We start from the raw sequence: 288,358 nt of genomic DNA on the forward strand, positions 1-288,358 counted from the left end.
TCTCCCTTCCTGCAGTACCTAGAATGGTCCCAAGTGAAATGAGTTGGGGCAATTTATGCCCCTCGTGAGCAGGAGTGGACAACACAAAGGGCTAATAATCTATATGCTCAGAAATGCATACAGAGGGCCAATGTGGGAAATAGATGCCAGACTGGTGCAAAATGGTGGATTGGAGAGAAGGCATGATACCTAATCTATGCTCTACTTGACATGGGGTGAAAAGGTGAAAAAATGTTCTGTTCTCTACCAACAACATTCCTTGCATTGAATGTAAACAGATGAAGTATCTGTTTGAAACACTTATACAACATGCAGAAAGGTTTCCTTCAGACATATGGGAATTTCCCATTATAAGATGTTAATGAAAGCCATTGGTACTCAGTTAGATTCCTGATACAATATTGGTCAGTTAAATCACTTTCTACAGCATTACTGTAATCCCACCGTAAGCAACAGAAAAGACTTAAGGTAAATGTATGTGGTGAATCTTTGACAAGGTCTACTACTGTTACTGGATTTACGGAGGAAGTGTCAATGTTCCCCTTTGATTATTTTCTGTTTTAGGTGCAAAACTGCTCATTTTCAAGCATGTCCTGATAATAAATCAGTGTCCATTTAAATATGAATCATTTCTTTATTAAAGTTATTCACTTTTGAAGTATAAAATGAAAAGTTCCATTAACCAACTCCAGGCCACAAGTTAGTCTTTTAAAATTTCCATAATTAGCCACATTAATGATTTTACCAGTTTATAACTGCTTAAAGGAAACAAAGATAGGAAAGAGTGAAGAGGCACTCAATACCAAGAATATAACCGAAATTCATACCAAATTGAGAAATAATACAATGGAAAAAAATTGGAATGAAATGCTATTTAGAATAAAACCATTTTAACCAAAATGGAATGATAGAAGAACAAAACACTCAATTAAATCACAAAATATACAAATAAATCATATACAAAATAAATAGAAGAGTCTGTAAATCTACAAAGTCTTTACCATTGTTAATTATAAATGTCATTTAACTGACAATCTTATGAAACTTACACTTCATCCATAGATTTTTTGTGCTTAATATATACAGTTATGAATACTGTAGTCAGAATACTTCACCTCAGAGTCAGTTTTGTACAATATAATACAAACTGCAATTTACTTGCAAAGTTGTTTGATTAAACAATATGTAGTGATAGTCAGTTCTGCCATAAGAACACTTTTACAATTATAGCTGTGTTTCTCAATTGTGAAAAACCCTTTTTTACATTCTTCCATTTGTGAATTTGGCATATTTAACTGTTATGTAAGTGTAACTATTTCTTCCAAAGGAGTTCTGCAGTCCCTATATATAGGAGTGTTATTCACAGTTTGCATACAAGTGTTGAAATCAATTACGTCAATGATGTTTTGTGCAAATGTTGAATTGAGTTTCCATATTCAAGTTACTATTTAAATGCCCAGCAACCCCAACTCTTTTGGGATAAAATATGCAATTATATCCCATTTAATGCAATGGGAGTTTAAAATGTCAAACACCTACTAAATTAAGCTGGAGAAATGGACGCACTTTCAAAATTTAGAAAATTCACCTTCAATGACCATCTTAAATCACATACCATAATTTAAAAAAAGTTTTACAGTCTCAGTTAATCTCAATAGGTCTTCATTAAAAAAATACACATTTCTCTTCTCAGCCATAATGTAGCTTTATACTTTTTTCCAACATTTTACCATTCTCCTTTTGTGCAAGGAAAACAAGAACACCCACAAAAATAAAGGATAACAAGCCACCAGTGTACAGAGGATCTGTCTGAATCTTGGCAGTTGTTTAGTGTTCAAGTCACCCACCTCTGTCATTCTTCCTTCACCTTCTTGTGCCGAGGCACATCACTTTGGTCTCATGACAGTGGACATGTGCTTGCATGTATGCATGCGTACAGAATACAGGAGCAGTTCTCTGAAAAATGAGCGAGGGAGTAGTCCTGCAGGTATTCTATATTGTGCTTTTATTGTGCATGCTATGATTCGACTTATGAGTCACACAGTTCTGTTCATTTAGGAGGTTGGCGGTTTCATCAGGTAAGTGATCGTGCAGTTCATTTAAAGTCAATTCAATCTTAGTGTTTTCACTGTCTGATGATTGTGGTGTTTTATCCATTATGGATGCCATCAGGGCATTCTGATAATGCTGTCTTGTAATCTACGAAGTGAAAAAATGCCAATTAAATCTGAATATATTTCTAAATACATACAATCCATTTAGATTTTAAAGACAACTTTCCTTCACTTAAAATGATATCAAATTCTTGCTATTGAGGATATTTCACCAGTTACCAGAGAAAATTATTATTCCTGTCCGTCAGGACTCGGATCCAAAACAAAATGTCCAAGAGGTGAAAAGATAAATGTTCATCGCTGCATTAACTTTTCTTTCATTTAAAATAAAAAATATTTTGCACCTTTATTTACGTTACTTTTATAAAAATCCAACAAACTTCAACATTTCTTAAGTTATCAAGTGAATCCTTTAAGAAAGTTGCACATGTGTAAACAGAGAGTAACAATTTCATTTATAAACAGAGTGAATTTGGGGGGGGGGGGGGGGGGGGAATTAAATGCACATTTAAACATCACAGTGGACCAATATACTGCAGCTGAAGAGTTGGGGTTGAGGCACTTATTATTTGCATAGGGATATTAAATTTTTTCTTTCAAACACACAGGAATATTAAAAAAGTGATAGCAGGCTACATTCTGGTTAGTTACAAGCGGAGATAAAAGCATTGATTTTTAAAAACACATTTTGGCTTTGACCAAAATGACAGCAGTCCAAGTAGCATCACTTCATAAATCTATCTTGGCAACTAAAAGTTTAACCATAAAACTGTGATAATTTAGTTGCAACCTTCTTGATTTTGATTTAAAAGTTGCTTAAGCGATAATTTAGAAAAAAGTACTAATGGGCATTGAGAAAAGATATTCATCAAACCAGCCTTAGTCATCAAAATGTCTGAAAAGCATTTTTTTTAAAACATTTGCCATAGTTCTTTATTTTCTGAGAAACCAAATCCCCCATAACTGCTTTATCCTGCTTCGAGATCACAGACTAAATCTAAAATGTGTAAGCTGTAATTCATTAAAAATAAATTACACACATATATGCTGTAAAGGCACGAACATCGACAATGTGACACTGCTGAGAAAGTGTATTTTTGACTGAATAGGTTAGGTTAGCAATGAAGGTGAAGAGTTCCAGGATTATGCCTCCAAGGTATCAATTTCTTCCCTTGCCTTTTCTGTTCTTTGTACTTCCCTCTCAAAGCCTGGTGCTCTTTATGATTTTCCTTATTCTGAATTTTTAAAAAAAGGATGGAACAGGGGCATGGTCCAGTTCTTTAAAATGAATGAATAATGTGAAGATAAACCAGTTATTTAATCTGAATTCCGATCATAGGACTAGAGGACATGAACAAAAAAATTAATAAACCTCAAAGTAGACTAAGGAAACATAAATCTCATGAATAGCAAGTTTGTGCGAGACTTCAGATTCAGTGGCATGTCAATTAATTCCAGTTAAAGATGCTGTACAAATATCTAATTATGCAAGGATTTGAATGGTACAATAAAAATAATCAAATATTCTTGTTCTGATCATAAGATTATCATCTGTGGAATGCAACAGACCAAGTTGAATATATTCATGTTCTGATTTTTGTTTTCTTGATGGACTGTACCATCAGTTGGGCATCAGTTTAAAAAAAATATAAACTTGCAAGTGTTACCTCCCTGAGGAGATTAAAATAAATGAAAGATCACTGCAATACAAACTATACATGGTCCAGCAGGAAGCAATGGTTTGACTAGCCAAATGATGGCTTCTCAATCATGTGTGTGTTGTCTTGGACTCGTTCTTCTATAACTGGTAATTAATTACCTAACCACAACAGGCACGGAGACAAGATGCAACACCATAGACACGAAAGTCCATCTAATTTAGATTAAGACCATAACCAGTAGGGATCAGGCAGTGACTCCTCTTCCAAATTTTTCAGAAAGTTCTGCAAACTATGCCAATCAAAGGAACTCAATTGACAGGCTTGTCTCTTTAACCCTTTCATGAACTGGCTCAAAGCTGCTGTGTTATTTGGACTAGCTTCAACAACTCTGTTACTATTCTGTAAATCATTATCTGTGGAAAAAAATCTGTAGTTTAGCTTGCGTCTGGTGTGACTACTATCAATCTTCCTCTGAAGAGATGTGGGTGAATAATCCAAATATACAAATATAATCAATGGGTCTGATTTCTAATCATATTTAATGGAAATGTAGATTTGACAATGGGAGCTACTTTGTGTTGGGCATAAAAGCAATTAGCTGGGAAAGCTCGAAATGTAACAAATGGTACAAATTAGCACCCATTTTTAAGCTTGCCACAAGAGCTTTTCAACGTTCTATTCAAACTGCATCATTAAAGCTAGGGCAAGACATACCAATATTCAGACTCAGTTACATTCTTCCAAATATAATTGATTCCAATTAAATTCATTTGTTTACAAGTTTCCAAAATTGCATTTTCATTGGCGTCTGGGCTATTTCTTCGGCACACTCTAATTAAATAAGCCAGTAGGACATTTAAGACTGCAACAAAGATACGGCTTCATGGTCCAATAACAGCTTTTGCTATCTAAAAATAAATGTTGGTTCTGATTAACTAAAGAAACATCAAGCTTAACAGGTTGGAATGTGATACAGAAATAAATTTTTTGTATCGGTCTTTACGGTAGAGGACACTAACAATATTCTGACAGTGGATAGTCTAGAGGCTATGGGACAAGGGGGGGGGGGGTGAGGAACTTAACACAATCACAAAGGAGGTGGTACTCAGTAAGATAATGGGACTAAAGGCCCTATAGACCAGACATCTGTGGTTGGGAAAATGTTGGAGTCCATTATTAAAGAAGCAGTAGCAGGATATTTAGTAAAGCAAAATTCGATCAGGCAGAGTCAGCATGGATTTATGAAGGGGAAGTCATGTTTGACAAATTTGCTGGAGTTCTTTGAGGATGTAAAAATAAGGTGGATAAAGCAAAACCAGTGGATGTGGTGTATTTGGACTTGCAGAAGGCATTTGACAAGTTGCTACATAAAAGGTTACTGCACAAGATAAACGTTCACGGGGCTGGGGGTAATATATTAGCATGGATAGAGGATTGGCTAACTATCCTTTTGTGTTTCATGCACAAATACCCTCAGGTCCCGCTGTACTGCGGCACTTTGCAATCTATCTCCATTTAAATAATGACTTGCTCTTTGCTTTTTTTCTGCCAAAGTGCATGACCTCACACTTTTCAACATTATACTACATCTCCAAATTTTTGCCCAGTCATTTAGCCTGTCTGTCCTTTTGCAGATTTTTTGTGTCCTCCTCACTCATTGCTTTTCCTCCCATCTTTGTATCGTCAGCAAACTTGGCTACGTTACACTCAGTCCCTTCTTCCAAGTCGTTAATATAGATTGTAAATAGTTGGGGTCCCGGCACTGATGGGGGAGACTCGAACTAGAGGGTACAATCTTAGAATAAGGGCCCACCCATTTAAAACAGAGGCGACGAGAAATTTCTTCTCTGAGGGTTGTGAATCTGTGGAATTTGCTGCTTCGGAGAGCTGTGGAAGCTGGGACATTGAATAAATTTGACAGAAATAAACGGTTTCTTAATTGATAAGGGGATACATAAGAACATAAGAATTAGGAACCGGAGTAGGCCATCTAGCCCCTCGAGCCTGCTCCGCCACTCAACAAGATCATGACTGATCTGGCCGTGGACTCAGCTCCACTTACCCGCCCGCTCCCCGTAACTCTTAATTCCCTTATTGGTTAAAAATCTATCTATCTGTGATTTGAATACATTCAATGAGCTAGCCTCAACTGCTTGCCTGGGCAGAGAATTCCACAGATTCACAACCCTCTGGGAGAAGAAATTCCTTCTCAACTCAGTTTTAAATTGGCTCCCCCGTATTTTGAGGCTGTGCCCCCTAGTTCTAGTCTCCCCGAGCAGTGGAAACAACCTCTCTGCCTCTATCTTGTCTATCCCTTTCATTATTTTAAATGTTTCTATAAGATCACCCCTCATCCTTCTGAACTCCTACGAGTAAAGACCCAGTCTACTCAATCTATCATCATAAGGTAACCCCCTCATATCCGGAATCAGCCTAGTGAATAGTCTCTGTACCCCCTCCAAAGCTAGTATATCCTTCCTTAATTAAGGTGACCAAAACTGCATGCAGTACTCCAGGGTGCGGCCTCACCAATACCCTGTACAGTTGCAGCAGGACCTCCCTGCTTTTGTACTCCATCCCTCTCGCAATGAAGGCCAACATTCCATTCGCCTTCCTGATTACCTGCTGCACCTGCAAACTAACTTTTTGGGATTCATGCACAAGGACCCCCAGGTCCTTCTACACCGCAGCATGACATTACAAAAGGGAACAGTAATATTCCCTTTTACTGTTCCCCCCCCCCCCCCCCCAAGGTGGATGACCTCACATTTTCCGACATTGTATTCCATCTGCCAAACCTTAGCCCATTCGCTTAACCTATCTAAATCTCTTTGCAGCCTCTGTGTCCTCTACACAACCCGCTTTCCCACTAATCTTTGTGTCATGTGCAAATTTTGTTACATTACACTCTGTCCCCTCTTCCAGGTCATCTATGTATATTGTAAACAGTTGTGGTCCCAGCACCGATCCCTGTGGCATACCACTAACCACCGATTTCCAACCCGAAAAGGACCCATTTATCCCGACTCTCTGCTTTCTGTTCGCCAGCCAATTCTCTATCCATGCTAATACATTTCCTCTGACTCCGCATACCTTTATCTTCTGCAGTAACCTTTTGTGTGGCACCTTATCGAATGCCTTTTGGAAATCTAAATACACCACATCCATCGGTACACCTCTATCCACCATGCTCGTTATATCCTCAAAGAATTCCAGTAAATTAGTTAAACATGATTTCCCCTTCATGAATCCATGTTGCGTCTGGAGTTATGGGGAGCAGGCCGGGAAGTGGAGCTGAGTCCATGATCAGATCAGCCATGATCGTATTAAATGGCAGCGCAGGCTTGAGGGGTCGTACGGCCTACTCCTGTTCCTATTTCTTATGTTCTTAAACCAGGAAAAGCTCCAAACTCAAATTAGTAAGCTCCCATTTTATTATCTGAACTAGACCAAAGTTATGATTTTAACTGAAGCTACTTATTTGGAGAAAGTACCCTGTACCACATATTTCAGCAAAAACAGCACTAGAACTGTGGGATCATTTACATTTAGATTACTGTGCATCTTCCAGAAGATAAAACAGGTTTTTAAAAGGCAAAATCACACGTAACCTTACCTTTACAAACTGTAAGTCAGTCAGAGCACGCACTGAATAGTCTGGAACATACACCTGAAGCAAAGAATTTAGCTGACTGTTGTTGCTCCCCATCTGCGATGCTATTGAATCAATCCGATCACCCCGATTCAAAGAATCTGAATGATTTAAGCCACACGTTCGAGGTGGAGATCGATTATCTGAGCAAAGAGAAAAAAATGCTGAAAAGTTGAAACAGGCTAGCATTTTTGATATGCACAATTATTCATGCATTCGGAACAACTATTCCAGGATTAGGATACGATTTCAAATCCAATCTTTAAATAGGCTTGCAGGAGAATATGAAGACATTTCCCTATATTTATAGGTTCTATCTTGGCAGACTGATTGTGCAAATGCACAAACTACAGTTGGGTTTAGAAACGTTGCTGTATCAAAAGAAGGTGGCTACATCAAAGCACATTGATGGCTGCATGGACCAAGACTTTCAGACATTGCTCATTTTGAGTGCGCACAGATGTTTTACCAGTTATCATTTTGGGCCATTCGGTCTTTATGGAGAATTAAGATGTCACTCTTGTCTGTAATATCACCCCTGTCTCAGCCCATCTGCTGTTGAAACTTTCATCCATATTATTGTTGGCTCCAGACACGACTATTCCAATGCTCTCCTGGCTGGCCTCCCATCTTCCATAAACTTGAGCTCATCCAAAACTTGGCTACCCGCATCCTAACTTGCACCAAGTCCCATTCACCCATCACCCCCTGTGCTCACTGACCTATATTGGCTCCCGGTCCAAATCCCTCCATGGCCTCGCCCGTCCCCATTTCTGTAACCTCCTCCAGCCCTACAACCCGCCGAGATCTCTGCATTCCTCCAACTTTGGCCTTTTGTGCATCGCCGATTTCCATCACCCCCAAAATAGCGGCTGTGCCTTCAGCGGTCTAGGCCTTACGCTCCGTAATTCCCTACCTATACCTCCCCGCCTTTCCTATAAGATGCTCCTTAAAACCTAACTCTTTGACCAAGTTTTTAGTCACCTGTCCTAGCATCTCCCCTTTGGCTCACTGTCAATTTTTGTCCGATTACACTCCTGTGAAGTGGCTTGGGATGTTTTACTACTTTAAAGGCGCTGTATAAATGCAAGTTGCTGTTTTCAAGTAGAAAATCTTACTGAATCAGAGTCGTGATCGGCCGATTTGAGCAGGCTTTATTTTCTGCAAATTGTACATTTGTAGATAACACAATTGTTGTATGGGTCACTGGAGAGGATCAGCACATCTTAAAACCAGGTCAAAGCCTAATTTACCAAAGATCACCCTTGGGCTGGATCTCAGTCACCGGTAGTGAAAACCTTTGACAGCATTTAAGAATTAATCACTGGTCTACAGGGCAGTAGTGATAGCTGCCTTCCTATATGGCTCAGAGACATGGACTATATACAGCAGACACCTCAAAACGCTGGAGTACCACCAGCGCTGCCTCGGCAAGATCCTGCAAATCCATTGGCAGGATAGACGCACCAACATTAGTGTTCTCGCTCAGGCCAACATCCCCAGCATCGAAGCATTGGCCATGCTCGATCAGCTCTTGTTGGGTGGGCTACATCGTCCGCATGCCTGACACGAGACTCCCAAAGCAAGCGCTCTACACGGCAAGCGAGCCCCAGATGGGCAGAGGAATCGCTTCAAGGACACCCTCAAAGCCTCCTTGATAAAGTACAACATCCCCACTGACACCTAGGAATCCCTGGCCCACGACCGCCCAAAGTGGAGGAAGAGCATCTGGGAGGGCACTGAACACCTAGAGTCCCATCGCCGAGAGCAAGAAGAAACCAAACATAGACAGCGGAAGAAGCATGCATTAACCCAGGCTCTCCACCCACCCCTTCCTTCAACCACTGTCTGCCCCACCTGTGACAGAGACTGTAGGTCTTGCATTGGACTGTACAGCCACCTGAGAATTCACTTTTAGAATGGAAGCAAGTTATCCTCGACTCCGAGGGACTGCCTATGATGATGGATGATGATTAATCACCGAGCAAGATCGGAACCCCCGCTTTAAAAAGGCAGATTACAGAACTTGCCAAAACTTATATAACGTCTGCAAAATGAAAACAGTAAATATACAGTATTTTGTAGAAATATAATTATGCAGACAAAACCAATCACAATTGCTGTTTATGGCATGAGGAAAATTGAGAAAGAGCTCAAAATTAGGTCTTGTACAAAGATGCAGTAGGACCATCTGGCTAATTCAGCTGCACATGGTTTGAAGCTCCCAAAGACAGTGCTCACTTATGCTTCCCCCATAATGGAGGATCGTGTATTCATTTGTAAGTGCAGTTTGAAAGAAATGAGAAAGAGTGCTGAATCAACTATTGCCTGCTGAAGAAAGCACTTTAAAGTGTTTTAAATGGTTAGGCTTTGAGAAATATCTATCCGCACAACAAGTGCCTCTATTATGCCATTACATTAAAAAATCCTGTTTGCAGAACATTATTTTATGGAAGAACTGATTTATATCCATCTCCGTTTCTGCTTTCTTCCCACTACATGGGATGGATTTTCATGTTTTAACGATTTCGCCCATTTCCACGCGATAATCACAAAGATAATTTTTTTTAACCGCTGGGTTACCGTTACTGCCAGAGCGTGCAACTTTCGGCAAACTTTGAAGATCGTTAGTGTTATGTCTTCAAATAAAGCAATGTGACTGAGTACTGTAGACTTAAGTGTGACCTTAGTCTCTTTATTCTGACTCCAGAGTGCCAGCACAGCATGGGAGGCCTGCTTATATGCAGTGCTCCCAAGGGATGCTGGGATCCCTTGGGACTCCAACAGATGCACCCTTTGGTGGCGGTAGAATGCCGGTTACAAGGTGTTGCATACATAACATCACTCCCCCCGCAAAGTCAATAGTACACTTATTTACAGGGTGAGACGATCTGGGGCTTTCCGCTCCCTAGTCGATCGTCTCGGTACAAACACAGCTGCAGGTGAGTTGGTTGGGCCTTCGCTGGGCTGCTGTGCAGCTGGCCTTGCTGAGGATGATGAGTTCAGCTTCGTGGTTAACCGTTATGTCGGTTGCCACTTGTATGTGTGTGTATCGGAGGGTCGAAGTTGGAGGTGTCCTCTTCAGGTTGCTCGTGGCTGTCTGTGAATCGGTTTGGTTGGTCCAAATGCTTTCTGCAAGTTAGTCCATTTGCAAGTTTGACCTCAAACACCCTTCTCCCTTCTTTGGCTACGACAGTGCCGGGAAGCCATTTGGGACCATGTCCATAATTGAGTACAAATACAGGGTCATTGACTTCAATATCACGTGACAAATTTGCACGATCATAGTACATGCTTTGTTGATGCCGCCTGCCCTCAACATGATCATGGAGATCAGGGTGGACTAGAGAGCGCCTTGTTATAAGTGCCCTTTTCATGTGCAGTTCGGCAGGGGGAACCCCGGGTGAGCGAGTGGGGTCTGGTGCGGTAGCTGAGTAGGACTCGCGACAGGCGGGTCTGCAGGGAGCCTTCCGACACGCGTTTCAAGCTTTGCTTGATGGTTTGGACTGCCCGTTCTGCCTGGCCATTAGATGCGGGCTTGAACGGGACAGATGTGACATGCTTGGTCCCATTGCGGGTCATGAATTGCTTGAATTCAGCACTGGTGAAGCATGGCCCATTGTCACTGACAAGGACATCAGGCAGGCCGTACGTGGCAAACATGGCTCGTAGGCTTTCGATGGTGACAGTGGACGTGCTTATTACACTCAATACATTTTGAATAAGCAGCCACAACAACCAAAAATATTTTGCCTAGAAACGGGCCCGCAAAGTCAACATGGATCCTAGATCACGGTTTGGAGGGCCATGACCACAAACTTAGCGGTGCCTCTCTGGGTGCATTGCTCAGTTGAGAGCAAGTGTTGCATTGGCGCACGCAAGACTCCAAATCTCAGTCGATGCCAGGCCACTACACATGGGATCTGGCTATAGCTTTCATCATTACTATGCCTGAGTGGGTACTGTGTAGGTCGTGTATGAAAGTTTCCCTGCCTTTCTTAGGCAAAACCATGTGATTACCCCACAAAAGACAGTCCGCTTGTATGGACATTTCGTCTTTGCGCCGCTGGAATGGCTTGATCTCTTCATGCACCTCCGCTGGGACGCTGGACCAGCTCCCATGGAGGGCAGTTTTTTTTTATACACGGGACAGTAAAGGATCCTGGCTGGTCCAGGTCCTGATCTGGCGGGCCGTAACGGGCGACTTTTTGTTTTCAAATGCATCCATCACCAAGAGCAAGTCTGCAGGCTGTGGTGGTGGGCAATGGTAGCCGATTGAGAGCATCAGCGCAGTTCTCTGTGCCTGGTCTGTGGCGAATTACATAGTTATATGCAGATATCTTTGGATGCAAGCAGAGGCATTGGTATTAATACCTTTGCTCTCTGAGAATAACGATATGAGCGGCTTATGGTCAGTTTCTAACTCGAACTTAAGCCCAAACAGATACTGGTGCATTTTTTTCACCCCGTAAACGCATGCCAGAGCTTCTTTTTCAATCATGCTGTATGCCCTTTCGGACTTGGACAAACTCCTGGACGCATAAGTGACCGGTTGGAATGTTGCCGATTCGTTTGCTTGTTGTAACACACACCCGACCCCATACAAAGACACATCACAAGCTAGCACTGTTTCCATGGGTCATACAGAACAAGCAGTTTGTTGGACCATAACAGATTTCTGGCTTTCTCAAAAGCAGTCTCTTGTGATTTCCCCCATACCCAGTCATCTCCCTTGCGTAGTAACACATGTAGAGGTTCTAGCAAGGTGCTTAACCCGGATAGGAAATTACCAAAATAATTGAGGAATCCCAGGAACGACCGCAGCTCCATCACGGCGCGTTCAATCCGGCTTGGCGTTGGTGGGTCTGATGCCATCTGCCGCGATTCTTCTCCCTAAGAACTTGACCTCTGGTGCCAGGAAATAACACATCAAGCATTTCAACCTGAGCCCCACACGATCTAGCCAACTTAGAACCTCTTCCAGGTTCTGCAAATGTTCGATGGTGTCCCGACCTGTGATCAATATGTCGTCCTGGAAAACCACGGTGCACGGAACCGACTTTAGCAGACTCTCCATGTTCATTTGAAAAATAGCCGCGGCCGATCGAATCCCAAACGGCATCTATTGTAGATGAACAGACCTTTGTGCGTGTTGATGCAGGTGAGGCCTTTCGAAGATTCTGCCAGCTCCTGCGTCATGTAGGCCGAGGTCAGGTCGAACTTGGTGAACGTCTTCCCTCCTGCCAGCGTCGCAAATAGGTCGTCTGCCTTGGGTAGCGGGTACTGGTCCTGCAGCAAAAAACGGTTAATCGTTACTTTATAGTTGCCACAAATTCTGACAGTGCCATCGTCCTTGAGAACCGGAACAATTGGACTGGCCCACTCATTGAACTCAACGGCGCGATGATGCCCTCTTGTTGCAGCCTGTCCAGCTCGATCTCCACTTTCTCTCGCATCATTTATGGCACGCACGTGCCTTGTGGTGGATGGGTCGTGTACCGGGAACCAAGTGGATCTGCATCTTCGCCCCAGAGAAATTTCCGATGCCTGGCTCAAACGACGACAAAAACTTGCTCAAAAGCTGGGCACAAGGCGTCGTTGACTGACGAAAGCGCTCGGATGTCGTCCCAGTTCCAGTGGATTTTTCCCAGCCAGCTTCTGCCGAACAGTGTGGGGCCTTTTCCTGGTACAATCCATAGTGGTAGTTCATGCACCGCTCCATCATAGGAGACTTTTACTGCTGCACTGCCAATTACAGGGATTGGCTATTTAGTGTAAGTTCTCAGCTTGGTATGAATAGGGCTCAGCTTGGGCCTTTGTACCTTGTTGCACCACAGCCTCTCGAAGGCCTTTTTGTTCATGATAGACTGACTCGCACCCGTGTCCAATTCCATGGATACTGGAATTTCGTTCAGATCAACTTTTAAGATGATCAGTGGACATTTTGTGGTGAAGGTGTGTACCCCGTACACTTCTGCCTCCTCGGTTCGAGTCTCTAGTTCAGTTTAATCCACCATGAATTGGTCTTCCTCTTCAACGTGGTGGTTTGCAGGGTGTTTCGCTGGAGGTGTCCCATTGTTCCACAGCCTTTGCACGCAGTGTTTGAAGTGGCATTGATGGGCTCGATGATCACCTCTGCAGCGCCAACAATGTGTTAATTGCTTTGCATTCACACTTCATGGAGGACTCCAAGTCATCGGAGGTCGTGCAGCTGTAGGCGTGTATGTTCTGTCATATGCATTCCTGCCTGAAAATGACATTACTTTGTGCACAGTACTTGCCGATACATCTTTATGTTGCGAAATTTGTTTGGTGTTATCGCTGGTGGACATAAATGCCTGGGCTATCGTTATGGCTTTACTCAGGTTTGGTGTTTCAACAGTCAATAGTTTGCGAAGGATATCCTCATGGCCAATGCCAAGCACAAAAAAAGTATCTTAACATTTGCTCCAGGAATCCAACGAATTCGCAATGTCCTGCAAGGCGCCTTAGTTCGGCGACGTAGCTCGCCACTTCCTGGCCTTCAGACCGTTGACATGTATAAAATCGATACCTTGCCATTAGAATGTTCTCCTTCGAATTTAGGTGCTCCCGGACCAGCGTACACAGTTATTCATACGATTTGGTTGTTGGTTTCATCGGAGCAAGAAGATTCTTCACGAGACCACAGGTTGTTGCCTCGCAGATGGTGAGGAGGATCGCCCTTCGTTTGGCAGCGTTCTCATTCCCTTCCAGTTCATTGACTATGAAGTATTGGTCAAGTCGCTCCACGAAGGTTTCCCAATCGTCTCCTTCTGAGAATTTCTCCAGGATACCAACAGTTCTCTGCATTTTCACATGATGGTTCGTTATTACTCGTCGCCAGTTGTTATGTCTCAAATAAAGCAATGTGACTGAGTACTGTAGACTTGAGTAAGTGTGACCTTAGTCTCTTTATTCTGACTTGAGTGCTGGCACAGCATGGGAGGCCTGCTTATATGTGGTGCTCCCAAGGGATGCTGGGATTCCTTGGGACTCCAACAGATGCGCCTCTGGTGGCGGTAGAAGGCTGGTTACAAGGTGTTGCATACATAACAGTTAACGTTAGCACTAACTCCAGCGTTGCACAACAGAGGCCCTGGTTACTGTAATTGAGGCCAGATGGCATGAGCTGGACACCAGAGGTCAAATAAAAGTTTCACCAAAAGAAAAGAAGAAACGCTGGAACCAACTTTTACTGTGCAATGGTGACCACCCCGAGGTCCAGAGGCCAGTGCAAAAAGTGTCAGGTACTTGGTCAAGCAGTTAGTGTAAGTAATATTTTCATTTATTCACTGGAATTGCAATTGCAAATGTGACCATCTGTATGTCGCACCCAGCAGAAAGACAACCTCTCGAAAAAGTTGTACTTTCATCTTTGCAGAGGAAGGTGGACCACAACAAAAGAGAGAAACTCCAACAGGAGGAAATCTGGCAAATCTGCACCCACTGACACCCGTGGAAGAGGGGGGTCGCTGCTTTGATGGGTCCTGCCTATTCCTAACCACCACTGCACAAGCTGGGCCCACATTCGAGGGAGAGGGCAAGTCCTGCAAATTCCACAGTCTGGCTTTGCTAAATGTTAAGGACTGCACGGGCTAGCCATGCTTCGGTTCATGGGGATGTCTAAGTCAGCTACGCTTCGGTTGATGCAATGAGCTATCATTCATCGTGGTCCTTCAAATGAGACTGCTGCCTGCGCTGCCACCCTGCCCCTCCTCTGCTGCTAACCATTTGTCTCCAATCCCCAGACCAGCCTCTGAAGAGGCCCAAGCCGAGCCTTCCACATTACTGCCTGCCCACGCCCCCCAACAAATGCGCATTACCGGAGATGCTCGAAAGAATAAGCTTGGTACCAACCAGAGAAATGCTGCGCCACCGCCTGTGGGCAGGGATGAAGTCACTAAGACCAAGCGCAGCGGATGGTCTTAGAATAAGGTGGAGGAGAGATGGTGCAGCCTTTCTTTGCTGCTGCTGCTGTTGTGTTATTTTTATTGTTACTGTTGTAGCTGTTCTCAAATTAAAAGTTTTTTGTAAGTGATGTAAATTTACAAATTTTAAAGTTTGTAAGTGATCTTAACTGAATAGTTTAAAGTTTGATACAATAATTTTTTTTTAAAGTTAAGTACAAACAACTTAAAATTTTGGATAAAAAATATTTTAAATTATAACAATCATTTACATTATTTGTTTCATTAACAACTTTTTGAACTAAAGAATAATTTACATTATTTGTCCCATTAGTAACAACATTACGGAACAGGTCTAAACAGTAAACATGGTCCCATTTGGAATAGTTGCTGCTGAGCCTTCAGGCAGTAAAGCATTCACGGATGAGCTGCTGACGCAAGGCTCGAGCAATCGATAAAGCTGGAGTAGAACTTATCTGTAGCTTCCAGTGTTGGGGCGTATCCGCTGAAGACTGTAGCGCTCTGGTTCCGGGCAAGGGTGAGCCAAATAGTCATGAGACATTAGTTTATCCTGCAGGGTCCTCTACCAACCTGCCCCCGCCACACAGCACTGCCCCCCAGTTGTCAAAATCTACAACGAGGCCTTGGACAACGTGGACCATTTTCCATACCTCGGGAGACTACTGTCAACAAGGGCAGGCATCAACGACGAGGTCAAACACTGCCTTCAGTTTGCCAGTGCAACCTTCAGTCACCTGAGGAAGTGTGTGTTTGTAGACCAGGACCTCAAATCCAGCTCCAAGCTCATGGTCTACAGAGCAGTGGTGATACCTGCCCTCCTATATGCTTCAGAGACATGGAACTGTGCACAGCAGGCACCTCAAAACACTGGAGAAGTACCACAAACGCTGCTTCAGCAAGATTCTGCAAATCCATTGGCAGGATAGGCGCACCAACGTCAGTGTCCTCGCTCAGGTCAACAGCCCCAGCAGCGAAGCACTAACCACGCTCGATCAGCTCCACTGGATGAGCCGCATTGTCCGCATGCCTGACATGCGACTCCCAAAACAAGCGCTCTACTCGGAGCTCCAACACAGCAAGCGAGCCCCAGATGGACAGAGGAAACACTTCAAGGACACCCTCAAAGCCTCCTTGAAAAAATGTAGCATCCCCATCGACACCTGGGAATCCCTGGACCAAGACCACCCAAAGTAGAGGAAAAGTATCCGGGAAGGCGCTGAACACCTCGAGTCTCTTTGCCGAGAGCAAGCTGAAGACAAGCATCGACAACGGAAAGAGCGCACGGCAACCCAGGCATCCCACCTACCAGTTCCTTCAACCACGATTCGCTCCACTTATGAGACTGTAGGTTCCGCAATGGATTCTTCAGTCACCGCAGAACTATTTTCTAGTGTGGAAGCAAGTCATCCTAGACTCCGAGGGACTGCCTATGCCTGCCTTATTGCTGCTCCATAATTTGTCCTCCCCAAAACGACCTGCATTATAAACGAAAAGCACTTCTTCTAGGTGCGTTAGTGCCACTGAAACTCACCAACCTGGCCAATACAGACTAAACATCATCGTATTCAAAGCTAGGCCCCTCAATATGGATGCAGTGGTCTACTACATTATCTAATGGGCTGCTTTTGTTCACTGAACTTCAAAGACTCATCACCAGCAGCACAGTGGGGAATTTTTAGGTAGGGTAAGTTCCTGAAGCATGCTCCCAAAATTTCAGCAAAAGTTTTGATCTGCATCTTCCTGAATTTCTTTAAATACCAGAACAAAAATTTCGAGAGGCAGTTGCATGTCACCAAGTCATCGAGTATTCCTGATGCAAGCCTAACAATTTCACAACAACACGATCAGTGATTATGTTTCATTTTCTGTTCCAAAATAGAAGTACTAAGAACAGTTGTGTAATCTGGATGCAAGTGGGAAAAGAGGAAGAGCCCAATAGCACAATGAATTGAGTATGAGACAGACGATACGGCTGACAGTCATTCACACTTGATTACCGTGGCAAGATAGCTTTTTAAATAAAACAGAACCCAGCTGCATTAGAGGACAAAGCACTACTGTGCAAAATTGGGGGAAATTATACTGTTGCTAACTTTCTGTCATAGGCTTAGACTAAAGGAAGAATTTATACCTCAATAGCAGTTTATTCCTGACACTCAGAGGCGCTGTGTACAAACTACATCATCATTCTGTAGAATATTTTTACCCAATGAATTTGAAAGGGACAAAGGAGCAAAGGAAAATAAAAACTTCATAAAGAACTAAAAGGTAATAAAATAAAGGAGAAACAAGAGATGGGATGGAGAATAAAAGTTTTAAAACTTATAATTAAACCATAGACTAAGACCGAATGTTGGTTACTCAGCCTCGATTCCTCACATTACCTTTTCAATCTTAAAACACATGATTGTGTGGAGGAAGAAAATGGAGGTGCTTAGTTATCCCAGGTAGTTGCTACACATTCTAAGAAACCAGGTCACAGGAAAACTGGCTGATGCACGAGTTCCACTCCCTCGCTCCTCCTTTAAAATCCCCATTCTCTTCCATCCTCCCAAGACTGACCCCAAGCTTCCTACCGATATCCTCCCTCCTTTCCACCTTCAGTGATTTGAAACTCCATCTCAACTCACCTTGCCATCACACCTCTTATCTCACTGCCCTCTTGTCCTCCCCTCAACCTTTCCCTCCATAATAACTCCTCCATATATTCACAGCCACCCCCTCAACCTCGCCAGCTCACGTGGCCTCTCTACTCCCATCATCTGTCACAGGCAAAGCTATCTCCAGTCACTTCCTTGTATCCCTCACCACCTACATCCCCTTACCCCCTTCCAATTTCACCTGCATCGGCCCACTCCCTTAACTCCACCATTGATGCCCTTATTCCCACATTAAAACCATTACTCTCTTCAAATCTAATTGTTCCCCCTCAATCCCAATGGGGCACAGATTTTAGCGTATCTGGTGCACAACTGCTTTGCCATTCATCGGCAGATTAGGTTCGATCACATGAACCACGTGGTCGAGCATTTCGCTGCCAAAACCGCTCACTGCTCCAGAATCTTCCTAGAGATGAAAGATAACCCCTGGCTTTTAGGCTTCACTATCAATCGTCTCTTCAGACTACTCTCTGCTGCCCCCTCCACCAATAACAAGTGCGAGAAGCTCAAGGTCTTTATTTAACTGTTTCTGCCACATATCCGCTCCCCACCCCCCCGCACTCCTATGCCCACCAAGCCAAATCTCTTCCAAGCTTGAGCCCTCAACCCACATCAATTGGTTTCCCTCTGGTTTCTCACCTTTTGGAGTTCATAAGACCACCTGCTCCCTTCCCTTGACCCCATTCCCACTAAAATGCTGACTGAACTTTTTTTTCTTGGCTCCCACGCTGTGATATTGTAAATGGCTTCTCTCCTCAGGTACTGTCCACCTCTCTTTCAAAAACCGTCATTGCCCCTCCTCAAAAAACACACTTTTTCCACCCCCCACTCTTGCAAACTACTGCCCCGTCTCCAACCTCCCTTTCTTCACCAAATTCTTTGAACATGTTAAATGATGGGGTTGGGTAGAACCAGGGGACATCCATTCAAATTCAGAATACAGTGAGTGAAGTTGGACTTTCAAAGATTTTATTTTTCTCAGAGGGTGATTGATCTATAGAACAGCATTCTGGTGGTAGTAGTTAAAAATGACTCCCAAGAAGCATTACATACATTTTTAGAAACCCAAGAGATCATGGCAGAAGGTAAGATTTTGGCTAATAACCAACAGGTTAGGACCTCATGGGACTTCCTTGATTGTTGTTGAGGGTTGGAGAAAAAAAATACTTTATGCAGAGGTTTCCTGAAGAGGCTAGGGGGTCTCTGTCTTTTGGTTTTATCAGATTGGGGGTTTGGAGGAAGGGTGGAGTTACGGAGATGAATCCAGTAAGAAGTAGGGTGAATGCATATGAGCCCGATTACCTTTTCTATTCCTGGATACATTACATTACTATTTAAAAGCATGGATCTCTCCCAGTCTCTGGTCAACATTCATTCATCAACCAACACCTCAAAAAAAAAGTTAATCTGTTTTTAAGAACTTAATTGACATTTATGGAAATAGCAGCTGGGAAAAACCAGCTACACGACAATAGTGACTACATTTCAAAAGTGAATTATTTGCTGCAAAGTGCTTTGACGCACCCACATGCACACTCCAGCAAATGATCAGGAACTTTTATTTTCTCCCCTCCATTATTTCGTAATTCCGTGGTCATCTGTGGCATAACACAGATCAGCCAATCGCACAAAACAAAGATTGAAGCTGGTATCTTCTATGCTTTATATTACAGGTGGAGCGTCCAAAATCTGGAGCTCCGAAATTCGGAATGTTCCGGAATCCGGACCGATCCGTGGCAGTGTCGTCCAGAATCCGGAAAGTGTTCCGGATTCCGGACAAAAAACAGAATTAACCATTGAAAATGAATTAACAAAAAAAAACAACGCATCTTTTTTGCAGATCTTTAATGCAGGTTTTTCCCAGCTGCTGGCCCCTGATCCGGAACCGTTGACCGATCCCCAGCTCTGCTGCCATCTCTCCCCCTCCGATGCCAACCTCCCCCCTGCTCGACAGTGCCCCCCCCCGGGCCCACCCTACCTACCTCGGCGCCTGCTCTGCTGCTCCTCCGCCCCTCACTTCGGTGCCTGCTCTGCCGCCCCCTCCACCTCCCCCCCCCACTTCGCCACCTACTTACCTCAGCCTGGGCATTTCCAGATTCGGGATGTTGGAAAGACATTCTGAAATCTTTGAAGGTACGAGGCGTGAGTTAGCTAGGATTGATTGGTGAATGATACTGAAGGGGTTGACTGTGGATGGGCAATGGCAGACATTTAGAGACCGCGTGGATGAACTACAACAATTGTACATTCCTGTCCGTCGTAAAAATAAAAAAGGGAAAAAGGGAAGGTGGCTCAACCGTGGCTATCAAGGGAAATCAGGGATAGTATTAAAGCCAAGGAAGTGGCATACAAATTGGCCAGAAATAGCAGCGAACCCAGAGACTGGGAGAAATTTAGAACTCAGCAGAGGAGGACAAAGGGTTTGATTAGGGCAGGGAAAATGGAGTACGAGAAGAAGCTTGCAGAGAACATTAAGACGGACTGCAAAAGTTTCTATAGATATGTAAAGAGAAAAAGGTTAGTAAAGACAAACGTAGTCAGAATCAGGGGAAGTCATAACGGGGAACAAAGAAATGGCGGACCAATTGAACAAGTACTTTGGTTCGGTATTCACTAAGGAGGACACTAACAACCTTCCGGATATAAGAGGGGTCAGAGGGTCTAGTAAGGAGGAGGAACTGAGGGAAATCCTTATTAGTCGGGAAATTGTGTTGGGGAAATTAATGGGATTGAAGACCGATAAATCCCCAGGACCTGATGGACTGTATCCCAGAGTACTTAAGGAGGTGGCCTTGGAAATAGCGGATGCATTGACAGTCATTTTCCAACATTCCATAGACTCTGGATCAGTTCCTATGGAGTGGAGGGTAGCCAATGTAACACCACTTTTTAATAAAGGAGGGAGAGAGAAAACAGGGAATTATAGACCGGTCAGCCTGACATCGGTAGTGGGTAAGATGATGGAATCAATTATTAAGGATGTCATAGCAGCACATTTGGAAAGAGGTGACATGATAGGTCCAAGTCAGCATGGATTTGTGAAAGGGAAATCATGCTTGACAAATCTTCTAGAATTTTTTGAGGATGTTTCCAGTAGAGTGGACAAGGGAGAACCAATTGATGTGGTATATTTGGACTTTCAGAAGGCTTTCGACAAGGTCCCACACAAGAGATTAATGTGCAAAGTTAAAACACATGGGATTGGGGGTAGTGTGCTGACATGGATTGAGAACTGGTTGTCAGACAGGAAACAAAGAGTAGGGCCCCAAGTTTCCACATGATTTGCTCCTGATTTTTAGGAGCAACTGCTGGAGAACGGAGTATCTTAGAAATCGCAATTCTCAACATTTAAGTTTTCTGCAGTTCTAGTCAGTTAGAACAGTTTCACTTTTGAACAGAATTTTTTTTTCTAAAGGGGGCATGTCCAGCCACTGACGCCTGATTTGAAAGTTTCCACAGTGAAAACGTACTCCAACTCCAACTTAGAATGGAGCAAGTGAAGATTTTTGTAGGCCTGAAAAAACCTTGTCTACATATTAAAAAATCAGGCGCAGGTTACAAATTAGGCGTCCGGAACGAGGTGGGGGGGAAGGGAAGTCATTACATTCTACAATAAATCCTTAGTTATACTTATACAAATAATTCCAACCTGAATAAAAATTTATAAGCAAAGAAAAGATTAAATAAACCATATTCCTACCTGTGTGAAAGTGCTACAGGCAGGGAGAAGGCTGCAGGAAGCCTCACAAGTTGAGGCAGCCGTTCCCGATGGCAGGGGAGGGAAGGCAGTAAGGGCCCGACCGACGGCAGCAGCCATTCCCGACGGCGGCGGGGGAGGGGGGAGGCAGTAAGGGCCTGACCGACGGCAGCGGGGGGGGGGAGGCAGCCGTTCCCGACGGCAGGGGGGTGGGGGGAGGCAGCGGGGGGGGAGGCAGTGAGAAGGCTGCAGGAAGCCTCAGAAGTTGAGGCAGCCATTCCCGACGGCGGGGGGAGGCCCCCCCCTGCCGTCGGTCGGGCCCGTCGGGAAACGGCTGCCTCAACTTCTGAGGCTTCCTGCAGCCTTCTCACTGCTGCAAGAAGCCTCAGTGCTGATCATGGAAGGGTAATGTGGTTTTATTAAAAAATGTAAAAAATTGAACAGCTACAAAGAACTACAAAAATGGCCGAGTGCCAATGTTTCCTTCACACTGCGCGTGCGCGAACGCTCCAACGCGCACGCGCAGGGTTGCCAGCACGAAAAAAACTCATTTAAATGGTACCCGCCCCCTCCTACTTACAAAATCGGCGCGAGTGGAAGGCTCCGCCCCCTGGGCGCCGCGTCAAGCTGACATCAAGCTGCAAAGCGCTCGAGAATAGCGCGTTTTCTTTCAGCCGCCGTTTTCGGAGCGGAAAATGGGCGCCCAGCTCGGAGGGGCGCCTGTTTTGCCGCGTGTGGAAACTTGGGGCCTAGGAGTTAATGGGTACTTTTCAGAATGGCAGGCGGTGACTAGTGGGGTACCGCAAGGTTCTGTGCTGGGGCCCCAGCTGTTTACACTGTACATTAATGATTTAGACAAGGGGATTAAATGTAGTATCTCCAAATTTGCGGATGGCACTAAGTTAGGTGGCAGTGTGAGCTGCGAGGAGGATGCTATGAGGCTGCAGAGCGACTTGGATAGGTTAGGTGAGTGGGCAAATGCATGGCAGATGAAGTATAATGTGGATAAATGTGAGATTATCCACTTTGGTGGTAAAAACAGAGAGACAGACTATTATCTGAATGGTGACAGATTAGGAAAAGGGGAGGTGCAACGAGACCTGGGTGTCATGGTACATCAGTCATTGAAGGTTGGCATGCAGGTACAGCAGGCGGTTAAGAAAGCAAATGGCATGTTGGCCTTCATAGCGAGGGGATTTGAGTACAGGGGTTAGGAGGTGTTGCTACAGTTGAACAAGGCATTGGTGAGGCCACACCTGGAGTATTGTGTACAGTTTTGGTCTCCTAACTTGAGGAAGGACGTTCTTGCTATTGAGGGAGTGCAGTGAAGGTTCACCAGACTGATTCCCGGGATGGCGGGACTGACCTATCAAGAAAGACTGGATCAACTGGAGTTCAGAAGAATGAGAGGGGACCTCATAGAAACGTTTAAAATTCTGATGGGTTTAGACAGGTTAGATGCAGGAAGAATGTTCCCAATGTTGGGGAAGTCCAGAACCAGGGGTCACAGTCTAAGGATAAGGGGTAAGCCATTTAGGACCGAGATGAGGAGGAACTTCTTCACCTAGAGAGTGGTGAATCTGTGGAATTCTCTACCACAGAAAGTTGTTGAGGCCAATTCACTAAATATATTCAAAAAAGAGTTAGATGTAGTCCTTACTACTAAGGGGATCAAGGGGTATGGTGAGAAAGCAGGAATGGGGTACTGAAGTTGCATGTTCAGCCATGAACTCATTGAATGGCGGTGCAGGCTAGAAGGGCTCCTGCACCTATTTTCTATGTTTCTATGTTTCTCAATCTGGAAATACCCGAAACAGCCTCGGTCTTGAGGTTTCCGGATGCTCCCCCAATACATAGAACTACATAGAATATACAGCAGAGAAACAGGCCATTCTGCCCAACCAGTCCATGTCAGCGTTTATGCTCATCTTGAGCCTCCTCCCATCCTTTCTCATCTAACTATCAGCAGAACCCTCTAATTCCTTCTCCCCCATATGTTTATCTAGCCTTGCTTTAAATGCATCTATACTATTCACCTCAACTACTCCTTGTGATAGCGAGTTCCACATTCTCACCACTCTCTGGGTAAATACATTTCTTCTGAATTCCCCATTTGATTTCTTGATGATTTTATATTAATCGCCTCTAGTTATGCGTTTCCCCACAAGTGGAAACATTCTCTATCAAAACCTTTCATAATTTTAAAGACCTCTATTCGGTCAGCCCTCAGCCTTCTCTTAAATGCATCTATACTATCCATCTCAGCTACTCCTTGTGGTAGAGAGTTCCACATTCTCACCATACTCTGGCTAAAGAGGTTTTGTATGGGTTAGTGCATTCACCACTGAGCCATCAGAGAAGCCCATTCACAATATTCATAACAATTCTGGAATAGAATTGATTTCATTTGCCACACCAGTTTAAAGATGTCCTTTCTTCCAAAGTTCCTAAATACCTACAAGCAGTTTCTGGAATTTGACTTTTGTTTTTAAATAAAAGAGAAATCTCTTCTGGAGATGTTTTGAGCCAGTTGTATTAGCCACCGCGAATGGCCTATTTCTATGCTGTAAACTTCTATTTTAGGATTTTAAATTGGGATGACATAGTGACAATTAAACATAAATAAGGTTTCCAAATCTGTTGTAAACAAAGGAAAAGCTGTTTTGTTTCTGAATTTGTAGAATGGTTAAGTCGCAACAATTTGCACAACTGGATCACACTGACAACAGGAAAAGGTTTTTTATGCTTTAGGTGCTGTATTTCAGCTCTGAATTCTTGCAGGATGAAGTGCTTGCTGATGCTGCATGAGATTTTGTTGAGTGTCACGTGACATTTTTCACATGACATTATATGACCTCACACACAAATGACTATAGAATCTTCATTCTTTATACATTCATCAAGCCCTAGTTTATCATGATTACACTCACTCCGTTTTTAAGATGCCTAAATTACTGGGGGAAGCGGGGTGACCTTCAACCCATTACATTGTTTCCTAATGGACAAACAATCAGTAATGATTTTCAAACTGTTTTCAATCCTTATATGGGCCATAGTGAAATATGTTCAATGTTTAAACCACAACAGTTATTTCCTCTTTATTGTTTGCTATCTGATCAATTAAAATGGTCCCTATAGTCAAATCCACAACAAGGATTGATCCAATGATTTAACTTATTGATTTGGTAATATAATAGGAGCTGTGGAGGAGCAAATAGATTTAGATGTCAGACCCCATCTGGAGTACGGAGTTCAGTTTTGGTCACCAAATCTCAGGAAAGATATATAGGCCTACGAAGGGGTTTAGCACAGATTCAGCAGAATTATACCAGGCCTTAAAGGGTGAAATTATGAGGACAGCTTGCATAAACTTGTTTTGTATTCCTTTAGATGGTTAACGGATGATCAAATCTAAGTCTTTAAAATAATAAAGGGATCGATAGGGTCGATACAAAAAGAAACTATTTCTTCTGGTGGGAGAATGAAGTACAAGGAAAAGACTTGAATTTATGTAGCACATTTCACAATTCGGTATGACCCAAAGCACTTTACAGCTGATGAAGCTTTCGAAGTGTAATTACTGTTGTAATGTAGGGAAACACAGCAGCCAACTTGCAAACATCACCCATAAACAGCAGAGAGATACTTGACCAGATAATCTGTTTTTCTAGCAATGCTGGTTGAAAGATGAAAGATGAATATTGGCCAGGTGACCAATTAAAAATTCAGTTAGGAATGCAGTAATAATTAGGATTAGGAGACTCGACAGTTAAACGAGTGGATATTATCTTTTGCAATTCAGACCAAGAGCCCTGAATGTTAGATACTTACCAGGGGCAAGGTAAAGGACATTTCAGAAACATGGAAGAGGTTATGGAAGAGGAAGGACAGTAGGAAATCATTGTGGTCCAAGTAGAAGCCAAGTGTAGGAAAGCAAAAGGAGTTTAGGAAGCAGGAGTTCAAGGGTGGTATTCTCCAGATTACTCCCCAAGTCACATACCAGAAGGAGAGAAATTAGGGAGCTCAATACATGGCTAAAGGGTAACAATAAGAGGGGTTTTGTTTCATGGAGTAATGGCACAAATTCTGGGGACGGTGGGAGCTATTCCACTAGGAAGGGATGAGAGAACACAAATGAGTGCATGTGCAAGGAAGAAAAGGGAAGAGCTATTAGTTGTGGTAATAAATCAACCCAGTGCAACCAGAGTTACTATTAGAAAGTTTTTTTGTGTTCCTTGATTGATAAGGTGTCTGGGAAAAATAGCGACAGGTTTTATTCACACAACTTTGTTCTATCCAGGAGAAGAAACGAGAACAAAGGGAAGAGTCAGGAGAGAGAAAAATAGGAGTGTGAGGGAGAGAGAATGAGCAAGAGAAATCGAGTGAGAGGGAAAGTGAGAGAGAGAGAAATAGATAGAGAGCATGCATGAGTGAGCAACACACAAATACATAGAAAGAGACGAGGTAAAAGGCAGGGGTGAGAGGAAGAGCAAATGGGCACCAATACAAGGCAGAGACAATGGAGGAAACGTTTTTCTTTCCATTTTTGAAGTGTATATTTTATTAATATTTTCTCAGCATTATTAGTTTTTTTTTTAATCTGTAAAAGGTATTAGTTGAAATCTTAGTGGCCAACTGCATGTACACAGAATTTTTTGAAGCTGCTAGCACAGAGAGTTAACACAATGAAAAATGTGAATCTTGTGATGTGAGCATAAAATTATTACAGGATTGGAAAGCAAATAGTCTTTCCATTCCATATATGGTGTAACCTCTCCACATGTCACCCTATGTCAAATTCCAGTCAGTCATCTGAAATACTCTCAAAATGCACAACTTAATTTTCCATGAATAAAATTAGCATGTATACATTATGTTAAAATTCTCAGAGACAGAGGACTTAATAATTTCAGGCATTCCCATTATTTTCAATAGAAAGAGACTGATTGGTTTTATCCTATTTGACAACTGTAGGAGGGAAGAGATAGCAATGTTTTGCCATAATTCCAGTAAAGATAACTGAGATTAGTTATCTATAAAGTTGATGACGCAAGGCAGTTCCTTAGCACTCTGTATAATTGTGGAAAAGATTACCATCTTTGGAATTTTTCCTTTTCAAAGTACATTGATCAAGGTTTAAGAGGTAAAGACCTCCTTCATTTGGATAGAACAAAGTTGTGTGAATAAAACCTGCCGCTATTTTTCCAAGACACCTAATCAATCAAGGAACACAAGGAAACTTTCCAATAGTGACACTGGTTGCACTGGGTTGATTAGTAACACAACCAATAACAATATTCTTTGGAAATTCAGGCCAAATGCTTTGAAGCAAAAAGTAGATTCCATTGGTATGCTCCATGATCAAGGCATTATTTTGTGACATCCTGATACAAGAAAATCTGGTGAGCTAGCCCTCAGCAAAACAGACTGGTCTGGAGAAATAAATATGGCAGTCTTACATTCATTGTGCAACTGGGGCAATGGAACTGCTCAGTTCTTTCTTATGAAGTCATGACGAGCAGCAGGATAATCAAAACCTAAAGGCAAACCAGAAGTAGTTCTCTTCTGAATGATGCCCTTCTTCAGAAATCCTTACTGATTTTGACACCTGGATGAATCTAGAGATTGTGCCCCGCTGGTTTACCTTGACCTCTGTGAAGGTCCCTTAACCCGAGTCTCCAAAAAAATGGCAGCCATTGTATGTCCTAAGAAATACAGTCATTTCAACTCTGCTGAACTCACCAGATTGTACATACTCTAAATGGGAAGATTTGCCAATTCAAACATTTGAACCTCAATGGTCAAATGAAAATGTTGCAATTTCTTGCACTACTGCATTGTTTTTTGAAAAACTTACTGCAAAGTGAAATCAAAGTTGATGGGAAAGCACAGAGGACAAGTAAAGCCAGCAGCCATAGAGAAGAGAATATACTTCAGCATATTCCAGATTTCAAATTCTATACTGAATGCAGAAAACTAATCACCGGAAAAAATATTGCATTAAGCTGTGTGATAGTGATTTGAGAAATTAATTTTACAGGAGAGAGCAGATATGGATGCACAAGGTAGAAACTCGAGAGAGAGAGAGAGAGAGAGAGAGAGATGATTTCCGGTTGTAGGTCAGGGTATCAGCCACACAGCTGCAGTCTTTACAGCAGTCTAGCCCATGAGAAAGTTGTGCACATACCGGGATAGAATTATGGCCGAACAACTAAAATTATAGAGGGGGAAATCCCCACGCTCTCAACATTTCCATTGTTAGATTGGATTACAAAGTGCCTGGGGATCCCAAAAATCATCCGAGCATTTTGTAAACTAGGTTTCACATTGCACTGGATTTAGATTCCATGTGGTGTCAAATGGAAACGGAGAGAGACTACCCTCTCCAGGAAGTCACACTCCACTTTGCCCTGGAGTCAGGTCAGGCCTCAACTCCACATTTACACTGCCAGTTAAATGCTTTTCATCAATGTTAAATTGTCAGTGTAAATAGATCTGTAGATTAGGAGATGGAAAAATTGTGGTTTTAATGCAAAGGTATCTAAACAGTTGGACAAGGGATCCTCCCTGTTGTATTGGTTAACTTATACTGGGTGAAAATACAACAAAATAGTTACCGTTTATCAACACATCTAATCTGTAAAGTGTAACAAAACCAACAACTTGCATTTATATAGCGTCTTCAAAAGGAGTAAAACATCCCAAGGCACTTCACAAGAGCGTTAACAAAATTTGACACCGAGCCATATCAGGACTGGAGTCCAAAAGCTTGGTCAAAGAAGTAGATTTTAAGGAGCAGCTTAAAGGAGGAGAGGACTAGTCGGGGATGGAGTGGAGAGAAAGAGGTTTAGAGGGGGAATTCCAGAGCTTAGGGCCTAGGCAGCTGAAGGCACAGTCACCAATGGTAGAACGATGAAAATTGGGGATGCGCAAGAGGCCAGAATTGGAGGAGCGCAGACATCTCGGTGGATTGTAGAAACTTCTATTATAACTATATCATGGTTTGGTATATAAAAACAGTAACTTACGGAACAAATATGCCCAACATAATCTTACTCTAACTCATGATACTGCTGTGTTGACATCACAATCATGTACTATAAGTCATATTCTGTCCAACTGTTATTACTGTTATCACATTAGTAGTGCAGCCACAACTGTGTATCTGATTTTAAAATAATACTTTGATTTACATATGCTGTGATTCAAATCACTAGGTTCTGCTGATTTTCCTTACTCCCGAGCTACATCCACAAACACGGTTTAGCATGTCATTAGTTATCCCTCAGTTTCATTGCAGCTATTCCTCTCCACGGTACCCATTATTCTAGATGTATAGTACATGTTTTGATCAGAGAAAAACATGGACAAATCGTGTACTGTTATAATTGTAAAAGGTGAAGGATTGAACCATGTCTGATAACTCCATACATGATTTAACTGCAGGTTTAGGTTTCTTTATACCACGTGTGCTCCAACGGGACCCTTGCAATAAGTTGCATTTTGCACATATTGAAAAGATTTCAATTTGGTATTGGAATGAATTCTGCTGCCCTTCATTTGTGTGCAAATTGCAGCTTTAACAAGCAGAGTAAGAACATATTTGTGCAAATTTACCTGGTGAACCAGCCAGTGATTCAGTTCTGCTGACAGCAAAAGTACGAGAGAGAGACAAAGGAACTATAGGGGAAGTGAAGAATAAAAACAAAAATAGGAAAGTAAAAATTAAGTGGAAAAATATTCGACACAGCACACATTCTATGCATATTAATTAAGACAAGAGAACTCCAATAAACATAACTGTGACTTTGTACATAAAGTTAGCATCAATAAATCAGATTAAAATAAATATAATACAATATATATTGCCTTATAAAACTTCATCTTAAACCCAGGTAATATTACCTTCTGTCTTTTCTGGAAAGTTTTAGGGCAACTATTAAATTACCCATTTAAATCTTGTCCAATTCAAAAAAAGTAATTTCTTAAAAAAATATAATTTTTCTAATTTTCTTCACTTCTGTCCTGAAAAAGTGATCTCTTTGGTCAGGTACTGTTTCACAGGCATGCTCCAGTACTTCAGCCAACTTGCATGCTTCATGTATGAGGCCAGGCTGTGAACGTCAACAGGCTACTCCACCATGAACAGCATTACAACCAAGCCCATCAGATGACCATACTTGCATATTTCTGCACCACAATTACTGCCCATCTGAGTTCAGCTAGTTGAGCACAGGCTAGGAATTAACCCTAGCATCTTTCTGTTCTATATAGCTCAATACTACCCGAGTGGTGCCTCAGGTTGATTCTGCACCTTCAACTTCATCAAGTTTTGGCCTTTATGAAGTTAATTTTTGTCTTTTAATATCCTTCAGAGATTGAGATAGTTTGCAATAGTTTCAAAATTGGATCACAGATGTTAAGTTTTTTTTTCTTATTGAGAAGTCTAGATAAAGGCCCATGTCCATAGTGCAGAACATCAAGATTTAAAGAGGAAAGAACTCTAAGTAAATCAAGAATATTGAAATAAGAAAATCATAAGCTATTATAACATAGAATTTTATAAGTTTGTAATTGTATTGTTGACTTTCTATAAAACACAACATATAATGAAGTGGAACGAATGCATGCTCTGTCCCCTGACATTACAGCACAGACAGGTACTATTATTTAATCAGATCAGTGTCCCCTTTAATTTCACTGATGGCTGTTAGCATTCGTGCGAGCTCAATCAGTAGAATTGAAGGTGACAATTAAGTAATTACATGAGCTGCACTGAGTATTGATTTGACAACTGTATGTGCGGTGTTGTAGTTCAATGTAGAGCAAGTCCCAGCCACGGTGTCGCAAGTACAGTTGTCAAGTATCCCGAGTAAATTCCACTGGGAAGATCCCCATCCAAGCTCAACGTGTTTTCTGGTTCAGAACTTGCTAAAGCTGGTCAAGAAAGTATCAAAACTTGAAGCAAAAATGTTTCATTGATGTACCAGGCAGTATAGAAAAGTCAGCCAGTTTAACTGAAGCACTAGGCTCCATGGTCTCATTTGTATCGACTTAGTACATTTTCCAGGGATAAATTGAATCAGATTTCAGATGAGATTAAGGAAAAGATTTGGGAAACATTTGGCAAGCCTTGCATTCAGTTAACAACAGTCAACAACAGGTGTCAGCCTTGGCTCAGTTAGTAGCACTCTCTCAGAAGGCTATGGGTTTAAGACCCGCTCAAGAGACTTGAGCAAAAAAACCTAGGCTGACACTCCAGTGCCAGTACTGAAATTGTGCTACACTGTTGGAGGTGCCGTTTTTCAGATACGACATTAAACCGAGGCCCCGTCTGCTCTCCCAGGTGGACGTAAAAGATTCCATGGTACTACAATGAAGAAAAGCAGGGTAGTTCCAACCGGTGTCCTGAGCAATATTTATCGCTTAATCAGCATCACAAACAGATGCTCGGTCATTATCAATTGGCTACCGCATTTCCTACATTACAACTCTTCAAAAGTACGTCATTGGCTGTAAAACTCTGTGGGACATTGTGAAATGCGCTATATAAATGCAAGTCTCTCTTTCCTTAATAAAGTCTGGAGTGAAGTCCACTGTTGTGATCACACTCTTGGTGCACTTTAAGTACTGCACTTAACCAAAGTAGGTAAGTTATTATAGCAATTCAGTTAAACATAAGCTATTGACATCGCCCAACATGTTTATTGTGAGACTGGCAGTTGTGGGCTTTTAATATAAAACCCTTCGAAGAACTCAGCTGTTCAAATTTTCTGTGGTTTTCAAACAAATTATACAGGACTTGCAGAACATTTCAATTCCATAAACTTACTCTATTATTATAGCCAATAGAATTCAAAGGAAGAATTAAAAAATCTCAAATACAATTTTTGGCTAGTGAAAACCCAATATTGTCAGCAGGCATTTTTTTTTCTCGACAGTGCTTCATTTTTTTCCTGGTTATTTTCTTTGTCCTTAGCCACAAGATATGGTAAATAACAAGGCCACAATAAGGTCTACCATTTTTCCAAGCCTACTGCCATTATTAAATATACAGGTGCTCCTTTGTTAAATACAGGTTACAATTCATTAGCTGCAAATTAGGTTGTGAAAGGTGCAATTAAAATTCAAGTTATTTCATATATATGTATAACATATATATTATATAGCATAGGAATATTACACTGAAACTGAATAGAATATTGAGACACCTTAAATACCTGTTAACATGACGCGACTTCATCATTTATATCTGCCAATCCTTGGAGTAACAGTGAAGTGCAAAAATATTCTATCTTTTGCAATCATTGCTTAAATTTGAATATAACTGAAAACTATCAAATTTCAAAAGGAATCTGAGGCAGAGTTTTATTTTAAATAATTGCACTCTACAGGCTTTTGAAATTCTCGACTTCTAAAAATGACCAGATTTGTAATCACTAATAAATATTGCCCGAGTATAGGTCAGCAGTTTTAAAATGCTCTAATTTGCACTTAATCGTTTCCTTAGCATTGTCCACATGATTTAAAAAAATAGGATTGAGCATGAAGCCTTTAAAGTTTCATTGGCACTTTAACATGCCTTTTAGTCAATTGCCTTTAATCAAAACCAGCACAGTATAGTAGAGCTATGAATTCACACTAAAAAGAGGCCATCTTTCACTTTAGCGAAGTCAATTAAAAAGGGATAATAGGGGCAAAATTCAATTTCGCCATGGGCACAAAACAGGCAACATCAGAGTCCTGACCAAGTATAGAAGGAAAATTACAAAACCACATGCACCAAAGTAGGAGAAAAAGTATAAACCTGGGATAAAACAATCCAATAAACTCAACCCAACTTAAGAGCAGTCCTAAACAAGCTAAAACAAATAATCCCCAGAGTTAGGTGGTATTTAGCCTAAATTGTTGAGACCAGTGAAGAGATTTGTGAGGCACTGACAATCATTACAAGGGAGTCAATGGCCACTGGGGAGGTACCAGTAGACAGTGGAAACAGGTTAATTCGAAAACGATGACAGAACAGACACAGCTAACTATAGACCCTTCAATTCCATGTAAAATAATAAAACTGATCAGGAGTAAATTTTAAAATTATCTGTAAAAACCTAGTAAAGTATGGTCAATAAGATTTGAGATATGGAAGATCCTGCCTGGCCAACAGTCATCTGGGTAAAGCTTATGATTCCATGTCCTTAGACTTGAAGACATTTGATAAAGTTCCACACAAAAGATTAATTAAGACCAAAGCTGTGGGGATTAAGAGCAAAACTTGAGTTTGGATAAGAAATTGGTTTAAGGGTAGAAAACAATGGTCACTGATTAAAGGGGCAATGTCAGGTTGGGGAGGGGAAAGTACTGAATGGCATTCCTCAGGGTTCAGTATTCAGACCATTGATTCAAATTTACAATGACTTGGACTCTGAAATGCAATGCAAATGTGCCAAATTTGCAGATGATACCAAATTAGGAGGGGCAGTGGAATCGAAACAGGCAGCTCGGAAATGACAATGAGCTAAACAAAATATTTGAGTGGGTCAAACAATAGCAGAAGGAATGTATTACATGCACGTATAAGGAATTGCACATACAAAAGAAAAAGTGTAGGATTGTTCTGCATGGATGAATTAGGATGAGCCAAATTACTTTCCTTATCCGAAAGATCTTGTGGTTTTATTACTGAAGACTCAAAGGGAGAAAAAAGGCCACTGCCTTTCTATCCTCAAAATATCCACTAGAGGGCTGTCAAATTCAATGCTCAAAGAGCCATAAACTCCCAATTCATGTATCTTAAAAGCTGAAACAGAAAAAAAATTACAAATCTCCAATTACATCTAAATTTCACATTTTAGATATTAAAACAGGGTTGGATTATCTCAGCAGTGCAAATAGTATCAGCATCAATATAGTGCCGTCTTTTAGAGTCCAATTTGCTTTTATATCAGATTTTACTTTCAGTCCTATCTTGTGTCAGCTGTAAACTTGAACTCTTCCTGTGCCATTAGTCAGATCCCCCAAATGAAGAGAAATTTGATGAGTCAAGACTGGTTTAAGTCAAGTAATACTTAAACAGGGAAAGAATAGTTAAGAATATCACTGAAAAGGTGTGGATTCTTCATTTCCTAAAGCAAATCTTTTATACCAGAAGAGAGGATTGGGAGGAAAATAAATCAGATAAGTGTTTAAAAAAAAAATTGAAGTCCTTTGCACCAAATGGGAAATCTAACCACAATTTATCACTGCAATATTAAATATAGACTCAAATCAACACAGTACTGTAAAACTAAATACATGCTGGTAGAGCACTAGCTTACCTTCAACCTGAAAAAACATTTTTTGCAACTTATCAAGTCACTTTAAAAAAAAAATTCCAGTGTTAGTTCCTAATCTGATTTTTTTTTCCATTTATCAATTTTTGTTTAATTTCAAGTAATTTTCTACTTTTAACGATGAGCTTACAAGCAAGCAGGGGTAGTTAGTGTGTTTTTTTTCATGAAGATATTGAGGCAATCGGACGAGAGTTGTGTTACATCCACATAACCTTAAACTGCAGCTTTGGTAGGAGTTTATCCTGATGGCCTTTGGTCAGGCAGTATTTAAGCAGAGCTCTCACTCGGATTAAATGGGTGAAGTTGAATCCATGATACGATAGATTGCACATGGTCTGCAGGTTAGATGGGCCAATATTTTAAGCCATTCCATGCTTTATTTGATCCATTTATTATACCTCAATGTTTTCCCTTTTAACGTGACCCTCTTTCAGCCCTTCACCTGATCAATTTCCGTTCCCATTTCTACCCGAATCACCATACTTGACCCTTCAATCTACACATTTCTCAACAGCGAACTCCCGAGCAAGCTGCAAATGAACTTCGTGCTTTTATACTTGAAATTACTGTTGAAGTAAAATTACAATTTTCAACAGGTTTATTTTGAAAAGCATTTAAAAAAAAACACAAGTAAAAGTGTTTCAATATAGGCTGCTCAGATTCTGAACATTGAGGTTTAATTATTTTAATTAAGGTATATATCTTTTGAAATGCAAACCTGGCTTTCACTATCATAGAAATTATATCTATGCGCATCACACACACACAAGTAGATTTCCTACAGAAATTCAGAATAAGCAAAATTCTGAAAGTGCATTCGTGATGCTGTGTTTATAAGATGGGGATCTGCAGCTTCGCGAGCTTAAGGAGCTCCATCTGGTGGCAGAAGGATGTATCTGCAGGGGGGGGGGTTGCCCAACTCAGGAATGCACAACATACATATTAAATTTACTATCTTAAAGATGAGCAGATCTCCTTTGGTTTAATTCAGTAAGTTGGAGAATATGCAGTTTTAAAACACTAGGGGTGCTCTCAACAAATGAGGCAATGTTACAGGAACTAATTGCCGCACAGATATATATATGCACATATACTCAGAATGAAAGTATGTCTAGTAGCCAAGTTTAGTAGTCGAATCAATCATTTGGTACCCATTAGAGCTATGGGTTATAAGAGGATTAACTTACAGCATTAAAATCTAAGTCTCAGAGCACTGACTAAATAATAATTTGGCTTCAAAAACTTTACCAATTATTTTACTTTCACAGAATACATTGATCGCTACAACTGTTCCAGCTCTTTAACTAATTACGATTAATACCTGGAGAAGATGTGAGGGCCATCATGCCATAATAAGAGAAAGCACCCGCTTCAAACTTCATTACTTCTTTTCCAGCTTCCACCTCCACTTTCCCCTAGTTACACAAAGCAATTGCCATCATTAAACCATCATTCAATAAACACATGGGTTTATTTCTTCACAGTACGAATATTCATTAAAGTAAACTAAAACATGCTATCTGACTAAAATTCAACTAATCTAAGAAGCACTTCACCTCAAACTTTAGAATTCTGAAACAATGTAAAGGCATTTCTATGAAACATTTTTCCTATGAATTAAAAAGCTTTACTGGTGATTTATATAGAAGGAAACTTAGTAAACATACACAGGCTGTTACAAAGTAATAGAAAAAAGTCCTTCAAATTATGAAAAATTGGCTCCAATCCCTAGACATAAGCTTATTATTTTCTGAGTTTGAAGAACTGAGGAAGTCAACAGGTCTAGCCCTGTTCCCTTTCAAAACTATAATGCTGATTCCATTAAAATGCAAAAACTACTGCATTACTTTACACACCAATACAGATCAGTATCTCTGGAAATGTGAAGGCATGCAAACAGAATGCAGCATTGAGACAAATATGCACCATCATGTTTGTTCCTCGTCATTGAAGGTAATAAATAAAATTGTCATTTATTGGAGAAGGAAGACAATGAAGGGCAAGAATGGCAAACAACGTCGAGTGAGCCAAAAGTTAGGAAATTAATAGCCACAGATCTTGGCCATAAACAAGTGCTTCTGGAAGAGGAAAGAAAATAATTTGGTGGGAGTCTCAACATACGCCACCCCTGGAGGCCAGGGTAATTTTCCCAGGGCCATGGGAGCAGTTCATCCCCTTGGCTCATCATCTACACTTGTTACCAAAAGAGGGGGAAAAAAACCCAAGGAGAATCTTGCGCTCATATGAAAAAAAACTCCCCAGGATGGAGTAATATCTGAAATGAGTGTACGCGAAGCAGAGTTTCTCTGGTGTGTGTAAAAAAAATTACAATGCGAATGTTAACTATCCAAGTTTGTATTTTCAATTGGCTGAATGGCAACCTTAAAAGCCAAAAGGGATAGTGCGTGCCAAGAGGCAAGTAGAAAACGGGCAACAGATTTTAACCATTAATTATTTGGGTCAAAAAAGTTTTTATAAAGACGAGCATAGCTCCTGTGGTGTTGGTCATGGGTAGTCGGGGATCTGGGACAAAGTTTTAATGTTTAACTGATAACCCGGCCTGTCCTTTCAATTGCTCTCTGGAGAAGTGTCCAAGCAAACAGCTGCTTGTAAACTCATGAAGCCAATCGGAGGGCAATAGTAACCAGGTTTCATAACCTAACTTTTATATAGAAAATACAAGATAAAAATAGACCTAAACTACTCTATGCCGATGTTTATCTTCCGCACAAACCAATCCTAATTCCATGTGTCCGCCCTGTTCACATATCCGTTTATCCCCCTTTCCTTCAATCATCTATTTTAAAATGTTTTCATGATCTCTGCTTCAAACACTAATTCTGGTAGTGAGGTGAATTTTTAAAATGCAAAAATGCTATTCCTGCATCAATTTAAAATAATTTATCATCAAGATTAGCTCCTCATTCAGTAAAAGGATTACTTCAACTAAACATAAAATGGTACATTAGAGGGATTTTAAAATTAATTATACCCATGTACAATGCAATGTCCCACTTTAAATTAAATACACTATTGGCCATTACGTCCATATACGTCCTTACTATACAGTATAAATGCACACGAGGCCCATGCTTGAGAGGTCAGTCGGTGACCTGTCCTTTATTCCTTAGCACTCAAGTGATGAAGGTGGGTGGAGCTTCCCCTTTTATACCTGAAGGTCCAGGTTAGGAGTGTCTCCCACCTAGTGATCATTGTTCTCACAGTGTACAACTTAGGTCAGATTATACATGGGTTACAATGCTGGTTGAATACAAGACATCTAGCGCTCTAGTTTTTTTTGTTAAGTCTCTGTATTACCTACAGTAAACCAAGTTTCTAATGACCTTCCCTTTGGTCTTTCCTCCCCTCCCACTTTCCCAGTCTCTGCACTTGCTTAAAGCCTGTTGCACCTCTAACTTTTTCTAGTTCTGATGAAAGGTCATCAACCTGAAATGTTAACTCTTGTTTCTCTCTCCACAGATATTCATTGGTGTATATGGGCAGTATTCTTGACAACAGTACTGCAAGCTTTAGAGAATATAAATTCAGGCATCTGCAAAGCCAAATATGGAATCTGGTTAGCATCCTACTCTGTCAGGGAATGCAGCAAATAATAGGGAAACTGACACATACGTTCATTACTGAGAGGACACTGAAATCTTCATACTAAAGGCAATTATTGCACCTTTTACTGTTGCTTTACAGAAGAATAAGCTCCAGTTGACTACAAAAATATTTTGTGTTAAATATTACATAAGAGGAAATAGCGCATTAGTGAATTAGAAGCTGGTTATTCAAAATAGGAATCCAGATGTACTCAGAAGCCTTGAGCAAATTATGTTCAACATCTAGACTTGTTAGCAAAATTGAAGCCCATGTGATTAAAGAGCCAGTGGCAGTGTGGATAGGTAATTGGCCAAGTTCTTATCTAATCGTAGCCAGAAAATCTCCTGCAATGGCTTCTCTTCCCATTCCTGCATCGTTACCTCTGGTGTCCCCCAAGGATCTGTCTTTGGCCCCCTCTTATTTCTCATCCATATGCTGCCCCTTGGCGATATCATCTGAAAACACGGAATCAGTTTCCACATGACGACACTCAGCTCTACCTCTCCACAACTTCTCTCGACCCCTGCTTGGTATCTAAATTGTCAGATTGCTTGTCCAACATTCAGTTCTGGATGAGCAGAAATTTTCTCCAATTAAATATTGGGAAGACAGAAGTCATTATCTTTGGTCCCCGCCAGAAACTGCGTTCCCTAACCACTGACTTTATCCCTCTCCCTAGCATCAATCAAGGGTGAACAAGGCTGTTCGCAACCTAGATGTCATATTTGACCCGGATATGAGTTTCCAGCCACATATCTGCGGCATAACTAAAACCGCTTTTTTCCACCTCCGTAACATTGCCCGCCTCTGCCCCTGCCTCAGCTCTCTGCTGCTGAAACCCTCATTCATGCCTTTGTTACCTCTTGAACACTTGACTATTCCAACTCACTCCTGGCTGGCCTCCCACATTCTACACTACGTAAACGTGAGGTCATCCAAAACTCAGCAGCCCGTGTCCTAACTTGCACCATGCCACGATCACCCATCACCCCTGTGCTTTCTGACCCACATTGGCTCCCGGTTAAACAACGCCTCGATTTCAAAATTCTCATCCTTGTTTATAAATCACTCCATGGCCTTGCCCCTCCCTATCTCTAATCTTTTTCAGCCTCAACCTCACAAGATGTCCGCGCTCCTCAAATTCTAGCCTCTTGAACATCCCTCATTATAACTGCTCAACCATCGGTGGCCATGGCTTCAGCTGCCTGGGCCCAAGCTCTGGAACTCCTTCCCTAAACTTCTCCGCCTCTCTATCCGCCTTTAAGACGCTCCTTAAAACCTATCTCTTTAAACAAGCTTTTGGTCATCTGTCTAAATTTCTTCTTTTGTGGCTTGGAGTCAAAATTTATCTGTTTTGTCTTGTAACACTGTTGTGAAATGCCTTGGGATGTTTTACTACATTAAAGGCGCTATAAAAATAAAAAAGTTATTAGTATTAAGTGACAGGAAGCAGAGCGTTACGGTGAATGGTTGTTTTCCAGACTGGAGGGATGTACAGTGGTGTCATGGGGTTGGGGGTGATATATTAGCATGGATAGAGGATTGGCTAATGAACAGAAAACAGAGAGTAGGGTTAAATGGTTCATTCTCGGGTTGGCAATCAGTAATCAGTGGGGTGCCGCAGGGATCAGTGCTGGGGCCCCAACTATTTCCAATGTATAACGATTGGAGTGTAACGTAGCCAAGTTTGCTGATGATACAAAGATGGGAGGAAAAGCAATGAGTGAGGAGGACACAGAAAATCTGCAAAAGGACAAAGACAGGCTAAGTGAGTGGGCAACAATTTGGCAGATGGAGTACAATGTTGGAAAGTGCGAGGTCATGCACTTTGGTAGAAAAAAATCAAAGAGCAAGTTATTATTTAAATGGAGAAAGATTGCAAAGTGCTGCAGTACAGCGGGACCTGGGGGTACTTGTGCATGAAACACAAAAGGTTAGTATGCAGGTACAGCAAGTGATCAGGAAGGCCAATGGTATCTTGGCCTTTATTGCAAAGGAGATGGAGTATAAAAGCAGGTAAGTCTTGCTACAGTTGTACAGGATATTGGTGAGGTCACACCTGGAATACTGCGTGCGGTTTTGTTTTCCATATTTACGAAAGGATATACTTGCTTTGGAGGCAGTTCAGAGAAGGTTCACTAGGTTGATTCCGGGGATGAGGGGGTTGACTTATGAGGAAAGGTTGAGGAGGTCAGGCCTCTACTCATTGGAATTCAGAAGAATGAGAGGTGATCTTATCGAAACGTATAAGATTATGAGGGGGCTTGACAAGGTGGATACAAAGAGGATGTTTACACTGATAGGGGAGACTAGAACTAGAAGGCATAATCTTAGAATCAGGGGCCGCCCTTTTAAAACTGTGATGAGGAGAAATTTCTTCTGAGGGTTGTGGATCTGTGGAATTCGCTGCCTCAGAGAGCTGTGGAAGCTGGGACATTATTTCTGTCTTAGATTTATTCAGACAGTTTCTTAAACAATAAGGGAATAAGGGGTTATGGAGAGCGGGCAGGGAAGTGGACCCGAGTCCATGATCGGATCAGCCATGATCGTATTAAATGGCAGAGCAGGCTCGAGGAGCCGTATGGCCTACTCCTGCTCCTATTTCTTATGTTCTTATGCTCTCCAGAGGTCGATATTAGGACCACTGCTCTTTTTGATATACAGGTTCGACCTCCAAAATCCGGAATCCAGAATGTTGCGGAATCTGGACACCGGCCAATCTGTGGCGGGGTCGTCCAGAAACCGGAAAATGTTCCGATATCCGGACTCCCCCTGCCTCGGCGAACCGACTCCGCCCTGGCCTGACTTCACCCCGGCCCCTCTCCCTCCCCTTTACCCTCAAGCTGCACGACCCCACTTACCTCGGGCCAGACAAGGAACTCCTCCACTGGAGCCCCACTCAAACATTTCCTCAGCGGCGGGGCCCTGCCTGATCAGGTCCTCGGCAGTGGGGACCCGCCCGATCAGGTCCTCGGTGGTGGGGCCCCGCCCGACGACCTCATCGACGGGGCTGGCGTCCCGAACAGCTCCTCGGCGAGCATCGCCCCCTCCCCGCCCTTTTGACATTCTGAAATCCGGAAATACCCGAACCTGGGCTCGGGTGTTTCAGGATTCGTGACATCAGAAAGACTTTCCGAAGTCCGGAAAAACACAAAACCCGGCTTGGCCTCGGTCCCGAGGTTGGCGGATTTGGGAGGTCAAACCTGTATATTAATGATCTGGACATACAGGGCATAATTTCAAAGTTTGCAGATGATATGAAACTCAGGAATTTAATAAACAAGGAGGGGGATAGTAACAGACTTCAGGAGGACAGAGACAGACTGATGAAATGAGAAGACACATGGCAGATGAAATTTAATGCAGAGAAGTGTGAAATGATGCATTTTGGTAGCAAGAATGAAGAAAGGCAATATAAACGAAATGATACAATTTTAAAGAGGGTGCAGGAACCTAGGGGTGTATGTACACTAATCTAAAGGTGGCAGGACAGGTTGAGAAGACAGTTCAAAACGCATATGGGATTCTTGGCTTTATTAATAGAGGAAGAGTGTACAAAAACAAGGAAGTTATGCTAAACCTTTATAAGACATTGGTTAGGCTTCGCTGGAGCCTTATGTTCCATTCTGGGCACCAAACTGTAGGAAGATATTAAGGGTTAAGAGATGGTGCAGAAGAGATTCATGAGAAAGGTACCAAGAATGCGGGATTTCAGTTATGTGGTGAGCCTTGAGAGGATGAGGTTGTTTTCCTTGGAGCAGAGAAGTCTAAGAGATGTGATAGAGGTGTTCAAAACCATGAATGGTTTAGATAGAGTAAATAAGGAGAATCGGTTTCCAGTGGCAGAAGGGTCGGCAACTGTGGGAGCACAGTCCCCCATTTCTGAACTTTTTGCTTCAGCACACGTCTGAAGTTTGGATTAAGAAAACAGGAAGATTGGAAGTTTGGATCGAAAAGAGACTGCTAGACAATGTGGTGCCTTCCAGCCATTAAAATGAGTAACTGGTCATTGTCTGGATGTTAAATATTTGTGTACCTTGGAACTAAACGATGTTAAGAATAATGGAAATTCATGACTAAACGATTTGATGATGTCTGTATGTTAAGTATTTGAGTGTAACTTTGTTACTATGCGAGGAAACAATTCTGTATGTTAAATATTTGATTGTACCTTTGTTTCTATTGAATGACATCTGTAGGTTAAATCAGCAATTCCAAGTATTTGAGTACCTTGTTACGGTGGGAATAATAGTCTGTATGTTAAACGATTCAGAAAGCAGTTAGTCATGATTATCTAAATGCAAAGAATAAAAGTTCAAAGGCTTTTTAGATATAAAAAATGGAACTGGCTTTTGTCACACAGACTCTTATGGACTGTAGAGACACTGGACGTTCAAACAGCCACGGAAATCGAAGCAAGCTGCCTTTGTGAAGTGTTCACAGTAACTTTCATACTTGGTTTGTTTAGTATGAATGTTTAAATAAAAGACCCAATCCTGCCTTTACTACAATCGAGTGTGTATGGGTAATTCGACATTAAAAGCAACGAAGTGAAAAGAGCAAGACAGCCGTTTACAACAGCAACCAGTGGACACAGATTTAAGGTGATTGGCAAAAGAACCAGATGAGACAAGGGGGAACATTTTTTTCACACGCGAGTTGTTGTGAAGCTCCTTGGGATGTTTTACTACAGTAAAGGTGCTATATAAATACAAGTTGTTGTTGTTGTGATCTGGAATGCACTGCCTGAAAGGGTTGTGGAAGCTGATTCAATAGTTACATTCAAAAAGAAATTGGATAAATACTTGGGAGAAAAAAAAAAGTCAGGGCTATGGGGAAAGAGCTGGGGGAGGGGGGAGTGGGACTCATTGGATTGCTTTACCGAAGAGCTGGCACTGACACGATGGGCCGAATAGCCTCCTTCTGTGCTGTATGATTCTATGATCTAAACCCCAATAACTCAGGCCGCGATTTCCCCAACCTCAGCGGGTCCATGGCAGGCAAAGTCGATGGCGGGTCCCGACCCCACTGCTGTCTCCAGCCAGTTGTCCAAAATGATTTTATCCCGATTGGGCTTGTTGAGCCCGTCCCAACATGTTTGCCGGCCAATTAAAAGGAGGCGGGTCTGATTATGTCATTTGATGACACGTCATCAGCCGGTTTCCTTAAAGGGACCATGTCCAAATTTTGTTTGACAGTTGTGCTGTCAGTGTTCTACAGCACTGAAGTGGTATAAACACTAACAAGCACTGCACAGAGGTGCATGGCTGCATCCAGGCTCTCCCATGATGGCGACACAGTACACAGGGAGGTTCTCTTCCCTTGCCTTCCAATGGGTGGAAGAGAGTTCCCCAGGAGACCAACGCAGTCTGGTTGCACAATGTACAGGAAGACTCAAGCAGGAATGTCGTCAGGACCAGGCTGTAGTGGTGCAAACCTTTCAATGATCTCAGTAGATCACAAAACGTTACTTCAAAGCCACACTCAACCTCATCCTGCTGTGCCACTCATCAAATCCCCATCACTCTGCCTTCCCTACCCTACTCTTGCACATCCTTAACTCTAACAAACTTACCATGCACCTCCTCCCATTCCCCTCTAACTACATTAGCACTTCCCCATCTCACTAGCCACCACTCACACTCATCCTTGTCCAATCATATCAACTAACAACACACAAGGGTAGGCACTTGGGCATTTTAGCCAATGTTCATGTAGAGTTAATGTGGTGTCAAACATTTAAACCTTTATTTGAACACTTTGCGTTCTTGGACAGATCTGTGTGCACCTTTGGAAGTGGCTTAGTGAGTTGCAGTGAATGGTGAGACATAATGGTGCCCCCCCGCAATGGCAATGAATGTTAAAAGGAAATTACTTGGGCATTATAGGGCTGAATTATGGTATTGGTGTAGGGTGGTGCCAAACTGGCACATTACATGGCAGCCAGGGTGTACTGCATCAAGTGAAGTAAATCTGGCCATGATGAGGCCATCCCTGGCAGCAATGTGGTCGGGTGCTGATGCCCTCTGTCCTGTGCAGCATCAGTTGATTGCGGAGAAGGTTGGTGTTGGTGCTGCTTGTGTGCATGGTGCTGCTGGTGTTGGGACTGATCATGGTAAGATTCTGAGGACCAAGGTGAGATAGTTTCAAGGGCACCAATGTAATAGATGGCAGGTGAACTTGAGATGACAGAAGCTATCTTTCAATTAGAGAAGTTGTTCCAATGAGTTAACAGCGGATAGAGTGTTTACGCCAAACACTTGCAACCTGCATAAAGCTCAATCTGTCTGCCAAATGCAGTAAGCAACAGCTTCTGAGCCTGGAAGTGAACAGCTGTGAGATGGGAGCTTTTATAGCACATTTGCAGCTGTCAAGTAATGAGATGATTCCATTGGCACACATCTCCCGACCTGCTTACTCGACGTGATCCCCGGCCTCGTAAAATGTAACGGCGAGCTCAAAATACTTCTTAATGGGCTGTTAATAAGGTCATAATGACCTGAATTACCTTCCCCATTGTTGTGCGTCAGGTCTGTTCAGTGCTGACAGACCTGAAATCTGGGAAAGGCGCATGGCGACAGGCTGACAGCAGGGTCTCAACCCACTGTCAAAAAGAACATTTTCCCACCCGACCCGCCACCGAACACGCCCGCTGACCCCCCGAAAAATTCTCCCCTCAAAGTGATGTCCATTTATGCTAATATATAAATTTGTGAATTCTCTTCTTAAACAATTCGTAACAATAGAGTCTCTTGTTCCCATTAATATGAAAATAGTGCATTGACTTGGGTCAGAAGGCATTATTGATTTTATGACTTTGACCCCAAGGCAGACCAAAATTCTAAGCTGCTATATTGTAATTCCGTACATCTCAATGTAACAAAGTGCTACACAATGTTACCCACCAAAACAATGAAAATGTGTATTTTAAGAAAATGCGGTCCTCCAGCAATACATACTTTACAAATAAATACAGCCACATTTAACGCATCATCTGCAAACTGTACAAATAGATGTCTTGGAACCAGATGGTCCTACAGTATTATTAGGGCTAAACACACCAACCTGTAAAACTAGGATAAAATAGTCTACAGGTTTGTTCCGATGGAAGAGGTAATGTTCTGGAACTTTTTTATTTCTCTCATCAAACTTCATTTCCTGAATAACATTAGGATGTTTGAGTAGCCTCAGTAAGATCTTCTCTGACATCTGTGTTGGGCTGAATGGCTCCACCTCTGAAATCATTAACACAAATATCAATATATTACAATTGTAATGTCAAGCAACCCAAGCCTTCTATTACAATCAACAATGAGTGTTACACAAGTTAGAGGTGGGACAAAAATAGCGCCTTCAAACTGATCTGTTGGGAAAAAATTAAGTTCCGGTACCTTAAATTTAAGAACCTGCTACACAAATACTACTTTTTGAGAACTCTAATTCTCATGGGGGTAGAGAATCAGGCAACCCAATCAATAAACGTTTGCTCTCAAAATATTATCTTATTTCCTGCTGGGGAAAGTTTGATGGCAGTTTGAAGGTCATTGCTTTTATTCAAATTAAAAATGATTCTGCTGCTGTAGCCAATAGGAGACGTGATGACATCTAACACAATGACCAACGCCTTTTCCTGTAAACCCCAATAAATAGAATGTTTATTCCACTCAATTAAGAGTTGCCACAAAAGTGAGGAAGATAGTAATAGTCTTCAAAAAGACAGACAGGCCGGTGGATTGGGTGGACTCATGGCAGATGAAACTCAATGCAGGGAAGTGTAAGGTGATAGATTTGGCAGGAAGAATGAGAGACAATACATGATAAATTTTAAAAGGAGTGCAAGAACAGAGAGACCTGAGGTTTCTTGTGCACAAATCTTTGAAGGTGGCAGGACAGGTTAACAAAGCAGTTAAAATAAAGCATATGGGACATTGGGCTTTATAAATAGTGACATAGAGTACAGAAGCCAGGAAGTTATGCTAAACCTATATAAAACACTAGTTCAGCCCCAGCTGGAGTGTTGTGTCCAATTCTAGGCACCACACTTTAGAAAGGAAGTGAAGGCTTTGGAGAGGATACAAAGAGATTTACTACAATGGTTCCAGGATGAGGGATTACAGTTACAAGGATAGACTGGAGAAGCTGCGGTTGTTCTCCTTGGAGCAGCGAAGGCTAAGAGGAGATTTTATAAAGGTATTTAACATCATGAAGGGTTTAGATAGAGTAAATAAAGAGAAACTGTTTCCAATAGCTGAAGGGATAATAACGAGAGGGGACAAAAGAACCAGAGGCGACATGAGGAAAAATCTTTTTACGCAATGAGTGGTTATGATTTGCAATGCGGTGCCCGATAGGGTGATGGATACAGATTCAATAGTAGCCTTCGAAAGGGAATTGGATAAATACTTGAACATAAGAAATAGGAGCAGGAGTCGGCCATTTGGCCCCTCGAGCTTGCTCCGCCATTCAATAAGATCATGGCTGATCTGATCCTGGCCTCAACACCACTTCCCTGCCTGCTCCCCATAACCCTCGACTCCCTTATCATTCAAAGATCTGTCTAACTCCACCTTAAATATATTCAAAGACACAGCGTCCACAGCTCTCTGGGGTAGAGAATTCCAAAGGTTCCCGACCCTTAGAGAAGAAATTCTGTTTTAAATGAGCGACACCTTATTCTGAAACTATGCCCCCAGTTCTAGATTCCCCCATGAGGAAATAAAGCATAACCCATAGATCCTCTCTGCATCTATCCTTCTACATTTCAATAAGATTCTTCTAAACTCCAATGAGTATAGGCCCAACCTTTCTTCATAGGGCAACCCTTCATCTCAGGAATCAACCTCATGAACCTTCTCTGAACTGCCTCCAATGCAAGTATATCCTTCCTTAAATAAGGAGACCAAAACTGTACACAATATTCCAGGTATAGTCTTACAAATACCCTGTACAGTGGAGCAGGACTTCCCTACTTTTATACTCCATCCCCCTGGCATTAAAGGCCAACATTCCATTTGCCTTCCTAATTACTTGTTGTACCTGCATGCTAACTTTTTGCATTCCATGTACTAGAACCCCCAGATCCCTCTGTACTACAGCATTTTGTAATCGCTCCCCATTTAAATAAAATTTGTTTTTTTATATTTCCTACCAAAGTGAATAACCTCACATTTTAGTCCATCTGCCAAATGTTTGCTCACTGAGCTTATCTATATCTATAGGTTATTTGTGTCCTCCTCACAATTTGCTTTCCTACCTATCTTTGTATCAGCAAATTTGGCTACATTACACTCGGTCCCTTCATTCAGGTCATAAATATAAATTGTAAATAGTTCAGGTCCCATCACTGATTCCTGCGGCTCACTAGTTACAGTTTGCCAACCTGAAAATTACCCATTTATCCCGACTTTCTGTTTTCTGTTAGTTAGCCAATCCTCTATCCACACTAATATATTACCCCAAACCCCGTGAGCTCTTATCTTGTGCATCTTATCGAATGCTTTATGGAAATCCAAATACACAACATCTACTGGTTCCCCTTTATCCACCCTGCTCATTACATCCTCAAAGAACTCCAGCAAATTTGTCAAACATGATTTCCCTTTCATAAAACAATGCTGACTCTACTTGATTGCACTATGGTTTTCTAAATGTCCTGCTACTACTTCCTTAATGATGGACTCCAGCATTTTCTCAATGACAAGGAACAAAAAATGTTGGGTTATGAGGAAAAAGTGGGGAAGTGGGTAAATTGAATTGCTCCAAAAGTCGGCACAGACTTGAAGGGCTAAATCCCTCCTTTTGAGCTGTACTATTCTACGATTCTGTTCCTTACTTTTTTTTGTCAATGTTCTCTTCTTGTGAACATTTCAAATTCCTTGCAGCATATAGAAACATAGAAAATAGGTGCAGGAGTAGGCCATTCGGCCCTTCAAACCTGCACCACCATTCAATATGATCATGGCTGATCATGCAACTTCAGTACCCCATTCCTGCTTTCATTCCATACCTCTTGATCCCTTTAGCCGCAAGGGCCACATCTAACTCCCTTTTGAATATATCTAACAAACTGGCCTCAACAACTTTGTGGTAGAGAATTCCACAGGCTCACAATTCTGAGTGAAGAAGTTTCTCTTCATCTCGGTCCGAAATACCTTACCCCTTATCCTTAGACTGTGACCCCTGGTTTTGGACTTCCTCAACATCGGGAACATTCTTCCTGCATCTAACCTCCCCAATCCTGTCCAGAATTTTATATGTTTCTATGAGATCCCCTCTCACTGACTATAAGCCTAGTCGATCCAGTCTTTCTTCATATGTCAGTCCTGCCATCCTGGGAATCAGTCTGGTGAACCTTCGCTGCACTCCCTCAACAGCAAGAAAGACCTTCCTCAGAGTAGGAGACCAAAACTGTACACAATATTCAATGTGTAGCCTCACCAAGGCCCTGTACAACTGCAGTAAGACCTCCCTGCTCCTATACTCAAATCCTCTCGCTATGAAGGCCAACATGCCATTTACCTTCTTCACCACCTGCCTGTACCTGCATGCCAACTTTGATGACTGATGTACCATGACACCCAGGTCTCGTTGCACGTCCCCTTTTCCTAATCTGTCACCATTCAGATAATATTCTCCCTTCTTATTTTTGCCACCAAAGTGGATAACCTCACATTTATCTACATTATACTGCATCTGCCATGCATTTGCCCACTCACCTAACCTGTCCCAAGTCACCCTGCAACCTCTTAGCATCCTCCTCACAGCTCACACTGCCACCCAGCTTAGTGTCATCTGCAAACTTGGAGATATTACATTCAATTCCTTCGTCTAAATCATTAATGTATATTGTAAATAGCTGGGGTCCCAGCACTGAACCTTCTCGCTAGACCCTTGGGGTCCCCTAATATTTCTGGAAGGTTATTGATGTTTTCCTTAGTGAAGACAGAACCAAAGTATTTGTTCAATTGGTCTGCCATTTCTTTGTTCCCCATTATAAATTCATTTGATTGTGACTGCAAAGGACCTACATTTGTCTTCACTAATCTTTTTCTCTTCGCATATCTATAGAAGCTTTTGCAGTCAGTTTTTATGTTCCCTACAAGCTTACTCTCATACTCTATTTTCGCCCTCCTAATTAATCCTTTTGCCCTCCTCTGCTGAATTCTAAATATGGAGCCACAGAGGTCAATTATCCTCCAGTACCTACCCCAAATGCCCATGCTTTTCTATAAAGAGACAAGGTGTGTTGGTAGATTATTCGACTGCGACGGTGTCACAGCAAAGTCAGTCGCTGTCCCCACTTGACGTCCACATGTGTGGAGACACAGACACACACGCAGCAGTTGTTGCTGCTGGATAATGATTTCTGTGGGAACCCAAGCCAATGTTTCTTTCCTTAGCCCAGGGCAAGGAGGTCATTTATGGCATGTATATCATCACTAACTGCAATTAGCTTAATCAGAACAGGCCAGTGATCAAACCTGGAACTTTCTTGGTTTGCTTAACTCAACTACTCTTGTCTTAAGTTAGCTGAACAGTCATGCAAAAGGTAAGTTTTAAAGAAATGTGAAAATTAAACACGTCAAAGAACCATTTAAATAGTCCAGATAAAGGAAAGGGTGCGAGATTTTGTATAAAAATAGCTCCTATTATAAAAATGATTACACTGTCCTACAGGTTTAAACAACACGAAACCGTTATTTGAAAAAAGTCAAACTATATTGTTTAAACACAATTTCATTTTAGGTGGGAGCAGTGTGCATTACCAGACCTAGTCACACAATTGAAACTGTATGTCAAACATCAGTACAGTAAAACTTACAATAAATGCATTTATACAGCACCTTATGTTGAACTATGTCAAAACGATTCAAACAATGAATTACTCTCAAGTACAGTGACTGTTATGCAAGTTACTTGTCACAAAAATGCTGTGAAAATGTTTTTCCAGACTTTTATTATAGATGTAGCCACTACTGAAGTACACGTGTCAAGTACTACCAAGAGTACTTATTGTTGATCCAACAGAATTCTTGTTCATATCAATGAATATCTGAATACAAGTTAGATAGCGGAATGGGATATATCACTGTCCTTTCATCTGTGGGACCTGGGCTTAATTATCCTAGCAGTCTAGGATGGGAAGTTTCCTCTTGATGCTTATAAAGGTAGTAACACGAAATAAGTTTGGGTAGTCTCAATCCAGTCAATTAAACTACCCATAAGTTGGCACCTCACTTAGGCCAAAGTTAAGGTCAGTGTCATACTGCTGCTGTGTGGGAATACACTGCAGCAGTATAGTTTTAAACCACATTGTTGGGGCAGAGTGCAGAGAGTTTTATTCTGCATCTAGTGCTCTTGTTGCATTCCATGTATAGTGTTGCTCTGATTTCCTATAAAGCAAAGTACCTGCATACATAAACTTTATTTTGCGTTTTGCGTCATGCTGTATTATATGTGCCGGTGCAGTGGCGTTCGTTTCAAAAGAGAGCACGTTATACTTTAAATTCATTTACTGGGGAGACTCAAGGGTGGGGTTGGGGGGGTGGTTAGAACTCAGCGCAGAAAATAGCTCGTTTTTCAAAATAATTATCGGGGTGAGGGCATTGCTGGCAAGGCTGCCATTTATTGCCCTAGTTGCCTAGAAATGGTGGGCTTTCGTATTGAATCACTGCAGTCTGTATGGTGAATGTGTTCCCACAACGCTGTCAGGTAGGGAATTCAATAGTTTGGCAGAGGGCAGTCAAGAGTCAACTTTGATGTGGGACTGGAGTCACATGTAGGCCAGGCCAGGTAAAGATAGCTAATTTCCTTCCTTAAAGCAACAGTAGTGAACCAGTTGGGATTTTATGACAATTAGACTGGTTCATGGTCAGCTTTACTGATGCCAGCTTTTTATTTCCAGATTTTAAAAAAACTTGAATTCAGATTCTCAAACTGCCACAGTAGTATTTTTGAACTCAAGGTCTCTGGATTATTATGCATTTGTATTTGCTTCTTGCACAGATCAGTTCCAAATGCTTCCCTAGAACTGACTGATATTTCTTTTTGGATGGTTGTCAGAAATAGTGCAAACAGTGCAACTTGGCTGCTCTATAGAACAGCGTTTAGTCAGTTTTAGCGCACTACAGGAATAGCTTGTGCTATATCTTGGGTGGGAGTGTTTGCAATGATAAATAGAGTATAAATCTATAGATTTATACAGAGTGTAAATATAATCTATTTTCCCAAAGATAATCCTCACCTTGATGAGGTACAAAAATTCACGCCCCAAACTGTGCATTTTAAATGGCAGCTGTCATGTACATTACAAGTCAGGGGAAAAGAACAATCCCAACTCCTAGGAACCAAGAACAAAGTCAGTTTTCAAATTAATCCTTAATATCCTAGGTGCAGCATTTAATGGACAATCAAAATTCATGAAAAAATGGCATCAAGCCTTGTTGTAACTATTATTTACAAGTTCTATTATGTTGTCACTTTTGGATTACAATAACAACTTGCATTTGCAAAGTGCCTTTAACGTAAAGAATGTCCCAAGGTTCGTCACAAACAGTTGTAAGGAACTTAACTCTGAGCCAGGAAGGTTAGGAGGGACAGGTTGAAGAGATGGGTTTTAATAGGTTGTTACAAGAATAGGGAGAGGAAGAAATTGCAAAGCGTATGCTGCAGGCAGCCAATGTTAAGAATGGAGGGGGAATGCACAAAAGCCCAGAGTTGGATGCTGAGGCCAGTTAAAGTCAGGGAAAATAATTTAATGTGTTGCAGGGGGGCAGGGAGCCAATGCAGATCCACAAGGACAAGGCCATTGCGTGAGCAGGATTTAATGCAGAACAGGAGAAGCATGGAAGAACTCTGCACAAGCTGGAGTTGATGGAGAGTGTAAGAAGGAATGCAAGATTATTCAAGGTCAAAACAATTGTAATTGGAGCAGGAGAGAGAAAAGAATTTATGATTAAAATGAATACCAGAATTACCAGTGTTCATTCCAATATTATTTTGTATTTGATGACATAAACTTGCCTGTTGCTAGGAAACGATGTGTTGCTAATAGTAGCTGCGGCGAAATCTTCACCTTCATCTCATTATCTGTTGGTTTGAAGGCTGAAAAATCCTGCTTTCTTTCACGGTGCGTAATTTTCTTTTTGGTTCGGTTATCAGCTGTAGATGTAGAAACCATTTTGAAGAGGGGAAATGGATGGAAATGAAAAACACATTGGATGATCAACAAATAAAACAGGTTCTAAAAACACTCAGTTTAAAAAAAACATTATCAGAAGAGGAGAACTTTCTCTTAAATTAACCGACTGGGCATTGTAGCGATGAAAGCTTTCAGTAATTATTACCCAACCTACATAAACTCTTTATGGCCCACTAACTATCTGATCTCAAATTGGATTGGAGCAAAAGTATTATATTGCAACTTGAAGAATGAAGCTGCAAAGATGGAGGTGAGGGAGGATCAAATGGTCAGAGTTTTCCCATTTTATACCATCTGTCCAGGAATACAGTACCCTTTTATATACTAGATTATCTACAGGATAATGTGAATATAAACACACTAGTAAAGTCCAATAACAAAACATCAATAATTTAAATGAAAATTAAAAAAGCACATCGATGCATTTGTAAAATCTGAAACTCTCATCCCAAATTCCTCATAACAAATCAACATTCACTTTTATTTGCCTCTTAACCTACCAACAATGTTGTATTGCATTCCCCACATAATTTGCGTTAAAAAAAGTAAACTGGAGGAGTAAGAGATTACGTGCCTTGTAGGGTCTGTTTCAAATAGTATGAATCCTCCACACACCACCATATTCCAGATTTTTTTCCTCTAATTGGCCTGGGTTTTTAAAATCTGTTTTTTTCACCTCTCCCAGAGTACATGGCTTTTGGGTGGGGAGTGTATCTACATTGCAGTTGGCACAATTTTCTACTGTAAGATCAGTATGGAAAACAGAGGCGCAAAATCAAATTATATTCCACAGTGTTATTGATCCATCACTCAGAAAACTATTGCCATAAAATTTTGTGACTATTCTGGGAATGTTTCATCTGCCTCAAGTCATGAAGGAACCATGGCAGTTTATACTCATTCGTTGATTTAGTCATTTATTTAGCCAAGTCAATTATTTTTCTTAATCTTTCTGTCATGAGAAGTCTGTTCAATACAAAGCTTGATTATGGATTATTTTACTTTAGAAGTTTATTTAAAATGTTGCACTTCCATTTACTTAAACCCTCCCATGGCTCTTTATGGTGACATCACTTCAGCTCTTAGATCGGCTCAGAGTGCCTGGTTTGCTGCTATGCTCAATGCAGCAAATGCTTATGGTGTTCAATGCCAATCTTGCTGCTTACAGGAAAATCTGGGCCAGTATGTCATGACATTGTAGCGAGGTAGCACCACATTAAGGTCTCCTACTCTAGTATCCCACAAAATCAGAACCTGTACAATTACACTTGATAATTTTGACTTGAAGCCAAACTGAAACTAATTAATAGCTCCAGAACCAAAAAAACCTAGGTCCTTGTACAGACTGAGGGGATAATTGGGTGAGCTGGTCAAGTGTGCCGAATTCAGATCACCTGAAGAATGAAGATCCTATAAGGTGAGCAATCTATCTTTTCTTCTTTGAATCACAAGCATACACCATTGAAGTATATAAAGTAATGCAATTCAGATGGGTGGATACTCCTGCAAAGCAACTATAACTCTAAATGCCAGGATAGATTATCATGTACTCTGGTCAAATCTATACAGTAACTCTCAGTATACATAAAGATTACGGTGCGACAGCAGTGCACATATCATCTATCAGAACTTGATTAAGAGATGTCCTAAAATCCTTGAAATGGATGGGATAGGAACAGGAGTAGGCCATTTAGCCCTTCAAGTCGGTTCTGCCATTCAATGAGATCACAGCTGATCTGCGACCTAACTCCATATACCCGCCTTTGCCCCTTAATAACTTTGGCTAACAATCCATCAATCTCAGATTTAAAATTAATTGATCCAGCATCAACAGCTGTTTGCGGAAGAGAGTTCCAAACTTCTACCGCCCTTTATGTGTAGAAGTGTTTCCTATTGGTGGTGGTATTTTGTCCCTTGGGCTTCTTTCCTGCAAGATGTTAGCTGTGCAGTTAAGCTCATAATAAAGTAATGCAACTGAGTACTGTAGACAATGAGTAAGTGTGACCTTAGTTCCTTTATTCAAACTCGAGTGCTGGTACAGCCTGCTTATATACAGTGCTCCCAAGGGATGCTGGGATCCCTTGGGAGTCCAACAGGTGAGCCCTCTGGTGGCGGCAAGATACAGGTTGCCTAGGGTTGCATACATAACATCACTCCCTCCCAAAGTCAAAAGTACTTATTTACAGGGTGAGACCTGGGGCTTTTCGCTCCCTTGTCGATCGTCTCAGTACAAATGCAGGTGTGGGTGAGTTGGTTGGTTCTTTGCTGGGCTGCTGGGCAGCTGGTCTTGCCGGGCTGCTGGGGATGGAGAGTTCAACTTCGTGGTCAACCGTGATGTCGGTTGCCACTTGTGTGTGTTGGAGGGTCGAAGTTGATGGTGTACTCTTCGGGTTGCTCGTGGCTGTTTGTGAATCACAGGTTTGGTCCAAATGCTTTCTTCAAGTAAGTCCATTGGCAAGTTTGACCTGCAACACCCTACTCCCTTCTTTGGCTATGAAGGTGCCAACAAGCTATTTGGGACCATGTCCATAATTGAGTACAAATACAGGGTCATCGACTTCAATATCGCGTGACAAATTTGCGCGATCATGGTACATGCTTTGTTGATGCCGCCTGCCCTCATGGAGATCAGGTTGTACAAGAGAGAGTCTTGTTTTGAGCGCCCTTTTCATGAGCATCTCAGCTAGGGGAACCCCGGTGAGCGAGTGGGGTCTGGTGCGGTAGCTGAGCAGGACTCGGGACAGGCGGGTCTGCAGGGAGCCTTCCGACACATGTTTCAAGCTTTGCTTGATGGTTTGGACTGCCTGTTCTGCCTGGCCGTTGGATGCGAGCTTGAACGGGGCAGATGTGACGTGTCATGAATTCCTTGAATTAAGCACTGGTGAAGCACGGCCCATTGTCGCTGACAAGGACATCAGGCAGGCCGTGCATGGCTCGTAGGCTTTCGATGGTGGCAGTGGACGTGCTTACAGACCTTATTACACATTCAATTCATTTTGAATAAGCATCCACAACAACCAAAAACATTTTGCCTAGAAACGGGCCTGCAAAGTCAACGTGGATCCTAGACCACGGTTTGGAGGGCCATGACCACAAACTTAGCGGTGCCTCTGTGAGTGTATTGCTCAGTTGAGAGCAAGTGTTGCATTGGCCAACGCATGACTCCAAATCTGAGTCGATGCCGGGCCACCACACATGGGATCTGGCTATAGCCTTCATCATTACTATGCCTGGATGGGTACTGTGTAGGTCGCGTATGAACGTTTCCCTGCCTTTCTTAGGCAAAACCACACGATTACCCCACAAGACAGTCCGCCTGTATGGACATTTCGTCTTTGCGCCGCTGGAACGGCTTGATCTCTTCAAGCATCTCCGCTGGGACGCTGGACCAGCTCCCATGGAGGACACAGTTTTTTTTTTAAACAAGGGACAGTAAAGGATCTTGGCTGGTCCAGGTCCTGATCTGCCGGACCGTGACGGGTGACTTTTCGTTTTCAAATGCATCCATCACCAAGAACAAGTCTGCAGGTTGTGCCATTTCCACCCTGGTGGTGGGCAATGGTAGCCGACTGAGAGCATCAGTGCAGTTCTCTGTGCCTGGTCTGTGGCGGATTACATAGTTGTATGCAGACAGCGTGAGCATCCATCTTTGGATACGGGCAGAGGCATTGGTAGTAATCCCTTTGCTCTCTGAGAATAGCGATATGAGCGGCTTATGGTCAGTTTCTAACTCAAACTTGAGACCAAACAGATACTGGTGCATTTTTTTTCACCCCGTAAACGCATGCCAGAGCTTCCTTTTCAATCACGCTGTAGGCCCTTTCAGCCTTGGACAAATCCCTGGACGCATAGGCGACCGGTTGCAATGTTCCCGATTCGTTAGCTTGTTGTAACACACACCCGACCCCGTATGAAGACGCATCGCAAGTTAGCACTAAACGTTTACATGGGTTATACAGAACAAGCAGTTTGTTGGAACGTAACATATTTCTGGCTTTCTCAAAAGCAGCCTCTTGAGTTTCCCCCATACCCAGTCATCTCCCTTGCGCAGAAGAACATGTAGGGGCTCTAGCAAGGTGCTTAACCCGGGTAGGAAATTACCGAAGTAGTTGAGGAGTCCCAGGAACGACTGCAGCTCCGTCACGTTCTGTGGTCTCGGCATGTTCTTGATGGCCTCCGTCTTGGCATTGGTGGGTCTGATGCCGTCTGCCGCGATTCTTCTCCCTAAGAACTCGAACTCTGGCGCCAGGAAAACACACTTCGAGCGTTTCAACCCGAGTCCCACGCGATCTAGCCGACTTAGAACCTCTTCCAGGTTCTTCCAAGTGTTCGATGGCATCCCGACCCGTGACCAGTATGTCGTCCTGGAAAGCACGGTGTGCAAAACCGACTTTAGCAGGCTCTCCATGTTCCTTTGAAAAACTGCCGCGGCCGATCAAATCCCAAATGGGCATCTATTGTAGATGAACAGACCTTTGTGCGTGTTGCTGCAGGTGAGGCCTTTTGGAGATTCCACCAGCTCCTGCGTCATGTAGGCCGCTGTCAGGTCCAACTTGGTGAACATCTTTCCTCCAGCCAGGGTCGCAAATAGGTCGTCTGCCTTGGGTAGCGGGTATTGGTCCTGTAGCGAAAAACAATTAATCGTTACTTTATAGTCCCCACAAATTCTGACCGTGCTGTTGCCTGAGAACCGGAACAATCGGACTGGCCCACTCATTGAACTCCACCGGCGCAATGATGCCTTCTTGCGGCAGCCTGTCCAACTCAATTTCCACTTTCTCGCGCATCATGTATGGCACCGCCCGTTTCTTGCGGTGGATGGGTCGTGTACTGGGAACCAAGTGGATCTGCATCTTCGCCGCCGAGAAACTTCCGATGCCTGGCTCAAACAACGACGGGAACTTGCTCAGAACCTGGGCACATGATGCGTCGTCGACGGATGAGAGCGCTCGGATGTCGTCCCAGTTCCAGCTGATTTTTCCCAGCCAGCTTCTGCCGAAAAGTGTGGGGCCATCTCCTGGTACAATCCATAGTGGGAGTTCGTGCACTGCTCCATCATGGGAGACTTTTACTGCTGCGCTGCCAATAACAGGGATCAGCTCTTTAGTGTAAGTTCTCAGCTTGGTATGAATGGGGCTAAGCTTGGGTCTGTGTGCCTTGTTGCACCACAGCCTGTCGAAGGCCTTTTTGCTCATGATATAGACTGACTCGCACCTGTGTCCAGTTCCATGGATACTGGAATTCCGTCCAGTTCGACTTTTAGCATGATCGATGGACATTTCGTAGTGAAGGTGTGTACCCCGTACACTTCTGCCTCCTCGGTTCGAGTCTCTAGTTCAGCCTGATCCGCCATGGAACGATCCTCCTCTGCAATGTTGTGGTTTGCAGCTCGTCTGCATGTTCGCTGGAGGTGTCCCATTGTTCCACAGCCTTTGCATGCAGTGTTTGAAGCGGCATTGATGGGCTCGATGATCGCCTCCGCAGCGCCAACAAGGTGTTAACTGCCTCGTATTAACGACTGATAGCGGTCTCTGGGTCATCTGATGTGTACGTTCTGCCATATGCATTCCTGCCTGAAAACTACGTTACTTTGTGCACAGTATTTGCTGAAACCTCTATGCTGCGAAATTTGTTTGGTGTTATCGCTGGTGGACATAAATGCCTGGGCTATCGTTATGGCTTTGCTTAGATTCGGTGTTTCAACAGTCAATAGTTTGCGAAGGATAACCTCATGGCCAATGCCAAACACGTAAAAGTCTCTTAGCATTTGCTCAAGGAATCCATCGAATTCGCAATGTCCTGCAAGGCGCCTTAGTTCGGCGATGTAGCTCGCCACCTCCTGGCCCTCAGACCGTTGACACGTGTAGAATCGATACCTTGCCATAAGAACGCTTTCCTTCGGATTTAGTTGCTGCCGGACCAGTTCTTCAAACGATTTGGTTGTTGGTTTCACAGGAGCTAGAAGGTTCTTCATGAGGCCATAGGTTGTTACCCCACAGACGGTAAGGAGGAGCGGCCTTTGTTTGGCAGCGTTCTCATCCCCTTCCAGCTCATTGGCCAGTATTGGTCGAGTCGCTCCACGAAGGCCTCTCAATCGTCCCCTTCTGAGAATTTCTCCAGGATACCAACAGTTCTCTGCATTTTCGTGTGGTTGTTTGTTATCTCGTCGCCAGTTGTTAAGTTCATAATAAAGTAATGCAACTGAGTACTGTAGGTAATGTGATCTTAGCTCCTTTATTCAAACTCCGGAGTGCTGGTACAGCATGGGAGGCCTGCTTATATACAGTGCTCTCAAGGGATGCTGGAATCTCTTGGGACTCCAACAGATGAGCCCTCTGGTGGCGGTAAGATACAGGTTGCCTCGGGTTGCATACGTAACATGCACAATGTGCTCAACCAACCGCTTAGCTATCTGCTGCTTGGTCACCAATTGGCCTTGGGTCTTTGAGCTACATGGTGCAAAGGATCCTCCACTCCTGGCTGCCGTGGCAGCAAGTAAAATGATGCGACAACAATTTCTTAGCCCAAATGAAACTGGGAAGCAAATATTGGTATGGAATTTGGGGAAGGGAGTCTTAAGGACCACCCAGTCAGAATGTCAAAGTGAATAAGTACATGCAGTTCACCAAGTCAGTCTGGCTCATTTAGCTGAAACTGTGGCTCTTTCAGAAGGTCATGGGTTCAAGCTCCATAAATTAAGCTAACACCAGTCAGCTCAATACTGTAGTGCTGCAATGGCTGTCCTTTTTAGGGAGATATTAAACTGAGGTATCATCAACCAGTTTCTGTGATTATTGTGATATTCGGTGGATATGAAAATATCCTGTAGCAAGAGTACTCCCAGTGCCCTGATGAAAGCTCCTCCTCATCAGCACCAAAAATCAGATTACTGGACCATTTTTATCTCATTGCCTTTTATGGAATCTTGTGTGCAAAATGGTTGCCACATATACCTACATAACAAGTTATTGCAAACCAGTCCAAAGACAGAAAGACTTTGTATTGCCTTAAGACAAATCAATATAGCTACCTCAAAAGTTTTTAAAATAATTTCCCAAAAACATACATTTATTTTATTAGCATTGGGATAGTCTAGTACACAGATCTTCTGTATCCCGTTATGGTTAAAATGTGTATATACTTTCAATGAGTCCTTTGGGTTTAAATCTTTGGTCTTGAGGAGATCTATATTATTTTAGAATTTCAGTATTTCTCAGCTAATGGTGTCCCAGTTTCTTCAATAGCTTTGGTAGTGCCCCAAATGTTTTGTTAGTTATAGCCTTGTCTATCAAGTTAGGAGAGATGTTGCTCAGAAACAAGTTAGGCTTTCTTGATGATTCCTGCTTTGATCAATGCGTCTTCTCCAAATTAAGTCACAGTTCTTTAAAATGATCACTTCAGTTGCCCAACATCTCAACTATTCCTGTAATCACGAGCCAAAATTGAATCCCCAATTTTCAGAGAATGTGTTCTTTTGGCTGCTGTTGTAGTTTGTCTGCCTTTGAATATCACCAAAGATGCCTGCTGTATACCCAATAATTCAGGAATGTGCATTTAAGCAGTGCTATACAGCGTAGTTCAATTTGATTAATAGAAAAAAGTGGATTTCTTCTGGGTCACTGTACCTTAATCTGATTTCATTGACTTCATTACCTTTTTGAAAGCTTTAACAAAATGTTCCACTTCTCTATTTGAACTGAGTTGATAAAGGCAAGATATGTCGTATTCCACTATATCTTATATATCCTACCTATTCTTGGAATGCAAAACTGGACAAATAGTCCAAGCTCAATTTTCAGGTAAACTGCATGAACACCACAACACCACAATTGTAGCACTGGTGGTTATGGACAAAGAATGACAACAGTTCACTTAGACCTAGCATCCCTCATAAAAAGAACATTTGAAACTGATCAGCCGAATCAATATTGAGCTGATGCCCAGGTTTTGAGGGCTAAATACAGTGATTAGTGGGACTTGTAAGTAGCCAGATTGATTGCTTTGACAAGATGGATAATCTTATACTGTCTGGTCAACATCAGAATTCAAACTTGGCTTCCAAACACATGGGGGATTGGCAGGGTAGATGCTGAGAGGATGTTTCCCCTTGTGGGGGAAATCTAGAACTAGGGAGCATAGTTTCAGAAAAAAGGGTTGCCCATTTAAGACGGGGATGAGGAGGAATTCTTCTCTCGCCGTGAATCTTTGGAATTCTCTGCCCCAGAAAGCTATGCAGGCTGAGTCAGTGAATATATTCAAGGCTGAGATAGACATATTATTGAACTATAGGGGAGTCAAGGGTTATGGGGAACAGGCAGGAAAGTGGAGTTGAGGCTAAGATCAGATCCATCCTGGTCTTATTGAATGGCAGAGCAGGCTCAAGGGGCTGTATGGCCTACTCCTGCTTCTATTTCTTATGTTCTTATATTATGGACAGGTTTCATGCACACATCATGAAAACATGTCAATAATGGGACCTGTTACTGAACTGAAATGATAATTCAAATACTTCAAAGCAGAAGACGTTTTCTACAGTTAATTCATCATCTGGCCAATCTTGTAGTGGAAAATTTAAAATTTGTATCCAAAATTTGTCTGAATGTAGCCTGAAGAATTTTACTTAATGACATTGGAAACTGTTGTAACCTAATGGTGTTCACAATAGTAATTTTACTTGTGAAAAAAGCAGCAAATTCCAGGACAGAATTATTAATTCTGAGATTTTATACCCTATCATCATAGGCAGTCCCTCGATATCAAGAAAGACTTGCTTCCACTCTAAAATTGAGTGCTCAGGTGACTGTACAGTCCAATACGGGAATTACAGTCTCTGTCACAGGTGGGGCAGACAGTGGTTGAAGGAAAGGGTGGGTGGGGTGCCTGGTTTGCCGCACGCTCCTTCCGCTGTCTGCGCTTGATTTCCGCATGCTTTACTGGTAGCCAAGACAATCCATCAGGTCTATCACCTTCAGCAACAACAGATCCCAGATAATGAAAAGAAGTTTGCATGAAGGAAGACTTTGGTTTCAAGTTTTATGCCATAAGCTTCTAAAAAAAAAACTGGATAACAGTTTCCAAGTTCTGCAGATCTGTCTGAATCATGTATTCCTGCCACAAATCAAATTATTCAGTTAACCATTCAATTATGCAGTTATCCTCAAGAATTTTTATCCACAGCCTCTTGGAATGTAACAAGGCAGTGATACCAGAAGGTGGATGAATATACAAGTATAAAGCTTTGAATATTGATGATGTACTGATCCAAAGTTTGTGCAATACTTGCTGAAAAACTCAGACAAGATCTTAAACACATTTTTGTCCTTCAATTAACTGAGCAAATAGTTCTTCAGGCTTTGGCAGAGATACTGGGGAGGGAGGGAGGGAGGGAGGGAGGGGGATTTCTAAACCTGGTCACCATAAATGTCAATACTTCTATTAGTTTCATTACTGTAGCTATTTGTATGCTCCACTCTGAGTACTCTACCTTTTCAATTACCCCAAACTCTTCTAGTCTTTTCAGTTCATCAGAATTGTAGACCTTTGTTTAAAGAATTTTAGCATTGCATTTTTAAGAAGATATTCAATTTCATCCAACTAAATTACATAGAATATACCTCAAAGAAACAGGCCATTCGGCCCAACTAGTCGATGCTGGTGTTTATACGCCACACAAGTCTCATCCCATTCCATCTGCCTCATCTCAGCCTTTCAGCTTATCTTTCTATCCTCTTTTCTGTACTAGCCTAGTTTCTTTTTGAAAATATTTAAGCTATTTTCTATATGGTGAGAAATGCTGTGCACAAATGAGCTGACAAAGTTTGCCTACATAACAGTGACCACAATCCAAAATGGAATCTATAAGTGATAAAGTACTTTAGGATGATGGGATAAGGTGCTAAAAAAAATGCACGTTTCTTCAGTTTTAGTTTTTCAAATTTACAGTAAAAAAAAATTGCTTTGCCTGTAAAAAAAAAACTATTGAATATTTAGGATAAGTTCAATGCAACCCAATTCTAATATGCTACTAAATATTAGTTTGTATTAACCTTTCTTGCATTATGTTGCTCCTGGACATGCCAGCTTGGTGGATCTCTGGCAAGAGCAAAAACTAACATGGGCAGACCTCCAGTCCATATAAATTCCTGAGATGTTAAATCTGGTTTTACTTCCTGCTCACGCCATCTCACTCACTCCCAAAATGAAGCATCAACCAGACTTTGACTGGCCAGATCCGTCTCTACCGCTGGACGTTGTGCCAGGCCTCACACAAGCCAGAATCTGATCTTCACATCAGATACATGTCATTTTTCAACAAAAGGCACCAGCTATCTTAAACAGTACTTGAAATTAATTATATTCTACTGTTTTGGAGCTGGGGCCAGATGCACATGTCAAGGCCACCCATCCTCGCTCCCTCTAACCCTCCTTCCTTCTCCCCAAAGCCTTGTTTTATATCTCCCGACCAGTGTTTTCTGCTCTATCCCCACCAACCATCTCCTTCAGGGAATGTGTGCGCGTCTCTCTCTCTCTCTCCCCTCCCCCTTTTTAGGTCACAATAAATCTTTAGGAGAAATTGATCTTCAAGATTATAATCCCCACTTCAAGAGACATTTATATCTGAACATGTTTCATGTTTACATTTAAACTGAACACATTCTATGCCCAATCACATTACACAGATGGCATCCATCATTATTCATTTTCCCACTTATTGGGCCCAAGTTTCGGGCCGCGCCACCCGTTTTTCGCGCCACAAAGTGCGCCTAAAAAAAAAAACTTAGATTCTCTGGCTCCCTGCTGGCCCTCTGGAGTTGGGCGCGGCGCAGCATGAGCTGTAGGGGGCGGAGCTAGGTCCCTGTGCTGAAAACAGTGCCGGGACCTTTGCACATGCGCGCTACAGTGGCTCCAGGCGCCCAAAACTGAGAGGGGCCCGAAGCACGCAGTCCCTAGCCCTGGTCGAATGGCCTCACTGGGGTTGCCTCCCACGCCCAGCTCCTGCTTCCTCCTGACTTGACACGGCTCCCCGCCAACCACCTCCCGGACCGGACTCGACCCCGACCCGACTCCTGCTTCCCCCCTGCCCTGGACTGGACCCGACTCCCGCTTCCCCCCCCCCCCCGCCCCGGACTGGACCCGACCGGCGCTCCCCGCCCCCCGCCCCCCCCACCTGACCTCCCTCTCCCTCCCTCCCGACCCGAACCGACCTCCCTCCCACCCCCCCCCCCCCCACCCGGACCCGACCCAACCTGACCTCCCTCCTTCCCCCCCCCAAGCCGACCCGTGCTCCCGACCGCCGCCCCCCCCCACCCAACCGGACCCAACCCGACCTCCCTCCGCCCCCCGACCCGACCCGCGCTCCCGACCCGACCCAACGCAACGCCACCTACCTGCAAATCTGGTGCTGGGGATGGGCCCTGCCCGAAATCTTGGGCCTGGCCCGTTCAGCTTCCCTCCCCCTTCTCCTTCCCCTTCCCCCACCCTTCTCCTTCCCCCCCTTCTCTTTCCCCTTCTCCTCCCACCCCCCCTTCTCCCTTCTCCTCCACCCCCCTTCTCTTTCCCCTTCTCCCTTCTCCTCCACCCCCCTTCTCTTTCCCCTTTTCCTCCACCCCCCTTCTCTTTCCCCTTCTCCTCCACCCCCCTTCTCCCCCCCCTCTTTTTCCCCTTCTCCCCCCCCCCCTTCTCTCCTCCCCCCCTTCTCTTTCCCTTTCTCTCCTCCCCCCCTTCTCCCTTCTTCTCCCCCCCCCCCTTCTCCCTCCCACACCTTCTCTTTTCCCTTCTCCTCCTCCCCGCCCCCCTTCTCCCTTCCCCTCCCTCTCCTGCTCCTCCTCCTCCTCCTCCTCCATCCCTTCCCCTCCTCCTTCTCCCCCCTTCCCTTCCTCTTTTCCCCCCTTCCCTTCCTCTTTCCTCTTCCTCTCCTCCCCCTTCCTCTTCCTCTCCTCCCCCCCCCTTCCTCTCCTCCCCCCCCTTCCTCTCCTCCCCCCCTTCCTCCTTCCTCTCCCCCCCTCCCCCTCCCTTCCTCTTCCCCCCTCCCCCTCCCTTCCTCTTCCCCCCTCCCCCTCCCTTCCTCTTCCCCCCTCCCGGCCCGTTCAGCCTCCCTCCCCCTTCCCCCTTCCCCTTCCCTTCTCCTCCCCCCCTTCTCTTTCCCCTTCTTCCACCCCCTTCTCTTCTCTTTCCCCTTCTCCCCCCCTTCCCCTCCTCCCCTTCTCTTTCTCCCTCCCCCCCTCTCCCTTCCCCCCTCCTCCTTCTCCCCCCTCCCCTCCCCTCCTCTTTCTCCACCCCTCTCCTTTCCCCCTTCTCTCCCCCTCCTTCTCTCCCCCTTTCCCCTCGCTGTCAGAAACACAGACACGGACAGAGTGAGAGACACAGATAGAGACACTGACAGAGACACACTGGGGGGGGGGGGGGGGGGGGGCATCCCAGCACGCTGTTGGAGGGCTCCCGGTGCTGCAGTTGGTAAGTAGAAAATGTTTTATTTATTGATTTAAAAAATATATATTTCTTATTAATTTTTTTTGATTGATTTATTGGTTGATTTATTGATGTTTTTATCATTTATTATTGATGATGGCTCTTTATTTGTAAAACTGAAGTGTTTAATGTTTGTAAACTTCCCTTTAAACCCCCCGCCCCCCCATGCCTGATTTGTAACCTACGCCTGATTTTCTAAAGTGTAGACAAGGTTTTTTCGAGCGTACAAAAATCTTCACTTACTCCATTTCAAGTTAGTTTGGAGTAAGTTTTCACTGCCGAAACTTTGACAACAGGCGTAAGTGGCCGGACACGCCCCCTTTTGAAAAAAAAATTCTGTTCCAAAGTGAAACTGTTCTAACTGACTAGAACTGGAGCAAACTAAATGCCGAGAATTTGAATTTCTAAGATACTCCGTTCTACACCAGTTGCTCCAAGAAATCAGGAGCAACTGAGGCCGAAACTTGGGCCCTATGTTTCTGCTCATTTTATTTGCGGTAGTTTGCTGTTGAGACACATTCACTCATCTATATACAGTCTCCATTTTCAAGGCAATGTCAAATTCTTTTTGATTCAATGTTTAATCAGCTTCTACCGCAGGTTTATTCCCAAATGCATTTGAAGAGCCCAATACAAATTTGTCTTCTAAACAATGTACCAAATCGTTTTTGAACAATGTCTTGAATTTATCCAAAAAACGATTAAAAGACTCATCCTCTTCCCATTTCCTCTGGTGGAATTTGAAACATTCAGCGCTAGAGTTTTTGGACCAAGATGCTTCCTCATCAAATTTCCCACTTGAAGTACTTTTTCCACTTGGTTTAATCTGCATGACTAAGTTTCTCATTAAATTATAAATTAAACTTTCACAATTTCTAGACTTCCCAATTGGTTGACTCACATCAACAATACTAAAGATATAAAACCTGCTTCCATGGGAGACCAAATACAAAGCTTTAATAGCTCCCCAGTGAAATCAGGCTCTAATTAAAGCAAATTTTAATCCATTATTACACAGATCAGTGCCAGCGGACTTGCAAACAGCTACACAGTTGAGTGTTAAAGTTCCAAACATTATGCCTCAGTTTTCTTGATGGCTCTTTGTGATTTCCTCTGGTTTTAGGACTGTCTTTTATGTGGCTGCTTGGCAATCATGTGCTGGTCTAAAGCAGCACAGTTTACAGAATATGAGAATAGGAGACAACTTGTGGCACAAACTATTACATAAGAGTTTTATGTACATGTTAATCACACATTTTCCCCAAACCAACCAAGCTAGGCTTTCTTCCTATCACATGCAGAGGATGTTTAAATGAAGAATGAACTCTTCTATTCTCCTGTGCAGAGCTATTATTTTCCATGAAGTACAAGAGCAGAAATGTGCAGCATGTACAGTGGTTTTACGACAACATTTCAAAATATTTGTGGCAATGGAACTAGTTGTACACTGTTTATTTCATTTACCCTCAAGTCCTTCTCCTTAAAAAGAAACATGGAAGTAGACCTAATTATTATTCAACACAAATGTCTAAGATCCAAATAGCACAAGTATCACACTGTGAACACTCACTATATAAATCTGTTTCATCCAAGATTTCTGATTTGATAATTTCTTCAATTACATCTTCTAGTGTGACGATACCTAGCACCTCGTAAAATGGATCCCCCTCTCCTTCATTGTTCACTCTCTGTACTATTGCCAGATGGGATTTTCCTACAAAGGGTGGAGGGAAGAAAAAAAGATTAAGGTAAACCATGGTGACTTTACAGGCATGATAAAATGTGAAGCATATGCATATCTGAAGGACTATGTTTACTCAGATAGAAACATGTTCTTGTACAAATTTACAAACCTGCAGCCTAATTCATTAATAGCATTCATCTGTAAAAATTATCTGACTATGAACAATCAGGGCATCAGCCATGGAGAAATAAAGATCTAGATTAGATTAAAATATGGTATTATTATATAAAAATGTGATTAAGCAACAGAAGTTAAATGCAAACCATTTTCTATGTATACCTACTGTATTCCTGAAGGCATGATAAAAAGTGAAGCATAGCATATGCATACCTGCAGGACTAAACATATACACACACACACACACACACACACAAATATATATATATATAATATAAACATGCTCTTGTATAAATTCACCAAACTGCAGCCCAATTAATTGACAGGATATTCAGGAGGAGGTAAATCCAGAATTGGCTAAAAGCAAGATGAAAGATTATGATAAATAAAAGGAAAATATTTAAGTTCCTTTAATTTAACTAACTTTTAAGTGCCAGGATACATCCAATGATCCCGAGGGAAATGGGGGAATAAATAACGGAGGCCCTTTAAATTATAAGCATGGATGTGTGCTGGAGGACTGGCAAGTGGCCAATGTCAGACCCATTTTCAAAAACAGGTAACTTGAATAATTACTTGAATAGTTTAACATGTGCTAGGGAAAATTTTAGAATATTTAATTAAAGATGAAATTACTAAATATTTAGATGGAGAAAATAATTAGAAGCAGCCAATACAGAATCAGAAAGGAATATTATGCTTGATAAACCTGAGAGTTCTTTTAGGAGTTGACAGATATGGTGGAAGAGAGAAATGCAATGAATGTGTTATATATGGACTTTGAGAAAACCTTTGACAAGGTACCATACAGGAGACAATTGGAGAACTATAGGGGAGTCAAGGGTTATGGGGAACAGGCAGGAAAGTGGAGTTGAGGCCAAGATCAGATCAGCCATGACCTTATTGAATGGCGGAGCAGGCTCAAGGGGCTGAATGCCCTACTCCTGCTCCTAATTCCAAGAAGAACAAGTGATGCAGAATTAGGGAAGGGGTAGCAAATTGGATTAAAACTGATTTGAAGGGAGGAAACAGTAGAATTTAAGGGCAGTTTTTCAGAAGCAGTGTCCCACAGGGCTCTGTCCAGGGACCACTTCTGTTCACTGTGCAGAACAACGATTTAGATTCAAGGCCAAAAGAAGTTGTATCCCAATTTGAAGAGGATACTAAAACATACAAAATATGTACATAGAAAATAGGTGCAAGAGTAGGCCATTCGGCCCTTCGAGTCTGCACCACCATTCAATATCATAGAAACATAGAAAATAGGTGTAGGAGTAGGCCATTCGGCCCTTCGAGCCTGCACCACCATTCAATAGGTGGCTGATCATTCACCTCAGTACCCCTTTCCTGCTTTTTCGCCATACAATTCTCTAAGTGAAGAGGTTTCTCCTCATCTCGGTCCTAAACGGCTTAGCCCTTATCCTTAGACTGTGACCCCTGGTTCTGGACTTCCCTAACATCAGGAATATTCTTCCTGCATCTAATCTGTGCAATCCAGTCAGAATTTTATATGTTTCTATGAGATTCCCTCTCATTCTTCTAATTTCCAGTGAATATAAGCCTAGTCGATCCAGTCTTTCTTCATATGTCAGTCCTGCCATCCCAGGAATCAGTCTGGTGAACCTTCACTGCACTCCTTCAATGGCAAGAATGTCCTTCCTCAGATTAGGAGATAAAAACTGAATACAATATTCAAGGTGTGGCCTCACCAAGGCCCTGTACAACTGCAGTAAGACCTCCCTGCTGCTATACTCAAATCCTCTCGCTATGAAGGCCAACATGCCATTTGTCTTCTTCACCACCTGCTGTACCTGCATACCAATTTTAAATGACTGATGTACCATGACACCCAGGTCTCGTTGCACCTCCCCTTTTCCTAATCTGTCACCATGCAGATAATATTCTGCCTCCCTGTTTTTGCCCCCAAAGTGGATAACCTCACATTTATCTACATTATACTGCGTCTGCCATGCATTTGCCTACTCACCTAACCTGTCCAAGTCACCCTGCAACCTCTTAGCATCCTCCTCACAGCTCACACTGCCACCCAGCTTAGTGTCATCTGCAAACTTGGAGATTATTACATTCAATTCCTTCCTCTAAATCATTAATGTATATTGTAAATAGCTGGGGTCCCAGCACTGAACCTTGGCAGTACCCCACTAGTCACTGCCTGCCATTCTGAAAAAGGACCCATTTATTCCTACTCTTTGCTGCCTGTCTGCCAACCAGTTCTCTATCCACGTCAATACATTACCCCCAATACCATGTGTTTTAATTTTGCACACCAATCTCTTGTGTGGGACCTTGTCAAAAACCTTGTGAAAGTCCAAATACACCACATCCATTGGTTCTCCCTTGTCCACTCTACTAGTTACATCCTCAAAAAATTCTAGAAGATTTGTCAAGCATGATTTCCCTTTCATAAATCCATGCCGACTTAGACCGATCTGGTCACTGCTTTCCAAATGCGCTATTACATCTTTAATAATTGATTCCAACACTTTCCCCACTACCGATGTCAAGCTAACTGGTCTATAATTCCATTTTTTCTCTCTCCCTCCTTTTCTAAAAAGTGGGGTTACATTAGCTACCCTTCAATCCATAGGAACTGATCCAAAGTGTATAGAATGTTGGAAAATGAACACCAATGCATCCACTATTTCTAGGGCCACTTCCTTAAGTACTCTGGGATGCAGACTATCAGGCCCTGGGAATTTATCAGCCTTCAATCCCATCAATTTTCCTAACACAATTTCCTGACCAATAAGGATTTTCTTCAGTTCCTCCTTCTCGCTAGGCCCTCGGTCCCCTAGTATTTCCAGAAGGTTATTTGTGTCTTCCTTAGTGAAAAGAGAACCAAAGTATTTGTTCAATTGGTCTGCCATTTCTAAGAACATAATTCTGAGAACCGAAGGAGCTGCAAGGCAACATTGATAAGCTGGTGGAATGGACTAAAAAGTGGCAAGTGGAATTCAATGTCATTAAATGTAAGGTGGTGCATTTTTGGGGGAAAAAAATTAATTGAATGGGGATAGGTTGTGTGACGTGGAGGAACAGAGGGATTTGGGAATTCGGGTTTACAAGGCATTAAGAGTATAAAACGAATTGGAATACTAGGTTTTATGGCAAAAGCTATAGAATATAAAAGTTAAGATGTAATTGTGATTGTATATGTAACATTAAGTCCGCAGTTGTAGAGCTTTGCATGCGGTGTTGGCCTCTACAATGTAGGAATGACATTAAGGCAATAAATAGAGAGGATACTGAGCAGTTTCAATGGGATGCTTCCAGACATGAAGAAACATAAATACGAAGACAGACTTGAAAAATTGGGTTGCTTTCGGAAGAGAGGAGATTACAGGAAATTTTTTTTTTTTTTTAAAAAGAGGTGCTTAAATTTATGAAGGGATAGGACAGAGTAGATAGATACAGATGATTTCAAGCAATTGTCTCTAAAACGAGAGGGCATAAATATACGATTAAATGTGAAGAGATGTAGGACAGAGTGCAGGAGATTTTTTTTGTTTTTAAACAGAAAGGGTTGTGAGGTTGTGGAACACAATTAGTGATTGAAACAGAGACCATGTCAACTTTTAAGAATGGTTTAAGTTAGGTGATTGAAGGAAAGGAGAGCAAAAGGATATGGGAACAGGAGGATAAACACCAACAGACTGTTTGGGCCAAACAGCCGGTTTCCATATTGTACTTCTAAAATGGAATTTGATGTAATAATCATTTTGTTTAAGTGAACTGAAACCATTTTCTCCCCATTAGTGGAATAAGTTACCAGGATTAAACATCTCTGCTTATAATATTAACTTTTATTTATATTGCGCCTTCAACGTAGTAAAATGTTAAATTTATAGGTCAATTCAGACTGCTAACAATTCATGCACATTTGGTGTTCTGTTAATGGGTTTCATACCTTTTTATTTCAACAATCTAACAATTTACAAGTCAGTGTGAATTGCTACATTACAGCAAATGCTTTATTTCAAGTTGGTTAGAAAAATTGTGCAATTAGAAAAAAAAATTCCACTAAATTTCACTCAAAGGATCAGGTACAATATTTCATAATTCTGGTTTCCATCAATGGCGCTAATTTTATAACCTATATGGACGACATTTTGAGATGTACATTGCTTGATAAAATTAAAATTTTTTAATCCACAGCCAAAAGAACACAATGTTCAAATGGCCCAATATCTTGACTATTTTCAAAGAGGAAAAATCACATGTTTTTACGGCTTTTTACCGCTAATGGTCATGCTGGAACACAGTACCACCACCTCCCATTGCTCTGCTACAAAGTAGGGTCAATTGCAAATGCTGCAACAAGTGATGAAGGCATGCTAAGCTCACCACAACTTATTCGAGGGCAACATCTGAACAGAAATAAAAGTTCGAAAGAAAATACAGCAAAATTGCAATTGATCCAGTACCCACAGCCTTTTGGGGAAGCAAGTTCCAGACTTTCACTACTCTGTGATAAGACTTGAATACATAATCTAGGCTGGCACTTCAGTGCAGTGCTGATGGAATGTTGCAATGTGGGAAGTGCCGTCTTTCAGAGGCAATGTCAAACCAAGGCTTCATCTGCTGATGCTGGCTGTATCCAGGCCATTACATAATAAGAACATAAGAATTAGGAACAGGAGTAGGCCATCTAGCCCCTCGAGCCTGCTCCGCCATTCAACAAGATCATGGCTGATCTGGCCGTGGACTCAGCTCCATTTACCCGCCCGCTCCCCATAACCCTTAATTCCCTTATTGGTTAAAAATCTATCTATCTGTGATTTGAATACATTCAATGAGCTAGCCTCAACTGCTTCCTTGGACAGAGAATTCCACAGATTCACAACCCCGTGGAAGAAGAAATTCCTTCTCAACTCTGTTTTAAATTGGCTCCTCCGTATTTTGAGGCTGTGCCCCCTAGTTCTAGTCTCCTCGACCAGTGGAAACAACCTCTCTGCCTCTATCTTGTCTATCCCTTTCATTATTTTAAATGTTTCTATAAGATCACCCCTCATCCTTCTGAACTCCAACGAGTAAAGACCCAGTCTACTCAATCTATCATCATAAGGTAACCCCCTCATCTCCGGAATCAGCCTAGTGAATCATCTCTGTACCCTCTCCAAAGCTAGTATATCCTTCCTTAAGTAAGATGACCAAAACTGCATGCAGTACTCCAGGTGAGGCCTCACCAATACCCTGTACAGTTGCAGCAGGACCTCCCTGCTTTTGTACTCCATCCCTATCGCAATGAAGGCCAACATTCCATTCGCCTTCCTGATTACCTGCTGCACCTGCAAACCAACTTTTTGGGATTCATGCACAAGGACCCCCAGGTCCCTCTGCACCGCAGCATGTTGTAATTTCTTCCCATTCAAATAATATTCCCTTTTACTGTTTTTTTTTCCCCAATGTGGATGATCTCACATTTTCCAACATTGTATTCCATCTGCCAAACCTTAGCCCATTTGCTTAACCTATCTAAATCTCTTTGCAGCCTCTCTGTGTCCTCTACACAACCTGCTTTCCCACTAATCTTTGTGTCATGTGCAAATTTTGTTACACTGCACTCTGTCCCCTCTTCCAGGTCATCTATGTATATTGTAAACAGTTGTGGTCCCAGCACCGATCCCTGTGGCACACCACTAACCACAGATTTCCAACCCGAAAACGACCCATTTATCCCGACTCTCTTTCTGTTCGCCAGCCAATTCTCGATCCATGCGAGTACATTTCCTCTGACTCTGCGTACCTTTATCTTCTGCAGTAACCTTTTGTGTGGCAATTTATCGAATGCCTTTTGGAAATCTAAATACACCACATTCATCGGTACACCTCTATCCACCATGTTCGTTATATCCTCAAAGAATTCCAGTAAAAACAGATTATCTTGTCATTAATTTATTTGATGTTAATGGGACCTTATTGTGCATAAATTGAGTGATGTTTACCTACATAACAGTGCAAATTTAAAATCATAGAATGAATTCCTCAAATAAATATTTAGATGATTTCAAAAGATCCAATGCGTATGAATAATGTACATTATTTTGAGTGCAGCTTAACTGGTTTCATATAACAGTTAACAGAAAAATATTTGCATCTGCACAGAATCAAACTCCCTCGGCAATTGCCCATAAATCAATTATTGAAACAAATCACTTAAGCTTAGCCTCAAATATTACCATCTATCCCTTTTATTACTACCAATGAAAATGATGTGTCTACGACTGCTCCCAGATCCCTTTACATATCTCTGTGCTAATTCAATTTCATTCACTCTAAGCAATCTCCAGATATTTGTTTTTATATCAGCACCAAGGACATATTCCCCATAATTCCAATGAACCGAACTTGGTCCCAGACATGAAGCAATTTGGAAGGTAGCAAGCCCCAGACGAATAGTCCTTTTTTACCATTCTATACAGACTATGAACAGTTATTTCAGAATTCTCCGATGGACAGAAAATAAACTCTCAGATTATATACCCCGGGTTACAACTATTAATCATTTATTAAGAAATTAAGTTAGCAAAAGCAAAAATAAAAAAGTAGCAGCAGACAGATAAATCATGTTTTGTCACTTAGCTTGCAAAATGTGTTATTCTGTTGGGCCTCAGCTATCTACAATCTATCTCAATGACTTAGATGAGGGGAGCGAGTGTAATGTATCTAAGTTTACTGACAATACAAAGTTGAATGGGAAAATAAGCTGTGAAGAGGGCGCAAAGAGGCGGAAAAGGGATATCGAGGTGAGCAAGAACATGTGGAGGAATGTGAAATTATCTACCAGTAGGAAAGCAGAATATTTGTTTTAAATGGAGAGAGACTGGGAAATATTGGTATTTAGAGGGACCTTGGTGTCCTTGTACACGAATTAGTGTTAACATGCAGATACAACATGCAATTAGGAATGAAAATGGCATGTTATACTCAAATCCCTTTGTAATAAAGGCTAAGAGTAAAGAAGTCTTACTACAATTATATAGGGCCTTCGAGAGACCACACGTGGAGTACTGTGTACAGTTTTGGTCTCCTTACCTAAGGAAGGATATACTTTCCTTAGAGGGAGTGTAATGAAGTTTACTAGACTGATTCCTGAGATGAAGAGATTGTCCTTTGAGGAATGAGTAGACTAGGCCTATATTCCATTGAAACAGGTAAAATTCTGTGATTGACATGGTAGATGCTAGGAGGATGTTTCCTCTGGCTGAGAGTCTAGAACTAGGGGTCTCAGAATAATAGGTCGGCTATTTAGGGCTGAGATGAGAAATTTCTTCACTCAGGCGGTTTGTGAATCTTTGGAATTCTCTACCAAGAGAGCTGTGGATGCTCAATCGTTGAGTATATTCAAGATATAGATCGATGTATTTTTGGACACTAAGAGTATCAAGGGATAGGGGAATAAGGTGGGAATGTGGAGATCGTGTGGGAAAGTGAAGTTGAGGTAGATCAGTTATGATCTTATTGAATGGCGGAGCGGACTCAATGGGCCCAGTGGCCTACTCCTGCTCCTATTACTTATGGTCTAATGTTCTCTGTATTGCTACTTTTACTTTGGACCAATATCTATGATGCAGTGTATACATAAAATTAGATATTCACAGATAATTGCACTAGCCCCAGAAAGAACTTGCAGAAATTCAATTAAGAATCCTCAATATAAGGCAACAGTAATATCCCTTCTTTGCTTTGAAGATCAGAATGGTATCTTGCAATTAAATAAAGCTGTCAAGCACATTAAGGTTTCAAAGACACTCAGAAACGACCTTAGGTTTTCTTAACATAATGCACCTCTCAGAGAAAGTGACAGGCTTTCTTCTGTGCCAAGGCCAAGGACCCCCAATGGGAAAAATGCAAAGGCCAAGAACAAACTGGTCCTTTGATGAATATTAACTGTTTCTAATGCTTTGACAAATCTTACATCAAACACTCAGAATGCAGTACACCCATAAGGCAACACATCTGCCTTTCAAGTGTCATTTTTGGCTCCCCCAATGGCTCAAGCTGACTAAGGGAGCAGGTAGTCAAGCCATGAAAGTCACAGGTTTGATTTTGATCTGTGTCAAATTGACTGATCTCAATTGAGATGGAAGTAGGGCGTCCACAATTAACTTCAGCACTCCAAGAGTAGGGGGTCAATAAAACAAATATGAATCCTGTCTCCGGTTGTTTTCCAGCTACCCCTTCTGTGTGTGCATATGTGGATGTCATGTAATGTCAACATCAGGCTCAGCTATGATCACCACTCACCCACAACAGCAGCTTAGTCAACGGAGCCATTGCAGGAGTGTAAAATAAGCCATTTTATTTAAATATGCTGCATCTGGTAGGTTTTATTTTTTAGTTGTCTGGCCTCACACAAGAAGAATGGCAATTTATGCAAAATACTAAAGGGTGCCACCCACTTATAGAACAAAACCCAGGAAGAGGATGATACCTGTAGAGGAGAGATAAAATTGGCAGAAGGGGGAACAAAATGGCATGTGTGACTGAGAGTATACTTCAGAACTTAAACACCTCATTTGCGACTTCAGTAAATGGTTAGATAATCAGTCACGCATGTAATACCTATTGTATGTCTGAATGAGAATCAGACTACATAAACTTGTAATTTACATTCCAGGGGCAAGCAAAGAGTAAAGCTTGTAATTTTTTTTATCTCCATCCATCATTTATCCATTATTTTTAATTCCAAGCACCATCACAGTCTGCATATTATAATAATCCATTCATGTACTAACTTTCAGTGGCAACTTCTTTCTCCATTGCATTTGTTAAGTAACGCACTGAAGATCGGTTTAGTGGTGAAGTCCCTTTGTTTTCCATCTACCCAGAGGACGCAGTGACACAGCAATATGTCTGGAACATCTTCCAGGAATGCAGGTATGGGAAAAGACTATTCAAGCTTATCTTTTGCAGGACCTGGTTGATTTTAAGTCATTTTCCTAACCTAAATATCCATCTATTCCTCGTTAAGGAACTGATCCAATATTTGAATGGTTCAATGGATTCAGTATATACTGCAATAGCTGCCAGTTGATATCAAATTGATTAATTAACTTTGAGGTTATTCTTGGCACTAAAACTAAAGGCTATGACCTTTGCCTGAAAGCGGTTGGATTACAAAGGAGAGGAAGTCTGGAGTACTGCATTCAGTTGTGGGCACTGCACCTCAGGAAGGATATATTGGCCTTGGAGGGAGTGTAGCACAGATTTACCAGAATGATACCGGGGCCTAGAGGGTTAAATTATAAGGATAGGTTCCAGAAGCTTGGTTTGAATTCCCTTGAATATAGAAGATTGAGGTGTAAAAATGCTTAAAATGTTAAAAGGATTCGATAGGGGAGAGAGAGAGAGAGAAACAATTTCCTCTGCTGGGGGAATAAAGAATGAGGGGACATAATCTTAAAATTAGAACCAGGCCATGTTAAAAGGACATCAGGAAGCACTATTTCTTCACAAAGGGTAGTAGAAATCTGGAATTCTCTCCCCATAGAAGACTGTCGATCCTGGGATTGAGATTGACAGGTAAAGGTATTAAGGAGTAAATGATCTCTGAGTGGCGGAGCAGGTTTGAAAGGTATAATCCTGTTCTTTTGTAAGTTTAACTCATGGCTCTGTCAGTTTCTAATATTGTCCTATTGTTCTTCCATTTTGGTATTAGTCAAAACATCTCTCTACCTACATATCAATTAGCCATAATTTTGAAACATGAGTGATACCCATGCCACACTGCCAGAATTTTTATTTTGTACATGGATACACTGCGTAGTACATTCACATCTATTAGTATTCGGACAGCTTAAGAAATGACGAGGCATGGAAGGTGGAACATAATATGATTCACTGTAGCTGACCAAAGACAAGACAGAGACTACTATATAGATTGAATTAGATGACTGAATTCCTAATTGATAGTTCAAATTTTAAAAAAATTAAGAACTTTTATTTATATATTGATTTCACCTCTTTAGGACATCCCAAATTGTTCCATGGCCAATAAATTACTTTTGAAGTGCAAACATTGCAGTCAACTTGCACATAAGATCCCGATGGGATAAATGGCCTGTTGATCTGCTGTGGTGAAGGATGAATGTCAGCCAAGAAGAATTCTTTGCTCTTCCCTGAATAGTGCCATTGGATCTTTTACACCTACTGGAGCAGGCAGACAGGATTTTGGTTAACATCTCATCTAAAAGACGATGTCTTCCAACAATGTGGCATTCCCTCAGTACACCAATGAACATAAGAATATAAGAAATAGCAGCAGGAGTAGGCCATTTGGCCCCACGAGCCTGCTCCGTCATTCAATATCATGGCTGATCGTCAACCTCAAGTTCACTTTCCTGCACTATCCCCATATCCCTTAATATCCAAAAATCTGTCTATCTGTGTCTTGAATATATTCAATGACTGAGCATCCACAGCTTTCTGGGGTAGACAATTCCAAAGATTCACCTCAGTGAAGAAATTTCTCCTCATCTCAGTCCTAAATGGCTGAAGTGTCTGCCTTGATTATGTATTCAAGTTCTGGAGTGACATTACCACTGAGCCACCATAGGCAGTCCCTCGAAATCGAGGAAGACTTGCTTCCACTCTAAAAGTGAGTTCTCAGGTGACTGAATAGTCCATTATGGGAATTACAATCTCTGTCACAGGTGGGACAGACAGTCGAAGGAAAGGGTAGATGGGACTGGTTTGCCGCATGCTCCTTGCGCTTGGTTTCTGCATGTTCTCGGCAACGAGACTCGAGGTGCTCAGCGCCCTCCTGGATGCTCCCTCCCCACCAGGGTGGTCTTTGGCCAGGGACTCCCAGGCGTCAGTAGGGATGTTGCACTTTATCAAGGAGGCTTGAGGGTATCCTTGAAATGTTTCTTCGGCCCACCTGGGGCTGGCTTGCCGTGTAGGAGTTCCAAGTAGAGCGCTTGCTTTGGGAGTCTTGTGTCAGGCATATGAACAATGTGGCCCTCCTAATGGAGCTGGTCGAATGTGGTCAGTACTTCGATGCTGGGAATGTTGGCCTGATCGAGGACGCTAACGTTGCCAAGCTGACACTAAAACATATTAAACTTACATTTAAAACTTGTAACAGTCCTTTCAAGGTCATTCAATAGAAGTATACAAGTAGTGTAAATGCATATGATCACACTGAGACTTATCTGGTGCTGTGTTTATATAACAAAACATTTAAGTGTATATTTTTTCCTGAAACAAGTAGCTAAACACAAATGAAATGCAGGCTTTAACCTTATGCACATAAGTCTCAAGACAGGGATATGCAGTTTCAAATGGTGATTTGGTTGCTATGCTGGCATTTAGGTACAACTGATGCTGTGAAGACATTGGACAGGTTATGGAAGACCAGGGCCCCTATTTTCGCCACGAGTGTGAGCCGCTTTTTGGCATTCAAACGTTTGTTGGTGTGAAATACTCACTTTCCAACTTTCGCCAACGTTTGGACGCCAGTGTCGACCATGTGTGCTAGTTTAAAAATTTGAAGTTCGGGAGCGGGAGGGCCCGGGATTGCAGCGGGTCCAGCCGGTGGGGAGCAGTCCTTTCAGCCTGGGATTGCAGCAGATCCAGCCCGGGGGGAGGGAGGGGGAGGGGGGGGGGGAGGGGAGAAAGAGGTCCTTTGTGGACCTTTCAGTAGCAGTGGGGGGTAGCAGTCCTTGCAGGTGAATGGGCTTCAGCGTCTCAGGTTGCCCTGGCAATTTCAGCTTTTTGCACATGCCCAGAGAGTTTTTAGCGCAGACTTGAAGCTCCGCCCCCCCAGACTAACTTCAGAGAGCGCTGCGCCAAATTCAAATATTTCTTTGGTGAAAGTCCCGATTTTTTTTCCTGGCGCAAACGTACACAAAAAAAATTGTACGTTAACATGTTTGGGCGCCAAAAATCCAGCAAGTGGAAAATATGGGCCAAGATGTCCAAAATCAAAAGGCTGGAAGCTACTCATTTTCACATTTAACTGGCATTATAGTGGTTGGTCATTTGTTTTTTTTTAAAAAGACTACTTTTGTTCTGCTACTTTTATTCAGGATATTTGGGAAAAAAGCATGAGTGTTATCACTTGTTACAGGGTACACCTGGTCACAATCAAAAATAGCCTTGAAATGAGGCATCACACTGCTCTTGAAGCCACACGCCAAGTATTGCAAACATCAGAGCTTAGTTTTCATAATATGCAGTCAAACTGAATACACATCAACAAATTAATCAATCATACATGCCAGTTAAAAGTTATTACCACTCTGCAACCATGACATAGCATCTCTTCTCAAAATAATGCAAATCACATTAGGTTTCATTTGGGCAGTCCAAATCTGCACAATACCATAAAATCGATGAGGAGACTACAGCTCACATTCCAGTCTCAACAGACATTTACATTCGGGATCTCCACTGGAATTGTTAGGAGTAACTCACACTGCAAGTCCAGGTATGTCCAAGGGCTGAACCACTATGCTCTCACCAAGAAGAAAGATTACAAAAAGCTATTTTTATGCTCCAGGAATAAAATAGTATTAAGTATTAACATGGGAGTAGAAATGTCTTTTTAAGATCATATATTCCTTTTTATTATTCAGAATCCCTACAATTAAATATTGCAACGTTAGGCTGTCCCACAAATAACCACTTTCCATTACCATCTATAACCAAGAGCAGGTCATGGATTTGAAACCAGTAACCATGCAAAGCAAAAGGTTGCTTTGATACATTTATTGGCATCACAACAAATGCTAATAAATACCTGTTTTTGATTATGTGATTGTTAAACAATACTGTGCCTCTTAATTTCAGAAAGTCAGTCAATAACTATATCAAATAATATTAGTTCTGCCAAAGTCTTCAATGTCAGCATGAGAGATTTGTAGTAGAAGGAACACTAGATGGCTTATACAGCACTTAAACTACTATATCCATGCACATTTTAAGCATTAACACAGTAGTTGCAGAAATAAATTAACAGGACAAAAGATATTTATTTTTAATCTATTCTCGAACAAAATTTAAAAGGGAAGCGCATTATTTTGAAGTGCCCTAAATGTTACCAAAAAGGTAGGTGTACACTTACACAGCGCCTTCATTATGGAGTTTTATGCTTTAAAAGTTCTGTTGGAAGCCAACACTCGCCTTATTTGCCATCATATAGTTCCACTCCAAGGGCATCATGAATAGGAAGAGTGGATTTGTGCAATACTGTGCTGTTACATCAATGGACTGAAACTTCACAATTTCATATCTGGGAACTTTTACACATGTTGCAATTATCAGCCATCCTCTATTCAGCAGGATAATACATGGCACAGGTCTCAACTATCTTACAGCTATTTCTATTATTTAGGATTGTAGCAAATTAACATAACACGATGCCTTTGCCAGTCATATTGTACCGTTTTATCATGTAGTGTATCACAAATTAATGCATAACGCACAAAAATCTACCCCTTACTTTTTTGTAAAATAGTTATATTTGTTTATTTTCTAAATTTTGCTTTTTATCCCAACGCCTTCAGAATCCAACAGGATCTGACAGAGAAGGACAGCAAAATCAAATATTAATTACATAACTAAATTCTCACAATGACGGGGTTAATGAAAAAATTGCCCGCTTTTAATTACACGCCTGGTCACCTTTATGTCACACCAAACATTTGTATTGGTTTAATTTGCACAGAGTGGTGATGCACAACCTGCATCAATAAAGACATGAACATTTTGTGATTTGCAATATGAAGACTTTGAAGCCAGTATTAGGAAAACAGTAACAATGAATATAATTTCACCATACTTTAATTCTTGTGTAACTGCACTTAATGGTAGTAGGTATCTCTGCACAATGGTGCTCCTACATACATGATGAAAGTGGTGCTTTCACCTGAGATTTCCTTATTTGTGAGCAGTAACATTAGTGGAGATGTTGAGCATGGCCACGCAATTACCCGCGGGAAGAATGAAGGAAAAGGGGCAGATAGGCAAAAGCATCGAGACATGTTTTGGGGGAAATCAGTCCAATATTTCATAGATGGTAAAAAAAAACTTAAATGCAGGTATTTTGATACATTTCTGTATAGGAAATCCTAAATGTCTTAAATGATGGAGAAAACCCTCGCTGAAAATGTGTAATCTTGTGCGCTTCCTTAAACCTTGCAAGGGAAGACTATTGACAGAAACTTGGGAGCAGTTTCCCACAAACCTCTCTCAATCAAGGTACAGTGAGAAAAGATTTCCTGTATGCAGTGGGCAACAAAATCATTAATTCTTTATAATTAAACAATTTTGTTACACACATCACACAGAAAATTTCCCCCACAGCTGGTGGCATGGCATTGGAGGACACTGGGAAGTATAATTTTTTAATTTTTAAAAAAATTACAGAAGATGTGCTCAAAGAAAAATAAAGCTGAAGATAGCATGTCTAATGATGTTCCACTTTTGCAATGCACTGTGCTGCCTGCCCTCTGTGGTTTCCCACGAACACAAGTCAAGATTCTAATGTCAGATGCCAAACATATTAAATTAGCTCAGCAAGTCCGAATTTGTGACCGAAACCTATTCAATACGCACACAATAATTAAGTTATCAAGAAAAGTTTAACATCTGGTTTCCCAGGAACACGATTGGCATTTAAAAACTCCTGCAGATACTGTACAGCTGAAGTTAAATAAATCTTTCCTATTCACAGCTTGTGATCATTTAGAAGGAATTTTCCAAAGCAACTTTAAAACCACAGTGGCTAATATTAGAGTTCAAATGAAATTTCCATTCCAGTGATATTCTCACCAAAGTAGCTGCTGCTTAATCTGATTTGCTGCAAGTCATCTAAATGCAGATGGGCATAGTTTAAATACCAGCCAGTCTGCACTGATGGATCGATCTAAAGCAGACGAGTTAGACCGACACCAAATTTAGTTATCTATATAAGCAAAGTGCTAGACTTTGCTTTTTAAAAGTTATTTTCCCATAATTTAAATCAGAGGGTATTCAACATACATTTCTCGATGTTTAAGGAATGTATAATAAAAACAGGAGACAAACTATAAATACAGCCTTAAGTTTCCATTCTTGTCTAAAAAAAACCCTTCCACATCCCCCTCCCAAACTGTAGTCTTCTGGAGAAGTAGTTTTAGTGTTTTTAGATATCTGCCAATATTCCCACAGACACCATCGCGCATCCTTTCCTGGTTTCTATATAAAGTCCTCTGGCGTCTGTTAGCAGCTAACAACAAACTTAGTGACCTGCCATGCACTAGAGGGAAAACTGTATGCACTGGTAAATAGCGCTTTGGCCTTCAATCCACAGTCTTAATTCCACTCTACATTAAGAAAATTTCAAGTTAATCAGTCGCGTCTCTAAAAGGATAATCACAATTCCAACATATTTTAAAAATTTTATACTCACTCAATACTCCCTCAAGTGAATTTTCATACCAGAAATAACTCTGGATTTTTTTTTGGGGGGGGGGGGGGTGCAGGTGGTGGAGGAAGTTGGAGAAGGTAGAACCCTCAACATAAACCAACGAGGACAACTATTTTTTTTATAACGTCACAAAATGCAATTGGTGCCAGATGAGAGTGTAAATCCCAAGGTACTCTGACAATTTGTTTTCAATGTTGCTTCTAGCACTAGTGAGAGAGCATTACAGCAACATTTGGAGCAGATCTCTGCATAAAGTACCAAAGAACATAAAACTAATTTGCTCTCATCGTACCAATAAAGGACAAAGGACATGGACTTTTGAAAAAGATTGATCAGGGAGTGAGATGGTCCATGTACTTGACACTTGATTTCTGATCAAGAATATAGTAGTTTCAACAGCATTCAGTTGCACAAATTGCATTATTATTTGTGGAGCTTCTGCAACAATTTATATCACTAAAATGTGCTCACATAAGAAATAGGAGCAGGAATAGGCCATTCGATCCCTCAAGTCTGCTCCGCTATTCAATAAAATCATGGCTGATCTGATCTTGGCCTCAACTCTACTTTCTGCATTATCCCCATATTCGTGTGGCTATTATGGTTCTGTGGGGAAGAACACACACACACCTGGACATAGTCAGAATCTCCACAATGCCAGTGTAAAGCAGTGAGTGGGGAATGCAAGCAGGAAACGCAAGAGAATATAAATTGGGGATCAAAAGACTTTGTATTATTGACACTGGAGATGTTCAGGACACCCGATAATATCTAATTACAAATAGAATCAAAATAGACTATGTGGGATGGGGGAATATTAACCCCCCATTAATCTCTCTGTACTCTCCCTTGTCTTGCTCTATTCTGCTGTCTATGTACTTAGTCCCTTTCCTTACCCTTAATTATTCCCTCGTGTCTTTATTCATCCATAGTGTTTCATTAGTGTTTAGTCTGGTCTTGTTTTTAGTGGAATATATTTTTCTTGAGTTCTGTTGAATACCGTTCTGTTCTACATTGTTGTCTATTTTATTTTCCCAAGTTCTATTCTAAGCGCCTCAAAAATCAGCTTTTCTCCAATTCATTATCCTATTTTGTTCTCATTCTTAGGTCTTTCTCAATTATATCCGAAACTATATTATATTATGGTCACTATTGCCTAAATGTTCCTCTACTTGTACTTCTCTTATCTGCTCTGGTTCATTCCCGATTACCAGATCCTGTAGCGAATCCTCCCTTGTTGGGCTTCTTACATACTCGCTTAGAAAGGAGTCCTGTACACATTGTAGAAACTCCATTCCCTTTACCCATCTCTTCTGGTCAATTAATTTCAGGGTAGTTGAAATAATTATTATTCTGTTTGTTACTCATTTCCATAATTTTTTTGCATATTTCTTTCTCCACCTCCCTTCCACTGTTAGGTGGTCTGTAGACTACCTCGATTAGTGTGATTAATACTTTTAAAAAATCTCTCATCTCTATCCACGTGGATTCTATTTCTGTCTTACTGATGGCTGTGTTACCTTTTTCTACTATTATTGTTATCTCTGAGGAGGAACTGGAGACTATATGAAATTGAAGGACATGGTCACCCCACAACAATTTTGTTTGATGTTCCTTGATAATTTAATTTCATAGTTCCTCTTTGTTTTCCCAATTGTTTTTTTGACTTCTCTCCTAGTCTCGTCACCTCACAGCGAGAAAGGAAAAGTGAGGCAAGAAGGGCAGTGGGTGATCATCTGCTGGCAGGAAAGGAAGACGCGAGCAGAGGTAATGGAGGATACCATTGGTGAACTGTAGCTATCCAATAGGCTTACGGTGCTGGATAACTATAACACAGATGAGGAGATCAACATAGAGGAGGGGACTCAAGTACATGATTATTCAGATAAGGGAAGGAGGGAGAAGATGCATTAACTGCAAGAGCACAGTGATAGGAGAATCAGAAGTGGGAGTAGCTAGTCACTTCTGCAACTATACGGCGCATTGCCTCCCAGATGCCTCATAAGCTCATGATTCATGTTGACATAGTGGAGAATAAGACTCTGATCTTCCAGAAGTTCAGCAGAACCGAAAAAGGTAACAATCTCAGGATTACGACCAGTGCCATGTACTAGCCAGTACAGGAGCAGCCAAATTAGGAGAGAGGTATGGTGTAGGAGGGAAGGATTTAGATTCATGTGGTACTGGGAAGGAGTGAACTGTTCTGATGCAATACCATACACCTAAATAGAGATGGGTCTAACATCCTCAGGGGTGGAGGGTAGCTAGAGCTGTGGGAAATGATTTTAACCAACATACCAGAATAGGAGAAAACCAAGAGAGTAAGAGAACATAAGCTTTAGATGTAGTGGTAATGGAAGGTAATGGTTGAAACACATCCTGCCTCTTTTCTCCATCTCTTCCCCTGGGGTGCTCTGATCGGGGCCCAGGAGAGGCGTGATTTCAGGGCCAGGGGCCCAGGGGCCAGCCCCCACTGCGATATGTGTGCACACTAGGTCTGTGCAGCGCAGCAGGTCTCCAGTCGTCTTGGATAACCCATGCCACTGGACCAAGGCCTAGCTCGGTCAAGCCTGTGTGGTGGCTGGGGTGCAACGCCCACCACACGTTTAAAAAAAAAAAACCCACGCAAAAGCATCTTCCACCCTTCAAGATGTAGTTCAGGATCTGAAATATTAGGTCCTTCATTGAAACACCTGTGAACTCATCCATCTTTTGTGTGGAAGCAAGTCATCCTCGTTTCAAGGGGCTGCCTATGATGATGATGATGGTTGAAAGAAAGGTAAAAAGGACAAAAATCTATTTATACAGCACCTTACACATGCATAAGATGTACCAAAGCATTTTACAGTCAATGAATTACTTTTGAAATGTAGTCACTATTTAGTAAGCAAATGCAGCAGTTAATTTGCAGACACCGAAGTCCTACAAACAACAATGATATAATTGACCAGATAATTGGTTTTGCTGCTGTTGGTTGAAGGGCAAATGTTGGTCTGAAAATCAGGAGAATCCCACTGCTCTTCTTTGAGCATGGGATTTTTTACATCCATCTGAGTAGGCAGACAGACATGGTTTAACATCTCATCTGAAAGATGGTATCTCCGACAGTGCACTATACCCTCTGTACTGCACTAAAAAGTCAGCGTCGATCTGGTGCACAAGTCCGACAATGGGGCAATAACTGAATCATGGCTCTAGTTAGATCAGAACTGGCAATAATTGGGTATAAAAGTTCAAGGCTGATTGGGAACAAAAAGAGGGGGGGGGGGGGGGGGGAGGGGAAAGAGAGAGGTATTAATTAGACACAATATCATTGCAGCGGAGCAGGAAAATTTAATTAGTGGCCAAAAAGAATCCCTTTAGATTGAGCCAAGGAATACTAGGGTGAAAAAGGAAGCAGATGTAATTGATCATTGAATCTCCTAATACAGCACGAGGCCATTCAGCCCAACATGTCTGTGTCGACTCTTTGAAAGTGCTTTCCAATTAACCCCACGCCCCTGCCCTTTCTCCGTAACTCTGGAAATTTTTCATTTTCAAGTATATATCCAATTCCCTTTTGAAAGTTACTACAGAATCGGCATCCACCGTAACCTTTCAGGCAGCGCATTCCAGATCACAATAGCTTAAGTAAAAAAATATTTCCTCATGTCGTCTCTGGTTCTTTCGCCAATTGTCTTAAATCTGTCCCCTCTGGTTACCGACCCTGCAGTCACTGGAAACCGTTTCTCCTTATTTACTCTATCAAAACCTTTCATGATTTCGAACACCTATCAAATCTCCTCTTAATCTTCTCTGCTCTAAGGAGAACAACCCCAGCTTCTTCACATAACTGAAATCCCGCATCTCTGGTACCATTCTGGTAAACCTCTTCTGCATCCTCTCCAAGGCCTTGACATCCTACCTAAAGTGCGGTGCCCAGAATTGAACACAATACTCCAGCTGAAGCCTAACCAGTCTTTTATAAAAGTTAAACATAATTTCCTTGCTTGTGTACTCTAACGCTCTATTAATACAGCCAAGAATCCCATATGCTTTTTGAACATCCTTCACAACTTGTCCTGCCACATTTAGATTAGTGTACATGCACCCTCGGGTCTCTCTGTTTCTGCACCCCCTTTAAAATTGTACCATTTAGTTCATATTGCCTCTACTCATTCTTCCTACCAAAATGCATCATTTCACCTTTCTCTGCATTAAATTTCATCTGCCATGTGTCTTCCCATTTCACCAGTCAGTCTCTGTCCTCCTGAAGTCTGTTACTATCCTCATTGTTCACTACATTCCTGAGTTTTGGATCATCTGCAAACTTTGAAATTATGCCCTGTTTTCCAAAGTCCAGGTCACATATCAAAAAGAGCAGTGGTCCTAATACCAATCCCTGGGGAACACTGCTATATAAGTTCTCTGCAGTCTGAAAAACAACCGTTCACCACCACTCTCTGCTTTCTGTCCCTTAGCCAATTTTGTATCTATGTTGCCACTGTCCCTTTAATCCCATGGACTTTAAATTTGCTAACAAGTCTTATCAAAATCCTTCATAATTATTTAACTTTCTTTCAGAAAATAATATTTTGGGATACAGTACATGAGTAAATTGAGACTTGGCATATGGTAAATGTAGCAGGCTTGGGAGGAACGTGGGACTTTTGACCTATGGTTCCCAAAGCTTTTCTCGCCTCATGTCTGGGTCTGTTGTAGACTAATTGATGGAGATTGATTGCTATGTTTAGTCAACAACTCTATCATCATTACATCATGCAACACCAGGGTGGCAGAAGATGAACTAAATGGACCGTGGTCTTTTCTCATCTAGCAATTTCTATCTTCCTGTTTTGAGTATATTATAACCTGCTGCACAGTGGAAGGGAAATGGAGGATAAAATTTGCAAACAAATTAGTGAATTATATAATAAGTAGAATTATAATTGCAAGAGATTTTAATTAACCAAAAATAGACTGGGATATGAAGAATGTTTACATTGAAATAAGAGGATTCTTTTTGAAGAATATTTTTGATTGTTTTCTCAGTCAGTATGTTGCTACTTCAACAAACACTACATGACCTGCTTCTAAGTAATGAAGCAAAGTAAGAGACTACAGTATAATTAGGTTCAGTGCAAGAATAGAAAAGGAAAAGGAAAAACAAAAAGTCAAGGGCAAGTATACTTGAAGAAATAAATTATAGCAAGATAAAAAAAATAGAAACCTTGTCCACATTAAATGGGAGAAAAAGTTGGCAAACAAAACTGTAAATCAGCAATGGGAAATATTTAAACCGGAAATGGAAACCATGTTTATTCAAGTAAAAAAAAGGGAGTGTATCAAAGTCCCATGGATGACTAGAGAAATTAGATAAAATTTGAAACTTAAAAAAAAGCATTTCTACTTGCGGGAAAGATAATAAAAATGAAAATCACGATAAATAAAATATATAGGAAAGTTACAAAAACAGAGATTAGAAAAGCTAAATTAGATAAAAATTCAACATAAAACAATATATTAGCAGCAAACTAAGGGTAGAGCTACTAGAAATGAAAGAGGAGAGTGCAGAGTGAGGGAATGACAAAAGTACCAAAGTAGTACTTTGCCTCAATTTTCAGAGGTTGAAGGAGAAGAAATTAGTAGTAGTTATTATTTACGAACATACGTTATACAAGCAATGAACAGGTAAAGGCCCTCTGGCCATTCCAGCCTGTCCCACACAATTGGGATACCCTGTGTATTACAATATATACATTCTCCACCCCACCCAGAACCATGTGATGGGAGAGGCAAAAAAAGGATAAAAACCCATGCCAATTTGGGAAGAAAAAAATCTGGGAAATTCCTTTCCGACCAATCTAGGCAATCGGAATTAGTTAAGAGATCACTCTGGCTCCAAATTTCCTCAAATACCTACCTTTTGTAAGAGGTGATCTCTGCCCCAAGCAGAAACAGGTCCCATTCTCGCTTGAAGGAATTCAGCGAATCGGCATCCACCGCATGAGACGGCAGCCTCTTCCATAGATCCACTATTCCTTGGTAAAAGAACCACCTCTTGACATCTAACCTAGATCTGGCATTACACAACTTAAAATTGTGACCCTGGTCCTCCCTAATCTATTTAATTGGAACAAACTGCCCACTGGAACACAATCTATTCCCTTCATTATCTTATAAACCTCAATCAGATCACCCCTAAGTCTACACTTCTCTAAAGTGTAGAGTCCTAACTCTTTTAGCCTATCCTGATAACCAAGATGCTTTACACTGGGAATTAGTCTAGTGGCCCTCCTCTGCACCCTTTCCAAAGCCTCAATATCACCCACCATGTGAGGAGACCAAAACTGGACACAGTATTCCAAGTGAGGCCTGACAAGATCTTGTACAAGGACAAAATAGTATGCCTCAGCTTATCAATTGTCCTATGAATGCACCCTAACACTATTTGCTCTAGCTATTGCTTCATGGCATTGCTCATGTACCTTTAGAGACTTATGCACTAGAACACCCAGATCCCTTTCTATCACCACCTTCTTTAATGCTTTTCCCCCTGAGGGTGCATGAACGTTGAGCATTCACCCTGCCCACATGCATAACACTGCTCTTATCCAAATGAATCATTTACTAGTCATAAGCCCAGTCTCCCAACACATTAAGATCCACCTGAAGCAGCCGACCGTCGTCGACAATCCTAACACTCGCAAAAATCTTTGTAGCGTCTGTAAATTTGCAGATTGTGCCAACACTTACATCCAGACTGTTATAGATTTAAAGAGAAAGGGTACTAAATAAATTATTCAAACTTGAGGAAGACAAATCATGGGGACCTGATTGTTTACATCTGAAGATCCTGGAGGAAGCTAAGGAAAAAGTAAAAACTACAACAATAATGTTTCAACGTTGTGAAAAGGGGAAAAAAAAAAAAGAGGACAGGAGGTTGGTAAATGTGACATGCCACTTCAAAAAAGGGCAAGTCAGGAAATTGTAGGGCAGTTAGTTTTACTTCAGTTGTTGGTAAACTACTAGAATCTATAATATAGAATGAAATTACTAAGCACTTAAAGAAACAGGAGTTAATCAGGGTCTGGATTTCTTAAAGACAGACCATGCTTGGCTTATCTTAGAGAATTCTTAGAAATGTCAATCATAGGCAGTCCCTCGAAACGAGGATGACTTGCTTCCACAACGAAAACGGATGAGTTCACAGGTGTTTCAATGACATTCCTGATCCCAAACTCCATCCTGAAAGATGGAAGATGCGCGTGGATTTTTTTTTTTTAAATGTGTGGTAGCTTTTGCATCCCAGCCACCACACGGGCTTGACAGAGCTAGGTCTTGGTCCAGTGGCAAGGATTAACCAAGACAACTGGAGACCAGCTCTGCTGCATGGACTTAGTGCGCACACATATCGCAGTGCGGGTTGGCCAGTGCTGCCCCTGGGCCCGCGTCTCTTCTGGGCCCTGAACTTTCGCCTCTCCTGGGCCTCGATCTCAGAAATAACAGAAGATGGATAACGAAAATGTACTGGATGCACTTTCTATGGATTTTCAAAAAACATTGGATAAGAAACCACATATGGCACTTATGGTAAAGATAATGGCATATGGAATTAAGAGTGTGGCCACCTCAAGATTGTTGGAGAGACAAAAACAAAACAAAGAATAGAGCTAAAAGGAAGTTTCATAGACTGGAAAGATGTGCCAAGTCTTCCACAGGGGTCTGTAGCCAGACACTCTTATTTACTATATAGATAAATGATTCAATCTTAGGAACTCAAAAAACAATATCAATTATTTGCTGATAACACCAAATTAGAGGTTAGAGGTTAAATTGTGAGGATGATAGTTAAAGACTATAAAGATGAGCAATGCAGTTTAATGTAAAAAAAAATTAAGTAATGCATCTTGGAAGTAAGAATAGGGAAACAGAATACACCCTAAATGGCAAGAATTTAGGGAAGGGAAATGCACCTTAAGTAGATTAGGTGAACAGATACAGAGATCATAAAGGATGGTAGCACAAGTAAATGAGGCTAAGAAAAAAACCAAAATAGAATTTGTTTCTTGTATAATATAGAATTAGTGGCATAGAATATAAAACCAAGGAGATAATATTGAACATGTACAAGACAGACCTTAGTTATCCAGCAGTTGAGCTATTGTGTACAATTATGGGCATCCATTAGAGGAAGGGCGTAGAAGCAATGGAAAAGGTGCAGGCAAGCTCACTCGGATACTACCAGAGATGAAGAATGACTTGAGACCTTAGGGCTTTTTCCAACAGACCTGATGGAAGTCTTCAAAATTACTGAGGGTTACAGTAGGTAAATAGTGATAGACTGTTTTCACTAGTTTGCAAGGCAGTAGTGAGAGGGCACAAATTTAAGCTTATCACAAAAAATTGAATGCTAGGTTAGAAAAAATATTCTTTATACAAAGGGTGGTTAAAATGTGAAACTCTCTGCTGCAAACCACTGTTAACACAGAGTCAATGAATGCTTTTAAAAAGGGAATTTAGATAATTTCTCAAACAAGAGGAACATAGAGTATGCAAGCACGGAAGAGCATGAGGCTATGTGGTAGATGTGAAGAAACTGCTGCACAGACGTGATGGCAGTAACATTCTACGATTCCATCACCTTAAAAGTCATTCATTTTTGTTTAAGTGCAATAAATACATAGGATCCATCACTAGATCACACATGCAGTTTTTGTTGTTTCATTTCTCAGGTTCTTTGCGGGGAGGGGGGGTGGAGGAGGAGAAGAGTGGTGTTTTTTTTTAAGTCTTTCATTGAATTCAGTAAAGCTTAGGCACTAGCTCTGATAACGGTATTTTTTTACGGGTTACATTATGCACTTGCAATTGCATACAATGAGTGCTAAAAAGCTCAGTACATTTCACTTGCACCTAGTATTGATAGCCTGCAGAAAGTGGGCCCACATCTCGAAGTGCAGCTTGTTCAGATGGCAAATGTCCCTCAGTTACTTTGTTCACGTTTATTGTGGCAAGTGTCCTTTCACCACATCTGCATCTTCTCAACACTTGAAACAAGTACCATATGACGTTACGGGCTGCACGGCACCTTTTTACTGTTGATTAAGTACACGTATACCTGTAGAAAGGTCTAGTGGATACTAATGCTCGTCATAGTCTTGGTAGCCTTTCAGATGACCATCCTAAGGGCTGGAGAAAGAACCATGACCAGAATGTGAGTAGTGGAGTGCCTTTGCGGCTGCAGGTCCACAGCACTCATCTATCAAGACCAGATAGAACTCGTTGAAGTGTAATTGTCCAAAGTACATTTGGTGCCCTAGCCCTGTCTGATTATGTTGCAGGTAGAATCTTCAGCAATTATCCTTCTTGCCTTCCATTAGTTCGTTCTTGTTTGTGGAAGGCCAGGTATTGCTCTCAAAAGATGTGTTAACATCCCCCATGACAGCAGATAATATAAAATAGGAGATGTGTGCATGGGGAAACTGAAATGTAGACACTAACTTTAATGGGTTCTGATTAAAACAACAATTTGCATTTATATAGTGCCTTTAACATAGCAAAATGACTTATCAATTAGTCTACAACAAACCCAGAAGTGACACGAGATGAACCACCCCAGTGCAGAGAGCTTTAAGAACCATAGGTCCAAAGTCACCTGCCTCATCTCCACCAAAACCCCTCCCAATTACTCACTCATTCACTGTATCCCAAAATGTTATTTTCTGAAAGAAATCCATCTAATTTGCATTTTAATGAATCAATACTAACTGCTTCCATCACCTCCCTAGGGAGCCTAGTCCATAGATTGACCACTCACTCATAGGAACAGGAGTAGGCCAGTCAGTCCCTCGAGCCTGTTCTGCTGTGTTTTTGGGGGGGGGGGGGGGTGCTGGAGTTGGAGCTGGTTTTGGAAGTAGTGAAAGTGCGCCTGTTGTGTAAGCTGGATCTGTTGAACATATCAGCATGTTGGGCCAAATGGCCTGTTTGGATGCTGTAAATTCTATGTATTGTAATTCTATATAACAACTTGCTAGATAAACATGGTCAATGCAGACTGCCACTTGCAGAAGTGCCCCTGAGAGAAAGCTACTGTATCATCAGAGGAAGAGGCCCACAGGATGTGAGGCATTTTTGGTACACTAATCTTTCTTCCAGGCTATCAGGTACAGTGAAATATTAGGTCCATGTGCCATCTTATTGTACAAAACAGTAAAGTAGTCTTGAAATGCTAGAAGTTGAAGGAGCACATGCACAGTGACAAACATGTACACAACTTGCACGCCAATCTTGGTGTCAGTAAGTGACAACATATCATGCAGCTCAGGGTTTTACAACGACCCGAGGTGTTTTAACCTTGGAAGCTGCAGGTGTGGCAAGGCTTTAAGTTGTACTTTACATCCTGAAGATGTGTCCTACTGAGGTATGCATATGCATTAGATACAATAAAATAGCTGCAAGTTTGTGTGAGGGCCCAAGAGCAAGCAATAAATATGGAACAGGCAATATTTTGTGCCATGCAATTTTGGGCCATCTACCCGATACATGGTACTGTCGGGTAGTCTTACCTTTGCCATATTTCTTTAAGTGTGCCATCTTCTTGCGCATCTGTTCCCATGTTTTGCAGACAGTGTATGCAGCGTTGAGCCTGGTCACCAGCTGCTGCCAAAAATGGTACACCACTATCCTCTGGGGAGGTTGCCCTGAAGTGTCAAAAAGGGGAACCATATCACACATCCATTTTGCCAGCATCAAACAGTGGGTTTGGGTGTTGTATCACTCCGTTATTTGCCCACAGAATCTGTTTTGTGCCATCATACTGGCATTTCCTTGCACGTAACTTTTGATTGGCATCTCTCTTCTCTCGCTCCTCCCCCCTACAACACTGGTAAATATTTAAAATTTATTCTGAAACCATGTAAAGCCTGAAATAATATTTGTCCCCATATGTAATATCACACCTTCAAGTGCATACATCTCTTTAAATCTAACTTGCTGGCCAGACTTTTCACATTGCCCTTTAAGCCTGGCTCCCTACACAAGGCCAAAGTTGGCCAGACAGTTATGAATAAAGAGTCAATTGAGTTGACTACAGCAAATTGTAGCAGTCAGCTTACTGTTCTACTGGCCAACTTTGTGCCAGTAGCTAGCCAGAAAAGCCTAACCTTAACCCAGAGAGGAAAAAACAGTCCTATAGACTATTCTTTTATAAAGATTTATAATCTTCCGCATACAGCAGTGGCAATGCTGAGGCAAGACACTTTTCTGCAACATTATAGATTTTAAATGCATCTTTTTGTACATAAAATTTAAATAAATTACATGTTCAAGCGAGACGACATTCACCAGTTGCTGCCCAGATTCAAAAGAATATAGGTCCACAAAACTACATTTATCCACTGCTTCATATAAAAATATTGTCACAACAAAATGTGGACTGAACTTTGCAAAGACTTGACAATTACCCATAATAAAACCTACACTGTTGTTGTCAATGGTCATCAATTCACCCAATTAAACTCCAAACTATTTCTACTGGTGTATCACCAGCTTTACCAATTGAAAATATTCACATTTCAAATCTTGTTTTGAAAATGCTGAAAGAGCTGAATACTCACTTAGACAGCAAAAACCCTGCTCAAGTTACAATTTTGCCCCATTATGACTATGTGGTATATGGCAATACCAGGACTGCACATGTATAGCTGCTTTAAACTCATATTCGTTACTTTACCATTCTAAGTACTGATTATAGGGGGTGATCGTATAGGTCAGCAATGTGAAGACTGCATTGCTGGCACATACAGATGTCTGAGCCCCTATTCACCTTGGGCACCACTGGCACTTCACATATAAAAAAAATATTTCACAAGGTGGTGCCCTCTGGTACTGGAGACATGTACATCACCTTATTTTCACTACAGCAATATCTCCAAATACAACATTGCAAAAGAATATAATTTTAAATGCTGTTTAATCAAACTTTCTTCAAGTCACATGTAACCTACTTCATTAGCAAATGTGTTTGAGGAAATAAAAATTACTGAAATGATGTGAGCCAGAGCAATTTTTCATAGCAGGTCAAGTTAGACCCCCATGAAATGTCATTAGAAGATTGAGCAATTAGAAATCACTGTGGAAGTACCTTCCAACTCATTCATCTCTAAGTCATGGCAGCATTAATGAACAATTTTAGATCACCTAGCAAGAGAGGAAACCCAGTCCACTGGTTAAAATTGGGCACTATATCCAGAGAGTATTTTCCAGCACTTCATCTGTTTTCCAGTCATGTAAATTTTATTTTGACAATTATGAAATTATGGCCTGGAGATGGAAATAACCAATGGTAAAGTCCGTTCAGCCATTTAATGTAGCATTATGCAAATTTAGTCACTGCTATTTGCTTCGCTCCCCATTGCACGTACACTTCAATGGTATTGCTCAGAGAGGAAAGTCGTTACACTCCACTGACTGTTCAGCACTTGCCCACCATTTGCTATGGGAAGAAAAGCAACTGGTATTTAATTCAAAAATTCTCAGGTTCCAGATTTAACAGTATTTTACTAAATACATAGCCCACTTGGACAGGATACATCCACTAATTGTGTTTTAATTGTTGGCCACATATTACACAACTTTTGGAACCCTAGGCACAAGAAAAATGGTTTGTCTCCTTGACTTCTCCAGCCATTGCTCCTTTATAGGAACATAGCCTATTCTACCATTCAATGTATCTTGTATTCAATCTGTATCTTAACTCCATCTACCCTTAATACCCTTGCCAGAGAAAACTCCATCAATCTCAGTTTTGAAATTTTCAATTGACCCCCCCCCCCCCCCCACCCGGCTCAACAGCTTTCTGGGGAGAGTTCTAGATTTCCACTACCTTTTGCATGAAGGCACGGCTAACTTACTGACTGAAATACAAGTCATTCGGCACCAGAAATGAATGACTGATTAGCTTTTACTTGCTGTGTACAAAACTCAATGGATTTATATAGCATGACAAAAATGTAAATGTCAGCTTGGCTCGGTTGGTAGCAAGGTTCTGGGTTAATGCCCCATTTCTGGGCTGGAGCATATAACTTAAATTGACACTCAAATGAAGTACTGATTGAGTACCACAGCCTGGTGCGGGTGGACATCGATCCCATGGCATTGTGCCGAGATCTGATAAGGCACTATATAATTGCAAGTCTTTTTTTATAGTCATTAAAAATTTCAAAAGAACCCATCAAGGACCTTAAAAATGGATTTTATTACCCCTCCCCGATATACCCTTATCCATTACAGCCGTCTTATCGTAAATTACAGGAATTATTTTTAACGTCTGCTTCTATGGAGTAGAATTGTGTGTTGACTGTATTTGTCACCTCATGAGAGTTCACTCAGGTAGTGGCAGCTTAGAATAAAAACAGAAAATGCTGGAAATCTCAGGTAGTCAGGCAGCCTGGTTCTGTAGTTCTCAAATAGTTCAGTTTCAAACCAGGTGATCATAAATCCTAGCATTCTGATGAAGGATCATCGACCTGAAACATCAACATTGCTTCTCTCTCCACAGATGCTGCCTGACCTGTTCAGTATTTCCAGCATTTTCTGTTATTATGTCAGATTTCCAGCATCTGCAGTATTTTACTTTTGTATAAATTCTAGCGCCACCTGCTACTCAATGAATCCAAACACAACTTCAAATTTTGTTTTTGTTTTGTAGTATGCATTCAACATCTAAGTAAAAACAGCCGAACATAAAACATGGTAAATAATAGTTTCATTTTAAAATGGGTTACAAAAAGACTTTAAAATCTGAAATAAATTTTCCTAATCTATGCAGGACATCTGTAGAGAAGAGAAAGTATTTTATGAATAGTTGCCCCCATCCGACCTCCTTCTAAACAAAACAAATCTTCAAGTAGCCAATGACAACCACAAGCCAAGGACAAGCTCAGAAATAAAATGCACACAACACAAGAAATACAAATGGATCAGTTAGTTTAAGGAACCACCCATTATAAAAGGAAATTAGGACACAAGGAGAACAAATACTCAGCTATGACCATTACAGATCGCAGTTTTCTGGAGCCTATGAAAGCAAGACAGAGAACAAGCTCGAGTTAGCAAGGATGAAGATAAACCAGAATTAAAGCCTACAATGGACTTCGCTGGTTTACTCAAAAAGTTGGTTTGAGCACACTAAGCACTCCCCAACCCCACCCAAAAACACACATGTTGAAAGTAATGGCCCGGAATTTGCTGTACTAAACGTCGAGGTTGTCAGTGCTCGCCATTATCGGCTGGGTAAAACTGATAGCAACTTCTGGCGTCTGCATATGCCGAGTTAAACTCAGAAATCCGGAAGTTGCTGTCAGTGACACCTTGCTCCTCCATAGGCTGCACTATTGCTATCTGCACCGCTGGAATCTGCACCAAAATCAATGTCACGGGGTAAACATAGGCTAATTACCCACTATAAATCACATGAAAGACCGATGATAAACTTGCTTGTTCAATCAGGAGTAACTGAGTTTATAATGGCATAGTCGATCATAATTATTGCTGAACAACCTCTCTGGCCCTGAAAAAATTAATTTTATAAGTGTGGAATCTCATTCACTTAAGAAAATTAACGTTGCAGATTTTTTTACAAAATAATTTGAAAAATGTATATGTAGTTTGTATGTTTTCTTTTATTTCTTTCACTTAATCCCATGTATATGTCCCAATCTTTATTTTTCTTCCTTCATCATATTTATAATTCCTGTTTTTTTTTTTAACTTCCTGCTTTGCTGTGAGGATTCTTCAATCTGATTGATTGGACAGCTTCCCTGTTGATTTCCCCACTGACAGACGCCAGATCCCCTGTAGAGGGCGCCGAATTCAAACAGACGGTGGTAAACTGGAAATCTACGATGGCAAGCATGTGGGCAGCTGTAAGCGAAGAAAACAGCGTAAGCCGTTACTTCGCCACTCACAGCAAAATCCGGGCCAATATTTTTTTTGCAGGAGAATTACTATTCAGTTACATCTCCTAAGCAATAATTTTACGAACCAACGAACCAATACAAATAGCATTATAAAAATAAAATCAAGTCTAGATGTTCAGGTTTTTCAATTCGTCAACGTGTGGTACAAGACTGTTGAAACTCTCCCTAAAATGGATACTGACAGAGTTTCAATTATTGGCCAAGGAAGCCGCACTGTTCTAATACCTGTGGGTTTTCCCTGGCTAAGCCTGCATTTTTCCATGATGAAGATTTTCCACATTCAAAAAGAATCAACACATGCATTAAGTCTCAAACATGTGTTTTCACATTTTTCTAGATTTTTTTTTAAGATTAAGATTCCAAAAATATCCCCCTCCCATTGCTACACTGTCTCTGACGGCAAAGAGCTATGAAGAATAACCAGAATGATCCCATCCCTACCCCAGTTTTTCCGTTCCTCATGTGGGAACACTATCCACAAATGTGCAACTTATAGTGTACAACACTTGCATGAAAGCCATTATTAAAAGGTGCTTTCCCTCAAACAAATGGTAGGAGGTAGACAATACATACCATAATAATAGTCGCTGCATACATGCACTAATGCTTTGCTCATTAGATGTTACTTTTAAGGCTAGGGAGCCCCTTCTCAGTTTCACCTTAACCACTTTTTTCATATTGTTAAAAAAAAGCCACATATATAATTCATGAGTGGTGTAAAAGTTGTTTCTAACCAGATATTTTCACATCAGGGCATGGCTATGCCATTTATCAGGAGTAGGGACTCAACTGGAGTTAATCACTATGTAAAATACAGCCTGTAAATCAAGTCTTGTGCAATTTACTGCATAAAATCCTATTCGAACCTTTGCATCAAATACTACAGAAAAGAGGCAAAGAGGCAGCTTGGATAGAGGGACTCCTGAAGGATAGAAATTAGCTAGGAATAAATAGATGGCTCTCTGGCAAGATGCAATGAGATGTAACTATTAGCATTGTAAGTGATCGATGTTAGGACCTCTCTTGTTCTCCATATATATGCAATAATTTGAACATGTGCATGGTGAAATTATCATAAAAATCTGACTATGGGGCATAGCAAATTGAGATGAACGAGATATTTCATGACACAGACAGATTAGGGAATCAAGCAGATATGTGGCCAATGCAATTCACAAGATAATTACAGATTATGCCATTCAGCCCATCTTAATTCATCCATCCAGAAAGATTCAAAAGTCCCTCCATTGTAGCATCCAATTGTATCTTAAATTATTCCAGGGTTTCTGCCTCCACTACTCTATCTGGAAGTCTACTCCACACATTGATCACTCTGTGAAGAATTTCTTGGTATCAATCCTTAAATTATCTTTTACTAGTTTGAACAAATGCTTATCTGCTTATCCAATATCCGCAATTTAAAGTAACACACCAGATTAATCTTTCCTATACCCTAAACAATCTTAGATGCCTTCCTTCTTGCCAGAAAAGACAAAGTTTCTCCAGTTTTTCCTCATAACCCAATCCCTATTTAAAAAAGGAGACAGACAAAAAGCAGGAAACTTAGCCTAACATCTGTAATTGGGAAAATGTTGGAGTCCATTATTAAAGAAGCAGTAGCAGGACATTTGGAAAAGCATAATTCGGTCAGGCAGTCAACATGGATTTATGAAGGGGAAGTCATGTTTGACAAATTTGCTGGAGTTCTTTGGTCGGAGTCAGAGTTCTGTAATGAACAGGGTGGTTAAAGGGGAACCACTGGATGTGATATATTTGGACTTCCAAAAGACATTTGACAAGGTGCCACATAAAAGGTTACTGCACAAGATAAAGGTTCACAGAGTTGGGGGTAATATATATTAGCATGGATAGAGGATTGGCTAACTAACAGAAAACAGAGAGTCGGGATAAATGTTTCATTCTGTGGTTGGCAATCAGTAGCTAGTGCGGGACCCCAACTATTTACAATCTATATTAACGACTTGGAAGAAGGGACAGAGTGTAACGTAGCCAAGTTTGCTGACGATACAAAGATAGAAGAAAAAGCAACGTGTGAGGAGGACACAAAAAAATCTGCAAAAGGACATAGACAAGCTACGTGAGTGGAAAAAAATTTGGCAGATGGAGTATAATGTTGGAAAGTGTGAGGTCATGCACTTTGGCAAGAAAAATCAAAGAGCAAGTTATTATTTAAATGGAGAAAGATTGCAAAGTGCTGCAGTACAGCGGGACCTGGGAGTACTTGTGCATGAAACACAAAAGGTTAGTATGCAGGTACAGCAAGTGATCAGGAATCTTGGCCTTTATTGCAAAGGGGATGAGAGTATAAAAGCAGGGAAGGGGAGGCAGTTCAGAGAAGGTTCACTAGGTTGATTCCAGAGATGTGAGGGTTGACTTATGAGGAAAGGTTGAGTAGGTCGGGCGTCTACTTATTGGAATTCAGAAGATCTTATCGAAAGGTATAAGATTATGAGGAGGCTTGACAAGGTGGATGCAGAGAGGATGTTTCCACTGATAGGGGAGACTAGAACTAGAGGGCATAATCTTAGAATAAGGGGTCGCCCATTTAAAACTGAGATGAGGAGAAATTTATTCTCTGAGCGTTGTAAATCTGTGGAAGTCGCTGCCTCAGAGAGCTGTGAAAGCTGGGACATTGAATAAATTTAAGACAGAAATAGACAGTTTCTTAAACGATAAGGGAATAAGGGGTTTTGGGGAGCGGGCAGGGAAGTGGACCCGAGTCCATGATCGGATCATTTATGATGTTCTTATCCCTTACTCTAAGAATCAGCTACATAGTACTTCAACATAGATCAATGTGAAGTTGTACACTTTGAGAAAAAGAACAGAGAATGAAGATATACCCTGAATGGTAAAATTCTCAATGAAGTGAAGGGACAGAGAGATTGAGGGATGCAGATATGCAGATCTTCATACAGTATTAAAAGTGGAAAAACACTGTTAAAGGACTAATGAAATTCTGAATTTTATCTATAGAAGCAGTGAATATAAAAGCAAGGAGGTGATGGTGAATCTGTAGCAGCTACTGATTAAGCTACAGCTGGAGTACTATGTGCAATGCTGACAGAGCATTACAGAAAGGATTTTGAAGTCTTGGGAAAGGTACAATGTTAATCCAGCACAAATATCAGATTTGAAATAGTTATGATGAAAGACTTGAAAGAGTACACAGGAGCACAAGAAGTTAGGGCAGGATATAATAGAAGTGTTCAACAATTAAAGGTTTTGACAGGATAAAGCAAGATTATTTCTTCTGATGCATGAATCAGCATCAAGGAAGAATAAATTTTGGAAGTATAAGAGTAATATAGACCACTATTTAATGCAAAGAATTAATAGAATACGGAATGAATTACCACAAATGGTTAAAAAAAAAAGCAAATACAATATTTGATTTGAACATTTAATCCCTGCAACAACTCGCTGAAATTACAAGCTGATAGCTCTATTGGTTTCATGTCCAGGGCACCTTCTCGTACTTTTCGGTCCAGACTGGTAGGAAATGCCAATCTACGATCCGTCAGCTCAATGGAAAGTGTGTGCAAAGCACTGCTCTGTTCCAATACCCAAATTCTACAAAAGACTGAAAATGATTAAATTTCATCAGTAGCAGAAATAGAGTATGTCAACAGTAGAGTGGAGGGCTCCATCCGAAAACCAAAATGCTTTAAGAGTGTCAGGCCAAGGGTGAACATACCACAAATTGTAACTACTGTACCTTTATGATGTATGGATGCTCTTGGTAAAATTAAGTATAATAAATAGACTGGTCACAAATCAACTCCAGACAGATTAATATATAATGCTGGTTAATTACATCAAGTTCACAAGACAAGGCATTTTCAGTTAGTAAACTAGGGTTTTTCTTTCACCACCAAATCGAATTAACTTATCTCAGTTGACCACAGACTCTGTTCAAGATTTTAAAATAAAGTTCAATAAGGAGGTTAATATAAAAAAAATCAAATGTACTCAACTATCCCTTTCCATTTCCCCCTGCTGGCCCCAAAATCAATTTTTGTGTATTTTGTAGCATCTTGAAGAGTGATTATTTTCCTTGCCTGCTTTTTCTATTCTACAACACCCATGCTAAGTTGGCCATTCAAGTTCGAAACGGAGATAAATTGGCACCTCCTCAACTGTGATCGGAAACACATGGAAAATTGCAAGTGCAGACTTTATAGACATCATGAGGTTGCTTATAAAGAAAGTTTTTTTTAAATTCTATCAATTATTTTAATGAAGCAGATGGTAATAGAAATAAGACTTCCCTATACATCACCAAAAGTGACTGCAATATGAAACGTACATCTTCAGCTGCTTACAAGCTCCAATAGGAAGGCAGCATAATGAAATGGCAGTCGTTTGTTTTTAAAAAAATAGATTGGATGGATCCAGTTTATGGCCTGAACTCAGCTGGTGATAAATAAGGTTATCTCTAGTCTCCACTCGTGAGTATTTATCGTCTAGTTTTAGTTCTCCTTTAAAGATAAAATATTGATGAGGAAAGAAAAAAAAGGTGCAGGCGCAGCACAAAATCAACAAATACAATTTCCATCTCAGATGAAAAAAGTTAGTCTGGCTAGATGACAGGAGTGGTAAAGATCTACACAGGCAATGAGCAAGAGCAAAGGTGCTCCCTTTCCAAAATTAAAAAATAAGTAACATTTAGGTTTTCTAATTTTCCCATTGCTTGATGTTTTGTATTTTTATTTCCAGGACAGAATTTGTGTGTGTTTAATTTTGTCATTCACACATATGCAGAAGAAACAACTCTCAGTATTATGGGTGTTTTTTAAAAAAAATGTCACTCAGATCCACAAATGTAGGACGCATCGCACGAATAGCGCAGGCTAAGGGCCCATGTTTATTTGGAAAGCAAGCAGTTGCTAATTCTGGACTCGCATCTACTAACCAGTGAACCTAGCAGGAAAAAACTTGTGGTTTTCCAGCAAGAACAACAAACTCAGTGACAATTCCTTCCACAATCCAATAGCCCACTGATACTTGCCATCTAGGCTGGCATGAAAAGATGCATGACATTAGAGAAGGGTACTGGAGGGTGGCTGGTTGGCATGGAACTGTAGCCCTGTATATTTGGACTTTCAAAAAGCTTTTGACAAGGTGCCTCACAATAGGTGACTACATCAGATAAGAGTCCAATGGGATTGGAGGGCAGATCATGCGTTGGATAGGTAATTGGCTGCGTTCTCGTAGACAGTTCATTCATAGTAGCAGCTCTGCGTGGAGACAGCTTACAAGTTTGGACCTGCAGGGATCAGTGAAAGGGCCATTACTCTTCATGATTTATATCAATCATCTGGTTGAAGCTGTTGGGGGTATTGTTCACAAGTTCGATCTCCTTTTACTTATATCTTTCATAAATTTGAAAGACGATATTCCAAATGAAGTATAATTGCAGTAATCCTTCTTCGTTTTTATATTCCATACGACTTGTAATGAAACTCTGCGTCCTATTTGCCACAGCTTCATACAGCTGAGAGCTTGCTTTTTGAAGACTAATGTACCCGAACCTTTAAATCCCCCTAGTGGTTATCCATTTAGACTGTACAGTATTTCCATCTGGCATTCTTATATCAAAGTGTGAGGTAGTACACCCTGGATGCATTAATCTACATCTGCCATCGTTAGATCCACTTGCATAACATGATATTTTTTCAATTTTCTGCTCTGTTTACAATTTACCACAATTCGTAACTTAGTATCATATAAATACTTGGAATTACTTCCTTCTCGTCCCAACTCCAACTCTCTGCCTCCTGTGAATTAACTTTAATGGCTTAGGTGCTGGACCGCTAAATTACCCAAACTGCCATTATTACATCAAGTGTAAAACCTCTCACTTGGTTACATTAAATTACATCTGCCAATTATTCCTACCCAGGCCACGAGGTTGTTTCCACTTTGCGGACCTCACTTTCAATCCTTAAATCTCTTGACAGAACCTTATCAAACATCTTCTGAAAAACAATATATAAATGGCATCCACTGATGTTTCTCTATCCACCATCAAAAGCACGATTAGGTTAAATTAGACACAACTTGTCATTCGATAGCCATGCAGATTCCTCAAAACTTATACTTTTCCAAGTGTTTACTTAACTCTAGCTCATTATTGCGGATAGTGTTTTTATTTATTATTGCTGAAACTCACTTGGTTTGTTCCTTCCTTAATTTTGAATAATAGTGCAATCCTCCAGTGATCAGTGAGATATATAAAATATTCCCACCAGTGTTTTGCATCCTTTCCAATTCCTTTGGTGATTCCACCTGCCAATTCATCTCATTCAGAGCTCAGGTTGCCAACTCTAGTTGGACATATTCCAGGAGGATTCACCATATGACCTCCCACCTCAACCGCCCCATTCCCAACATTGCTTGTCCAACACATCCGCCCTCACTAGGCACCGCCTTCCCACACCAATTGGAAAGCAAACCGTTTTCATTATCTGATTGACGGTCAAGATTAATCAAACAGCCTTCCCCGCCCCCCAACTTCAATGTTTGTAATAACTATGAAAATGGAAAAAAACCACATTTTTAATGCCCCAATGATTTTTCTCCCGGGTTGCTTTCAGCAGTGTCCTGAAGATTAATCTTTGATTCCTGAAGACTCCAGGACAATCGGAAATCTGATTCAGAACCCTCCATCTACCACTGTATCCTTTTCAATAGTGCAAATCCTCCTTTCCTATTTTCTCTCTTCTTTCTAAAAAGAAGTTGATATCATGGTATATATTACTCCTAAACTTGTCCAGTTGTAGTCTGGTCTTTTTAACTACTCACACATTATACATAGTTGAATTGGTCCTTCTCGTTCTTCGTTTGTTGGAATACTCCCAGCATTGATATGACATCTTAATAGGTTGATGTTTTCTCCCTTAGTTCTTCCACCTTATGGTGCCCTTGCCTGATAATTCACTGCCTTGCTTAACCGGTTATTCTCCCTGCCTTCACAACCCCAACTTTCTCACTCATGTTTATTTTACAATCTTGATTCTCACGTCTCCTCGCCTACTAGTTTAGATCCCTCCCCACCTCCATGCACTATTTACCCTAGACGTGGAAAATCCAAGGTATTTGGGCTCCAAGTTGCATGGAGATGCATGAAAACATAGATTTGTATTCATTGGAGAAAAGACTGAAATAGGAAGATTCAGATCTTTGGTGTCAATCTGTAAGCAGGCTATTTGGCTTTGACCACGAGCAAAAAGCTAGGACAGAGATTTAAAATTAATCGAAGTAAGGCTAGAATTTAGAATTTCCCCCCTCCAAAGTAGATGTGTGAAAAGTGCTTCCAGCAAAAACAACTGATGCTAAAGAATGAATAACCAAACATCTGTCTGTAAACAGGAATGGAGGCTATGAGGATGAATATAGCCAGAGGTGATGAAATACTCCACAGGTCTTGTTCCTGTGGTGCTGAGGTCATGGGGAGGTATTGCTGCTGAAAGGGAGAAATCCAAGGCTGAAATTTAAGATGTGGGATGGATGAATGTTCTGAAGTTTTGCTTGATTACTTTTGGAAATCTGGCAGTATATATGCAGAATTTACCCTCATGAGATTATTTAAGTGAGGCAGAATACAGAGTATATATAGAATAAAATAATTAACGAAAAGTACAGTGCTTCATGAGAATCAATGAATGAAACAAGGCTTGATATACAACCTATTCTTTGTGTTCTGCCTCTCGAGAGTAAATTCTGCATAAATACTGCCCGATTCCCAAAAGTATAATTTTCAGCATAAACAGATGTGGCCACTAACACCCAACCCCAGAAACAAGGACGCAAACTCCACCAAAACCTCTAACCATTTAGTCATTTACAAGATAAATAAATATTAAAAATGGTCTCTCTAGTTTTTATTAGCTGAATCAAATTATAGTTGACAATCACAAAATTCATTTTGACCATTTAAGATGTTGGTGGTGACACACAGCGCAACGTGATTTCTGCCAATTTTTGCTCAGATTTGTTGTTCAATTTGGTCTTCGTGAAAGAGTAAGACACAAGCCCCATAAACTGAAGTTTTATGGCCCATACAGCGTAACCTGTGCTATTACCATTTATCACAACATTGATCCTTCTAGAGAATACCATGAATAGTTGGTGAAACGGTGTACTATATCCACACAGTGTAACAGATTAAAAAATGCATTACATCAAAATCAAATGCCACTTTACCAGAAACTTTGCAACTTACATCAAAACCTGCTACTACTTAAACTCAAACATCATGCCACTGAGTGACTGCTACAGTGGGAGATTGAATGCAAATTAATCTAATATTAACAGATATGGAATAAATCTAGAGTGATCCAAGTTGACCTATATTCCAAGAAATCATGCCAAATGAAAAATGTTGGTGTTAATCTTGAACAACTGGCTTGGTTGTTTCTAATAATGAAAGCAGCTTTTAGCTGCCAAAGGGATTTTAACTATCTAACTGCTTTGAAGCTAATCTCAGTTCCCAGAACTGCAGTTGAATATGATCAACCATGTATACACTACAGCTGACTTAAACACAAGGTTAAATAAAATTAAAATTGTAAATGCTCAACTTATTTCCATTGTTTCATTACTTGATCTTTACCTAGGCATGTACAAAAATCCACAGAAAACTGACCAATTCATCAAGCACCAAAGAATCTCAGACCAGGACAAAGTTGTGGAAAATCAGCTAGTCTCTTTTGAACTGTCTTGTACAATAGCTTCAATTTCAGCTCTCAGCCATATCAAATGACTTTGAATATCTGTGTACCGTCAAAAACGTAATCCTATCTAAAAGTAGGCAGAAAGTTTGAGATTGTCAAGGGTTATAGGGAGCGGGCAGGGAAGTGGAGTTGAGGCCAAGATCGGATCAACCATGATCTTATTGAATGGCCTACTCATCCTATTTCTTATGTTATGTTCTTATGTTCTATTTTGACAAATATTGTGCATCATAAATGATTACTCATCAGAGTTCATTTAAACTTAAAAATAATCATTTTGCAACATGAATAGCTCATTGCTTCAGAGGTGGAGTGTAACGGCCACAGATTGGGGATCAATCTGGATCAGCAGGGCATTTGGTACACACAAGATTTCTATAGGATCACAGTTCAGGCAATTTGTAGCAGATTCTCTGCTCCCCACATGTTTACTTGGGAATGGAGGATAACTCAGCATCACAGGCGGTCCCCCGAACGAGGATGACTTGCTTCCACGAGTTCACAGATGTTTCAATGAAGGACCCAATGTTCCAGTCCTGAACTCCAGTTAAAAGGGCGGAAGATGCCTGCACGTGGATTTTTTTTTAGTGTGTGGTGACCGTTGCACATCAGCCACCCCACAGGCTTGACAGAGCTAGGCCTTTATGCAGTGGCAAGGATTAACCAGGATGACTGGAGACCTGTTTTGCTGCACGGACCTAGTGCGCACACATATCGCTGCGTGGGCTGGCCCGTGCTGCCCCTGGGCCCTCGGCTCTTCTGGGCCCCGTACCCTCATTTGCCTTACCTCCGCCACAATCTCTCGCCGCACCTCCGCCAAACACTCGCCACACCTCAGCTCCAAACGTTCGCTAAACCTCTGCCATGATCACCCGCCAAATCTCAGCCACGATCTTCCTGCTCCTCTGCTTTACCAGGGCACCGCCAATGTTTCTGCCCACGCTCCAAACAGCGGCCTGGGTCCTGATGGCATCACCCAGTCGTCCACCTCGAGGCCGTCGCATACCTGGACCAGCTCGCGCTAGAAGTTCTAGTGGCATGCGGCTCCAGCTCTTTATAGCCCCAACCCGCGGAGGTGTTCTCACGCAGGTCGGGATGGCCCACGATTAGGTGTAATCCATCAGGTGCTAAGTGAGTGCTCTGCAGAAATCTTCAAATGAGTCACATAATAAAAGCCTAAATGCCAGCCATGGGCTCAGTGGCAGCACTCTTGCCTACGTCACTCCAGAGACTTGAGCATATAATCTAGGACGGCACTTCAGTGCAGTACTGTGGGAGCGCTTTGGTGTTAACGGTTACATGACAATCGAATGAGACGTTAAGCCGAGGCCCCATCTGACCCCCCCCCCCCCAGATGGATGCAAAGGATTCCATGGCACTACCTCGAAGAGAAGCTGGAGATCTCCCAGTGCCCCGGTGAACATTTATCACTTAACCAACATCACTGAAACAGTATCTGGTCATTATCTCATCGCGGCCTGTGGGAGCCTGCTGTACACAAATTGGCTGCAGTGTCTCCCTGTACCACAAGTGTCGCTACACTTCAAAAGGACTTTGAAGGCCTTCAAAAGGCTATGAACCGGATTGAGGGTGCTTGAGGTTGTGAAAGGCGCTACATAAATGCAAGTTCTTGTTTTCTACTAAAAAGAAACAGCACTCTTTGCTGATATCAAACAAATTGTTGAAATTATGGAGTAAAATTACAAAACTGAATCCTATTGTTAATATTTTCATTTAAATTTTACAATGAGAAACGATATGAGAAACGATATACTACTCCTTTAACTTTCCATCATAGGACAACAACAAATATATAAATACGTTGACAGATTAAACTGGAAAAATAGCAAGGACAGAATTAGAAAGTATTTCTAGTAATCTGTCTAAACTGGAAATTGCAACGCATATTTTTAAGTCAGATGCAACTGCAATCATTAAGTATTTGCAAAATAGAATTGAAAACCAGTGAATTTTTCACTCTGTTTTAAGTAGTTTCAAATTTAAGTGAGAAAGGAAACGCTCTCCTTTGATTAGCCAAGATACAATTTCATGATGTAAAAATGAAAACTTGTATTTTTGTTTCAAAAGCAGCAGGCATAAATAAAACCACAATAGGCCAGAATTCCAAATCTGCAGTTCTGCATAGTGCATTTTAAGTTAATCTCATCGCTTCACTTAAACTTGTAGTTCAGCTTGCATTCAAGTCATAATTACAGCGAGAAAACTTAACGTTGGTGCATCTGTCCTCCCAATGGATTTGCAGGATCTTGCGGAGGCAGCGCTGGTGGTATTTCTCCAGCGCTTTGAGATGTCTGCTGTATATAGTCTACGACTCTCAGCCATATAGAAGGACGGGTATCACTACTGCCCTATAGACTATAAGCTTGGTGCCAGATTTGAGGTCCTGGTCTTCAAACACTCTTTTCTTCAGGCGACCGAAGGCTGCACTGGAGGCGGTGTTGGACCTCGTCATCGATGTCTGCCCTTGCTGACAGTAGGCTCCCGAGGTATGGAAAATGGTCCACGTTGTCCAAAGCCTTGCCGTAGACTTTGATGGGGGGGGCAGGGAGGTGGGGGCAGTGCTGTGTGGTGGGATCAGGTTGGTGGATGACCTTTGTCTTATGGATGTTTAGTGTAAGGCCTATGCTTTCATACGCCTTGGTGAAGGTTTTGACAATGGCTTGGAGTTCGGCCTCAGAGTGTGCGCAAACGCAATGACAGAGGATGGGACGACCTTGGATCTAGCCTGGAGGTGGCGAAGGTTGAACAGATTCCCAATAATTCTATAGTTTAATTCCACTCCAGCAGGGAGCTTGCTGAGGTTGAGATGGAGCACTCCAGCAAGGAAGATCGAGAAGAGCGTTGGTGCGATGACGCAGCCTTGCTTGACCCCGGTTCGGACGTGGATTGGGTCTGTGGTGGATCCGTTGCAGCAAGAGTTTGTGCTCCACTTCCTCTCGGGGGTGGAAGCCCAATTTAACTCATAGGGCCGGACTTCTGCACCTGGCGCAGGAACTCCCGCCTCGCGGCTGTTAGGGCCCCCAACCGGGGCGATGTGCAATTTCGCCCCGGTGGTTTCTGAATTACTAGTCCAGTGACAGCAGTCTTCTTTACAGCTACTGTGTAAAGCGGCCATAAAAGGAACAGCGAGCTGCGGCCCGAAAGCAGCGCGGCGGCCCCGACTCGTGAGAGAACACCAGCGGCAGGTTGGGTCCATAAAAGGAGCGGTGAGTGACGGCCTGGGAGCATAGCGTGAGCCAGTCCGGGAGGGCGACTGGATAGGATGTCATCATAATCTAGGTCGCTGATTGGAGCACGGGCAGGTAAAGCAGGAGCAGCGAGGTTGGGGGGCAGGAGAGGCGAGAGCCCTGGGGCAGCACGGGCCAGCCCACACTACGATGTGTGTGCGCACTGGGTACGTGCAGCAGAGCTGGTCTCCAGTCATCTTGGTTAATCCTTGCCACTGGACCAAGACCTAGCTCTGTCAAGCCAGTGGTGGAGGCTGGTGTGCAATGGCCACCACATGTAAAAAATCCATGCACTGGCATCTTCCACCCTTCAACATGTAGTTCGGGACCTGGAATATCAGATCCCTAATTGAACCACCAGTGAACTCATCCCTTTTTGGTGTGTGTGTGTGGAAACAAGTCATTCTTGATACGAGGAACCGCCTAAGAAGAAGAACATCAGATCTCTTGATATTTCATAACGAACATGAGAACATGAGGGGGGGCAAGGAAACTATTTCTGTAGTTATAACAGATAGATATGCAAATAACTTAAAGTAGTGACGCAGGTTAGTTACTAAGGCCATTAAAAAAGCAAACAACCCAATGGAATTGAAATATATGCAGAGAAGCTTTGTTAAACTTGGTCAGACCACACTTGGAGGACTGTGAACAGTTCAGATCCCATATTATAAAATTATACCCATCAGAAAACACTGAGGGGTGTGCGTGCGTGTAGAGGGGGCAACTTGCTAGGATGGGGGGAAAACTTTATTCAATAAGAAAATCCAAACAATTCAATTTGTCCAGTGTAAAACCATGCCTTCAAATTTAATATGGAATGACATTTCCTTGGCAGTAAATTGTATTCCAATTAGTTTATACTTTATAGCCACACATACTATATAATCCTCCACTATAACAGCCCAGCTTTAATGAAACTTCATCACTGTGGATTTAACCAGGGTAAGCTGGAGGGCCTGTTCTTGTTTCTACTTTTCACAGGTTTCACCAGCTTCTTAAGTATAATGGTGGGCATTTGAAATTCTTATATTATGTCTAATTAAACTGTGAAAAGTACTCAGCAGTTCAATTATAGATATTATTCTTCCAAACTTGGTGCATGTCTGGTTAATATCCTGGGTTAGGTTGAAGTAATGGGGATTACAATCTGGCAGTGGTAGTGGAGGAACAATTTGATAAATTAGAAGTACGAAGAAGTGTATGGCATAATTGTTTTCCCCCCTCTCACTTCTTGGTACCAATACACGAAATGAAATTTTTAGCAACATTGATTTATGGCATATTAAATTAAATCTTGCTTTAAAACACTGTCATTTATGACAGAGCATCAGCCTTTAAGCGGGTCACCGGTAACATGTGCAGTGCAACAACATCCCATGATAGAAACACAGAAAATAGGTGCAGGAGTAGGCCATTCGGCCCTTCGAGCCTGCACCGCCATTCAATGAGTTCATGGCTGAACATACAACTTCAGTACTCATTTCCTGCTTTCTCGCCATACCCCTTGATCCTCCTAGTAGTAAGGACTACATCTAACTCCTTTTTGAATATATTTAGTGAATTGGCCTCAACAACTTTCTGTGGTAGAGAATTCCACAGGTTCACCACTCTCGGTGAAGAAGTTTCTCGTCATCTCGGTCCTAAATGGTTTACCCCTTATCCTTAGACTGTGACCCCTGGTTCTGGACTTCCCCAACATTAAAAAGAACATAAGAACGTAAGAATTAGGAACAGGAGTAAGCCACCCAGCCCCTCGAGCCTGCTCCACCACTCAACAAGACTATGGCTGATCTGGCCGTGGACTCAGCTCCACTTACCCGCCCGCTCCCCATAACCCTTAATTTCCTTATTGGTTAAAAATCTATCTATCTGTGATTTGAATATATTCAATGAGCTAGCCTCAACTGCTTCCTTGGGCAGAGAATTCCACAAATTCACAACCCTCTGGGAGAAGAAATTCCTTCTCAACTCGGTTTTAAATTGGCTCCCCCGTATTTTGAGGCTGTGCCCCCTAGTTCTAGTCTCCCCGACCAGTGGAAACAACCTCTCTGCCTCTATCCTGTCTATCCCCTTCATTATTTTAAATGTTTCTATAAGATCACCCCTCATCCTTCTGAACTCCAACGAGCAAAGACCCAGTCTACTCAATCTATCATCATAAGGTAACCCCCTCATCTCCGGAATCAGCCTAGTGAATCGTCTCTGTACCCACTCCAAAGCTAGTATATCCTTCCTTAAGTAAGATGACCAAAACTGCCCGCAGTACTCCAGGTGCGGCCTCACCAATACCCTGTACAGTTGCAGCAGGACCTCCCTGCTTTTGTATTCCATCCCTCTCGCAATGAAGGCCAATTCCTGATTACCTGCTGCACCTGCAAATTAACTTTTTGGGATTCATGCACAAGGACCCCCAGGTCCCTCTGCACCGCAGCATGTTGTAATTTCTCCCCATTCAAATAATATTCCCTTTTACTGTTTTTTTCCCCCCAAGGTGGATGACCTCACATTTTCCAACATTGTATTCCATCTGCCAAACCTTAGCCCATTCGCTTAACCTATCTAAATCTCTTTGCAGCCTCTGTGTCCTCTACACAACCCGCTTTCCCACTAATCTTTGTGTCATCTGAAAATTTTGTTACACTACACTCTGTCCCCTCTTCCAGGTCATGTGTGTATATTGTAAACAGTTGTGGTCCCAGCACTGATTCCTGTGGCACACCACTAACCACCGATTTCCAACCCGAAAAGGACCCATTTATCCCGACTCTCTGCTTTCTGTTAGCCAGCCAATTCTCGATCCACGTTAATATATTTCCTCTGACTCCGCGTACCTTTATCTTCTGTGGTAACCTTTTGTGTGGCACCTTATCGAATGCCTTTTGGAAATCTAAATACACCACATCCATCGGTACACCTCTATCCACCATGCTCGTTATATCCTCAAAGAATTCCAGTAAATTAGTTACACATGATTTCCCCTTCATGAATCCATGATTGCACTATTCCTATCTAGATGTCCCGCTATTTCTTCCTTAATGATAGCTTCAAGCATTTTCCCCACTACAGATGTTAAACTAACAGGCCTATAGTTACCTGCTTTTTGTCTGCCCCTTTTTTTTTTTAAACAGAGGCATTACATTAGCTGCTTTCCAATCCGATGGCACCTCCCCAGAGTCCAGAGAATTTTGGTAGATTATAACGAATGCATCTGCTATAACTTCCGCCATCGCTTTTAATACCCTGGGATGCATTTCATCAGGACCGGGGACTTGACGACCTTGAGTCCCATTAGCCTGTCCAGCACTACCCCCGCTAGTGATAGTGATTGTCTCAAGGTCCTCCCTTCCCACATTCCTGTGACCAGCAATTTTTGGCATGGTTTTTGTGTCTTCCACTGTGAAGACCAAAGCAAAATAATTGTTTAAGGTCTCAGCCATTTCCACATTTCCCATTAATAAATCCCCTTTCTCATCTTCTAAGGGACCAGCATTTACTTTAGACACTCTTTTCCGTTTTATATATCAGTAAAAGCTTTTACTATCTGTTTTTATGTTTTGCGCAAGTTTACATTCGTAATCTATCTTCCCCTTCTTTATTGCTTTTTCATTCTTTGCTGTCGTTTAAAATTTTCCCAATCTTCTAGTTTCCCACTAACCTTGGCCACCTTATACGCATTGGCTTTTAATTTGATACTCTCCTTTATTTCCTTGGTTATCCACAGCTGGTTATCCCTTCTCTTACCGCCCTTCTTTTTCACTGGAATATATTTTTGTTGAGCACTATGAAAGAGCTCTTGATATACAGTATATAAAATGTAATCCAATGTCGAGACTTTTCAAAGCTAATTTGGTTTGAGGAAAGATGAGGTGCAATAGTTGCAAGAACATGCAGTTTATACTGTACTTGGGGAAACTAACAACAGCCAAAAAGCCTTATCTGCAGACTGGCAGTATTTCATTGGACACAATTTCCTTGCACAATATAGGCATTGCATTAAAAAACAGGTAAAGTCATAGGCTGATCTTAGAAATGAATGGGCTGATCCATGTGAAACTCAAAATACTACTAGATCGCAATAAATAAACTTTATATGGAACAATGAATATAGTAACAAGAAAATGACCAACACAGATCACAAGTGCATGTCATTACAGGAAAATAATGTGTGGCCTTGTAGTTAAGTGGAACTATAAACTGAGTGCCATGAAAAAAAATAATTTAACATACAGTATATACCATCAGAAATTCTGAAGCTCTATCGCCGGAGTAATTTGTCCATCTTACCATTAAACAATTACTAAAGCAAAAAAAAGTGTTTTATATTTGAAAAGCTGCTCTCAGAAAAGTGTGTGCCATAAATAACCAAGAGAGATCAAAACTTAAACCACTTCACTAATGCTAAAATGAATTTGGTTTCAATTTAAAAAAATTAGGCCTATCTACTCTTAGGAAGAACTTTAATTGGAATGAGGGTGGTTTGGGGGGGGGGGGGGGGGGGGAGTGGAATGTGTGGACAGCTGGGACAGGGGAAAGGAAAGCCCCACAACCCAGAAACTACTGTGAAAACATACTAGTTTTCCAATGTACGAGATCATTCAAAAGCATATACATTTAGGCATAAAGTAGCACCAATTATACTCTACTGCAAGGATGCCCAAACTGCAGCCCACAGATATCCCTTGGAAAAAGTCAATGGAGGTGTATTTACTTGCTGGCTTGTTTTTCCTGCATTTTGTGACCCTGAAGGTTGGGACAGAGTTTTTGTTAGATTTGCTGCAGCATTGGTGGATATATCCTAAATCAGAAGACAGAGATCCAATAGTATCAGTAACTCAAGATATGCAAATTAATTGAAAAATGGTATGGTCCCCAAAGCTCCATGTAGCCACAAGGACAAAAGAGCTTGGACATCTCTGATGTACTATGTCTAAAACATCAAAACTTTCTATTTAAGTCTCCACATTTGAACAAGAGTGTTGCCTGTGTAAAAGCAACATATACAGAGAATTACATATGAAAAATGAAAACAGGCTTGAGCATTTTAAATTACAAGAGTACTTTTACAACTAGAACTATTATTGCCCATTTCTGTGTTTCAGTACTTAAAACTATGAGAGCACTTGAAATTTTTTTTTAATAAATCGAACCAGATTACACAACTCTGCAGACAAGGCAGATTTAGTGTTCCTGTGCATGAGGAGAGAAGTGCACAACAAGCACAGGGGTTTTCCACTAGATATAGCTGCACAATTTCACTGCACTGTTGCATGTGCCAAAGTACAGAGGATCACTGATGACTGCAACTGCCCAACCTAAACTCCACCTTGAGAGTCAGTAAGTAACTGACTTTCTGGCTTCAATGTTCTAATCTGTTAAACCTATGGAAGACTGACAAGGCTTCCAACAAGACACAGTGTCATGACTGTCTTGCTGAGGTATGGCTATACACGAGATGCAATGACTGAGCTGTATGGATGAGCAGTAATTGCTGAGTATGTTGGTAAGCAACACTTTGCGGTGTGGTATCTCGAACCATCTGCTATTAGTTAGTCTTGACTTGCCACATTCTTTAAAGTGCATCATCTTCTCCAGAATCTGTTCCTATTGAGCTTGGCCGCTACTGCCTGCGAAGTATGGTGTACTGCCGTCCTGGACTTCTAAATACGGCACCCATCTTATGCAACAGGATGTTCGTTTTGCTGGCCATCAAACAGGGGGTCAAGAAAGCACTGCTATGCCACTTGAACAATCATTACAGCTGAAAAAATTGAAAACCTAGGCATGTGGCAATTTTGGAGAAGGAAGAAATATACACTGTAGACTGATGTACACAAATAGAGGTTCAGATAGAGTTGATATAGTTAGAGATCAAAGATAAAAACAGGATTGTTACATTAGTGGGGTTGTACTACATAGCCCCTAATTGAGGGAGGAAACAGAAGAGGAAAATCTGTCGACAAATCATGGAGATCAGTAGGAATAACAAAATGATTGTTCTAGATTTTAATTAGCTACTCACTGAGAAAGGGAGGGATTGAACAGAGACCAGGGAATAGAGTTCCTAATATATGCGCAAAATGCTCGCATTCCTATAGGGGAAAGATGTTACTGGATCTAGTTATGAGTAGCGGTAGTAGTACCGCCTTCAAAATATACCGCAAGATCTGGTTTTCTAGATCTAGAACTTGCGATCGGTCATCTGCACCACCTTGGAAATCACAACTGCTGGTGCAGATTTATCTATTACCAGTCTAAATGAGGATTGAATAGTATTGTTTTAATCCTGAAAATTAACATTGAATATATGGCTAGGAGTCTCTTTCTGAAGTTCAACATTACTTGTAGGAGATATAAAACATCGTTAAATCATTAGAGTCTCAAAACAGGAAGTTGTATACATAGGGACCAATAAATTGAGAGTTTGGATGAAACAAATAAAACAAATGCTGATATATGAAATAAGTCCAAGTATCAGTTTAATTTAAAAACATTTATAAGTTTTTAAAAATGTAATTTCAATGGAAGAGACTGAAAGAGTAGTCTGTGGGCGTGGCTTAATTGTGACAGCTTTTGCAGGCGTGTCTTCCCTTACACATAGGCTGTACTCTGTGCTCCTGGCCTTCAGCCCTGCAGAGTTCTGCATAGGAAGTCTCCATTCTGGGCCTTGCTCAAGTACGTATTCTTTTCGTAGATCGGCGGTGTACTCCAGAGCTGCGCTGCCGACTGCCATTTTTGGCCCATTATCTACCACAAGCCTCAACCACATTCCTGGGGATTCTCTTGTTAATCCGTCCGATGTTACCCATCCTTCTGTCTTACCTCCACACTGGCACGACCTTGTAACTCAAAGCCCTTCACTCCTTCTCACTTCAGCACACCAGTCATTTGTCGATAGTTAGGGTTTTATAAGAATCAATGACTATGTTCCACTGCTACAAGTGAATCTTCAGTGTGTCCTTGCAATGCCTTTATTGTCCACCCTGCTTTCTTCTACCATCCACCAATTCTCCATCAAGTACCTACTTCGGCAATATTATGTCACCCATCCTAACAACATGTCCAGCCCAACAAAGGCAAGTATACAACAACTTCCATTTATATAGTGGCTTTAACAAGCCACTTCAGAGGTGCATACTCAGACGAATGTTGACAGTGAGCTAAAGGACAAGATATTAGAATGGGTGGGTGACCAAAAGCTTGGTTAAAGAGGGTCTTAAAAGAGATGGGGTGGAAAAGCAGAGGTTTAGGGAGGGAATTTCAGAGCTTAGGCCTTATATGGCTAAAGACACAGCCATCAATGGTGGGGCTAAGACAGTGGGAGAGGAGTCCAGAGTTGAGAAACAAAGCATTCTTGAAGGGCTGCAGGAAATTAGAGAGAGAGAGAGGTGTGTAGCCATAGAGGGATTAGAAATCAAGAATTAAGGCATTGGTGGACCAGGAGTCAAGGAAGGTCAGAGCACAGGGTGATGGGCGAGCAGGACTTGGTGTGGATTAGAATTTGGGCAGCAAAGATTTGGAAGAGCTCAAATCTATGGAGTCTGGACAATGGGATGCCAGCCAGGGGCATGTAGGTGAGGAATAGCACGGGACCAATCCTTTGGGGGGGGGGGGGGGGGGGGGGGGGAAAGAGGACGATTCCTGATTTAATGATGCAGGGACAGGAAGAGAAGCGATTGCAGGCAATTCTCTGGCTACGACTGGATGGGCAAGAGTGGAACCCGACAAGGGCAGTCCCACTCAGCTGGACAATAGAGAGGCATCGGAGGGATAGTGCACCACGGTCACAGTCACAAAGGATTTCATCAGTTACATTAGGGCCATTTCAGTATTATGGCTGGTGCAAAAACCTAACTGGAGAATAAAACATGGATTTGGAAGGGGGATAAGAGTGCCAAAGGATACAAGGAAGTGATCAGAGATGGCCTTGTCTGTGATTGAGACAATGGCCATTGAGGCCACCCGAGAGGACATGTTCGAGGAGGTAGGAATGAGTATGGGTAGGAGAGGTTATATGGAGGGAGAGGTTAAGGGAGGACCGTTAACTCTGAAGAGAGCAAGGTGACTGGAGATAAGGTTGAAATCACCAAGAAGTCACTTGGTGCAGAGGCTAAGGGAGGAAAGGAGTAATCATATCTTGGTGAGAAAGTTAGAGTCGGTCTTGAATGAACAGTAGTAAATGAGGATTTTAAAAAGGAGGCAAGACGGGTGGAACAAGGTAAGGTGCTCAAAGGAGAAGGTGCCAGAGAAGGGGGACAGACCAAGGTAAGATTGGGATGTTAAAGTACAAAAGTTCTTGTATAACTTGTTTGGAGACCTTAGCTGATGCTAAGATCGATCAAACAGTTTCCCAATTGTATGGATTTGTATCTTAACTCCTACCTGATGATCTATAGTTGCATCAGCTAGCATAACTGCATAAAAGATCACGAATAGAGCACATCTTTATTTCACATCATTTGAAACAGAAAACAATTTGTACAGAAAACCATCCATATACACTCTACCATGCATCCCATCATGGAGCTGTTCAGAACCAATAAGAAGTTCTGCAGACAACCAAATTTCCTCATAAGATAATGTCGAAAACTTAGGTCAAGTCAATAAATGTTATATATAGGTCTGGATTTTGCTCCCTGCACTTCTGAATTTGGCTAGTAGCGAAGATGATCCCCGCAATCCATCGGCTAGCCTTGAAGCCGCACTGAGGTTCTGGAAACATCGTATCCACCATTTTCAGGAGCAGGCAATCAAGAATTCCAATCAGAATCTTGCCAGCTATAGAAAGAAGTGAGATGCACCAACAGTTAGCACAATCAGATTTATCTCCTTTATTCTTGTATATCTTAAATGATGGTTGCATCTTTTGGGTCCTTTGAGCGCTTCACCTCTTGCTGGACGGAGCACCGCCTAATCCGATCCATCATCGACATCAACATAGCCCCAAAGTGGAGGGGACAGCAGAAGCAGTGCCGCAAAAAAGTCAATGCCGGAGCACTTAAGGACCCAGCTAAGAGAGCCCTATACAGCCAGCGCCTCACAGCTAACCTGGCGTGCCTTGACAACCGAGATGCAGAATGTCCACAGCGCTTGGTCTGCCCTCCAGGCCTCCATAACCAGTGCCTGTGAAGAGACACTCAGTTACTCAACCAGGAAATACCAGGACTGGTTTGATGAGAATGATCAGGAGATCCAAGAGCTAATAGATCGCAAGCGCAGGGCATTTCTGAGCCTTAAACAACAACCCAATGCGGGAGTACCAAAGCAGCATTACAGACAGCTCAAGGCTGAGGTCCAACAAAAAACCCGGGACCTAAAGAGGTGGTGGATGGAGAAAGCACAGGAGATACAGCAGCTGGCCGACAACCATGATGTGCGAGGATTCTTCATCGCAGTCAAGGCCACCTACGGGCCAACACCCAAGGCCCCACCCCACTGCTGACCAAGAACGGGGAAACACTTATCAAGGACGCCGAGGCAGTCAGGGCCCGCTGGAAGGAGCACTTCGAAGATCTCCTCAATCGAGACTCTGCCTTTGACTCGAGTGTTCTCGACTCCATCCCGCAGCATGCTACCCGCTACCACCTCAGTGAGACCCCAACACTGCACAAGGTAGAAAAAGTCATAAGACAGCTTAAAAACAACAAGGCTACGGGTGCAGACAGAATCCCTGCTGAGGCATTGAAGTATAGCAGAGAGGCACTGCTGGCGCAAATACACAACCTCATCTCTCTTATCTGGAGGGAAATGAGCATGCCGGTGGATCTGAGAAATGCAGTAATCGTGACCATCTTTAAAAAAAGGGGGGACAAGTCTGACTGCGGCAATTACAGAGGAATCTCCCTATTAGCCACTGGGAAAGTCGTCGCTAGAGTCCTCCTCAACCGTCTTCTTCCCGTGGCCGAGGAGCTCCTCCTCAAGTCTCAGTGCGGATTTCATCCCCTACGGGGCACAACGGACATGATTTTTGTAGCGTGACAGCTACAGGAAAAATGCAGTGACATGGTCTTCTTCAACCTTAGAAAGGCCTTTGACACAGTCAACAGCAAGGGTCTATGGAGCATCCTCCTCCGTTTCAGATGCCCCCAAAAGTTCGTCACCATCCTCCGCCTGCTCCACGACGACATGCAGGCCGTGATCCTTACCAACGGATCCATCACAGACCCAATCCATGTCCGGACCAGGGTCAAACAGGGCTGCGTCATCGCCCCAACCCTTTTCTCAATCTTTCTCGCCGCCATGTTCCACCTCAGTCAACAAGCTCCCCGCTGGAGTGGAATTAAACTACAGAACCAGTGGGAACCTGTTTAACCTCCGCCGTCTCCAGACCAGATCCAAGACCACCCCAACCTCTGTCGTCGAGATACAGTACATGGACGACGCCTGCGTCTGTGCATGTACAGAGGCTGCACTCCAGGACATAGTCGACGTATTTACTGAGGCATACGAAAGCATGGGCCTTACGCTAAACATCTGTAAGACAAAAAGTCCTCCACCAGCCTGTCCTCACTGCACAGCACTGCCCCCCAATCATAAAGATCCACAGTGCGGCCCTGGACACTGGACCACTTCCCATATCTCGGGAGCCTCCTGTCAACAAGAGCAGGCATCAACGACAAGATCCAACATCACCTCCAGTGCACCAGTGCAGCCTTCGGCCGCCTGATGAAAAGAGTGTTTCAAGACCAGGCCCTCCAAACTGCCACCAAGCTCATGGTCTACAGGGCTGTAGTAATACCTGCCCTCCTGTATGGCTCAGAGACATGGACCATGTACAGTAGACACCTCAAGTTGCTGGAGATATATCACCAACGATGTCTCCGCAAGATCCTACAAATCCCCTGGGAGGACAGGTGCACCAATATCAGCGTCCTCATTCAGGCCAACATCCCCAGCATTGAAGCACTGACCACACTTGATCAGCTCCGCTGGGCAGGCCACATAGTCCGCACACCAGACACAAGACTCCTAAAGCAAGTGCTCTACTTGGAGTTCCCTCACAACAAACGAGCCAAAGGTGGGCAGCGGAAAGGACACCCTCAAAGCCTCCCTGATAAAGTGCGACATCCTCACCAACACCTGGGAATTCCTGGCCCAAGACCGCCCTAAGTGGAGGAAGTGCATCCGAGAGGACGCTGAGCACAGAGTCTCAATGCCGAGAGCATGCATAAATCAAGCGCAGACAGTGGAAAGAGCATGCGGCAAACCAGTCCCACCCACCCCTTCCCTCAATGACCATCTATCCCACCTGTGAGAGTCTGTGGCTCTTGTATTGGACTGTTCAGCCACCAAAGAGCTCACATCAGGAGTGGAAGCCAGTCTTCCTTGATTCCGAGGGACTGCCAATGACGACATCTAATCTTGTAAATCTTTCCAACAATGTCATCAGACCCTGCTGCCTTGCCACTCTTGATGGATCTTGTAGCAGCCACCATATCCCCAACGGTCCATAGAGCATCCAAGGTATCAACATTAATCTTTTGCGAAATGCAGTATAATGTTTCCTCAGCAATAGATGATTCAGTGTTGGGCAACTCCACAATTATTTTACCCATTACTGGTGCATTACCTACCAATCCATTATGTACTCCATCTCTGCTCTTTACTGCATCATCACATTGTGATATGGACCACAGACAGCCTTCAATTTTGCATGGAACTGTCTAGTGATACCTCTTGGCATAATACTACATCTCCACTGCCTTAGCTACCCATCAACAATATTGCATTTAGCATTTTGACCGGTACGTCTTGGGAAAGGGCAAAGCAGCCTTCTTGGTCATTGACCCAGGGTCAGCAAGTAGATTTTGATTACACTCCTCTTCCTATTAAGCAGAAGTGTAATGGATTATTTGTTCTCACTAAACCAATCTTAGTTCCTTCGCGATATGAATCCATTAGTTTGTTCGGATTCCTGATATATCACATTCCAGAGAACCATCCATTTCATTTTGAGTCAGTGTCATCTGGAGACGTATTAGAATTCAAAAGAGCTTCCACGATCTTCTCAGTTCTGCTCAAACATCATCGTCCTTCACTCAATTTCCTTCGCAGCTTTGCCACTACCATGCAGCATCTTAAATAATGAAATAGATCAGGCAGATTAGGTATATGTGCGTGAGCACCTCGGGGAGTAGTCACCATAATATGGTAAGATTTATGGTCCAAATACAAAAGGGAAAGAACTTTGTACAAAAATAGGGTAGGTTTTAAAAAGATTAGGAGCGAGATAATTTGAGGTGAGGCAAAAACAGAATTGGCACCCAGGATTGTTGAGCAACAACAGAATATTTTTTTTTTAAAACATAGCAAAAGTGTAGAATTAAAAAAGGAGACCACTTCAAGTTTGAGGATATTTTGAATAAACTGAGGTTAGAAACAAATACAAGTAGGAGGTTTATCAGCCCAATGGGTATGCATAAAATATTATAAAAATGAGAGAATGAGAAAATAAAGAAATAGGCTAACCGAGAGATAAGGAAAGGAGGAAGCATGACACGAGAACCTCAAAGAATTAACATCAATGTATTCTACAAGTATATCAGTAAAAAGAGAATTGTTAAATGTGAGGTGGGACACTAAACGGTAATTTCTGGGTGTCCACCATGGCTTAGTGATAACACCAACACTCAAGTCACAACGTCTGCGCTCCTCTAATTCTGCCCTCTTCAGCATCCCCAATTATAAATCGCTCAACTATTGATGGCTGTGCCTTCTGTTGCTTAGACCCCAAGCTTTGAAACTCCCTGCCTAAACCTCTCCACTTCTCTTTCCTCCTTCAAGACGTTCCTTAAAACATACCTCTTTGATCAAGCTTTTGGTCCGCTGCGCTAATTTCTACTTATGCGGTTCGGTGTCAAAGTTTTTATCTCATAATACGTTAAAGGCACTATATGAATACAAGTTGTTATCTTTTGTTCAAGCCCCACTCCAGGACTTGAGCACATTTCGATTGACACTGAGGGAGTGCTGGACTGTCAGAGGTGCTGTCGTTCAGATGAGACATTAAACTGATGTCCTGTCTGCAAAAATCCCTTGGCACTATTATTCGAAGAGCAGCAGAGAAATTCCCCCGGTGCCCTGGATAACATTTTTCCCTCAACGAAAACCACTAAAACCTTTTACTTTGTGATTTATCTTATTGCTGTTTGAGAGATCGTGCTGTGCTCAAATTGTCTGCTGTAATTTTCTACATTACAATAGTGACTACTGTTGACTGTGAAGTGCTTTTGGACACCGAGGTTGTGAAAGGCACTATATAAATGCAAGTTTTTTCTTTCTTTCATTTTATTTAACATGTACTTCATCACAGTGTTTATAAAAAAAAGAGAAGGATATTGTGGCGGAGGTAAATCTTGAATTATTTAAAAGCAATACAAGATAAAAAGAAAAGTATTTTAGAAGTTAGCCAAGCCAAAAAAAGGACAAAATGCCAGAATCGGACAGGATACATTCACTGATCCACTAAGCGCAGATTTATTAGGATACAGTCCAATATGCAGAAATAGAAATACGAATAAAGACTTGAAAATTGGGGCTACATTTGTTAAAACAGAGGAAATTATGGGGTGAATTGTTGGAAGTGTTTAAAATTATGAAGGAATGATATAGAATAGATAAATAGACTGCTTGCAGTGATTGAGAAGTCACAAACGAGAGGACATAGCTACCAAATTAAATGTAAAAGATTTAGGCCAGAGGAGAAACTTTTATATTTTCATATTGTGAGGCTGTGGAATATACGACTGGAGTTAGTGATTGGAGCAAAGGCAACTTTTAAGAATCGGTTAGATAGGCATTGAATGGAAAGGGGGACTTTGCTTAGCTGACTCTGAATTATCAGACTACACTCTTATAGGAATCGCCATGCAAGTACCTGCTAATATAGTTCCTCTAAAACTATTGGCTGTCTTGCCGTGCCTGATTATGACATTCTTTTTATCCAGTTTTGATTTTTACAGCCATCCGTGTACACATGGTTCATTTATGAACTTACAAATCTCATCTACAGCCAATTTGTTAAAGCAAGAATTCTTCAGGAATTAACATAATAATGTGTCTCTGGAGGTTTCAATCTGCTCCAGTCTCTCCTAATACTGGGACTAATAACAACGTATCTGCTCATGTCAAGTTTGTCCATAGGTGATGAAAAATTGAATCTCGTATGTGAGCAAAACCTATGGGCTGGATTTTCGGCTCATTTGCATCTTGGTCAGCGCCCCGGTGGGGCGATAAATGCTGTTTTTGGGCGTTATGCTGGGCATTCAGGATTTAGCGCCCAGCCGGAAGATTCGGCTACTGGTTTGCAGCGGTGCAAAAACTTCCCGCCCTGCCCTCCGTTGTTAATGTGATGATGATGATGTCAATCGTCGTGCAATGCTGCACTAGTGCCCCGGATGAAACTTTTGGCCTTAACGCCTCATTTAATGCCCACCCCAAGTAACGCCTGAAAAAAACAAGGCGATCCCAGGGTGCGGTATTGGCACCATTTTTAAATGGAGGGATGAGGATCCTACATCACAGGTCATATTGACTACAACAGTTGTGCACATAATGCAGCAAGAAGCTCCCACTTGCAAACTTCATTTTATCTGCCATTATAGTGCCCTTACAACTTTAGAGAGAAAAGTTAATGGGGGCATTACTATTTCACCAGTGTATCATGCTCCATGCTATTGCCAGGCGGTGTCAAGCTAGAGGAAGGGCTCTTGGCCATGTTGGCCCGCGGATGAGGAGAGGCCGAAGACGTCCGGGGAGGAGGACGTCACAGGCACCAACGCTCAGACCTCCAGCTTTCCGAGGAACAATGTGCAAGAAGGCTGTGCTTCTGAAAGGAAGCGCTGACAGAGAAATGCCATTTCCTACAGGTAGACTAATGCCTGCACCGCTCTGGAGGCAGCCTTCAATACTCCCCTCAACAGGTATCCGAATTCATTGTGGTGTGCTGGATGTTGCACAACTTGGCCATCATGAGGGACCAGGCATTGCCGATGAGAATGCATGCCCACCTCAGGAGGAGGAAGATGATGATGATGTTGGAATATTCACAACACACCAATGGCAAATGACGAGTCATAAATTTTACTGCAACAAAGTCACAAAAACTCCCCCCACAAAAATAAAACCATACAATATAGAACGTTATGTTGCAGGTCAGTAAATAATAAAAAAAAACTTCTTTACCGCCGCAATTTTCGGCTCGGGCGCACAAAGTCCGTTGTGTAACACCTAACTTAACGCCAACACTCCTGCAACTTACATTTTTGCCGAAACTTGCAGTCGAAGGCGCAAACTATTTTCAGGCGCCAACTTTAATGCCCCGCTGCGATTAACTCCCTAAATTCCAAAAAGCCCAAAATCCAGCCACTATTTCAGAAAGCAATTTATTCTTATGCCCTCGTGAAAGTATCAATGACTTATGATCAGTCTCAGCATGGGAACATTTTCAAATAAGGTACTGTTGAAATGCCTCACACTCCCCAATAATAGAAAGAGCTTCTTTCTCAATTTATATTCATCATTGCTGATCCATCAAATGTTTAGATTTTTCTTAGCTGTGAACAACATTGACCTAACTGGTTTAACATTCTCAGCAAGTGATAATCTCACTCATGTTTATGGTGAGCAGCATCTTGAAGATAGCCTGGGACTTATCACGGCCTACTTCAACTCTTACAGAATCTATTACATGTCCCAGAAATGTGATTCTGTCCTTTGAGAACTTATGCTAAAACATCATCCAAATATCATGCTATCCTTTTTCCTTCCAGAAACAACCACACACACACCTGGAAATATTATGGGGTTGAAAACATAAATGGAAGTCAACTCATGCTATCCTTTTTCCTTCCAGAAACAACCACACACACACCTGGAAATATTATGGGGTTGAAAACATAAATGGAAGTCAACTCATGCTATCCTTTTTCCTTCCAAAAACAACCACACACACACCTGGAAATATTATGGAGTTGAAAACATAAATGGAAGTCAACTAAAATGGAAATGTCCAAAGCACATGGAAGATCGTAAGTGGAGCAGGTTCTTTTGACACGGATATGCCAGATTCCTGAAACTAATTTTGAAAAAAATAAATCGCCTTTGCGAGCAGATTGGGCACTCATTTGCTCTGAAGTTCATAAAAAAAATGGGCACTTCCCATTTGGTTTTGGGACAGTTATTCCCACGCATCAGTCTGTGGGTTCCTCCATCTTGAATATTATACAAAATATTCAGCCACAACATTTATTAGATAACACTAACCTACATTTTATAGAAAAGAAAGGCTCTGAAATGATAGCTAGAAAACCTAGCTGTGAAACTGTACTGCAACTGAACTGATCAGCCCAGGATGGGGATGTGTGTCAGTTATGAAAGAATAGTGTACACCTATGATTTTCCCCATTGATGACCATCTACTGCAACTGTATATAGAGGATAACTAATGAGAAATAGCAAGTTGCAAACAAATCAAATATATGCTTTTTTTATGGCCTCTGTCGCAACTTTTAGCGATTTGTACTCAGAGATCCCTTTGTTCCTCTACCCTACCTATACTCACGCCCTCCAAGTAATAAATGACCTTCCTACCAAAATGTAATGCCTCACATTTATCTGTGTTGAACTTCATTTGCCAATTATATGCCCATTCTTCAAGTTTATTAATGTCCTCCTGTAATTTATTGCAGTCCTCCTCAGTATTGACTATTGCCCCCAATTTAATGTCATCCGCAAATTTAGAAATTGTGCTTTTGATTCCAAAGTCTAAATCGTTAATATAAATTATGAACAACAGTGGTCCCAGCACTGATCCTTGTGGAACACTACCCCACCTTCTGCCACTGTGAATAGCTACCTTTTACCCCAACTCTCTGCTTTCTGTCTTGAAACCAGCTAGCTATCCATTCTGCTACTTGTCCCCTGAAACCACACATACACTCTTTTTAAATTCTTTAATTCAATTTATATTAATCAGTATATATTAGCATCTTTCATATAGATTCAATCCAAATCATTTAGACCTGCAATCACCTAAACTGGTTATTTAAGAGTCATCCTCGACTCCAAGGGACTGCCTAAGAACATAAGAAATAGGAACAGGAGTAGGTCATACAGTCCCTCAAGCCTGCTCCACCATTCAATAAGATCATGGACTCAGCTCCACTTCTCCGCCCGCTCCCCATAACCCCTTATCGTTTAAGAAACTGTCTATTTCTGTCTTAAATTTATTCAATGTCCCAGCTTCCACAGCTCTTTGAGGCAACGAACTCCACAGATTTACAATCCTCAGAGAAGAAATTTCTCCTCATCGCTGTTTTAAATGGGCGGCCCCTTATTCTAAGATCATGCTCTCTAGTTCTAGTCTCCCCCTCTCTGCATCCACCTGGTCAAGCCCCCTCAATCTTATACATTTCAATAAGATCACCTTTCATTCTTCTGAATTTCAATGAGTAGAGGCCCAACCTACTCAATCTTTCCTCATAAGTCAACCCCCTCATCCCCAGAATCAACCTAGTGAACCTTTTCTGAACTGCCTCCAAAGCAAGTATATCCTTTCGTAAATATGGAAACCAAAACTGCACACAGTATTCCAGGTGTGGCCTCACCAAGAAGATTATTTAAGAGCCAAGTCTATGAGAACAGTGATCAGCCTAGTTTATTCTCTTTTGAAAGAGTAGTCACACACCTTATGGAATACTGAAATAAAAACAGAAAATGCTGGCAACACTCAGCAGGTCAGGCAGCATCTGTGGAGAGAGAAAAACAGAGTTAACGTTTCAGGTCTATGACCTTTCATCACGGAATACTGTATTGACTCACATATAGGTGATAGTTTATTAAAAAAACCTTTTCAGTTTGTGTGTGTGAGTTTAAACAAGTTTTTTTTCCACTGAGGGGGGTATCAAGTTTGCAGCTATATACAGATCAATACAGTAAATGTTATATATATATGTAAGTTGGAGCTGCTTTTGTAATATTTTTAATGCAATATCTACATTCCACTTGCTAAGTATTCATAACCGACAGTCAGCGTAAACCAACCATGTAAATATTTAACACCAAGTTCCTCAAATGTCTAGACCAGCATATATTTCAGTCACACTGACAGTTATTGGCTAGGTGCCAGGAAAGGTAGGAACCTGAAAATTTGATTTTATTTGCCACATTTTGCTGTATTTAGCATGTTCATACTTGAAATGAAAATTGTCAAGCAACTGATTTTTGGAGGGGGACGTAGGGGGAGGGAGAAAATGCATTTTAGGCGCACTTATTGTTTTAGGTTTAGATTCAAAATAACATTATATTCTGTAAGCTATCCAACAACTTGCATTTAATAAGTGATACTTTATAAGGAGATGGGTGAGGGGGGGGGGAACAAAAAATTAAGAAACTAACCCCATTTGTAAAGATAGGCCGCTCAGTTAGAACAGTATTAGACAGTGAAGTTGTATACCATTTGCAAAAGCTTGAGAGGAACTGGTCTATTTTAAGCAGGCCAATGATAGTTGGTGGAATTCAATCCCACAAGGGATAATCAACAAATGCCATGACCGATTTTTTTTGGAGGGGGAGGGAGGGAGTGGGAGCATTTTATCCAAACTAACATGGCCAACAAAAAGCAACAGTTATGACAGATGCAATTAGATAACATTCATCATGCAGAGCCCAATTGTGACAGCACATGTCTGATGAGCCAGCAGTCCAAGATCAATGTAGCATTTAAGATTAGGCATTTGAAATAAGCCAGGCGAGGAGGAAAAAAGCTGGTTAGTCCTAAGCAGGTTTTCTTGCTGATACAGGCTATCTGTAGAATATCTACTGAGGAGGTATCAATCTGTGTGCCCCCTTATTGTAACATTTCTCTAAGAACTGCCGCAATGCATCAGTTGGTAAAGGATGTCTGTAATTGAACCACACAGACCGGGGAGGACCTGGGTTCAAATGCCAAGTCAATTGATTTTAACCAGGATGACAGTACAGTACAAGTGTCATCCCTCGATTAAAGAAGAGGGAAAAAAATTAGCTGGTGACTATCTAGTGATCCACTGCTGGAAAGTGCACATGTGGACCAATGTTCTCTTTAATTCTTTCTCTGGAGGGGGGGGGGTGGGGGGGGGTGGCAGAGAGCGGGTGCGGTCCCTTGAACGGGCTGCGTAGCCCATTCTAAATTTTGCGCATAGGTGAATAAAAATAATGGGATTTTCAACATGTAAAACAGTAACGTTGCCATCTGTTCTATTCCAATTCTTTACTTTTCCACCATAGAAATTGTTTGTAAGAATAATTTGTCCTGTGAATTGAAGTGCATTCATATCAGTTTCTGTTCATAAGTTTTGGCACTGGAATAATGCAATTTATAGATGTGCTTTTGTGATTTTGTTTAGTAAATTAGGACTGAAAATATTTGTGGCAAATGTTTCAACAAATTTTCTACACTCTTCAGAGGCTCCTGCACATGCCCATCATTATTTTTTCATTTATATTCATATTTTCTACAATTTAGTATCTTGCGATTCCCCAATTTGTAGATGAAGCTACTCGATAATCCATGCCTGAAACTGCCGGGTGTCTCCTCTGTGCCCTCCCAAACATGATACAAATATTTCCTCTTATGCAAGTTAGACATTTTTCCCCACTTATCTTCTGCGACTTATTTTTCTTTCTTTAATTCCCATTGAGAAAAAAAAAGTTTTTTTAAGTGACATTTCACAATCGAATACTTCAAAGTTTATTTTTTCTTAGATTGCGTCAGATTAATATATTCTGTCTTTCATTCTTAATTACAATATAAGGCACAGTAGCTGTCTAAAGGTTTAAGATCCATTTCAAGCTACCTGAATTCTGTTTTAGCCAATAGAAACTAGAAATAGTACAGGATTAAATTACCATTGTATGCAGAGTTCTTAACACTTTAATCAACCACAAGGTATTCCTGCTCATCATGTTTAGTCATGTAATCTATCCATCAGCAGTAAAATCTAGGTAATTCATTTTTAGAAGAATTTTAAAAGATGTATATATCTATGAAGCGTCCTCTCCACACACTGCTTGAGTTGGGTCAAGCTACACACCATTCTAAGGAAAGTATTGGGTAATGCCTACAGTTACATTTTTGTTATCAAGCAGCACCAGGCTACTCCTGTGCCATGATGTTGCACCACAATAGCAGTCTGATATGATCATGGAAATGTAGCCAGAGGAATGGGTGAAATAACCCTTTACTAGGCCACTAATGAGAGTTGGAAGCAATGGAGAATAAGCTCCATTATTCATTTTACAATCTTTTGCTTGGGAACTGATTTCCCGAGTCCAAGATCCATACGAGACAAGAGATCTGTACATTCTGTGTAAAAGACCAGAGCTCTATTAGCAGAACCACAACTGCCTGACCTAGATGAAAAGAAACCTGCTTATGTCAGATGTACAGAGTGCCAAATTGACATCCAATGTATGGATCCCACTAACCCAACAAGCTGAATGCATCAGATGTGTTGTCTTCCATGATAGAAGCTAAGAGATTCAAAATGCGGGCACATTAAAGTAAAATCTAAAGTTTTTCAAGATGACACATTGTTATTTTGGAGCAGATTGAGGTTCCAATTTAGACCAACTTTCAAGTGGCCTTTGTAAACAGATGCGCTAAGGAAGCTCCAAAATGTACAATAAAAATCTAGCAAAAATATACAAAGTGACTATCTGTACTGTGCTTTTTCTGTCGAGTCCCCACCCGAACTGGAAGTGTGCCCCCGAACCGGAATGTCTAATCACGTCTGCTGCAGGCAGGCAGAGAGGCAGGAAGAGAGGGAGCCTGTTTGGGGAGGGGGGGCGGCAGTAGGAAAAGAGAGGGCCTGTTTGGGGGGGGGGGTGGTTGGGGGTGGGAGAAAGAGAACCTAGTTAGGGTGGGGTGGGGGAGAGAGAGAGAGAGAATCAGGGAAGAAAAATCACATTCTTCCAACCCACTTTACAGCCACAACAGACATCATTGGAGTGGATGAAATTCAGAAGTCATAACACTTGACACTTCATACCCAATAACAATCCGCACACAATGCCCCATCTATGTCAGGGGGGTAAGGTCATGCACTTGCGCTTGGGTAAGGGATTTAGGCTGGGGGAGAGATGGACTCGCACTGGGGTGAGGGACTTCAGCTGGAGGAAGCAGCACTTGCACCGGAGGTGGAGGTGGGGGTGGGGGGACAAGGGACTTTGGCTGGGGGGAGGGACACACTTGCGCTGGGGTAAGCTTAGGCTGGGGGAGGGATGCACGGACTCTGGTTCGGCTGGTACTTGGTGGCTTCTGGGGAGATCTACCCTCTGTGGTTTCTGGAAGTTAAAGTGGATCGCGTTACAATTTGTGAAGTCAGCGAGAACTTGGGCTGGGCAGTTCCAGTTACACATTCCATAGAAACTTCAGGGTGGGGCTTATCCTCCAAAAGGAACCAACCAGAGACAAGGGGCGACTATTTTTACAGTACAAATAAACATGTCCAAAAATATAACAAAATTGCACAACATGGTAATAATTTGAACAGAAGAACAAACTCCTCAACTATTAGCTTATCATGAACCACAGAAAAATGTGTGATTTGGGGCAAATAGGACTGCTGTTCTGGCCCTGGCTTTCATAGGGCATGGGAGCAGAGTTGTGCCTCATGGACTAGCACTGACCACTCACTCAACTGTATAGGTCAACATTAAAACATCACTAAGGGGTGGCAGTCACCATGTAACAAAAATCTCACTATGAATTACCCACCACTTTCCTCAGAATGGTATGTAGCTTGACCCAACTCGATCGAGCAGTGTGTGGAGAGGATGCTTCATAGATATATAAAATCTTTAAAAATTCTTCTGAAAATGAATTACCTAGATTTTACTACTGCTGTATAGATTTCCCAGAATAGTACCTGGCATTGCCCATCTCCAAAAGACTGGAAACTGCTAAATGAATAAGAACAAACAATCTCACTCACGGTATAATCACAACATAAACAGGTCATACTCGGAGTGGAAACCATTTTTGTGTCTAACCACATATCATGTGCACCACCACAGGAAAGCTAAGTCAGAGAATGTGGCCACTCTTTCACCTGTCTCGGATGCCTTTGTTTTACTGATTCTCTCGGTCTCTCCTCTTTCTTTTCAGTCTCCCTTCTCTCAACTGTTTTACTATTTCTTTTCTTTCATTTCAGGATGCAGGGTGTTGGAATGGAGGTTGTAAGGAAGCGCTAATTTTCCCCCCACTTCCTCACTCCTATCATGTCTCCAACCCCTTTGCCTTGCCAATACCCATTCCACTTATTACCCCCTCATTCCCTCTACCAAATTCCCTTTTAAGCTCTATATTCAACCCCTATATCATCCCTTCTCCCTAGCTCCTCTGTCACTCCTCACCCCGAATCCTCAATCCACTCTCTCGCCTTCACCTCCACCCCTGTAGCACAGGCAGAGCAGTTTAGGGAGGGAATTCCAGAGCTTAGGGCCGAGACAGCTGCTAATGGTGGGACGAAGGAAATCGGAGAAGCACAAGAGGTCAGAATTGAAGAAACACAGAAGAACTGTCCCTACTCCCATGTCAGTATGGTTGATATCAAGGAGTTAAAACAAAGTATAGTTCTAAGTATGTGCCAAAATAGAAGCTATATCTCTTCAGAATGAAATGTTCCCTTCCAAGAATGGGACGAAATGTTGTTCATCCTAACAAAATGTTAGGCCAAGAGAGTGGAAGAGTGATTCCAAATGCTAGTAGAAACAAGTTTCTGCACATGAATGAGCCATCTCCTAAAACTAGGACCCAACAGTGTAGCCTAGGAATGTCCAAGCTTTATCTTCATGGGCCACATAAGTGCACGCCATATAGTCTCAGGGCCACAAATAACATTTAAATCAATGTTCCCATTAATTTACATATCCCGCAAGATTATCTGGTCATTATCTCAATGCTGTTTGTGGGTGTGCACAAATTGGCTGATTCCCTATAATGCAACAATGACTACACTACAGAGGTCATTAATTGGCTGTGAAGTACTTTGGGATATCCTGAGGACGTGAAAGGTGCTGTATAAATACAAATTCTTTCTGTCTTTGGGAATAGAAATTCTGCAAGACAACCAATCTTCCAGATGGAGACTACAGGATGTTATACCAGTATCAATTCCTACCAAAAACCTTCAAAAAAAATTTAATTAAGGGCATTTTGAATTTTTGAATGCTTGAAAAAAAAAACCAAAATGACAGAATGTTCCTTACTATAATGAACTGGCATGGGCACATAAACAGACCAAATACCTCCAAAATGAACCACAGATAAAAGATTTTCTTTATCAAAAGATCAAAGCATCAAAGAATTTGTACTATGCCCCATTGTACAAAGCATTAATATATCCAACACCACAAACACCACAGATTCTTGGGCCCCGATTTTAACTCGACGTTGATTCCCCGCTCAGGCCGGAGTAAAAATGACAGTCGGTTCTCAATGATGTCATCGGGCCGCAACATGCAGAAAGTAAAGAAGGACTCTGTTGGCTCCGGGCACGTGTCATTGCAGCCTGCTCAAGAGAGCAGGTTAAAATTGCCGCCTGCTCAAGGCAGCAGGTAAAATTTGCAAATGTTGCATTCATGGCAGCTTTCAGACAGGTAAGAGTGATTTTAACTACCCACCTGCCAGGTTTCAGCTGAGCGAGTAAGGAAGCTTCCCTTTCGCAAGATATTTATTTATAGACTGAATATCGCCTTTCCATGTTTTTGTCAGTACATCAAAATGTATACTCCATCTATAATTGCTTTCTCAATAATCAGCAAATCTATCAATCCGGTCAAGCTTCCTTTATAGCAGCAGTTGAAATTATACAAGTGGCCATATTGAATGCAAGGATATACACCTGCCAGTTTGTTTACAAGTGAAAGTAAAAAGCCAGTTTTCTGTTAAAATGAGGGCAGATTCTGACAGATAAAATTACTACATGAGCAATACTGTCTATCTTGCAGTAGTAACTCATAACATCTTAAATCAAAATAGTTTCCAAATAGATTTCTTTCTCGCACCAAAAATACTGAATAGTACTTTAAATTGGCAGTTAGATTTAACTGGTCATTGATCATGGACTACAAGTTAAACATTTCACTCAGACTTTCTGAATTGCATCAGTTCCTTCACCAATTTGTTCTTGCTATGCTATTTTTCCAACTGTAAGAAAAACCTTCGAAATAATTCCAGACAGTTGCAGATAAGAGCACAGCTTGATTTTAACAGCTTTAAAATGTATTAATTTGACTACGTACATGGAAGGGAACATTAAAAGCAACTGAAGGTTTTAGGTAGATTCCTCTTTTAGCAATTCCATAAATCTCGGCCCATCGTGCTCCCGCCGGCCAATCAAGACCTATCCAGCCTAATGCCACTTTCCAGCTCTTGGTCCATAGCCCTGTATGGTACGGCACTTTAAGTATACATCCAAGCGTTTTTTTTTATAAATGTGGTGCGATTTTCTGCCTTTAACCACCCTTTCAGGCAGTGAGTTCCAGACCCCAACCACCCTCTAGGTAAAGAAATTTCCCCTCATATCTCCTATACCTATCCCCAATTACTTTAAATCTATGCCCCCTGGTTGTTGACCCCTTTGCCCAGGGAAACCGCTCTATCCAGGCCCCTCATAATTTTATACACCTCAATCAGGTCTCCCCTCAGCCTCCTCTGTCCGTAAGAAAACAGACCCAGCATCTCCAATCTTTCCTCAAAGCCAAAATTTTCCAGTCCAGGCAACATTCTTGTAAATCTCGTCTGCACTCTTTCCAGTGCAATCTCATCTTTCCTATAATGTGGTGACCAGAACTGCACAGTACTCCAGCTGTGGCCTAACCAGTGTTTTATACAGTTCAAGCATAACGTCCTTGTGCTTGTATTCCATGCCTCGACTAATAATGGCAAGTATTCCATATGCCTTCTTAACCACCTTATCTACCTGGCCTGCTACCTTCAGGAATCTGTGGACCTGCACTCCAAGGTCCCTTTTTTCCTCTACACTTTTCAGTGTCGTACCATTTAATGTGTATTCCCTTGCCTTGCCTCCCCATAATGTGGTCCAACAGATGTTATCTGGCTCTTTCACGTTTCAAAATTGAAACATTCACAACAAAACTGGAGACATTGCTGTTACCTAATTACATTACCCCATAACACAGAATTGCACTACTGTAACTAACCCATCAAGTTTCAGATATATGAATTTCATTATTTCCACACTGCTGAAAGATTTGTGATGGACAACCTGTTCACCAAAGCAAAAATGAGCAAAATGTAAAACTTGTAATTTGGCAGTTAGCAATACACAAGCAGTTTTCCCCCCTGCAATCATGGTTAATTATTAGCACTAAGTATATAAATGAACAACAGATATCCGATAAATAGCTGACAGCTGTAAACTAATAAGATCAGAGGCTTAAAATCCAATCAAGCTTATGGGTATCTTCAGAGCACAGAGTTTACAATCTTCTAGAATGTTGGCTCAAATGGAAGATTATCATTTGCAATTCAAGCCAGGCCTAGAAGTAGGTTAGGAAGGGCCAGGGGTCACTCTTACAAGTTATGTAAGGACAGAATAGGTTAGATGTTGGGAGGTTCTTCTTTTCCGAGAGAATAGTGGACCCATTGAACAGTTTGACAGCTCGTGCGGTGAATGCTGATTTGCTGAATTCCTTCAAGCGAGAACAGGACCTGTTTCTGGCAGAGGCAGAGATTACCTCTTGCAAGAGGTAGGTAGCTTGTAAAAAAAATTGCATATCCATGACTGGGAGAGTAAATTACCTTTCAAACTCTATAATTATTCCTCTACCTGCTCTCTTGAGCTCTCTCACTTTCTCCTCTGAAGTGGCAAAATCAGTCATGCATTTAATCTCTTACTGTTCCCATTACACTGAAACATGCAGACACAGCTAATGTAAAAGGTTGGTTTGTCAATTGCTGCACTAGTAATACTCATCCTTTCCCCATAACCAGTGATAATATTTGCTTCCTTGTCCAAAGTTAATGCATCAAGGTCAATATCTGAATACAATTTGAGCAGCAGAATTGTTAAACAAACATTGTTAAACATGGAAAACCTGTCAGCAAATGCAGTAAAACACCCCTTTTGAGTTTGGAAATGTTAAGCTGCCCAATAGCATAACATGTCAAGAGGTCTCAAGAGTGCAGGTACCTGCACATTTGTAAGTCTTTTTTTAATAAAATAAGTGAGTCCCCAAGGACTTGCATTTCATATAATCTGTAAATGTAATGTTTATATCCAGGATGAAGAAAGGCAATATCAGGTCCATACATGCACACCCCATTCTACTTTAATACCTTTGCACCAACCACCCATGCCCCTCATTTCTATGAGGAAGCAAACGACAGACCTGTAATCAATTCAAGAGTTATCTTCCTCTCTGACCCCCACATACCTTAGGAAGTACCCGATCCATTCATGAATTGCCAACATTTGTAGGTAGGGGTACATGTGTTTAAACCAATAAGAACTGCAGTACTGCAAAAATGCTGCATTGTCAGAGGTGCGATCTACTAGAGAGGGTAAATCAAAGTCCTGCCCTGCTTGATTATATGGCACTTTTGAAGAAAAGCAGGGAATTTTTCCGGTATTACTTCAACATCACTGTTTCCTCAACCAACAGCACCAAAAAGCAAATCAACTAGTCATTCATCTCATTTGCTGTTGGTGGGATCATGCTTGCATAAATCTGACACTCACATTTTCCTACAAAACAACATTTCCATTTCAAAAGTAGTTCAATGGAGCACACGATTAGACACTATATAAAAATGCTAATTATTTTTTCCTCCAAGCAACCATAAACCAAATACATATATTACAAGATACAAGTATTGGAACCCAATTTTTTAAAAAGGCAATTTGTATAAATTTGGGAAGACCATTATTATATATTTAAAGTTTTATTCAAAATCCAATTGCAGATTGTTTTTAAGAAACTAAAATATGGATTTTGCATACAGGGATTAATATTCTGAAAACAGTATTTGCACACATCACAATATAAATTCTTCCAATTTTTTGCTAGTAAAATATATTTATATATTTTCAGTAAATAAAGAAATATAGCCCATATGAACATGTATTATTATTTGCTGATTGCCCACCTACCATTTTTTGGACTGGAATAGTTCCAGTATGTTGTCCCTTCTGCTCCCCAACATCATCATAAACTTAAGTCAATCCAGAAACACGGAGATAAGAGTTTGGCCTTTAGACAGTTGGGGGTCGATTTCAGTCTCCCTCGGAAAACCGGCATTAGGTGGGCGGAGTGAGAGCAGCGGCTGTCTGGAGAAGTCTGCAGAGGCACCGTCCCAATTTCTGGGTCACTCCTAGTTTGTGTAGAGCCATGCTGCCACCACAAAACATGCTCCGCGCAGGGAGCTCACCAATTAGCTGGCAAAAAAAATCAGACACTGCTGCAGATTCACAAGGGTCTGTACTACTTTTTGTGGCCAAAGCAGAAAAGCAACACTATGGAGCTGCTCGAAGATGTCTGGAGGCAAGAGGAATTCCAGCAGAACCCTATGTTCTCAGATCATGGAGATACTGGTGGATCAAGCTCAAAACAGAAAAAAGGCCCTCTTCCCTCAGATGGTCAACAAGTGCCAAGGCAAATAGGTGAATGAATATAGTGAGAGGTGGCAGAACACGTGAATGTGATCAACATAAGATATGGCTGCAGTGCAGAAAGAAATATAATGATGTCACCAGGAGTTCCAAGATTCCCCCCTCTCATCTCTCATTTTCTGAACAGCCTTGCAGGATCCTACCTTTGCTTCAGCCCCATCATGCCCTTCCCCATTTGCCATGGCTGACTACCAGCCAGTAGCAAAGTCTTCAATACAACTCCTTTCCGCATCATCATCATCTGCATGCACTCACACCTGCAAACGCTGCTAGTGCCATTACAACTACTTCTCCCTTTTGGCCACACTGGTTTCTTCTTCCTGTCATCATGCTGGCTCATATATGGCAACGGTTGAAAGTCCTTGCCCAGGCCACATTAATGCACTTCCATTCTTTTCGTAAATTAAGTTGACATACAACAGGAGGGAAACAACCAGGGTATGAGGATGTCCTGACACACTGCAAATACTCACCCATGGAAGAGACCACCACTGATGTCACAGTAAGATGCAAAGCAATCAGGATCAGTGATGGCAACACTGGAGGATTGGCACAGCATGGTTTGTTGGCATCTTCCCTTTCCACTTAACTCTTTCAGTCACACACTTACAGATCTCCTGAACAAACTGAACATTCTGAAATGGGAGGGAGAACAGCCAGTTGTCGTGGTGCACATTGGTACCAACGACATAGGTAAAAAAAGGGATGAGGTCCTACGAAAAGAATTTAAGGAGCTAGGAGCTAAATTAAAAAGTAGGACCTCAAAAGTAGTAATCTTGGGATTGCTACCAGTGCCACGTGCTAGTCAGAGTAGGAATCGCAGGATAGCGCAGATGAATACGTGGCTTGAGCAGTGGTGCAGCAGGGAGGGATTCAAATTCCTGGGGCATTGGAACCGGTTCTGGGGGAGGTGGGACCAGTACAAACCGGACGGTCTGCACCTGGGCAGGACCGGAACCAATGTCCTAGGGGGAGTGTTTGCTAGTGCTGTTGGGGAGGAGTTAAACTAATATGGCAGGGGGATGGGAACCTATGCAGGGAGACAGAGGGAGACAAAAAGGAGGCAAAAGCAAAAGACAGAAAGGAGATGAAGAAAAGTGGAGGGCAGAGAAACCCAAGGCAAAGAACAAAAAGGGCCACTGTACAGCAAAATTCTAAAAGGACAAAGGATGTTAAAAAAACAAGCCTGAAGGCTTTGTGTCTTAATGCAAGGAGTATCCGCAATAAGGTGGATGAATTAACTGTGCAAATAGATGTTAACAAATATGATGTGATTGGGATTATGGAGACGTGGCTCCAGGATGATCAGGGCTGGGAACGCAACATCCAGGGGTATTCAACATTCAGGAAGGATAGAATAAAAGGAAAAGGAGGTGGGGTAGCATTGCTGGTTAAAGAGGAGATTAATGCAATAGTTAGGAAAGACATTAGCTTGGATGATGTGGAATCTATATGGGTAGAGCTGCAGAACACTAAAGGGCAAAAAACTTTAGTGGGAGTTGTGTACAGACCTCCAAACAGTAGTAGTGATGTTGGGGAGGGCATCAAACAGGAAATTAGGAGTGCATGCAATAAAGGTGCAGCAGTTATAATGGGTGACTTTAATATGCACATAGATTGGGCTAGCCAAACTGGAAGCAATACAGTGGAGAAGGATTTCCTGGAGTGCATAAGGGATGGTTTTCTAGACCAATATGTCGAGGAACCAACTAGGGGGGAAGGCCATCTTAGACTGGGTGTTGTGTAATGAGAGAGGATTAATTAGCAATCTCATTGTGCGAGGCCCCTTGGGGAAGAGTGACCATAATATGGTGGAATTCTGCATTAGGATGGAGAATGAAACAGTTAATTCAGAGACCATGGTCCAGAACTTAAAGAAGGGTAACTTTGAAGGTATGAGGCGTGAATTGGCTAAGATAGATTGGCGAATGATACTTAAGGGGTTGACTGTGGATGGGCAATGGCAGACATTTAGAGACCGCATGGATGAATTACAACAAGTGTACATTCCTCTCTGGCGTAAAAATAAAAAAGGGAAGGTGGCTCAACCGTGGTTATCTAGGGAAATCAGGGATAGTATTAAAGCCAAGGAAGTGGCATACAAATTGGCCAGAAATAGCAGCGAACCTGGGGACTGGGAGAAATTTAGAACTCAGCAGAGGAGGACAAAGGGTTTGATTAGGGCAGGGAAAATGGAGTACGAGAAGAAGCTTGCAGGGAACATTAAGGCGGATTGCAAAAGTTTCTATAGGTATGTAAAGAGAAAAAGGTTAGTAAAGACAAACGTAGGTCCCCTGCAGTCAGAATCAGGGGAAGTCATAATGGGGAACAAAGAAATGGCAGATCAATTGAACAAGTACTTTGGTTCAGTATTCACTAAGGAGGACACAAACGACCTTCCGGATATAAAAGGGGTCAGAGGGTCTAGTAAGGAGGAGGAACTGAGGGAAATCTTTATTAGTCGGGAAATTGTGTTGGGGAAATTGATGGGATTGAAGGCCGATAAATCCCCAGGGCCTGATGGACTGCATCCCAGAGTACTTAAGGAGGTGGCCTTGGAAATAGCGGATGCATTGACAGTCATTTTCCAACATTCCATTGACTCTGGATCAGTTCCTATCGAGTGGAGGGTAGCCAATGTAACCCCACTTTTTAAAAAAAAGGAGGGAGAGAAAGCAGGGAATTATAGACCGGTCAGCCTGACCTCAGTAGTGGGTAAAATGATGGAATCAATTATTAAGGATGTCATAGCAGCGCATTTGGAAAATGGTGACATGATAGGTCCAAGTCAGCATGGATTTGTGAAAGGGAAATCATGCTTGACAAATCTTCTGGAATTTTTTGAGGATGTTTCCAGTAAAGTGGACAAAGGAGAACCAGTTGATGTGGTATATTTGGACTTTCAGAAGGCTTTCGACAAGGTCCCACACAGGAGATTAATGTGCAAAGTTAGAGCACATGGGATTGGGGGTAGTGTGCTGACGTGGATTGAGAACTGGTTGGCAGACAGGAAGCAGAGAGTAGGAGTAAATGGGTACTTTTCAGAATGGCAGGCAGTGACTAGTGGGGTACCGCAGGGTTCTGTGCTGGGGCCCCAGCTGTTTACATAGTACATTAATGATTTAGACGAGGGGATTAAATGTAGTATCTCATAATTTGCGGATGACACTAAGTTGGGTGGTGGTGTGAGCTGCGAGGAGGATGCTATGAGGTTGCAGAGTGACTTGGATAGGTTAGGTGAGTGGGCAAATGCGTGGCAGATGAAGTATAATGTGAATAAATGTGAGGTTATCCACTTTGGTGGTAAAAACAGAGAGACAGACTATTATCTGAATGGTGACAGATTAGGAAAAGGGGAGGTGCAACGAGACCTGGGTGTCATGGTACATCAGTCACTGAAGGTTGGCATGCAGGTACAGCAGGCGGTTAAGAAAGCAAATGGCATGTTGGCCTTCATAGCGAGGGGATTTGAGTACAGGGGCAGGGAGGTGTTGCTACAGTTGTACAGGGCCTTGGTGAGGCCACACCTGGAGTATTGTGTACAGTTTTGGTCTCCTAACTTGAGGAAGGACATTCTTGCTATTGAGGGAGTGCAGCGAAGATTCACCAGACTGATTCCCGGGATGGTGGGACTGACCCATCAAGAAAGACTGGATCAACTGGGCTTGTATTCACTGGAGTTCAGAAGAGTGAGAGGGGACCTCATAGAAACGTTTAAAATTCTGACGGGTTTGGACAGGTTGGATGCAGGAAGAATGTTCCCAATGTTGGGGAAGTCCAGAACCAGGGGTCACAGTCTAAGGATAAGGGGTAAGCCATTTAGGACCAAGATGAGGAGAAACTTCTTCACCCAGAGAGTGGTGAACCTGTGGAATTCTCTACCACAGAAAGTAGTTGAGGCCAATTCACTAAATATATTCAAAAGGGAGTTAGATGAAGTCCTTACTACTCGGGGGATCAAGGGGTATGGCGAGAAAGCAGGAAGGGGGTACTGAAGTTTCATGTTCAGCCATGAACTCATTGAATGGCGGTGCAGGCTAGAAGGGCTGAATGGCCTGCTCCTGCACCTATTTTCTATGTTTCTATGCACTGCACTGGTACTGATCTGCTAGTGCTTGTCCAACCACATCCTAACCTTTGCCCCACTCCACTTTTTCTTTAGGTCAGTAGATTCGATCACTAGTGCCAGGCAGACTGATGCTAAAAATACTCATGGCACCCTGCCAAGCACAAGCACAGAAGTCAGCATCCCATTTGACGTACAGAGTTAGAGGGGACTGCACTGGGAGATTCATCAAGCACAAGTGAGCAACAGCAGCTGGAGATGTCAAAGAATGCCAGAGGACCAGTTCGTATCCTGGATCTGTGAACAGATCAGAGATGCAGATTTTCAAAGGCACAGTTTTTAAAAAGAATGATGATTTCTGTGCACTGGACTGCCTGTCAGTAATGTAAATCGGATGTTGTGATCTATTAAAGGTTAGTATTAAGCCAAAACAGTGAGGTAATCCTGCCATTTTATAAATCATTGGTGCAATCACCCTCAGGTCGTCCTGGTGGGGGATGCAGGTGTAAAGAGTTTGGACGTTCAGTGAAAAGGAGATGGGTGGGACCAGGAAACTGAAAAGTGGCGTTGGGTGTCGGAAGAGTCGCGGATGTAGGTGGGAAGAGACTGCATCCTACATCAACGACTCCTCAGACACCCTCGGCCACTTTAATAGTTTCCAGATTCCTGGCCCCAACCGTCTCCTTTTCACAATAGGCATCCAAATCCTCTACACCTCCATCCCCTAAAGGACGGCCTGAGAGCACTCCGCTTCTTCCTTGAACAGAGGTCCAACTAGTCCCCATATACCACCACCTGGCTGACTTTGTTCTCACGTTGAACAACTTCTCCTTTGACTCCACTCACTTCCTCCAAATTAAAAGGTGTTGCTATGGGAATCTGCATGGGTCCTAGCTATGCCTGCCTTTTCATGGGACATGCGGAACATTCTTTGTTCCAGTCCTACTCAAGTCCCCTCGCTGACCTCTTTTTCCGGTACATCGATGACTGCAGTAGGTGCCGTTTCCTGCCCTCGTCCCGAACTAGAAAATTTAATTCACTTTGCTTCCAAATTCCACCCTTCCTTCACCTTCACATGGTCCATCTCTGACCCTTCCTCGACTTCTCGGTCTCCATTTCTAGGGATAGGTTATTGACAAACAAACATTCACTATAAGCCCAGAGTCTCAAGGCAACCTGGATAACACTTCCTCCCACCAGCCTCCTGTAAGAATCAATTCCATTCTGTTTCTCCATCACATCTGTTCCGACGATGCCACCTTCCATACTAGTGCTTCTGATACGTCTCCCTTTTTCATCAACCGAGGATTCCCCTCTACTGTGGTTGACATGGCCCTCGAACCTGCCCATTCCATTTCCCGCACTTCTGCTCTCATCCTTTCCCCTGCCTTCCAGAACTACAATAGAGTTCCCCTTGTCATCACCTTTCACCCCACCAGCCTCCACATTCAACGGATCATCCTCTGACATTGGAGCAGGCTCGAGGGTCCAAATGGCCTACTCCTGCTCCTAATTCTTATGTGGTATGTTCCTCTCTTTCCTTGCCCCTGCACTTGCTTAAAATCGGTTGCATCTCTAATTTTTTCCAGTTCTGACGAAAGATTATTGATCTGAAACATTAACTCTGTTTCTCTCTCCACAGATGCTGCCTGACCTGCTGAGTATTTCCAGCATTTTCATTTAATATGTGTGTGTGCTGTCAGGCGAAAACAGGATTGGGCTCAGCACCGCAGCCCAATCCTTTTCCCCATCCTGAATAACCTACCCATAGTCACTTCCACATGAATAATATCCAGCGCTCAACTGCTGCCCCAGGAACCCAACAAGAAGCCAATGCCTTGAGCAGGGGAGGGGAAGGGAAGGGAAGTAATTAGTAGAGAAACTAGTGTGCAAAATACAAAAGAGATGTTGGCAACAGAATTACAATATTGCAATTTTGGTGCTTGTAAGAATTATTCTATGGTTCTAAGAATTTCTACATTATAAAAATCATGATGAAAGGTACAGAAAAGTCATCTAAAATTGAATCACAACATATTATGCTAAAAAATACATGAGAACAGTGAGAATACTCAATGCTTTTTATATCATTTGCAACAGAACAAAAAAGCTTGATCTAATGCTAATAATCTGGCATGGGCAAAACAACTGAAGCTCTTTCAAATATAAACAGTTTTGTTTCAAGACAACTCTGCTATAATTTGTTAATTGCATTCGGTTTCTCATCTATATTGTTGCTCGCAAAAGTTTGATTCTACAAGCATTTGATATAGCAAAGCAATCGGCACAGTTTATTGTACTATAAATGCTGGTTTCAACTAGATTAGAACGCAAGCTGACCAACGCTCCCAATGTCACGTGTACACTACCCAAGAGGGGCATGCTTCACCTCACCAAAGCATTGTAATTCAACAAAAGGGGCCCAAGTTTCAAATCCCCGGTAGAACGGCGCACCTCGGAGAGGCCCGCCTAATTTCTAGAACTGAAAAAGCGCCAAATACTTACCTCGCGATTCTCCAATATTTGTAGGCCCGTTTGCAGCTCAGCGCGGCACAGCACGAGCTGCTGGGGGCGGAGCTACAGCCCTGCGCCAAAGAGTGCCGGCAGCTGCATCAGTGCTCACTGGAGGCTGCGTGCGTGCGCAGTAGCTCTTAGCCCTCCCAGCGCGTCCTGTCTCCAGGCCGAGGGGACGTTGCCCCTATCCTGGGCCGAGTGGCCTGCCTGTCCTTACCTCGTCGGGGGGCGGGCCCCGCCTGACCAGCTCTTCAGCAGGATGATGGAGGGCTCCCGGTACTGCAGTAGGTGAGTAGAAACTTTTAATTTTTTATTTATTGATTGATTTTTTATTATTTTTATTTTTAATGGTTTAATTTTTTTTGATGTATTGGTTGATTTATTGATTATTTATTATTGATGATGGCACTTTATTGGTAAAAGTGAAGTGTTTAATGCTTTGTAAAATCCCCTAACTTCCCTTCCCGCCCCCCCACGCAATCTCTCGCTACCCGCGCCTAATTTATAGGGCCCAAGTTTCGGGCCGCGCCTAAAACGCGCAGCCCGGACCTGGACGCCCGTTTTTCACGCCTAAAAAAAAACGTATCTATTCTCCAGCTCCCTGCAGGCCCTCTGGAGCTGGGCGCGGCGCAGCGCAGCACGAGCTGTAGGGGGCGGAGCCAGGTCCCTGCGCTGAAAACAGTGCCGGGTCCTCTGCACATGCGCGCTACAGTGGGTGCGCATGTGCAGTAGCTCCAGGCGCCCAAAACTGTGGAAGGGGCCCGAAGCACGGAGCTCCTAGCCCTGGCTGAATGGCCTCACTGGGGCTGCGTGGATAAGGCTCCTCCCACCCGACCGGAGCCCCGCTCTCTTCTCCCCCCCCCCCCACCCCCTCCAGACCTCCGCAACTCGACCTCTGCTCCCCCCCATCCCTCCCTCCTCCTCCTCCTCCTCCTCCCACCCCACTTCTCCCCCTGTCAGAAACACAGACACTGACAGAGAGAGAGAGACACACACAGACAGAGAGATAGAGACACTGACAGCGACACTCTTGGGGGGGGGGGCGTCCCAGCACGCTGTTGGAGGACTCCCGGTGCTGCAGTCGGTAAGTAGCAAATGTTTTATTTATTGATTTTTAAATTTTTATTATTTTTTCTTAATTTTTTTTGATTGATTTATTGGTTGATTTATTTGATGTATTTATCATTTATTATTGATGATGGCTCTTTATTTGTAAAACTGAAGTGTTTAATGTTTGTAAACTTCCCTTTAAACCCCCCCCCCACCCCATTCCCTACGCCTAATTTGTAACCTACGCCTGATTTTCTAAAGTGTAGACAAGGTTTTTTCGAACGTACAAAAATATTCACTTATTCCACACTAAGTTAGTTTGGAGTAAGTTTTCACTGCCTAAACTTAGAAAACAGGCGTAAGTGGCCGGACACGCCCCCTTTTGAAAAAAAAATTCTGTTCCAAAGTGAAACTGTTCTAACTGACTAGAACTAGAGCAAACTAAATGCCGAGAATTCAAATTTCTAAGATACTCCATTCTAAACCAGTTGCTTCAAAAAAAAAAACAGGAGCAACTCAGGCCGAAACTTGGCCCCATAAAGTGTCGGTAAGGTTTTTCTAAGCGTACAAAAATCGACACTTACTCTGTTCTACATTAGTTTGGAGTAAGTTTTTGCTGCTTAAACTTGCAAAACAGGCGTAAGTGGCTGGTAACGCCCCCTTTTGGAAAAAAAACTATTAAAATGAAACTATTCTAACTAACTAGAACTGGAGCAAACTAAATGCCAAGAATTGCGATTTCTAAAGTGCTCCATACTAAACTAGTTGCTCAAAAAAAATAGGAGCAACTCGAGCCGAAACTTGAGCCCAAGGTATGGCGTACACCCAAAATCCATCAGTTCAGACACTGCTCAGCAGGCAAATACAGCACTACATGCCACCAGAGCGACTGCCTGAATCACCCAGTGTCATCAACAAGCCACTTTGTAAGGATTACTTCCTATCACACTATACTTTGCACAGTGTATATTAGGAATGTAATGGAAGACAGTTTTATTACAATTGTTCCACCGTGAACCAAAGTACAAGAAAGACAGTCCAAGCTTCACTTTAATCAAATTAAGTGTTCACAATTTATATCAACAATTTAGACTTTGGAATCCAAAACACAATTTCTAAATTTGCGGCTGGGGATAGTCAATACTGAGGAGGACTGCAACAAATTTACAAGAGGACATTAATAAACTGGGATTGTAATTGGCAAAAGTTCAACACAGATAAATGTGAGGTATTACATTTTAGTAGGAAGAATAGGGAGGTCACATAATACTGGGAGGGTGCGAGTCAAGGTAGGGTAGAAGAACAAAGGGATCTCGGAGTACAAATACACAAATCGCTAAAAGTTGCGACACAGGTTAACAAGGCTATAAAAAACCAAATCAAGCACCAGGGTTTATTTCTAGAGGTATAGAATTGAAAAGTAGGGAGATTTTGCTAAACTCAAGCCTTGGTTAAGACCACACTTGGGGAGTACTGTGTACAGTTCTGGTCGCCATATTATAAAAAGGAAATAGAGGCACTGGAGAGGGCGGAGAGAAGATTTACAAGGATGATACCAGAAATGCAAGGGTATGCATATCAGGAAAGGATGAACAGGCTGGTGAGAATGTGGAAAGCGCTACCATAGGGAGTGGTTGAAGTAAATAGTATAGATGCATTTAAGGGGAGGCTAGACAAGCATATGAGGGAGAAGGGAAAAGGAAGACAGACCTGCATTTATAGAACACCTTTTACAACCACCGGACATCTCAAAGCACTTTGCAGCCAATGAAGTACTTTTGAAGTGTAGTCACTGTTGTAATGTGAGAAATGCGGCAGCCAACTTGCACTCAGCAAGCTCCCACAAACAGCAATGTGATAATGACCAGATAATCTGTTTTTGTTATGTTGATTAAGGGATAAATATTGGCCCCAGGGCACCAGAACTAACTCCCCAGCTCTTCTTCGAAATAGTGCCATGGGATCCTTTACGTCCACCCGAGAGGTTTAACATCTCATCCGAAAGACGGCACCTCACAGTGTAGCGCTCCTTCAGCACTACACTGTCAGCCTAGATTTATGTGCTCAAGTCCCTGGAGACGGACTTGAACTCTCAACCTTCTGACTCGGGGAGAGTGTGCTACCCACTGAGCCACAGCTGACAATAGAGGGTTATGCTGATAAAGTTAGATGAGGAAAGGCAGGAGGTGGCTCGAATGGAACATAAACGCCAGCATGGATTGGTTGGGCCAAATGGTCTGTTTCTGTGTCGTATATCCTATGTAATTTCAATCGCATGAACATGGATAAGAATTGCTTTGCTGGAGTCTTGACTTTAACAGTTCGCACAATAATGTACAAAAGTTCTCTTTTGGGGGAATGGATAGAGCATAGGAAGAGAAAGGAGAAAAACAAAAAATTCACAGTAAATTCAAAGAAATCAACATTTCTAACTGCTCTTTCATAAATATTAGTGACTTTTTATAGTCAAGGTAAAGGAAGTTAAGTACCTGTACTAGTGAATGGAATGCCATCCAGGTTTATTGAATCACATAGGCTGTATTTTACAGAAAGTTCACCTTAAGGCAAATGTCACAAAATATTATATTGCAGACCACATAATGATGTAATGACACTGGTCATTCAAAAATAATTTATGTATTTATAAATATTTTAAAATGCAAGTATATAAACTCAAAATTCTAACTTCCTACCAAATCTTGCACAAACAGTTGACAATAAAATAATCTGTTACACGCCAACACTTGGGATTGCCGAATTATGCAATTTTTCATTTCTGACAGTTCACTTGAAGTAGCTAGTGATTGTACATTCTCACTAAGCTCTCCCCAGTAAATTTGGATATGCGGGGGAAGAGAACGGAAAAAATGATTTCTTATTGTGCAAACATTATTTCCAACAATCAAGGAATAATGAAGATTTCAAGAGGTTAAAAAAAAATTTTTTTAAATCGCCCATTCTGCACATGCCCAACATTCGAAGCTCTTTAAAAGTTAAATTCCATCTGCCTGTGCACAGCTCTGGGTAATGAATGCAGCTCAGTTCACTCAGACTATTTTTTCTATGAAGTGCTATAAAAATCAAATATTTGCACTTGTTAAAGTGTTCTAAAGGCAAGAGTTTATACACCGCTGTAGTTTGTAACCAAAATGACACCCATTAAATAGGGTTATGGCTTAAGGTGGTTTAAGAAGTTGGAGCAGCAAAGTATGAAACCATCGAGCAGTACATGTTTGAACAATCTCGGTGAATGCAGTCACACTGCTGCGGAGAGGCAAGAGGAGGCACTCAGAACACCTGAGCTCGGCGCTCGGCTCCCACCTCCCCCCTGGTCTCGGTGCACAGGCACTCAGGTAAGTGTCGGTGCACCGGAAAGCAGGATCTGCTTTCATATCAAGACTGCCCCAAGGAAATACCAATACAGGCACTGCAGCTTGTACAAGGTATTCAATCCCCTTAAACAATGATTTTTCAAAACCACGAGTTTTTTCAGTACATTTCTACAGAAGCTCTGTTTCCCAAGATGGCGCCGTTAGCGTCGATTTCGATGGGACTCGACCAGGTAAGCCAAGCTTTTTCAAATCTGTATTTAGCACTGTCTTCAAAAATGTCGTTATTGGTGAAACCCTCAAAAACGGCATCACAAAAACGATTCTCAAAAAATAAAATTGACTTTTTTTTTTAAATAAAAAGGACGGCGTTACACCATGGTGAAACTAGCAAAATGGCCCTAAATTTATTTAGCTCAAAAAAACCCTTTAGCTCCAAAAAATGGAACTAAATCAATCATCACGGTGGCAAATTTCTAGCCCAAGGACACAAAAGGTAACTCCGTCCTGATACCCAAATGTCATATATTTCAAATAATTAACCACAATTCTCCACCCAAATGCTCCTGCCCATTACTGCTATAATTCTCCTCAAAAACCTTGAACCTCTGTGCAGGGGCCAGCTGAAGGAACAAACCGAAAGAAAAAAAATACAGCATGTATGAACAGAATATTAAATTCTCCTATCTTACTTTTACAAATTTCTCCTGCCAGTCCTCATGAAGACGACAAAGTAAGTGAGAGAAGAAGATAGGATAGCAAAAATAATCAGGACAGTTGCGTCCATTTTTTCTGAAATAGCCCTTAATATAAAGCGTTCACAAGCCAGCAGGGACACAATGTTAAGACTCATGTAATTTCAGGTGTGCATCTGCTCATGCTTGTCTATGTACAATTAATAATTATCAAATAATGAGGAATGAAGTTTCAGATGACTGTTCATTGGCTGCACTTTTACCATTTCGCCCAACGCAAAAAGCAAGTGGGTCCAAACTGTATTAATGCGTGTAGAAAATATTTACTTTGCGCAGATTTCAATTATTTATTCAGCAATACTGTACTACATTTTCAAAGAAACTAATTAAAAAATCTATCCATCAATTCACTGTACATGAAATGACCAACAAGCACATCAAGATTCTGCAATTAGAACTAGAATCATGACACAATGATATCCAAGTGACAGGCTGACACAACCATCATTAAATTATAAAAACCAAATTTCCACAATCGTGCTTAGTAGAGTAAAAGTAATCAACATGAACACTAATTTCCTTCAAAATCCTAAATGTAGATTTTTTTAAATTAAAAAGACTAACTTCAATTTTAATTCAGGCTGCGGCAATTTAAAAATTGGGCATGTTTGGGGGGGGGGGGGGGGGGGGAGGGGAGATGAGAGAAGCATGGGGAAATCCATGAAGATAAACTTATCTAATACTTCCAACTACCATATATTCCTCACTTTACAGTCAGATTGTCAAGGAAACTAATCATCAACTTTACACAGCACAAACTTTCCAGTGTTAAAAATAACAGAACTTTAATAAAGTAATTTCTTGAAAACACAAAGGCCTGAAAGTAATCAACATGAACACTAATTTCCTTCAAAATCCTAAATGTAGATTTTTTTAAATTAAAAAGACTAACTTCAATTTTAATTCAGGCTGCGGCAATTTAAAAATTGGGCATGTTTGGGGGGGGGGGGGGGGGGGGGAGGGGAGATGAGAGAAGCATGGGGAAATCCATGAAGATAAACTTATCTAATACTTCCAACTACCATATATTCCTCACTTTACAGTCAGATTGTCAAGGAAACTAATCATCAACTTTACACAGCACAAACTTTCCAGTGTTAAAAATAACAGAACTTTAATAAAGTACTGGAAAACACAAACACATGGGCACAACACAGAAGTTGCACCCAATATTGCGCGCAACTCGTTTAGCCATTATTCATGCGCATCAGACACAGCATTAAGGAACCTGCAACTGAGGTAGCTTTAAATTTTTAATGTGACATATACTTTGCCATAAAAATGCATTAAAAGAAACAGATTTTACAGAACAGGCCTCAGTAAAGGATATTTTTTTAAAAAAACACAAAGATTTGCAATTGAAGACCAGAGAAATGACTGGTGTAGCAGGAAACAGATAACCAGGATGCAATGTTGACATTCCCTTCCCCCCCCCCCCCCCCCCCCACCCCAAACATGCCTAATTGGAGGATACTTACATATGAATCGGGGGCGCGGCCAGTTTTGTGAGCGGAGATTCGTCAGATGGACGGACGTAAAAGATCGAGAAGACTTGGGTATGCCCAAAATCCTTTAGCTTTAAAGCACGCAATTATATGTGTATCTGGGTGCAAATGTGGAGGAAACTCCAGGCCAGGATGTCAGAACATTCCTAACTTGCTTGAAATTCCACATGATTCAAAACAGGATACCATGGCCCAGCCTACCTAGTGCAATATTTGAAATCTTGATCTAACCCAACTGCAGGTATCTATTGTATATTACTTCCAGCTTTTCTCTAAATTCAATTGAAACTTGAATTGATTTTGAACTGAAATATTAGCATCTTTCAAACCTGTGCTAATTTCTGCAACTAGGTAACTGGTATGACTGGGTAGATTTTGCAAGTTTCATGACAAATTAAAAATACAATCTTGCTGTTGCAGTTCTTGTTCTGATAGCACACTGCATCAACTTGAGCAAAACACATCTTTGAGCTTCAAGTGCTTAATGCAAGAGGCATCGATTGGTGCAAAAAAGGAAAATTCAGATCAAACAGCTTTTAGTTTTGAATCCAAGCGAACTGATCATAATATCAAAACTTTGTCCCAACTTCATTACTGTTACTCCATACCTACAAATTTCCTTGTAATCATTTCTTGCTTTTAACAAAGTTCACTTTTGTCTCAATTTCCTCTAGTTTTAGTATCAAATTCATTTGAAGTTTCATTTCCTGTGCGAGCAAGCCAAAAAGCACATAATCTGTATTTGATGAAATTTCTATTCACTTAACACAAATATTACTTAAATGGAATTGACTAGTTCCAATAGTCTATAATTTAATTGACAGCAGACTGTGTAACGTGTATTTCTACACCGTGAACAAGGACAACAAACAAAATAATCTAAGCAGATAGGGGCCCAAAGAGTGGGGTCAGACGTATTCTCAATATTGAGAGTTATCACTAACTCTTACCCAGTTCACCAGTATTGCATGTTACCTTCTGCCAAGTGCACCAATAATAAAAACAAAATTAGCTGTTTGAAACATGAAGGCATTAGGCAACTCGCCAAGGCTTAACACCACCTCCCACACCCGCGACCTCTACCACCTAGAAGGACAAGGGCAGCAGGCGTATGGGAACACCATCACCTGCAAGCTCCCCTCCAAGTCCCAAAATATATCGCCGTTCCTTCATCGTTGCTGGGCCGTGTCAAAATCCTAGATCTCTCTCCCAAACGGAACTGTAGGAGCACCTTCACTTCACGGACTGCAACAATTCAAGAAGTCAGCTCACCACCACCTTCTCAAGGGCAATTAGGGATGGGCAATAAATGCTGGTCTTGCCAGCAACACCCACATCCCATCCATGAATGTATAAAAAATATCGGGAAACATACTGTATTAGCAGTTTCCATTTTCAACACGATTAGAATTTTAGTTGGCAAGTCTGAAATAAAGGACAGCATACCAAAGTCCCAAATTTGGTATTCTGCCCAGAAATTTGGTATTCTTGCCAAACAATAAAGAGTTGAACAAAATCTACAAATTAGCTGTTAAAACAAAGATTAAGAGATTTTTTTTGCCTATTGAACACTGAAGCAAAGCCAACTGCAGGCAAATGGTAATATATGACACGTATGTTTCAGTGCAATTAGCAGCAATGTTATGGTGAGAGATAAAGCGTGATCTAATAATTACACTGGATTAGCATCTTGCAGCAGCACAACTTAGAGGGGAACATTGCTCAAGGTGCAGTCTGACTAGAGCACTGGACAGTTTAAAGCAACATTGTCTGACTTGTATGCCACTGTTTTGCCCATCTTTGTTAATTGCTACTCAGGAATGACTGGACACAATGGGCAAGATTTTGCACGTGTTCTAATTTGGAAGCCTTTACATATCATACATGCAGAGATCTCACTTCCACAGTGGTTTCAGCATCCAGTATTACTGCACATCCTTTACACCCATCACTAACAAAATGGTACAAATAATGGCCCCAAGTTTCGGCTCGTGCCGAAAACAATGCACCTCCGAGCTGGACGCCTGTTCTTCGCGCCTAAAAGTGCGCTAGAAAAAACCTTCGATATTCTCCGGCTCCTAGGAGCTCTATCTCAGCTTGGCGTGGCACGCTCTTCACAGCGGGGGGCGGAGCCAAACACTTGCGCCGATTCTGTAAGTAGTGGGGGGCAGGTCCAATTTAAATGAGCCAACATGGTGCCGGCAACCCTGCGCGTGCGCGTTGGAGCGTGCGCGCAGTGTCAAACAAACATTGGCACTCGGCCATTTTTAAAAGAACTCTGCTGCCGTCGAGCCACTGACGCCGCCCCTTAAGCGTGGCCAAATGGCCTCAACCCTCTTGAAAAGCTGCGTGCGTCCGGTGTTGATCCTTCGGCTGCCGGCCAGCCACTAAGAGAATGAAGGCCTGCCTGCAGCACAGCAGCTCAGCTCGAAGGCTGCTTGCTGCCGCTGTTGGGGCTGCCGTCGAGACACTGACACCACACCCCTGCCTGTCTCCAACATGAAAGGCCTGCCTGAAGCACTTTCACACAGGTAGGAACATGGTTTATTTAATCTTTTCTTTGCTTATAAATTTTTATTCAGGTTGGATTTATTTGTATAATATTTGTATAAATATAACTAAGGATTGATTATAGAATTTAATGACTTCCCTTCCCCCCACCTAATTTGTAACCTACGCCTGATTTTCTAAAGTGTAGACAAGATTTTTTCGAGCGTACAAAAATCTTCACTTACTTCATTCTAAGTTAGTTTGGAGTAAGTTTTCACTGCCGAAACTTTGAAAACAGGCGCAAGTGGCCGGACACGCCCCCTTTTGAAAAAAAAATTCTGTTACAAAAGTGAAACTGTTCTAACTGACTAGAACTGGAGCAAACTAAATGCCGAGAATTTGAATTTCTAAGATACTCCGTTCTACACCAGTTGCTCCAAAAAATCAGGAGCAACTGAGGCCGAAACTTGGGCCCAATATAGCACCATCAATACAATAGATTCAGTACTGGAATTTCAACTATGCTATTGAGAAGAGAAATTATTGTTTGTTTTAGCAAATTCAGGAAGAATAGGGTTAAACTACACAAATCATTTGGTGTGCTACTGGCATTGAAGTACAGCGATTACCATTATAACCTAGTAACCTGTAAACACACAATATTGAGTTGTTGACCTCAGACTTTCCATTACTGATCCCACTCCAACGGATTTTAATCTGCCTAGCTCCGCAGTATGCACGTCTACTTATGCCTAACAATTTTCTTCACATTACACAAAATCTTACATTAATTCAGAATGATAAACCTGAATTAATTTTAAAACTTTTAAAAAATAGTTTCTAGTCAGTATCCTCAATGCGTTTATAATTTGCAAGGACAGAAAGTAAATATTATAAGATAGAACAACTGTAGGACAAGGAGACAGAAGTAGAAACTGTAAGGCAACTAAAAGGCAAGTTCAGGGTTGATGTCAGGAAATACTTAATGAAAAATACTTGGAATGGGCTTCCAAGTAGGATAGTGAAACTCAAGTCACTAGAGGCAGTTAAATGAATTATGTGGTTAGGTGGGGGTGGGGGAGAAGGGAGAGGAGAAATATAGGTTTCTACGGAAGGATGCACTAAATGCCCTCTCTCACCTGCACTTAATGTGTTTTGAAAGTACGGCATCAAAAATGATCCTTGTATTAAGCAAATATTTTCCCACATTCTACAAGTGCAATAGTATAACCGATCTAGCTATATATTGGATACCTCAATAGCTTATTAATAAATGGATCGCGACACTGCCTGCAATATAGTATTTTTTTTTTTAATTATGAACATACCCACAAATCTGGTGGGCTATTTAAATAATTAAATTACAATTAAGCCTTTTTAAAACTGTGATTATTCATTTTCAGTACCATAGCTCAAATTAGATCTTCAAATAAAATCTTTAAATTAAGCTGAAATACCATTCAGTAAGATTGTAATCAAACAAATATGTTGAATAGAACTGCTCTATGCCACATCAAAATCTTGTTTTCAGGAATTGTATGATATTTTGATACAACACGAACTTTAAAATAGCTTGATGTAAAACTACCACACTACAAAATCATTTCTACGTATTACTGTGTTACCAGTAACAGACCTTTTAGAATTTTAAAATTCTAAAACTCAAATAAAATTGAAAGTATGTTGGCTACTCTATACTCAAAAAGGATTGTGCCACTGCAGTTATTGCAATATGTAGTTAAATCCTATATCTGCATCTAAATGTTGCAAAAACTTCATTGCTTACCCCTTTTCAGTATTAAAAGAGACAAGAAATAACCTTTTAGTAACATTTAGATGCCGATATAGAATTTTCAAATGTAGAACGCCAGAGTTTTAGAAGAGGGCCACAAAAGTAGTCAAAAATGTATAAAAGCATTTTTTATATATTACAGGACCATATTTTATGATTAGGGCAAGGTTCAGATGATTTACTTGCATAACATGTCGAGGAGTGATTATAAGATGGTAATGTAATTGAGGGATTCAGGCGACTCTTAGAAAATAATGAATTTCTATAGATAGCAATATGTATGCATGTGCAAAAAGGTCACCACAGGATTCCAGTGGCCACTGTGTTTTAACTCCAGCAACTTTTTGAAGTGCCTGTGTACATGAAAATTCATCTTCAAACCATACAAATGCTTTAAAAATACAACAGTTTTATCAAAATAAAAAGTCGTATAGTTTTGTTCATTTTTTTAAAAAAAGAACATGGTCTTGCTTCTCGTCACTAAGAGAGAGAGTTTGGTCTGCACTTCAGTCAGATTCACAGGTTGATAGTATTATAGGGTACCAGTAATTTGGTCCATTCAACAGCAAACACACCTCTTATGGTACCCCATGTGCAACTGCACAGAATACCTGTAATTTCACTTCTCCTCCAATGTGTGAGGAACTCTGTAACCAAAGAAATGCGATTTTGGTAAAAAGAGAAAACAACCTAGGGATATTATACAAGTGATGCAAACTCCATTCAAAGCATTGTAAAAGCCAAACAGCTGATCTTTCTAGCAGACAAGGAGAAAGAGGGATTGCCTAATTTGCATGGTGTACTTCAAGTAGAGAACATCCTCCACGTACTAGGAATAAATTTAAATCACTAAAAGGGAAAAATCACAAGCCCCCTAAGAGCCGGTCAACAAATCAGCCATGATCTTATTAAATGTCAGAGCAGGCTCAAGGGGCTAAATGGCCTACTCCTGCTCCTATTTCTTAAAACATTTGCCTTTTTATATAAAACAACCACCAGCATGGACACAGTGGGCTGAATGGCCTCCTTATGTATCGTAATTTTTCTATGATTCAATAAACTTGTATTTATATAGCACCTTAAACATAGTAAAATTCCCCAAGGCACTTCACAGGAGTGTTACAAGACAAAAAAAATTCCTTCCTGGGAAGGAACAGACAACATTTTTCCAAGGAGACGTATTGAATCAAAAGGCACAAAAGTGGTAGTAAGTACTGTAATTGTAGTGAACAGACTAGAACAGCTATTGAAAATAACTTGCATTTATATAACACTTATCTCGCAAAGATCACAAAGCATTTCATATACAATTATTTTCAAGTGCAGTCATTGTTATACAAGTGAATGCAGAAGCAACAATTTGCATTTATATAGTGTCTTTAACGTAGGTAAATGTACCAAAGCACTTCACAGAATCTTCAGACAAAAAATGATTACCTAATGGAGATATTAGATGGGGTGACAAAAAGGAGGATCAAAGATGATGAGGGAGGCGGAGATGTGTAGGGAGGGATCTCCAGAAAGTAGTTGCCAATGCCAAGGTGATGGAATTTCAGGATGCACAAGTATCCAGTTGGAGGAACAGAGACTTTTGGGTTGGTCGGAGGGGGGCGGGGGGGGGGTATTGTAGAGCTGCAGCAGATTACAGAGCTAACAGGGGCAAGGCCATTAAGGGATTTACACACAAAAAGGATGAGAATTTTGAATTGGAGGTACTGGGGCACCGAAAGCCAATGTAGGTCAAGGAGCACAGGGGTGATGGGTGAGCAGGACTTGGTGTGCGATAAGAAACGGGCAGCAGTTTTGGGTGAGCTGAAGTTTATGGAGGGTGGAGGATGCGATGCTAGTGAGAAGGCCATTTGAATAATGAGAGATTGACAAAAGGTATTTGAGGGTTTCAGCGGCAGATGGATTTAGGCAGGGGCTGAAACGGGCGATGTTACGGAGGTGGAAGTAGGCAGGGGCAAAGTGATCGAGGCTATAGAATGTTTCTGGACGGCAAGGAATAGGCTGGTGTATGGTATAGGAAAAGCAAAATGCAAAGTAGGTCATTTCATTTTCTATTTCACTGCTCATACCACTTCTTCTTAGGCAGTCCCTCGGAGTTGAGGATGACTTGTTTCCACACTAAAAATGAGTTCTCAAGTGACTGATGAGTCCGATACAGGAACTACAGTCTCGGTCACAGGTGGGGCAGATGGTGGGTTGAAGGGCTGGTTGGTTGGAGTGCTTGGGCTGTCGTGCGCTCCTTCCGCTGTTTGAACTTGGTCTCCGCTTGCTACTGACGAAGAGACTCGAGGTGTTCGGCGCCTTCCTGGATTATTCTCTTTCACTTTGAGAGGTCTTGGGCCAGGGATTTCCAGGTGTTGGTGGGGATGTTGCACTTTTTCAAGGAGCCCTTGAGGGTGTCCTTCAATCATTTCCTCTGCCCACCTGGGACTTGTTTGCCATGTCAGTGCTCCAAGTAGAGCACTTGTTTTGGGAAGTCTCATATTGGAAATGCGGACGACGTGGCCAGTTCATCAGAGCTGATCGAACAGTCAGTGCTTCGATGCTGAGGATGTTGACCTGAGCGAGAACACTGACATTGGTGCGTCTATCCTGCCAATGGATTTGCAAGATCTTGCGGAGGCAGCGTTGGTGGGACTTCTCCAGTGCTTTGAGGTGCCTGCTGTACATAGTTTATGTCTCTGAAGCATATAGGAGGGCGGGTATCACTATTGCTCTGTAGACCATAAGCTTGGTGCCGGGTTTGAGATTCTGGTCTTTGAACACTGTTCCTCAGGTGACCAAAAGCTGCATTGGCACACTGAAGGCAGTGTTGGACTTCGTCATCAATGCCTGTTCTTGTTGACAGTAGGCTCCCAAGGTATGGAAAGTGGTACACTTTGCCCAAGGTCTCATCATGGATCTTGATAATCGGGGAGCAGTAGTGTGTGGCGGGGGCAGGTTGGTAGAGAACCTTTGTCTTACGGATGTTTAATGTAAGGCCCAGATTCTCGTACGCTTTGGTGAAGGTGTTGTTGATGGTTTGGATTTCGACCTCCGAGTGTGCACAGACGCAAGCATCATCTGCATGCTGTAATTCAATGACCGAGGATGGGACGACCTTGGATCTGGTCTGGAGGAGACGGAGGTTGAACAGTTTCCCGTTTGTTCTATAGATTAGCTTCACTCCAGTGGGGAGCTTACTGACGGTGAAATGGAGCATTGCAGCAAGGAACATCGAGAGGAGCCTTGCTTCACCACGGTCCGTCCATGAATTGGGTCTGCGGTGTATCGTTGGTCAGGATCACTGCTTGCATGTCATTGTGAAGCAGGCAGATGATGGTGACAAACTTTTGAGGACAGCGCTCCATAATCCCTCACGGTTGACTGTGTCGAAGGTCTTCATACCAATAGGATACTGCACATTACCCTCTAGAACAGAAGGGCACCCCTTTCTACTGGTGCAGGACAACTGCACTCGAATCAGATCAAGCAAAGCAGCTGTTACTTGGACATGGCAGCCCAAGATTTTGTCGTGTTGGGGCACAGGATGAGAATCCTGTTCTTGATCCAACATTAACATTTCCTTAGATGTTCATAGTACTCATGATTTATCCCACTGGTGTTCTGACTTTAATCCTGATCCTGATAATGTATGGGGTGTGGGGCAAAGAATCAAGTTACTTTTCATATATTTCTCCCCAAAGTTCAAGATTCATTACTTCTTCAATGTACATTTAAAAATAAACCAGACTTTCACAACGAGAATTACTTTGAAATGTTATATTAGAATGTTGCTGGATTACATAGAAACATAGACAGTAGGTGCAGGAGTAGGCTATGCGGCCCTTCGAGCCTGCATCACCATTCAATATGATCATGGTTGGTCATGCAACTTCAGTACCCCATTCCTGCTTTCTCTCCCTACCCCTTGATCCCTTTAGCCATAAGGGCCACATCTAACTCCCTTTTGAATATATCAAACGAACTGGCCTCAACAACTTTCTGTGGTAGAGAATTCCACAGGTTCACAATTCTGAATGAAGAAGTTTCACCTCATCTCGGTCCTAAATGGCTTACACCTTATCCCGAGACTGTGACCCCTGGTTCTGGACTTCCCCAACATCGGGAACATTCTTCCTGCATCTAACCTATCCAATCCCGTCAGAATTTTATATGTTTCTATGAGATCCCCTCTCATTCTTCAAAATTCCAGTGAAAATAAGCCTAGTCAATCCGTCTTTCTTATGTCAATCCTGCCATCCCAGGAATCAGTCTGGTGAACCTTCGCTGCACTCCCTCAATAGCAACAATGTCCTTCCTCAGATTAGACCAAAACTGCACACAATACTCAAGGTGTGGTCTCACCAAGGCCCTGTACAACTGCAGTAAGACCTCCCTGCTCCTGTATTCCCATCCCCTTGCTATGAAGGCCAGCATGCCGTTTGCCTTCTTTACTGCCTGCTGTACCTGCAAGCCTACCTTCAATGACTGATGTACCATGACACCCAGGTCTCGTTGCACCTCCTCTTTTACTAATCTGTCACTATTCAGATAATAATCTGCCTTCCTGTTTTTGCAACCAAAGTGGATAACCTCTCACTTATCCACATTATACTGCATCTGTCATGCATTTGTCCATTCACCTAACTTGTTCAAGTCACCCTGCAGCCTCCTAGCATCCTCCTCGCAGCTCGCACTGCCACCCAGCTTAGTGTCATCTGCAAACTTGGAGATATTACATTCAGTTCCTTCGTCTCAATCATTAATGTATATTGTAAATAGCTGGGGTCCCAGCACGGAGCTCTGCGGCACCCCACTAGTCACTGCATGCCATTCTGAAAAGGACCAGTTTATTCCCACTCTTTGCTTCCTGTCTGCCAACCAGTTCTCTATCCACGTCCATACATTACCCCCAATATCATGTGCCTTAATTTTGCACACTAATCTCTTGTGTGGGACCTTGTCAAAAGCCTTTTGAAAGTCCAAATACATCACATCCACTGGTTCTCCCTTATCCAGTCTACGAGTTACATCTTCAAAAAATTCTAGAAAATTTGTCAAGCATGATTTCCCTTTCATTAATCCATGCTGACTCGGACCGATCCTGTCACTGCTTTCTAAATGCACTGCTATTACATCTTTAATAATTGATTCCAACATTTTCCCCACTACCGATGTCAGGTCTATAATTCCCTGTTTTCTCTCTCCCTCCTTTTTTTTTAAAAAAAAGTGGGGTTACATTAGCTACCCTCCAATCCATAGGAACTGAACCCGTGTCTATAGAATGTTGGAAAATGATCACCAATGCATCCACTATTTCTAGGGCCACTTCCTCAAGTACTCTGGGATGCAGATTAGAGAAAACAAGCAAGTTAGGCAAAACCTTGTTCACTTTATTTCCATAATCCATTCATCTCGATGTACATTTTCTTAAAATACAGCACATTTCTACATCATGTTTGAAAAACACTCACTGGTTACGGACTTAAAAAAAAAATGTAGGGTTGTGATGATGGGTTGATTGCAATTAGTAGTATCCTCCGTCAGACGGCAGCATAGCCATCAACTTATTTTACAATCAAGCAGAAAATCAACTGTTCGTATCAGGATGCTTTGGAAAGTGATGAACAGAATAGATAGCTGCTGGTATAAAGAACCAATATTAACAAAGCTACAAGACAATGAAATAGTAACACATCAGAAAACAGCAGTTTGTAAACATCTGCGACCATACAGCAGGAGGGAGAAGGTTGGTGTATGCACATTATTTGTGGCACAGTGACATGCAAGGCTGGTAACCCACTCCTGTAAACTCAAAGAGCAACATTGGCTCCAGGCTTAGTTAGCTTTTTGGTACCATTAATCTATAATGGTGGGGGAAAAAAAAATCATACTTAAGCTTATATGCTTCCTGTGTAATGTGCTTAATTCACCATTTCAAATTGCTATCATGACCACCACCAGTAGCACATCTATATAGCTCAAAATGGTCTCATCAGACACAGCCCGAGATTGGCAGATGGGGAGGAGTAAAATTTAGATTTATACAGTTGAGTGTTTTCTGTTTGGTATACAACAAGCATTCATCCTCTGCCTGCTCCATGACGACATGCAGGCCGTGATCCTTACCAACAGATCCATCACAGACCCAATCCACGTCCAGACCGGGGTCAAGCAGGGCTGAGTCATCGCCCCAATCCTCTTCGCTACCATGCTCCACCTCACAGTCGACAAGCTCCCTGCTGGAGTGCAACTAAACTACAGAACCAGTGGGAATCCGTTTCCAGGCCAGGTCCAAGACCACCCCAACCTCTGTCGTCGAGCTACAGTACACGGACGCCGCCTGCGTCTGCGCACAGAGGCTGAACTCCAGGACATAGTCGACGTATTTACTGAGGCATATGAAAGCATGGGCCTTACGCTAAACATCAGTAAGACAAAGGTCCTCCCACCAGCCTGTCCTTGCCACACAGCACTGCCCCCCAATCATCAAGGTTCACTGCGCAGCCCTGGACAACGTGGATCATTTCCCTTATCTCGGGAGCCTCCTATCAACAAGAGCAGGCATTGACGAGGAGATCCAACACCACTTCCTGTGTGCCAGTGCAGCCTTCGGTTGCCTGAGGAAAAGTGTGTTTGAAGACCAGGCCCTCAAAACTGCTACCAAGCTCATGATCTACAGGGCTGTAGTAATACCCGCCCTCCTGTATGGCTCAGAAACATGGACAATGTACAGTAGACACCAAGTCGCTGGAGAAATACCAACGAGGTCTCCACAAGATCCTACAAATCCCCTGGGAGGACAGACGCACCAACGTTAGCGTCCTCGTCCAGGCCAACATCCCCAGCATTGAAGCACTGACCACACTTGATCAGCTCTGCTGGGCAGGCCACATAGTTCGCATCCCAAAGCAAGCACTCTACTCAGAACTCCTTCATGGCAAACGAGCCAAAGGTGGACAGCGGAAACGTTACAAGGGCACCCTCAAAGCCTCCTTGATAAAGTGCAACATCCCCACTGACACCTGGGAGTCCCTGGCCAAAGACCGCCCTAAGTGGAGGAAGTGCATCCGGGAGGACGTTGAGCACCTCGAGTCTCGTCGTCGAGAGCATTCAGAAATCAAGAATGCAGGCAGCGGAGAGCGCGCGCGGCAAAACAGTCCCACCCACCCCTTCCCTCAACGAATATCTGTCCCACCTGTGACAGAGACGGTGGTTCACGTATTGGACTGTACAGCCACCTAAGGACTCATGTTAAGAGTGGAAGCAAGTCTTCCCTCGATTCTGAGGGACTGCCTATGATGATGATTATGACGCTTTACCCAAATCCTTTTGACAACACTTCCAAGAAGTGTGGATGACTATCAATTCATCATTCATGCTACCAATAAACAGCTACTTACAGCCATGAATGATAATTTCAAGTCACAGAATCAAAGGATCATATGGGGGGGGGGGGGGAAATTAAATTTATAAGCAATACTGCTCCAATGTGTTGAAAGGCTATTTAAAAGCATAGTTACAATTGTACCAGGAACCACATTTCAAATACACAGAAGAGGGACTTTCTACAGACATTTTTACACCGTGTACAGAAGACCTTAGATTACATTACAAAGAACTGCTGCAGCTCCCTTTCTTCATCCTGTATTTAATATCAGAATTTCAGGCTGTAGATTTTGTCTCTTTTCCACACAACATGTACAGTCATGACCAAAATAATCAACAAGGTGATTATGTGATTAATATCAAACTGTGCACTGCAATAAATGTTCACTGTACATCTGGCACTCATGAATAACACACACTAATATCTGTGAGTATGTGCATACTTGGCTGTGCTTTTAGCCTGCTAATCATAATTCCACTTCATAAACAAATCCTCACAGAAAGCTTTAATGCCACAATGAGCTAATAGAAGTGAAAGCTTCTAACCAGAGAGAATTTTCTTGTTAAGTGCCCAGATTCACCATGGCTGCAACAACTGCTACTCAACAGAACAAAATGTGTGCTCGCAAAAGACGCATCTGTAAAATGTTAAAACAAAATAAATATTCCAAATTATCCACTCCCACTAAATGTTACCAAATTACTATCACGTCTCCACAAAGCTTGAAATGCATCACTAATGAGCTCTTTAAGCACGCAAAGTCTTGAGGCATGGATCAATTTTTGAACTATAGCTTTCTTTTTAAATAAGGGAAGAGGACAACTTTTCTAGGTACAAATGGCTCAAGTTTTGGCCTGAGCTGCTCCTATTTTTTTGGAGCATCTAGTTTAGAAAGGAGCATCTTAGAAATTGCAATTCTCGGCATTTAGTTTGCTCCAGTTCTAGTCAGTTAGAATAGTTTCATTTAGAACAGATTTTTTTCTAAAAAGGGGGCGTGTCCCACCACTTACGCCTGTTTGCAAGTTTAGGCAGCGGAAACTTACTCCAAACTAACAGAATGGAGTAAATGTAGATTTTTGTACGCTCAGAAAAACCTTGCCTACACTTACAAATCAGGCGGAGGGAATGATATATAGGGGGGGGCCGGAGTTAACAAACATTAAACACTTGACTGTTATAAATAAAGAGCCATCACCAATAATAAATGTTAAATAAATCAATAAAGAAAATAAAACATTTTAAAAATCAATAAATAAAAAATTATTTCTACTCATCTCCTGCAGCACCTGGGACGGTCCTTCCCCCAGTGTGTGTGTCTGTCTCTGACAGCGTGGGGTGGGAGAGAGAGGGGGGGGGAAGAGAGAGAGAAAGAGGATGGGGTGGGGGGGGGGGAATGAGAGGAGGGGGGGGAGAAAATGAGAGGGGGGGGGAGAAATGAGAGGGGGGGGGAGAAATGAGAGGGAAATGAGAGGAGGGGGGGAGAAATGAGAGGGGGGGGGAGAAATGAGAGGGGGGGGGAGAAATGAGAGGGTGGGGAAGAAATGAGAGGGGGGGGGAGAAATGAGAGGGGGGGGGAGAAATGAGAGGGGGGGGAGAAATGAGAGGGGGGGGAGAAATGAGAGGGGGGGGAGAAATGAGAGGGGGGGGAGAAATGAGAGGGGGGGGGAGAAATGAGAGAGGGGGGGGAGAAATGAGAGAGGGGGGGGAGAAATGAGAGAGGGGGGGGGAGAAATGAGAGAGGGGGGGGAGAAATGAGAGAGGGGGGGGAAATGAGAGGGGGGGGGAAATGAGAGGGGGGGGGAAATGAGAGGGGGGGGGAAATGAGAGGGGGGGGGAAATGAGAGGGGGGGGGGAATGAGAGGGGGGGGGGGAAGGGGAGAGGCTGAACGGGCCGGGCCGCCGCTTCGGGCGGGGCCCACCTCCAGCGAGATGCCAGGCGGGCAGGCCCCGATGACGAGGATAGAAATGGGGGGGGGGATCCTGAACTGGAGGGAAGGAGCGGGGACGGGGGCGGAGGGAGCTGAATGGGAGGGAGGTCCAGTCCAATCCGCGCCCGGCGAGCCCATTCGGGCAGTGCTAGGGTCGGGCCCCTCCCACGCAGCGTCGGGGGCCTGGAGCTACTGCACATGCGCGCACACTCTAGCGGCATATGCAGAGGTCCCGGCACTGTTTTCAGCGCCGGGACCTGGCTCCGCCCCCGACCCCTTGTGCCGCGCCATGCCAAGCACAAAGATATCCTGAAGAGATCGGAGAATCACAAGTTAAGTTTTCGGCACCCTTTTTCTTCCAGAAAGTCGGCGCACCTTATGGAGATGTGCCGTTCCTCCTGAAGCCAGAAACTTGGGCCCAATGTAAGTGATTCAAAATAGGCAGTGGTCAATGTATCCTGTAGATCTCTATTCATAGTAATACGATTGTAATTTTAGATGCACACATTATGGAAGAAGTGTTCCAAACAGGTTTACCACATTGCAACCATCTAACAGGCCTCCACATAAACCAATCCCATTGATTTATAATGTGCACAAACTCCAAGGGTCAGATGGCATTTTTCAGATTGATTTCTTCAAAAATGTTAGTACAGTACACAAATTCATATCTTGTACACACTAGGGTCCTGAATTTCCTCGTAGTTACGCCATTATTGTGCCAGAAAGTTACACTATTCATCAACAGACAGAATTACACACAAATTTCCTAAGTCAGTTTATTTTCAAGCAACTCTGGTGTAAACAAGTGTAAAAACTAAGTTGCTAGCCCCACCCCCGTATACTTCTGTGAAACAACGGTATGACTCTTTAAAAGCACTCCCGGCACCTTCACAACATTGTTTGACAACAAGGGAAGCAGCAGACAAGTACTGTTGCTGGCAATTTCCACCATCACTTGAGAACAACTCCCACCCAACAGCATCCATCCAAATTGGCACCATGCCCATTTAGATGCCAGCTGTGCCCACTGACAGGGCAGCAGACTGAAGAAATACTTCCAGCTTTTCCAATGATAGCCTCCAAACCTTCCTCAAAGACAAGAGCGTCACTCTCGAGTCTTTTTTTCACCGAGCCAGACACGAACATTGGCCTTGCCGCCTGCAGGAAACTGGCACCGGTACTGACTCCTAACTACCTCACACCAAGGATATCAACAGTGCAGAAAGTAAAAACACTTCATCAGGACAGATAAGGATAGCATCACCACACTCACCCTTTCCTCTCTGCCCCACCAAACTCTTCACCTGCTTAAAGCAACTCACACGACTAAGTCTTCACACTACTCTCTGGGCAAGGGCACCTACAACTTCCCTGCCTTGCACAACCCAAAAACACCTATCTCTTACTTCACATCTCCCATCATATTTGCCATATGCTCCTTAACTGAAAAACCTTATTCTCACACACACAGCCTTCCATCCCCTTAGCTATAAAACAAATGTTGTTTTTAATATATACTGGGTACTTGCCTCGTGATGTTGTTTATGTACATTACACCAAGTGAGGAAATAGATTCAGACTTCTTCACATAGGCGAGGATTTTTGGGATGGACCTGCAGTGCAGCTTTGGTTTTATCTGGTCAGGTTCATGAAAAAAGGTATGGGTGAGGTGCTGCCACTGCAGTAGATTGTTGATGAAGAGACATTGCAGAATGTGCCCTCTGATGCCCCCAACCGTGGCAGGTGATGACAGAGCCTGCTTTGCATTACAGGTGAGCTGGGCATCCCGAGAATAAAACCCCATACAAAGACAGACAGACAAGACTTGGATTTACATAGCGCCTTTCACAACCAGACATCTCAAAGCGCTTACAGCCAATGAAGTACTTTTGGAGTGTAGTCACTGTTGTAATGTGGGAAACGCGGCAGCCAATTTGCACACAAGCAAGTTCCCACAAACAGTAATGTGATAACGACCAGATAATCTGTTCTTTTGTTATGTTGATTGAGGGATAAATATTGTCCAGGACACCAGGGACAACTCCCCTGCTCCTCTTTGAAATAGTGCCATGGGATCATTTACGTCAACTTGAGAGAGCAGACAGGGCCTCCACTTAACGTCTCATCCGAAAGATGGCACCCGAGACTGCAACGTTCCCTCAGCACTGCATTGGAGTGACAGCTCAGATTTTTGTGTGCAAGTTCCTGGAGTGGGGCTTGAGCACACAACTTTCTGATGGAGAGGAGGGAGTGCTACCCCACTGAGCCATGGCTGATCAGTGGCTATTTGGTTGGTGCCTTCAGTGCCACACATGTGTCATTGTGGCACCCTGTCCTGCACCCTGGGGAATCCAGCTATTCTGTAGAATTTCTAGGCTCTGTGCATTTGCTGCCTGGGGTTAATTCTGAAGTGTATAAATTCGGCTATTCAATGAAAACGGGTGTCTATCACTTGCGAGATACATGCCCTGACTACTCCCTGGTTAATGGCGCTGTCAACCTGAAAGGATCCAAAGTCGAGAGCTGCTGTCATTTTAATGGCCACGCTCAGAGCAGCTCTGGCAGTAGAACAAGTTTGCCAATCGTTACGATTAAAGTTTGGAGAGATGCCCAATGGCATCTTTGGAGAGCCACAGCTCCTCGGAGAGGTCCTCGTAGGACCAGCGTGACCTGTACATGCATTGGAAAGGGTTGTACCTCTGCCATGCTGTCTGGGTTTTCCTGGCCTGTAAAAAATGTAAAATCCTTTGAGTATTGTTCTTAGGAGTAGTCAGTTCCTCAATAAACACCACCTTTTATATTTTTACATTCAAGTCACCATTTCATGCGCATTCTATCTCCCTGCTATTTAATAGAAAAGCTGTGGAATCACAAGTAATGAGATGGCTTCTATGGTTGCTGGGAAACACAACATTCAGTACATTATATTAACTGTTTATTTTGTCATGTCTAATCTAAATTTAACTGTACATTGGCAATCACTCCTAATGGTTAAAAGCAGGCATTATGATTTAGCATACACAAGGGCTAACTCGGTAACTTACTTCCAGTCCCAAATAGTTTAACTATGCAAAGCTAAACCATAATGTTTATGTATAAAACCTGAAGAAGGTAAAACATGCTCAATTTCAGTGTCCGTTCCTTTATTTGTCTGCCTGTGCCAGTTTGAGTTTGTTAAACCTGGATCAAATTCAAAAACACCAGCTAGCAGCAATAAAAAAAAATTAAGCTTAGTAATGCTGGCTGCTGAAAGGCTTCAAGTCACTACAGCTTAGGTTCAATCCACTTAAGAATCATGAACCACTGTCCTCCATTACAGTAGGTGCACCTTCCTTCAACTATGGAAAACACTAAATAGACTGTATTCAAAAATATGAAAATGAATGAAGCTATAGCAAGGTAATAAATAATGAAGTCAAATAGGAGTCCAGTTATGTGCATTTACTGAATTTCAAATACTATACACTTCATACATTCTGAAGCTACACCATTTGTTCCAGTAGTATAGCTTCAGACTTCAATTTACACAAAACAAAAGAAACTCATTTAACCAATATTAATTGTCCCTAAGATACATTCCATCAAAGCGTTCACTGGCTCTACACTAGCCCATTAATTAGAGTATTTAATTTTGCTCGAGGTGACAAAAACAAAAGACTGATTCCTATAGTTCCCAGCAATGAATACCTTTAATCGGACGATGAAGTGTTTTTCTACCTTAAAAGCATACATGGAATCATAGAACCTTACAGTATAGAAGTGGGTCATTCGGCCCATTATTCCTGTGCAGGCTCTTTGAAAGAGCTATGCAATTAGTCTCACTCCCCCGCTCTTCCCAATAGCCCTGCAAAATTTTCCTTTTCAAGAATATATCCAACTCCCTTTTGAAAGTTACTATTGAATCTGTTTCCACCAACCTTTCAGGCAGTGCATTCTAGATCATAACAACTCGCTGCATAATAAACTAATTTCCTCTCTGGTTCTTTTGTCCATTAACTTAAATTTGTAACCTCTGATTAGCAAACACCTGCCAAATTGTACCAAACCATTTGAAATGGGATAGTATGGATTCAAGAGATGAGACCGTGGGGAAAAGGTGAAAAAAAAATCCAAAATCAGACAATGTGACAAAGTAAAAGGATCCAAGTTGGTTAAAACTTATACCACATGCATAAGAACCATGGAATAAAACATGAGAACAGAAAACATTAAGTACATAAACACCTGCAACTAGCAAAATGAAATGCCATAAAATCTCTCAACATACTGACATTTTAGTTGAGGTGTGATTTCTTAGGAACTTACCTTAACCCAATTGACGAAATATTTATCTTGTAACAGATTATATTTGAATAAAATTTTAAATAAAAAGCAAAACACCAGTCACAAATCACAAACTGCTTGGATCTTGTATTTATTATCCTGCAAATCATGATTTAGCATTATAAACTGGTTAAGCAAATACTCCAACTTTTACAATTGTTAGCTTATGCATTCAACTTTTACAATTTATGGTCTATGTATAATAATCATTAAAACATTTTTGTACATGAACAGATTTAATTGAACAGATTCATTAGTTCCATCATGCAAAAAGAAATAACGCATTTAAAGAAAGAACCAGAGGCAACATAAAGAAACTTTTAAAAATACAGCGCGTCTTTTGTGATCTGACAGTGGAAGCAGATTCAATTATAACTTTCAAAAGGGAATTGGATAAATACTTGAAAACGAAAAAAATGACTGGGCTATGGGGAAAGAGGAGAGTGGGAGTAATTGGACAGCTCTGCCAAAGAGCCGGCACAGGCGCAATGGGCCGAATGGCCTCCTTCTGTGCTGTATCATTCTATGATTTATAATGCACCTCATCTCAACACTCCAGATGTCCCATTCACATCCAATTAATTAATTTTAGTCTCTGCACTTAACTAAAAAGCCCCTCATCTCTGATACATTCTAGTACCCTCTCCAAGGGCCCAAATTTCCCTAACCTCATTCTGGCACCCTCACTCAAGCTGCGCTGCTTTTGCCCTCCTTCAAGCGCGCCGAAAAAAGACCCCTGTACTTTGGCCGCTCCCCAGCCTCTCCTCCGTAGTACAACTTTTTTTCTGGCCAAATTGGCATAAATGGTGCAAGTGGCTGGGAACGCCCCCTTTTGAAAAAAAAACCTGACCGAACAAAAAACCTAACTATCTCACTTACAGTGGCGCAAATTAAATGGCCATATTTGCAACTAAAAAGATACACTAGAAAAATCAAGTTACTCTAAAAAAAACAGTGCAACTCATGGGAAAATTTGGGCCCAATGGCCTTAACATTTTCCTAAAGTGTGGGACCCAGAATTGGACACAATACTGCAGCTGAGGCCTAAACAGATTTATAAAGATTTAGCAAAATGTCCTTGTTTGTGTACTCTTATGCCTCTATTTATAAAGCCGAGGATTCAGCACGCTTTTTAGCAGCATTATTAATTAAGTTCTTTTTTGGATTAGGATATACAATTATCTTCTATAAGTCACAGCTATTGAAAGAGCTAATCAAAATGGAGACCTGAATATGTACAAAGTGTAAATAAACACGCATAACAAAAGCAAATTTGACGACAAATGTAGAAACAAAAATCTGAAGAAGTTGGGGATAAACAATTAATAGGATAGTTAAAAACACACACAGTAACAGGCACTTGAAGTCATTTTCAATCACTAAAAATCAATCTCTATGCTCTTCATTTGATCTTCTCACTATCATTAAACATTTCATCAACACAATTCAAATCTAACTACCAAGAGTACAAGCATACTGTTGTTCTCATCAAAATCCACATCACGCCTTTCACAACCTCTGAATGTCCCAATGAAGTACTTTTGGAAGCGTAATCACAATGGCAATGTAGGGTTTTTTTTGACTAAATTGTCAACTACTGTAAATTTAAGAGGAATAGCTCTCAAATAAATGTTGTTTTGTACAATTAATGTATGAAAATTATATAAACAAGTGAGAGTTTCACGAAGAAAGACTACTGGACGGATTTTGCAGTGGATAATGATAGCAAATGGTCAGCATTCGCCGTCGTTACCCCTCTGAAAGTAACCGTAACTTCAGGATTAACTGCATGCGCAGCTAAACGCAGAAATCCTGAAAATGCGGTCAGTCGTTCACCGCTCCAACACTGGCTGCGCTGAGGACCATGCCGCCTACCACCCCCGAGATTCAGTGAAATCAGTAGAACTGATGAAAACTTAAGCTTTTCCGCACTATCATAGAATCATAGAATAGTGCAGCACAGGAGGTCATTCGAGTTTACGCTGGCTTTTTCAAAGAGCAATCCAGTTAGTCCCACTGTTAGTATCATTGTTAAACACCTCATTAAATGTTAAGCTTTGTTGAAATAGGTGTAATTGGAGTTTTAACAGTGTATTGCCTGCTTAACACCTGTTCTGCCCTGAAAAACTAATTTTATATTTTTGGAATGCCAAATTTCTCCATTATGATAAAAATTACTAGATTTTTTTAAATTAAGTTTGTTCATGATATTTCAGCTTCTACCTTAACTCCATGCGTATGTCCCAATCTTTATTTCGCTCTAACATTTTTAAAAGGTGCAGATAATTAGTGCTATTTTTTTCTGGTTTGCTGTCTGTGAAAATTCTTCAATGTGATTGGCTGCTTAGACAGCTTGATGACACCACTACTGCATCACGCTAGATATCCCTTTTGGCAGCGCTACAATCAACTACATGTCGAGGAAACTAAAGCGATCTCTGTGGGCAGTTTTCTTCAAGGTTGACCGTAAATTACGGGCCTGTCGAACCTGATAATTTAAATCCATAATGGGACTGAAATACCCATTGTTGAAGGACCATGAAACTGCATGAAAATCTGCTATGTTCTTTCCTGGCAGGGGTCTGCTGATCTAGGCAAGACGACGTGCAGGAAACAAAAGGAGAGATTCCAAAAGAGCAGGGGGCAGAGGCCGAGGCAGAGAAATAAAAAGATTCCCTGTTCTCCTCGTTGATGGAAAGCTCATCATTCAATAGGAAAGTACCAGATAGAGCCTCAGTGTAATTTGGCACTCATGGGTCACAAAAAAAACAAACGGTCAAGCACCAAAAAGAGGTGATCAACATAGCCTCCATTGACATTAGTCAACAAAATTGCATGTTGAGTCTTCCTTATGGTGTTCCAATGGACTGCAAAATGGATTGTGTTTTGTTTGTAGCTTGTTTTTCCTCCTTTGTTGCATCAGGCCACACCTGCCAACACGTGTAACGTGGATTAAAATGCTGCAGAAACTAGCACAAGTTAAAAAGAGAACACAAACACAAATCAGAGGCAACCTATTATCACAGATAGGGAATTGGTTAGGAGTTAGGGGACAGAGAATAGGAATAATGAGTATATAATAATAAAGTCTTTGGATTGACAAATTTTGCTCGTCTTTCGTCAGCCTTCTTCATTCTTACTGTTGACTGGAATTAAGTTGCAATGTATATCACATGATATGGAACTTGTTACAGAGTTCCCTAACTAACGAAATCTTACAGCATAGAATCGACTACTAAATTCAAAAACTTTTAGAGTATTTAGACCACATAAGGAGTCTGCTCACGACAATGCTTTTCATTCTCTTTCCAAATTCAATATACTGCTCCATCTTACGAAAAAGTTGTTGGTCTGTATAAGAAGGTGTGACTTGCGTTGAAGATTATAATTGCTCAGCTTTGGTGGCCGTGCCTTCTGTTGCCTAGGCCCTAAGCTCTGGAATTCCTTCCCTACCCCTCTTTCCTCCTTAAAACCTACCTCTTTGACCAAGCTTTTCTCCTTTTGTGGCTCGGTGTCAAATTATTTGTCTCATAATACTTCCGTGAAGCGCCTTGGGACCTTTCACTACGTTAAAGGCACTATATAAATACAAGTTGTTGAAGATTGTACAATTACTAAGGTAATCAATTGCTGTTCACATAATAAACATCAAAATATAAGTGGCTCTATTTGTTTACGTACACCTCTAACTAAACATTACTTGCAGCTTGGTTTTTGTTCTGTATAGCCCAATAAGTGAACATTTTCTTCTCAAAGACAAGGATTAAAATCAGTTAAAAATAGATCTTGTACCAAGGTTGATTCTCAGTATTCATGGTGCAACAGCTCAATTTCAGGTTTGCTCCATTTCCTATCATGCGATATATATATACCACTATTTAAAAATAGTTCCGTTACAGGCATCATAACATCGAAGGCTCCAGAATATGTTTATAAAATTGTTCCACTATCACATGTTAAAACATCATATGAATTATAAAATTATAACTCCACACAATAAGTTATCCTTAAGTCAACACAAGTCATTTTCATGAAACATCAGGTTAGCACATTCAATTCAGTAAAGATTGTCAATTTTCAAACCTTTGTCTCTCCCAAAGTAACCTTTCTAAATTAAATATATTTTAAAGTAAAAAGATATTAGCTCAATCAAATGTCCTGCTTGCAGATCTAGCAACAAGATGAACATTACAGACAGTCCCCAGACAAAAACACTACTTTAAAATCCTCATGGTGTTAGCTTCAAAATTAATTTTCTAACTAGGTCAAAGTTGTATGTTCCTAAAGTATTAAATCATCATTGTAGCTTCAGAAGTTTGAAGCATGCCTGACAAGACTCCCAAAGCAGGCGCTCTACTCGGAACTTCTACACGGCAAGCGAGCCCCAGGTGAGCAGAGGAAATGTTTCAAGGACACCTTCAAAGCCTCCTTAGTAAAATGCAACATCCCACCGACACCTGGGAGTCCCTGGCCAGAGACCGCTCTAGGTGGAGGACTGCCGATGATGAAACTGATCACCAAGGATACAGTACCATACTTTGATGCAGTCTCACATATTTTGCTGTACTGCAGGGGCAGTGAAGGATGGTAAAGGAGGAATAGAAAAGTTTGGGAGCAGTGGTTGCTGGGTGTGGCAGTGGTGGGACTTCATGCAGGGTTCCTGGTAACAGAAGCATGACAATAGGAGACTTTCTTCAGCAACCATTCCGCTACTGGAGTGGGGGGGCGGTGGGGGAGGGGGCGGCGAGTGGAAGAGGTGGCAATTAGCAGCAGAGAGGGTCAAATCCAGGCTGTCGGGTCAGATTTCAAACAGGTTTCACCTTTCCCCACTAATGTGTAAATCTTCTCAACAAATACCCCCACCAACTTCAAGGTCCTCGTGACCACTTTCAGGAGCACGATGGATGGAGCTTCGTCAGAGAGAAGGAAGAAGGAGGTAGTAGCAGGAGTTCAAATCGGGGCTGGAGAGGGGCAGATCAGTCATGACAGGCGGCATTTGGAGAGGGTTTGCCGAGCAGTGAATTATTTGCCAGAAATGTGTAAAAAAAAAAAATGGTACAGGTCTTCAGTGCTGGGGAAGCCCCTATAAAGAAATCCAACCTCCCCTCCCACCAGATCTATCTATTTTGACATCAATTGCAACTTAATTAAAACATTTTCCAAATTTGCATAGCAGAATATATACCTATAAATAAATCTATTGAACAATTAAAAAAATATATATAAATATATTTAGGCTGAGAACGTCACTTTTTAGACTTAAAACAATCAAGATTGCTGAAATTTGAGTTAACAGTGGGGCAGTGTATTAGATATTCAAATATAACTAATCTGAGAGATAATCAGAATTTCCCAGATGGTGACAGTATAAGAGAGCATATTTTGTTATGCATAATGGCAAGTATTATATTTGGCATTTCAGATTTTCTATCGTAACTGATACAAGAACAAATAAAACATATAGCTAATGATTATTTCAGTCTCAATCTTAGAGACAAAGAAGTCCATGAGCTCCTGGCACCTGTTGGAGGGGAGGGTGGAGGAACAGGGGAGAGGGGTTTAAAATAACGGTTAGCAGTAGAGAATATAAGCTGGGGGTTATTTGCCTTCCAAAATGATCCTGGAATAATGAGCTGTTTTGGCAGACGAGAGCAGGAGACAATAATGCTTTATGTGGCCCAGCCAGATCTGCCAGTGAGTGGCTAAACCAGTTGTCCGCCATATCCATTCAAGTCTGCAACCCTTGGACTTAAGGGAGCAAAGATGAGGGCTGTATCTGGGCAGCAGACAGGGTGAGAGAGAGTAATGGTTTTAATAGGGACTAGGCTGTAACCATTCAAGGTGGCGGCCCACCAGCACCTACTCAGGGTAACGAAAGATGGGTAAATAAATACCGGCCTTGCCAGTGATGCCATCACTGAGGATGAATAGAAAAAAAGCAGGAGTGTAGTTTAGTGATTTCACAAACTGAAAATAAAAAGGACTTGCATTTAAATAGCACCTTTCATTACCTCAGGATGTCCAAAAACACTTCAAAGCCAATGGAGTAGTCTTGAAGTGTAGTCACTGTTGTAATAGAAACATAGAAAATAGGTGCAGGAGTAGGCCATTCGGCCCTTCGAACCTGCACCACCATTCAATAAGATCATGGCTGATCATTCACCTCAGTACCCCTTTCCTACTTTCTCTCCATACCCCTTGACCCCTTTAGCCGTAACAGCTATATCTAACTCCCTCTTGAATATATCCAATGAACTGGCATCAACAACTTTCTACGGTAGAGAATTCCACAGGTTAACAACTCTGAAGAAGTTTCTCATCATCATCATCATAGGCAGTCCCTCGGAATCGAGGAAGACTTGCTTCCACACTTAGCACGAGTTCTTAGGTGGCTGTACAGTCCAATACGAGAACCACAGACTCCGTCACAGGTCGGACAGATAGTCGTTGAGGGAAAGGGTGGGCAGGGAGCCTGATTTGCCGCACGCTCCTTCCACTTGATTTCTGCATGCTCTCGGCGACGATACTCAAGGAGCTCAGCGCCCTCCCGAATGCACTTCCTCCACTTAGGGCCGTCTATGGCCTAGGGCTCCTAGGTGTCAGTGGGGATGTCGCACTTTATCAGGGAGGATTTGAGGGTGCCCTTGTAACGTTTCCTCTGCCCGCCTTTGGCTCGTTTGCCATTGACGAGTTCAGAGTAGAGCGCTTGTTAACAACTCACTGAGTGAAGAAGTTTCTCCTCATATCAGTCCTAAATGGCTTACCCCTTATCCTTAGACTGTGTCCCCTGGTTCTGGACTTCCCCAACATCGGGAACATTCTTCCTGCATCTAACCTGTCCAGTCCCGTCAGAATTTTATATATTTCGATAAGATTCCCTCTCATTCTTCTAAATTCCAGTGAATATAAGCCTAGTCGATCCAGTCTTTCTTCATATGTCAGTCCTGCCATCCTGGGAATCAGTCTGGTGAACCTTCGCTGCACTCCCTCAATAGCAAGAATGCCCTTCCTCAGATTAGGAGACCAAAACTGTACACAATATTCAAGGTGTGGCCTCATCAAGACCCTGTACAACTGCTGTAAGACCTCCCTGCTCCTATACTCAAATCCTCTCGCTATGAAGGCCATCATGCCATTTGTCTTCTTCACCACCTGCTGTACCTTGCATGCCAACTTTCAATGACTGATGTACCATGACACCCAGATCTCGTTGTACCTCCCCTTTTCCTAATCTGCCTTAATATTCTGCCTCCTTGTATTTGCAACCAAAGTGGATAACCTCACATTTATCCACATTATACTGCATCTGCCATGCATTTGTCCACTCACCTAATCTGTCCAAGTCACCTAATGTAGGAAACGCAGCAGTTAAATTGCGTACAGCAAGCTCCCACAAACAGTAATGTGATAATGACCAATTAATCGGTTTTAAAGGTGTTGGGTAAGAGTTAAATATTGACCAGGATACTGGGGAGAAGACCTCTGTTCATCTTAAATAGTGCCGTGAGATCTATTACATCCGGAGGGCAGACAGGGCTTCAGAATACCATCTCATCCAAAGACGGTACCTCTGACAGTGCAGCGCTCCCTCTGTACTAGCACCCGAGTGTCAGCCTAGATGTTGTACTGAAGTCTCGGGACTGGGACTTGAACCTACAACTTTCTGACTCAAGAGGCTGGAACACGTAGTTAATACAAAGGAAGATTGTGACAAAATATAGGAAGGCATTAAAAATAACTTGTAGAATACTTGTGTAATTGGCAAATTAATTTCAATATGGATAAGTGTGAGGTGATGCATTTTGGTAGGAAGAATAAGGAGGTCACATGCACCTTGGAAAATAAGTGTCTGAATGAGGTAGAGGAGCAAAGGGATCTGAGGGTAGATAGATAAATCATTTTGCGACACAAGTTAATAAGGCCATTAAAATAAGCAAACCAAGCACTTCGATTAATTGAGAGAGATATAGAACTGAAATTCAGAGAAATACAAACAGAGAATGCTGGAAATCTCAGCAGGTCAGGCAGCATCTGTGGAGAGAAAAACAGAGTTAACGTTTCGGGTTGGGGACCTTTCGTCAGAACTACCGAATGTTCGAAAAGAGCACATTAAGCACTGAAAGGGGGAGAAGGAAGAAAGAGCAATGGGGAAGGTCTGTGATAGAGTGGAAGGCAGGAATGATTAGAGACACAAAAGGGATGATGAGCCGAATTGAAATAGTAATGATAGAGGTTAGAAAAAAGGTTAATCTGGATAGGGTGTGAATGGTGTTGTAATGACCAGCTGCCATTATAGACGGGGGGGGGGGGGGGGGAGGGGGGGGGGAAGAAGAGAGAGAGAGAGAGAGAGAGAGAGAGAGAGAGAGAGAGAGAGAGAGAGAGAGAGAGAGAGAGAGAGAGAGAGAGAAACAAAGAAAGAAAGGAGCCAAAGATGGCCAGAGGTTATGTTCTGTTGTTGAACTCAATGTTGAGTCTAGAAGGCTGTAAAGTGCCTAAACTAAAAAGAGGAGGTGGTGGTCGAGTAGATCAGTAGCTGCAGAAATATCATGGTGAATGGTGGGCCAAAGGCGGGATAGGCTCCAGCTCACCGTAGATGATGATTTTGGGAACTATTTAACCAGGTATGCAAACAACAGTCCAGATCAACGCAACCTGGCCTTTTTGATTGTGCCTTCAATTCCAGTTATATTCCAGCGCTCAAGGACATCCGCGTTACGCACTCTGCCTTGCCAAAGTCTCCACTTGAGTTTGCCAAACGCAGAGCTGGACTACTCGGCAGTGTAAAGACTGCAACCTATATACTTAGAAATATGCAAGTGCAGATCCATTCCAGACTTGACCAGCCAATCAAAATGGTTACATCTCATGTTGAGGTAAGCACTCAATTCAAAGGAAACACAAGGATGATGTTTTAGATGCAGGTAATTTAATTTAAAATGTTCAGGTATCCATGGCAATGGATAAATCCCTAAAGATGAATGAGAACCTAGCAATTGTTTCATTTTTCACATTCACAAAAGTTTAATGGAAGAGCCGCACGTATATTCATGGCTGAGTGAAGTTCGAGTCCATTGCTGCTGTGATCCCGAGATTGCTTGATAACTTAGAGTTTTGCTTAATTTACACTCAAAGAAAATTTTGACATCAACTCCAACTATTGAATAGCTGGCAGACGTTATCTTTTCAAATATCATTCATTTGGATATTTCATATTTTAAAAAGCTAGGATGGATGCAACAAAAAAAAAATCACAAAATTGATACAACAGAGTACAGTGCCAAGTAGGGCAGCTCACTTCAAGCTCCTGCTCCCCCTGTATTTCACCCAGAGATCTGTTATTTAGAATTCCATTGTTGGGCATTTCATATACATTCATCATAGGCAGTCCCTCGGAATCGAGGAAGACTTGCTTCCACTCTAAAAGTGAGTTCTCAGGTGACTGAACAGTCCAATATGGGAATTACAGTCTCTGTCACAGGTGGCACAGACAGCGGTTGAAGGAAAGGGTGGGTGGGACTCGTTTGCCGCACGCTCCTTCCGTTGCCTGCGCTTGTTTTCTGCATGCTCTCGGCAACAAGACACGAGGTGCTCAGCGCTCTCCCGGATGCTCTTCCTCCACCTTAAGGCATAGCTGGGGGGGATCTTAATCAGGACATGTCACTTACTTTTGAATACTAGTCCCAGGGTCTCCAAATAATAAATAGATCAGATTAGATGTTTCTGCCCAGTTCATGCCAATGGTGGAAAATATAGTCCACATTTTAGATAAATATGCAATATTAGCAAAGTAATTAAAAGCCTGTATTATGAAACTGATGCTGAGGCGTAAAAGGTAGCTTCCCGAGGTGCAAAAACTGAATGAAAGCTCCCTCATACTACAAATGTACTTATGTATTTTTTTTTAAAAAAGGCTTCAAGGCAGCAAGCTTCTGAACTGTACAATGACAGATGAAACTGACTAGTGAAACATAAAGTAGTGCACTAGGAAGGAAAAAAAATGAAAGGCATAAGTACCCCAGAAATGGTGTCAAAATAGCTACGGATCAAATTTAGAGAGAGATCTAGGGACTTTAGTAGACTTCATCAACCTGTCGAAACCACTATTGCAACAACAATTAGCAAAATAATTAGAATGTTCAACTTTATAGCCAAAAACAGAATGGTACAGGTCAGAGGAAATCATGTTTAAATTGTAGCGTGCGCTAGTCAGACCAAAAGTTGAGTACTTGCTCAGCCTGGTAACTTATGCACAAGGGGTACATCCAAGACCTCGAGGCTAAGAGACCCAAGTAATCCCAGAAACTGAGTTATGAAAAAAGGCTGGAGAAACTTTGGCTTTTCATCCTTGAAAGAAGGTGACAGAGCTTGCCATTGAGGTACAAGGCTATAATCAGTATTAAAATAGAGCAAAAAATTCATCGACCTTGTGACCATTTTATTGACAATATTTCGCCATTTTTTGGCGAAAAACCGGTCGGCGGAAAATTCGAACGTCTTGCGGCGGTGGTTTTTTTTTTTTTTAAGTACCGCTGGGGAGCGGACCGCCGCCATGCAAGACTCGAAATATCGCATTCGCCAAAAATTTGACTCAACGCGCACCCGTATTTAGGGTGAAAAACACCAGGAGGTAAAAAAACTGCGTTGCAGCTCTTGGAGCAGCAGTACGTATGAAGACCTGCAAAAAAGGTAAGTTAAAGTTTTTATTTTTTTCATTCTTTTTCAGCGATTAGATAGTTAAGTGTCGAGTGTTTGTGATTTTTTATTTTTGCAAGGCGCCTCTCGCTGCGGTATCGGTCTCGGAGTAAAGTTGCAGAAAATTCACGTTTGCGCCACAAATCCTCATGCAATGCCGATTTTTACCGCTGGGCAAATTGAAGCTTGAATTTTAGGCCTCGTAGCGGTAGTGAAGCAAAAGCGGTATTTCTGGTGAAAAAAATACCGTTTGCGCCAAAAAACGAATTTGTAGCCCCTAGTCTCTTGCAAAGTAAGCTGCAGCAATATGACACGGGTCCACGGATTCAAACTAACAAACACCAAATTTAGGACTGATGTCAGAAAGTCCCTCATGTAATCAGTGATCAGCATATAGAATGGACTGCCACGAGGCACTGGGAGTAAAAGATCAATAAGCCAAGTTGGATGCTATGATGGGGTGGGAGTGCTATCGGGTCCTTAAGGATGGATGACCAGAGATGGACCAAATGGTTTTCCATATCTGTATCTATGTTATGTTCAAAACAGCTTAAGCTTTACTGTTGCAATTTAGGATGAAATCCTACCAGGTTTAAAAAGTAACCTTCCCAAGAATTCAAAACTTACTTTAAGACAAATCAAAGTGCCAAGCAGGAGTGATATGGAATATGTATACTTACTAAAAATATCACATCATGTCATATACAGTCATGAAAAACATTGGGAGTCAAGAGCTAAAAACAGAATCCTAATAAACTGACATAACCATAAATTCTATAACCAGGGAGCACAGGCCAAACAGATAGTTTAGATTCAACTATTTCACACAGATGGCGGTGAATGTATGGAACAGACTGCTTGGGCGACATAGGAGAAGGGAAGGGAAGTGTTAGCAAATTCAAGAGGGAGCTGGATAGTTTTTTGGGCAAGAGAAATGACTGAGGCATTTAAAAAACATTTTTTTTTTTTAAAAAGAGATTTAAGACTGATTTGAGCTTTAAAACCAGATAGTTGTATCATAATGGTCTTTTCCAGTCCTCCAAGTTCCTATTTAAGATCTAAACTCAATACACTGCACCAAAAGCAGCATCATTCTAAATGATAAGGGAGAGGTGGGACATCACAATGGGATTTCAAACTTTGGGGATGTGAAACATGACCATTAAAACCTGTCAATGGGGCCAAGTTTCGGCCTGAGTTGCTCCTGCTTTTTTTTGGAGCAACTGGTTTAGAATGGAGCATCTTAGAAATTGCAATTCTCAGCATTTAGTTTGCTCCAGTTCTAGTCAGTTAGAACAGTTTCAGTTTGGAACAGATTTTTTTTTTCAAAAGGGGGCGTGTTCGGCCACTTACGCCCGTTTTGAAAGTTTAGGCAGTGAAAACATACTCCAAACTAACTTAGAATGGACTAAGTGTAGATTTTTGTACGCTCAGAAAAACCTTGTCTACACTTAGAAAATCAGGCGTAGGATACAAATCAAGCGTAGGGAATGGTGGGGGGGGGGGGGGGGGGGAGTTTACAAACATTAAACACTTCAGTTTTACAAATAAAGAGCCCTCATTAATAATAAATGATAAATACATCAATAAATCAACCAATAAATCAAACAAAAAAAATTTAAAAATTATAAAATAAAAAAAATAAAAATATCTAAAACAAAACATTTTCTACTTACCAACTGCAGCACCGGGAGTCCTCCAACAGCGTGCTGGGACGGCCCCCCCAGTGTGTCTCTGTCTCTCTCACTCTCTGTCTGTCAGTGTCTGTGTTCCTGACAGCAAGGGAAGGAGAGAGAGAAGGGAAGGAGAGAGAGAAGGGAAGGAGAGAGAGAAGGGAAGGAGAGAGAGAAGGGAAGGAGAGAGAGAAGGGAAGGAGAGAGAGAAGGGAAGGAGAGAGAGAAGGGAAGGAGAGAGAGAAGGGAAGGAGAGAGAGAAGGGAAGGAGAGAGAGAAGGGAAGGAGAGGAGAGGGGAGGGAGAGAAGGAAGCTGAACGGCCGGGCCCAAGACTTCGGGCTGGATTTACAGGTAGGTGGTGTCGAGTGGCGGCGGTCGGGGGGGGGGGGGGAAGAGGAGTGGCGGCGGTCAGGGGGGGGGGGGGGGGGGGAGGAGTGGCGGCGGTCGGGGGGGGGGGGGGGGGGGAGGAGGAGAGGAGACGCGGAGATTGGGTTGCCCGGGGCAGGGTGGGGAGAGCGGGGGTCGGACCCAGGGAGCGGAGTCAAGTTGGGTGGGAGGTGAGCCTTATCCACGCAACCCCAGTGAGGCCATTTGGCCAGGGCTAGGGGCTGCGTGCTTCGGGTCCCTCCCACAGTTTTGGGCGCCTGGAGCTACTGCACATGCGCGCCCACCGTAGCGCTCATGTGCAGAAGTCCCGGCCCTGTTTTCAGTGCAGGGACCTGGCTCCACCCCCCCACAGCTCATTCTGCGCCGCGCCCAGCTCCAGAGGACCTGCAGGGAGCCGGAGAATAGGTGAGGTTTTTTTTAGGCGCACTTTGTGGCGCGAAAAACGGGCGTCCAGGTCCGGGCTGTGCCGTTTTAGGCGCGGCCCAAAACTTGGGCCCAATAAGACTAGAATACCACTTTTTGTTTTCCCCCACTCGGTGCTGTTCAGCATACCAAAAGCTTGGTCCAGAACCACTGATCTCTATGGCAATACTCAGCACTTTTGAATACAACTTTGCAATTGGCAACATCAATTTGATACAGTAAAAGATTACTGAAAGCACCCGATTTTGAAAGTCAGAAATTGAAATAACACTTCTTGAATGACTGATCCACAATCATACCGAGCACTAAGTTTCCAACTCAACCATGTACAATTCCAAGAAAATAAATTTTCAATCAAAGTCTTTGAATTGCTCATTTTTCCATATATTATATATATATTTTCCTACAACTTTCAAACTGACCACAGAATAATTGATCATTTTTTTTTGACAGATTCCAATATTCCTTCGAAACCCATAGGATTATATGGAACGCAACGTTTTTTTAGAACCACGATAACATCAGACAGAAAAGTAAACAGTCGGAAAAAAAATATTCACATTGGAGGTCCTAAATCACACCACACTGATTGATGTTTGGCCAAATCACTTCATTAAAAACAGAATTACCAAGAAGGAGAGTGTGGGGAGGAAAGAAAAAGTGTAACTTCAGTTTGTATTACCCCTACACATCTACTCAGAAACCCAGGCTTATTTTCCCTAAACCAAGAGCAGCACTGACTGGGCAAACACCATATTGCGCTTCAAAGGCAAAGTGCCATTCATCCAAGTAAGTTTAGGAGCAAACACTTTCCATTATAGAAGCAAAAATAGTCATCTTTCCTGGGTGCAAGTGGGCCAAAAATTGCAGCCTCGCTGAGTGTACACGAAGTGCTTACGTACCCCCCGAAGACTCGCAAAAGCCGTTCTCCGATCTGTCAAATTTTCTTCAGACAGATCCTACGCATCCCCGCTGGACATCCATGGGACAGAGGTTGTGCTACTTCTACCAGCGTAACAGTTTTAAAACATAGAAAAATTAAATTTAATCACATTTTTAAATTAAAAACCGATAAGGGAATAAGGGGTTATGGGAAGCGGGCAGGGAAGTGGACCCGAGTCCATGATCGGATCAGCCATGATCATATTAAATGGCGAAGCAGGCTCGAGGGGCCGTATGGCCTACTCCTGCTCCTATTTCTTAGGAAAAGGAGGTGCAAGGAGACCTGGGTGTCATGGTACATCAGCAGGCGAAGGCGTCAAATGGCATGTTGGCCTTCATAGCGAGAGGATTTGAGTATGGGAGCAGGGAGGTCTTACTGCAGTTATACAGGGCTTGGTGAGGCCACACCTTGAATATTGCGTATAGTTTTGATCTCCTAATCTGAGGAAGGACATTCTTGCTATTGAGGGAGTGCAGCGAAGGTTCACCAGACTGATTCCCAGTATGGCAGGACTGACATATGAAGACTGGATCGACTAGGCTTATATTCACTGGAATTTAGAAGAATGAGAGGGGACCTCATTAGAAATGTAAAATTCTGACGGGATTGGATAGGTTAGATGCAGGAAGAATGTTCCCGATGTTGGGGAAGTCCAGAACCAGGGTCACAGTCTAAGGATAAAGGGTAAGCTATTTTGGACTGATATGAGGAGAAACTTCTTCACTCAGAGAATTGTGAACCTGTGGAAAGTTGTTGAGGCCAGTTCATTAGATATATTCAAAAGGGTGTTAGATGTGGCCCTTATGGCTAAAGGGATCAAGGAGTATGGAGAGAAAGCAGGAATGGGGTACTAAAGTTGCAAAAATGATCAACCATGATCATATTGAATGGTGGTGCAGGCTCGAAGGGGCTGAATGGCCTACTCCTGCATTTATTTTCTATGTTTCTATGTTCTTATGAAGGCAAGATTATTTTTAACCCTATTAAAACACATTCACAAAAATATCTTTTTTTCCAAAATATTTAATTACATTTAATTTCAATTAATTTTAAATATGTGAGGTGTTTTTTTATTTATTGTGTTGTGTTTGTTTTAGGGGGATTTTCTCATTGTTACTATCAAACGGAGTTCCCGTTATTATCAATGAGAATACTAGATAGTGATTGGTGGTCCAGGACCACGTGATTCGAGCATATGCATACATACCGCGAAGACATGTTCCCATGCATCATCATAGACAGTCCCTCGTATTGAGGATGACTTGCTTCCACGCCAAAAAGGAATGAGTTCACAGGTATTTCAATGAAGGACCTAATATTCCATGTCCCGAACTACATCCTGAAGGGTGGAAGATGCCTGTGCGTGGATTTTAACGTGTGGTGACCGTTGCACACCAGCCACCACACGGGCTTGACAGAGCTAGGTCTTGGTCCAGTGGCAAGGGTTAACCAGGACAACTGGAGACCAGCTCTGCTGCACGGGCCCAGTGCGCATACATATCGCAGTGTGGGCTGGCCCGTGCTGCCCCGATCAAAAATGGAGCAGTCGGTAACAGGACATCAATTAGTCTCCTCTTAACTCGGAGACATCAGATATCGACACACTTATTTTAAATATCAGAATAATCCTTCAACTCGGTTGGAGTTTATCAGCAGAAACAAACTCCAACTAACAGAAAGAACACGATTCAGTAGGACAATACCAGGACACTGAAAGCGCAAGACAAGCCTGGCTTTCCTCTCACGACTCTTTGAAGCCCTCCTGTTTATATTGGAAAGCCTGTTATTCGGAGATGCAAAGAAGTTCGATTATTAACCCTCAACTCCAAGATGTCTAACATATAACTCTCCAGGATTTTCAACACAGCTCAAGTGGAAACATTGCTCCTGATCTACTCCAGCAAAAACCCCTCATGATCTTGAGCACTTCTAATTAAATCTGCCCTTAACCTTCCTTGCTCTCCCAGGAGAACAATCTCAGCTTTTCTGATCCATCATCGCTTGTACCATCCTCTTACATCTCCACTGCCCCCTTGCCAGGGCCTTGACTGTCCTTGCTGAAGTGCGAAGCCCAGAATTGGACACGGAACTCCGGCTGAAGCCCGACTGGGTGATTTACAAAGTTTTAGCACAACTTTCCATCACTCATGCACTGCGTAGTGAACGAAGGCCTCCAACCAGAATCCTACATTCCTCCAGGACCAACAGGTATTTTTGTAGATTCTTTTCAGGTTGGAGGCATTCGTCCGAAGGAAGTATCCGTCCGAAGGAAGTATCCGACCGCAATTTTCGGCCCCTCAAGTTAACAGCCATCTAAGAATTCTGTCCTAGTTGAGTAATTAGCAATGTCTAGCTGTGGAATACTAAGCCCTCTTAGTTATATATGAGAGGACCCAGCATTGATATATCTGGCACAGGAACAGGAGGAGGCCATTCAGCCCCTCGAGCCATTCAATTAAATCATGGCTGACCTGTATATTAACCCCATCTTGTTCTGTAACCCTTAGTACCCTTGGTGAACAAAAATCCATCAATCTCAGTTGTGAGATTTTCAACTGATCTAGCCTCGCTTTTTTGGGGGTGGAGAGTTTGAGATTTCCACTATCCTCTGTGTGAAGTACTTTCTGACATCACCCCTGAACATCCCTATCGCTAATTTTAAAGTCATGCCCCCTTGTCTGGATGCCCCCACCAGAGGAAATAGGTTCTCTCTATCTACCCTATCAACTTATTTGAGAATCTTAAATACTTCAAATTAGATCACCGCTTAATCTTTTATGTTCAAGGGAATACAAACCTAGTCTATCCAATCCGTCCTCCATTTAACCCTTGGTCCCCATTCCTTACCTCAAAATCAATTGAATTCAACCCAATTTCCAAATGCTATTGGGAAAGAAAGCAAGAAATCGACCCATAACAGCCAGGACAGAGAATCCCACAAATAATGTAATCGGAAAACACACTATAGCTGTAATAAAAATTGACAAATTACTTATCCCATCACCTTCGTTATTTTCATAAACGACCAACCACTCAATGTAGTACTTTCTTTTCTTTTAGTACAAAGCAGTCCCCACCACTGATACCGTTGTTTTCATTGCAGCCAGATGCTTATACTGGGCAAATATCGTTAATCCATAGATGTCAATGACAGAGCCACTGCTTATACTGTATTAAGCCCTCCGGCTATTTCAGGCAGACTCAGCTGTTCAATTAACTCCTTGCACCTCGTTACGGTGTCATTAGTGTCCGGTTACAATTTAGCAAACGTGGTTGAGAGAGAAAAGTGATGAACCTCAGCACGAAAATTGACCTCCTAAACAAGATGGATGAGCTGGTGAAGGTGAGCCGGCCCAAACTAGCACTACAGCACCTCTATCTACCTAAATCTGTCACCGATTTTGAGACAACATGAACTATGCACTGAACTGATACAAAATTTCAAACCAGACAAAGAAGAAGCACAAGATGTCAAGGAGGCACTTCTACACTGGTTTCAGCACACGCACGACAGTTGAAGGATTTGGTGGACCTCATTTTAATCCCTGGGGTGCAAACTGTAAAGTACAGTATAATTACATGCTCTATAATGAAAAAATACTAACTTTTAAAAAAGTGTGACTCAAATAAAGTTTGTGAGCCTGCATACACGTTGGTTTACTTTGTTCTATGGTGATTTGGGAGCATTTTAAATGTCAGGTTGGAGAAGTGCTCCTCATTTCACTGTCCACCTCATATAGCAGGCAAACCGTGTTAACACCACGTGCCCAATATAAGTGTTTAGTCTGTATTTCAAGCATTAATTTTAAAACTCGTATTTCGTAACTACTCACTATGTAGTAAAATCAAAAATTAATTACTCAAGCTGATTCAAGTTTACAATCCTGTACCCAACAAAAGTTATTTCTTTCAATACTCATAACATTAACCAACTGGGATCAGTAGACAAATGCTGTACTGTGCCATACAAGCTAGGAAGATCCCAAGCTCAATCTATTGCGAGATCCCATCCAAAAAATTGGTGTCAGCACCCTTGTAAGCTGCCAGGATTCACTGCCTTTGATCACTGTCCAATGGCTCCTGCTTAAAAAGTGTGTGTGTGTGTGTGTGTATAGATGCAGGATACAATGTGACTGATTATATGGACCAAGACTTAGCTCTGTCAAGCCCATGTGGTAGCTGGTGTGCAACAGCCACCGCATATTAAAAAAATCCACAGAGGCATCTTCCACCTTTCAACTTGGAGTTCGGGACCTGGAACATTAGGTCCTTCATTGAAACACCTGTGAACTCATCCCTTTTTGGCGTGGAAGCAAGTCAGCCTCGATACAAGGGACCGCCTATGATGATGATGATTATAATCTATCCCCCACTCCTCAGTCATATTGCCTGATTCTGCTTTAAAAATCCATTCCATGACCTTTTCATTATCTATAGATTTATCACACCATCTTTTCGAATCTTTTCACCCACTCCTATTTCTGACCTTCCTTCAGTTTCCAAAAGCAAACAAACCGTTGACCTGCTCTCAGGTTCAGCCAATGTTTCACTATTCACCTGGGACAACTCTCCTTCAGATTTCCTTCCTCTGTGGGAAATCAATCTCCAAAATAGAGACAAAACTTTTCTGCTGCATTTTACCCTTTCCAGAAGCTAAATAACCACACACTTCCAGCTCAAGCTATTACTAGTTAATACTTAAAAAGAATTCAACCTAGTCGGTGATATCTCACTAGAACACACATAGGGACAAGAAGCAAAATCCAAATGGTATGTTCAAAGTCCCTGAACTGTAATTAGAATTAAGTTATACATTGATACTAATTTAATCGAGGTAGTTCCAAAGCAAAATATTGGTTTAAAAGTAGTCAAATACATAAGCAAATCATTCTAACAGAAAACAAGAAAACAATTAACTTTAAAAAAAAATGTTTCACTGCTCAGTTTTCTCATTAGAACAACTTGGATTTATGCAGTACAGTACAATAGGAGGAAAACGGACAGGACACCAGACACGGGAAAGAGCCATTGATGGGGAACTAAAGGCACAGCAAAGAGGAGGTTTGTGGAAGTAAAGACATAGGTGCCAAGGCAGAGGGAACTGGATAGAGAATTCCAGAGTGTAGGAGGGTTGCGGCTGAACCAACAACCGCTGATGGTTAAGCACAGAGACATGGAACGTCCAGTCTTAGAGAGGAGGATGCATGCAGGGATGTAAGGCAGCAGATCATTACGGTAATATGGGGCAAAATCAAGGTAGAGACTCGAAAACAAGGCCGAGAATGTTGAACCCGGCACACTGGGAGTCAAGGAGCCAGTGCTCAAGAAAAGGACAGAGGTAATGGTGCAAGGAGTAATTACAGAGGAAAATGCAGGCTGCCGACTTTTCAGTGAGTTGAAGCTTTAGAAGGGTTTTGCTGGAATAGCATTGGAGAAGTCTTGAGGTCAGGGCAAGTTTCCTGAAGCAGAAAGGAGAAATAGGGGTGCATGTAGACAACGTTGCAATGTACAAGAGCTCTGCTTACAGGCATCCAAACACTGGTTAAATTTAAATATTAGCAGAGAACATATACCACAAGAACATCTGGCCCAAGGAGATCAGAATATTCTTAGACCTGCCAATATTACACAAGTTAGGAAGTTTCAAATGTTATATCATCCTCCAATGTCAAAAATGTTATGTAAACCATTCCAATGTACATATCCTGAGAAACAAATACTGCAGCTATAAAATAAGCCAGGCTATGCATTAATGGCAAGGGTGCAAAAGTTATCTTGGTTCAAGATGAAATAAACTAAGCAGTTCCCTTTGGTCAGCAACTCTTTTTGCCTCAATTCATTAATTTTATGATCCTGTTGAGATGCAAACTGTAATACTGCAGCATTGTCAAATTACTCCTGAACAGCAGGTCACCGTTCTTAGACATGACATGGTTCAGTAACTAGCAGTTTCATCTGTCACCATTAAGTTTATTGAAGGTCATATAAAATCTGCCTGAAATATAATCATGAGAGGGGAGGAGGTGCAAGAAATACATATTTTGAAAATAGCAATGTATTTAAGTTCCATCCTAGAATTGTTGTAAAAGTGTACACTATATGCTTAAAAAGTCTTCAAAAATCTAAAAATAATTTTATGGAAGTGAATTTCGTAAAAGTCAGTTTAATTATATCTGGTCGGCAGTAGGATAACAAACCTGCATGCTGATGTCTAATTAGAGAACGTTTAAGTTACATCTTCACAGGATACAAAAGAAGGGACACCACTAACTCTCTTAGTATTACTAAATCAATAAAGTATTTTTTAAAGAGTTCAAATTTCCCCAGGAGTCGCCCTGTTTTTTTCTGGAGTAAGTAGCTTTTTTTGGAGTAACTTAAAAATCATAAATTTCCCCATTTAACTTGCTCCAGTGTAAGTCAGTTAGTTAGGTTTTTTTCTAATTTAGTTTTTTCTCTCCAAAAGGGGGCGTGACCAGCCACTTTTGGCCATAGAAGCAAATTTGGCCAGCTAAAAGTTACTCCAAATTAACTTAGGCCAGTGTATGTGGCCACTTTTGTAGGTACAGAAAAACTGTACCTACATTTAAGAAATCAGCGCAGGTAGCCAGAGATTTGGGGGGGGGGGGGGGGGGGGAGGCCAGGTGGAGAAGTTGAGTTAAAGCACTAAACCCCTTCACAGCATCATCACAACATCTTCAGCACAACAGCTGCTCAAAATCATCAAAAATAAATCAAAGATAAAGCAGCTACTGAAAATAGAGCAGTCCCACCTTGCCGACTGCAGAATGCACCGGCTAGCCTTCCCGCCAGGGCTAGGGGCGGCAGGCACGCATGACTGTAGGGGTGAGAGATTTTTACTTTTTACAGTTGTTCCTAAAAGTTGCATGGTCCTACTAGAATATGATTCAGTTTTAATGCAAAATATCTGTTATTGGATATTTTACAATGCACTTCAACAACAACAGCAACAGCAAAGAAAGGCTGCACCCATCCCTCACCCACATCTCGGGGAAAGTGCACTTCCTCATGGGGTCGGTGATGCTGGTGAGGGGTGGGGGCCCGGCTTGGGTCTCACCAATGGCTGGTGCTTGGATTGAAGAGAAAGTAGCATTTGAATATCCGGCCTTTGTGCCCTTATTGCAGCTGCTAGCTCCCTCATGGCATCTGCCATCGTTTGTACACCCTCTTAAATGGACGCCCTCACTTCCCATTTCAGTGCTGATATTTCTCCCGACAGTGTCGCTACCTCATCACGCACCCCACTGACGGTCGTCACGAGTGACCTTGTAAGGGCATTGGTCTCCTCACCCAATGACATAACCTGATTAACATCTGAGATAGGCTGCATCTCAGGAGAGACTGGTCGGCTTCTCCTTCCCCTCGCTGTGGGTCTACCTGTTGGCACCCCTCCAGGGCGAGGCGCAGGCTGGGACAGTGGGGCACTGGGTGTTCCAACATGCAATTCACCACTGCCACTGGGACCCGGCAACCTCGGAAGGTGTGAAACCATGCAATGTCGCCGCGGAGCTCATGGAGGTTTCTGACAGTGTGATGCCCTGTACTATGGACTGATCCATATCATGATCAGCATCCTCCCATGAACACATTTCCATGGACCCCTCCCCCCCTACCCGCATTGGTCTGGAGCGCACGCATCTGGATCTTCTGGTGGATCTTCAGGATGTTCAGGATTGTCGTCTTCTTCTGCAAAATACAACAGAACATTCAAATGGTTAGCAGCACAGGAGGGTCAGGATGGGTGGCATGAGTAGTCTCACGCGTAGCAGGCCAGTCAGCAGGTTGATTTAAAGGACAACGATGCATTTTAATGACTCACCTTCACCCTCGTGTGTGGGTCCAGCTTGTGCAGAGCTGTTTCTTTTTCTGCAGGTGCGACTCAGATAGGCAGCAACCCTCTGTTCCAGACGTGATAGCTGGTGCAGATTTGGCGGTTCTCCTTCTATTCTAAGTCTTCCCCTTTTGTTGTGGGCCAATTTCTTCTGCAAAGATGAGAATATAACTTTTCACACATGGTGCGCTTCTGATGGGTGGGACATATACAGATGGTCACATTTACAACTGCAATTCCATTTAAAGATGAAGATATTACTTACACTCACTACTTGACCAACATCCTGCCACTTCTTTTTGCACTGGCTTCCAGATCTTGCGGTAGTCACCCCTGCGGAGTATTCTTCTGCAACTCGGTTCCATCATCTCATGTCTTTGGGTGGAACTTTTGTGGGACCACTCTTACTGATATCCAGCTCCAGCCATTTGTTCTCAATGACAGTGACTAGTTTCTCCATTTCCTCATGGAGGAAATTCTTTGTTCTTGCGTCATTGGTGTATTGGACTTGCACTCAGGTAATCTTGAAAAATCACAGTTCTCACCTTTCTTCCACCTATGCAGCACTTCTTTCCACTCCCTCAGCCACCCAAAAATTACTAATCACACCTTATCTTTATATATGGCCCATTGCCAATGCTGCTGAGGCAGAGGGCGCTCTCCTTTTAATTGGCCAATTGCCAAGCTTCCTGCTCCACTGCATATGCGCGCACGTTGAAATGGACATGCGTCCCCCTGCCGGCACCCGAGACGACGCTGGGCCCAAGCCCCGAACACCTGCCGGCTGCGCTGAGCACGCACAACCGAAGCTTCACCTCTCGCAGGCTCTGCAGCGCCACACCACAGGACCAGAACGATGAAGGAGCGGCCAAATTAAGAGATAAGCTTTCGATGCGTTTTTTGCCCCACAAAGTCGGTATGCCACGGCTAACTACACCACTCTAGGCGGCTGGGGAAATTTGGGCCCAAAGTGTTGAAACATCCTAAGGTTGTAAAAGGCACTATATAAATGCAAGGTTATTCTCCTTTTCTTACCCTTTAAATTGTCAGTCTTCCCTTTGCCACAGATATGAGCTCATGACATTGTTACCACAATCAATTCATTTTTAAAAATTGAGCCATTGGAAAGCTGCACTGCCAGATATTGTCAGCCTTGTTAAAAAAGAATGATTGAGATCCCAGACTGAAAGAATATAGCACTGACAAACTAATCTATTTATGTCACAGATAGGTCTGACTCCTATCAATCAGGATACTGGTGGTCAAAAAACCATCAAACGGTGAAGAAGTAGTAGACAAGATATGGGAGATAAATATTTATTCGGATAAAAACACTTACATTTATTTAGGACCCATAACATTCTCCAGATGTTCCAAAACACTTTGCAACCAAATAAGTTAAGTATTGTTATGTAGGCAAATGTGTCAGCCAATTTGTGCAAAGCAAGGTCCCACTAACAGCAAATAACATGTTGGACTAATTCATCATCTTTTGGTGGTGTTGATTGAGGCTAAAAGATGGCCAGAATCTGCTCTTCCTCAAATAGTGCCTTGGTATTTAATTCCACCTGAACAGGCATACAGGGTTACGTTAACACCTCATTTGAAAGACTGCACCCTTGACAATGCAACACTTGCTCAATACTGCATTGGAGTATCAACTTAAATTATGTTAAATCCATAATGGGACTTGAATTTTCTGACTCAAGAAGCATACATGAATTCATGTTTATCTTAAAGTGGGATTAGAAGAGGATATGCACTACTAACTTTACCTTGGTCTAAGAAATAAAATTATGAACCATAGACTTGGGAGGAATTTACAGGTAGTAGAATCCGTATATATTGAAATTGCTTAGAATGAAAAATGTGTTATGGCAAAGTCATTCCAATCTACAAATTTTTTTACCAGCAGAAAGAAAAAATCTTTGAAATTAAGCAAATTACAACTGCTGCATGCCATTACCAACCTACCATCTTATGCTTTTTCCTCTAACCCAGCATTGAACCAGTTGATGATGTACATTAAACAAGTCCTCTGCTTAATGTTTAGCAGATTTAAAATACGGATGAATTGAGCACATAATTAATGCACATAAGCTGGTTACGGTACTAGCTGCAACTTCCTCCAGAGCATCACAACAAAAACAGACTGAATTGGCCAACCTCATTAAATTCTTTGAAGTAACAGAAAGTGTAGACAAGGGTATTGCAGTAGTTGCCATATATTTGGATTTTCAAAAGACCTTCGATAAAGGTACTGCATAGTAAGTAGACCCATGAATAAGATCAGAGCATGTGGGGTCAAGGGACATGTAGCAGAATGGATACCACCTGGACTACAAAACAAAACAAAAAAGGAGTAGGGGTTAAGCATAGTTACTCAGACTGACAAAAGGTGGGAAATGGCATTCGACAAGGATCAGTGCAGCGACCATCGTTGTTCACCACTTACATAAACAATTTGGACTCGGGAACCGCAAATACAATTTCAAAATTTGCGGACAACACCAAATCGGGAGATATATTAAAATTGAGGTGGACTGCAACAAAATACAGGAAGACATTAGGGCCCAAGATTCCACCACCTGTAAAAACTGAGCAGACTTTCTAAAATAAAAAGGGCGCCGAAAAGTTACCTTCTAATTCTCCGAGCTCCTCAGGACGTCTTCGACCTCGGTGTAGCGCAACACAAGGGGTGGGGTGGGGGGTGGTGGAGCCAGGTCCCGGCGCTGAAAACAGTGCCGGGACCTCTGCACACACGCTAGAGTATGCGCACATGTGCAGTAAGCTCCTCGTAGCCCGAATCTCTGCGACGCTACGTGGGAGGGGCTCGAAGCACGCCACCCCCTAGCCCTGGCCGAATGGGCTCCCCGGGCATTGAAGACGTGCTTAAGTAGTTATCGGGACTCGGGCTTCCGAGAAACACCCACACCGATTATCGCTGGGATGATCAGTAACAGGGCAGAAAACTCGTATGCAACTACGGCTGACAGACGCAGCTTGCCCCATTTACCAAGTCTATGGGCACCAAGTTTCCACATGATAAAAAACAGGCGCCCCTCCGAGCTGGGCGCCCGTTTTTCGCACCTAAAACGGCGCCGGAAAAAAAACTCGCGATTCTGGAGCGCCCTGCAGCTCCTTGTCTGTTTGGCGCGGTGCCCAGGGGGGCAGAGCCTACACTCGCGCCGATTTTGTAAGTGGGAGGGGGCAGGTACCATTTAAATTAGTTTTTTTCCTGCCGGCAACGCTGCGCGTGCGCGTTGGAGCGTTCGCGCATGCGCAGTGTGAAGGAAACATTGGCACTCAGCCATTTTTGTAGTTCTTTGCAGCTGTTTAGTTTTTGAACATTTTTTAATAAAAGCACATTGCCATCAGCACTGAGAAGGCTGCAGGAAGCCTCAGAAAGTTGAGGCAGCCTTTTCCCGACGACCTCCCCCTTTTGCCGTCGGGAAATGGCTCCTCAATTTCTGAGGCTTCCTGCAGCCTTCTGTCTCCTTCCCTCCCTCCCGCCGTCTGGAATGGCTTCCTCCTCTCTCCTCCCCCCCCCGCTGCGTTTGGTCAGTCGGTCGGTTGGGTCCCTCCCGCCCGCTCGCCGTCTGGAACGGCTCCCCCCCCCCCCCCCCCCAAGCCTTCGGTCGCTCGCCCGCCGTCTGGAACGGCTCCCCCCCGCCCCCCCCAAGCCTTCGGTCGCTCGCCCGCCGTCTGGAACGGCTCCCCACCCGCCCCCCCCCCCCCCCTGCGTTCGGTCGGTTGGGTTCCTCCCCGCCGCCTGGAACGGCTTTCCTGCGTTCGGTCGGTCGGTTCGCTCCCTCCTGCCGTCTGGAACGGCTTCCTCCCCCCGCGCGTTCGGTCGCTCGCCTGCCATCTGGAACGGCTTCCCCACCCCCAGCCCCCACGTTCGGTCGGTTGGGTCCCTCCCCGCCGTCTGGAACGGCTTCCCTGCGTTCGGTCGGATCCCTCCCTCCCTCCGTCTGGAACGGCTTCCTCCCTTCCCCCCCCCGCATTCGGTCAGTTCCCTCCCTCCCGCCTTCGGGAACGGCTGCCTCGTTTTGTGAGGCTTGCTGCAGCATTCTTCCTGGCTGAAGCACTTTCACACAGGTAGGAAGATGGTTTATTTAATCTTTTCTTTGCTTATAAATTTTTATTCAGGTTGGATTTATTTGTATAATATTTGTATAAGTATAAATAAGGATTTATTGTAGAATTTAATTACTTCCCCCCCACCTAGTTTCAGTTCTACAAAAATCTTCACTTGCTCCATTCTAAGTTAGTTTGGAGTACGTTTTCACTGTGCAAACTTTCAAATCAGGCGTCAGTGGCCGGACACGCCCCCTTTTGAAGAAAAAATTCTGTTCCAAAGTGGAACTGTTCTACCTGACTAGAACTGCAGAAAAAAAAAAGTGCAGAATTGCGATTTCTAAGATAGTCCGTTCTCCATCAGTTGCTCCTAAAAATCCTGGAAACTTGGGCCCAAAGTTTGGCTGTGAGAAAACACTCCACGTAAGTGGCTCATACGGACTCGTGACTGATGACCGATATTGACGATTCTGAGCTAGACTCGGGAGCCACGTCTTTGAACATTCTCTGACAGCCACAGATTTCGGCAAATTAAGGAGATAACACTTCAAGACCGCATCAGTGGGGAGCGTGCCTAAGCCCCGCTTTTATTCCGGACTGGTTGGAATTCTAAAAGTGGAATCTTGCAATCTGGAAGCACCAAATGAATAAAAACCTAAATTAATAAGCGTCTAGGTACAAAATATGCCAATTCCGGTCGATGCATGCTCCAGTCGGCAAGGTAGGACTTCTCATTTTTATTGCTTGATTTAATGTTCATTTATCGTTATTTAAAAATTATGATGGTTTCTATGCATCTTTATGGTTAAAAGTGAAGTGTTTAATGCTTTGCAAAATCCCCTAACTACCCTTCCCCCCCATCTCTCGTTGCCTGCGCCTAAATTTATAAAGTATAGCAAGGTTTTTCTGAGCGTACAAAAATCTACACTTACGCCATTCTCAGCTAGTTTGGAGTAAATTTTCGCTGCCTAAACTTGCAAAACAGGCCTAAGTGGCTGGACACGCCCTCTTTTGAAAAAAACTGTTCTAAAATGAAACTATTTTAACTAACTAGAATTGGAGCAAACTAAATGCCGAGAATTGCAATTTCTAAGATACTCCATACTAAACTAGTTGCTCTAAAAAAAAATAGGAGCAACTAGAGCCGAAACTTTAGCCCCATGAAATTTGCAGAATAGGCATGTAATTGGCACATTAATTTCAATATAGATACATGCGAGGTACTGGGTACGGTAGCGCAGTGGTTATGTTACTGGATTAGAGGCCTAGACTAATAGCCCAGAGACGCAAATTCAAATCCCACCACGGCAGCTGGGGATAGTTAAAATTCAGTTAATTAAATTTAATAAATTTGGAATTAAAATGCTAGTATCAGTAATGGTGACCATTAAACTACTAGATTGTCAGAAAAACCCAATTGGTTCACTAATGTCATTTAGGGAAGGAAATCTGTCATCCTTACCCAGTCTGGCCTATATGTGACTCCAGACCCACAGCAATGTGGTTGTCTCTGAAATGCCCTCTGAAATAGCCTAGCAAGCTACGACAAAGTCAGCACTGTGGAAGTACCTTGATCACAAAGACTGCAGTGGTTCAAGAAGATGACTCACCACCCACCTTCGCATGGGCAATAGATGCCGGCCTTGCCAGCGACACCCACATCCCGTGAATGAATACATTTTTTAAAAGGTGATGCAATTGAGTAAGAAAAACAAGAGTCTAATTGGGGGTAGCGCAGCAAAAGGATCTAGGTGTACAGATACACATAATTTAAAATAGCGATACTGATTAATAAAGCCATTAAAAAAAGCAAAGTAATGGGGTTCATTTCTAGAGGGACAGAATTGAAAAGCAGAGAAGTTACGTTAAAACTTGTATAGAACCTGTGGGCCCAAGTTTCGGGCCGTGCCTAAAACGGCACAGCCTGGACCTGGACACCCGTTTGTCACACCAAAAAGGGCGCCTAAAAAAAATTTACCTATTCTCCGGCTCCCTGGAGGCCCTCTGGAGCTGGGCGCGGCGCGGCGCAGCACGAGCTGTAGGAGGCGGAGCCAGGTCCCTGCGCTGAAAACAGTGCCGGGACCTCTGCACATGCGCGCTACATTGGCCGCGCATTTGCAGTAGCTCCAGGCGCCCAAAACTGTGCGGGAGGGCCCGAAGCATGCAGCCCCTAGCCCTGGCCGAATGACCTCACTGGGGCTTCGTGCATAAGGCTCCTCCCACCCGACCGGACCGGACCCCCGCTCCCTTCCCCGGACCTCAGCGACTCTCTCGCCACCTCCTTCCCCCCCCCCGTAAATCCAGACAGAGAGATAGAGACACACTGGGGGGGGGGGGGCCGTCCCAGCACGCTGTTGGAGGACTCCCGGTGCTGCAGTGGGTAAGTAGAAAATGTTTTATTCATTGATTTTTTAAATTTATTAATTTTTTTTGATTGATTTATTGGTTGACTTATTGATATATTTATCATTTATTATTGATGATGGCTCTTTATTTGTAAAACTGAAGTGTTTAATGTTTGTAAACATCCCTTTAAACCCCCCCCCCCCCACCCCATTCCCTACGCCTAATTTGTAACCTACGCCTGATTTTCTAAAGACAAGGTTTTTTCGAATGTACAAAAATCTTCACTTACTCCATTCTAAGTTAGTTTGGAGTAAGTTTTCACTGCCTAAACTTTGAAAACAGGCGCAAGTGGCCGGACACGCCCCCTTTTGAAAAAAAAATTCTGTTCCAAAGTGAAACTGTTCTGACTGACTAGAACTGGAGCAAACTAAATGCCGAGAATTCAAATTTCTAAGATACTCCATTCTAAACAAGTTGCTCCAAAAAAACAGGAGCAACTCAGGCCGCAACTTGGCCCCTGTGTTAGGCCACACTTGGATTACTGTGCACAATTCTTGTCTCCAAATTACAAAAAGATTATCGAAGTACTGCAGAAGATACAAAAATGATTTACAAGGATGGTACCAGAACTGAGGGGTTACCTGATGGATATCAAAGGGTTTGATAGAGTAGACTTTGAAAAGATGTTTCCACTTGTGGGGGGAGACCAAATTTAAGGGCCATAAATATACGTTAGTCACTAATAAATCCAATAGGGAATTCAGGAAAAACTTCTTTACCCAGAGAGTGGAATGAATGCAGAACTCACTACTACAAGGAGTAGTTGCGGCAAATAGCTTGGATGAATTTAATGGGAAGCTAGATAAACATAAGGGGAAAGGAATGGAAGGTGATGCTGATAGGATTAGGTGAAGAGGGGTGGGAAGAGACTCGAGTGGAGCATAAACACTGGCACGGACCAGTTAGGCCTGTTTCTGTGCTGTGCATTCTATGTAGATAAGTGAAATGAAAGAGTAAAGAAAAATCAAAATAATGAAAACCAATGTGAGAAAAAACACATACTGATTGATGTCTTTATCTACAGCAAGTTTGCTTTAAGTGGTTTGCATTGTCTGAAGAGTTTAGATTACACGAGAGTGTGAGAATTCACAGGATCTATATTTATTAAGATACTAGGCAGAACAAAACTATAACTTAAGATAACAGATGCCTGGATACAATTAGAAGTCAGTAAATGGATTAATGGCCTCATAGCATATGTTTCTGGCTTAAATCATTCTAAGAATTTCATGGAATGTTTGAAGATTCTTGTGTTTCTTCTGACTGTGTACCATAGTGCTAACCTTGAAGACCAATGTGCATGTTAGTTCACAATTGCAACCACATAGAAGAACTAATTAATCAAGGCAATCAACAGTTGATTTTGCGGCAACATGCTACTACACATACAAGAATTTTTCTATTACTAAAAGTTCAAAAATGTACAAAAATGTTAAACTGACTAGTTATTTGCACTTCAATCCCCCATGATCTTAATCAGCATCTGTAGGTATAAATCTGTCTCTCCAGAAGGCCATAATTGTATTATAAATCCAAACAGAGCATTACATTCTTTTTTGCGGAGAAATTTTTACTCAATTGCTTATATCTCATCACCTATAATAAACTTTTAAATCAATCGACAATTATTGTATTTAGATTAAATGGGAAAAAAACAAATAGATTACATTTTAGACTTATCTTGCAGGTCAGAGAATAGACAACCCAAGCTGTTGCCTCAATCAACATAACAAAAACAGATTATCTGGTATTATCACATTGCTGTTTGTGGGAGCTTGCTGTGCGCAAATTGGCTGTCACGTTTCCTACATTACAACAGTGACTACATTCCAAAAGTACTTCATTGGCTGTAAGCGCTTTGAGATGTCTGGTGGTCGTGAAAGGCATTATATAAATGCAAGTCTTTCTTTCTGTACTGTTCATTGAACTCCTTACACAACCACTCTAATCTACAAAAACAACTATCTTATAGAACAGATTAATCCATCTCAAATGTTACATTCATCGGGGTCAAGTTTCAGGCCGCGCCTAGAACGGCGCAGCCCCGCCTGATTTCTGCGCTCAAAAGCGTGTCAAAAATTTATGGAGCAATTCTCCGGTTCCCTGCTGCTCCTGTGCAGCTCGGCGCGGCGTGGCGAGATCTGCGAGGACAAAGCGGCGCGCCGATTCTGAGACTGCGGGGCTGCATCCGAGATGACAACGTCGTGCCGGCAGCCCTGTGCACGCGCGCTGGAGCGTGCGCAGTGAGAGACAGCTTGCTGCCGTCCCGCCTCTGTCTCCTGGCCAAATGGCCTGATGCTCCGCCGCAGCTTGAAGGCTGCTTGCTGCTGTCCCGCCCCGGTCTCCTGGATGAAAGGCCTGAAGCACCGCAGCTCGAAGGATCCTTGCTGCAGTCGTTGGACTGACGCCACCCGTCTCCTGGATGAAAGGCCTGAAGCTCCGCAGCTCGAAGGCTTCTGCTGCTGCTGCTTCAGAAAGGTAGGAAAATTAATGTATTTTTTTTATTTGCTTTATTTATAATTTTTTAATTCAGGATGGCTCTTTATTTGTATGTAAGACTGTTGAATGATTGTAAAATTTAATTACTTCCCCCCCACCTCCCATCTCTCATTCCCTACGCCTGATTTGTAAGTGTAGGCAAGGTTTTTCTGAGCGTACAAAAATCTACACTTACTCCATTCTCAGTTAGTTTGGAGTAAGCTTTCGCTGCCTAAACTTACAAAACAGGCGCAAATGGCCGGACACGCCCCCTTTTTAAAAAAAAAATCTGTTCTAAAATGAAACTGTTCTAACTCACTAGAACTGGAGCAAACTAAATGCTGTGAATTGCAATTTCTAAGATACTCTATTCTAAACGAGTTGCTCCAAAAAAATAGGAGCAACTCAGGCCGAAACTTGACCCCCATCATCATAGGAAGTCCCTCAGAATTGAGGAAGACTTGCTCCCACTCCTGAAGTGAGTTCTTTGGTGGCTGAACAGTCCAATATGAGAGCCACAAACTTACAGGTGGGACAGATAGCCATTGAGGGAAGGGGTGGGAGGGACAGGTTTGCTGTACGCTCTTTCCGCTGCCTGCGCTGGATTTCTGCATGCTCTCGGCGTTGAGACTCGATGTGCTCAGCGTCCTCCCGGATGCACTTTCTCCACTTAGGGCGGTCTTTGGCCAGGGACTCCCAGGTGTCAGTGGAGATGTCGCACTTTATCAGGAAGGCTTTGAGCGTGTCCTTGTAACGTTTCCGCTGCCCACCTTTGGCTCGTTTGCCGTGAAGGAGCTCCGCATAAAGCACTTGCTTTGGGAGTCTCGTGTCTGGCATGCGAACTATGTGGCCTGCCCAGCAAAGTTGATCAAGTGTGGTCAGTGCTTAAATGCTGAGGATGTTAGCCTGGACAAGGACGCTAATGTTGGTGCACCTGTACTCCCAGGGGTTTTGTAGGATCGCAGAGACATTGTTGGTGATATATCTCCAGCGACGAGGTGTCGACTGTACATGGTCCATGCCTCAGCCATACAGGAGGACGGGTATTACTATAGCCCTGTAGACCATGAGCTTGGTGGTAGATTTGAGGGCCTGGTCTTCGAACACACTTTTCCTCAGATGGCTGAAGGCTGCACTGGCGCACTGGAGGCGGTGTTGAATCTCATCAATGTTTGCTTTTGTTTATAAGAGGCTCCCGAGGTATGGGAAATGGTCCACGTTGTCGAGGACCACGCTGTGGATTTTGATAACTGTGGGGGGGGGGGGGGGGACAGTGCTGTGCGGCGAGGACAGGCTGATGGAGGACCTTTGTCTTACGGATGTTTATCCTAAGGCCCATGCTTTCATACGCCTCAGTAAATGCATCTGCGCACTGTAGCTCAACGACAGAGGTTGGAGGCGGCGAAAATACAAGAGCTTCCTACTGGTTCTGTCGTTTAGTTCCACTCCACCAGGAAGCTTGTTGACTGTGAGGTGGAGCATGACAGCGAGGAAGATGGAGAAGAGGGTTGGAGCGATGACGCAGCCCTGTTTGACCCCGGTCCGGATGTGGATTGGATCTGTAATGGATCAGTTGGTAAGGATCACGACCTGCATGTCGTCGTGGAGCAGGCGAAGGATGTTGACAAACTTTTGGGGGCATCCGAAACGGGAGGAGGACGCTCCATGGACCCTCACGGTTGACCGTGTCAACGGACTTTGGAAGGTCGAAGGCGGCCATGTACAAGGGCTGGCGCTGCTCCCTGCTTTTTTCCTGCAGTTGTCTCGTTGCAAGGATCATGTCCGTTGTGCCCCGTAGGGGACGATATCCGCACTGTGACTCCGGAGGAGCTCCTCGGCCACAGGGAGAAGACGGTTGAGGAGGACTCTAGCGACAACTTTCCCAGTGGCTGATAGCAGGGAGATTCCCCTGTAATTGCCGCAGTCGGACTTGTCCCCTTTTTAAAAAATGGTCACGATCACTGCATCTCAGATCTCCCGGCACGCTCTCCTCCCTCCAGATGAGAGAGACGAGGTCATGTATCCACGCCAACCGCTCCTCTCCGTCATACTTTAGCGCCTCAGCAGGGATTCCATCTGCTCCCGTAGCCTTGTTGTTCTTGAGCTGCCTTATGGCTTTTCCTACCTCGTGCAATGTTGGGGTTTCACGGAGGTGGTGGTGGGTCGCATGCTGTGGGGTGGAGTCGAGAACACTCGAGTCAAATGTAGAGTCTCGATTAAGGAGATTATCGAAGTGCTCCTTCCAGCAGGCCCTGACTGCCTCGGTGTCCTTAAATGAGTGTTTCCCCTTTCTTGGCCAGCAGTGGGGTGGGGCTTTGGGTGTTTGGACCATAGGTGGCCTTGACCTTGACTAATCTACAAAAACAACTATCTTATAGAACAGATTAATCCATCTCAAATGTTACATTAGCAAATTGCACTCAAGTTTAGCCATAGTAGTCAACTTCCCAATTAAAAAAAAATGGTAATAGGGATTGTGCCAGTAGTGCAGATATTCACAATAGTATATTTGTCTGATTAATTTCCTACATTACAACAATGAATAAATGTCAAATGTAGTTCATTGGCTGTAAAGCACTTTGGGACATCCTGAGGTTGTGAAAGGCGCTATATAAATATGCAAGTTTTGTCTTTTTTTACATTCTTTGTTCCAACGATATTGTATTTTGTTAAAATATTGCATCCCTGTATTGGTTTGGTTTAGTTCTGATTAATTTTATTATTCATTTTATTTTGTGCGAACACTTGTGCAATAGCAACATTTTAAGTGATCAGCCTTGCCTAAGTAGTAGCACTCTTGCCTCCAAGTCAGAAGGTCATAGGTTTAAGCCCCACTCCATACACTTAAGCACACAATCTAGGCTGACATTACAGTGCAGTACTGAGGTGCATTATTAGAAATGCCACCTTTTGAGAGAGGAAGTATTAAGGGGTTTAGCATCTTTGAAAGTGGCTAAAATGTATCCCAGGTTGTTAAGCAAAACGAGAGAGGAAATAGCAGAGGCTCTTACCATCAGTTTCCAATCCTCTCTGGCTCCAGGTGTGGTGCCGGAGGACTGGAGGACTACCAACGTTGTACCATTGTTTAAAAAAGGAGAAAAAGAGATAGAGCGAGTAATTACAGGCCAGTCAGCCTAACCTCGGTGGTGAGAAAATTATTGGAAAAAATTCTGAGGGACAGGATAAATCTTAATTTAGAAAGACACAGATTAATCAAGGACTGTCAACATGAATGTGTTAAGGGAAGGTCGTGTCCGACTAACTTGATTGAATCCTTTGAGGTAGTAACAAAGAGTCGATTAGGGTAGTGCGTTAGATGTAGTCTATATGGATTTTAGCAAGGCTTTTGAGAAGGTCCTACATGGCAGACTGATCATAAAAATCTATGGGATCCAAGGCAAAGTGGCAAGTTGGATCCAAAATTGGCTGAGGCTGGAAGCAAAGGGTAATGGTTGATGGGTGTTTTTCCAGTGGGATTCCACAGGGCTCAGGACTAGGTCCCTTGCTTTTTGCAGTATAGAGCAATGATTTGGACTTGACTGTAGGGGGGTATGATTAAGAAGTTTGCAGATGATATAAAAATTGGCCATGTGGTTGATAATGAAGAAGAAAGCTGTAGACTGAAGGAAGTTATCAATTAACTAGTCAAGTGGGCAGAACAGTGGCAAATGGAATTCAATCTGGAGAAGTGTGAGGTAATGCATTTGGGGAGGACTAACAAAGCAAAGGAATATATAATAAATGGTGGGACACGGAGAAGTACAGAGGAACAAAGGGACCTTGGAGTGCAAATCCTCGAAGGTAGCATAGAGGTAGATAAGATGGTTAAGAAAGCATGAGGTACTTGTATTCAATGCCTCAGCTAATAAAGGCAAGAGAAGGGAGGTTATGCTTGAACTGTATAAAACACTAGTTGGGCCACAGCGAGCGTACTGTGTGCAGTTCTGGTCACCACATTACCGGAAAGATGTAATTGCACTAGAGGGTACAGAGGAAATTTACAAGGATGTTGCCTGGACTGGAGAATTTTAGCTATGAGGAAAGATTGGATAGGCTGGGGTTGTTTTCTTTGGAACAGGAGGATACTGAGGAGACACCAAATTGAGGTGTATAAAATTATGAGGGGCCTAGATAGTAGATAGGAAGGACCTATTCCCCTTAGCAAAGGAGTCAATAACCAAGAAGCATAGAATTTAATTAAGTGGTAGGCGGTTTAGCGGGGATTGGAGGAGAATTCTTTTCACCCAGAGGGTGGGGGTCTGGAACTCACTGCCTGAAAGGGTGGTAGAGGCAGAAACCCTCAGAGCATTTAAAAAGTACTTGGATATGCAAGTGTCATAACCTACAAATCAAGTGCTGGAAAGTGGCTTTAGGCTGGATAGCTCTTTGTCGGCCAGCACAGACAAAATGGGCTGAGTGGCCTCCTTCTGTGCTGTAAATTTCTAAGATTCTTTTGGATGAGATATTAGACCGAGGTCCCATTTGCCTGTTCAGGACATGAGTGATCCCATGGCACAACTTGAATAAAAGCAGGGGCATTTCCCAGTGTCCGAGCCAATATTTATTTCTTATCCAATATAATTTAAACTGATTATCTGTTCATTTATCTCATTGCTGCTTGTGGGATCTTGCTGTGCACACATTATGATGATGTAAGAAAATACAGTAAACAGTGACTTCACTACAAAAAAAGTACTCAAATGGCTGTGAAGCACTTTGGTACATCCAGAGATCATGAAAGGCACTACAGGATATATAAATGCCAGTTATTTATTTCAATTTTCCTGCCTCAGAAAACCAGTTGGACCTCTGGAGCAGCCAACACATTTAAAACACCATCAGTATGTTTTACTATCAGTTTTCAACAATTACAACCAAGATTGTCTCAAACTGACAAATAGATAAATGGGAGAGAGAAATAAAAGCATGTCTGTTTTAAAAGTTAAACCAATCACAATACTGTACCCTGTTTTTCACTCTGAAACCAAAAGGATAGAGCAGTTATATCAATACCCCAACCATAATATAGCTAAAGAACATTGTTAATGCAACTTGCTTAATTATGAAAAAGCAAAGCAAATATATTTAAGTATGGTGGTACTTGGTCATGAACACAATATGTAAATTCATTGTTAGTGTGAGAGACAAATTCAATATTGTGTACAGGTAATCAAGACCATTGCAGGAAACAGTGTTAATTATTAATTAGAAATAGGTGTCAGCATAACAGACAACAGGACTCAAATAATCAGATTACTGAGTATTAAAACAAATTGTGAGTTTAATCAATACACTGAAGAACTTCAAACCAATGAAAAACATTATTTTTATAACTCAATCACAAGAACTACCCTGCTTGAGTTTATTAAATGGTGCTAATTAAATGGCCATCATACAACTCATAGTTTAACCATTTCTGTTAACCAGCATTCAGTAGAGTAAAACTAGTATTTATTGCATCCCTCATGCCCGCTAACATTGCAAAGTTTCCTCTGCTCAGGTAATCTCCATCAAAACCGCCAAACACTCTTCAAAAGACCCCCTTGAGCCCTTTTTTCCCCTTGCTATTTTCCACCGTATCACCAACTTTCCTTTCATCATAGAAGTTCTTCAATGTATTGTCACTTCCCAGATCCGTGCCCATCTCTCCAAGATCTCCCTGTTTGAATCGCTCCCATAGCAGTGAAACCGTTCTCACAAGTGTCACAAATTACATTCTCTATGGCAGTGATCCATTCCTCTCCCCTCGATCTCTTTGACAATTAAACACATCCTCCTCCAACGCCTCGCCTCTCCTCTGCTCTGCTCTCCAGCTTGCCCTCATTTGGTTCTATTCTTACTTATCAGATCATAGCCAAAGCATCTCTACTAAAGCCAACAATGTCCACACCCAAACTGTTATCTCACGAATCCAAGGATTCATCCTTTGCCTCCTCCTCTTTCTACATCCTGCCTTTCTTGACATCCACAGACATGGACTCAGCTTCCATATGTATGCCAATGACTCTCAGCTCTACCTGTCCACCACCTCTTGACACCTCCATTGTCTCTGTGCTGTCAGACTGCTTGTCCGACTCAGGTGTCTCAATTTCTTCCACATAACAATTGGGAAGACCCAAACCATCATCTTCAGACCACACTGCACACTTGCCCCAAACATTAACATCTCCCTAACTGCTGCTTCAGGTTGAACCAGACTGTTCGCAACCAGTGTGTTCTATTTGACCCGGAGATAAGCTTCCAATGCCATAGCCTCTCCATCACTTATACCTAATTCCACCTCTGACATTGCCCACCTCCACCCTGACTTCAGCTGATTGGCTTTTGAAACCCTCATATATGCTTTGTCACCTACAGGCTCAAATATTCCAATGTTTTCCTGGCAGGGCTTCCATTCTCCACTCTCTGCAAAAACTTTAGCCCATCATAAACATTGCTGCTGATGTTCTATCCCACAACACAGCCCTGCATGCCTATCACCCCTATCCTCACTGACTTGCATTAGATGCCAGTCCCCCAAACAGCTCAAATGTAAAATTCTCATCCTGATGTTTAAATCCCTTTTTGGCATCACTCCTCCCATCTCTAACCACTTCTTCCACTACCAGCAACAGCACCACCACCGCGCCCCCCCCCCCCAAAAATAGAACCTCTATTCCTCAGAGTCTGGTCTTTTGTGCATCCCCTTCCCTTCACCCTGCCATTGGCAGCCATACCTTCAGTTGTATAAGGCACATGCTCTGGCATTGCCTCCCTAAACACTTCCATCTCTTCACCTCTTTGATGAGGTTTTTGGTCCCCATTCTCAATGTTTTCTTCGTTGGCACGGTGTCCATTTTTTTCTCGCGCCTCTGTAAAGTGCCTCAGAAAATTTTTCCTATGCTAATAGCACTTCGTAAATGTAAATAGTTGTTCTAAGCAACTATATTAAGACATCTATTATGAATGAAGAGTTAGTACAACTTGCTATCTATGTGTAAAAAAAAAGGCAGCTCAGCCATACTGAGCAGCAAGAATTACATGTTCATCCACCAGTGCCTTTAAAACTGACAAAATTGGGACACAACAACTTAAATTCAACTTTATTAGATTCAGAACTTGAACCCAGTCTACAAGTATCACAATTTCGACTGACCCATTTGGCATGGGCCTCAGTTTTGTTTCTGTACAATATTCTTTTATCCAAATTTTGCTTGCTATCTTTCTGCTGTCTACAATCATGTTACAGAAGTTTGAATATAGAGTTTTGATACCATTATCTTGCAACACCTTTAACTTTTTAAAAAGACTTTTACACTCCAATAATTGGACCAAATTTCTCCACATCTTTCTATTTTTATCTTTCCTTGTTGGGCCATCAATTCACACAACACGTTTACAATCTATTCACAATATCGGTTCCCAATCCTCCTCCTACTTTCTATGTCATATGTCTATATTGTTATCAATAGAATAATAGACAAAGACATTACCTGAAGTAGTTCCAGATCTATTAGAGAGTCGAATTATAATTACTGAGTACCTGTAATGTATTTCTCAAATGTCGATGGTTACAACAAAATTGTGACAGTCAAAAATTGCTTAAATGGAAATGTAGGCTGATTTTTCATCAGTCTGAACATCTTTCGATTAACAATCAAGTAAATATTTAATGTGCCACAGTACTTACAGGAGACATAAAACCAGCATTTTTTTTTGTGGACCAGCTACATCTTGAAACTTAAATATTAAAAAATAATTACTTTCCCTGTCAGTAGAGGGCTTTAAATAAATTATTGGAAGTTTGACAAAAACAAAAACAAAACACAGCATTTAGTGACAGTGACAAAACTTGTCATTTCTCAACATTCACAAATATGGCCCACATCTTTAACAAATCACACTGGAACACCGATTGGAGTATATTTTACTGAAAAACAAATACCTGACCTGTGACGCTGCTCAAAATATTGGCTATGAAAGCTAGCCAGCAGTTTACTTTTAAGCTATAATTTGAACTACTGGACAATTACCTTTTTATGGAACAAACATAACTCACACACATCTCAGCCCTCTTCATTCTTAATTTTTCACTTGCATTTGTAATGTTTAGAATATCTATTTTAGCCCACATGAAATTGTCTCTGCTCACTTAATCTTCAATTATCAATTTCATCACATCCCACCTATCCCCAGCTTACTACTAACCAATGAAGGAGCTCAGAGCTTCAAAACTCTACCATTATTTCAGCAATTTCATTCGAGGGATGATGGATCTCGAAATTGACCCAACAAATTTTAGTGACATTAACAATCTTTCCTTTGTAAAGGAGAGGAGGAATACAGGGTAAAGGATGTAGTACTGCCAGCCAACTGGGGCAGATCATTCAGCTCACAAGTAAGCATACTTTGTCAGAGCTGGTTCTTTTGTATATTCTATTCAAATCTAAAGTTGAGGGATAGAAGTGCAGGTAAATAGTATTTACATCTGCATCAAGTGTTTTGGTGGTCCGCTGCAGCACAGGCCAGATGCAGAAAAAAACTGCTCCTCTCCAAGGTCAATTTGCCTCAGCAGCAAAGTGAATTTTTCCATTTCCCCCACTAGCCACTACTGCTTCTCTGAGAGGAAACTCCAAATTTGCACTGTACACATACACACACACACACAAAAACTAGAGTGAGTCTACCCAAACTCATTTCATCTAAACTAGATTTGAACTTTAATGCCAAACCTTTTGTGCCAGTCTACTTCATCAGTTTCCCCACGTAAAATTTTCTATCCCAAAGGCTTAAAGAACAAAAGCACTAATACGATGCTAAACTATATAGATCGAGATGGTCCACAGTTTGATTCCCTATCTGACTTGAGCCAGGATGGCAATAGGAACACTAAAATTGGCCTTAGCATCCCTGATCTGCAGTGTGGTGGATTGGGGGGCCATCAAGCTCCTGATCCATGTCCAGTGACTCCTGCTGGCAATTGCATGTGGGGATATCTGGCGAGGACAGAATCAGGCTCGGCTGTGACTCCCATTCCCTTTAATCAAATATTCTGGCAATGCTTATTATCTGACCCATTTGAGTAAAACACCTGTGATTGGGAGAAGAAAACCAGGTATAAATTGTTTTTAAAAAAACAGATTTTCCACTGAAAGAAACATTCAAATGATTGTGGTACAAAGATTGAGTGTTTTCCAAAATCAACATCGAAAAATATTTCCACTGGCTTTATAATGCAATCGTCAGACTATACTTATAATGCTATACTTGATTTTTATGACATCACAAAAAAGACATACGTTCGGAGAAGCACAATAATGACAAATGCAAAGCGGATGAACTATAAGTATGGGTCGTAAAGCTCAAGTTCAAGAGTATTGAGAAAGTGGAGAGGGAACTTCAATAAGGTATATAAAATGGTAATTGGTACAATAAGGTTAACCTAGAATATAATTAGATATAAATTTTAAGTAATGAAAGGTTAATTTAGAATGGCTAATGGAAAGAACTTAATTCAAAGGATGATAAAGGTCAGGAATAATCTGTCAGGCAAGGTAATAGAGATAAAGATATTAGAAACATTCAAAGTGCAGTTAAATGTCAGGCAGTAACAGAGTTAAGGTACTAAAAGAATAAGTTTAATTGGACTAAATAGCCTTTCCTTGACGTTATTACATTTTCTTTCACAAATGGTATAAAGGAGCTATGTAACTCCCAAGGAAGCAAAAAGATTATATTTAATCAGGACAAATGCAATAAAGGACATTAAACAGAGGGTCAGAATTTATAGCGTCAGCATTTTACCGACCAATATCCCGCCCCAATAGCAGCGACAAAAAACTAAGCGAATGGGCTAAGGTTTGGCAGATGGAATACAATGTCGGAAAATGTGAGGTCATCCACCTTGGGGAAAAAAAACAGTAAAAGGGAATATTATTTGAATGGGGAGAAATTACAACATGCTGAGGTGCAGAGGGACCTGGGGGTCCTTGTGCATGAAACTCTTTTTGGGAGTAAACAAAAAACATTAAACCGTGCCCCCACCAATCTGGGGGAAACACCAAACATTTACAGGCCCTTTTATTTTTTTGTGGTATTTTTTGGGGGGTTTTTTTGGGCACAAAAACATATTTTTCTCCAAGTGCCCCCTATAAAAGGGGAGGGGGACACTAAAAGCACCGGCAATTAAAACAAATTAACTTAAAAACATAAAATCAAATTAAAATTTGGTTGCCGGGCGTGATGATGCACTCCAGTCCCTCCGGTGCCCACCTCTCGTCCTTGTGCATGAAACTCTTTTTGGAGTTTATCTGCAAAACAAAACACATTAAACCGTGCCACCCGACCTGGGTGACATCCTTGTGCATGAATCCCAAAACGTTAGTTTGCAGGTGCAGCAGGTAATCAGGAAGGCGAATGGAATGTTGGCCTTCATTGCGAGAGGGATGGAGTACAAAAGCAGGGTGGTCCTGCTGCAACTGTATAGGGTATTGGTGAGGCCGCAACTGGAGTACTGAGTGCAGTTTTGGTCATTTTACTTAAGGATGGATATACTAGCTTTGGAGGGGGTACAGAGACGATTCACTAGGCTGATTCCGGAGATGAGGGGATTACCTTATGATGATAGATTGAGTAGACTGGGTCTTTACTCGTTGGAGTTCAGAAGGATGAGGGGTGATCTTATAGAAACATTTAAAATAATGAAAGGGATAGACAAGATGGAGGCAGAGAGATTGTTTCCACTGGTCGGGGAGCCTAGAACTAGGGGGCACAGCCTCAAAATACGGGGGAACCAATTTAAAACCGAGTCGAGAAGGAATTTCTTCTCCGAGGGTTGTGAATCTGTGGAATTCTCTGCCCAGGGAAGCAGTTGAGGCTAGCTCATTGAATGTATTCAAATCACAGATAGATAGATTTTTAACCAATAAGGGAATTAAGGGTTATGGGGAGCGGGCGGGTAAGTGGAGCTGAGTCCACGGCCAGATCAGCCATGATCTAGTTGAGTGGCAGAGCAAGCTCGAGGAGCTAGATGGCCTACTCCTGTTCCTAATTCTTATGTTCTAAAATCTTAAGTTGGAAGCTAGATTCAGTAGTTCCCGTCATACAAGGGACAGATTTCAGAAGTCATTACTAGACAACTGCATCACTACAACAAACATACTCAACCCAAATACTAAACCCTGGACACAAAGAATTTGCTAAGATAAAATTCCTACTTCTCCTGCTCAAACAATTAGATTATAGGTGTGAACCTTGGCTCAGCGGTAGAACTCTCGCCTCCAAGTCGGCAGGTTGTAGGTTCAAGTCCCACTCCAGAGACTTAAGCACATAATCTAGGGCTAACACTTCAGTACAGTACTGAGGGCATGCTGCACTGTCAAAGATGCCAATTTTTCAATAAAATGTTAAACCGAGACACCGCCTTCCCTCTCTGGTGGATGTAAACGATCCCATGGCACTATTCGAACAAGAGCAGGAGAATTCTCACCAGATCCTGGCCATTATTTCATCCCTCAACCAAGATCTTTAAAAAAAAAATTCTCTGATCATTTATCTCTGTTGTTTGTGGGACCTTGCTATGTGAAAATTGGCTCCAGGGTATCCAACATTACATTGATCGTAAAGCGCCTTGGAACATGCTGGGGTCGTGACTCATGAAAAGGTGTTATACAAATCCAACTCCATATAATGGATCAAAATCCTTTTTTATCCTTCCTCCTCAGGTGAAAACCAATGGCAATGCCTCCACCACAGTCGCCTTCTATCCAGAGGGTAATATAGTAGCATGGATAGAGGATTGGTTAACGAACAGAAAACAGTAGGGTTAAACAGGTCTTTTTCAGGTGGCAGGCTGTAACTAGTGGGGTGCCACAGGGATCAGTGCTGGGGCCTCAGCTATTTACAATCTATATTAATAGTCTGGATGAAGGGACCGAATGTAATGTATCCAAGTTTGTTGACGATAAAAAGCTGGATGGGACAGTAAGCTGTGAGGAGAACAGAGTCTGGAAAGGGATATAGATAGACTAAGTGAGTGGGCAATAGGGTGGCAGGGAAATGTGCAGTTATTCACTTTGGTAGGAAGAATAGAAAAACATATATCTATCTAAATATATATATATATATATATATTAATGGTGAGAAACTTTAAAATGGCGTTTAGAGTTTTGGGTGTCCTCATGTAAGAAATACAGAATGCTAGCATGCAGGTAGAGCAAGCAATAATGAAGGCAAATGGCATGTTAGCCTTTATTGCAAGGGGGGTTGGAGTATAAGACTAAGGAGATCTTGCTACAATTGTACAGGGCCTTGGTGAGACCACACCTGGAGTACTGTGCACAGATTGGGTCTCCTTATCCAAGAAAGGATATACTTGCCTCGGAGGCAGTGCAACAAAGGTTCACTAGATTGATTCCTGGCATGAGAGGGCTGTCCTATGATGGGAGATTGTGTAGAATGGGCCTATACTCTCTGGAGTTTAGAAGAATATACAAGATTCTGAAGGGGATTGACACGGTAGATGCTAAGGGGTTGTTTACCCTGGTTGGAGTGTCTAGAAGCAGAATGCATAGTCTCGGGATAAGGGGTAGGCCATTTAAGAACAGATGAGGAGGAATTTCTTCATTCAGAGGGTTGTGAATCTTTGGAATTCTCTGCTCGAGGGCTATGGATGCTTAATCTTTCAGTATATTCAAGGCTGAGATAGATAGATTTTTGGACTTCAGGGGAATCAAGGGATATGGAGATCGGGCAGGAAAGTGGAGTTTATATCGATGATCAACCATGATCTCATTGAATGGTGGAGCAGGCTCGAGGGGCCGTATAGCCTTACTCCTGCTTCTATTTCTTATATTCTTACGTTCTTAAAACTGGTGATCTGAAGACAGACCCCGTCTCACTGAAGGCATCCCTGGAATATCAGCCCAATTTGCCGCAACTGTGAGCTTCTAGAATTGCACCCTAATTCAGTTCCAGTGAATGTGCTGCAATGAGAGCGGCAAAATTCATCAGTGCCAGTTCATTATTTTTTAGCATTTGGTCAACAAATCCCAAATCGTATAACAGGGTTTTCCAAGTGCAGCACTATTTCCAGGACCCTATTATACTTCCAATATACAGAAACAATTAAGTCAGTGATGCCACAGAAGTAAGCAAAAACATATATATAACAGACAGCCTATGCAGCTTATGGAATCAAGAAGGTGGGCAACCTACCAATGAGCTAGCCCTGGATTAAAAAAAAAAATTATTCATGGGATGTGGGCATCGCTGGCAAAGCCAGCATTTATTGCCCATCATTAATTGCCCTTGAGAAGGTGGTGGTGAGCCCCTATTTCAGAGGGCAGTTAAGAGTCAATTGCTTTGGGACTAGAGTCATAAATAGACCAGACAAAAATGACAGGTTTCCTTCCCTAAAGGACATTATTGAACCAGATGGGCTTTTACGACAATCATTACAGATACTAGCTTTTTAATTCCAGATTTATTTATTAACTGAACTCCTGTCTCCAGATAATTAGCCCAGGCCACTGGATTACTAGTCCAGTAACAGAACCACTATGCTACCATACCTCAGTCAGACCAAGGGGAAGAAAGCATAGAAGTTAGTAATGCCAAAGTACCTCCTACCTCAGCTCACAAGTTGTCACTGCTAAAAGCAAGAAAATCCACAGCTATGCCACGCCCTGTCCCCTTCCATAAAACACTTATGGGTCATAAGCCAGTCAAAGCTGATAAAACATAAACTCCGTCTACAGCTAGAGTAGCACTAGGCCTCCTTCCGAGGATATAGTTTACCTGCCTCTGCTCCCTCCACAAAATCTCCCCATCCCTTATTGGTTTAGAGCCAATAGGCAAGTATGAGGTCCCAACAGCCCAAAGTCAAAACATTACTAGAAACCATAGGTTGCTCAAATTCCATCCGCAACCCCACAGGTGGCCCAAGCAAGAGAAAATCCTAACCCGATTAATGTGTCGTGTAATTCAATCGTACCCACCTGTTAAAGAACCTCAAGGTACATAAGTGTTTACAAGTACTTCAGGATCAATAATATGGTTCAAACCTTCATACTACTCAAAAGAGCTCTTAAAAATATAGATGGAAAGACAAAAAAAGTCACCTGAATCGTAGGGTTGAAGAAGATTAAAGAAATTAAAGCCATTTCAAAGAGATGGGTTAAATTTCACCAATTATACCAGAACATTTATGCAATATCTGTCCAAAGAATGTTGCAAAACCACATTTTTTAAGAACATGAATAAAATTGGTAGCAATTCTTGCAACAAAACTGAGCTTTGGTTCAGTATATCTTAGTACAATACTTACAGTAATGCATTATTTTAATAAAAGATGTAAATAAGTGTCACTCAAAAAGGACGAAACAAGCTGCCTGGGATATATGTTTTTTACATTCTATATGCATATTTTTACACAAGTCAATGTCTCCATTCATTTCAGCAAGGAAGAGAGAGACTGAGATTTCAGATTCTGTTCTCTTTTACTGCTGCATCGACTCATTCCACTGCTCACATCACCAAACACTGGCCGAACATATCTCCAATTCCCATGATCAGAGACATGGCAGATATAAGCCTCAATGCAATGATAATCAGCAACATTTTTAAAATTACATTTTGGACATTTCAGTCACTCCCTACCCAAAAGTACTAAGCATTCTCACATATATTCAGTGTGATGAGAATGGTATTTAAATTTAATTTGCCTTGGACACTTGCACTTTTCCACATAGCACATGGATTACTATCAACAAGAAAAAAAAATTCTGCCAGACACATCCATCATTCATAAATATGTGTGTTACAAATCACAAAAATGTTGAAAGCAAACAAATGCTATATTAAATATATTTGCTAAACCAAGTCTGGTCAGTTTGGCAACAATTTGTAGCAAGAACATTTTTGGCCCAATGAAGTTGAACCAAACTTACACCACGTTCTCACTACACTATACTTATATCTACATGTATTGAATTTTAAAGTAGACATTGTTTCTAAAATGTTGGCAAACCAGTGGCATGTCAGCTGCCGGACTGCAGTCTACAGTTGAGCCCCGATAGCCTTGTCTACAACTTTTTTTTTTGGGGGGGGGGGGGGAACAAATTACTTATAATTACACATTTCTATGACAATCGTCAGATTTTCAAAAAGTTTATAGATGAATTGTGCTGCTCAGCACCCAGAAAATGCCGCTATTTAGCTTCAACAAACAATATAGTTAGTGGGGTTTACAAAAATGTCATAACCTCGTTCTTTTCCTGAGAGGAAAGAAACATTGAAAAAGGACACCATTCTGTAGGAATTATCCTGAACTCTTTTGACGTTCCCGCAAACACGGTCGAAACATAACCTTAGCTCGTGGGAGTAAAATACTAAGGCAGGAGTAAGCTGGCAGCGTTTAGCTGTGCACCAGGAGAAAGGGGGAGTGTCCACAAAACATTTGCAGGTAACAAGCTTGTATAAATATGCAGCTGATGGAACCATTAATATACTGTAACTGGTTTAAGATGTGGTGAAATGTGGCGTTTGCTTCCACATAGTAACTCTAGTATAGGTTGGCAATATAAAGTCAACTGAAAGGTAACTACAAAAACGACGTTTACGAGACTATTTGAATGACGAGACCAACAGAGAAGGAAAAAAAACACATGATCAGCATTATCCCACCTTTTTTAAACTCCTCCAGCATTGCATCCAGCTTGGTGTCGTTAAAAACAAAATGCAAGGGGTGGTTGTAAAATTTGGTGATGGTTTTCAGGGGCGTGCAGTCATCGGGGTCCACAAACGCCAGGTCCTTGACGAACAGCAGGTCGACGATGTTTGAGCGATCGCCCTCGTAGACGGGGATCCGGGTGTATCCGCTCTCCATGATCTCGGACATGGTGTTGAAATCCAAGGTCGCTTCGCAGGTGATCATGAAGCAGTCACGCAGCGGGGTCATCACGTCCTCCACCGTCTTAGTCCGGAGCTCCAGGGCGCCCTGGATGATGTTGAGCTCCTCCTTCACCAGGTCGTTGTACGGGTCGGTGACTCGCAGCATCTCCAGCAGCTTCTCGCGGTTGTACACCGTGCCGATCTCCTGGCCCAGGATGACGTCCAGCAGCCGGCTAACCGGGTACGAGGCGGGGAAGGTGAGCAGCATGAAGAACTTGGTCAGCACGATGGTGTTGGCGCCCACCGCCAGCCCGTGGCGGGAGCAGATGGCCTGCGGCACGATCTCGCCGAAGATGACGATGCCCAGCGTGGAGATGGCCACCGCCACCAGCCCGGAGCCAGCGATGTCGTCCAGCAGGCTGGTCAGCGTGGTGTTAACCAGCACATTGCCCAGCAGCAGCGAGCATAGCAGGTAGTTGCCCTGGCGGCGCACAGGCTCGATGCGCTTGGCGTAGCTCTTCTCCTTGTCGGTGCCGCAGTTCTGCACAATGCGCAGCTCCATGGGGTCGAGCGCCATCAGCCCCAGGTTGAGGCCGCTGAACATGCCCGACAGGCACAGCAGCACCGAGATGAAGATCACCTGCAGCCAGAAGGGCAGCAGGAACTTCCTCTCCTCCACAACCACCACCATGGTGTCCTCGGCGTCGTGGTACAGCCAGTCGGCTTGGCCGCCCGCCGATGGGGCTCCTCCTCCCGCCGCGGCCGTCTCCCGGCCGGCCGTGCACAGGTAGTAGGCTTTGGTCTTCTCCGTCTTGCGCAGCGGCTTGACCTCCATCTCGATCACCCCGCTGCTCCGCCGGTTCACCGCCACGCCAGGCAGCACCACGATGTCGGACGTGCGCAGCCCGCACGGGTCGGCGTCGCCGGGCGCCGTGCGCCGATGCTCGGTGAAGCCGATGCGGCTCCAGGTGGTGTTGTCGATGGCGCGGCCGTACAGCCGCAGCCGCACCCGCGTCCGCTCGCTCACCCGCACCACGCCGCCCCCCATGCCAGTCACGTCGTCCGTGTCCTCCAGCCGCAGGCCGATGATGACCGTGTCGGTGTCGGCGCCTCCGCCTGTCTCCTCTTCAGCCGCCGCCGCACACAGTGACACCAGGCTCCAGAAGCAGCAGCAAGCGCTGAGGGCGGACAGGGTGAGAAAGCCGACACGGCCGCCGCTGCTGCAGGCCGCCATCTTTGTAATGGAAATGGAGACAGTATCTCCCCCTCCTCCTCTCAGGGAAAAAAATCTATAATTATGTTTTTTAACCCCCAAAAAAACAAGAGGGTCACATCCAACAAAAAGTGTCCTTCATGCCTCTCCCTTCGTCTTTTTTCACAGACATAATCGACTACTTTGTTTTAAGGACAATATATGTTTTTTTTTCCCAGTCAGTCACGTAATTTCCAACCCGCTTTCAGTCGGCTCGCGCTCTGACTCGAATCCAGCTGAAATCTCCAGCGCGAGACCCGACCAACCGTTCCCCCCTCGACCCGTCCCGCCCCCATTGCGCCCCGCTCACTCGCCCATTTCGCGCTTGACGGACAAGGCCGGCTAACCAACCGCGAGAAGAGGTGGGGAAGAACCGAACCAATCGCAATGGTGTGTAGGAGGGGCGGTCCCTGGACAGCAGGGTCAATCAGCAGCCACACACGTGGGGTCGGGGTCGGGGTCCCGGTCCCGGTCCCGGTCCCCGCCCCCCTCCCAAGTCGCCGCTTGCTGACAGTCCCCTTGAATCCCGATTGGCTTTTGTGTCAACGGGCGCATGACGCGGCTTGATCTAGACCGCCAATCGGAGAGGAGGGACGCTGGGGCGGAGCTTTCCCCGCCCCACCACCCTGCAGCCAATCGGCGCAGGTTGATGCGCGTTTTGTTGCGAGTTTGTGGCGCTTGTGTCAAAAACCGTCAGTGTGCACGTGTGTGCGTACCTGTCAAACCACAGAGAGCAAATCACACCCTTTCACTGCTTTCCCAAGGCTTTAAGGCGGTACTGTCAGAAAATAAACCACTTGGTCGATTTTTTTAAAGCAGATTTTAAACTTTAAAGAAACAATCAATATGTTTTTGTTAATTGTCATTTATTTTTAGATCACGAGAATGTAAAGTTGCAATTTAATGGGCTGGCTCCTGGCTTTTACATATGATTACAACAGATTATCTGGTCATTATCACATTGCTGTTTGTGGGAGCTTGCTGGGTGCAAATTGGTTGCCGCGTTTCCCACATTACACTCCAAAAGTACTTCATTGGCTGTAAAGCTCTTTGGGACGCCCGGCGGTTGTGAAAGGCGCTATATAAATGCAAGCCTATCTTTTCTTTCTATTATTACATAAGATATATGGCACAAAAACAGGCCATTCAGTCCATGCTGGCGTTTATACTCCACTCGAGCCTCCTCCAGTCCTTCCTCATCTAAATTTATCAGCATAACGCTCTATACCCTTCTCCCTCATAAGAACAAGAAATAGGTGCAGGAGTAGGCCATTTAGCCTCTCGAGCCTGCTCCACCATTCAATAAGATCATGGCTGATCTGATCTTTCCCTCAACTCCACTTCCTGCCCACTCCCCATATCCCTTGACTTCCTGATCATTCAAAAATCTGTCTATCACCACCGTAAATATATTCAATGACCCAGCCTCCACAGCTCTCTGGGATAGAGAATTCCAAAGATTCACGACCCTCTGAGAGAACATAAGAAATAGGAGCAGGAGTAGGTCATATGGCCCTTCCAGCCTGCTCCGCCATTTAATACGATCTTGGCTGATCCGATCATGGACTCAGGTCCACTTTCCTGCCCGCTCCCCATAATCCCTTATTCCCTTCTCGGTTAAGAAACTGTCATATCTCTGTCTTAAATTTATTCAATGTCCCAGCTTCCACAGCTCTCTGAGGCAGCGAATTCCACAGATTTACAACCCTCTGAGAAAAGAAATTCTCCTCATCCCAATTTTAAATGGGCTGCCCCTTATTCTAAGATTTTGCCCCCGAGTTCTAGTCTATCCCATCAGTGGAAACATTCTCTCTGCATTCACCTTGTCAAGCCCCCTTATAAGCTTATAGGTTTCGATAAGATCACCTCTCAATCTTCTGAATTCCAATGAGTAGAGGCCCAACCTACTCAACCTTTTCACATAAGTCAACCCCCTCATCTGCGGAATCAACCTAGTGAACCTTCTCTGAACAGCCTCCAAAGCAAGTATATCCTTTCGTAAATGTGGAAACCAAAACTGCATGCAGCATTCCAGGTGTGGTCTCACCAATTCCCTGTATAACTGTAGCAAGACTTTCCTGCTTTTATACTCCATTCCCTTTGCAATAAAGGCCAAGATTCCATTAGTCTTCCTGATCACTTGCTGTACCTGCATACTAACCTTTTGTGTTTCATGCACAAGTACCACCAGGTCCCTCTGCACTGCAGCACTTTGCAGTCTTTCTCCATTTAAATAATAACTTGCTCTTTGATTTTTTTTTCTGCCAAAGTGCATGATCTCATACTTTCCAACATTATACTCCATCTTCCAAATTTTTGCCCACTCACTTAGCCTGTCTATGTCCTTTTGCAGATTTTTTCTGTCCTCCTCACACATGGCTTTTCCTCCCATCTTTGTATCATCAGCAAACTTGGCTACATTACACTCGGCCCCTTCTTCCAAGTCGTGAATATAGATTGTAAATAGTTGGGGTCCCAGCACTGATCCCTGCGGCACCCCACTAGTTACTGATTGCCAACCTGAGAATGAACCATTTATCCCGACTCTCTGTTTTCTGTTCGTTAGCCAATCCTCTATCCATGCTAATATATTACCCCCAACCTCGTGAACTTTTATGCAGTAACCTTTTATGTGGCACCTTGTCAAATGCCTTCTGGAAGTCCAAATACACCACATCCACTGGTTCCCCTTTATCCACCCTCTTCGTTACATCTTCAAAAAATTCCAGCAAATTTGTCAAACATGACTTCCCCTTCATAAATCCATGCTGACTCTGCCTGACCGAATTTTGCTTTTCCAAATGTCCTGCTACTGCTTCTTTAATAATGGACTTCCAACATTTTTCCAACCACAGGTGTTAGGCTAACTGGTTTATAGTTTCCTCCTTTTTGTCTGCCTCCTTTTTAAATAGGGGCATTACATTTGCAGTTTTCCAATCTGCTGAGACCTCCTCAGAATGCAGGGAATTTTGGTAAATTACATCCTCATTTCCGTCTTGTTCTCATATGCTTGTCTAGCCTCCCCTGAAATGCATTTTTATTGTTCGCTTCAAGCATTCCATTTTTTTTTAAATAAATTAATATTTATGGAGAGGAAGAATGCATAATTAATAGAATAATATTTTTTTGGAAGCACAATCATGTTTTGATAGGCATCCAATGCATCTTTGTGTAATGTTTGGCAAACTTTTTTTTAATATATCAGTGCTTGTCCTGAAGCTGATACTTTTCAAATGATTGTACATTTTTGATTTTTAAACACTTACTGTAGTCAGAAATGGCATGCCTTTCAAAGCTGATGAGCCAGAGCAAGGTTGACACTCAAAGGGTATACATTCAACATCAACAACTTGCATTTATATAGATTCTTTAATGTAGGACAACGTCCCAAGGCATTTCACAAGAGCATAAGCAGACAAAAAATTGATACGTAGAATCAGAGAATGGTTACAGCACAGAAGGTAATTCGGCCTGTTGAGCTCATGCCGGCTCTCTGCAAGAGCACTTCACCTAGTCCCACTCTCCCGCTCTTTGCCCATAGCTCTGCAAACCTTTTTCCTTCAGGTACTTATCCAATTCCCATTTCAAAGCCACGATTGAGGTTGCCTCCACCACCCTTTCAGGCAGTGCATTCCAGATCCTAACCGCTCACTGCATTATCAAAATTTTTCTCATGTTGCCTTTGGTTCTTCTGCTAATCATAGAAACATAGAAAATAGGTGCAGGAGTAGGCCATTCGGCCCTTCGAGCCTGCACCACCATTCAATAAGATCATGGCTGATCATTCACCTCAGTACCCCTTTCCTGCTTTCTCTCCATACCCCTTGATCCCTTTAGCCGTAAGGGTCATATCTAACTCCCTCTTGAATATGTCCAATCAACTGGCATCAACAACTATCTGGGGTAAGGAATTCCACAGGTTAACAACTCTCTGAGTGAAGATGTTTCTCCTCATCTCAGTCCTAAATGGCTTACCCCTTATCCTTAGACTATGTCCCCTGGTTCTGGACTTCCCCAACATCGGGAACATTCTTCCTGCATCTAACCTGTCCAGTCCCGTCAGAATTTTATATGTTTCTATGCGATCCCCTTTCATCCTTCTAAACTCCAGTGAATACAGACCCAGTTGATCCAGTCTCTCCTCATAGGTCAGTCCTGCCATCCCGGGAATCAGTCTGGTGAACCTTCGCTGCACTCCCTCAATAGCAAGAATGTCCTTCCTCAGATTACGAGACCAAAACTGAACACAATATTCCAGGTGAGGCCTCACCAAGGCCCTGTACAACTGCAGTAAGACCTCCCTGCTCCTATACTCAAATCCCCTAGCTATGAACATACCATTTACCTTCTTCACTGCCTGCTGTACCTGTCATGTATGTAACCACAATGTAACACCACTGTATTACTGTATACACTCAACCTAGATGCACACCTTGACCACTAGGGGTGAACTTGTGGGAGACACTCCTTACCTGATCACACAGGTATAAAAAGGGAGGTCCCATGCAGGGTCATCGTCTTTGGAGTCCTGTGAATAAAGAGTTAAGTTCACAGAGTGACCTCGTCCCCAGAATGTGCCTCGTATGGTTTCATACTGTAGAGTAAGGACTTTACATTGGCGACGAGAAACGGGAATTCACGACCCACGAGAATGGCCACCGGTAGCACAGAGGAACAGTACTGTGTTGGGGAAGACTGGGACGATTTTGTCGAGAGGCTTCAGCAAAGCTTTGTTACGAAAGAATGGCTGGGGGATGCAGCGGCCGACAAACGAAGGGCTCATCTTTTGACCAGCTGCGGACCAAAGACTTACGCGCTCATGAAGGACTTACTAGCACCCGAAAAGCAGGCGGACAAAACCTTTGAATAACTTAACAAATTGATCGGGGAGCACCTCAAACAGGCGAGTAGCATACATATGGCCGCAGATTCTACACCCATCAACGTCGAGAAGGACAGAGCATACCGGACTTCATAGTGGACCTCTGGCGCTTGGCCAACCTCTGTAAGTTCACAGATGCCTGCGGTGGGGAGATGCTAAAGGACTTCTTTATCGAGGGCATCGGTCATGCAGGAATTTTCCGCAAATTAATTGAGACCAAGGATTTGACCTTGGAAGCGGCGGCATTGATAGCTCAAACTTTCATGGCGGGGGAGGAAGAGACGAAAATAATATATGCGCGCAATTCTGCCTCTAACGCGCCAATGGATCAGGGAGTCAGCATCATCAATGCGACTCAGAGTCCCGCAGGCAGGCAGGGGCAGTCCAACACTCCCCAGATAGCAATAGACCCCAGAGTAGGACTTCAACAGAGACAATGGCAGGCTAATCGGACATCCACACCATCACAGTGGACAATGCGGCCCGGGATGGGGCCATTGACACCTACTAATAGGGTACTTAAGAGCAGTCAAAGGGACAGTCAGCGCAGAATGCCTGGCCATAGTCCCTTTGTGCCCTGCGGCACCCTAATAGTCACTGCCTGCCATTCTGAAAAGGACCCGTTTATCCTGACTCTCTGCTTCCTGTCTGCCAACCAGTTCTCTATCCACGTCAGTACATTACCCCCAATACCATGTGCTTTAATTTTGTCCACCAATCTCTTGTGTGGGACGTTGTCAAAAGCCTTTTGAAAGTCCAAATACACCACATCCACTGGCTCTCCCTTGTCCACTCTACCAGTTACATCCTCAAAAAATTCTAGAAGATTTGTCAAGCATGATTTCCCCTTCATAAATCCATGCTGACTTGGATCAATCCTGTCACTGTTTTCCAAATGCACTGCTATTTCATCTTTAATAATTGATTCCAACATTTTCCCCACCACTGATGTCAGGCTAACCGGTCTATAATTACCCATTTTCTCTCTCGCTCCTTTCTTAAAAAGTGGTGTTACATTAGCTACCCTCCTGTCCATAGGAACTGATCCAGAATCGATAGACTGTTGTAAAATGATCACTAATGCATCCACTATTTCTAGGGCCACTTCTTTAAGTACTCTGGGATGCAGACTATCAGGCCCCAGGGATTTATCGGCCTTCAATCCCATCAATTTCCCGCCTAATAAGGATTTCCTTCATTTCCTCCTTCTCACTAGACCCTCGGTCTCCTAGTATTTCCGGAAGGTTATTTGTGTCTTCCTTCGTGAAGACAGAACCAAAGTATTTGTTCAGTTGGTCTGCCATTTCTTTGTTCCCCATTATAAATTCACCTGAATCTGACTGCACTAATCTTTGTCTTCACTAATCTTTTTCTCTTCACATATCTATAGAAGCTTTTGCGGTCAGTTTTTATGTTCCCAGCAAGCTTCCTCTCATACTCTATTTCCCCCTCCTAATTAAACCCTTTGTCCTCCTCTGCTGAATTCTAAAATTCTCCCAGTCCTCAGGTTTGCTGCTTTTTCTGGCCAATTTATATGCCTCTTCCTTGGATTTAACACTATCCTTAATTTCCCTTGTTTGCCCCGGTTGAGCCACCTTCCCTGTTTTATTTTTACTCCAGACAAGGGTAATTTGTGTTCTCAACACTTAAGCCAATGGGAACAGTTTCTCTCTATCTACTCTGTCTACACCTCATGATTTTGAATACGTCTACCAAAGCTCCTCTTAACCTTCTCTGCTCTAAGGAGAACAACCCCAGCTTCTCCATTCTATCCACGTAACTGAAGTCCTTCATCCCTGGAACCAAAGATACAGAGCCAAAGAAGGAGATATTAGGAGAGGTGACTGAAACCTTGGTCAAAGAGGTAAGGTTTAAGTAGGGTGTTACAGGAGGAGACACAGGTAGAGACAGGGAGGTTTAGGGATGGAATCACAGAGCTTAGGGCCTAGACTGCTGAAAGCACAACTGCCAGTGGTGGAGTGAAGGGAGCACACCACAACGCTGAGTGAGACTCTTCACGGGACATATTGTATGGCACCCAAGACCTGCTTCAGCATCCCTATGCGGTGCTCAGTCATGATCCTGGTGGTCCCCTGGCTTTGATTATGCCTGTGTTGCTCAAGCATGGTGGGATTGCGAAGTGGTGTCACAAGCCAGATGTGTTGGGGATATGCCTTGTACCGCAACAGCTATCCTGCCACATTCCTGGAAGGATGAAATATTGGGGGATGGTAGACTGTCGCAGGATAAATGCATCATGACAGCTGGCTGGGTACCTTGCGCAATCTTGCATGGTCCCGTTTCTGTGAACGGACACTAACTGGACATTAATGGAGTGGTTGTTTCTCTATTGATGAAACATAGAAACATAGAAAATAGGTGCAGGAGTAGGCCATTCGGCCCTTCTAGCCTGCACCGCCATTCAATGAGTTCATGGCTGAACATGCAACTTCAGTACCCCATTCCTGCTTTCTCACCATACCCCTTGATCCCCCGAGTAGTAAGGACCTCATCTAACTCCTTTTTGAATATATTTAGTGAATTGGCCTCAACTACTTTCTGTGGTAGAGAATTCCACAGGTTCACCACTCTCTGGGTGAAGAAGTTCCTCCGCATCTCGGTCCTAAATGGCTTACCCCTTATCCTTAGACTGTGACCTCTGGTTCTGGACTTCCCCAACATTGGGAACATTCTTCCTGCATCTAACCTGTCTAACCCCGTCAGAATTTTAAATGTTTCTATGAGGTCCCCTCTCATTCTTCTGAATTCCAGTGAATACAAGCCCAGTTGATCCAGTCTTTCTTGATAGGTCAGTCCCGCCATCCCGGGAATCAGTCTGGTGAACCTTCGCTGCACTCCCTCAATAGCAAGGCTGCTGGCTGGTGTTCCGATGCTCTGCGGACAACATGTGCATAGTCTATGATGCCCTGGATGTGAGGGAAACCAACCACTGGTGCAGATCCCTGAGCTCTCTCACGTTGACTACTAGATCGCTCCCTGGGATGTGAGGGTTGTCCTATGAGGAGCGATCGAGTAGTTTGGGTCTATACTCTCTGGAGTTTAGAAGAATGAGCGGCGATCTGATTGAGAGGGCTTGGCAGGGTAGATGCTGAGAGATCGTTTCCCTTAGCTGGGGAGTCTAGAACCAGGGGGCACAGTCTCACAATAAGGAGTCAGCCATTTAAGACTGAAATGAGGAGGGATTTCTTCACTCAGAGGGTTGTGAATCTTGCATTTCTCTACCCCAGAGGGCTGTGGATGCTGACTCATTGAATATATTCAAGACTGAGATCGATAGGTTTTTAGACTCGAGAGGAATCTAGGACTATGGAGATCGGGCGGGACAGTGCAGTTGAGATCATAGAGCAGCCATGATCTTGTTGAATGGCGGAGCAGGTTCGAGGGGCCTTATGGCCTACTCCTGCTCCTGTTTCTATGTTAGCTTATGTTATCCTTATGAAGTCAGTGGGGAAGATGATGTACTGGTTAGCCCTTGCTTAATGCTGTGTGCTATAGACTGGGAATGGTGGCTAATGTCCCCTGTAGAAGACTGAAAGGAGCCAGTGGTAATGAAGTTAAAGACTGTAGTGACTGAACAGCCATTGGCACTGCAAGAGCCCTTGGTCCAGCAGGCAGCAGGTCCTGTTGCAGGAGGTTGCAGTGGTTTGTAACAGCGTGCCTGAAGATGCGCAGCTTCCTGATGCACTAGAATTTAGCAAGATCCAAGAAAGTGACTCTTGGCCTGTATATTCTGTGTGCTGGGTATGGTCTCCTACAAACAGCATCCTTCCCCCTCCGCCGCACCCCCACTCGCCTACTGTCTTCTGTTGGATGCGGTTGCTACTGGTGCTGATTGATGATGCTGGTACTCCTCTTCCTCCGACTGATCCTCCATCCAAATGACACTGGTGAAAATAACACCCATTATAAGCAGATAAAGCTTACTGAAGTTAACAAGGCAAACAAAAGTGAGAAAGAAGTGATCTGGAAGCTGAAAATATATCCCAATAGCGCTTAAGATCCTGTGATCCAATAACCTGCCACTGTGTACCTCTTTAAATACTGCTTCAGTGGTTCTGAGAGACCAACCACACTGGGTCTTACTGGTGGGTCGGGCACCGGGCGGGACTTCTGCGATTTGGAGTTAAAAGGGCAATAGGGTCCTAATTGTGTCATAGCCGCCCACCCCACGAATTTTGATACATTCACGAGGCTTAGTGAGGAAGGGGAGGTTGGAAACGGGGTGAGACTTGGAAAGAGCGCATTAGTTGAGGGTGGCCTTTCTCAGGAGAGGGGTGTTGACGGCAGCTCTGAACAGGAAAACCGTGCCTCTGGAATGTGAGTAGAGGATATTGTCACTCGACCAAAGAGAATTAGTTGAATGGTCAGGAACTGGGCCTGTAGGGGTTTACATAGGATTACACAGGATATCCGACACAGATACAGGCGATTCGGCCTAACCAGTCCATGCTGGCGTTTATGCTCCACTCGAGCCTCTTCCCCTCTTTCCTCATCTAAATCTATCAGCATAACCCTCTATTCCCTTCTCCCTCATATGCCTGTCTCATCATAATCTTAGACAGTCCCTCGGAATCGAGGAAGACTTGCTTCTACTCCTGAAGTGAGTTCTTTGGTGGCTGAACAGTCCAATACGAGAGCCACAGTCCCTGTCACAGGTGGGACAGATGAGGGTAAGGGAGGGTGGGACAGGTTTGCCGCACGCTCTTTCCGCTGTCTGCGCTTGATTTCTGCATACTCTCGGCGATAAGACTCGAGGTACTCAGCGCCCTCCCAGATGCACTTCCTCCACTTAGGGCTGTCTTGGGCCAGGGACTCCCAGGTGTCAGTGGGGATGTTGCACTTTATCAGGGAGGCTTTGAGGGTAGCCTCCCCTTAAATGCATCGATACTATTCGCTTCAACCACTCCCTGTAGTAGCGAATTCCACATTCTTACCACTCTTTGGGTAAAAAAGTTTCTTCCGAATTCCCTACTGGATTTCTTGGTGACTATCTTACATTGATGGCTTCTAGTTATTCTCTTCCCCACAAGTGGAAACATTCTCTTTCTATATATTGTTATCTCATTCTGAAAAGGGAGGGTGAACAGCCAGTTGTCGTGGTGCATATAGGTACCAACGATATAGGTAAAAAACGGGATGAGGTCCTACGAGATGAATTTAGGGAGCTAGGAGCTAAATTAAAAAGTAGGACCTCAAAAGTAGTAATCTCAGGATTGCTACCAGTGCCACGTGCTAGTCAGAGTAGGAATCGCAGGATAGCTCAGATGAATAAATGGCTTGAGGAGTGGTGCAAAAGGGAGGGATTCAAATTCCTGGGACATTGGAACCGGTTCTGGGGGAGGTGGGACCAGTACAAACCAGACGGTCTGCACCTGGGCAGGACTGGAACCAATGTCCTCGGGGGAGTGTTTGCTAGTGCTGTTGGGGAGGAGTTAAACTAATATGGCAGGGGGATGGGAAGACAGAGGGAGACAGAGGGAAATAAAATGGAGTCAGAAGCAAAAGATAGAAAGGAGAATAGTAAAAGTGGAGGGCAGAGAAAGCCAAGGCAAGAAACAAAAAGGGCCACATTACAGCAAAATTCTAAAGGGGCAAAGTGTGTTAAAAAAACAAGCCTGAAGGCTCTGTGCCTCAATGCGAGGAGTATTCGGAATAAGGTGGATGAATTAACTGCGCAGATAGCAGTTAACGGATACGATGTGATTGGCATCACGGAGACATGGCTCCAGGGGGACCAAGGCTGGGAACTCAACATCCAGGGGTATTCAACATTTAGGAAGGATAGACAGAAAGGAAAAGGAGGCAGGGTCCATTGCTGGTTAAAGAGGAAATCAATGCAATTGTAAGGAAAGACATTAGCTTGGATGATGTGGAATCGGTATGGGTGGAGCTACGGAATACCAAAGAGCAGAAAAGGCGACTGGGAGTTGTGTACAGGCCACCAAATAGTAATATTGAGATTGGGGACAACATCAAACAAGAAATAAGGGAGGTGTGCAATAAAGGTACAGCAGTAATCACGGGCAACTTTAATCTACATATGGATTGGACTAACCAAACTGGTAGCAATGCGGTGGAGGAGGATTTCCTGCAGTGTGTTAGGGATGGTTTTCTAGACCAATATGTCGAGGAACAAACCAGAGAGCTGGCCATCCTAGACTGGGTGATGTGTAATGAGAAGGGACTAATTAGCAATCTTGTTGTGCGAGGCCCCTTAGGAAAGAGTGACCATAACATGGTAGAATACCTTATTAAGATGGAGAGTGACACAGTTAATTCGGAAACTAGGGTCCTGAACTTAACTTCGACGTGAATTGGCTAGAATAGACTGGCAAAGGATACTTCAACAGTTGACGGTGGATAAGCAATGGCAAACATTTAAAGATCACATGGATGAACTTCAGCAATTGTACATCCCTGTCTAGAGTAAAAATAAAACGGGGAAGCTGGCTAAACCTCTTTTGAGGATGTTTCCAGTAGAGTGGACAAGCGAGAACCAGTTGATGTGGTGTATTTGGACTTTCAGAAGGCTTTCGACAAGGTCCCACACAAGAGATTAATGTGCAAAGTTAAAGCACATGGGATTGGGGGTAGTGTGCTGACGTGGATTGAGAACTGGTTGGCAGACAGGAAGCAAAGAGTAGGAGTAAATGGGTACTTTTCAGAATGGCAGGCAGTGACTAGTGGGGTACCGCGAGGTTCTGTGCTGGGGCCCCAGCTGTTTACACTGTACATTAATGATTTAGACGAGGGGATTAAATGTAGTATCTCCAAATTTGCAGATGACACTAAGTTGGGTGGCAGTGTGAGCTGCGAGGAGGATGCTATGAGGCTGCAGAGTGACTTGGATAGGTTAGGTGAGTGGGCAAATGCATGGCAGATGAAGTATAATGTGGATAAATGTGAGGTTATCCACTTTGGTGGTAAAAACAGAGAGACAGACTATTATCTGAATGGTGACAGATTAGGAAAAGGAGAGGTGCAACGAGACCTGGGTATCATGGTACATCAGTCATTGAAGATTGGCATGCAGATACAGCAGGCAGTTAAGAAAGCAAATGGCATGTTGGCCTTCATAGCGAGGGGATTTGAGTACAGGGGCAGGGAGGTGTTACTACAGTTGTACAGGGCCTTGGTGAGGCCACACCTGGAGTATTGTGTACAGTTTTGGTCTCCTAACTTGAGGAAGGACAATCTTGGTATTGAGGGAGTGCAGCGAAGGTTCACCAGACTGATTCCCGGAATGGCGGGACTGACATATCAAGAAAGACTGGATCAACTGGGCTTATATTCACTGGAGTTCAGAAGAATGAGAGGGGATCTCATAGAAACGTTTAAAATTCTGACGGGTTTAGACAGGTTAGATGCAGGAAGAATGTTCCCAATGTTGGGGAAGTCCAGAACCAGTGGTCACAGTCTAAGGATAAGGGGTAAGCCATTTAGGACCGAGATGAGGAGAAACTTCTTCACCCAGAGAGTGGTGAATCTGTGAAATTCTCGACCACAGAAAGTTGTTGAGGCCAATTCACTAAATATATTCAAAAAGGAGTTAGATGTAGTCCTTACTACTAGGGGGATGAAGGGGTATGGCGAGAAAGCAGGAATGGGGTACTGAAGTTGCATGTTCAGCCATAAACTCATTGAATGGCGGTACAGGCTTGATGGGCCGAATGGCCTACTCCTGCACCTATTTTCTATGTTTCTAGCCATGGCTAACAAGGGAAATTCAGGATAATGTTAAAGCCAAGGAAGAGGCATATAAATTGGCTTAAAAAAGCAACAAACCTGAAGACTGGGAGAAATTTAGAATTCAACAGAGGAGGACTAAGGGTTTCATTAAGAGAGGTAAATAGAGTACGAGAGGAAGCTAGCAGGGAACATAAAAACTGACTGCAAAAGCTTCTATAAATATGTGAAGAGAAAAAGATTAGTGAAGTCAAACGTAGGTCCCTTGCTGTCGGATTCAGGTGAATTTATAATGGGGAACAAAGAAATCGCAGACCAATTGAACCAATACTTCAGTTCTGTCTTCACGAAGGAAGACGCAAATAACCTTCCGAATGTACTAAGGGACAGTGGGTCTAGTGAGAAGGAGGAACTGAAGGATATCCATAATAGGCGGGATATTGTGTTCGGGAATTTGATGGGATTGAAGGCCGATAAATCCCCGGGACCTGATAGTCTGCATCCCAGAGTACTTAAGGAAGTGGCCCTAGAAATAGTTGATGCATTGGTGATTATTTTCCAACCGTCTATCGATTCTGGATCAGTTCCTATGGACTGAAGAGTAGCTAATGTAACACCACTTTTTAAAAAAGGAGGGAGAGAGAAAACGGGTAATTATAGACCAGTTAGCCCGACATCAGTAGTGGGGAAAATGTTGGAATCAATCATTAAGGATGAAATAGCAGCGCATTTGGAAAGCAGTGACAGGATCGGACCAAGTCAGCATGGATTTATGAAAAGAAAATCATGCTTGACGAATCTTCTGGAATTTTGTGAGGATGTAACTAGCAGAGTGGACAAGGGAGAACCAGTGGATGTGGTGTATTTGGACTTTCAAAAGGCTTTTGCCAAGATCCCACACAAGAGATTGGTGTGCAAAATCAAAGCGCATGGTATTGGGGGTAATGTACTGACGTGGATAGAGAACTGGTTGGCAGACAGGAAGCAGAGAGTCGGGATAAACGGGTATTTTCAGAATGGCAGGCAGTGACTAGTGAAGTGCCGCAGGGCTCAGTGCTGGGATCCCAGCTCTTTACAATATACATTAACGATTTAGATGAAGGAATTGAGTGTAATATCTCCAAGTTTGCGGATGACACTAAACTGGGCGGCGGTGTGAGCTGTGAGGAGAACACTAAGAGGCTGCAGGGTGACTTGGACAAGTTAGGTGAGTGGGCAAATGCATGGCAGATGCAGTATAATGTGGATAAATGTGAGGTTATCCATTTTGGGGGCAAAAACAGGAAGGCAGAATATTATCTGGATGGCGGGAGATTAGGAAAAGGGGAGGTGCAACGAGACCTGGGTATCATGGTTCATCAGTCACTGAAAGTGGGCATGCAGGTATAGCAGGCGGTGAAGAAGGCAAATGGTATGTTGGCCTTCATAGCTAGGGGATTTGAGTATAGGAGCAGGGAGGTATTACTGCAGTTGTACAGGGCCTTAGTGAGGCCTCACCTGGAATATTGTGTTCAGTTTTGGTCTCCTAATCTGAGGAAGGACGTTCTTGCTATTGAGGGAGCGCAGCGAAGGTTCAACAGACTGATTCCAGGAATGGCTGGACTGTCATATGAGGAGAGACTGGATCAACTGTGCCTTTATTCACTGGAGTTTAGAAGAATGAGAGGGGATCTCATAGCAACATATAAGATTCTGATGGGACTGGACAGGTTAGATGTGGGAAGTATGTTCCCGATGTTGGGGAAGTCCAGAACCAGGGGACATAGCCTAAGGGGTAGGCCATTTAGGACTGAGATGAGGAGAAACTTCTTCACTCAGAGAGTTGTTAACCTGTGGAATTTCCTGCCGCAGAGTGTTGTTGATGCCTGTTCATTGGATATATTTAAGAGGGAGTTAGATATGGCCCTTACGGCTAAGGGGAATCAAGGGGTATGGAGAAAAAGCAGGAATGGGGTACTGAAGGAATGGTCAGCTAGGATCTTATTGAATGGCGGTGCAGGCTCGAAGGGCCGAATGGCCTACTCCTGCACCTATTTTCAATGTTTCTATGTTTCATAATACTCCTGTGCAGCGCCTTGGGACATTTCACTACGTTAAAGGTGCTATATAAATACAAGTTGTTGTTACATCTCGGTCCGTGCAGCAGAACAGGTCTCCAGTCATCCTGGTTAACCCTTGCCACTGGATAAAGGCCTATCTCTGTCAAGCCCGTGTGGTGGCTGATGTGCAACTTTCACCACATGTTAAAAAAATCCAGGCACAGGCATCTTCCACCCCGTCAATTGGAGGACTGGAACATCGGGTCCTTTAACGAAACACCTGTGAGCTCGTGGAAGCAAGTCATCCTCGTTCGAGGGACCGCCTATGATGATAATGTTGTTACATAAGAACATACATAAGAATTAGGAGCAGGAGGAGGCCATTCGCCCCTCGAGCCTGCTCCACCATTCAATAAGGTCATCTATCTACCTCAACTCCACTTTCCTGCATTGTTCCCATATCCCTTGATTCCCTTAATATTCAAAAGTCTGTCGATCTCTGTCTTGAATATACGATCTCTGTCTTGTTGTTGGTGTATCCACTCTATCATAATTTCTATCTCTATCACCTTTCATAATTGTAAAGACCTTTATTAGTTCACTCCTCAGCCTTTTTTCAAGAGAAAAGAGACCCAGCCTGTTCATCCTTTCCTGATATGTATACCTTCCCATTTCTGGTATCATCCTTGTAAATCTTCTCTGAATCCTCTCCAGTGCCTCTATATTCTTTTTATAATATGGCGACCAGAACTGTGCACAGGACACCAAGTGTGGTCTAACCAAGGTTCGATACAGGTTTAGCATAACTTCCCTACTTTTCAATTCTAACGACAATTGGCATTGAGGGAGCAGTTGGTGAGTCTGATGGAGGAGAGGGGTCTGATGGAGGAGAGGGGTCTGATGAAAGGAATAGGAAAAGAGGCAGGAGCAAACTATTACAATATCACAAAACTATTTAAGATATCTCAGTTATCACACTATTTCAAGATGTCCATAAAACTCAAAGGGAAATCTGAAAGCTACATTAAATATTCCTGGAACCTCTTTTTAAATGCACATCTTCAGGCTCTCTGATGACTCAACACATTTATCCAGTGAATAGCTGACTCCTACAGATGAAGATGTTCCCAGGTTTCATCCCCAGTTTGTGCTGAGTTGGCTGAAGTTAGCCAAGGCAACATTTGGGGTTGCTACAATTAGCTTCAGAGCTCTTGTTTCTGGGGAAGAAAAATCAGCCATGGTTCCTGCTTATCTTCATTGTAACAATTCCTGCTGGAGGTCGGTAGGTGTGCAATTCGGTAACAACAGAATCTCGTTTTGCTGTGATGCCCTCCCATGTAGAACAGCCGGGCTGCAGTCACTGTCAAGGCTCATGCATGAGTATGTTTCCTGGAGTACAGAGTCAACTCCTTCAGAAAGACAGCAGAGAGAAAATCAACAGGAAAAAAAGATTAAAATAAACACACATCTTCAAGTGGTGAAAGGTACTCAGCTTTTGAAAATATTGTAGGTCATTAGGTAGTTATTTCAATCTATAGCCCAAAGTATTTTCAAACTCCAAATTAATGCGTGATCTCCAGATGATAGTTAAGTGGCTTGTAAATGGCACATCTCCAAACCCAGATTTGTACATTACTTAAAAATAGAAAATGTTGGCAAGTCTTAGCAGGTGGATCAATGCCTGAAAGAGAAAGGTAGGTTAATATTTCACCTGAATTTTTAACTTCTGAGTTAACTCCAGGGACTTAAGCACAAAAATCCAGGTTGACACTCCAGTGCAGTGCTGAGAGAGTGCTGCACTGTCAGAGGTGCCGTCTTTCGGATGAGACGTTAAACCGAGGATCCGTCTGTTCTCTCAGGTCCCATGGCACTATTTTGAAGAAGAGCAGGGGAGTTATCCCCGATGTCCTGGGGCAAATATTTATCCCTCATCCAACAGCATTAAAACAGATTATCTGGTCATTATCACATTACTGTTTGTGGGAACTTGATTGTGTACAAATTGGCTGCCGAGTTTCCTACATTACAAAAGTGACTACACTCCAAAAAGTGCTTCATTGGCTGTAAAGTGCTTTGAGACATCCAAAGGTCATGAAAGTCGTTATAGAAATGCAAGTCTTTCTTTCTTCACTTATCTTTGCTCTTTCTGATGCTGGTGGTTTTTCCTTTAATCGCTAAGGTTATTGCTAACATTTCTGATTGGCAGTCAGTGGAGAAGAATTCATGAGTTTGCCGTTTGTAGTGAATCTGCAAATTTGTTCTTTATGCATGCAAATCACAAACAGAGAAAATCTTCCTGCAGTTCAGATCAGAATACAAGAGGTCATTCCATGATCCTGCACTCCCAGGAGATAAGCTACCCTCACAGTCAGTGCAGGTCGGAGATTAGACCACTACATTACATCCCAATACTCCGATCTACACACCCTGCTGGAAGCACCCAAACATAAATCACCAGTATGAACTCTACCAAGCGCTTCAGAAACTCAGAGACAGTCTTCATTTAGGTTTTAAAGTTCCTGTCATTGCTGTTGGACTGTTTGCAGGCTGCATTCGTGTCAACTGTGGCTCAGTACATCTAATCAGACTGGGATTTCCACCATCCAAAGCAGACTTTGCAAATAGCTGACATGAAAATTCTGATGTTTTTTATTAAAGTAAATAATTTTGTTTTCAAGACAAATTTTCCCCTGATGTAAATGCAGGGTTCCATACAACTAGAATTGATGATGATTGTCTGAGAAACCCGCTCCTCTCTTCCTCCCATTCATTATTTTCCTGCATCATCCGTTCAATGTATAGTCCCACTCCAGAGACTTGAGCAGAAAAATCCAGGATGACACTCCAGTGCAGTGCTGAGGGAGTGCTGCACTGTCGGAGGTGCCATCTTTCGGATGAGACGTTAAACCATGCCCATCTCAGATGGGCGTAAAAAATCCGAGGACACTATTTCGAAGACGAGCAGAGGAGTTATCCCCAGTTTCCTGGGCCAATATTTATCCCTCAATCAACATCACTAAAACAGATTATCTGGTCATTATCACATTGCTGTTTGTGGGAGCTTGCTGTGTGCAATTTGGCTGCCACATTTCCCACATTAAAACAGTGACTACACTCCAAAAGTACTGTAAAGTGCTTTGGGATATCTGGTGATCGTGAAAGGCACTGTATAAATGCAAGTCTTTCCTTCTTTATGGCATCTCCTTTCTCTGTGAAGGGCTGTCTCATACACAAGCTGCAACTGATTTTGTAGCTGATTTGTTGCAGATTGACCTGATTTAACCTAAGGAAACCAATCTCCAATGCGAACCCTGCCAGATTTGGATGCAGGTGGCCAGTTGTACCACTGTGGTATTGTACACTCTGATATGTGAGGAGTAGGGTGTTATGTATTTAACCCTTGGCAAACTGTATCACACCACCATCAGAGGGCCTACCTGTTGGAGTCCCAAGGGATCCCAGCATCCCTTAGGAGCACTGTATATAAACAGACCACCCACGCGGTACCTGCACTCTGGTGTCGAATTAAAGGAGCTAAGGTCACACTTACTCATTGCTCACAGTACTCAGTTTCATCCTTTATTATGAGCGTAACAATTGGCGATGAGGTAACGAACAACCGCGCGAAAATGCAAAGAACAGTTGGTATCCTGGCGAAGTTCTCAGAAGGGGATGATTGGGAGGCCTTCGTGGAGAGACTCGACCAATACTTTGTGGCCAACGAGCTGGAAGGGGTCGAGAATGCTGCCAAACGAAGGGCGATCCTTCTTACCATCTGTGGGGCAATAACCTATGGTCTCATGAAGAATCTTCTAGCTCCGGTAAAACCAACAACCAAATCCTATGAAGAATTGTGTACGCTGGTCCGGGAGCACCTAAATCCTAAGGAAAGCGTTTTGATGGCGAGTTATCGGTTTTACACATGTCAACGGTCAGAGGGCCAGGAAGTGGCAAGCTTTGTCGCTGAACTAAGGTGCCTTGCAGGACATTGCGAATTAGGTGGATTCCTTGAACAAATGCTGAGAGACTTTTTTGTGCTTGGCATTGGCCATGAGGTAATCCTTCGCAAACTATTGACTGTTGAAACATCGAATCTGAGCAAAGCCATAACAGTAGCCCAGGCATTTATGTCCACCAGCGATAACATCAGACAAATTTTGCAGCATAAAGAAGTTTTGGCCAGTACTGTGCATAAAGCAATGTCGTTTTTGAGCAGGAATGCATATGGCAGAACGTACACGCCGGCTGCTGCACGACCTCAGATGACCCAGAGTCCGCCATCAATCGTTAATGCGAGGCAGTTAACACCTTGTTGGCGTTGTGGAGGTGATCATCAGGCCCATCAATGCTGCTTCAAGCACAATGTGTGCAACGGCTGCAGAACAATGGGACACCACCAGCGAATGTGCAGGCAAGCTGCAAACCCTGCAAACCACCACGTTGCAGAGGAAGATCGATCCACGGTGGATCAGGCTGAACTAGAGACTCGAATCAAGGAGGCAGAAGTGTACGGGGTACACACCTTCACCACGAAGTTTGCACCAATAATGTTAAAAGTTGAACTGAGCGGAATTCCAGTGTCCATGGAACTGGACACGGGTGCGAGTCAGTCCATAATGAGCAAAAAGGCCTTCAACAGGCTGTGATGCAACAAGGCACACAGGCCCAAGCTCAGCCCCATTCACACCAAGCTAAGAACTTACACCAAAGAACTGATCCCTGTAATTGGCAGCGCAGAAGTCAAAGTCTCCTATGATGGAGCAGTGCACGAACTCCCACTATGGATCATGTGAGGGAATGGTCCCACACTGTTCGGCAGAAGCTGATTGGGAAAAATCCGCTAGAATTGAGACAACATCCGAGCGCTTTTGTCCATCGACGATGCCTCATGTGCCCAGGTTCTGAGCAGATTTCCATCGTTGTTCGTGCCAGGCTTTGGAAGTTTCTTGGGGGCGAAAGTACAGATCCATTTGGTTCCCGGTACACATTCCATCCGCCACAAGGCATGGGTGGTACCATAAATGATGCGAGAGAAAGTGGAAATTGAGTTGGACAGGCTGCAGCGAGAAGGCATCATCACGCCAATGGAATTCAACGAGTGGGCCAGTCCAATTGTCCCGGTACTTAAAGGTGACGGCATGGTTAGAATTTGTGGGGACTATAAAGTAACGATTAACCGTTTTTCGCTACAGGCCCAGTACCCATTACCCAAGGCAGACGACCTATTTGCGACCCTGGCTGGGGGAAAGACGTTCACCAAGTTGGACCTGACCTCGGCCTACATGATGTAGGAGCTGGAGGAATCTTCAAAAGACCTCACCTGCATCAACACGCACAAAGGTCTGTTCATCTATAACAGATGCCGTTCGAGATTCAGTCGGCCGCGGCAATTTTCCAGTGGAAGATGGAGAGCCTGCTAAAGTTGGTTCCACACACCGTGGTGTTCCAGGATGACATACTGGTCACAGGTCGGGACACCATCGAACACTTGAGGAATCTGGAAGAGGTTCTCAGTCGGCTAGATCGCATGGGACTCAGGTTGAAATACTCGAAGTTTGTTTTCCTGGCACAAGAGGTCAAGTTTTTGGGAAGAAGAATTGCAGCAGATGGCATCAGACCCACAGATGCCAAGACGGAGGCCATCAAGAATGCGCCGAGACCACAGAACGTGATGGAGCTGCAGTCGTTCCTGGGACTCCTCAACTATTTCGGTAATTTCCTACCCGGGTTAAGCACCTTGCTAGAACCCCTACATGTGCTACTGTGCAAGGGAGATGACTGGGTATGGGGGAATTCACAAGAGGCTGCTTTTGAGAAAGCCAGAAATCTGTCATGTTCAAACAAACTGCTTGTTCTGTATAACCCATGTAAAGGATTAGTGCTAGCTTGTGATGCGTCGTCATACGGGGTCGGGTGTGTGTTACAACAGGCTAACGAATCGGGGATTTTGCAACCGGTCGCTTATGCGTCCAGGAGTCTGTCCAAGGCCGAAAGGGCCGACAGCATGATTGATAAAGAAGCTCTGGCGTGCGTTTACGGGGTGAAAAAAATGCACCAGTATTTGTTTGGTCTCAAGTTTGAGCTTGAAACTGACCATACGCCGTTCATATCGCTATTCTCAGAGAGCAAAGGGATTAACACCAATGCCTCTGCCCGCATCCAAAGATGGGCACTCACGCTGTCAGCATACAACTATGTAATCCGCCACAGACGGGGCGGCAACACAGGTGGCGCGGTGATGAGCACTGGTGGAAAACAAATGGGCAATTTATGAAATGTCGGCGACTCCGTGCTGACTAGGCGGTGAGTCCATACTGACCTGTCTCCGCCTCTATGAGGTGGTCATGGCTCTTATAGAAAGGGGCAATTTTGGCCCCTCAGTGCTTATCCACCCATCATTATGCAACTCACCAAGGTTACTTTGACGGCACTTCCTTTCCCTCTGACCTCTGCCACCGAGAAGGACAAGAACAGCAATGTTGTGGGAGCCACGATCACCTCCAGGTTCCCTTCCATGTAACACACCATCCTCACATGGTAAATGGCCTAGAATTCCTCACCTAACACCATTGGTGAGGAGCACCTTCACCCCAAGGACTACAAGGAGAAAACTCACCACCACTTTCTTAAAAATCTGGCCTTTTCAGCCTCGCCCACATCTCATGTACAGTTTTTATATAGAACAGTGCTAGAGCATTCTGATCAGAAAAGCGATACAGAGAGCTACAGTGAGTAAATCCATGAAACTGTTTGTGCTCAGCATCAGCAACAAAAAAGATATAAATCAAGAGATTAATTACTGCTGTATAAAGCTTTGTCCATCTGGAATACTGGGATAAAAATTGCACTGTTAGCCCTAAGGGCCATTTTCATTTCCAATAATTCACGTGTTCTTCTGGCACCTACCCTCTCAGCTACTGATTCCCAGCTTCATCACTTGATGTCACACCACCACTCATTGAACTGAGTTTTCGTTTGGGGGGGGCGCTGCAAGAGCCACAAAAATACTAAAATTCATGCATTTTTATTTGAAAATATACTGGTGTTACAGGTTTAACATGAATGAATATATGTCGTAATCAGAAGCTGATATGATGAACATCTCAGCTGATGAGATTGACCCTAAACGCATTACAGGTACAACGTTTCAAATCCGACAACCTCGGGACCGAGACCGTACCGATTTTTGGATTTTTCCGGATTTCTGACAGGAAAATCAAGAACGTACGCTAATGTGACAGACAAAGTACTAATGGTGGCGTGGGTTGGGCCTGGTCAAGGGTCATTCGACAAGGCTCGGACTGATCGTGCGCCACTTAAAACATAGCGGCGAAGCCGATCACGAGTCCGGCCCGCCGGTTTTTGGACAATAATGCCAGATTTTATTTTACTGCATATCAAATGTGATTTTCTCAAAAATGTCCAGTTTTCGGACAGTCAGATTTGAGACGTTGTATCTGTATAACTTTAACACTCACACAAGGAGATATTTATCATGCCCTAAGAGTTACCCTTTAGTTACAGCTCTCGTATGGTTCCGGAACTATGAAAAGTAAAACCCGAGGGGTGATTTTCCAAATGCGGTGGTGAGACTCACGGTTGCCCATGGTTACCCAGAGTATGCAGCCATCAGTGTATCCTTGGAACATCATCATCATCATAGGCGGTCCCTCGAAAGGAGGATGACTTGCTTCCATGCCAAAAAAGGATGAGTTCACAGATGTTTCAATGAAGGACCTGATATTCCAGGTCCTGAACTACATGTTGAAGAGTGGATTTTTTAAAGATGTGGTGGCCATTGTACACCAGCCACCACACGGGCTTGACAGAGCTCGGTCTTGGTCCAGTGGCAAGGATTAACCAAGACAACTGGAGAGCAGCTCTGCTGCACAGACCTAGTGCACACACATATCGCAGTGTGGGCTGGCCCGTGCTGCCCCTGGGCCCTCGCCTAATACCACTTTTCCAGCTTTTCGTCCGTAGCCCTGCGCTTCAAATGCACAAATTAAAACAGCTCACAGACTAAAATAAAACAGAGGTTTCCAATGTGAAGTGGCATGCAGTACTAGTTTACTGCCTGCATGCCATCCCTGCATATGCTCACAGCTCAAGGTCTCCTTGGGGAGATGGTCCTTTCTCACATCTACCCATGTCTGAGGTCACTTTAAGGCAACAATTGGAATTTACAATCCCAGATTCTCCTCAAATGCTGAATTGTTATCCTGGGTGTTGATGTGATCTTGTTACAGTTTATTATTGTGTCTAAAGAAAAATGCCCTACCTAAAAATATGGACAGGGAGCTGATTTTAATCAGCTCAAGGTCTAGAATAGTCCCTGAATACTCAGACGATTCACATCATTGCAACAGAAGGTCAGACACATGAGTGTTGAGGGTATCATGAATAAGCATCAGGTCCCTAAGGTGTTCAATTTCACTGATAGTACACTTAACATTCCTCCACCCTTGATTCTCAGACAGCTGCTGTGTACTGGAACGTGAGATTTTTCAGGAAAGTACTTCAAGAACACTGCCCCATTAAGATATGCAGATGGATTAATAATGCAGACACCATAATACAGGAGGTATTATAAGAGGACCTAATAAAATATAAACAACATTGTTTTTGCCAAAATAGGGAGTGTTTATGCAAATTGTAATTTTTCTTTGTTTGTTTTCTTTTCCCAATTTTGTCTGGCGCTCTCCTGATTCAGGCTAAGCGATGGTCCCATGGGCTCTGCCAGGACTCTGATACCTCACCCAAGTGCCTATGCTTCGAATCTGAGCTCAAACAGCGAGCGTTGACAAGCTATTGAACAGTTAGGCAGCATCCGACTCAAAATCGCCAATATCCACATATGTGCACTTTCCAACATTGATCAGCTACGGGTGTGTACTCTCGGGAGAGGAGGGTGAAGATATCACACTAATTCAACAATAAATAGAAACGCCATAAATAATATTCTCGACGTTTGCATTGTGACCACAACCAAAGCATTCTGTGGGACCAGCGTGAGGTTTGAGAATTCTGGAAAATCTGCTTAGCCAGTGTGGTAAATTGTGATAGATTTTCCTCTATTGCACCTGGGTGTAAACAGGGGCGGACTGTCTCCCTCGAAAAGACACTGGATACTGATGGAGAGGGGTGGAGGGGCGCAGATAACACACACAGCGCTGTGGAACTATTCTCCCCAATTTCCAAACGGCCAGTCCGCCCCAAGTGCAAAGTATCACCCAGTCGAAACGCAGAGAGAAAAATCAGGCGGGGCGGTGCGCACGCCCCACGGGGTTTTCTGGCCACGAATTTCTGCCGATTGTCCTCCCCTCAGGCAAATCTATACGCCAATGGTGTGCAGATGGGAATTGACCCCACTGAATGTTACAGATTGCTGCGCCTGAGAAATTCAAGAGACGATCCTGAGTAGGTTACTGTAGCCACAGACTGTTCAGTACATTTCAGAAATCTAAGCGTATCTGTCTGGCTTGAGCAGGTCACTGGAAGGTGATTGGTTTAAAGATCTTTCTCTTTTAAACAGAGCAACATGAGGGAAAACCTGCATTTTGAAATAAGGTATTGATATATTGAATGTGCTGATTACTGTTTTCATTTGTTTTATTAAATATTTATTTGAGGCCTCTGTTAATTAAGGGCCAATTCCAGAAATTCCGATGTCCAGGGCACGTACGAAGTTTCTACGGACCCGGGAAGGCATCGAAAAAGCCGGTTTTCAGCGCGCAATGTGCATGGCGCTGAATACCGTCTTTTCCGATCTGTCAAGATGATCCGCAAATTGGGAGCGAGGACATTTGTACGTGGAAGTTTGGGCTATTTACGCATATCTTGCATGGCAAATGACCTCAAAACTCTTGCGCCTGAAAAAGCAGGTGCAAGCCTACTTTTACAGGCGTAAGAGTTTAAAAACATAGAAAAAACATGATTAAAATAAAAATGTTAAAAGCATATGTATGGTAAAAACCCTGCCCACTCAGATAATGTTATTTTAAACCCTAACCCTAACTTTTTTTTAAAGTCGGGAATTTTTTTTCTTCAAAAAACATGTGTAACATTTTTAATTTCTGTTAGTTTATTGTGTGAGGTGTTTGTTAAATGTTTTATGTAGTGTTTTGGGGGTTTTCTCATTCATAGTAATAGGAGATTTGTAACTTATGAATCTCCTGTTACTATGAATGAGAAAATACTTACCTGTGATTGGGTGTCCAGGCCCACATGACTCCTGCGGCCGTCCCCACGAGCACGCGCTGCGCATCGAAGGGAGAGGAGGCCTGTGGACCGGGATCTCCAGGGGGCGCAGCAGCTTCTGGGAAGTGAGCATTTTATTTCTATTTTTTCTTGATTTGCCCATGGGAAGCCCTCCTCGGAATTTCTGCCCCTTTATCAAGTAGGATGGGTCTATTTTAGTAGTCCAATACATACCTGTCCCCTCCACTCAGGAAAGTGTACCGTGGTTCAGTGAGTCACTCCATCGCACAAAATAACATAAAGCCACCAAAGTTTGGCAAGAAGGGTTAGCTGAATTGATGCTATTTACATCATGGATTGGCTGGCAGGACCACCAGAAGGACTGCTTGTTAAAAGGCACACAACCTGAAACATTTTGATGGTCTGTGAAGTCATGCTCACAATTTTGAGTTTCCAGCCACGGGTCTTCTCCTTGTCGGGATGGCCTGTACAATTCAGGAATGCCAAAACTGCATTGCTACTCGGTACAGGCGGGATTAAGAGCTCAGCAGACCTATTGGCACCCTGTACAATCCCTCTACCATCAACCTACCGTGGTTGCAGTGTGTACCATCTACAGGATGTACTGCAGCAACTCACCAACGCTTCTTCAGCAGCATCTCCCAAACTCTCGACCTTCAACGTCTTTCGGATGCTCTCTCAGGTGGACACAAAAGATCCCATGGTACAATTTCAAAGAAGAGCAGGGGAGTTCTCCCCGGTGTCCTGGGGCCAATATTTATCCCTCAATCAACATAACAAAAATAAACAGATTATCTGGTCATTGTCACATTGCTGCTTGTGGGAGCTTGCTGTGTGCAAATTGGCTGCCACGTTTGCCACATTACAACAGTGACTACACTCCAAAAGTACTTTATTGGCTGTAAAGTGCTTTGAGACATCTGGTGGTCTTGAAAGGCGCTATATAAATGCAAGTCTTTCTTTCTAGAAGGACAAGGACAGCAGGTGTGTGGGAACATCATCACCTCCACATCACACACCATTCCAATTTGGGCATATATCGCCGTTCATTTAATGGTTGCTGGGTCAAAATCCTGGAACGCCCTCCCTAACAGCGCTGTGAGAGCATCTTCACCACACGGACTGCAGCCATTAAAGGTATAGACCCACCACCACCTTCTCAAGGGTGACTGGAAATGGGCAATAAATACCAGCTTTGCTAGCGACGCCCACATCTCGAGAATTAATAAACACAAAGGTCAGAACAGTACGATGGCAGGTAGTACCCAGCACTACCGAAAGAGACCAATGACAGCCCTTTGCCTCCAGAAGAATGGTCTCCCTGTCACTGGAGACATTAGTGACGTGTTTGATACAGAGCTGTCACCAGAATCAGGGCTGCCGTGTAGATGGTGCGCACCAGACAGCCAAGGGGCCACCCATTCAAATGTGATCGCTTTTAATAAAGTGCTGGATCTCTTGCTGCAGCTTCTGTTTGCTCCATACAGTTATTCAGTCTTGTTATGACCTGCTAAATTTCAGCCGTGGCTCAGTGGGTAGCACTCTAGCCTCTGAATCAGAAGGTTGTGGGTTCATAGTCCCACTGCAGGGACTTAAGCACAAAGATCTAGGCTGACACTTCCAGTGCAGTGCTGAGGGAGCGCTACGCTGTCGGAGGTGCCGTCTTTTGGAGGAGATGCCAGGAAGTGACATCTAAATCAAGACCCCATCTGCCTGCTCAGGTGGACGTAAAGGATCCCATGTCACTACTTAGAAGAAGATCAGGGGAGTTATCCCCGGTGTCCTGGGCCAATATTTATCCCTCAATCAACAACACCAAAACAGATTTTCTGATCATTACCACATTGCTGTTTGTGGGAGCTTGCTGTGCTCAAATTGGCTGCCGCGTTTCCCACATTACAACAGTGACTGCACTTCATTGGCTGTAAAGCTCTTTGGAACATCGGGTGGTCGTGAAAGGCGCTATATAAATGCAAGTCTTCCTTTAATGCATATGAGCTGTCCAGTTATAACAGTACTAAAGGTTGCTCATAAAATAGCTTGCAGTTCGTTGCATGCAACAACAAACACACACACAGCAGGGACAGATGCAGGTTAGAGTGCTCAGTTCCCAATCCAAGCCACACTGGGCAGGAATTTACCAGACAGAGGCAGCACTGTCCCGTGGCGGAGGGAGAAGTCGCACCTGGGCCGTCTCTCTCACTTCCTGGCATCTACAGGGGACATTGGTGTCGGCCTGGGAGCCGCCTCAGCTGTAGGTATCTTGCCTGGTAGGTTAAAGAAAATAGCGATTAAACATGTAAACTAAAAAGAGAAAAACCTTCCCAAATAAAAATGGGGGAGTGCGACTGGGATAGGGGGGAATGTGCAATAATGAGAAATATAAAAGCAGCTTCCCTCTGAAATACTTCAGGTTGCCTTTCAGTGATTATTAACTCTGTTCATTTCATCAGGCTCAAAGCCAGAGCACGGCAGCATGCAAATGGTTAGAGTGCACTTTCCATTGCCTGGTGCTAGCCAGTCTGAGGCAGTTCTACCGCTGTTTAAAATCAAAACTTGCTGCCTTAAGCACACAGACCAGGTGTGAACACCTACTTAGTGTCAGGTAGCCCATGTTCATGATCTGACATTCCACCTGCGACCATGTGGAATTGCAACAGGAGGATATCCCTGTGCAATGGCAGTACTGCCGTACACAACGCTTTCTGTACTCCAACAAAGTGGAAGAACAATAGAGTTTAGGAGGATGCAAATGGTGCAACAAAATTATAATAACTGGGGGGGGGGGGTGGGAGCAAACAGATAGCATCCTGAGGAACAGTATGGAGGAGAGGATGCATGATGGGTGAAGATTGAGGAAAAGAAAGAAAGTCACTGTTGTAATGTAGGAAACGTGGCAGCCAAATTGTACACAAGCAAGCTCCCACAAACAGCAATGTGAAAATGACCAGAGAATCTGTTTAAGTGATGTTGATTGAGGGATAAATATTGGCCAGGACACCAGCAATAACTCCCCTGCTCTTCTTCGAAATAATGCCATGGAATCCTTTACATCCACCTGAGAGAGGTGGACGTAAAACATTTAATGTTTCATCCTAATGTTTCATTAGGAAAAGGGGAGGTGCAACGAGACCTGGGTGTCATGGTACATCAGTCATTGAAGGTTGGCATGCAGGTACAGCAGGCGGTTAAGAAAGCAAATGGCATGTTGGCCTTCATAGCGAGGGGATTTGAGTACAGGGGCAGGGAGGTGTTACTACAGTTGTACAGGGCCTTGGTGAGGCCACACCTGGAGTATTGTGTATAGTTTTGGTCTCCTAACTTGAGGAAGGACATTCTTGCTATTGAGGGAGTGCAGCGAAGGTTCACCAGACTGATTCCCGGGATGGCGGGACTGACATATCAAGAAAGATTGGATCAACTGGACTTGCATCCACTGGAGTTCAGAAGAATGAGAGGGGATCTCATAGAAACATTTAAAATTCTGACAGGTTTAGATAGGTTAGATGCAGGAAGAATGTTCCCAATGTTGGGGAAGTCCAGAACCAGGGGTCACAGTCTAAGGATAAGGGGTAAGCCATTTAGGACCGAGATGAGGAGAAACTTCTTCACCAAGAGAGTGGTGAACCTGTGGAATTCTCTACCACAGAAAGTTGTTGAGGCCAATTCACTAAATATATTCAAAAATGAGTTAGATGTAGTCCTTACTACTAGGGGGATCAAGGGGTATGGTGAGAAAGCAGGAATGGGGTACTGAAGTTGCATGTTCAGCCATGAACCCATTGAATGGCGGTGCAGGCTCGAAGGGCTAAATGGCCTACTCCTGCACCTATTTTCTATGTATCTGAAAGATGGCACCTCCAACAGTGCAGTGCTCCCTCAGCACTGCACTGGGAGTGTCAGCCAAGATATTTTTGCTCAAGTCTCTGAAGTAGGACTTGAACCCACAACCTTCTGACTTAGAGGTGAGGGTGCTACCCACTGAGCCATGGCTGCTGTATGTTGGGAGAAAATTGAGGAGTTTTTCTTGTTTTATTTTCTCTTTTCACATTTCTACTTGGCTGATCAGATGATATTGACTGAGCGAAGCCATTCTGAGCTGGAGGAGCAACTATCGTCACTCTGCAACATATGAAAGCGAGGGAATGAATCCTGAGGACACGATTCAGAATGTGATAAACCTACAAATTGAAGGAATGGGGGAGCAGAGGGAAAGAGGTGAGTGACTGCACATAGGGGTTACAGGAAGAGACGGAAGGAATCAATACTGGGAAACAGCTCTACATTGTGTTGATAACTTTGCTGAGAGCAAGTGGGAGATGGCAGAGGAGCGGGTAATAAACAGGAACACCATGGGGTTGAAATTAGTATGCGTTGCGCCTGTTTCTCAGGCATAAAATGGGAGCAATGCATACAAATTCAGCCCTGGGACCGCCTGCACCCAATCCACTCAGACATTGGGCCCATTGCTAAATTTGTGTGGATCCATTTTATAAAGAGGTCCTTAGAATGGGCACGAAGCCCCTTAAATAGGTTAATGACTGGCCTACCACATGATCAAGGATCTTTCAGTGGCTGCCAACAAAAGGGAACTGTTACATATATATATTTTTTTAAACTGCGTTTTCTGTATAGCCAGGAAGAGCAAAATTGCAAAGTGCTGCAGTACAGCGGGACCTGGGGGTCCTGGTGCATGAAACACAACAGGTTAGTAGGTACAGCAAGTGATCAGGAAGGCCAATGGAATCTTGGCCTTTATTGCAAAGGGGATGGAGTATAAAAGCAGTGAAGTCTTGCTACAGCTATACAGGGTATTGGTGAGGCCACACCTGGAATACTGCGTACAGTTTTGGTTTCCACATTTAAGAAAGGATATACTTGCTTTGGAGGCAGTTCAGAAAAGGTTCACTACATTGATTCTGGAGATGAGGGGGTTGACTTATGAGGAAAGGTTGAGTAGGTTGGGCCTCCAATCATTGGAATTCAGAAGAATGAGAGATGATCTTATTGAAACGTATAAGATTATGAAGGGGCTTGACAGGGTGGATGCAGAGAGGATGTTTCCACTGATACGAGAGACTAGAACTAGAGGGCATGATCTTAGAATAAGGGGCTGCCCATTTAAAACTGAGATGAGGAGAAATTTCTTCTCTTAGAGGGTTGTAAATCGGTGGAATTCGCTGCCTCAGAGAGCTGTGGAAGCTGGGACATTAAATAAATTTAAGACAGTTTCTTAACCAATAAGGGAATAAGGGGTTATGGGGAGCGGGCAGGGAAGTGGACATGAGTCCATGATCGGATCAGCCATGATTGTATTAAATGGTGGAGCAGGCTTGAGGGGCCATATGGCCTACACCTGCTATTTCTTATGTTCTTATGAGTACGCTGCCCAACTCCACAGTCCTGACGATTGGCTCCCCCTCCCCTACTGCCCAATCTAATCTCCCCTCCACTGTCGGTGGCCTGAAACTATGGATCATAAAAATGGCCGCACTGCCATTTCAAACAGATTGCCCCTGATAGAAAAAGCTGTCGGGGGCACCGGCTGGCGGCCGGAAGACTTTCTGAGCTGAATTTCGCTTCCAGAGCGGGAGATCGACGGTGCGCGCGCTTTGATGACGTACTTAGGAGGCTTTGGCAGCAGCGGGGCAGAAGTGGGGGGTTGCGGGGCGGATATGGTCACCGTTGGAAGAACCCCTGCGGAGAATTTTGCGAGCGGCAGCCATTCGAGGAAAAATTAGCAGCCATTCGACACCACCAGGGGCCATTGCTTTCTGGTGGCCAGAGACTTTATCATGAAGGTGAATTCCAGCCCCCAAGTCTCTTGTCACAACCATAGTTTTTGATCCTGGTATCACCCTGGTGAATCTATGCTGCACGCTTTCTATTCTTTTAATGTCCTTTCCATAATGGGGCACCCAGAACTGCATATACTAGTGATTTAACCATTATACACTAACCTATTATAACCACTTGGTCACCTGTCGTAGTATCTCCTTATATGACTCATCTTTTTTATTACTTCCTGGGATATGGGCGTCGCTGGCAAGGCCGCCATTTATTGCCCATCCCTAATTGCCCTTGAGAAATTGGTGGTGAGCCATAATGCAGAACCGCTGCAATCTGTGTGGTGAAGCTGTCCCACAGTGCTGTTAGGGAACGAGTGCCAGGATTTTGACCCAGCGACAATGAAGAAACGGTGATATATTTGCAAGTCAGGATGGTGTGTGACTTGGAGGGGAACGTGGAGGTGGTGGTGTTCCCATGCACCTGCTGCCCTTGTCCTTCTAGGTTGTAGAGGTCGTGGATTTGGGAGGTGCTGCCGAAGAAGCCTTGGCGAGTTGCAGCAGTGCATCTTGTAGATGGTACATACTGCAGCCACGGTGCGCTGGTGGTGGAGGGAGTGAATGTTGATGGGGTGCCAATCAAGCCAGTTAATTGTTGTGGCTTGATGTCAATTTTTGTTTGCTAATCACTGCTATGAAGCACCTTGGGATGTTTTACTACGTTAATGGCACTATATAAATGCAAGTTGTTGTTGTAACTATTAAAATCAAACAATGACCCATTGGGCTAGAAGGTATATTTTTATACTAAAAACAAATTAACAACCTAAAACTGAAGTTAAATATTAATCTAAGTGACAGATTTCTTTCTGCACCAATCAGTCTACAGCAAGGATTACTAATGAGCTTCTGATCGTCTTCCATGTCTAATGTCTTGAAAAAAAAACACAGACTTCCTTTCCTATTTTTGAATGATGGTGCATTCCTTCCAGGATTTCCCTCCTTTAAGTTAACCCTTTCTCTGCTATTTTCATAGTCGTGTTCTCTTTTCGATCCTCTTAAATCCTCTTAAATTCTCATCCTTATTTTCAAATGCCTCCATGGCCTTGCCCCTCCCTATCTCTGTAATCTCCTCCAGCCCCACAATTCACCACCCCCCCTCCCCCCCGAGATGTCTGCACTCCCCTAATTCTGCCCCCTTGAGCATCCCTGACTATAATCGCTCAACCATTGGTGGCTGTGCCTTCTGTTGCCTGGGCGCCAAGCTCTGGAACTGCCTCCCTAAACCTCTCCACTTCTCTACCTCTCTTTCCTCCTTCAAAACGATCCTTCAAACCTACCTCTTTGACCAAGCTTTTGGTCATCTGCTGTAATTTCTACTTTTGCGGCCTGGTATCAAATTTTTTATCTCATAATACTCCTGTGAAGCGAGTTGGGACGTCTTACTACGTGAAAGGCGCTATATAAATGCAAGTTGTTGTTGCTGCTGTAACTATTAAAATCAAACAATGATCCATTGGGCTAGAAGGTGTATTTTGTTGTTGTTGTGGATACACATCAGTACGCATAAAACGCCGTCCTGTTATGTAGGCAGACACAGCTGCTAATTATATACAACAAAGTCTCACATACAGCAAGTAGAAATGAATGATCCATTAGCCTATTATTGGCATTTTTGGTTAATTCTGGCCTCTTGGCCATCCCCAATTTCATTCACTCCACCATTGGTGGCCATACCTTCAGCTGCCAAGGCCCTAAGCTCTGGAACAAAGGAACATAGAAACAGGAGAAGGCCATTTAGCCCCTCAAACCTTTTCCACCATTCAATGAGATCATGGCTGATCTACGACCTAACTCCACATACCCACCTTTGGCTCATATCCCTTAATACCTTTGGTTAACAAAAATCTCCAATCTCAGATTTAAAGTTAACTGATCATCAATTCCCATTTCAAATTGCACTTCCAAACTTCTGCCACCCTTTGGGGTCAAGTACGGCGCAGTCCTGCGAGCCACGCCTGATTTCCGCACTCAAAACTGCGCCTAAAACTTACCTCGGTATTCTCCCCGCTGCTGGAATGTCCCAGGCCCTTGGCGCAGAGCAGCACAAGATGTGGGGGGGGGTGCGGAGTCAGGTCCCGGCGCTGAAAACAGTGCCGGGACCTCTGCACATGCGCGCTAGAGTAGCACGCCGCCCCTATCCCTGGCCGAATGGGCTCACTGGGGCGGCGAAGATCGGACTGGGGCGGCAAAGATCGGACTGGGCCTCCCTCCTCTTCAGCTCCTGCTCCTGCTCCGGCTTCCGCCCCACCCACCCCATGCCCGGTGCGGCTCTCTCCCACACCACCCCCCCCCCCCCCCACCACTGCCCTGTTCAGCTCCTGCTCCTGGTCCGGCTCTCTCCCGATTCCCGTTGAGCCCCTGCTCCCGGTCCGGCTCACTCCTGCACCCCCTCCCACCCCCAGCTCACGCTCCCAGTCCGGCTCTCTCCTGCACTCCCCCAGTTCCCGCTCCCGGTCCGGCTCTCTCCCACCTCCTTCCCCCTTCAGCTCCCGCTCTGCCCTGCTCCGGCTCCCCCCCGTCCCCCTTTCAGGTCCGGTCCGCTCCCCCCCACTCCTCCCTCCACGGTCTTCAGCCCACCTAGCACCTTGCTGGGGGTGGGCCCCGCCTGTAGTCTTCGGCCCGGCTTCCTCTCGTCGGCCGGGCCCGTTCAGCCTACCCCCCTCCCTCCCTCTCCTCTTCCCCTACCTTCTCCTCTACCCCTCCCTCCCTCCCTCTACCCCCCTCCTTCCCTCCCTCTACCCCCCTCCTTCTCTCCATCCCTCCCCTCTCCTCTGCCCCCTCCCTCCTCTCCCTCCCCTCTCCCCCTCCTCTCACTCCCCCCCCACCCCTCGCTGTCAGAAACACAGAGACACTGACAGGCAGAGAGAGAGGGGGGGCCGCACCAAAAGGAAAGTAAATGACATCAGTAGCAGAAAGATCAAAGAAGAAAAGGAATGCTGCAAAGGATAGGCTGAATTGATTAAGGTGCAAGAAGCATTCACAATATTGACTGAATTCAAGGCTGTTGTGGCATCTGGGAATGATATTGTAATAAGAATCTCAGAAATTTGACTAACTCTCAGTGATGGGGATGAGTATGACACAGAAGGGTTTAGGGTGCTTGGGAATGACACACTTGACAGAAAACAAAGTGTGGCAGCTCCATATCTAGAGACATCATCATCATCATAGGCAGTCCTTTGGAATCGAGGAAGACTTGCTTCCACTCTAAAAATGTGTCCTTAGGTGGCTGTACAGTCCAATACGAGAACCACAGTCTCTGTCACAGGTGGGACAGATAGTCGTTGAGGGAAAGGGAGGGTGGGACAGGTTTGCCGCACGCTCTTTCTGCTGCTTGCGCTTGGTCTCTGCATGCTCTCGGCGATGAGACTCGAGGTGCTCAGCGCCCTCCCGGATGCACTTCCTCCACTTAGGGCGGTCTTTGGCCAGGGACTCCCAGGTGTCAGTGGGGATGTTGCATTTTATCAGGGAGGCTTTGAGGGTGCCCCTGTAACGTTTCCTCTGCCCACTTTTGGCTCGTTTGCTGTGAAGGAGTTCCGAGCAGAGCGCTTGCTTTGGGAGTCTCGTGTCTGGCATGCGGACTAGAGACATGTAGGAGGTAAAAGCAGTCGATTTCATAGAATCATAGAAATTGACAGCATAGAAGGAGGCCATTCGGCCCCTGTTATCTGTGCCGGCTCTTTGAAATCGCAGTCATGCTTAGTCCCACCCCGCCCTCCCCCCCCCCCCCGCTTTTTGTCCATAAGCTGTAAGTTCCCCGTCCTCAAGTACCCATCCAACTCCCTTTTACAATTGTTTTATGGAATCAGCTTCCACCACCTTTTCCGGTAGAGCATTCCAGATCGTGAGTGAAAACATTTCTCCTCATCTCCCTGCTAGATCTTTTGCCAATGATTTTAAATCTATGACCTCTGGTTATTTTCTGGCAGAGGATACACGCAATGGGGCCGAAATTGGTGAAGGCCCCCGCCTGTCCAAGTGCCGCCCAAAGGACCGCCGATGGCCGCCGAGGTACCTGGCGGTACTCTGGGTGGGGTTTTCGGCAAAAAAGTCCTTGAAAGGGTGGCCGGCGGCAAAAGAGGGACTTACGCCGTCAATCTGGGTGGCAGCTGGCGGGAGGTCGCATTCTCGGCAGCAAAGGCGCTTGACGCCTAAGTGCCGCCGAGGATTGAGTTGGGCCCACGGAAGGTCGGAGAGCTGCAAATAAAAAGCATTAAAAAAACAAAAAACATCAGAAGACCTTCAGGGGACCCCATCAAGGTAAGTCACTGTAAAGAAAAAATTTTAAAATTGTTTACTAACCTTTTTTTTCAGCTCTTCATACTCACCGTCGGGGACAGACCAGCCTCCTCGCAGCGGTCTACCCCCGTTCTGGTGCTGACTCCCGCCCGCACGAATCTGGCATCTCGGCGGGCAGGAGGTCAGGTGCGCCACTTGGCCATCAGCGGGCGGTTCCCGGCGCCGTTCTCCCCTCCCGGCCGCTCCACATCAAATTGAAACTGACATTGGGCGCAACTCGAAGAGGAATGTCGGCGGCCGTGGGCGGTAAAGCCATCAATTTCGGCCCCAATAATGCCAACTCTCGCGAATTAATTGCAAGACATGCGATTTGTAATGAAACTGCAACACAACTCGCGATTTAACAGCCAAATCTCATGGGTTGTTTTTCTTCAGGAATGATGCAATCACACTGGGTGGGAGTTCAACAGCACAGCAGTACTCACCACACCTGTCCGTTAATTAAGTAAATCTGGAATGAAAAAAGCTAGTATCAGTAATGGTGACTGTAATGTATTTGCTTCATGGGTTCTTTGCTTAAGAATTCATAGCAACACACATTAATAAGTAGTTGGTTGATTAGCAAAAGGTTTAAGAATCACACAACACATTACCAATTCATCCCATCATCATAGGCAGTCCCTCGGAATCGAGGAAGACTTGCTTCCACTCTTAGCATGAGCTCTTAGGTGGCTGTACAGTCCAATACGAGAACCACAGTCTCTGTCACAGGTTGGACAGATAGTCCTTGAGGGAAAGGGTGGGCAGGGAGCCTGGTTTTCCGCATGCTCCTTCTGCTGCCTGCACTTGATTTCTGCATGCTCTCGGCGGCCAAACTCGAGGAGCTCAGCGCCCTCCCGGATGCACTTCCTTCACTTAGGGCGGTCTTTGGCCAGGGACTCCCAGGTGTCAGTGGGAAGGTCGCACTTTATCAGGGAGGCTTTGAGGGTGTCCTGGGAACGTTTCCTCTGCCTGCCTTTGTCTCGTTTGCCGTGGACGAGTTCCGAGCAGAGCACTTGCTTTGGGAGTCTCAGGCTATGCGAACTATGTGGCCTGCCCAGCGGAGCTGATCAAGTGTGGTCAGTGCTTCAATGCTGGGGATGTTGGCCTGGAAGAGGACGCTAATGTTTGTGCATCTGTCCTCCCAGGGGATTTGCAGGATCTTGCGGCGACATCGTTGGTGGTATTTTTCCAGCGACTTGAGGTGTCTACTGTACATAGTCCACATCTCTGAGCCATACAGGAGGGCGGGTATTATTACGGCCTTGTAGACCATGAGCTTGGTGACAGTTTTGAGGGACTGGTCTTCAAACACTCTTTTCCTCAGGCGGCCGAAGCCTGCACTGGCGCACTGGAGGCGGTGTTGGATCTCATCATCAACGCCTGCTCTTGTTGATAGGAGGCTCCTGAGATAGGGGAAGTGGTACAGTATGCGGACGACACCTTCGTCTGTGCACACACAGAGGCTGAACTCCAGGACATAGTCGACGTATTTACCGAGGCGTATGAAAGCATGGGCCTTACGCTAAACATTAGTAAGATAAAGGTCCTCCACCAGCCTGTCCTCGCCGCACAGCACTGTCCCCCCTGACATCAAGAACCAGTTCATCTACCAGGCTAACAACCACCTGCTTCATCGTGGATCCCCTGAACCCAACTGGCTAGGTTTTTATTGAGTCTTGTGAACATCACGTAACTGGCTAAGCCACTCTCAACTCAACAGCTCTATAAACCTGTGAGCATACTCACCGGTGTATACATGACAGTGACCTCGAAACTACTGGATTGTTGTAAAAACCCATCCGGTTCACTCATGTCCTTTAGGGAAGGAAATCCGTCATTCTTACCCGATCTGGCCTATATGTGAATGCAGACCCACAACAATGTGGTTGACTCTTAACTGCCCTCTGCAATGGCCTAGCAAGCCACACAGTTGTACCCAACAGCACTGTGGGAGTACCTTCACCACACGAACTGCAATGGCTCAAGATGGCGGCTCACCACCACCTTCTCAAGGGCAATTATGTGATGGATGATAAATGTCGGTGATGCCCACATCCCGTGAGTGAATTTTTAAAAAATAGATTGATTCCTAGGATGAGCGTGTTGTCCTATGAGAAGAGATAAAGTAGATTGGGCCTATACTCTCTGGAGTTTAGAAGAATGAGAGGTGATCCCATTGAAACATATACAATCCTGAGGGGAGATTGACAGGGTCGATGCTGAGTGGTTGTTTCCCCTGGCTGGAGAGTCTAGAACTAGGAAGCATAGTCTCAGGATAAGGAGTCGGCCATTTAAGACTGAGATGAGGAGGAATTTCTTCACTCAGAGGGTGGTGAATCTTTGAAATTCTCTACCCCAGAGGGCTGTGGATGCTGAATCATTGATTATATTCAAGGCTGAGTGATAGATTGTTGGACTTTTGGGGAATCGAGGGATATGGGGATCGGGCGGAAAGTGGAGTTGAGGTGGAAGATCAGCCATGATTTTATTGAATGGCGGAGCAGGCTCGAGGGGCCGAATGGCCTACTCTTGCTCCTAATTCTTATGTTGTTATATTATGTTCGTAAGGTACCTTTGTGGCACGGAGCTTAACTGCCAAAGTATATGACCCAGTAAATACTTCACTTGAAACAATTTACAAGTTAATTGACCTCGGAAGTTCACATTTGAAAATTGTAAAAAAAAATCTCTGCAGCTTATTGGTGTCCGTTGATGAATAAAAAAACCCGATTCAATGATGTCCCTGGCATTCCAAAACAAAACCTATTGCTGAGCTCTCAGTGAATCCGTCCTAAACCCGGAGAGGTGTCGGCTGCACAAAGTTTTTGTTCTGAGCTGCCTCTGGTGACCAACAGCTGACAGCGCCTCTCGCACGTTGCAGTTTGTGCTGTTCCTTGAGTCTCTGAAGGGTTTGTTGTGTGGGATTTGATCCCTGGATTAGTAGGAGATCACGCGACCACGTTGTCAGGTGACCCAATTCCTCGCACTGCTGCTTTGCTTTGATTTGTAAAAGCTGTTCACACAAACATTCCTCTGGATGTTTTTATCCCTGATCACTAGCTACGCACGCTTCCCGAGCCCTTTTAAATGTTGTTTTCAGAACATAAGCAATAGGAGCAGGAGTAGGCCATTTCACCCCTTGAGCCTGCTCCACCTTTCAATAAGATCATGGCTGATCTGATCATGGACTCAGCTCCACTTCACTGCCCACTGCCCATAACCCTTTACTCTCTTATCGCTCAAAAATCTGCCTATCTTCGCCTTAAATATATTCAGTGACCCAGCCTCCACAGCTCTCTGGGGCAGAGAATTCCACAGATTTACAACCCTCTGAGAGAAGAAATTTCTCCTCATCTCAGTTTTAAATGGGCGGCCCCTAATTCTGAAACTATGTCCCCTTGTTTTAGTTTCCCCTATGAGTGGAAATATCCATCTTGTCCAGCCCCTTCATTATCTTATAAGTTTCAATAAGATCATCTCTCATTCTTCTGAACGCCAATGTGTATAGGCCCAACCTACTCAACCTATCTTCATAAATCAACACCCTCAGATCGGGAATCAACCTAGTGAACCTTCTCTGAACAGCCTCCAATGCAAGTATATTCGAGAGACTGTCTATAATGATGATGATGATGATCCTTCCTTAAATATGGAGACCAAAACTGTACGCAGTACTCCAGGTATGACCTCACCAATATCCTGACATTTTACAGCGTCGGTCCTTCCACGGGTGAAGCCACACAGTTACTGTTGCCAACTCCCTCAGGTGCGAAACTACAGCTTTTGAAGTTAACAAGCATCGTTTTCTTCTGGGTGCCGAACAGCTTTAGGCACATGATTTATTGCCACTGGGGAGTGACTGCAGGTGCAACAGCTGCCATCTGGGACTGAAGGAGCGATTGCACTAAAAGTTGGCCTTAAGAAGATGATTGAGAGCAAAGGTCACACAGCACCGCCAACAGCAGAAAGGGTCGGGGGAATAAAAAGAGGGAACAAAGTATGCGGTGTAGAGACGGCAAAGCAAGTGGGACAAAACACCACTAGAGTAATGTGCAATCACCTGGTCCATGTAAAAGAAAGGCTTACATAAGCCAGGCGGCAAACCAGGCTCCCTGCCCACCCTTTCCGTCAACGACTATCTGTCCCACCTGTGACAGAAAATGTGGTTCTTGTATTGGACTGTACTGCCACCTAAGAACTCATGCTAAGAGTGGAAGCAAGTATTCCTTGATCCCGAGGGACTGCCTATGATGATATATATAGCGCCTTTCACGACGACCGGATGTCTCAAAGCGCTTTACAGCCCATGAAGCAGTTTTGAAGTGTAGTCACTGTTATAATGTGTGTAGCCACGATAAAGGAAGTACAACCAGACTCATCCATTTTGTCCTAAAATGCTTTGTTATTAATGCTGCTTTGATCAGCTTTGTTGGTCATGAGGAAAATAGGTAACTTAACTAAGGTTATGTTTTGGCAGCAAACAATTTGCACATGACCTGATATAAATGCTTGGGGCCTGTGTTGCCTCCTTCCTGAGTCTGGTCAGACCGGCACCCACCCCCCCCCCCCCCCCCGCCCCCCCACCCAGCCCAAGACAATTGCGTTGGCTGTATTTTATTTCTCAGTACAGTGTGCACTTTCACTGCCAAAAAAAAAAGCAAAAAAAACACAGAAAAAACCAAAACGAGAAAACGGCAGATGGAAAGTGTCTGGAGTGTCCCCCAGATCGGGGAGCACTTGATTTAATGTTTATTTTTGGTTTCCCCAAAAAGAGTTGTAGAGCTGTCGGGAGCACGCGGTGTCCACCAGTATGCTCGCGGCCTTCCGCGAGAGGTGGGCACCGGAGGACTGGAGTGCATCATCAACCCTGGCAACCAAATTCTAATTTGATTTAAGTTACTGGCAAAAGTTTAATTTGATTAATGTGTCAGTTTTAGATTCCCCCCCTTTAATAAGGGGGCACTTGTATTAAAGTTTGCCACCTAATTTACCCCTTTAATAAGGAGGCATTTGATTTACAGCTGCAACGAAAATAGTTGTAGAGCTGTCGACGGCATTCGGCGAAAGGTGGGCACCGGAGGGACTGGAGTGCATCATCACCCCTGGCAACCACATTTTAATTTGACCATTGTTTAAAAAGTTTTATTTGTTAATTTTTCCGCTCTAGTGCCCCTTTAATAAGGGGGCACTTGATTTAAAGTTTCTACCAAAATAGTTGTAGAGCTGTTGAGTTGGGAGTGGCTCAGCCAGCCACGTGATGTTCACAAGACTCAATAAAACCCCAACCAGTTGGGTTCAGGGGATCCACAATGAGGCAGGTGGTTGTGAGCCTGGTAGATGAACTGGTAATGTGTAGTGTGATTGTTAAATCTTTTGCTCATAAACCAACTCGTTCTTAAAAGCAATGTGTTGCTATGAATTCTTAAGCAAAGAACTCACGATGCAAATACATTACAGATCTGGTGTACTTGGTCACTGCCTTTGTCCTTGGCCAGCTCTCTGGGCAGCAGCAAGCTGGGCAGCAGCAAGCACAGCGGTCTGGATCTCCCGGAAGCTCACGTTTAAACGCTTGCTGTAATGGGGACCGTGTAACTCTCTTTCCAGTACCTTTTTTTTTTGTTCATTCACGGGATGTGGGTGTCACTGGCAAGGCCACCATTTATTGCCCATCCCTAATTGCCCTTGATAAGATGGTGGTGAGCCGTCTTTTTGAACCGCTGCAGTCTGTGTGGTGAAGGTGATCCCGCAGTGCTGTTAGGGAGGGAGTTGCAGGATTTTGACCCGGCGACGATGAAGGAACGGGCGAAATGTCAGGATGGTGTGTGACTTGGAGGGGAACTTGTAGGTGGTGGTGTTACCATGCACCCGCTGTTCTTGTCCGCTTCCCGATGCCCTATGCTGGCTCATCATTCAAGGCTTTCTCAGCGCCCTTCTTGGGAGCTGCTTTCTTCTCCTCAAGTTGAGACCCAGAGTCATTCATCAGACATTACTCCTGATTTCCCCTGACCACCACCTGCTGCGGTTAACAACTGATAACTATATCAGCCATGGCTCAGTGGGTAGCACCCTTGCCTCTGATGTCAGAAGGATGTGAGTTCAAATCCCATTCCAGGAACTTTAAGCACATCAATCTAGGCTAACACATGCAGTGCTGAGGGAGCACTGCACTGCATTGTTGGTGATGCCATTGTTTGGATGAGATGTTAAATAGAGGCCCTGTCTCCTTTCTCAGGTGGATGTAAAAGATCCCATAGCACTATTTTGAAGAAGAGCAGGGGAGTTATCCCAGTGTCTTGGCCAATATTTATCCCTCAATCAACACAACATAAAACAGATTATCTGGTCATTATCACATTGCTGCTTGTGGGAGCTTGCTGTGCGCAATTTAACTGCCGCCGTTTCCTATATTACAACAGTGACCACAGTTCAAAAGTACTTAATTGGCTGTAAAGTGCTTTGAGACGTCCTGAGATTGTGAAAGGTGCTATAGAAATGCAAGTCTTTCTTTCTAATAAACCATCAAATGGAACCCCTGAGCTTACAGACCAAACTGCTGGTCCGTATCAGGAATTTCAGCTTCACAAAACAAGAAATTCCTGCTTGTAAACAAAATAGCCATTCCAGTCCATCTGAAACAGCAGGAAAGGAAACCCCCTTAAAAAAAATATAAGGACAGATTTTACAAGTCCTTGCTCCCAGCATAGCTCTTTCCACACCAGGATACAGTAGCATAGTGGTTATGTTACGGGACTAGTAATCCAGTAGGCCTAGACTAATAATTCAAAGTGATGTGAGTTCAAAATTCACCATGGCAGCTGGGGAATGAATGAACAAATAAATCTGGAACAAAAAGCTAGTATCAGTAATGGTGACTGTGAAACTACGGATAGTCGAAAAAACCCGTCTGGTTCACTAATGTCCTTTAATAAATGCCATCCACATAAAAGAAAGACTTGCATTTATATAGCGCCTTTCATGACCACTGGAAGTCTCTAAGCGTTTTACAGCCAATAATGTACATTTTGGAGTGTGGTCACTGTTGTAATGAGGGAAAGACAGCAGCCAATTTGCGCACAGCAAACTCGCACAACAGCAATGGGATTATGACCAGATAATCTGTTTTAGTGATGTTGATTGAAGAATAAATATTGGCCAGGACACCAGGGATAACTCTCCTGCTCTTCTTTGAAATAGTGCCATGGGATCTTTTATGTCCACCTAAGAGAGCAGACAGGGCCTCGGTTTAACGTCTCATCTGAAAGACGGCACCTCCGACAGTGCAGCACTCCCTCAGCACTGCACTGGAGTGTAGGCCTAGATTTATGTGCACCAGTCCCTGGAGTGGGACCCGAACCCACAACCTTCTGACTCAGGCGAGGGCGAGGCACAGCTGACACATCATGAGAATGAATAAAAGAAAACAGGAGCTTATATTGGAAATTCAGGGAGATCAGCAAACCCCGTAAGATTTCTTCTCATTCTTTAGGGCCTGACGAGTACTCCTGGTGTGGCCCAGCCCCTGCACTTGCTTAAGATCATCATCATAGGCAGTCCCTCAGAATCCACTCCTGAAGTAAGTTCTTTGGTGGCTGAACAGTCCAATATGAGAGCCACAGACTCTGTCACAGGTGGGACAGACAGTCGCCGAGAGAAGGGGTGGGTGGGACTGGTTTGCCGCACGCTCCTTCCGCCGCCTGCGCTTGACTTCTTCATGCTCTCGGCGTTGGGACTCGAAGTGCTCAACGCCCTCCTGAATGCACTTTCTCCACTTAGGGCGGTCTTTGGCCAGGGATTCCCAGGTGTCAGTGGTGATGTCGCACTTTATCAGGGAGACTTTGAAGGTGTCCTTGTAACGTTTCCGCTGCCCACCTTTGACTTGTTTGCCGTGAAGGAGCTCCGCATAGAGCACTTGCTTTGGGAGTCTCATGTCTGGCATGCGAACTATGTGGCTTGCCCAGCGAAGCTGATCGAGTGTGGTCAGTGCTTCAATGCTGGGGATGTTAGCCTGGACGAGGACACTGATGTTCGTGCACCTGTCCTCCCAGGGGATTTGTAGGATCTTGCGGAGACATCGTTGGTGATATATCTCCAGTGACTTGAGGCGTCTTCTGTACATCGTTCATGCCTCTGAGCCATACAGGAGGGCGGTTATTATTACAGCCCTGTAGATCATGAGCTTGATGGTAGATTTGAGGGTCTGGTCTTCAAGCACTCTTTTCCTCAGGCGGCCAAGCTTAATTCACTCGCTTAAGAACCTGTTATATCTCTAACTTTTTCCAGTTCTGACGAAGGGTCATGAACCTGAAACATTAATTCTGTTCCTCTCTCCACAGATGCTGCCTGACCCGCTGAGTGTCTCCAGCATTTTCTGTTTTTATTCCAGGTATAAAAGAATTTATCCATTTATTTAAGAACTCAAGACATTAAATAGATTCAGCCTTCTGTCAAATGTCGCTCACAGACTGCAGCTCGGTTGGAAGCCTAATCATTCTGGTGCAGATTGTGTATAATATCCATTATGTTAAGTGTTTCCTGTTGTTTTGGTTGAAATTGAATTTCTGAACAAATGATTTAATGGACCGGGAGACAAAGACTTGTAAATGGATTGTTTTTAATCTGGAGCACGTAAAGGTCCTCAATCAGGAATAATGTTGTTTCAATTAGGATGTTTCTTGACAAACTAGTTTTGTGTTTTTAACCAATGTTGGTAACCCAGACATTCTGATGTAAGTCAGGTAAGTGCTTAAGTGCTTCTTGTTTGTAAAGGTTAATGAAAAGAATGAAAAGGTCACGGCAGTCTCATTAACATCACATCAGTGGACAGAATCCTTAACGGGCTGTGATTCATCATCATACTCATTTTCTTCACTTTCTGCTGTTGTGAATTTCACACTCATCGTGGTGATGGATGTGAGTGCTGGCTTTCACCGTGTGACAGCACCAAGAACGTCTGGACCAGGCATTGCCTGGTTTGATGCAGCGGAAAACTCCATCTAGTTTACCCAATAATGTGTCCAAACTACATCATCATCATCATAGGCAGTCCCTCGAAACGAGGATGACTTACTTCCACGCCAAAAAAGGATGAGTTCACAGGTGTTTCAATGAAGGACCTGATATTCCAGGTCCTGAACTATATCCTGAAGGGTGGAAGATGCCTGTGCGTGGATTTTTTTAATGCGTGGTGGCCGTTGCACACCAGCCACCACACGGGCTTGACAGAGCTAGGTCTTGGTCCAGTGGCAAGGGATATTCAAGACGACTGGAGACCTGGTATGCTGCATGGACCTAGTGCGCACAAATATCGCAGTGTGGGCTGGCCCGTGCTGCCCCTGGGTCCCTGGCCCCGAACTCACACCTCTTCTGGACCCCGATCACGTCCCTCTACAATCTCTCGCCGCTCCTTCGCCCCGATCTCGCCGCTCCTGCTGTACCTGCCCATGCTCCAATCACTGACCTGGACCTTGATGACGTTTCTCTTCACTGCCGTTTCCCTCCTGCACCAGCTCGCACTGTATCTTGCAGTGCTGCCCATGGCCGCTGCTCACCCCGCCTTTTATGGCCCCGACCTGCCGCTGGTGTTCTCATGCAGGTCGGGGCTCCACAGAACAGTATCCCCATTTCCTGCACCAGCCAGCCTCATAGACTGCATGCCAATGCTGTACTGGGTTGGGTGATCCTGGCGGAGATGCAGAGGGGAGCTTACCAGTGCACTAAACTGCACGGTTTTAGCTGATTAAATTTCAGCACACTTGGGACTCCCTCGGCTAGGCTCTTGCCAACATGTCCCTGGGTTGGTGGCGTCTTTGTGGATGTGGCCAATGGACATGGGCAGAAAAGACCAGCTGGTCCATCAAGCCTGTCCCTTCACCTCACGATGTCCATGACCATACTTTTCCCTTTCTCTCTGCTCTTCTTCCAGAAGCTCCGAGTTATGCTGAGCCACGGTTCCGCAGTAGGCATCCGTCCTCCATCACCCCACGCAAGTCACCTTTTTTTACATGTATGAACGTAGCCAGTGAATGCAGCTTGGCTGTTGTCTTCACCCAGTGACCATTTAACTTTTACCAGTTAATAACTACATTAAGATACATAAGAAACATATGTAATAAGAGCAGGAGTAGACCACCTCGCCCCTCGAGCCTGCTCCACCATTTAATAAGATCATGGCTGATCTGATTCTGGGCTCAGCTCCACTTCCCTGCCCGCTCCCCATAACCTTTTACTTCCTGATCGCTCAAAAATCTGTCTATTTCCACCTTAAATATATTCAATGACCCAGCCTCCACAGTTCTCTGGGGCAGAGAATTCCATAGATTCACGACCCTCTGAAAGAAGAAATTCCTCTTCATCTCAGTTTTAAATGGGCGGCCCCTTATTCTAAGACTATGTCCCCTATTATTAGTTCCCCCTATGAGTGGAAATATCCTCTCTGCATCCACCTTGTCGAGCCCCCTCATTATCTTATGAGTTTCAATAAGATCACCTCTCATTCTTCTGAACTCCAATGAGTATAGGCCCAACCTACTCAACCTATCCTCATAAGTCAACCCCTCATCTCCGGAATCAACCTAGTGAACATTCTCTGAACAGCCTCCAATGCAAGTATATCCTTCCTTAAATACGGAGACCAAAACTGTACATTATCTGCATTACAACATTTCCCACATTACAACAGTGACGACACTTCAAAAGTACTTCATCCAATTAGAAGTGAAAAGGACAAGGAAAATGCAAAAGGGTAAACAGAAAAATGAAATGCTTATTGCATAGTTATATAGACTACCACAGGCAGGGAGAGGTGGGAAATCAGCAACTGAAGTACAATGTCAGGACCAGTGATGTGGACAGCAGGATCAGGTCTTCTCACATCTACTGCTTCAAAGCCTCTGTTCAAGACCAAAAGCATGTCATAATAATCTGACCCAACCAGATATGTTTACATTTCAGGGGGTTTCCTCAAAAAATCTCAGCCCAAAATCTCAGAATACAAGAGTAAAGACATCTTACTGCAATTATATAGGGCCCTGGTGAGATTGTACCTGGAGTATTGTGTACAGTTTTGGTCTCCTTACCTAAGGAAGGATATACTTGCCATAGAGGGAGTGCAACAAAGGTTCACCAGACTGATTCCTGGGATGGGGGGATTATCCTATGAGGAGACTGAGTAGACTAGGCCTATATTCTCCAGAGTTTAGAAGAATGAGATATCATCTGATTGAAACATACAAGATACTTACAGGGCTTGACAGGGTAGATGCAGGGAGGATGTTTCCTCTGGCTGGGGAGTCTAGAACCAGGGGTCACAGTCTCAGAATAAGGGGTTGGCCATTTAGGACTGAGATGAGGAGAAATTTAATCACTCAGAGGGTGGTGAATTTTTGGAATTCTCTACCCCAGAAGGCTGTGGATGCTCAGTCTTTGAGTTTATTCAAGACATCGATTGATAGATTTTTGGATATTAAGGGTATCAAGAGATAGGGGGATAGTGCAGGAAAGTGGAATTGAGGTAAAAGATCAGCCAATGGTCTCACTGAATGGTGGAGCAGGCTCAAGTGGCCGAATGGCCCACTCCTGTTCCTTGTTCTTATGTATGTTCTAATGTTAAGCACTCTGGGACGTCCGGTGGTCATGAAAGGTGCTGTATAGATGCAAGTCTTTCTTTTATTAACTGTGTAAAGTTACACCATCAAATAAATATTTATGTAGCTCATCTCAGCTTAAATAACTTCCTTTCAACTGAACTGAATTTCTATCTTCTGTTAACATTAAAAGGGAACTATGGCACTATCACAAAATCCCAATTGTTAAAAGAGCAGTTCTATGGAGACTCATTGGTGTCTTTGTTTGCCTTGATCTGCGTTATCTGCTTTAAAGCTGAAAGTTTAGCTTCCCCGATGGCCCAGGTAGTAAAAGCAGTGTGTAACTGAGACAATGACACAAGAGGTTTGCTCCCTGATTGATAAGATTGGGCTGAGCTTGATGGCGTACATGGTTGACTAACCCGCTGTTTAGACTCACAGGTACTGGATGACAATAGGTATCTGTCAATCTGCACTTTGGCACGGAATTAATGCCTTCAGCTGGGAGCAAAGAAAATATAGTCAGACAAAGCCTGGGAACAAGTATTAAGTGGGGAACTCATGTCGGGCGATATCATTAGGTTGCTTTCCTGTGACAACAGGAATGGAAATGGACGGTTGCCAAGACTGCCTCCAACCGCAAGTATTAAAAGGGCCTTCAGGGAAAAGTGCCTGCTGAACTTTTTCTCCACCTTTGCCAAGACGCTGCAATGCAACATTGAAACTCGCGTGGTATCAAATCGCCGTCTCATGAAAATGTCATTGTGTATCTTGGACGTCGTCCCAGTGCGATGGAAATGATGTCTGGTTATTGTGGCCTCAATCCTCAGTAACCAGTGTCTCTTTAGCCATAAAATGTAGTAACAAGGAGTGACAGAGAGATATTGCTAAGCATACAGTCACCTGTCTTAACCCTTAGACTGCTTGCAGGTCCAGGGAAACTTTTGGCCTCTCTGGGTCAACCGCTTTCATTTGATTGCAGTTCAACAACAACTTTCATTTATATAGCGCCTTTTAATGTCCCAAGGCGCTTCACAGGAGTGTCATCAGAAAATATTTGACATCCAGCCATATATGAAAATATTAGGACAGGTGACCGAAAACTTGGTCAAAGAGGTAAGTTTTCAGGCACTCTGAAAGGAGAGAGAGGTGGAGAGGCAGAGAGGTTCAGGCAGGGAATTCTAGAGCTTAGGGCCATAGGCAGCTTTAGGTTCATACATTCCAATACTGAAATAATCATTATTACAGTAATAAATCTACCCAGAATAGAAAGAAAGACTTGCTTTTATATAGCACCTTTCACAACCACCAGACATCTCACACGCTTTGCAGCCAATGAAGTAGTTTTGGAGTATAGTCACTGTTGTAATGTAGGAAACATGGCCAATTTGCGCATAGCAAACTCCCACAAACAGCAATGTGATAATGACCAGATAATCTGTTTTTGGTATGTTGATTGAGGGATAAATATTGGCCAGGACACCAGGGATAACTCCCCTGCTCTTCTTCGAAATGCTGCCATGGGATCTTTTATCAATCGCATGTTCGCATGCCTGACACAAGACTACCAAAGCAAGCGCTCTACTCGGAACTCCTACATGGCAAGTGAGCCCCAAGTGGGCAGAGGAAACGTTTCAAGAACACCCTCAAAGCCTCCTTGATAAAAATGCAACATGCCCACCGACACCTGGGAATCCCTGGCCAGAGACCACCCTAAATGGAGGAAGAGCATCCGGGAGGGCACTGAGCACCTCGGGTCTCGTCGCCGAGAGCATGCAGAAACCAAACGCAGACAGCGGAAGGAGCGTGCGGCAAACCAGACTCCCCACCCACCCTTTCCTTCAACCACTGTCTGTCCCACCTGTGACAGAGACTGTAATTCCCGTATTGGACTGTTCAGTCACCTTAGAACTCACTTTTAGAGTGGAAGCAAGTCTTCCTCGATTTTGAGGGACTGCCTATGATGATGATGATAATATCAATTCCAAATAATTGCATGAGAAATGTAAGTTGTTGTAAACTTAGCTAGAAAAACAACAAATCACATTCCTCATGGACAGGTGCTATATTTTTTTTGGTTTCTCGTTTTTAAACTTTAGGTTTTTTTTGGTTTCTGTATCCCAGACTACTCTTGCAAGTGAGCCCAAACTCCCTACCTCCCAGAGAGTGTTTACACTTGCCACGATACCTGGGTAAAAGAGAATGGGAGCAAAATTGTAGTTGGAGGCTTCCTTCGTACGTACACATCCGACCCCCAAAAAATCTACGAAACTATCTGTTTGTCCCGGAGAAACGTAGGATTCCGGTCTCATCATCATAGGCAGTCCCTCGTATCGAGGATGACTTGCTTCCACGCCAAAAAAGGATGTGTTCACAGGTGTTTCAATGAGGGACCTAATATTCCAGGTCCCGAACTACATATTGAAGGATGGAAGATGTCTGTGTGTGGATGTTTTTAACGTGTGGTGGCCGTTGCACACCAGCCACCACACGGGCTTGACAGAGCTAGGTCTTGGTCCAGTGGCAAGGATTAACCAAGACGACTGGAGACCAGCTCTGTTGCATGGACCTAGTGCACAGACATATCGCAGTGTGGGCTGGCCCGTGCTGCCATGGGCTCCGCTCTGAGGCCTTCATTCACTGCGCAGCATACGGGGATCTGTCTTCCATGTATGGACATCTATGCTGGAATGACGTGGGCCTGGCCCACCAATCTCATTGATAAAAATGGGATTACTATCAATGAGAATAACCCCCTAAAACAAGAAACACAACACAATAAATAAAAAGAACACCTCACATATTTAAAATTAATTGAAATTAAATGTAATTATATGTTTTAGAAAAAAGAAATCTTTTGGATTTTTTTTTAATGTGTTTTAATAGTGTTAAAAATAAACTTGCCTTAATGGACAGGGTTTTTAACATAAAAAATGAATGATTACATTTATTTTTTTCTATGTTTTAAAAGTGTTATGCTGGTAAAAATAAGCAAATGGCCCAATCTCTGCCGCGTGGGTGTCCTTCCTGCGAAAATAAATTTTGACAGATCGGAAAATCTGGTGTTCGGCGAATGCACATCGCGTCCCTAGAACCGGCTTTTGCGAGGCCTCGCCGGGTCCGAGTGTACTTCGTATGCACCCGGAGAGGCCGCAATCTTCGGCCCAATATCTCAGCCACAGCTCTATCCCATGCCCCCACACGACCCTCATTGTCTTCAGAAGGCGACAGGATAACAATAGATGTATTTTGGGCTTTAATTGTCAAACAAATTTAGTAAACAGCAGTAGTACAGGCAGACATAGTAGTTGTAAAGCTTAACTAGCTTTTAATAAAAAATAAACAGTTGATAACTTCTATGCTAAACTATACTGTAATTCATTTTCTTAAGTCGTGGTGCTTTTTCCCCTTCTCACCAACTATAAAAATGATCTGGTAGCTAATTCTCTTCTGTTCAGACAACCTTTGAAGGCTCCAGACCGATTCATGCAGCTATTTGGCTCCGAGTCAGAAGGTTCGAATCCCACTCCATAGATTTGAAAAAAGAAAAAGAAAAAGACTTGGATTAACATAGTGCCTTTCACAACCTCAGGACGTCCCAAAGCGTTTTATAGCCAAAAAAGTACGTTTGACGTATCATCATCATCATCATAGGCAGTCCCTCGGAATCAAGGAAGACTTGCTTCCACTCTTAAACTGAGTCCTTAGGTGGCTGTACAGTCCAATACGAGAACCACAGTCTCTGTCACAGGTGAGACAGATAGCCGTTGAGGGAAAGGGTGGGTGGGACTGGTTTGCCACACGCTCTTTCCGCTGCCTGCGCTTGATTTCTGCATGCTCTCGGCGATGAGACTCGAGGAGCTCAGCGCCCTCCCAGATGCATTTCCTCCACTTAGGGCGATCTTTGGCCAGGGACTCCCAGGTGTCAGTGGGAATGTTGCACTTTATCAGGGAGGCTTTGAGGGTGTCAATGTAACGTTTCCGCTGCCCACCTTTGGCTCGTTTGCCGTGAAGGAGTTCCGAGTAGAGCGCTTACTTTGGTAGTTTTGTGTCTGGCATGCGAATAATGTGTCCTGCCCAGCGGAGCTGATCAAGTGTGGTCAGTGCTTCAATGCGGGGGATGTTGGCCTGGTTGAGGACGCGAACGTTGGTGCGTCTGTCCTCCCAGGGGATTTGTAGGATCTTGTGGAGACATCGTTGGTGTTATTTCTCCAGCAACTTGAGGAGTCTACTTTACATGGTCCATGTCTCTGAGCCATACAGGAGGGCCCTGTAGACCTAGTCACGGTTATAATATAGGAAACTTGAACACCTAATCCAGGCTGACATGCCAGTGCAGTGCTGAGGGAGTGCTGCAATGTCGGAGGTGCCGTCTTTTGGATGAGATGTTAAACCGAGGTACCATCTGCCCTCTCAGATGGGCGTTAAAGATCCCACGGCACTATTTCCAAGCAGTATTCCGGAATTCTTCCCGGTATTTGCTTTGTCACATGCTTCTGATGCACGGAGAGGATGTCTCAGGGAGCCTTACAGTGTGGAGAATAAAACAGGAGCTGGCGAGCCTGAGGAAGGGAATGAGTTCAGGGAAAGGTTGGGAGAGGCCAAAGGCACGGTTGAACAGCAAGTTTTTGGAAGATGGCACGGTGGAGGAATAGGAGAGAGGGAGATTTTGGTACAAGGGCAAACCGCCTGACCGAGGAGAAGGAGAGCTAGAAATAAGAAGCAATCTTGCCTTAGAAATATAGAAAATAGGTGCAGGAGCAGGCCATTCGGTCCTTCGAGTCTGCACCACCATTCAATATGATCATGACTGATCATGCAACCTCAGTACCCCACTCCCACCTTCTCTCCATACCACCTGATCCCCTTAGCCGTAAGGGCCACATCTAACTCCCTCTTGAATATATCCAACGAACTGGACTCAACAACTTTCTGTGGTAGAGAATTCCATAGGTTCACAATTCTCTGGGTGAAAAAGTTTCTTCTCATCTCGGTCTTATATGGCTTACCCCTTATCCTTAAACTGTGACTCTTGGTTCTGGACTTTCCCAACATCGGGAACATTCTTCATGCATCTAACCTGTCCAGTCCCGACATAATTTTATATGTTTCTAAGAGATCCCCTCTCATTCTTCTAAATTCCAGTGAGTATAAGCCAAGCCGATCCAGTCTTTCTTCATATGTCAGTCCTGCCATCCTGGGAATTAGTCTGGTGAACCTTCGCTGCACTCCCTCAATAGCAAGCACGTCCTTGCTCGGATTAGGAGACCAAAACTGCACACAATACTCAAGGTGTGGTCTCACCAAGGCCCTGTACAACTGCAGTAAGACCTTCCTGCTCCTATACTCAAATCCTCTCGCTATGAGGGCCAGCATGCCAGTTGCTTTCTTTACTGCCTGCTGTACCTGCATGCCTACCTTCAGTGATTGATGTACCATGACACCCAGGTCTCGTTGCACCTCCCCTTTTACTAATCTGTCACCATTCAATAATAATCTGCCTTCCTGTTTTTGCCACCAAAGTGGATAACCTCTTATCCACATTAATCCACATTATACTGCATCTGCCGTGCATTTGCCCATTCACCTAACCTGTCCAAGTCACCCTGCAGCCTCTTAGCATCCTCCTTACAGCTCACACTGCCACCCAACTTAGTGTCATCTGCAAACTTGGAGATATTCCATTCAATTCCTTTGTCTAAATCATTAATGTATATTGTAAATAGCTGGAGTCCCAGCACTGAACCTTGCGGCACCCCACTAGTCACTGCCTGCTATTCTGAAAAGGACTCGTTTATTCCCACTCTTTGCTTCTTGTCTGCCAACCAGTTCTCTATCCACGTCAATACATTACCCCCAATACCATGTGCCTTAATTTTGCACACTAATCTCTTGTGTGGGACCTTGTCAAAAGCCTTTTGAAAGTCCAAATACACTGGTTCTCCCTTATCTACTCTACTTGTTACATCCTCAAAAAATTCTAGAAGATTTGTCGAGCATGATTTCCCTTTCATAAATCCATGTTGACTTGGACTGATCCTGTCACTGCTTTCCTAAAGCACAGTTATTACATTTTTACTAACTGATTCCAGCATTTTCCCCACCACTGATGTCAGACTAACCGGTCTATAATTCCCTTTTTTCTCTCCCTCCTTTTTTAAAAAGTGGGGTTACATTAGCTACCCTCCAATCCATAGGTACTGATGCAGAGTCCATGGAATTTTGGAAAATGATCACCAATGCATCTACTATCTCTAGGGCCACTCCCTTAAGTACCCTGGGATGCAGTCTATCAGGCCCTGGGAATTTATCGGCCTTCAGTCCCATCAATTTCCCTAACACCATTTCCTGACTAATAAGGATTTCCCTCAGTTCCTCCTTCTCGCTAGACCCTCAGTCCCCTAGTACTTTCGGGAGGTTATTCGTGTCTTCCTTAGTGAAGACAGAACCAAAGTATTTGTACAATTGGTCTGCCATTTCCTTGTTCCCCATTATGAATTCACCTGATTCTGACTGCAAGGGACCTACATTAGTCCTCACTAATCTTTTTCTCTTCACATATCTATAAAAGCTTTTGCAGTCAGTTTTTATGTTCCCTGCAAGCTTACTCTCTTATTCTATTTCCCCCCTCCTAATTAAACTCCAAGTCCTTAGGCTTGCTGCTTTTTCTGGCCAATTTATATGCCTCTTCCTTGGATTTAACACTATTCCTAATTTCTCTTGTTAGCCATGGTTGAGCCACCTTTCTTGTTTTATTTTTATGTCAGACACGGGTGTACAATAGTTGTAATTCATCCATGTGATCTTTAAATGTCTGCCATTCCCTATCTACCGTCAACCCTTTAAGTATCATTCACCAGTCTATCTTAACCAAATCACGTCTCATACATCGAAGTTTCCTTTCTTTATGTTCAGGACCCTAATCCCTGAATTAACTGTGTCACTCTCCATCTTAATGAAGAATTCTACCATATTGTGATCACTCTTCCCCAAGGAGCCACGCACGACCAGATTGCTAATTAATCCTCTCTCGTTACACAAGACCCAGTCTAGAATGGCCTGCTCTCTAGTTGGTTCCTCGACATATGGTCTAGAAAACCATCCCTAATATACTCCAGGAAATCCTCCACAGTATTGCTACCAGTTTGGTGAGCCCAATCAATATAGTTAAAGTCACCCATGATAACTGTTGTACCCTTATTGCACGCGTCCCTAATTTCCTGTTTGATGCCATCCCCAACCTCCCTATCACTGTTTGGTGGTCTCTACACACCTCCCCTAATGTTTTCTGTCCTTTGGTGTTTCGCAGCTCTACCCATATAGATTCCACATCATCCACGCTAATGTCCTTCCTTACTATTGTGTTAACCTCCTCCTTAACCAGCAACGCCTTCACACCTCCTTTTCCTTCCTGTCTATTCTTCCTAAATATTGAATACCCCTGGATGTTGAGTTCCAACCTTGGTTACCCTGGAGCCATGTCTCCGTAATCCCAATTACATCATACCCGTTAACAGCTATCTGCGCAGTTAATTCGTCCACATAATTACGAATGCTCCTCGCATTGAGACTCAGAGCCTTCAGGCGTGTTTTTTTAACACACTTTGTCCTTTTAGAATTATGTTGTAATGTGGCCCTTTTTGATTTTTGCCCTTGATTTCTCTGCCCTCCACTGTTGCTTTTCTCCTTCCTACCTTTTGCTTCTGTCCCCTTTTTACTTCCCTCTGCCTCCCTACATAGGTTCCCATCCCCCTGCCATATTAGTTTAACCCCTCCCCAACAGCACTAGCAAACACTCCGCCTAGGTCTTGGACAAATATGAGTCTGTCTGAGGATATGTGTGTCAGCTGTGGCTCAGTGGATAGCACACTCGCCTTCTAAGTCAGAAGATTGTGGGTTCAAGTCCCCACTCCAGGGAGTTGAGCACAAAAAAAAAATCCAGGCTAACACTCCCAGTGCAGCGCTGAGGGAGCACTGCACTGTCGGAAGTGCCATTTTTTGGTTGAAACGGTAAACTGAGGCCCTGTCTGCCCTCTCAGGTGGACGTAAAAGATCCCGGGGCTGAAATTCACTGTCCCCGAAGGGACGGCTACAGCGGGGTTTGGGCGGGTGACTGAAAAAGAATCGATTGGCTGCTGCGGTCGGATGATTTTCCCTCCCTGAGCCATATTCAGCTCGTGGTGGGTGGGGGGGATTTGAGTGGTGTGCACTTCTGGTGGAAACAGCGCGCTGAAGCCGCTTTAAAGGAGGCATTCCAGCGGTGAGCTGTGCAGCGTGCGGGCTGCTGGAAAGTGGCAAGGACAGGGATTTTCAGCGGCAAAATGGTAAGACTTTTCCCAGCAGTGCCCCCACAAGGTATTCGATACAGTGCTCGAATGCAACTCTGCTGGAGTGTTGCCGCGATCGGGCCGCTTTGGTAGGGAAATAGTTTTATTCATTTTAGTGTTTTTATTTACGAGTACAGCATCCACTATTTATCTTTATTATTAGTGTTTATATTTAAGTATCCACTGTATTTATCTTTTAATAGCTTTATTAATTAATTATTAATATTTATGGTTAAGCATCCACTGCATTTATCTTTTCATAGTTTTATTAATTATTAGTGTTTATATTTAAGATTACAGCATCCACTGCATTTATCTTTTCATAGTTTTATTAATTATTAGTGTTTATATTTAAGATTACAGCATCCACTGTATTTATCTTTTAATAGTTTTATTAATTGCTTTGGCTCCATTCAACCTACTGAGTGCTGCTCAGAGGCTTTCACAGACTTTTGTACAACTTTCAGGTCTGACTCTTTAGTGGAGGCCTGTGGGCTGCAGAGACCTGCTTGGCAGGGTTCACCCTGAGGATGGGAGAAGTGTTGGGAGGATGACACCTGGTACACCGGGTCAGGAGCAGGGCAGCATGCAGGAGAAGGTGTCGCCGTCAGCACCGTGCAGACAGGCAGCGGGCAAGGGAGGCAGCAGCCATGATTCTTTCATTCTGTGCCAGATCAGTGAGCCCGCTGTCTTCACCGGCCCGAATCAAGATTGTGGTTGGCTGCTTGGGGACAAGGGATATCCCCTGTCCACTTGGCTGCTCACTCCACTGCGGAACCCCAGGACAGCGCCAGAGCATGCCTACAATGACGCTCGTTGTGCCACCAGGTGCATCATCGAGCAGTGAATAGACATCCTTAAATAGAGGTTAGAGCATAGATAGAAAATAGGTGTAGGAGTAGGCCATTCGGCCCTTCGAGCCTGCACCGCCATTCAATGAGTTCATGGCTGAACATGCAACTTCAGTACCCCATTCCTGCTTTCTCGCCATACCCCTTGATCCCCCTAGTAGTAAGGACTACATCTAACTCATTTTTGAATATATTTAGTGAATTGGCCTCAACAACTTTCTGTGGTAGAGAATTCCACAGGTTCACCACTCTCTGGGTGAAGAAATATCTCCTCATCTCGGTCCTAAATGGTTTACCCCTTATGCTTCGACTGTGACCCCTGGTTCTGGACTTCACCAACATTGGGAACATTCTTCCTGCATCTAACATATCTAAACCCATCAGAATTTTAAACGTTTCTATGAGATCCCCTCTCATTCTTCTGAACTCCAGTGAATATAAGCCCAGTTGATCCAGTCTTTCTTGATATGTCAGTCCCGCCATCCCGGGAATCTGTCTGGTGAACCTTCGCTGCACTCCCTCAATAGCAAGAATGTCCTTCCTCAAGTTAGGAGACCAAAACTGTACACAATACACCAGGTGTGGCCTCACCAAGGCCCTGTTCAACTGTAGTAACACCTCCCTGCCCCTGTACTCAAATCCCCTCGCTATGAAGGCCAACATGCCATTTGCTTTCTTAACCACCTGCTGTACCTGCATGCCAACCTTCAATGACTGATGTACCATGACACCCAGATCTCGTTGCACCTCCCCTTTTCCTAATCTGTCACCATTCAGATAATAGTCTGTCTCTCTGTTTTTACCACCAAAGTGGATAACCTCACATTTATCCACATTATACTTCATCTGCCATGCATTTGCCCACTCACCTAACCTATCCAAGTCACTCTGCAGCCTCATAGCATCCTCCTCGCAGCTCACACTGCCACCCAACTTAGTGTCATCCGCAAATTATGAGATACTACATTTAATCCCCTCGTTTAAATCATTAATGTACAATGTAAACAGCTGGGGCCCCAGCACAGAACCTTGCGGTACCCCACTAGTCACTGCCTGCCATTCTGAAAAGTATCCATTTACTCCTACTCTTTGCTTCCTGTCTGCCAACCAGTTCTTAATTCACGTCAGCACACTACCCCCAATCCCATGTGCTTTAACTTTGCACACTAATCTCTTTTGTGGGACCTTGTCGAAAGCCTTCTGAAAGTCCAAATACACCACATCAACTGGTTCTCCCTTGTCCACTCTACTGGAAACATCCTCAAAAAATTCCAGAAGATTTGTCAAGCATGATTTCCCTTTCACAAATCCATGCTGACTTGGACCTATCATGTCACCTCTTTCCAAATGCGCTGCTATGACATCCTTAATAATTGATTCCATCATTTTACCCACTACCGATGTCAGGCTGACCGGTCTATAATTCCCTGTTTTCTCTCTCCCTCCTTTTTTAAAAAGTGGAGTTACATTGGCTACCCTCCACTCCATAGGTTCCAGTGCCTGGACCACTCTGGTGGCACCTTACAGTACTCTCCTCAATGTTTCTCCATCATTGTCGTGGTCTGTTGCATGCTGCACAACCTGGCCATCATGATAGGACAGCCGCTGGAGGTCGAGCCAGCAGTACCACCCAAGGAGGTGCAGGAGGAGGAGGAGGATCCCCGTCGCCCCAGAGCTAGGAGGCGTCGACCCATCACCAGCCTGGAAGGGCTGGGTGCAGACTGGCCAGCACCCTCCTAGGAGGGTGCGTCCTCACATATATGGAGGTGCCTGACACCTCCCCTGCAATCTCCCTCCATGCATTATGTACTGGCGGCCTCCCAGGTCTCCCCACGTAAGGAAACAGCATTCTTCTTCTGTCCTCCACACTGTTCATCACTGTCTCCGACTCCATATCAGTGAACCTGTTGGCTCTCCTTGCACCTCTTATACCAGCCATCCTTCTCGACTCCTTCCCCCCTCAGGGCCTTGATGCAGACCCATGTTGGAAACCCTTACCTGCATGCTGAATTTCTCAGATAACACTCCAATTAAGACAGCCACACCGCTGAAAAATCCACTTTGGAAGGATTCATTAGTGCTCGAATCCATTTGTTCACTTTTTCAGCTGAATATGAGGTGGCCCAGCCACGATTTTTTTTTAGCGCGAATGGCCATAAAAAGGTCGGGGGAGCAACAGCTTTCCAGCGGTACTGAATTTCGGGCTTTCCATGGCACTATTTCGAAGAAGAGCAGGGGAGTTATCCGCGGTGTCCTGGCCAATATTTATCCCTCAATCAACATAACAAAAAAACAAATTATCCGGTCATTATCACATTGCTGTTTGTGGGGGTTTGCTGTGCGCAAATTGGCTACCGCGTTTCCTACATTACAACAGTGACTACACTCCAAAAGTACTTCATTGGGTGTAAAACACTTTGAGATGTCCAGTGGTTGTGACAGGCACAATATAAATGTAAGTCTTTTTGTTTGACGGAGAGAGATCACCGAGGTTGGGTGAGGCGAGGTCATGGTTTGGGAGATCAAGAGAGAGCAATTAGAAAAGTTAAATATTTCACCCTCCAGGTGTTTGCCTCTTGTTCTCTCCCTTCCCTCGTTCCCTTTGCCTATTATAACATGGGTTTTTTTTCACTTAAAAAATGTTTTAAATCCTTTTGCCTTCCATATTTCTCCTGACCTCCAGTTTCCACTGCCTGGCTGAGGCCAGAGCAACTTGTTTTGTTTATTGCCGAGAAGGCTTTTATTGTCGGAAGCCCAGTTTTAAAGGCTGATTTTCTGGCCTGTGACACAGCTTGAATCAGACGATTGATGTCTTGTAATATAGAGTCCCCCCTGGTGGACTACTGCTCCACCTAGTGGACTACTGTGGTAATGCAACTGCTGATGCAAATACTGTTATATATGTAAACTTGTGTTCACTCTGTACAGCCACCAGAGGGCTCATCCATTGGCATCCCAAGGGATCCCACAATCCCTTGGGAGCACAGGTATTTAAGGAGGCCTCACAGGTTGGAGAGGCACTCTGGAGACCTGCAATAAAAGACTACAGTCACACTTTACTTTGAGTTCACAGTATTCAGTCTGACTCTTTCTTCATACGTAACAACTGGCAACGAGATACAGATAACGAACCCAAAGATGCAGCGAACAGTGGGCATCCTGGAGAAATTCTCGGAGGGAGATGATTGGGAAACCTTTGTGGAGTGACGCGACCAATACTTCGTAGCCAACGAGCTGGATGGAGAAGAGAACGCTGCCAAACGAAGGGCGATTCTCCTCACCAACTGTGCTGCACCAACATATGGCCTCATGAAAAATCTGCTTACTCCAGCGAAACCCATGGAGAAATCGTACAATGATTTGTGCACACTGGTCCAGGAGCATTTGAACCCGAAGGAAAGCGTTCTGATGGCGAGGTATGGTTCTACACCTACAAAAGGTCTGAAGGCCAGGAACTGGCGAGTTATGTTGCCGAGCTAAGACGCCTTGCAGGATATTGCGAATTTGAAGGACATTTGGAGCACATGCTCGAGACTTTTTCACACGTGGCATTGGCCACGAAACCATACTTCGCAAACTTTTGATTGTAGAGACCCCAACCTTGAGTAAGGCCATAGCAATAGCCCAGGCGTTCATTGTCACCAGTGACAATACTAAGCAAATCTCTCAGCACATGAGTGCTGCTACAAGTACTGTGAACAAAGAGATGTTTTCAAATCGCAACGTACAGGCAGGTCACATATGCCTGCAGCTGCACATCCGCAGATGTCTCAGAGTCCACCATCAAGGGTGATGAATGCAAGGCCATTAACAGCTTGTTGGCGCTGCGGGGGTGATCATCGTTTCCATTCATGCTGCTTCAAAGAGTACATTTGCAAGTGCTGTGGAACAATGGGACACCTCCAACGTATGTGCAGGTGAGCTGCAAATCCTGTTAATCCTGCAAACCACCATGTTGCAGAGGAGGACAGATCCATGGCGGATCACGCTGAACCAGAGCTCAGACCGAGGAGGCAGAGGTGCATACATTTACCACAAAGCATCCCCCGATAATGCTGAATGTGGAACTAAATGTACTCCCGGTGTCAATAGAACTGGACACGGGCGCATGCCAGTCCATCAAGAGCAAAACGACTTTCGAAAAATTGTGGTGCAGCAAGGCCTCAAGGCCAGTCTTAATTCCAATGCGCACGAAACGAAGAACTTATACAAAGGAACTGATTCCCATAATCGGCAGTGCTACTGTAAAGGTCTCCTACAATGGAGCGGTGCACAAGCTACCACTCTGGGTGGTACCGGGCGATGGTCCCACGCAGTTTGGCAGGAGCTGGCTGGGAAAGATACGCTGGAACTGGGATGTCTGAGCGCTATCACCTGCTGATGACACTTCGAGTGCCCAGGTCCTAAACAAGTTCCCGTTGCTGTTCGAACCAGGCATCAGGAAATTCCAAGAAGCAAAAGTGTAGATCCACCTAATTCCGGGGGTGCGACCCATTCATCACAAGACGAGAGCAGTACCGTACATGATGAGAGAAAGGGTAGAGATTGAGCTAGAGCGGCTACAAAGAGAGGGCATCATTTCACCTATCAAATTCAACGAGTGTGCCAGTCCGATTGTCCCAGTCCTAAAGGGAGACGGCACCGTCAGAATCTGTGGCGATTGCAAACTCACTATCAATCGTTTCTCCCTGCAGTACCAAAGGCCAACGACCTCTTTGCAACGCTGGCGGGAGGAAAGACGTTCACAAAGCTGGATTTGACTTCAACCTACATGACGCAGGAGCTGGAGGATTCATCAAAGGGCCTCACCTGCATCAACACGCACAAAGGTCTCTTCATTTATAACAGATGCCCGTTTGGAATTTGATCAGCGGCAGTGATATTCCAGAGAAACATGGAAAGCTTACTGAAGTCGGTCCTGCGCACCGTGGTCTTCCAGGACGACATCTTGGTTACAGGTTGGGACACAGTCGAGCATTTGCAGAATCTGGAGGAGGTTCTTAGTCGACTCAACTGTGTGGGGCTCAGGTTGAAATGCTTGAAGTGCGTTTTCCTGGCGCCTGAAGTGGAGTTCCTGGGGAGGAAGATCGCGGCGGACGGCATCAGGCCCACCGATTCAAAGACTGAGGCAGTCGAGAACGCACCGAGGCCACAGAACGTGACGGAGCTGCAGTCGTTTCTAGGACTCCTGAACTATTTTGGTAACTTCTTACCGGGTCTCAGCACACTGTTAGAACCACTGCACGCCTTACTACGTAAAGGGGATGAATAGATATGGGGCAAAAGCCAAGAAAATGCCTTTGTAAAAGCTAGAAAATTGTTATGCTCAAACAAATTGCTTGTGTTGTATGATCCATGTAAACGTTTGGTACTAGCATGTGATGCGTCATCATATGCATCGGATGTGTATTGCAACAAGCTAATGATTTTGAGAAATTGCAACCAGTTGCTTATGCATTCAGGAGTCTGTCTAAGGCTGAGAGAGCCTACAGCATGATTGAAAAAGAAGCGTTAGCGTGTGTCTATGGGGTAAAGAAAATGCATCAATATCTGTTTGGGCTAAAATTTGAATTGGAAATTGACCACAAGCCACGGATATCCCTGCTTTCCGAGACTAAGGGTCAAACACGAATGCATCGGCCTGCATCCAGAGATGGGTGCTCATGTTGTCCGCATACAACTACGCCATCCGCCACAGGCCAGGCACAGAAAACTGCGGGGGTGGAAATGGTGCAGCCCGCAGATTTAATCATGGTTATGGAAGCATTTGAGAGTGAACAATCACCCGTCACAGCCCGACAGATTAGAACCTGGACGAGCCAGGACCCCTTACTGTCCCTAGTCAAAAATTGTGTGCTTCACGGGAGCTGGCCCAGTGGAAATGCATGAAGAGATAAAGCCATTCCAGTGGCGCAAAGATGAAATGTCTATACAGGCAGACTGCCTTCTGTGAGGAAATTGGGTAGTGGTTCCTAAGAAGGGCAGAGACACCTTCATCAGTGACCTCCACAGCATCCAGGCATCGTAATGATGAAAGCGAAAGCCAGATCCCACGTGTAATAGAACGATATTGATGCGGACTTAGAGTCCTGCGTGCAAAGATGTAACACATGCTCGCAGTTAAGTAATGCACCCAGGGAGGCGCCGCTAAGTTTATGGTCTTGGCCCTCCAAACCATGGTCTAGGGTCCGTGTCGACTATGCAGGCCCGTTCTTGGGTAAAATATTCCTTGTGGCTGTAGCTGCGTACTCCAAATGGATTGAATGTGAGATAATGTCGGCAAGCATCTCCGCTGCCACCACTGAAAGCCTGTGGGCCATTTTTGCCACGCACGAGCTACCCGATGTCCTGGTGAACGACAATGGGCCATGTTTTACCAGTGCCGAGTTCAAAGAATTCATGACCCGCAACAGGATCAAACATGTCACATCTGCCCCATTTAAACCAGCATCCAATGGTCAGGCAGAAAAGAGCAGTGCAAACCATCAAGCAGGGCTGGAAAAGGGTAACGGAAGGCTCACTGCAGACTCGCCTATCCTGAGTCCTGCTTAGCTACTGCACGAGACCCCAATCGCTCATTGGGATCCCACCTGCTGAACTGCTCATGAAAAGGGCACTTAAGACAAGGCTCTCGTTAGTTCTACATGAACGGGTAGAGAGCAGGCGGCTTCAACAAAGTACATACAATGATAGCGCAAATGTGTCACGCGAGGTTGTTCTTAATGATCCTGTATTTGTATTGAATTATGGACAAGGTCCCAAGTGACTTCCCGGCACTGTTGTGGCCAAAGAGAGGAGCAGGGTGTTTCGGGTCAAACTTTCAAATGGACTCATTCACCGGAAACATTTGGACCAAATCAAACTCAGATTCACGGACTATCCTGAGCAACCCACTTTGGACCCTACCTTCTTTGACCCTCCAACACACACACCAGTGGCAACCGACATCGCGGTTGACCACGAAGCAGAACCCACCACACCAGGCAGCCCAGCAATGCCAGCTGCACAGCAGTCCAGCGAGGGCCCAACAGATGATTCACCAATACCAGCATTTGCCCCAAGACGATCAACCAGGGTAAGAAGGGCTCCAGATCGACTCACCTTGTAAAAAGTTATACTGTTGACTTTGGGGGGGGCGGGGGGGGGGGAGTGTTATATATGTAAACTTGTATATACTCTGTATAGCCACCAGAGGGCTCATCCACTGGAGTCCCAAGGGATCCCACAATCCCTTGGGAGCACGGGTATTTAAGGAGGCCTCACAAATTGGAGAGACACTCTGGAGACCTGCAATAAAAGACTAAGGTCACACTTTACTTTTAGCTCACAGTATTCAGTCTGACATAACAAATACAATAAAGGTTCATGTGACAAAGTCACATGACAAGTACTTGTCGAGCCATCTTGCGTGTGTGTTTGTGTTTGTGATGTCATAAAGAATATATCATGCATAAATGCAATTTAAAAGAAATCTCATAGTAAGCTTGTTCATAAATCTCTGGGAACCCATATTGTTATGTATGCATGCTTGTATTGTTATATGATGTCTGTAACACTAAATGTACCTTCACCCTGTACACACCTTACTGTACACCAGAGGGTGCTTATGCTGGAGACCTAAGGGTTACCTGCACACTGCAGGTAACCCAGTATAAAAGGGAGCTCACAGCTTGGTGTCCTCACTCGAGGAGCTGCAAATAAAGGACTACAGTCTTCACAGTTTAAGTACCATACCCCGGCCATGTAGAGTCATTAACAAGGTGCCTACATATACAATAACTGGCGACGAGGTCACGAACTACACGCACAACATGTCGAATCTCAGCAACTTTCAACAATTTACCGATGGGGAATATTGGGACTCTTTCATGGAAAGATTGGGAAATTTCTTCGTAGCCAACAACCTGGATGGGGACACACCGGCTACACTACCGAACAAGCGCAGGGCCACCCTGCTTAGCAGTTGTGGGCCCACCATCCATTGTATCGTCAGGGACTTGCTAGCCCCGGAGAAGACAACAACCAAGAGCTATGAGAAACTTGTAACACTTATACAGGAACAACTAAAACCAAAAGAAAGCATCCTCACAGCCAAGCACCGGTTCTACACTCACCGGCGACCCGAGGGCCAAGAAATTGCGAAGTATACTGCACTTTTAAGAAGATTGGCTGCACCGTGTGATTTTGGTGACCACCTTAACAAAGCAATAAGGGACATATTTGTTATTGGAATCGGCCACGAGGGCCTCCTCCACAAATTGCTTTCTGCAGACATCACAGTCACACTGCAGAAGGCAATTAAAGTGAGCCAGGCCTACATGATTTCAGTCGGCGACTCCAAGCGAATATTGACCCAGGACTCCAAACCGATGAACGCAGTGCACTGAATGGCTACTTCTAAAGGCAGAAATGCTGCCCTGAGTCCCGCAACCCTGAGTCCGCCACATGGGGCAAACCGGCTGGCCCCGTGCTGGCACTGTGGAGGAAACCACAGGGCCCACCAGTGTCGCTACAAAGACTATACCTGCAAAGGCTGCAACGAGAAAGGGCACCTTTAGAGAATGTGCAGAAAAAGCTTTACTCACCACGTCTCTGATGAGTTGGCTGATCACCGGGGCTCCGACACAGATGAAGATGAAGCTGCTCAACCACTGGAAGAAGAGTATGGAATTTATACCTGTTCCACTGAAAGTTTTCTGTGAAAGATGGAAGTAGACATCGACGGAGTTCCAGTTTCGATGGAGATCAAGACAGGAGCGAGCCAGTCTTTGATGAGCCAGACAACTTCTGAAAAACTTTGGATAAATCCCACCAACCGACCAAAACTGTCTCCTGTCCAAGCGAAGCTGCTCACCTACACCAAAGGTAAAATCCCAGTCGTTGACAGCGTGGACGTCCAGGTCTCCCACGGCAGCGTGATGAACAAACTCCCCCTGTGGATTGTTGCCAGTGATGGTCCAAAGCTGCTGGGAAGAAATTGGATGAAGCCGGTCCAAGTCGGTTGAAGTGACGACGGTCTCTGGGCTCCAGCAATCCACATCCAATGCAACACCGAACATGGATCCATCACTGCACCTAGAGATCCCACCGCCCAGCTTGACTGCATGGTGACGACTTCACTACACCGTGGCGAGATCTCTGGAACCGAAAATCCAAACTTCACGCTCCGGGCCGTGGCAGGAATCCAAGAGACGAATACCATCAAGAAAAATGGATTCCCAATGTCCATGGCCGAACCTGAGGAGGAAAAGATCACCAAGGCCTACCTGGAGGAGAGCAAGAAGATGGCGGCTACACCACGAGGCGAAGAACGTAAAATCAAAATGGCCACGACCAGACCATGAGGGGCAGCGTTGGTGGAGCGACGCGTGGCACCGAGCGGCAAACCGGATTGGATGGCCCCCTTAAAGGAGACCGGTAACCCAAAGATTTTAAAGGGACAGTTTCAATTTAAAGATAACAAGGACTTTAAAGTTAAAAATGCAGTTAGCAAATGCAGGTATGATAATGTAATGTGGAATTGTGATGCCGGAATAATTGATGAGAAAAATGAAATGAATACTTGTGTAAGTAAGTGTAAGAACAAGTTTGTTATGTCTGGTGATTATAATAGAAAGTTCAAAATGACTAATGTAACCATGTATGGAGAGACTATGATACAAGGAAGTCATGTAAATGCTTAATTAACAATGTAAAGGTAGTTAATAACATAGACTCGACTATATATGATCGGAGCCAATGTGTCATGTATACAGTTAGGAGACTGTTAAAGAACATTGGGTTCTACAGGAACAACGTAAATGCTCGAGGAATCCCCCCATGGGAGACCACCAGGTCCAGCGGGCTACCTGACCATGTAGTCTAGACTTCTGGAACAAATGTGATGCCCCAGGAAGGGCTCACACACACCCAGTGGGAGCAGACCCACTACAGGGATAGTGGTCAATGGGCAGCACAGCCACCAACACTGGCAACCTGCCCCAGACCGGCCCTACACCCCCTGGCCACCAGGGCCAACACCAGGAGCAAGAGGCCAGTACCCTCCAGCTTTCCTGACGAACCCTGGGATGACCAGACTCTCATCCCAAATGGAGGACAAGGTGCCCAAACAGTCCTGTGGCCCTGCCCACCACCACACACTTACCCACACCACGGAGTATGTACCCTACCCACTGCTGCACTGGCTACCCTACTGAGGGATCCCACAACAGTGGCACCCACATGGTCTATGTGTGAGGGGGGCGGGGAAATGTATGAGGCCAGCCTCAAGTACAGGGATCACACCTGTCAGCAACACATCCCTCACCACAACCTCCCACAGCCCACTACTGATCGTCTCCCCAGGTCATGGCAATAAGGACTTGAAAAATGCTCAGGGAGGAGTGTTGTTATGTATGCATACTTGTGTTATATGATGTTTGTAACACTGAATGTACCTTCACCCTGTACACACCTTACCTGTACACCAGAGGGTGCTGCTGCTGGAGACCTAAGCGTTAGCTGCATACTGCAGGTAACCCAGTATAAAAAGGAGCTCACAGCTTGGTGTCGTCACTCGAGGAGCTGCAAATAAAGGACTACAGTCTTCACAGTTTAAGTACCATACCCCTGTCTCATGGAGTCATTAACAAGGTGCCTACATATACAATACATATCATTTAGGATTACGTAGCCATTCAGTGACAAAAATGTTCCCTTTAAACACCACTTTAAGCACCAGGAGAAAGTTGTCATTTTGATTTAATCTCGGGGACGGTCGTGTTTATGAATGGAATGGCCTGGTGCACATTTTCAATGATACACATATAAAAGTTCACTTTGTACAAACCAGACACTCTTGCAGGGTACACTCACAACCTGTTCCCTATATCAACAAATAAAGCAATAAAGTATGGCTTTGAAACCCAACTTTGAGAAAGTGATTGCTGTGATTCTGTGAGTGTGTACAGCATGCAGTGCAGTTGTTGTGAGTGTGTGACCTTTTTGGCAACGCGTCGCCCAATGACTGTGTAAAGTTGGTCAGCCCAGACAATGAGCTCTTTGTATTTCAGAGCTGAACTTTGACTACGCAATCTAACTTAACTGTTAAGGAAAAATAGTTGAGCTCCAAATGCGTTTTTGCTGCAATATGAACTTTCATCTTTGCAAGAAGGAAGCATATTTCCTTTTTGTCGGGGAGGGAGGGAGGGAGGAGGGCTTGATTATTTGTGAAGCCTCGGGGTCGAGTTGCCCAAATCAACAGACACCACCGTGCATCATATTCTGGAGTACAGGCACTGGCCTAATCTGTGCAAATGGTAAATGGACAGCAAAGATTATGGATGGATGGAAAGTCACAGGATGAGTCCCCTCCTCACGTTGCACAGCCCACCGTGGAGCATGGTCACATGTCCTAGTGCCATCGAGCCCTGACCTGGGGGATCTCATGCAGACAATGATAACTCCAACGTACACCTTCTGGGTTCGTTAAGGTCCACTGCTGGGAAGACATTTTTTTTTAAATTTAGCTCTACCTGACTGACAGCTTCAAGCCAATTTGCCAAGTCTACTTGGGGTTACCACTGGATGCATGAGATCCAGGCATCAGGAGCCAGTGACACTAAAAGAAAAGCTTGCATTTATATAGCGCCTTTCATGACATCCCAAAGTGCATTACAACCAATGAAGTACTTTTTGGAGTGTAGTCATTGTTGTAATGTAGGAAACGCAGCAGCCAATTTGCTCACAGCAAGCTCCCACAAACAGCAATGTGATAATGACCAGATTATCTGTTTTTGTTATGTTGATTGAGGAATAAATATTGGCTCCAGGACACCAGGGAGAGCTCTTCTTCGAAATACTGCCATGGGATCTTTTACGTCCACCTGAGAAAGCAGACAGGACCTCGGTTTAATGTCTCATCTGAAAGACGGCACCTCTGACAGTGCAGCGCTCCCACAGCACTGCACTGGAGCATCAGCCTAGATTTTTGTGCTCAAGTCCCTGAAATGGGACTTGAACCCACAACTCGCTGACTCAGAGATGAGGGTGCTACCCACTGAGCCATGGCCAATACTCTAATGGCTAACACTAGAGCAATATACGGTCAGCTGTTGTGTCCTGTGATGTATTTGAGCAACTCAGTCTATACCCATCTTGACAGCCATCCATTGCGCTCCCAACCAGCTCCTTAGAAAGCTTTGTTGCTGGGTCTCCAGCCAACAAGAACATCCCAATCATTCATCTCTCACCCAGCATAGGAACAGAGTGATTGCTGAACATGAAAGACCAAGGTCGATCTAGTTCGCCTTCTGCCATCCTGGTAGTCGCATGATACAACGAGAATACAGTTGCTGACTAATTATAACAATCAACCTCTATCAAAGACTCTGCAACAGACCCAGACTTTTACTTTTTTACATGATGCAATGACATAATTGATGTTTAATCGTACCATTGCCGACCCTTACTTGGGATGCTGTCAGGTCATTAAAGCACTGTTCCTCTGGTTCCCCCTTGCCAGATAGGAACAGGCTCACCTTTAAATGCTCTTCGATACTTTGAAACACGGCTATAGAAGCATCGTTATAATTTGAAGATTGCCCCACAGTTTTATCAGTTATCATTGTCTACTACATAGGAACAGGAGCAGGCCATTCAGCCCCTTGAGCCTATTCCGCAATTCAATGAGATTATATCTACTCTGTGCCCTAACTTCATATACCCACCTTTGGCCCATATCCCTTAATACCTTTGTTTAACAAAAATCCATCAATCTCAGATTTAAAATTAACAATCGATCTAGGATCAATTGCCGTTTGCGGAAGAGAGTTCCAAACTTCTGCCACATTTTGTGTATAGAAGTGTTTCCTAATTTCACTCCTGAAAGATCTGGCTCTAATCTTTAGACTATGCCCCCTAGTCCTAGACTCCTGAACCAGCGGAAATAGTATCTCCCTATCTACCCTATCTGTTCCCCTCAATGTTGCATAACACTTGGCCATATAAATTATGGGCTAGAAATGATTGTTGGCGGAAATAGCTGATAATGTAACAGAGGTGGTAACAGTTAAATATCAGACTGAAGAGAGTGGTTTCCTGACACAGTGAGTCAAGGAAGCCATGAGAGGCAATGCTCATCTCGTCCTGCTATTGCATAACCATCCAGAAAATGTACAGGAGGTAGAACCACTGGGGACATCGACCACAGAATGATAATGTTTAACATGTTCTGCGAGTCAGAAATACCCAAGATCAGGAGCCAGGTACTAATTTTAAAAGGGTTCAATTCTCTGAAAAGTGGGAACAACTAAAGCAAATAGATTGGACCATTACCATTTATAATTTGCATAAGATTCAGAAACTCAATTCAGCAAAGTGGTCCAATTAGCAAATACAGGTTGGACCTCCCTTATCAGGGACTCCCTTATCCGGCACCACCCCTCGTCCGGCATGATTCTGGTGGCCGGGGGCGTGTGCACAGAACGCGGCCGACCTCCACCCCGACTTTGGGGCCCTGCCGACACTCGGCCCGCTGGGGACACATCGACATTTCACATGTGAAAGAAATAGCGTATTTCCTTAGCAACATACCATACAATTGTCCAAAAGATTGGTACACATTGTGCAGCAACTTTGCTTACTTTGGGCTTGCATTAAAGCATTTGATGTGAAGTTTAGAATGTAGCACCTAATTTAGCCAATCGTTTACCTGGAAAGGAGTAAGAGACTGCTGCTTAGAGGTTGCAGAAGATTTCATATCCACTTGAGGGCCCTCCGACACTTCGGGCACGCCCGGGGGGCTGCCTCCCCACCCTCACCCCTCCCCGACCTTGGGCCACCTCCCCCCACCCACCTCGGGCCGCTGACTTCTCCTCATCTGGCAAAATGGCAAAATCCCTCATTTGGCACAGGCCAGGTCCCGAAGGTGCGGACAAGGGAGGTTCAACCTGCATCACCAAACTAGGAGAAGCAATGGAATCCCACAAGGAAGCTCAATAAATATACAATGAGTTGGACAAGATCTGTCAGTCCGCAGAACAACGACAGATAGAATTTAATGCAGACACACAGAAAAGAAGGACTTGTATTTATATAGCACCTTTCATGACCTCAGGACATCCCAGAGTGCTTTACAAACAATGAAATACTTTTGAAGTGTAGTCACTGTTGTAATGTAGGATATGCGGCAGCCAATTTGTGCACAGCAAGCTCCCACAAACAGCAATGTGATAATGACCAGATAATCTGTTTTTGTTATGTTGATTGAGGGATAAATATTGGCTGGGACACTGCGGATAACTCCCCCTGCTCTTCATCGAAATAGTGCCGTGGGATCTTTTACATCCACCTCAGAGAGCAGACAGGGCCTTGGATTAACGTAAGATGGCACCTCTGACAGTGCAGCACTCCCTCAGTACTGCACTGGAGTGGCAGTCTAGAACGTTATCAAACAAATTTTGACACTGAACTACACAAGGAGATATCATGACAGATGACCAAAAGCTTGGTCAACGAGAAAGGATATAAGGACCTTCTTAAAGGAAGAGTTACCTTTAGACTTGACTACTCCAATGCACTCCTGGCTGGACTCCCACATTCTACCCTACGTAAACTTGAGGTCATCCAAAATTTGGCAGCCCGTGTCCTAACTCGTACCAAATCCCGCTCACCCAACACCCCCTGTGCTCGCTGAACTACATTGGCTCCCGGTTAAGAAACGCCTCGATTTCAAAATTATCCTTGTTTACAAACCCCTCCATGGCCTCGCCCCTCCCTACCTCTATAATCTCTTTCAACCTCACAAGCCGCACTGCCCCCCGCCCCCCCGCCCCCCACCGAGATGTCTGCACTTCAAAATTCTGCCCTCCTGAGCATTCCTGATTATAATTGCTCAACCATCGGTGGCCGTGCCTTCAGCTGCCTGGGCCCTAAGCTCTCTAATTCCCTCCCTAAGCCTCTCCGCTTCTCCACCTCTCTCTCCTCCTTTAAGATGCTCCTTAAAACCTACCTCTTTGACCAAGCTTTTGGGCCATCTGCCGTAATTTATTCTTATGTGGCTCGGTGTCAAATTTATTTGTTTTATCTTAAAACACTCCTGTGAAGCACCTTGAGATGTTTTACTACGTTAAAGGCGCTTATATAAATACAAGTTGTTGTTGAGGGCAAGGTTGAGAGGCGGAGAGGCTCAGGGAGAGAATCCCAGAGCACTAAGAACGACCTTTCAGGAGAGCGAGTGAAGGGTGCTGTGGAAAAGTCACCACCTTTGGGAGAGGAGCAAGTAAATCGAAAAAAAAATTAAGAAAACAGAACAAACAAATTCAGGCAAGCACCCCCTCCCTCACCCCTGCTTCACGATAGGACATCAAGGCTCCATCTCGAGGTCCGGCTCAGTTCGAGCTAAACCCAGCCACCCCAGGCTAGTCAGTTCCAGTCCAAGGCAGCCCCCGGGACTCAAATTGCCGACCTTCTGCTGGAGAGTGCAGCAGTGTTTTGGTTTCAGTTTGTTGTGGCTGCCGCTCACGCCCAGAGTTGAGACGAAGCCAAATGGTTTCTTCAGCTGTGATGTGGGGAGGACTGAAGTCCTGGCGCTCGATGTTGATTGGGAGGGGGGGAGGGTTGGGTCAGGCGCGTCCCACAAGGTCACGAAGCGTCGAGGACACTCTGTTGGCAGCGCTCGGCCATCTAAGCAAAAGCTCTAGAGCACAGCATACAACAGAAGCACTTTATAAAATCAGATTCCTGTCTGAAGGGGATTGTAACGGCTGCGCTTTCCATTATCGCAGGCCAAGCTGGAACACTGGAACTCATAGAAAACATATAAAATAGGAGCAGTAGTAGGCCATTCGGCCCTTTGAGTCTGCACTGCCATTCAACATGATCATGGCTGATCCTCTATCTCAACACCATATTCCCGCTTTTTCCCCATACCCCTTGATGTCTTTTGTTTTTAGAAATTTACCTATCTCCCTCTTAAATATATTCAGTGACTTGGCCTCCTCAGCCTTCTGTGGTAGAGAATTCCACAGGTTCACCACCCTCTGTGAAAACATTTCTCCTCATCTTGGTCCTAAATTTCCTACCCCTAAATTTCAAGTCTCTTTGACCACAATGGGGACTTTGCGTGACACACCTTCCCCATTCTCACACAACCAGTGTGATAAAACGACTGCTGCAAATCAAATAGACACCGATTCGCATGAACGTTGTGATCGGATTTGATTGTGCCAACCAGTGGCTCAGTGGGTAATACACTTGAATTTCAGTCGGAAGGTTGTGGGTTCAAGTCCTACTCCAGGGACTTGAACACATGACTCTAGACTGACACTCCAGTGCAGTACTGAGGGAGTGCTGCACTGTTGGAGGTGCCGTCTTTCAGATGAGTCCCCGTCTGCTCTCTCAGGTGGATGTAAAAGATCCCATGGCACAATAATTGAAGAAGAGAAGGGGAGTTATCCCCAGTGTCCTGGCCAATATTTATCCCTCAACCAACATCACTAAAAACAGATGATTTGGTCATCGTCACATTGTTTGTGGGAGCTTTCTGTGCGTAAATTGGCTGCCACGTTTCCTACATTACAACAGTGACTACACTTCAAAAGTACTTCATTGGCTGTAAAGTGCTTTGAGACATTGTGAAAGGTGTTATATAAATACAAGTCTTTTTTAATTTTTAACCACATGATACTGCTTGCATGGCCAGCACAGACCAACCAGCAAAGGAAAGAGGTGCTCTTGTCATATATCTGTAGGGGGGGTCATAAATAGAAGATAGTCACTAATAAATTCATCAAGGAGTTCAGGAGAAACTTCTTTAGAGTGGCGAGAATGTGGAATGCACTCCCACAAGGAGCAGTTGAGACGAATAGTATAGATGAATTTAAGGGGAAGCTAGATAAACACATGAGGGAGAAAGGAATAGATGGTTTTGCTGATAAGGTGAGATGAAGGAGGGTAGGGAGGAGGCTCGTGTGGAGCATAAACCAGCCAGCATAGACCAGTTGGGCTGAATGGCCTGTTTCTGTGCTGTTAACTGTATGTAAGACAGGTTAGCCTGAATTGTTGATTCATCACCTGTGAGTATGATCACAGGTTTGTAGAGCTGTTGACTGTGTAATAAATTTTTAAGTCGGTTCACAGATTCCCGGGCCACTTGCAATTTCTGCGGTCTGGAGGA

At 43.4% G+C, this 288,358-nt stretch overlaps 1 protein-coding gene across 5 annotated transcripts; it reads right to left on the reverse strand.

Annotated features, from left to right (window-relative positions):
- Positions 1-1,010: 1,010 nt before the first annotated feature.
- On the reverse strand, positions 1,011-215,733 carry LOC139260198 (metal transporter CNNM2-like). Of its 5 annotated transcripts, XM_070876472.1 has the most exons (9): positions 214,006-215,733; positions 92,178-92,312; positions 65,907-66,050; positions 51,691-51,828; positions 44,734-44,903; positions 35,384-35,477; positions 29,351-29,413; positions 7,392-7,570; positions 1,011-2,199 (listed from the first exon to the last, which is right to left on the reverse strand). In XM_070876472.1, exons 1-9 carry the CDS (start codon positions 215,444-215,446, stop codon positions 1,993-1,995), a joined length of 2,571 nt encoding a protein of 856 aa, XP_070732573.1. In that variant the 5' UTR covers positions 215,447-215,733; the 3' UTR covers positions 1,011-1,992. The 5 variants fall into 5 exon arrangements, with proteins under 5 accessions (XP_070732573.1, XP_070732575.1, XP_070732574.1 ...); XM_070876474.1 differs by lacking the exon at positions 92,178-92,312; XM_070876473.1 differs by lacking the exon at positions 29,351-29,413.
- Between the last annotated feature and the right edge of the window lie 72,625 nt (positions 215,734-288,358).

This window comes from Pristiophorus japonicus, chromosome 3 (assembly GCF_044704955.1).
Source record: "Pristiophorus japonicus isolate sPriJap1 chromosome 3, sPriJap1.hap1, whole genome shotgun sequence".
Classification (NCBI taxonomy): Eukaryota; Metazoa; Chordata; class Chondrichthyes; family Pristiophoridae; genus Pristiophorus; species Pristiophorus japonicus.

Excerpts from the sequence above, each read along its gene's own strand:
- LOC139260198 (XM_070876472.1), bottom strand. The coding sequence starts at position 215,446 with ATGGCGGCCTGCAGCAGCGGCGGCCGTGTCGGCTTTCTCACCCTGTCC. Across the intron at positions 35,478-44,733 it reads ATTTTATCCTAGTTTTACAG|GGGAAAGTGGAGGTGGAAGC; the intron begins GTTGGTGTGTTT and ends TTGTGTAACTAG. Across the intron at positions 29,414-35,383 it reads GGCCCTCACATCTTCTCCAG|TTCCTTTGTCTCTCTCTCGT; the intron begins GTATTAATCGTA and ends CTTCCCCTATAG.